General features: G+C 41.3%; 2 protein-coding genes across 2 annotated transcripts; one reads left to right on the forward strand and one right to left on the reverse strand.

Moving 5' to 3' along the window:
- Positions 1-64513: 64513 nt before the first annotated feature.
- Positions 64514-189637, reverse strand: ARMH4 (armadillo like helical domain containing 4). Its single transcript, XM_046009572.1, has 8 exons — positions 189546-189637; positions 179054-180488; positions 175807-176061; positions 173054-173266; positions 150627-150884; positions 82164-82195; positions 75027-75161; positions 64514-74792 (listed from the first exon to the last, which is right to left on the reverse strand). The coding sequence occupies exons 2-8, from the start codon at positions 180429-180431 to the stop codon at positions 74724-74726; spliced, it is 2340 nt and encodes a 779-aa protein (XP_045865528.1). The 5' UTR covers positions 180432-180488; positions 189546-189637; the 3' UTR covers positions 64514-74723.
- A 41131-nt stretch (positions 189638-230768) lies between these two features.
- On the forward strand, positions 230769-267632 carry ACTR10 (actin related protein 10). Its single transcript, XM_046010015.1, has 13 exons — positions 230769-230961; positions 233280-233352; positions 236162-236244; positions 237067-237175; positions 239721-239828; positions 242320-242387; positions 242648-242727; positions 250277-250312; positions 252484-252563; positions 252641-252714; positions 263622-263703; positions 265166-265367; positions 266769-267632. The coding sequence occupies exons 1-13, from the start codon at positions 230885-230887 to the stop codon at positions 266948-266950; spliced, it is 1254 nt and encodes a 417-aa protein (XP_045865971.1). The 5' UTR covers positions 230769-230884; the 3' UTR covers positions 266951-267632.
- Positions 267633-271059: the final 3427 nt, after the last annotated feature.

Raw genomic sequence — 271059 nt, forward strand, 5'->3', positions numbered from 1 at the left:
TGGGTTGTACGCTTGTTACACGATTAGTTTTCTAGGAAACTATCAAACTGTTTTCCAGAGTAGCTACTTCGTTTTATAATTCTACCAGCAATATATGAATGAACCAGTTTTTCCAAAGCCTCACCAGCATTCAGTATTGCTGATATTTTTTATTTTAGCTATTCTGGTGGATATATAAAGATATCTCATTGAGGCTTTAATATGCAGTTCCTTAATGGCTAATGATTTTGAACATCTTTGCCTATGTGTATCTGCCATCCATATATCCTCTTTGGTGAGACGTGTCTTCATGTCTTTTGCCCATTTTCTAATTGAATTGTTTGGTTTTTCATTGTTGAACTTTGGGTTGGTTTTTTTTTTTTAATGTATTCTAGATACTATTCCTTTGATGAATATGTGATTTGAAATATATTCTCCTAGTCTATAGCTTGTCTTTCCATTCCCTTAACAGAATCACAGAATTAAAGCTTTTAAATTTAATGAAGGCTGATTTATCATGCTTTGTGCATCAAGGCTCAGAACTATTTATCTAGCCTTAGATTCCTCCTATGTTTTCCTATTTTTTCCCTAAAAACTTTCTAAATTTTAGGTTTTACATTTAATCTATGATCTAAGAAAACTTTTAGACAACAACTGGTCTACTCTCCCATAACACCATAGAAAAACCGTGGACTCACCCTCACCCATACCAGCAAAAGCTAAGTGAGAAGCTCAGATTTCCATTCACACCAGAATCTAATGAGGCACCCTAATACCTCTCCACATATCACAGAATGCCAAGTAGGAAGCCAAGATTTTTATCTTTGCCAGTTATGAGTTTTCTCTCTCCTCCTCTACTGACACCCGATAAGCTAGTGGAGACCAAGTGGGGAGCCTGTAGTTTTACCTCCACTGGCCAGGAAGGAGGCACTTTTGTGACATCAAAGGTGGAGAGTGAGGACTTTTACCGTCATTCACCGGTAATAAGAACACCCCTACTACAGTGTCATTGGAGACCATGTAGGAACCCTGGAACTCCCATCCAGCAGTAATGACAGCCCCTTCCCTCAGGTTTCAGCTGAGTCTGAGTGGGAGACCTGGACCTCTATGTCCACCTGGCAGGAGGTAAGGCCTTCCCTTCCTTGCCAGCATGGTGTCAGATAAAGCCAATTAAAATAAAATGTTTAAGTAAGATCCAGGGTGTCATAACGTGATCTAAAATGTCCAGTTTCAGTAGAAAATCACTTGTCATATCAAGAACCAGGAAGATCTCAAACTAAACAAAAAATAAACTAAAATATGCCAACACCAAGACAACAGTAATATTAGAATTATTTGATGAAGATTCTAAAGCTCCCATGGTAAAAATGTCTCAACAAGCAATTATGAATACCTTTAAAACAAATGAAAAAAATTAAAAACCTTAGCAAAGATATAGAAGAACCAAATGGAAATTTAGAACTGAAAATTTCTGTTGTTCTTCCTTCCAGTTTGCTGATCCTTCGCTCGGTTTCCTGTGTTCTCCTTCACTATTTCAATTCTTGAATAACCAAATATAAGTAACTGAAATAAAATGCCCGGTGAGTGGATTCAACAGCAGAATGGAAAAGACAAAGGAAGAATCAGTGAACTGGAAGATAGAACAATAGAAATGAACAGACCTGAACAATGGGGAGGAAATAGACTGAAAAAAAAAATCAACAGATCCAAACGTACAGGAGAAAAACAGCTGAAATATACATAGTCTCAAGGCATAAGCGGTACTGTAAAGGCCATGGGCTTGCACTTCTATTTCCCCATCCACTGTGTTCTCCTCACAGGTTGGCCAAACAAACTGGTTTAGTCCCTTGACCTCCTTTTATCTAGTGGACAGGATAAAAGAACTAACGAAGGAGAGTAAACAAAGCAAAATGGAGAGAAAATAGAATATTTCAGCTTAAGATGGCATCTAAGTTTGGTGGGATCAAGTCCACCAAGCAGGAAACAGCATTCAGGAGATCTTGTCTCCAAACTCTGTAAATGTTGAAAACTGTTCCTCACTTTTGCATCCAACCTTTTCAAAATCCTCTCAGGGCTCCTACTTGAGGAAACACAGGGATTTGATGCACACCAGACTTCCTTAACCACTTAACCACTCCATCGCTGTGACATCCGGAATTGCTTGTGAGGTTAAGAACAAGAATTCTTAAAGAGAGAAGAGACACTGTGTAATAACCGACATTTTCTAGAAGAAATCCACATTATTAAATGTCAGAACAGCGTGAAACCAAGACACACGTCAAACAGACGAAGCCTCCCCTGAGCCAGTGCAGCTCTGAGGAGCCGAGAGTCTCCTGGTTGCCTGCACCCCCAGCCCTGCACTGTGACAGAAGCTTCAGAGTGGGCCCTAGTAACCCTGACAGGGAGTTTAAGTGGGATTTTTTTCTTCCTCTTACCAGACATGAGTTCTTTCAGAAAGTAACTGCGGCAACCTACCATTCTTAGGTTCTCGGGAGAGAGCATGTTTTTATAAAGGGAGGGGGGCCGCTTTCTCATAATCTTCACCTCTGAAAAAACTTCCTCTCCAAAAGCGGTGGTGTTAGCAAAATTCCCTGTGCAGAACATTTTCTTCTCAACTCTAATTATAGATGTGAAATTCAGGCAAAATGAAAACAAAGAGATCCTGGAGGAGCCTCAAGAAAGTGTCACAAGTTAATGCAATGTGATTTCTGCCCCCCTCACCTACCAACACCCCCCCACACACACACACTCCCGTTGCCACTTTGCTCTCAAGTGCTCATCGAGGAAGGAGGAACTGTACTAGCTTTATACAGATTCATGTGGACAAAACCTGGCTGAGGAAGACTGTGAGGCAAATTTGTTCTTAGGGGGCCTTGGCATCTGCTGACTTCCTTGTTCACAGCCGCCCACAACTTTCCTCATTCTAGTGTTCCATTAACCTCCCATCCTCTCCCTCCCTGGCTTCTCATTGTCTCTGAATCCCACCAGGTAGCCACCCCAGGCACTGTCCCAATTTTTGATATATCACTCACTCCTCTGCCCTATAAAAATGTTCCCGTTGTCTTTCTCTCTCTCTCTCTCTTGCTCCAAGGTACTGTGGTCAGTTAGCCAGATCATTGGGAAAACCCAGATAAATACATTCTAATTAAGCTGAAACAAGCTTAATGCATTGCCTCTCCCAGGGTATGTGTGTATTAATAGAGTGCAGGTGCCTTATCTGCAGGAAACAAACTCCTGAGGATGGAATTTCAGATTTCAGAGGCAGGCTAACATAGGAAATACTTGGATGGAACCCTCAAGTACCATTTAAAAGGCATTCTCCTTTTCTGCTCATGCCTCAAGGCTAATGTTGCCTGTTGAGACCATGGAGAAAGGAAGAGTAATGGACCCAAAATAGTGCCTCCTTTAGGGAAACTCTGAAGTGGTAATTAAGGGGGAACACAGAGAAAAAAAATGAATAGGAAGTCAAGAAAAATATTTTTGTGATTTTTCACTTTGTAAGAAAACAAAGTAACAAAATCATAATAATGTTAGACATGAAGGGAACCCTAGAAACCAAAGTTTTCCACTGTTCTCATTTTATACCGGAGAACACTGAAGCCAAGAAATTCAAGGTTACAAGGCATTGGTGCCAGAACCAGAAGCAGAACTTAGGTCCACTTGATTCCCAGCCCAGTTCTTCTAGTACACCGTATTGCTTGTTAGTGTCCAATTTCATGGATAGTAACTTGACATTTGTGTCTGGTTGGATACCCAGAGATAAGAAAAATAACTTTTCAGAGTTTTTAATCCATCCTTCTTACATTATCATACTTGAATTTTTGAATTCATTATATTTCAATTCACCCCCTTCTACTTATAGAGTTAAAGGAGGATTTCTAATCAATGTCAACAAAATTGTTGTCCAACAAAGATCAAACTGGAAAGGGGGATGCAAATCTAGGTTCTCTAAAAAGCATGTGCAGGTGTGACAGCCTGCTGGCTGAGTGACGTGAGTTTAGAAAATACCCCATTAGCACAGAGAAACTGTAAGTTCAAGTCACGTAAAAATGAAATTAGTCTTCCCCATGGGACTGGGGGTGTGGGGAACAACTTACCACATCAGAGATTGGTGACACCAAATCCTCCCCTTTGAACACTAGGTCGTGTCCCATCCTGCCCACAAGAGCTCCAGTTGCTGGAGATCTGTGGCTCCTCTGATCTCTGGTCACCAATTATCTCGCAGCTGTTTCTCCATCGGAGAAAACACTCCAAGCCCCACTCTGTCTTTAAATGAAGCACAAAGCACAACTCAGTAGAAGACCAAAAACACCCTAAGGAAATTGTTCAAACTTAGAATAACACACCCAGCGTTAATCTTCCCTATCACCGCTCCCCACCACTGCCAGTTTGTGCAAAATGTTTTAATGAGGTATGAGAAGTAAACTATCCCTCCCAGAATAGCCATCAAGTTATATAGGAATCAGATCAGCAAAAGTCCCAGATCTACTCATTTACTCTTGCAAGCCTCTTGTGTTCTTGAAGGAGATCTTGTTCATTCTCTGGTCCATCTTACTGCGTTGCTGACATTGTTAAATCATTCATATCTTTCATGGGGAATGTGTCCTCCTTAGGACACCCTACCCCAGTTTCCCATTCATATAACTCAAAAGACTGAAGTTGTAATGTCAACTGACTAGAGTTAGGCAGTGCCAGATGTTGGCTTGGCCAAATCTTTCCACAGTTTTTATGGGAATGTCTCTAGCTCTTATTCTCTGCTGGGTTCCTCCTCCACCTCTTTATCCTCTGTCAAAACACTGCAATTCCTTGACAAACTAACAGAGATCCGCTTCAAACCATGATTTCTAAGTAGTGTCACCAAATATTCTAACTCGCCCAGAGCACTTCCAGTTCATGCCCATAACACTCCCTGTCACTCAACAGATATTTCTTAGAACAAAATATATGTCTCTGCTACCTATATATTTATATGCATGGAGATGGAAAGATCCCAGAACTACAATTGTGAAAAATCGAGTCGCTGAATAGTGTGTAAAGTACAATCTCACTCATCTAAAAAATTCAAATATGTGTGCCTGAAAATGTGTATGTAGAAAACTTAGGGGAAAAAACTTGCATATGATTACTAGAAGGAAATGAGAATCGTGGGTTGGGGGTGGTGAGAGGGATTTTTTTTTTTTCACTTTTTGTCTTTCTATTTGATATGTTTAGCATTAGCATGAATTTATTTCATCATAATCAAAAAATGATCTTCAGGACTAAAGCTTTAGAATTCCCATGATGCAAAGGGGCTGTCACGGTTTCTCTGCCACAGAGATTATTTTATCTACTTATTCACCTGCCCCAAATGGTGACAACTAAAAAAGTCTGCAGCAATAACCAGTGCCATGAAAGGGATGATTCAGAACCCCCATCTTCTATTCAATTTCTTTCCTTTTATGTGAGTAAGAGAGAAAAAAATAAGGGAGATAAAGGAAGACAAGTACAGTACGCAGGTAAATCCAGAGAATGATCCCATGGATGAGCTTGAACCGGCTTCTGGGTGGCAAACATCAACTTGGTGGCGAACATCTGGGGTGGGTCGCGCACTAGGCAGCCCCATAACCAGCCTTCACTTCCCTCTCTCTTCTCGCCTATTTCTCCCCTCAAGACACACATGCAGCTTGATTTTTTTTTTTTTTCTGGCTACAATCACAGACAGCTCATAATAAAATGCATTGAACTCACAACTGACTAGAAAATCATGGCTGTCAACTAAAGGGAGGCTCTGTGCCTGTGACCCAGTGCATTTTGCATCCTCTCTACCAAGGGAAAATGGTGTTCTCCATCCTCCTGACGCTGTCAACCTCAGAAGGTCAATAAAGCTAAGGTCTCTCCTATTTGCTTTTGGGACTGACTGTATTACGTTTGCTATCTCATCCGCAGACCCCACAGATTGTTGGGTCCCACGTTATTCACAACAGAGAGCCCCTAAGCTATAGAGTGCCTAAAGCAAGTTATTTGGTCTCCTTGCTTAATCAGTGAGGCCCCTTTCCCTCTTGTATGCTGCTTTCTCTCCTTTTGAAAATAAAAGAACAACACTGATGCCAGTCTGTTGAGTGGCTAAGTCAGCCAAGAGGTTTGGCGGAAAATTCCTTTCTGCTCTGGCACATTGCCATTTACTTGTGAAAGGTCGCTGGATAGCATCTCCTCATTGAAATAAATATTGACAAAATGAAATAAGAACCAAACAGGGGAAAAAAAACTTTAGGGGATGTTAAGCTTCGCTAATCAATTAAAACCTTCCTTTTGAAATTGCATTAAGTACAAAGTATAACATGAATCAGAAGGAGATTGTACCAATTATCTCTCATTGAGGGCACCTGGAGCAAAAAAGAAATAAATAAATTTTGGCATGAAAGTATAATTAAAACACCTTAACACCTTGAGCAGGATAGCTTTGTTTAAAGAACATGATATTTTGTCCTCATCACTAGAGTTTGCCTTCCGTCTCCATTTATACCATTTTTCTATCTAAAAATTTAAATTAAAGTCCAATTGCATGAACAATGAAGGGTCATTGATTCATTCTGACCAAAAAAAAAAAAAAAAAAACAACCAAGAAGATCAATTTAATGGATGGGAATCTTCATGGCCAAGTCCCAAGTGAGCTGCGTTCTGAGCAATAAGGCTTTCGGTGTCCTTATTAACCAGTTCCCAGTGAATTGGGAGAAAAGAGAAAAGAGCTTACTTCTTTCCTAATTTTCATTTAGAAAGGCATTTGCTCTTCCCCATGCAAGACATACAGTAGGAATTATCATGATCCCGACTTTACAGGTGGATCCTCGGAGAATACAAATACACACCCAAGCAAGGTTTTCCTAACGGGACCATCCAGACTCATCTGCTTCCTTTCATTGCCCGGGCCAGACTCGCGTCCCCACATTCCATGAAGTATCTTGGCATGTGTTCACGCTGAAAATGAGCAGATTCCTGAGATAGGGAAATTACTATTCTATCAATCTGTTACCAGGCACAGCAGCGAGGCCTTTCTCTGATTAAAGCATCGAATATGCACAGAAACTGAGCCAGCTTCTCCCAGGATCTCGGTTGTCCTCTAATTGTTGGATATATTTGATCCTTGTAAGAGTTTTTCAGCAACAAAGATGCTTTTCGAGCCCTGCAGCAGAAAAGTATGAGTGGCCTTCAATGTTCTTTAGGGTCCATAATTTTTCAGGTAGGCTTTTCTCAGCTTCCGGCCTCAATCCATAGATTGTGCTGGACGGTTGGGGGAAGAAAGCCTGCAAAACCTCCCCTAACTCTTGCCTCTGTCCAGTGGTGCTGGGAAAGGGGAGCAGCTACAGTCCCAGCTTCCAGCTCTGAATCCAGGGGATGGGAGGGCTTCTCCCTCCGTTCTCCCTGCCTTAGTCACACTGAAGTGACATTGTCCTCCTTCCTGTTCCTCAAGGTGGCCTTTGGAACACCCTGTCCCCAGATCCTGTCATGACTGTCAGATGGGTCTCAGCGCACATGGCATCTTCTCGGGAAGGCCTCCCCTGCTCACCAATCTGAGTGAGCGATCTTCACGTCCTGCCTTAAATTTCCCAGAAGGGATGAGGACTCATGCAGGTCATTTGTTAAGATCGTGCTGCCTGGGGAAACCAGTAGGAAGTGGAGGGGGGACACAGCAAAAGACGTTAGAAGGAGCCAGAAAAGGGTGTGCATTGAGGCAAAGACCCAGGCTTGTCCTGATCCCACAGGAGCTCTGGTGTAAATTAGGCCCGAGAGTCTGTCTGGCTTCCTTTTGAGGGCGCGGGGCTTTCACACTCCTGCACCAGTCAGTTCTTGGTAAGGCTGGGGAGGAAACATGGACATAAACCCCCCAGGCACACCCAGTGGCTCCAGCCACCCAATAGCAGACTTTTGAAGAGCGTCACAGGTGTGGGCTCAGAAATCGGGGATGGGCACCCAAAGCCAGTAAATGCGCCCACCACACCCACTCACCTTCCAGCCCATCATTCTCAAAGACACGTGCTTGAATGCCCTGATCAGTATCTGAGACTGTCTTGTTTATAAACGTGTTCACTTCTTGTCCATCTTTCCAACTAGAATAATAATCTGCATAACAGCACAGAGCCAGCTGTCTTGTTCACTGCCCACGACCAGGGGTAGAACCAGTACTTGGCACACAGAGGCTGCTCAAGAAATATTTGTTGAACAAATGAATGAGCCAGGCTCACATGTGAGGACCCAGTCGAGGGGCTAGCTCTCGGACTCTGTCCTAGAAGGCAGGGGACAACTTTGACAGAGTGAAATGAGCACAGGATCTGGAGTCGGTAAACTTGACTTTCATGGTGCTGGGAACTCAGATAAGTGAAGTCACTATGCCTCCTTGACCTCTGTTGTCTTGTCTGTGTAGTAAAGACAAGTGTGTAGAGATTTATCTCTAAGGATGTTTGTCACACTATTGTTTATTACAGCTGATCATTGGAAAGAACATAAACATTCAACCCTGGGAAATTAATCATACCCACGCAATGGAATGTCATAGAAATGGTAGAAATAATGTGAAAATATTACTTAATGACATAAAGAGAGTTCTAAAATATATGGTTACATGAAAAAAAACAGTGGGTTGCAAATCAGTATATGCAGTACCACACTATTTTAATGTATTTTAAAGGTGTCTCTTTGTATCTGTATACGTTTAAAAAAAACCTGAAAGAATACACATTAAAATATTTATAGCGGTTACCTCAGGGTAGAAAGATTATGGGGTTTTCTAACTTCCTCCTTTTATTTTGTCGCATTTTCTAAACTTTTCGAAGTGAAGTGTGGATTAATTTTGTAAGGGAAGAAAGATATTTTTTAAACTAGACTGTAGTTTGGACTACAGTCTAACTACAGATTTGTAAATTAGATTAGTTTCATAAGGGGAGAAAGGTATTTTTTAAATTACTTTCTTTACAATGCCAAAATAATCACCAAGGACTATTCGAACACTGTTCCAGTCCATCCTCTGCTCCCTGTTAACTGGGATGCAGGGGAAGGTGTGATGGGGAGGGTGGACAGTGCTTAGTAAACTTTGAAATGTCAATCTCTCTGGGCTCGGCTTCCTCATCTGCAAAACACAGATGTCACCAAAAATCCTTCCAGAGGATGAAGATGTATACTGCATGAAAGAGTAAACAGTTCATGGTACGTCCTGCACATCAGAAGTAAGCACGTAACTGAAAGTACCCATAAGTCATTCTCCCTGCACAGAGGGATTACTAGCTGTCTGGATTTGAACATGTATTTTTAAAAGATTTTTATTTATTTATTTATTTATTTGAGAGAAAGAGAGCATGAACGAGAGAGAGAGAACACAAGCAGCAGGAGAAGCAGACTCCCTACAGATCAGGGAGGCCAACGTGGGGCTTGATGCAAAGACCCCAGAATCATGACCAGAACTGAAGGCAGTTGCTGAACCAACTGAGCCACCCAGGCGCCCCGGGATTTGAACTTTTAGCTTTTAGTCATTCGGGCTGACATTATTACAAGTACATGACAGGAACTCCTGGCCAGAAGGACAGCATTGGATGAACAAGTCTTAGCACTTGTCACCTGCTCATACACAGAAGTAAAAGAGTTTTTGTCCACTAATGGAGCCAGGTTCTCCCTATAGGCTCCCCTATGGGTAACCAGTAGTAGAGCTGTTAGTCTTACTTGATGGTATTTGTAATATTGGCTGAGAGTTGGCTAAAGTTTGAGACTGGTAATTAATCACCACTTTTTCTTCTCTGACTTTTGAACTAAGAAAAAGATCCAGAAAAATGTTGAAGGATCAACATGTCAGCTTTATCACTGATCAGATTGATTACCAATACAGAAAAGAGGACTTGCTTGGGTCTGCAGTCACAGTTGGTTTTTGAACACTTTCTCCGTGCACTAAATTACCAACCCTAAACCACAGAATCACAACCTCCCAGGAAGAAGCAATAAGAGTTGCTTTGGAAAGAGAGAAGGGATCTGAGCCCCTCAGCTCACTCCCATTCCTCAGTCTCAACCATCAGATAGTTCCCCTTGGGGAGGAGCCAGTAAAGGTGGTAGAGGAAAGGGTAAAAGTTTCCTTCCCATTATTTTTTTCCCCTTGGAGTCAGATGTTCCTTCTTGAAATCCCTGAGGATTTCTCTATTTTGTTCACTGCTGAATCTGACTCCCTAGCTCTCAATAAATAACCACTGAAGAATGATTGAATAGAAACATGAGAACTGGAGAATGGGATTTTCCTTAACAATAAGTTGTTTGAGATTATTTTTTAGCTCAACTAGCTATTCGTTGGCTCAACTGAAAGTAGTAGATAGAAAAGAGCAGCACTGTTGAAGGGTGTCTTAGCAGATTAAAAGTGTAGCCTTGTTGAAGGCCCTTGTTGAAGGGTGTCTTAGTAGCTTAACAGCGTAGTCAAAACATTCAAGAAACTGAGTGCTCTTGGTAAGACTATACGTAGTGGCTCATTGGACCCCAACTCATTACACTGGGTTCTAGTTTAGGATTAGGCAAAAGATAGCAAGTTAATAAATCCCCCGGACCCTAGATTTCTCATACAAAATGATGCCTACTAGTCTTATCCTTCTCAGAGTCCAGAAAGCAAAAACTAAGATTATATGTTAGCAGAGCAGTGTATCTATCCATCAGCTGTCGGGTCTGGATCCTCTACAGTCCTCATGGTGTCTTATTTACTGTTATTGCTAATATTCTGCCATATCCATATATATCTTGTTTCTTCCAGAGACTTAAACCAACTGGACAAGTTTCTATACAATCCAAATAATGGCTAATTCATTCCTATATTCCAAATGCTTTGCACTAGCTGGAGAAAGAAAAAAGAATTCCAATTTAGAGTAAGGATTTTGATTTTGAAAGTAATGGTATTAAAGTCAATTCTTAATATCAAAAATAGACTAAATAAATTTGGAATAGGCCAGCAGTACGTGTACTTGGAAAAAATGTTAGAAACTATGAAAGCATCTCTGCAGAGATCTATATGTTAAGTTTCAGTTTTTTTCTTTCCTGAATCTCTGAACCACAGACATACTGTACACAGACCTTAATTTAAGCCTTCTAACTTTTCTTATTTTAAAATTCCATACTAAACAAATATTCTCCAAGGAATACCGAGCATATTCATTTTACCTTTCTTTTTAGTAATTTCAAAAGCAAAAAGAAGGACCATTTTTAAGCTTAAAAAACATGATAATGAAACTACCAAATAGACATAGGCATGGACCAAATGTATTTTTTCTTTCTAAAGGCTGTTACAGCCACTCAAACAGGATAGGCCACAGAGATAAATTTTAAAGTTCATATAGAACATAGTCATAAAATGGTCTCCTCCAAGTCAATATTCTAAATAGGATGGAAGACATCCTGTGACATGATTTCTGTATCCCAGAAAATAACTCCCATCTCTAGTCTTTCTGTAAATATCGACATCCCCATTGGTTCAGATCTTCCACTACATTAGACTAATGGTTCTCAATGGGGCGATTTGTGTCCCCAGGGGACTTTGGGCATAGTCTGGGACATTTTGGTTATCACAACTTAAGGAGGACATGCTACTGGTATCTACTGAGTAGGTCAGACATGCTGCTGAGCCTCCCACAATGCAAAAAACCCTCCTCCAACAAAGAATTATTTCACCCACCATGCCAATAATGCCATGACTGGGAAACTCTGCACTAGCTTCTTAGTATTGAGCCATCTTCCAGGTCTGTGCTACGGGATGACTAGGAGAAATAAGTCTTCAGTTGAGCTTTAAAAGGAAAGGATGAGGGGCGCCTGGGTGGCTCAGTGGGTTAAAGCCTCTACCTTCGGCTCAGGTCATGATCTCAGGGTCTTGGGATCAAGCCCCGCATCAGGCTCTCTGCTCAGCGGGGAGCCTGCTTCCCTTCCTCTCTCTCTCCGCCTGCCACTCTGACTACTTGTGATCTCTGTCAAATAAATAAAATCTTTAAATAAAAAAAAAAAGGAGAGGATGATTGGGATAAATGGAGGGCCTTCCAGGAGAGAATTCCAGTGGAATTCGAAGGGGGTCCATAAGCAGGCACATGTGCATGAAATGTTGAGGTGACAATGTTCAAGCCAGTCTATGTTAAAAGGAGAACCCATACTGGGGTATAATTAGACATGAGGCAGTGAAGCTAGATTTGGGAAGACCTTAAATGTGTTACATTAAGGAATTGAGCTCTATCCTTTTATTTGATAGGGGAAAACTGACAACTTCAGAGCAGGAAATGAATATATATTTTACCCACTTTTGAAATGTAGGTGCTCTGAACTAGTGCCAGAGGTCTCACTGGGTGTAGCTCAGATTAGAGATGAAAAGTCAGGAGATCACTCACTAGATTCTCATAAATAACCAAATACATCAACCCAAATTATAGTAGTGATGGTCAGAATTGAAAGAAAGGAACAAGAGAAAAGAAGACATCGCAAAAAAATGAAAGGTTTGGCTATTCCTCAGGGAGTTTGGTGATGGCAAATAAAGGAATTCAGAGGTGAGAAACTGAGACTCTGAGAACCAGAATTTTACTGAAGCTGAAGTTCTGGGCTGGATATGGATCCACAGCCAGACATGTGATGAAGGGTAAAGAAGGACACCTGAATCAAATCCAGAGGAATGCATGATCACATCAGATCCTAGCTAAACAAAAAGTATAAATTGTCTCCCCAACATTGCCTGCACATTCTTACTTCTGAACCTTTCTCCCATTAGATTTCTAGCTGTAATATTCTCTCTACTTTGCAACCAGGGCCCACCCTTGAAGCCCAGCTAGAGACCCCTTTTCCTTACTGGTATTCTCCCACCTACTGCAGAGCAAGAATACAGAAGATTGTCTGATACTCCATCTGGAACGGTACAAATAGATATGAACCTAAGGAGACATGAATATTTACAGATTAGATATACAGCCTGAAACACAGGCAGGTGTGGGTCAGAAATCCAGGCAAATGGTTCAATTCTAAAAGAAAATCTAGGTACCAAAGATGAATAGCCAGGAAATTCTCAAGGGGTAAGAGAAGTAGTGTTTAGTCAGAAGGAAGGAAAAGACTTGAAGAGGAGGATGGACAAAAATCCAGTATGAGAGCTCGTTTTGTTGAAGAACAGGAGCTTCAGAGTTGGATGGGCCGGACTCAAATCCAGCTCTCTGGTCCACCTGCTATGAGATCATCAGCGCTTCACTGAACTTTCCTGAGCCTATTTGCTGAGTCATAAATGGAGAGAATGATGTCCACTTCACAGGACTCTTGTGATTAAATGAAATTAAATGATGGGGTGCCTGGGTGGCTTGGTCATTTAAGCATCTGCCTTCAGCTCAGGTCATGATCCCGGGGATCTGGGATCAAGGCCCTGCATTGGGCTTCCTGCTCGTGGAGAGGCTACTTCTCTCTCTGCCCCTCCTCCCTGCTTGTGTTCTCTCTCTCTCTCTCTCTCTCTCAAATAAATCTTTAGAAATATGTAGATAAATAAATAAAATAAAATTACATGTATGTAATAGTAAAGATGTTTTGAATTTATGAAGATGCTTTTCTCTTTTGTCTTTGATTACATGACCTTTGTCTTAGTCCACTGCTTCTTCTAAGTCCACACTTACCACCTGATTCTGTTAAAATGCAAGTTCTGGTTCAGTAGAACTGGGTGGAGCCTAGCCTAGGCTAGAGTCTACACTCCTGACAAGCTCTGCTGCTGTTGCTATTGCCAATGTGTGGGCCACAATTTTAGTGGCAAGACCCAAGTGTGCTGAAGGCATTCAACTGATTGGAATTTGTTACAGATGAGGATTTGTGAGAAAAAGCAAAAGAAAGACAGAGATAATATTCAACTTCTGATGTTTAGACGTAGGATTCTGCAATAAGACAGTAGACCTGTGAGTAGGTTCAGGGCTAGACCTCAGCATTTTATGTAAATGATGTCTACCTTAGAAAAAGAAGGGGAGAAAGACAATTCCAGTCTAGCCGCAGAGGATTGTGGGAAGAGGAAGCTACCAGGAAGTAGCAAAACAAGTGTGGAGATGCAGCTACACCACTCCTCTTCCCTGAGAGTGGGGAGGTACATCAGATAAATAAAGGTAATCCTGACAGAAAGATTTCGTTTTCTCTAGCTGCTCTGGGTTTCCATGCAGTTTGGTAGGTTTCCATTAGAGCTGAGATTCTGACTTCGAAGTATTCAGACAGCTATTCACCACCATGACAGTGGTGGTGGACCCCCTGAGTGGACCTCCTGAGCTGGGGCCAAATGAGGGTAACAGATAGATCTCAAAGGAGTTCTTCCATCCACTCTAGTGTAGGGGAAGCTAAGCTGGCCAGGGAACAGGACCACAGCCTGCCCAGCGCAAGAGGGAGCAGCCACAACTTCAGTCATCTTTGTCAGAAGAGCAAGCAAAACCCAGGACAAGGGTCATTGGTCTAGGGACCAGAAAAAGGATGTCATCCCTTCCGTGTTGCCTGGTTCTTCCATGTTGCCCTAGGGTATGGAAAGTTGCCCGCTCCCTGCACATCCCTAAACATTTTAGAAAAAAAGCAGTGGGGCGCCTGGGTGGCTCAGTGGTTTAGGCCACTGCCTTCGGCTTAGGTCATGATCTCAGGGTCCTGGGATCGATTCCCGCATCGGGCTCTCTGCTCGGCAGGGAGCCTGCTTCCCTCTCACTCTCTCTGCCTGCCTCTCTGCCTACTTGTATCTCTCTCTGTCAAATAAATAAATAAAATCTTTAAAAAAAAAAGAAAAGAAAAAAAGCAGTGAGGGAGGGAGGCTTTCTGAGAAGCTGAGTGTTTTTATCCAATATAGATTCAATGCTACCTAAGGGAGCAATTTAATTTATGGGATTGGTCTAAGCTTGGGATTGGATTGGACAGTTAAATAATTTTCGCCAGTGTGTTGAGGCTTAAGAAGAAGGCCAAATTTCTTAGAGACAAAATAAAGATATTACATTTTTCTCTACACATCCAAGCTTATACAGTGAGTTAAACTTGCAACCACACGACAAATATGTAAAGTGCTTAGCAACATGCTAGCTATGTAGAAAGTAATCGATAAACAGTAACTAGGTTAAACAGGTTAAGTAAGGACTACGAAAAAGCCACTGGATCTGGCAATTAAGAGAACATTGCTCACTTTGGGGAGGGCAGTTTCAGCAGACTGATAGGGATAGAAACTCACCATGGAAGATATGCATCCTACCATGATGGCATCATCCAGTGAGATTCCACAACTCAACCCAGCTCTCATATTTATACAGAGGCAGGGAGATGGGTGAAGAGGGTAGAGTTGAAGTCCAACCCTCCCAGGTCAAGGTTCAGTGTTCTTATCCATGGAGTGGAAGTATCCCTTAAGAAAGTTTTTTTATTTCTGGAAACTGGCTCCAAAACAATTCTTTTGATGAGCCTGGGTTTTTTGCTAAGTGTGAGATGGCAGCTGAATATGAAAAAACATACATTCCAAAGCTGTAGCCAAGAATCTTTCATTTGAAACCAATCCTGAACAAATTATTTCACTCCACACACCTCCAAATTGTGGTTTTTAAGATAAGGCTTGTGCCACATCAGAGCCTGGAGAGGACTCTTGATTATCTTAAAGCACCTCACCTGTCTTATCTTAGCTGAGGGCTGCTGTTCACTCCTGCTCCCAGGTGCAGAATTTTCCTAATGACCAGTGCATAGTTCTGCTTCTTCTCCCTGAGCAGTGAGATCATTCACTCATCAGTGGAGTAGTTGGTCTTAGAGAAATCGTGAAATAGGGAGGCTGGTCCTGACCATCCCCACTTTTCTCCCTGGGATCACACAACTTAATTTTGCCATCTTTCCCACCTCACCAATACACAGAACCCCTCGTCCATTTCCTGGTTGCCCAGATGTCTGCTCTCCCAAATGCTCTTCCACACGTGCTCCCCTTCCCCAGGCTTGGGCTGTGCCCTAGGCCTCCCCTTCCCTCCCTCCTGTCTGTCGCCCTCCACCTCCTACCAACATTTGCTAGTTCTTTGTTCCATGATCTCAGGCTCCAGTTCCTCCAAGGGACAAAGGTGATAATGCTCTTCAGATGACCTGGCATCTATCTCTGTTACCTTGTAAAAACACTTCATGCCATTTCCTGTCTTGCTAATTTTGGCCATTCTAACTGGTGTCAGGTGGTATCTCAATGTGGTTTTAATTTGAATCTCCCTGATGGCTAGTGATGATGAACATTTTTTCATGTGTCTGATAGCCATTTGTATGTCTTCATTGAAGAAGTGTCTATTCATATCTTCTGCCCATTTTTTATATGATCATTGAAGAAGTGTCTATTCATATCTTCTGCCCATTTTTTATATGATTATCTGTTTTGTGTGTGTTGAGTTTGAGGAGTTCTTTATAGATCCTGGATATCAACCTTTTGTCTGTACTGTCATTTGCAAATATCTTCTCCCATTCCGTGGGTTGCCTCTTTGTTTTATTGACTGTTTCCTTTGCTGTGAAGAAGCTTTTGATCTTGATGAAGTCCCAAAAGTTCATTTTCACTTTTGTTTCCTTTGCCTTTGGAGATATGTCTTGAAAGAAGTTGCTGTGGCTGATATCAAAGAGGTTACTGCCTATGTTCTCCTCTAGGATTCTGATGGATTCCTGTCTCACATTGAGGTCTTTTAACCATTTCGAGTTTATCTTTGTGTACGGTGTAAGAGAATGGTTGAGTTTCATTCTTCTACATACAGCTGTCCAGTTTTCCCAGCACCATTTATTGAAGAGACTATCTTTTTTCCACTGTATATTTTTTCCTGTTTTGTCAAAGATTATTTGACCATAGAGTTGAGGGTCCATATCTGGGCTCTCTACTCTGTTCCACTGGTCTATGTGTCTGTTTTTATGCCAGTACCATGCTGTCTTGGTGATCACAGCTTTGTAGTAAAGCTTGAAATCAGGTAACGTGATGCTGCCAGTTTTATTTTTGTTTTTCAATATTTCTTTAGCAATTTGGGGTCTCTTCTGATGTGTTGGAGAGATGTGGAGAAAGGGGAACCCTCTTACACTGTTGGTGGGAATGCAAGTTGGTGCAGCCACTTTGGAGAACAGTGCGGAGATTCCTCAAGAAATTAAAAATAGAGCTTCCCTATGACCCTGCAATTGCACTACTGGGTATTTACCCCAAAGATACAGATGTAGTGAAAAGAAGAGCCATCTGTACCCCAATGTTTATAGCAGCAATGGTCATGGTCGCCAAACTGTGGAAAGAACCAAGACGCCCTTCAACGGACGAATGGATAAGGAAGATGTGGTCCATATACACGATGGAGTATTATGCCTCTATCAGAAAGGATGAATACCTAACTTTTGTAGCAACATGGATAGGACTGGAAGAGATTATGCTGAGTGAAATAAGTCAAGCAGAGAGAGTCAATTATCATATGGTTTCACTTATTTGTGGAGCATAACAAATAACATGGAGGAATGGGGAGATGGAGAGGAGAAGGGAGTTGAGGGAAATTGGAAGGGGAGGTGAACCATGAGAGACTATGGACTCTGAAAAACAACCTGAGGGTCTTGAGGGGGCGGGGGGTGGGAGGTTGGGGGAACAAGGTAGTAGGTATTAGGGAGGGCACGTATTGCATGGAGAACTGGGTGTGGTGCAAAAACAATGAATACTGTTACGCTGAAAAGAAATTTTAAAAATTTAAAAAAAAAACACTTCATGTCACATGAAAAGATGCACAACGTCATTCGTCATTAAGGAAAAGCAAATCAAAACCACAATGAGATACCACCTCCCATCTACTAAGAGAGCAATATTAAAAATGTGGAAAACAACAAGAATAGCAAGTGTTAGTGATGATGTGGAGAAATAGGAAGCTTTGTACATTGCTGCTGGGAGGGTAACATGGTGCTGTTGCTGTGGGCAACAGTCTGGCAGGTCCTCAACAAGTTGAACAGGGTTACAACATGCCCAGCAATTCCACTCCTAGGTATATGCCCAAGGGGATTGAAAACAGATGCTCAAACAATACTTGTACAAGAATATTTATAGCAGCTCTATTCATTATAGCCCAAAGAGAGAAAGACCTTGATGTTCACAGACAGCTGGATGGACAAATTGTTATATACACACAATGGAATATTACTCAGCCATAAAAGGAAAGAAGTACTGATCTAGGCTAAAACTTCATGGATGAACCTTGCAAACATTGTGCTAAGCCAAAGAAGCCAGACACAAAAGGGCACATAGCGTATGATCTCACTGATACGAATATTTGGAACAGGTAAATCCAGAGACAGAACGAGGCTTGGAGGTTGCATAGGGCTAGGTCAAGGAGGGGAGAGAGATGGCTGATGGGTGTGTGGTTTTATGTTAGAGGCATGAAAATTTGGGGGGATTTTATAGAGATAGTAGTTGCTCAATATTGTATATGTATTAAATGTCACTGGATTTTTCACTTCAAGATGGTTGTACGTGGGCGCCTGCGTGGCTCTGTCAATTAAGGTCTGCCTTCGGCTCAGGTTGTGATCCCAGGATCCCAGGATCCAGTCCTACATCAAGCTCCCTGCTCAGGGGAGAGTCTGCTTCTCCCTCTCCTTCTGCTGCTCCCCCTGCTGGTTCTCTCTCTCCCTCTATTTCTCCCTCTCTCAAATAAATAAAATCTTTTAAAAAAAAAATGCTTAAGACCATTAAAAAGCAATTTGGAGTGAGAATACATGACCTCTAACTTCTTGAGAACAGAGGTAGTATTTCATGAAAATGTAAATCCCTATAGAGGCCAGCCCTGTGCTGGGTATATAGACATTGGAGTACCTGTAGAATAACTGAATGGACAAATGCCTTCCCAGCACCGTATAAACTATTCTGTTATTTTATTCTTTATACTACCAGCCCTGCCCCTGTCCCCAAGGCCAGCCACCAGTCCTACTTCTAACCTGCAGATGATTCCATCTAGGAGTTGCAAAGCATCTATGGGCTAGAAACTCCTTTCCTATATCCCTATATTTCAAAACTTAGGAATCTGTGCCATTCTTTTTCCCCAACTTAATTTTGTACATTTTGCTATCCTGGTTAGAGAGATGGCACTGACTGAAAATATCTTGCCTCAAGACTGGGTGATGTCAGCATCTCATTATCAAAATTTTTCTCCCTGCAAAGCTTTCACGTACTTCCAAAGAATGTTCCAGTTTAGCGGTAAACCCCTTAAAATGCAGGGTTGCAACTAATTATAAGGGAGGAATAACTCTGCTGTAACACTGGGGCTCGCCCATATAAACTATGAAACAGAGTTGAATTTCCTGAAACAAGCTGACTCTTACTTCCAGGCCCTGATTCTGTTCTGAATTTATTGTGTCCCTCGTTCAGTATCCCAAGCCCTAAAGTCTTATGCATGACACTTAGTTCGTTTACTGTGCAACCTGACTAGAGGTGAGATGAATTTAAGACACCTTTTGAGTTTTATTACCTTTATAGTAATTGTGACCATCTCCTTCCAGCCCAATACAGGATGAAAGGTTCCCAAGGAGATTTTTCCTTTTGTTTCAAGATGAGCCGTGTTCAAAATTTCAATTCCAGTTTATCAATAGCAACTCACGTGACTCAGTTTCCCAGACCCAGATACACTGTTGGGACAAGAGCTTTGGTGAGAAATAGAACCAAGAACCAATGTAACTGTGCTCTTGGAAGCCACTGCTTACACTTGTCCTTGAGAACGTGGCATCCAGGTCAACCAAGGTTGTAGCTCTTAAAATAAAAATGCAGATGGGATTTTTTCTGTTTATTAAGAAATTTCACATACCTTATCTAATTCGACCTTTCCAAATACCAATGAGATGAGTGGGACAGGTACTGTTACCTCTATTTTAAAAATGCAAAAACTGGGGCACCGGGGTGGCTCAGTCATTAAGCATTTGCATTCAACTTAGGTCATGATCCCAGGGTCCTGGGATCAAGCCCTGCACTGGGCTCTCAGCTCAGTGGGAAGCTTCCTTCTCCCTCTTTCACCCCCCCTGCTTGCATTCCCTCTATGTCTCTCTCTCTGTGTGTCAAATAAATAAATAAAATATTTAAAAAAAAAAAGAAAAATGCAAAAACTGAGATTTACGTTTTAGGAATTGGCTTAAGATCACATACTTAGTAAAAAGATAAACCATGCTTGAATCGGGTCTATTAAAAGCCAGAACTCTGTCCTCTCACTTTTGTGCTAATGCTTCTAATCCCGTCCCCCCAAAACATCAGTAAGCCTTGAAAATAATTGGAAAATTTTTGCTGAAGCCACCCAGCCTCCATTGCTTCTTTTCGCCCAGCAGGAAGAGTTATTCTGCCCTCAGTTCCTACTGTAGCCCCCCACAGGCTTTGCATACAATTGGCAACATTAAAGAAGGGGCCGGTGGAGAAACTAAGTTCCTTTTTCAAATTATCCACCTTTCTTCTATGCAGCTGCTGTTTTCTGGAGGTTTCAGCAAAGAGCAGTGGAATTCCTATCCTATTCCTGACGTGACTTTTCATTTCCTGCTAGTCCCCAATCTCTTCATTAAGTACATTTCTCCTGCACACAAATTTGTACCCTCTCCAAAAGTGGAGAAGCTCTATGTTGTTTGCTTTGCTATCTGTGATTTTTCTAGTTCCTGGATTTCTTTCTTCCTAATCCGAAGCGCATACACTTGCCTTATGGGGCTTTAGCCTAGCAACGTGCAGCGCAAGGTCCAGCAGCAAAGACAGGTGTAGTGGTCCAGAGACTGGCAGGGGCAGGAACAAGATGGGCTTCCAAAGAAGGACTGCTGGGGAGAAAGGAGAAGGGCAGGATGAGAGGGGTTGCCTTTTTTTTTTTAATATTTTATTTATTTATTTGACAGATAAAGATCACAAGTAGACAGAGAGGCAGGCAGAGAAAGAGGAGGGAGCAGGCTCCCTGCTGAGCAGAGAGCCCGATATGAGGCTCCATCCCAGGACCTTGGGATCATGACCCAAGCCGAAGGCAGAGGCTTTAACCCACTGAGCCACCCAGGTGCCCTGAGGGGTTGCCTTTTTTTAAGGACAACTTCCTGCACACGTTGTCCTGACCTTTACGAACTTTACAAACAAGATTTTAATATTGGTGTTTGTTTTATTTTTTTGTTTTTTTTTTAAAGATTTTATTTATTTATTTATTTGACAGACAGAGATCACAAGTAGGCAGAGAAGCAGGCAGAGATAGAGGGGGAAGCAGGCTCCCTGTGAGCAGAGAGCCCGATGCAGGGCTCGATCCCAGGACTCTGGGATCATGACCTGAGCCGAAGGCAGAGGCTTTAACCCACTGAGCCACCCAGGTGCCCCCCGATCATTTTTAAAGTACACGCACACAGTTTTTCTTTACTCTAGGAGTGACTGATTTTTCGTTTTCCCCCATGCGTGGCTTTTAAGTTACTACTACTTAAAGTAGTAACACAGTTTTTTTAATATTTATTTTTCTTTCAGTCAACCTATGGAGACTCTTAAATAATGGCAAAAATCACAAAGGCAGTGTATGAATGCCTCAAATTTCGGAAATCCAGCCTTACCTCTTCTGATCTCAAAATGACCCAGCGGGACGAAGGTGGAGTTAGACCCAGGTTACAGAAGAAGAGACTGATTTTCCAAGAGCCTAAGTAGGCTTCTGTGGCAAGCGAGTACCGATACGGTAGGAATTTAATCTCCGGTCTGTCTGGCCCTGTACAGGAGACCCCACTGCCCAGAACCTGCCCCCGCCACCCTCCTGACAGAGGTGACCGCTTCTGCGGCGGTCACCACACACAGATTCGCCACACAGCTTCGGAGTCAGGGTCCACCTCCCGCCAGTCTCATGGCCAAGGACAAGCCACTTCTCTCCCCTACACCTCACTTCCTACTCTGAAAATGGGGAGGATAACAAAACCTGATGTGGATTTGTGGCTAAAAGCTGGTAGAACGCCTGGTGCGTACATAGTGCTCCATGAACATGAGTTACCATTGATATTGTTTGTTACCAATGCGAATAAGACCCTTCCGGGCTTTTAGACCAAGGCTGTTGTCAGGCCAGGCTTGGGGAAAGAGCTGGGTTGAGGCTCCAACATGGCGGAGGGCCTCAGGGACTCCAGGTGGGAGCCCTCGGGAAAGGCGGGATCTGACCAGGAGAACTGAGGCTCTCCCTATGAAGGGGCAGGCCTGTGTGGCCAGGGCTCTGGAGCCAGTCTGCCTAACACAAACAACTTCTCTGTGCCTCAGTCTCCTCATCTGTGGAATGGAAGCATTAACAATAGTCACCTCATAGATTATGTATCTTAACTCGAAATTCATATTGGTGTGCGGTAAGAGTTATGTATTAGCTAGTTTTACTGGATCCCATTTTCTCTCAGAGAAAGCAGACAGTTGTGGCAGTGATGTCTGCTCAGAAATCTCTGGTGCTAGACCAAGATTTCAGAGCCCCAAGACCCCCCTTGGTATCCGTTGTAGGTGTAGCTCACCCTGGTCAGCCTCGAACACACTGCCCTGAGAAAGACCAGCAGCCTCGGGGCTCACCTAGAGGCCACGCGACAAAGGACCCTGCACCCAATGTCATGTCCAGTGGGACATTTCTAACATCCTCTTCGGTTCCCTCCCTTTTTCAGGAGACCCATATTTTTAAAAGAACATTTGACACCAAATATTTCTTAATATCTCCAAGTCTCTCTCTCTCTTTTATTATGCATCTGATCTCCATCCAGAGATACTTAAAAATGCTCAATTATGAGGAACAATGAACACAAAGAAAATCAATAGACCTTGGGTAGTCCTGCCAGCAACCCTAAACAGAAAGTTAAAAAGGGATCAAAGACACTCACAGGACAAGTAACTTTATTTAGAGTAGCCTTGATCCCTAGAGAGAACTGGGAGATTAATCTTTTCTAAACGTCATGAGCAGTTCTCCTAGTTGGCAGGCAGAGAAGTGACAGCAGAAGAAATCAAGGAGTCATTGGGGTGAGGACTGAGGGCAGTGGGAGAATTAGGCTGCCCACCAAGGAGGTGCCCAAGGGCCCCCCCATGGCTCAGTGTCTCCTGGGCACTGCCAGTCCCCCACCTTGAACTAGCGCATATATGATCTCGGGTCCTCAGGGAAAGCACTGCTGCCCATTCTGCACCGCCCTGGGCAAGTGTGAAGAGTGGGGCTTCCCCAGTAACTGTCAGGGGGCTGGGGTGGGAGCACAAGGCCGGCAGTGGGCCCTGATGCAGCCTCCGGCAGCATGACGAGTCAGCTGCCTCTGCCTCCCATTCAAAGGCACAGAGCCATGACTTTTCAGACTGCTGTCACTTGGCCTGGGCCATGGGACCCATAGTTAGTGAACTGTGGGCACTGGTCTGGCTTTGTCATACCCCACAAAAACCTGCACTGAAACAAAACACCACCTATTAGAAAACAAATTGCCTTTAAAAATTCATTGGCTTAGTGGTGGGGTGTAGAGTCCCCATAAACATATCGAGGACATCCAGAGGAGAGAGAGAAAAGTGTTGGCAAGCTGCATTGCAGAGAACAGAGGAGCTAGAGAGTAAACACGTCCCAAGGAGAGAGAATTGAGTTCTGAAATTAACTGGTTGGTCTGTGAAACTACAGGACGCCCTGCTACCCCTTGGGTCTTTTCTTCTCTCCATTGATTCTTGTCCCCATTCTAGTTTAGCTTCTTCACGGTAGACAGACCCGTGGCTTTATTAAACATTAAAACTAGGCTGGATGGTGTCCCTTACCTGCTTTAAATCTTTCTGTACTCTTGGGTCAGAGTGCAAAGTTCTCAGCACCAGGCCTGATCAGCCCCCACCTGCCAGCCTTGTCTCCAAATATGCTCCTCTTGCCCAGGATTTCATATCCAACCACACTGGTCTCCTGTCACAGAATGTCCTGCCCCAGGACCTTTGCCCCTGCCGCCCTCTGCAGCTGGCATGCTTCCTCACATTTGCCAGATTCATTCCTTTTCATTCTCTAAGTTTCAGCCCTCCTACTAGGCTCATCAAGCTCTCCTGTTGTTCATTCCTCTTGCTCCCTATAGTCTCCTTTCCTGACTCTGACCAGTTTGGCCACAATTATCAGTGTCAGTGTCTGTTTAATACCTACCTTCCTCCAGGGACTTGCAAGTGCTGTGAGGGCAGAGACCAGAACTACCTAATGCCTAGCACAGGGTAAGTACTCAGTAAATATTTTTGAAGAAATAAGTAATTAAAGGAATGAGTGGATTGGTCAATCCATCAAAAGCAATTGCAGGACTTGCTTAAGGTTGTACAGCTGGAATCCAAACTCAAGCCTCTCTCAGTCAAAGCTCATGCTCTAAAGAACCAAATTGTTACTTACTGGTTTGAAAAGTTTTTGAAGGCAAAAATGAACTATTGGGACTTCATCAAGATAAAAAGCTTTTGGGACACCTGAGTGGCTCAGTCAGTTATTAAGTGTCTGCTGTCGGCTCAGGTCACGATCCAAGGGTCCTGGAATCAAGCACCACATGGGGCTCCCTGCTCAGCAGAAAGCCTGCTTCTCCCTCTCTCTCTGACCCACCCCCTGCTCATGCTCTCTCTCTCTCTCTCTCTGCCTCTCTTTCCCTGTCGCCCTCTCAAATAATAAATAAAATCTTTAAAAAATGATAAAAAGCTTTTGCCCAGCAAAGGAAAGAGTTGATAAAATCAAAAGACAACAGACAGAATGGGAAAAGATATTCACAAATGACATATCAGATAAAGGGCTAGTATCTAAAATCTATAAAGAACTTATCAAACTCAATACCCAAAGAACAAATAATCCAATCAAGAAATGGGCAGAACACATGAACAGATACTTCTCCAAAGAAGGCATACAAATGGCCAATAGACACATGAAAAAGTGCTCAACATCACCTGGCATCAGGGAAATGCAAATCAAAACCACAATGAGATATCACCTCACACCAGTCAGAATGGCTAAAATAAACCAGTCAGGACACGACAGATGTTGGTGAGGATGCAGAGAAAGGGGAACCCTCCTACACTGTTGGTGGGAATGCAAGCTGATGCAGCCACTCTGAAAACAGGATGGAGGTTACTCAGAAAGTTGAAAATAGAACTACCCTACGACTCAGCAATGGCACTACAAGTGACTTACACCAAAGATACAGATGTAGTGATCCAAAGGGGCACATGTACCCCAATGTTTATAGCAGCAGTGTCCACAACAGCCAAACTATGGATGAGCCTAGATGTCCATCAACAGAAGAATGGGTAAAGAAGATGTGGTATATATATAATGGAATATTACTCAGCTATCAAAAAAAGAAATCATGCCATTTGCAATAATGTGGATAGAACTAGAGGGTATTATGCTAGGTGAAATAAGGTCAATCAGAGAAAGATAATTATCTTATGATCTCATTCATATGTGGAATTTAAGAAACAAAACAGGATCATAGAGGAAGAGAGGAAAAAATAAAAGAAGACAAAATCAGAGAGGGAGACAAAGCACAATAGACTCTTAATCAAAGGAAGAAAACTGAGGTTTTCTGGAAGGGAAGGAGTTGGAGGGATAGGGTAAGTGGGTGCTAGACATTAAGGAGAGTATGTGATGTGATGAGCACTGGGTGTTATGTAAGACTGATGAATCACTGACCCCTACCTCTGAAACCAATAATACATTATATGTTAATTAATTGAAATTAAATTTTAAAATGCCCCCCAAAATAATATAAAAGTCTGAATTTATGTCTTCATGTTTCAAGATTCTTCAAACAGGAAAAAAAATTCTATCTATATGGTTAATAGGAAGTGTCAAATGGCCAAGAGTCCAGGGTTACAAGAGGCTAGAGGTCTAGGGGGCCTGCTGAGATGACAGAGAAGAGTCAAGAAGCATCATTGGGCATCACTCAGGCATCACTTGTAGAGGATGTGGCCTGACCCTGAGTGACTGCTCTAGAGGCAAGAATCTAAGCTCAGGTCAGTCCAGGAAGAGGCCGGGGGTGGCTCTGATCAAGACAGGAGCGTCCTGGTTCCAGATGTCCAGTCAGCCCAGTCCATGTCTAAAGTATCCTACTTTAGACTCCCTTCTTCAAGACATCCCAGCTACCTGCTGAAAACTTATCCTGCAGGACCCCTGGATCCCTCTCATGTGTAGGGCATCCCCCAGAGTCTTGCAAAACAAGGTGCTCACCGTTACAAGCAGCAACCCCAATGGACTAGAGACTCATTTAGTCTGTTATTGACTAAAACCATGAGAAAACTTAAGACTTGCCTCGCAGTTCTCCTTTGTGACAAGAAAACAACATGCTCATAAGTGTCCCAGACGAAACTTGATGAAGAACTCCTCTTACCTCTTTTGGAGGCACTCCCCACCCCCCACACCTCTCCTACCCTGCTGCTGTCCCCCTAGCAGCTCACAGCACAAAACCTCAGGTTGATTTGTCCTTCCATTCCTTAAATGTTTGCTGTGCCTCAGTCATTCTTGTCACTGAGTAGGAAAGACGGACAAAGAAAAACCTGCTGGCTCACAGAGCTGTATGGGCTGCTGGAAGTTGGCTGGGTGATCTAGGTGTCTGGGATTCCCAAGAGAGAGCTGGAAGCCATTCCCCTAAGGCCATCCCTTCTTCTGGGCCTTCTCACTTGAGTGATTTCTGTTCCACAGAAGTTCTGACCTCTTCCCAGGATAAAAATCAGAATAAACTGAACTTGTTTGCTTTAGGCCACGTGGATTCTTCCAACTCCTCCATGGAGACAGTGGTTGGTAGACAAGGGAGCCAGTCAGGGCTACAGCAGGTCAGGCACACAGCTTTTCTCATGCTTTTGGCATGTGGCTTGCTGGTCTCCAAAGCAGATCCCGCAGGATGAGACAGGCAAGCACAGAGAGGGCAGGGAAGGTATGGCCTCCTCATGGCTCTCAGCTCTTAGCCACATGGCCCAGAGGCACCTTCATCATAGCTTCCCTGGGGTTGGAGACTCACTGGAGAAAAGGAAGGAAAGGACACAGGCTCAGTACCAGGTCCTTCTGTGCTATTTCATAGAAGGCAAAAAAACCTAACAAAACAAAAAACCAACCAAGCTGCCACCAAACAGATATGAGCCATCTGACCTCTGTGGAGGGAGACAGCCTGTCAGTTGTCATCATCCACAGAGGGCTCACAGTGGGCCCACAACTGCTTAGGTGCTGAGAAAAGGACAGGCAACACATGGCCTATCTTTGAGGACAGTCAGCTGTCTGCCTGTTCAACTCCCAGAATTTTCATTCACACAGAAATGCTATTCAAGAGTCATTGTACTCCGAGATGGCAGAGGAGTAGGAGACCTAAATATCATGGGGTCCCAGGAGTACAGCTAGATAGTTATCAAACCATCCTGAACACCTACAAACTCAACAGGAGATCAAAGAGAAGAAGAACAGCAATTCTAGGAACAAAAAAAAAAAAAAAAAAAAAAATGGCCACTTTCTGGAAGGTAGGACATGCAGAGAAGTGAATCCGGGGTGATATATAGGAAGATAGATAGACTAAGGTGGGGGAGGGGAGGGTAGGCAGTTCCCGGTAGAGCAGCAGAGCACAAAATCAGAAATTTCAGAAGTCTGCTCCACTGAGGGACATCGCTCCAGAGGCTAAGTGGGGGGGTGGAACCCTTGCAGGGACAGTGTAGTCTCAGGACCCCCAGGGTCACAGAAACACCAGGGGTGTCTGAGTGTGGCAGAATGTCCAGGTATAAGAGCAGGGAAGCAGGCTACAGAGATGGAGCTGAGGAGTGCACTCTCAGTTTGGGGTTACCTTAAACCGTAATCCAAGGCACTGTCAGGTCACTATTCTTCGAACAGGGACCCCACAAGTGGCAGATCCAAGGAGACCCCCTCCTCCTCCTCTAGGAGGAGCAGCGTGGGAGCACGAAGCAGGAATCTGCTGGGTTTGGAGACTCCAAATGGGACCAAGTGCCAGAGATAGAAATGCTCAGTCACAGGCCAGGTGAGCTCGGAGCCCCGCTGGAGACCAAGGAGATGGGAGGGAGTGACTGCTTATCTCTGAAGGTGCACTGAGGAGTGGGGCCCTGAGCTCTTAGCTTCTATGGGACCAGAGATTGGGAGGCCGCCATTTTCATTCCTGTCCTCCAAAGCCATACAAAAAGCATTCAGGGAACAAAAGCTACTGAGAATGAGTCCAAGCAGATTACTTAGCCTGTCCCCTGGCAAGGGCAGTGCAATTCCACCTCGGACAAAGACATTGGAGAATCATGGCAACAGGCCCCTCCCCTAGAAGATTAGCAAGAACATCCAGCCAAGACCAAGTTCACTGATCAATGAGAACTGTGAAACTCCAGAGCTAGGGGAAAGCAACACATGGAATTCAATGCTTTTTTCCCATGATCCTTTGGTCTTTCAAAGTTAAATTTTTAAAAAAATTTTTTCTTATCCTATTTTTAAATTTTTCCTCTTTCCTATATTAAACTTTTTATATTATTTTATTTTATCAATACCTTTTTAAAAAGTCTTTTTTAATTTTCAGTGTTATAGTCATATTTCATCCATTGTATTTAACCTTATTTTTTGTATACATATAGGTTTTTCTTTCTTTAAAATTTTGGGGTATAGTTTCTTCTAACAGATCAAAATATACCTTAAATCTAGTGCATGGCCTTGTTCTAGTCTCCAGCCTGATCACATTCTTTCCTCTTTTTTTTCTTTTTCAACCAACTTATCTTAACAATTCTTTTTTTAGAATCTTTTTAAATTTTCATCTTTACACTCATATTCCATCTCTTCATTGTGTTTACCCATATATATATATTTTTCTTTCTTAAAAATTTTGGGAGGCAGTTTCTTCTAACAGAACAAAAGACACCCAAAATCAAATGTGTGCCTCTGTTCTATTCACCAGTCTATATAGAGAGAGAACGATTTTTTTTCCTCCTTTTTTTTCCTCTTCTTTCTTCTCCCCCCAGTTTTGGGTCTCTTCTGACTTGGTTAGTGTTTATTTTTCTGGGGTCATTGCTACCCTTTTAGTATTTTGTTCTCTCATTCATCTATTCTTATCTGGATAAAATGACAAGACAGAAAAACTCACCACAAGAAAAAGAACAAGAGGCAGTACTCATGGCTAGGGACTTAATCAATATGGACATTAGTAAGATGTCAGAACTAGAATTCAGAATGACGATTATCAAGGGCTAGCTGGGCTTGAAAAAAGCATGAAAGATACAAGGAATCCCTTTCTGGAGAAATAAAATCCCTTTCTGGGGAAATAAAAGAACTAAAATCTAACCAAGTTGAAATCAAAAAAGTTATTAATGAGGTGCAATAAAAAATGGAGGCTCTTACTGCTAGAATAAATAAGGCAAAAGAAAGAATTAGTGATATAGAAGAGCAAATGATGGAGAATAAAGAAACTGAGAAAATGAGAGATAAACAACTACTGGACCATGAGGGGAGAATTCAAGAAATAAGTGTTACCATAAAATGAAACAATATTAGAATACTTGGAATTCCAGATGGAGAAGGAAGGGGGGGGGCAGAAGGTATATTGGAACAAATTATAGCAGAGAATTTCCCTAAATTGGCAAAGGGAACAAACATCAAAATCCAGGAGGCAAGGAGAGACCCCCTCAAAATCAATAAAAACTGGTCCACACCCCATCATCTAATAGTAAAACTTACAAATCTCAGTGACAAAGACAAAATCCTGAAAGCAGCTCAGGACAAGAGGTCTGTAACGTACATTGGTAGAAAAATTGGCAGCAGACCTATCCACAGAGAACTGGCGAACCAGAAATGGCTGGCATGATATATTCAGAGCACTAAATGAGAAAAATATGTAGCCAAGAATACCATATCCAGCTAGGGTGTCATTGAAAATAGAAGGAGAGATAAAAAGCTTCCAGGACAAACAAAAACTAAAAGAATTTGCAAACACCAAACCAGCCCTACAGGAAATATTGAAAGGGGTCCTCTAAGTAAAGAGAGAGCCTGAAAGTAACATAGACCAGAAAGAAACAGAGACGATATACAGTAACATTCACCTTATAGGCAATACAATGGCACTAAATTCATATCTTCCAATAGTTACCCTGAATATAAATAGGCTAAATGCCCCAATCAAAAGACACAGGGTATCAGAATGGATAAAAAAGCAAGACCCATAGTCATGCTGTCTGCAAGAAACTCATTTTAGACCCCAAGATACCTCCAGATTTAAAGCCAGGGGATGGAAAACAATTTACCATGCTAATGGACATCAAAAGAAAGCTGGGGTGGCAATCCTTATATGAGATAAGTTGGATTTTAAGCCAAAGACTATAATAAGAGATGAGAAAGGACACTATATCACACTTAAAGGGTCTGTCCAACAAGAAGATCTAACAATTTTAAATACCTATGCCCCTAACATGGGAGCAGCCAATTAAGTAAACCAATTAATAACAAAATCAAAGAAACACAATTACAATAATACAATAATAGTAGGGAAATTTAATACCTCCCTCAATGAAATGGACAGATCATCAAACAAAAGAAAAACAAGGAAATAAATGCTTTAAATGACATACTGGACCAGATGGACATCACAGATATAATCAGAACATTCTATCCCAAAGCAACAGAATACACATTCTTCTCTAGTGCACATGGAACATTCTCCAGAATAGATCACATCCTGGGTCACAAATCAGGTCTCAACTGGTGTCAAAAAATTAGGAACATTCCCTGCATATTTTCAGACCACAGTGCTTTGAAACTAGAACCCAACCACAAGAGGAAAGTTGGAAAGAACTCAAATACATGGAGTTAATAAGAACATCTTATTAAAGAATGAATGGGCCAACCAGGAAATTAAAGAAGAATTGAAAAAATTCATGGAAACAGATTATAATGAAAACACAACTATTCAAAATCTGTGGGACACAGCAAAGGTGGTCCTGAGAGGAAAGTATATAGCGATACAAACCTTTCTCAATAAACAAGAATGGTCTCAAGTACACAACTTAACCCTACACATTAAGGAGCTGGAAAAAGAACAGCAAAGAAAGCCTAAACCCAGCAGAAGAAGAGAAATCATAAAGATCAGAGCAGGAATCAATGAAATAGAAACCAAATAACATTAGGAAAAAAATCAACAAATCTAGGAACTGGTTCTTTGAAAGAATTAAGGAGATTGATCACCCCCTGGCCAGACTTATCAAAAAGAAAAGAAAAAAGACCCAAATTAAAATCATGAATGAAAGAGGAGTGATCACAACCAACACCAAAGAAATACAAACAATTATAAAAAACATACTATGAGCAACTATACAACAGCAAATTTGACAATCTGGAAGAAATGGATGCATTCCTAGAGACATATAAACTACCAAAACTGAACCAGGAAGAAATAGAAAACCTGAACAGACCCATAACTAGTAAGGAGATTGAAGCAGTCATCAAAAATCTCCCAAAAACAAGAGCCCAGGGCCAGATGGCTTCCCAGAGGAATTATACCAAATATTTAAATAAGAATTAATACCTATTCTCCTGAAACTGTTCCAAAAAAATAGAAATGGAAGGAAAACTTCCAAACTCATTTTATGAGACCAGCATTACCTTGATTCCAAAACCAGACAAAGACACCATCAAAAAGGAGAATTACAAACTAATATCATTGATGAACACAGATGCAAAAACTCTCACCAAAATACTAGCCAATAGGACCCAACAGTACATGAAAAGGATTATTCACAACAACCAAGTGGGATTTATTCCTGGGCTGCAAGTTTGGTTCAGTATCCACAAATCAATCAATGTGATACAATACAATAATAAAAGAAAGAACAAGAACCATACGATCCTCTCAATAGATGCTGAAAAAGCATTTGACAAAAAAAAAAAAAGCATTTGGCAAAGTACAGCATCCTTTCTTGATCAAAACTCTTCATAGTGTAGGGATAGACAGTACATACCTCAATATCATAAAAGCCATCTATGAAAATCCCACAGTGAATATCATTCTCAATGTGGAAAAACTAAGAGCTTTTCCCCTAAGGTCAGGAACACTGCAGGGCTGTCCACTATCACCACTGCTATTCAAAATAGCACTAGAAATCCTAGCCTCAACAATCAGGCAACAGAAAGAAATAAAAAGCATCTGAATCAGCAAAGAAGAAGTCAAACTCTCACTCTTTGCAGATGATATGATTACATGAAAAACCCAAAAGACCCCACTCCAAAACTTCTAGAACTCATACAGGAATTCAGTAAAGTGTCACAGAAATCAGTTGCATTTCTATACACCAACAGCAAGACAGAAGAAAGAGAAATTAAGGAGTCAATCCCATTTATAATTGCACCCCAAACCATAAGATACCTAGGAATAAACCTAACCAAAGAGGCAAAGAATCTGTACTCAGGAAACTATAAAGTACTCATGAAAGAAATTGAGGAAGACACAAAGAAATGGAAAACCATTCCATGCTCATGGGTTGGAAGAACAAATATTGTGAAAATGTCATGCTACCTAAAGTAATCTACACATTTATTGAAATCCCTATCAAAATACCATCAATTTTTTTCAAAGAAATGGAACAAATAAACCTAAAATGTATATGGAACCAGAAAAGACCCCAAATAGCCAAAGGAATGTTGAAAAAGAAAACCAAAGTTGGCGGCATCACAATTCCAGACTTCAAGCTCTATTACAAAGCTGTCATCATCAAGACAGTATGGTACTGGAACAAAAGCAGACACATAGATCAATGGAAGAGAACAGAGAGCCCAGAAATGGACCCTCAACTCTATGCTCAATGAATCTTTGACAAAGCAGGAAAGAATGTCCAATGGAAAAAAGACAGTCTCTTCAACAAATGGTGTTGCGAAAAATTGGACAGCCACATGCAGAAGAATCAAACTAGACCATTTCCTTACACCACACACAAAAATGGACTCAAAATGGATGAAGACATCAAAGTGAGACAAGAATCCATCAAATCCTTGAGGAGAATACAGGCAGACCTCTTCACCCTCAGCTGCAGCAACTTCTTCCTAGAAACATTGCCAAAGACAAGGGAAGCAAGGGCAAAAATGAACTACTGGGACTACATCAAGATCAAAAGCTTTCGCACAGCAAAGAAATAGTCAACAAAACCAAAAGACAACTGGGAGAATGTGTTTACAAATGATATATCAGATAAAGGGCTAATATCTAAAATCTATAAAGAATTTATCAAACTCAAGACCCAAAGAACAAATAATTCAATCAAGAAATGGGCAAAAGACACGAACAGACACTTCTGCAAAGAACACATCCAATGGCCAACAGACACATGAAAAGGTGTTTAACATCACTCATCATCAAGGAAATACAAATCAAAACCACAATGAGATACCACCTCACACCAGTCAGAATGGCTAAAATTAACAAGTCAGGACACAACAGATGTTGGTGAGGATGCGGAGAAAGGGAAGCCATCCTACACTGTTGGTGGTAATGCAAGCTGGTGCAGCCACTCTGGGAAACAGTGTGGAGATACCTTAAAAAGTTGAAAATAGACGCTTCGGCAGCACATATACTAAAAAAAAAAAGTTGAAAATAGAGCTACCCTATGACCCAACAATCGCACTACTGGGTATTTACCCTAAAGATACAAATGCAGTGATCCGAAGGGGCATGTGCACCCAAATGTTTATAGCAGCAATGTCCACAATAGCCAAACTATGGAAAGAACCTTGATGTCCATCAACAGATGAATGGATAAAGAAGATGTGGTATATATACACAATGGAATGCTATGCAGCCATCAAAAAAAGAAATCTTGCCATTTGCAACAATGTGGATCGAACTAGAGGGTATTATGCTAAATGAAATAAGTCACTCAGAGAAAGACAATTGTCATATGATCTCTTTGATATTAGTAATTTGAGAGGCAGGGTGGGGGGTTGTGGCAGGAAGGGAGGGAAAAAAATGAAACAAGCTAGAACCAGGGAGGGAGACAAACCATAAGAGATTCTTAATCTCAGGAAACAAACTGAGAGTTGCTGGGGGTGGGGTGGATAGGGTGGCTGGCTTATGGACATTGGGGAGGGTGTGTGCTATGGTGAGTGCTGTGAAATGTGTAAGACTGATGATTCACAGACCCGTAGCCTGGGGACAAATAATACATTATATGTTAATTTTTTAAAAAAAGTCATCGTATTCATGAATTTACTGGTTCAGGCAGACTTTGAGGGAGATCCCATTCTGACTCTGGAAAGATAAATCACCCCCTTGGTAAATGCGAATCTGATTTCAACAACCTCAGGAGACATAACCATGGAAAGGAAACAGAGGAACCTCATGTGGCTGGCAAGCTGAGGGTTTTGGAGGGGAAGCGTTCCCCTCTTGCTGCTACACACTTACTTCTCACATTCACCAGTGTGTCCAACTTCTCTGCAGAAGCAGGAGGAAGAGAGCAAAGTGGGCAGAGAGTGGCAAAAGGTGTGCCTTGATTGTGGCTTGAATCTTTCCCCCAGGAAAAGAGATTCTAGAATTTTTTAAAAATCAAAATTTCTGCCAAAAAAAAAAATGTAGAACCAATACTTCTATCAATGTGGAACCCACTTTTCTCATTATCCTCATCAAGCAAACACCAAACCCGGAAGTTTCTCATGAGAATCAATAAGGTTAAAAATGGTGATTTTTCAAGTTGTTTTCTTCCTATGTCTGACTTCACCAGACCTAACCTACCATTGTTCCTAGGGGAAAGGAGTCTTCTTTATTCTTTGCAGGAGGAAGGAGTTGTGCAGAATCCTTCATGTTGGTGCAGAAACATTGCACTGGGTGCATGCAGTAGGCTTCTGGGTGGTAGAGGCAGGGGGGGACCAGAATCACAGGCAACCACAGAAGTGAAGGGCAAGATGCCTTGGTGAGAGCTTGGCAGGAGGGAGGAAAATTACAGACCAGGGAGCAGGTCAAGCCAACCATCTTGGAGAGGGCTCTTTGTAAAGACACTCTTAACACCTATGTTGGGATTTGAGGGACATCGCTAGGCTTCCAGGTGCCTCTAGGAATCTTCTGAACTTGTCTTTTGAGGATCAGGCCAGGTACATTTTGCTGCAAAGGAGGATCAGAGAAAAGGTCACCTCGCTGAGTACATAAAGGGCTATAGGTCCTAATGGGGACCCCATACCTGGTATGAGCGTGTAAGAAAACAAGGAGTCAGTCTACTGACCAACTTGCCCTGTTCTTTATTTAATTTTTCAAGGGTACACAAAGATTCTTAACCTAGAGATATGTTAACAACCCATTCCAAAGTCTCTGGGTACCTAGCGAGCCAGATGTCATTCCCCGGGGCACCGTATGGCTTTGTTGCCTCATCTCTGGGCAGATGAAAAAAAAAAAAAAAAAAAAAGGATAGACTTAAGACAAGGTCAACTCTTCGCAGCATTTCCCAGCAGCAGGGAACTCGCCATGAGGCCCCAGCAATGTTTCTCAGTGTATGGCCTGCAGTCCACCTGCCTCAGAGTCCCTGACCCATTTTATCTGGGAGTGGCATCCAAGAGTCTGCATTTTAAGAGTTTTTTGGTGATTTTGAGACAAAATTAAAGCTGGAGGCCACTATTTTAAAGTTCCTCAATCCGCGTGTAGCCTCCATAAACTAGTTACCTAATCAATGGTCTATCCCTACTGTGATTCTTAGACATACCATATTTTTCATCAGCATAAAGTTTGTTCTGCCTGGATAGAGAAGTAGAGAGTACAATATTTCAGTTGCAGGTCTACGGTCTGTAAGTGAGAATTCTCTAATACATCTTTAAATATTAATGGACAAGATGAAAACTGATTGATGCATAATCCACTAGTGGAGCTAGTAGACCAAACATGCCTTTCATAATTCAACAAATTGACATAAACTATTAAAAAGCTGTAAAAGAGACAGTGTTGATTCACGCAGACTGAGCCCGGCTGGGAATAAATACAGCACCAAAGGAAAACGACGTGATGTCACTTCTGCCAAACGAGTCAGAAAAAACAATTTACCTGGGGAATGGAAAATACGTTTTTTAGAAATTAAAGAATTAAAAACAGTTTTAAAGGAGGAAAAAAAAATGCAGAGGTCGAAACAAGATCAGATTGTTGTTTCTCATTCACAATTAAAATAAATAATTAAATGTCAACAACAGTCTGAACTATTACCCAGAATAAAAAAGAACACAATTTCAGTTTTATTAAGGTAAGAATATATTTATATGTAATAATTCTTCATTTTTTTCACTTTGACTTCAAAATGTTATCTTTGTTATCTTTAATCAACCCATGAGGTGAATTCCTCTGAGAGAAGACAAATAGGTGGTCTTAGTAAGTACAAGAAATAAACATAAGTATTACTAAATAAATCCATCATGTAAAAGTAAAAATAACATGGGGCGCCTAGGTGGCTAAGTAAGTTAAGCATCTGCCTTCGGCTCAGGTCATGATCTCAGGGTCCTGGGATTGAGCCCTGTGTCTTGCTCCCTGTTCAGCAGGGAGCCTGCTTCTCCCTCTCCCTTTCCCCTTGTTTGTGCTCACACACACACACTGTCTCTCTCTCTCTCTCAAATAAATAAATATTATAATAATAATTAATATTATTAATTAATTAATAATAAAAATAACACTACTGATAAAGCTTAAGTCCTCTTTGACTATGTCCCAAATTAATGCAGTCCCTTCCTCCTCTCTCTAAAGGTAATCACTGATATCAGTTTGCAATATAGTCTTCTAGATCTTGTTCTTTGTCTACTTGCATGTAGATGTACCCGTGAAAAACATTCAGAACTGCTTGGAACATTGTTTACATATATGGTGTCATATTGTATACATTTTTCTATAATTTGATTTTTTTCACCAATTTTCACGGACAATGCCTTTGCAGTTGTGTGCCAAATATTGTTTCAAATACTGACACAAATTATCTGATTTAATCCTTGGCATCCTTTCCCAGTAGGTATTCTTGTTATTTCACAGAGAGGGAAATGGAAGCAGAGAGAAGTAAGAAAAAATAATCCTTCCACAGTCACACAGCTTGTGGTCGATGTAGAGTTAAAAATTATAGGTCTGGGACACCTGCATCGTTCAGTGGGTTAAGCATCTGTCTTTGCCTCAGGTCATGATCCCAGGATCCTGGAACTGAGCCTCAGTTGGGACCCCTGCTCAGCGGGGAGTCTCCTTCTCCCTCTGCCTCTGCCCTTCTTCCACCTCTACTCATGCTCTCTCTATCTCTCCCTAATAAATAAACAAAATCTTTTTAAAAATTTATAGCTCCAAATAGATTACCCTTGACCAAAATTAAGTTGAGACAAGAAGTCATCAGCTTCTATATCAGGAGACTTCAGAGGAAAGTGCTTTCTGAATGAAATGCAGTGATTTAACAATTAGCCTTTGTTCTGATAGGCAAGAGAGAAAGTGAGTAAATATTTAAATACCAGTTATCATAAATGTCAAATAAACCTGTAATTACTTTGCATCTTGACAGCACACTTTTAAATTTTTAGTTTGTTTGTTATGAAAGGCAAAGAACTTTAATAAAGCCAAGGATTTTGACTTATAACCGTGAGATCATGAATGCTTGTTTAAAAAAAAAAGACACATTTGTCAGAGTGTGTGTTGTACAAATGGTCACCCCTGGCCTCCTGATAATTTGCTCACTGACTCTGACTTCATGGATCTGGTTCCAACAAACTTGACGAGCGCAGATCCACCTTAAACCAGGAGCATAGCCAAAGGCATTCTCCCCATTACAAAGTGATTTTAACCAGTAAATAAAATGATTCTCATATATTAAACTTAAATCATAATGCAGATTCTACATTTTCTTCCCAGTTGAAGCACTGTTTTCAAACATCATCTGATGCCAGAGCTAATCAACCTCACTCTTTTTCCCTGCTGTATAATATTCCCTAGGATGAATAGTTGGAGCCATTCACCCACTGATAGCTCTTTACAGGGGCCCTAATAGTTGGCAGTTCCTCACAGTGCTGCAAGAACAACATGCCTATTCTTCCACAGGCCTCCCCGTGTTGTTACACACGTATTTCTCTAGAGCAGTGGCTCCCCGAGTATGCTCCCTGGTCCAGTGTAATTACCATCACCTAGAACTTACTATTCAGTCAGGGTCTGACCCCCGACTTTCTGAATCATAAATTGAATCAGGAGCCTGACAATCTGTATTTTAAGAAGCCCTCCAGGAGAGGTTGAGGTACACTTAAACTTGAAAAACATCTCACTGGAGATCAGAGTGGTACAAGAGCCAGAACATGGGAAGGTGAAATGTCGTAAAAGTTAGGATTTTAGTCTGGCTTTTTTAGGAAAGTCTTCCAGAGTTAGGACTCCATTAAGCTTGTCAAGAAAAATCAAGAGTACCTGGGTGGCTCAGTCGTTAAGCATCTGCCTTCAGCTCGGGTCATGATCCCAGAGTCCTAGGATCGAGCCCCACATCGGGCTTCTTGCTCAGCAGGAAGCCTGCTTTTCCCTCTCCTCCCACTCCCTCTGCTTGTGTTCCCTCTCTCGCTATATCTTCTACCAAATAAATAAATAAAATCTTAAAAAAAAGAAAGAAAGAAAGAAAAAAGAAAAATCAAGACGAGTTTCAAAACTCAACTATGTTATCTGACCAACTATAGAATTTGGAAATATAAATTTGAACATAAAATTTATATTCAAAGATTACTTACCATAATGTGAAAGAGGGTTTGAGAGAGCAGAGTCTGAGAAGGTCATCAGGCACAGGAAAGCACAAAGCCCACAGATGTTAAGTGTCTCTTCAAGCTCACTGGGCTGATGAGTTGGCGGAGTGATGATGGGGACCTCGGACCCTGGGTTTAGATCAGTGTCCCAGACATCACACCACACAGTACTATGCTGTAATCAAATATCGCCCTTAAGAAAGTTTTCACTACAAACTTAGAAAATTTTAATGCATAGACTGTCCTGAAAATAATTTTGAAAGGAATAAGAACTGGGTATTTATTCTAGAAGAATGTTGCCAAAACCAAATAATTCCAGTGTAAAGAAAATGTTACCTGAACATATCTAGAAGGAGATCATCATGAAATACTTCAATGACACTCTCACTGCCTTATAATTTTGATATTTTTTGCAAAATTGAATTATTGTTGTGTGTAATATAGCATGAAAGGAAATATTTTTCAATGGACCTATCCCTAATACACTTATCTTCATATTTCTGTGCATTCTGTCCATTCTCTATACATTTGTATTTATTTTTGCCCGGTTGTGACATAAGGCACACAAGTGTTCTGCATTTTTTTAAAGATTTTATTTATTTATTTGACAGAGAGAAAGAGATCACAAGTAGGCAGAGGAGAAGGGGGAAGCAGGCTCCCCGCTGAGCAGAGAGCCCGATGCGGGGCTCAATCCCAGGACCCTGAGATCATGACCTGAGCTGAAGACAGAGGCTTAACTCACTGAGTCACCCAGGCGCTCCTGCATTTTTTATCTTAAAATAGTTAGTAAGCATTCTTCCATATTTCCATGTCACTATACAATGTTCATAGTTGACTTATAGCTCTTCAATAACCCATGGGATCTGCCATAATTTACTTGGCCATGTTATTAGGCCTCTAAATGATCTAAGATTTGCTTTATATTGGGGAGCCTGGGTGGCTCAATGGGTTAACGCCTCTGCCTTCAGCTCAGGTCATGATCCCAGAGTCCTGGGATCGAGCCCCACATATGGCTCTCTGCTCAGCAGGGAGCCTGTTTCCCTTCCTCTCTCTCTCTCTGCCTGCCTCTCTGCCTACTTGTGATCTCTGTCTGTCAAATAAATTTAAAATATATATATATATTTTTTTTAAAGATTTGTCTTATATTGGCAACGATGCTACAGTGAACCTTTTATATTTTTTTTCTTTCCTCCTTTAAATTATTTCCTTTGGTTAAATTCCAACAAGCAGACTATAGGGACACTGAGCTAACATCTATTTACCGCCCTTGATCCGAAATACCAAACTCATTCCTCAGTGTTCTAGCAGAATTTTCTCTGGAACTCCAACAAAAGTTTCACACTAAGTACTCATTCCAGGTGGAAAGAAAACAAGGCCAAAATTAAATCAGTTCTAAAATAAACCAGACTTCAAATAAAGAAAATTAACCCAAAACACTAACCTGAATTCACGCTCTCAATTATTTACTTTTTATTGAGCTCAATACCAAGAATTCTTCTCAGTAATTTGAAAAAGTTAAATGCAAAATGGACTTCAAGAGCTTTAAATTAGCACAGCATTTAATTAACTGGCCCTGGACAATCTTCATTTCTCAACTTTTCCACCTGCCAAATGGTAGTAAACATATTTGCTAAACTTGAGGAGGGAATGTACATGCAAATAAGATAAAACTGGTGAGTAATACTCTTACTCTTGAAAAATGCAGCCTGATCTCTCTTAAGAATCATTTAAATCTAAAGGGGAGCCATGGAGTCACTGTCAGGGATGAGATGACGCCCAGGGTCCAGAGTCTAGCTCTCTGTCTTGTCAGCTCAGAAAGTCCATGTGACTGTCAAGGCCTAGAGCTCCAGGGGCCTTGGGAACATGGTTGACCCCCAACAGAGAGATGTATGTTAACATTTATCCACAAAATGAAATAGTTCATAAACCAAGTATTTATAACGAGAAATATATCTGCCAAAATGCTGGAATGATTGGCCAGACTTTCTCCCCCTATACGTAAAATCTGCAAAGAAGCCCAGATTATAATTAGGAAAAAGTCTGCTTGGTAAGCGTGGAAGTAAGCCTGGGGAGTTGGCTCATGACTCAGATGCTGGATGGCTTCGGGCTCTGCTGCACCCACCTCCACCGAGACAGGACAGGCCGTGTCCTTGAACTCACAAAACCTCTAGACAGGTCTTGAACGACACTGCCAACCATGGCCTCATGGCCTCTGAGAATTTTCCTTTTTCTTGCTTCCATGGCCAACTATCCCTTCTTCTGAAGGACGTTTTTCCCTTCACATATGTTAACAGCTTAAATCAAGTTCCAGTCAGATTTGGTTGCTCTGGGAACAATTCCATCTCGTTAGAGATGACTTTGCCTCCCTCTGTTCTTATCCCTTATGCTTTGATTGGATGGTTCATGCTCAGGTTAATGGGTTGCCAAATGAATGGGTTACCTGAATTGTTACAACAATACAAAAATTAACAACTCACAGCTTGTTGTCAAGCCAAGACTTGCCAGACTAGGGACTTGCTGAATTAAGAGATAAGACATGGGACTCAACATCACTCATCATCAAGGAAATGCAGATCAAAACCACAGTAAGATATCACCTCACACCTGTCAGAATGGTTATTATCAAAAAGACAAGAAATGACAAATACGGGTGAAGATGTGGAGAAAAGGGAACCCTCATGAACTGTGGGTCGGAATCCAAACTTGTGCAGCCACTATGGCAAACAGTATGGAGGCTCTTAATACAATTAACAATAGAACTACTATATGATCCAGCAGTTCCACTTGTGGGTATTTATCCAAAGAAAATTAAAACAATAACTTGAAAAGGTATATGGACCCCCCATGTTCATTGCAGCATTGTTTATAATAGCCAAGATATGGAAGCAACCTAAGTGTCCATCAGCAGATGAATAAATAAAGAAAATGTGTTTATGTGTTTTATATATATATATATATATATATATATATATATATATATACACAATGGGATATTAGGCAACCATAAAAAAGAATGAAATCTTCTCATTTGCAACAACATGCATGGACTTAGAGTACATTATGCTATATGAAATGTCAGACCGTGAAAGATGAATGCCATATGATCTTTTTTATATGACATCTAAAAAACAAAACCAAAACATGAAAACCAAGCTCACAGGTACAGAGAACAGATTGGTGGTTGCCAGAGGCAGGGGGTTGGGGATGGGTAAAATGTGGTGAAGGGAATTAAGAGTCACAAACTTCCAGTTATAAAATATACAAGTCATGGGAAAGTCATGTACAGCATGGGGACCATAGATAATAATACTACACTAATCTCTGAAGGTTTCTAAGAGAGTAAATTTTGAAAATTCTCATCACAAGATAAAAAAATGCTGTAACTATGTATAGTGACAGATGTGAATGAGACTGTGGTGATCATCTCACAATATCTACAAATAGCAAATCATTTCGTTGTACACTTGAAACTAACATAATGTATGTCAATTATGCCTCAGTGGAAAAAAAAAAGATAGGACAATTAACCATGAGTTCAGCTGTTACTAGAATGTACATAGATTCTTCTAAAAAATGCCAAAATAGTTGGTTCTCTTTAACAGGATAACTTTTAGTTTAAACAACCTTTATAGTTGTTTAAACTATAAATTACTTGGCAAACTTTATCTTCCAAGTTGGTAAGTAATTTTTAACCCAACTTAATCCTGTTAAATTATAAAAGGTTTTGAATTCAATGGATCCAAACTGATGAACTTCTAATGCATTATTCCATGAACTGAAAAAAAAAAATTGCAAGAATTATAACGTAAAATTTGGATTCTTCCTGTCTGTCCTAAATATACCACTCTATTGTGACTCCACTTGGTAAAGTTTGATAATCAAACTCTCACTTTTTTTTTTAACTTTTAGCACTTGCTTATAATAACCTTATTTCTTTATCTAAAATGTTGTTATGCATAGAAACTTAGCCCAAAGCTAACTTCAGCTATCTATCAGCTATTTTTTGCTCAGAATTATAGATATAAAATTAACCTAGAGTTTCACAGAGACAAAAGATACATTCGTGGTTGACAGGGCTTGGGGGAGGGGAGAATGGAGAATGACTGCTAATGGGTATAAGCCTTCTTTGGGAGGTAAAGAAAGTGTTCTGAAATTAGTGGTGATAGTTGCACAACCTTGAGAATATATACTAAAGACAGTGAACTATGGTTAAAACTCAATTTAAAAGGGTAAATTTTATGGTATGTGAATTCTCTGATTTAAAAAAAAATCATTTTAGTGCAACATGGGTCTTCTTAGAATACTGTATTTAGCCATTATTCATTGCCCATGGGCAAAAATTATAAGAGGCATAAAGAAAGGGAATTGTTCGAACCGTCTTAATTTGGAAGAGATTTTAGGCATTGAATGAAGTTGAAACCAAATTCACAGTAGGAGATTGGGATCCTTATGTCTGCCAAGGAGCTGGTGAGTGACAGCCATCACTCATGAGAAAACAGCATAATCTGCTCTCCAAGTGGCAAGGTTATATATTATATTAAGGCTTTGATGGCTCAGCTCAAGACAAGAACTCAGGGTGGTCATGAGAATGATTCACCTCCCTCAAACACTGGAAGGTACCCATCCTTCTAGAGGAAAACAATCCATTTCAGGGCACAGACATGAATAAGAAATAGTCAAGAGATTTCTGACAATGTAGTCTGTAAACTGAATTTGTGTAAAGTGAATCACCTTCCTTCCACTCCTTTACATAAAGATCTCAGAAATGTGTTAGTAGAGGTAGTGGTTTGAGGGGGCAGTGGGTGGGGACGGGTAACGTTTGGCCTCAAGCAATGCAAGGCTTGCAGTTAAAATAGCCTAGGTTTCTGTAAGCAAGTGTGTTGGCTTTCTAGACATTCAGGAGGAAAAGCCAACTGTATGCAAGGGAATCCAGGGCTAGCAGTGTCTTCTTCCTTCCAGGTGCCATATAAGGATAGCTGGCCACACAGATGGCTCTGTGGGTATGCCACAAAAAGTGATCGGGCAAGCGCGGGGGCGGGAACCTCTCAGGGCCATTTCATTGCGTTCAGAGCAGATCCCAGTGTTTGACTGCAATATTCTTTTTTTTTTTAAAGGTTTTCTTTAAATTCCAGTTCGTTAACACATAGTGTAATGTTAGTTTCACATGTACAATATAGTGATTCACATTTACGTACATCACCTCGTGCTCATCCCAACAGGGGCACTCTTGAATACCCACCACCTACGTAACCCATCCCCTACCTGCCCTCTGCTAACCCTCAGTTTGTTCTCTGTCGTTAAGTCTGTGTCTTAGTTAGCCTCTCTCTCTCTCTTTTTACCCTTTGCTCATTTCTTTTGTTTCTTATATTCCACATATGAATGAAATTATATGGTATTTGTCTTTCTCTAACTGATGCTCTCTAGCTCCATGCTGTTGCAAATAGGAAGACTCGTGTGTGTAAAAATGTAGATGCATGCTACATCTGCTTTACCCACTCATCCATCGATGGGCATTTGGGCCGTTTTCATAATTTGGCTATTATAGATAATGCTGCTATAATCATCAGGGTGCCTGTATCGCTTTGCATTAGTATTTTTCCATTCTTTGGGTAAATAGCACACAGTGTGATTGCTGGATGGCAGGGTAGTTCTATTATTAACTTTTTGAGGAAGCTCCATACTGTTTTCCACAGCAGCTGCACCAGTTTGCAGTCCCACCAACAGCGCAAGAGGGGTCTCCTTTCTCCACATCCGTGTCAACACCTGCAATTTCTCATGTTGTTGACTTTAGCCGTTCTGACAAGTATAAGGTGATACTCTTAAAGACCTATAAACACAGGAAGAGTTTCCCTGATTCAAGGGGCTCTCTACTTATGCAATCTATTCACTAAAGTGGAGTGTAGACCTATTTCATCTGATTCACTTGGCATGTTCAAAAGAAGGGTCATCATATGCAAGCCTACTCTCCTCTAGTCAGAAAGAATGTGAACGAGCCAAGTTGTCATCAGCTCTGCAGGACTCCTGGCCCCCATCCCCCTCCCATCATTGAGTTTCCCTACCAACTTCACACTCAAAAGTTTTCCATTAATATGGATTCTTTAAATTGAAGGTATTTAATCAAACCATAAGAGACTCTTATTGATACAGAACAAACTGAGGGTTGATGGAGGGAGGTGGGCAGGGGATGGACTAGATGGGTGATGGAGATTAAGGAGGGCACTTGTGATGAGCACTGGCTGTTGTGTGTAAGTGATGAATCACTGAGTTCTACTCCTGAAACCAATTTTGCACTACATGTCAACTAACTGGAATTTAAATAAAATTTTGAAAAAAAAAATGTCATTTACTTTTAATCATTTTAAATCCAGTTTGTTTGAGCTGTTGTAACTAAAAAACTATGGCGGGAGAGGTGTTCAAACCAGTATTTCTAGAATATATTACTCAGCTTTAAAAAAAATTAGAAACTTAGCTTCCAGGATCAATGAATATTTATCAAGGTCTCCAAGAATTCAATCAAAAGTAGAAACTCAGCACATTCAGTAGGTGTCTATAAACAAAATTTCTACACAAAACTTAAAAGTCTCCGGAATGCTGTTCTCATTTGAAAGAGGTAATAAGAAAGCAATAGAATTAATTCTTTTGAAAAAAGTAACCACCTTGCTTTTACCCCTAGCTCTGAAAAGCAATACATGTAGGAAATTTAAATATATAGAAAAATATTTTTTAAAGCTTGGATTATCTGAATGCCTGTTTCCTTCAAACTTGCAAAGAGAGAACATACCTTTATAACATCTGTCTCGTACTATATATTTTTTTTAAGATTTTATTTATTTGGGACGCCTGGGTGGCTCAGTCAGTTAAGCAACGCCTTCAGCTCAGGTCATGATCCTGGGGTCCCAGGATCGAGTTCCACATCGGGTTCCCAGCTCCGCAGGGAGTCTGCTTCTCCCTCTGACCTTCTACCCTCTCGTGCTCTCTTACTAGCGCTCTCTCTCAAATAGGTAAATAAAATCTTTTTTAAGATTTTAAGATCTTAAAAAAAGATTTTATTTACTTATTTGAGAGAGCAAGAGAGAGCACACACTGGGGGGAGCATGGAGGGGACCCTACGGGGGAGGTGGACAGGGAGAGAGGCAGAAGGAGAGGGAGAAGCAGACTCCCCACTGAGCAGGGAGCCCACCTGGGGCTCTATTCCAGGACCTCCCCTACATCACGACATAAGCCTAAGGCAGATGCTTAACCAACTGAGTCACCCAGGCACCCCTGCCTCATAGTATACTCTCAACAAATTGTTGAATTAATGATTGTGCAAAAGTCTAGAGTTCAAAGAAACTTAGAATCAAAAAAAGAAATTGTTTTTACAAAAAATAAACAAATTTCTTGAAGGCATAACTTTTTAAAATCTGGTGCACTTTTTTCCTGAGAACCTGTATAATAAACCCTTTCTTCGATGCCATTCCCAGCAATCTCCTACAACCCTCCTCACTTCCCAGCTGGTTCCCATTGCTCTGAACCACAGTCTGGTCTTGGTTCTTGGCCCTGGTCCTGCTCTTAGAATGGCTAGAGAGCTTGACTGCCCTGACTGGCCCTCAGGGCTCTCTAGCCCACGCTGTGCTCAGGCATTGCCCCAGGCTGCCTCCTGTGGGACTAACTCTCTATAGGGGCACTGCCTGCCCCACCCCAGGACCTGAACCAAATTCGTGACCTTCCCACCCATGCCCTAGCCAGGCCCAACTCAACTCCCCACAGAGACATTAGAATTTTGGACACAATCCTTAAGGCTCTCTAATTTGATCCTGCTATTCCCTCAAGTTAGCATCCTTCCCCCCTCCCCCCAAAAAAAAACTGAAAGAAATATATATAGGTAGCTCCTTACCACCATTCTCTCTTTCTTTCCTCATCCCTCTCAGTAGTGGTGATGTTCAACCTTCTTTCTCCTCAGCCTCTCTGGGGCTCTCACAAACTAGATACACTAGGTTTGGACAATCACTCCTACTCCTAAAAGCCACAGCTAACCCCATGCCCCTCAACCCAAAAGTTCTGAGAAAATCCTCCCTTCTCCCAGCACAGCTTCCCCTTGCTTCCCAGCACTGTCCCATCAGGCACAGCACACTTGAGGTCTCTGCTTCTCACCTGTGCACACAGTCTCCTAGGCAGTAAAGCTTGTCTCCTCACTGCTAATGGTTTCTATCCTACCTAGGCTTGCACTCCTCCTCTTCTTCCAGAAGGGGCAAGAAGGAGAAATCACATATATACTTTAGTTTTCCCCATCATCCCACAGAATGACTTTTCTTAGCATCCTAGTCCTATGGCCTCAAACAATTCTCTTAACCAGAGGCTCTAAGTCTTTACACCTATCTCAAAGAGTTGTTAACACTAAGGAATTGTTGAAATGTAAGCTATTACTATCATAGTATACAAGACCTAATAGCACTTAATTTCCAGCTAAAGACAGATGCACAGAATTTGCAAGCAGAAGGCTTGGGTTCTAACTCAAGATTTCACACCAACTAACTTTGTAGGTTCACACCTTTTTCTCAACCACCCCAGGGTATGGTGCCCTCACTGAGTATAAATCACCATTTTTTTCCCAACAGAAGACAAGGAACCTGATCAGACAAAGACATGAGGTCCTTTCCAGCTTCAGGACCAATTCACAAGTTTCTAAACATACATAAAAATTCAAACAAGGGCTACAAGAAAGGAAAGATCCTAGGGGTCTTGAGGTCATCATACAATGGGAGAAGTCTTCTTGACCAAGGGACGGACGTGCTGAGACTGAGGGAGGGACAGGCTCACATTTTAGGGAGGGGAAGCAGAACAGAGAAAGACACAGAAGTGGGGACGGAAATGTGGTGGGTGGCTGTGTTTCTGAGGGCTCAGATCATCTTGGTGTCTCTCTGGGGGCTCACCTTAGCCAAGTGAGTATTTGATACAGACTGTAGTAATAATTTTGTGGGTGTCTTTCCAGGCCATAAGGACCTTCTGTAGTCTCCCTCTTCCCATTCGTGGGGGAGGGCTCCTGGAAACCACAATTACGTAAGAAGACCCCACCCCCTCTAACTGTTCAGTCACAGGCTCAGGAAGTGAGAGCGACCAGCTGGTGATCAAGAGCTAGTGCTTCAAATAGCCAACACGTGATACAAAATGCAATGTTGACCTAGACTGAGTTCAGGCCTCCTTCAGATACAGTCTTCAGAACAAGAGAGGGCCTGGGTTCAGGTCGACAGTCACAAAGGCCAAAAGGACATATGGAATTTATCTACAGGGTGAGGGGCAACCATTCATTTAGTCAACGAATATTTATTGTGCATCTTCTATGAATCATACCCTGCGTTCGGTGCTGGTAGTAAAACCGTGAATGAGACTGAAAAATGGGCTCTGTGTTCATGGAGCTTGTATTCTAGCGAAGGAAACAAATAAAATATCAGGAGACAAATTAAGGAAAGGAAATTGTGATTTGGAGCTAAGAAGAAAACAAACAGGAAGCTAAGATGGAAAAGCAGTGGGAGAATCTCCTTTCACTACTATGATGGGTAGAACAGTCTGGCTAAACGACGGAAGTTAGGCTGAGAATGATGGTTACAAAGGGACAGCTCTGTGGACAGTAGCATGGAACATTCCAGGCACAGGGAACAGCATTCAGCCAACAAATGGAACAGTTTGTGCTAGAAAAGAGCTCGGTGTGTTCCAGATACTGGTGGACGGCCCAGGTCGGATGACAGTGGAAAAGATGGCGTAAGTGGCATCAGAAGAAGAGACGCTGGCAGAAGCCAGACCACGTAGCACCTTGTAGATCACAAAAGGCATTTGTGTTTTATTCTAAAATGTTATTTCATTTCATTTTATTTTATTTTATTCTAAATATAAAGAAAATATACTGATGGTTTTAAGCCAGGGAGTGGCATTTTTTTTTTCAGCAGAGTGCTCTGGGTGCTATCTGGAAAGAGTGTGGAAAGGAGCAGAAGCTGGGACTCAGTTAGGAGCCTAGAGCAGCAGTCCAGGTGGGCGAGGAGGATGGCCTGGACGAGTATGTAGCAACAGAGCTAGAGAGAAGGACATGGGTTCAAGCTGAGTTTGGGAGACAAACTACAAAAACGTGCTGTAACTCTTGTAATTAAATAGTAAAAAAACTTTAAAAATAGGGAGAAGAAAGAAAGGACCATCTCAGCACCTTGTGCTAAAGTAGAAGGAGCCTTAACATCTTTTCATCTTATAGAAAGGGAACAGAGGCCCAAAGGGTGGGAATGATTGGTTCCAAGATCATCGGCTGACTCCCGGCAGAACCAGGATCCCAGCCCTCAGCCCAGCGGTCTCACTTCCACCGTCATGACCCCAAGCAAGAGACCTCAGGACGCTCTGCACACGTGGAAGCCGAGTCACTCCCTGCCCAGCACAGCAGAAAAAACCCTGTCCCCGAGCCTTTGACAGGGGAGAGGACTTCAGCGAGGGTGAGGACCAGCTGCTAGCTCCTTTACCAGGTGCCCGATACTGATCCTAATGCTTTGCACACACGGGTCATTCAATCCTCACAGCCAGCTTGTGAGATGGGTACTGGTTTTAGACTCAATCTGCAGACCACTACAATAAGACACAGAAAAGTTCAAGGAGCCATTTCCAAGCTCCGTGCCACCCACACACTGTCTCCAGACTATCCGGTTGCCACATCCAGCTCCGAGGTGGGAGAGGTCAGGCTCCTTCGTGCTCCCCCGGCAGCTGCTCTGCTCCTCTCACATTACCTGTTGTGTGGTGGTGCTATTTTCCTTTTGAGCTCCATGCCAGGAAGTTTTCTGTGGGTGATTAAATGGGAATAATTAGTCTTTATGTAAGCACTGCCTTGCAGGATATGAAAGATATAACTTGCAGGCAGCCAGAGAACCCACGAGGCTGCTCATAATCGCTAGGTTTCATTGTTTCCAGGAGTAATTACGGATTTCAACCACAAATCACCATTTCAATTGGGTCTACACACCTTAGCTTCTAGAACAATTTTCTAGGGCAAGATGAAGGACCAAGGGGTGAATCATGGGGCTCTTTTTCCCTGCTGGAGGCTTCTCATCAGAAGCAGAAGGCATATGCTGTTTCATGTGAATCAATGTCAAGGCCTCATCACAGTCCTCTGAATCCTAGGACGCTGGGGCCAAGAGAGACCTTACGGAGTCTTAATTCCGGCTCTTCACATGACATATAATGGGTGCCCACTTCAAACCACCTGATGCACAAAAGGGAATCGGGATATTTCATGGCCCCAAGAACGAAAGTTCAAGCAAGCCTCAAGCCAGACTCCTGCCTGGAACTGAAAATTATCAGCATTCTCTCCCCTGATTTGTCCTCAGCTCGGTGTAACTGTTATCAGTTATAGCGATAATAGCAATTCTCTAACAGTAGGCAGGTCCACGGTCCCTAAAACCCACATTGCTCCACCACATCCTCTCCCTCACCAACCCCCATTCCCAGCACCACCCCTCTCCAAAACCGGATAGTGCTCTGGTTGGTTCAAGCTGCGTAACAACTACCCTAAGAATTAGAGGCTTAAAACATCATTTTATTAAATGTCATGATTTCATGGGTCAGGAGTTCTTCCTTCCCATATGGTTTCAGTGGAGGTCACTTGGTGGTAGCCCACTAGGAGGTGGGCTTGCGTAGAGGCTCAAGACAGTTTCACTCACAGGTCTGGTGCCTTGGTGGCATTGGCTAGAGGGCAGGGCTCAGTGGAGACTGTCCGCTGAGCACCCTCCCATGGCCTCTCAACATGGCGGTCTTGGCGTAAATGTCTTCCATTGCAGTTTAGGGCTCCCCAGAAACCCAGGTGGAAGCTGCAAGCCTTCTTGTAATCTAGCCTCAGGGACCTCAGGACAATATTTCTACTACATGAAACAAGTCACCAAAGCCAGCTCAGATGCAAAGGGAGGTGAATCAGACTCTACCTCTCACAGGAGTATGAAATAATTTGTGACCCTCTTAACCTTCCACAGGCAGGTTACTAGACACTACCTAAGTATTCCCTACTCGCTTAGATCCAAGGGAAAGGTAAATGAGGATTGGAAACAAACACCTGATCAAATGGTTTAGGGGACTGGGAGGCTACAGTTTCAGGATGGGCCATGATGGGACTTGTCTAGGGGGCTCAGGCAGAGACTGACCCTCATCAATCCTCTCCATTCACCAATGGGTAGTAGCTTCAAGAAATGATGAAGAAAGGATTATCCACAAAGAGGATGAGAATATCAAACCTGCCTCATAAAATTGCAAAGACTGAACTGATTCTATATATGCAAAGCACTTTAAACAGCCCATGGTCCATAGTAAGCACCCCATTAATATTCATCATCATCATCAACCTTGATAGACAACATGGAAACACTTCCTAACCTTAGCTAGGCATCAAAAGTTAACTCCTCAGAGGCTAATTTTTCAGGACTATACTGGGAAGCAAAGGTAGGAAGAAATGCAGTTTACAACCCCTTTATCTAGATGGCAATTACCAGGCCAAATTTACTCAGGATCCTCCAAATAAATAAGTTTCATTTCAATGTGTTATCTAATAAAAATACTAGCACCATTGTAAAGCTCTCGGGTGGTCCATCCCTACATGAATTGCAGGAATGATCATATTCCACAAAGGGTTGGTGATCAAAGTGACCATTTTTTGCCAGTGACCACTTTCCTTACAATCTGGAGAGTTCCAGAGAGACTTGCTACAAGCTGACTGCGCAGGAACAAATAGCTCCTCTCCACTAGTCATCAAAAGCTGGGGCTAGCCTGATGTCACTGCTTCAAAGAACCAGCCCAGGAGAGTATTAGAATCAGCAGAAGGTGTCCTGCCAGATGGCGTACGCTGAGTTACATGAAAGTATCATACAACATTTTCACACCAGTGGTTTTTTTTTTTTTTTTTTTTTTGTAGAAGTAAATACTGATGCCAAGGCACTGGGAAGTTTGTAGGGCCTTAAAACCTAATAATGGAACCCAGAAATTTCACTTTCTAAGAAGCAGAAATTTCCTCCAGCTTATTGGAAGAGAGGTTTGATATCAGGCATGTCCTTCTGGTTTATTACCTTGGCGAGGTGTAGGAATAGTTTTAGGACATCCATAGAACTCTCCCCATTATTCTGATTCTTTATCCACAGGTCAGGGAATCCATGTGAAAATCCTGCTGATATTAATAATATTCATCCCAACTGTGCATTATAAATATGACCCTTGTACACTATGGGTAGGAATGTAAATTGATGCAGTCACTATAGAAAAAAAGAGGGAGGTTCCTTAAAAAATTAAATATAGAACTACCATCTGATCCAGCAGTTCCACTTCTGGGTATATACCTGAAAGAAATGAAATCACTATCTTGAACAGGTAACTATAGCCCCATGTTCATTGCAGCATTATTCACAATAGTCAAGATATGGGAACAATGGAGGTGCCCACTGATGAAAGAATGGATAAAGAAAGTTATACGTGGGTGCCTGGGTGGCTCAGTTGGTTGGGTGACTGCCTTCAGCTCAGGTCATGACCCTGGAGTCCCAGGATCGAGTCCCACATCCAGCACCCTGCTCGGCAGGGAGTCTGCTTCTCCCTTTGACCCTCCCCCCTCTCATGCTCTCTCTCTCTCTCTCAAATAAATTTTCAAAAAAGGAAAAAGAAAATTACATGTAAGGAATATTATTCAGCCACAGAAAAGAAGGAAACTCCACCATTTGTAACAACATGGATGAACCCTGAGGGCATCATGCGCAGTGAGGTAAGTCAGACAGACAAGTGCACTTGTCTGTGAAATCTTAAAAAAAAAAAAAAAAAAAAAAAGCCAAACTCACAGAAACAGAAAGTAAATGGTGGTTACCAGGGACTGGAGCAGGTGGGAACGGGGAGATATTGGTCAAAGGGTACAAACTTTCAGATGTAAGGTAAGTTCTAGGGATCTAATATACAGAATGGTGACTACAGTTAACATACTTGAAAGTTGCTATCTTAGAAGTTCTTACCACACACACACAGAGTACAACTATGTGAGGTAATGGATATGTTAGCAAACTTACTGTCGTAATTATTTTGAAATATATACATGTATTAAATCACCACTTTGCACACCTTAAACTTACACAGTGTTATATGTCATTTACTTCTCAATCAAACTGAGGGGGAAAAGGAAGTAATCAATTGCTCAAAACCACCTGTGACTCGTGGCTACCATACTGAATCACACAGATATAAAAATCTTCCATCATTTCACAGACGGTGCTGTGAAAGAGCTATAGCATTTGGGTCGTGGCCCAGTGTGTCGTGGAACAACCATGACTGAATATATTTATGGAGAGAGGGGCATTCCAGGGACACTCCTCTGTTCCCTACTCCTGGAATACCACTGAGGAACCTCTGAGCTCCCGGAAGAACCTCGCAGGCCCTTGGGGGCCGCCAGCGACACCTCGTGGCAGACAAAGCAACCACAGTTAAACATCCCCTCTCCCTTGGAGAGCTGAGCTGCGTTTCTGATCTTCTGTCCTCTAAGTACACAAGCACATGTACCCAGAACCCACCCACCGTGCTTAAGGGAGATTACAACATTATCAAATTCCCATGCAGCAGGGGCTGTGCTCAGTTTTTGCAACATGTTCTCTCACCTAATCAGAACAACCACCTTATGGGGTGGATGCTATTGATATTACCCCTGTTTCAGAGATGAGCAAACTGAAGTTCACGACCACTGATGCTCATGAATAGGGAGGTTGGGAAGAAGCCTGTTCTAATCTAACAGATCGGGTTTCATAGTCCCGTAATTTGAGTATTCAACAACGTAGCCTCCTTCCTGCTTCAAAATGGTGCAGCTGGGTACTGTGGACTATGTACAAACACAGAGTCCTGGAGAAGCATTGCAGGTATTAATTTTCTGTGTCCCCCCTTTCATCTCGTAGGCAGCTGCCTTCTAATCACACTTTTGTTATTCACAGCAGTAAATCACACCTCCCTGTTCACAGATTCCTAACTCCAAATGAATACATTTAAGACCGTACTTCAGCAAGACTGCATGGTTTAGAAAATAGATTCCATTGAATTTGAAATAATAAACTTGCTACTAACATATTACCTTCTGCTTAAGAAAGTCAAAGCTTATCCGCGCTGGGTTCATTTGCCAGCCATTTCAGAGACTTTTTATACATGTATAACTCAGGAATAAAATTATAGTATTACCTGCAAAGGTTTTTCAAGGTCTCCGATTGCCAATTTTTTAAAAAAATTTTTGCAGCTCAGACATTGACTTCTGCTGCATGTCAAGTGTGCTTTTCGTGGGCTTCCACCACCTGTCAATCATCCCGAGTCCTTAATTAGGGCTCTTCCAAGGAGGCTCTGACATCCCAGAGAGTGATGCTTCCACACGGCTCCTCACCCTCTTTCCCGAATTAAAAACCATGTCAGCAGACCGGTCAAAGAGGCACTTGCAACTTCTTGGGGAGAGATTTTTAAAGGACAGGTTTTTAATGTACAGGTAGGGGGATGGAGTGAGCTTTGGGAATGCTGAGTCCTCAGAAGCAGGGTGGTAGAAACTTGCTGTACTGACAAAGTGGCGTCCAGAGCCGCACTCCAGCCAACAGCAGCTAAATGTTGTTCTGATGATTCTGTGGGGCTGAGAAGTTATAGGTGTTGCCTCCTGAAAAGCACTACTCAGCAAAAACAGCACCGGACACTGCTGAAAGGGCTTCCAAGCACCAGCTGTGTCCACAGCTGCTCATCTCCCAACTTCCCTGATGAACCAGCATTCTTGTTTTGGGCAAGGATTGCTCCACGTTGCCTCCGATTCAGAAAAGGCAATGGGATTCAAGGAAGGGATGGGAGCAGAAGGTAACAAAGGGCAGGCGGGGCTAGCTGGATAGGGAGAGAATAGTTTATAGTAGGAAGAACATGATGCCAGGACCGAGGGGAGGGAGATTGCTTTCTTACTGGAATGATGCCCTGGTTTCTGGAGACCATGACTGAAAAAGTCAAAGCATCTGGATGCCACCCCAGAGGGGTGTGGTCCTTGCCCCATCCAGTCTTTTTGGAACCCTAACTCAACTGGCCCCATTTCTCTCTTCTTTTATGGGAAATGGGTGGGTGGCAACCCTCATCCCTGTTGCACCTGGCCCCACTCTACAACTCGACAACGCAGTTTCCTGCTCTGCTGTGACCCCGCCTCCAAGCACCGGAGACTCGTGCCGCTCAGGCCCTGCTCCTGGGGCAGGCAGGAGGAGAGGGCTCCCATCTTCCTGCCGTGGCACCCCAGGGGCTACCTCCTCTCTGTCACTGCCTCTGAACTTCAGACTCACAGATAGTTTTACCCCAAACAAAATATTTCCCAGCGAATGGATCAATACTCTGAATCTTAGATGTCCTAGAATTATATCAGGGCCTCAAAAACTAGGGTGACTGTTATCATTTCTGAGAATGAAGGGGCACTATTATTAGCATGCCAAGACAACAGGCATAAACTCAGACAAACGGGGCATATGTTCATTCTCTCAAAAACCGGCCACTCTAAGCTTTGAGATTTATAAGCGTCTCTGTGGGGAAGCAAGTGTCTCAATTTAAGGGACACATCCTTGGGGTCCCCACGGTGTCGAGCTTCCTTGTGAGTCCAGAAGCCTGGCATGGTTCAGCCAGATAGCAGGTGACTTTCCCACCTCCCTGAAGGTCCCTCTCTTCCAGAGAATGAGAGGCCTTCACTTTCCTGTTCTTGTCCAAGAGTCGATCTCTGTGTGGAGGCCTGTCACCCCCTACGGTCCCCTCTTCTTTCTCAGGAGCTCTCCGGAACCACTGCCCCAGCGGCAGAGTGGCCCCGATTTCTGCACCCAGAATGCATCTGCAAGGTTTGTCTCTTCTCGGTGGGAGACTCAGACTAGAACATACACTGATGTAAGCGTTTCTGGGTGAGTTTGATGCTTGCAGAGACAACAGGATCTGACATTTAGATCAGAAGTCACCAGGTCCTCTTTCTGGGAAAGGCAAAGAACAAGAGGACTGCAGGGAAGAGAGTATAATCAAATTCTATATATGAAACAAAATAGCAGTTTCTAAAATGCTGGACATGCCAAACAGCCAAACACCTGCTCCTGAAACTATATGGGTGTCTTTGAAGATTTCTTTATAACTGAGGCGAATGCACGTGGTGGGGGGAGGAGGAGTGCGGGGACTAAGGGTAGACGTAGACCAGTAGATTTTTTTTTTAACAAGGAGAATTCAGAGTCTACAAGCATGGTTTCCAGAGCTTAATGATGTAAAAATTCAAAACAGAATTTCTGCTACAGTTTCAGCTGTCAAAAAACCATGCAGTTATATGAGCGAGGACCCGAAGGGAACAGAAAAAAATGAAATATTCAGATTATAGGTGTGGCAGGGGGTGAAGTTGGCTTTCTCTATTTCTTCTTCTCCTATTACAGGAGCTATAACATTGTGAATAATTCAAGGGAATGCAGCATTCTCTAACACTAGGCGCTTCAAAAAGAAAAGAAGTCCATTTATGCGGCAAGAGTAGGCCCGACAGCAGGTGCTCACGGCTCCTCCTGGGGCTCAGCCAGGGGTAGAGCACCTTCCCCATGCAAGCAAGAGCTACAGGGCAGGACCGGGTGTCCCCAGTCCCTAGAGACACCTTCACAGTGTGATAGTAACACTACCAGAGCCTCCCATGTGGGAGACCCAAGGCAGACCCCACCACTGTCCACCAGAGCCAGACCAGTGTCTCCTTGTCTCTTTCGAGGCCATCACACCAGAAGGAAGGGCTGAACCTTCATTGCTCTACTTCCTTGTAGGATCAAGCAGAGCCATTACTGTGTCTTACATTGGTAGAAACATTTAATTAGACAAAACCTTCTCTGGCTGAATCCCAGGGAGCTTGACAAGTGTAATTCTTGAATCATGCTACGTCTTGGGTCAAACTGTAGTCACTCTTTGAACGCTGGCCTGGACTTTATTTGGGGGTGAAGACTAACAGCTGAAACCTCTTGGACCTTTTCCAGGTAGACCTTCCAAGAACTCTGTGGGCTGGGAGAGGCTCTCAGTCCTTCCAGACACATCTTTGCTTTCAGGTTCTTTAAAAATATCGATAAGAAGAGGGTGGTTGGGCTATGGACACTGGGGAGGGTATGTGCTATGGTGTGTGCTGTGAAGTGTGTAAACCTGGTGACTTACAGACCTGTACTCCTGGGGTTAATAATACATTATAAGTTAATGAAAAATTTTAAAAAATAATAAATAAAACATTTCAAATGGAAAAAAATATCTATCGATAAGAAATGATGGCTGTACCAGGTACTAAGTGAGCAAGTCCGTACCTGACCTTGTTTATTCCCCTCCAGGACGCCACGCCCTCTGTCTTCCATCTATTCCAACTCCCGCGCTTCCCCAAATGCAGAGCTCTGGGGGAAGAAGCACAATAAATATCCCCACTTCGTAGAGGCAGGAGAAGGAGCTCGGATGAAGAAACTTGCCCAGATCGCATTCAGGATTGGGCTCCAAAGCCCGTACTGGTCAGCAATATGCTTCTGTTGCCTCGCGTAAAATAAAAGACCTGCGGTCAATCATTGGAGTGTTGAAGGTTTTTGTGTTTGGTTTTTTTTTTTGAGTTGTTTCTTTTAATCTCCAGAAACTCCAGACCTGGAAGGGACCAAGAGCTGATTATTGTAAGTCTCCTTTCTTTAAAGAAGAAACCGTCACCTCTGAACCCTTGAATCAATTGAGGTCTGAAAGAATGAGGTATTGTGATTAGCCAGGTCAGCTGCTGGGCTCAGGCTGGGGACAGCGAGGAGGAGGGGGAGAATCCCTTGTCAACACAAAGGAAATGTGAGAAAATGGTGCTGGGCGGCTCCAATTCATGGTTGCTGGCGTCTGCGGGTTAGCCTGGGCCCAGAATCTCCATGCGTGCCCATTTGTTATTTCTTAGGGAAGGAAAGTGATTACCTATCCCCACCCCTGGGATGGCTCACCCCGCATAATCTGAGTCTATAAATAAAGCCGGTCACCTCCATCAGACAGCTAAGTCTTCATCTAGCTTAACATATTAAATAGCAACAAGGCTAAAAAAGAAACACGGGGAAAGCTGGTGCCAGTCCTCTGATTCAGCGTGTTACTCACCAGCCCTGTGACTAGGCATCTCCACCAGCCACCGAACACCGGCCCACCTGGGTTATTCTGCCGCAAGAACCTAGGAATCAGGATTACAGTCCACAAAAGAAGTGTCTCTTCCGCAGCCCAGGTGGCTCCCTTTAAGATCATAGTAATGATAGCTAACAACCCGAGCATGTACCACAGGCCAGACCCTGCACTCTATGCTTTGCTGAGCCACTCTATTTAAAATGTATAGTGACCCTGTGAGGTAATGGCCATGACTGGGAGCATCCCCATTCTACAACAGTAAGGCTTCTCGAAGCTGGGCTGGTAATCCTGGGTTTGGCTCTCCGGATCTGTTCTGTTTCCTTCTCTGCGCTGCTCTGTGTGCTGGGAGATGGGCCTCTGTGACTGTATCAGCAGGGCCTTTTTGACATGGGTCTGGCTGAGTTGGACTAGTGGGAGGCAGTGGCTTGAGGTGGGAAGCCAGGAGAAGAAAAGAATATGGGCATTTCTCCCCTCACGCTCACCACCACCACCCCCACCCTGCTGCCTCCTCTGTCCCTGCCTGGTCTGTTTGAGCAGTGGCTGCTTTCCTCTCCCAGGGCCTTACCTCTCTCTGGTCCCGTGGGCCCCCAGCCACACGACAGCCCTTCCCAGGGTTCAGGGAACTCTGTTCCTTTCTCTTGTCCCTTCAGGCAGAAAGGTGACAATGATTTTCCCCGTGGTTAGTCGCTGGGGGTTTTACCAATCCCTCACAGGTTACCTTAACCTTTCTACACCCCAAAAGTAATCCTTGTTAAACTCTTTGCTTAAATTCCTTGAGTGTGCTGTCTCATTCCTGCCAGGACCCTGGCTGAGGCAGAAACTGAATTTCTTGCTCAAGTTAGCACAACTAAATATGGTAAAGCTGGGATTAGGAATCTTGGCAGTCTCCAGAACTCACACTTGAAACCACTATCTCCTGTGGTTTAATACCAGATAAGGCCACCAGTGGCAAGGAAGGGAGTCCAGCTCCTGATTTCAAATCTTCAGTCCTTTCCCAGACACGGTCCCCTAGGCAAACATGGTTCATATTCAGGCTATGTCCTGGACCTCGTTTTTCTCCCCAGACTGTCAGAGTCTCAGCCACGTTCCCCTGAATGGTCAAGGCCGCTGTGAGAACGACCTGGCCAGAGCTTAGTCAGGCCAAGCCCATTCTCTCGCGTCACCAACAGGCAGCCCGACTCATGGTTCTGTGGGATCCAGGTGAGGCCACTGCACTCTGCCGGCCACTCTGCTGTCCTCCCCCTTCCACACCCTGGGGAAGACCAGATCACCAGCAGCACCTTGGTGGGTTCCCTTCTCTCCCTGTCTCTGAACTCCCGCTTCAGCTGCAATGACCCGCTTTCTGTCCCCACTGTCCTCCCATATCCTATCATGAGTCCTGGGTCCCAGGAACCTCAAAGCAGAACTTAGTCTTACACTGGATTTCACACTTCTTCACAGGGGCTGTGTATTTAGTAGACTTTTCACTGAAGCAGTGCAAACAACTTCAATCAAACCTTCAACATCCTTCTCTTTAAGGCGACTTTGGACATTCTAGCACCATGAACCTGTCACTGGCTGCTTCTCCCCAAACATGCCACTGTCATGCCCTCTTTTCTCTTCCCCTTCTCTGTCTGTTCTCCTCTTCTCAAGAATAAAGTGCAAACGGGGCACCTGGCTGGCTCAGTGGGTTAAAGCCTCTGCCTTCAGCTCAGGTCATGATCCTGGGGTCCTGGGACCGAGCCCTGCATTGAGCCCCGCATTGAGCCCCGCATTGAGCCTCACATCGGGATCTCTGCTCGGCAGGGAGCCTGCTTCTTCCCACCCCTGCCCCCCACCACCCACCTGCCTCTCTGCCTATTTGTGATCGCTCTCTGTCAAATAAATAAATAAATAATCTTAAAAAAAAAAAAAAAGAATAAAGCGCAAAGTTGGCAGTTTAATTGTCTTTCCGCCCCCCCCCCCAACAATTTATTTATTTTTAACCAGCCTCTGGGCCCAGTGTGGGGCTTGAACTCACAACCCTGAGATCAAGAGTTGCATACTCTACCGACTAAGCCTACTAGGAGCCCCTGCCTTCTTTCTTGCTATGGCTCCTGCACCTTCTTCAACCCAGAGCAGTTTTCAATGCATTTGCTTTAACAAAACTCCCTCCGTAAGAAAAATTCTGGGAGCAGCTGCTAAGTCGGTGGTCACTATGTCACACGTCAAGGTAGAGAGCCACGTCTGTGGTGCAGCCTGGAGAAAGGTGTGCACGATCTCACTGTGAGCAAAGAGCATGAATTGTGAAGTCCTCCGAAGGTGAAAAAACACCAGCGAGGCTGGTAGAAAGCAAAGAGCCCAGGATTTGGCCCAGAGACCTGGTCGGTGCCCATCTCTTCCCCTAAGTAGCTATGGAATCAGGCCAGCTGCGTCCTCTTTCTAAGAGCTCATTCCTGCCAACTTTGAGCGGCATCTACTAAATCAGTGGTTCTCAAAGTGTGGTCCTAAGACCAGCTGCATCAGCACCACCTGGGAACTTGTTAGAAATGCAGGTTCCCGGGCCCCACGAAGACCTACTAGACCACAGTCGGATGGTAGGACTCAGTCTTCTGTGGTCTAAGCAGCCCTCCAGATGGTTCTAGTGCACATTAAAGCTTAAGAACTTTTGTTCTCAAATATCATTCTCAAGCTGTTCTCTCACTAGCCTCCTTGTAGGGTGCCCTTTGGGGGCTATTTCTCGCGTCCTCCCCCAAAGAGTCCAGAACCCTCAGACTCTCTTTACTCCCCTTCCAGAAACATGGCAGGTTCTTAAGACATTTGCATCTGTTCTGTCTGTTGCCTCAAATGCCCTTCGCAGTGGCGTTTTCCCCCTCTTTCGGGTGGTCTCACTATATAGAGAAAGAGCCCCCTAATAGTCTTTTATCCCAACATACTATGGATTTCCTTTATAATATCAATTATCTTCTATTATCATTTCATTTGCATAGTTTTGGTCTCTCTTTCCCCACTAAAATGTGAGCTCTGGAAGCAGTGACCATGTCTACTTTATTCCCTGTATCCCCAGAACTTAGCAGTGTGCCCACCTGGCCAAGCAGTCCAACAGAACTTTCTGTGCTGATGGAAATTTCTATACCCACTCTGTCCAGTATGGTAGTCTCTAGACACAGGAGGCTACTTAAGCACTTGAATAAGGCCAGTATGACTGAGAAACTGAATTTTAATTTTTAATTTCATTTTAATTCATTTAAATTTCAGTAGCCACATGCAACTACTTCCTACCATAATGAATGGCTCCAGGCACTCCAAAAATAAAAGTGCACCAGATAGTTGAATGAATCCCTTTTCAAAAGCCCTAAGAATGTTATTAAAAATCTTTTCATTGATTTGTAAAAATACTTTCATGGACTTCAATTCATACAACTACCTTACCTGCTAAAAATTTCTGTTTCATGGTGTTTTAGGTAGAAACCGTCTTCTTCGTTTTGATGAAATTATTTTTCTAGTTATCACCAGCAATCTGGCAGAAATTTAGCGGGCAGTGAGAAGAAAAGGTAGAAATTAGACATGTTAAATTCATCTTGAAGGTAAAATTGAGTCATTCCTTTCCTAAGAGCTTTGGGGTGACAGACCAGAAGGGATGATCAGCGATCTCTTTCTACCTTCGACAGGTCTTGCTTACAACCCCGGCAAGGATGCATATCACTTCTAGAACCACTGCGGATAGAGCAGACTGGGTCTCCCCTTTGGCAGAGGAAATGTGGAAAGGTGAAATGGAAAAAATACAATCAAAAGTACTTGGATTACAACATATCTTAGAAAGTCACTTAACCTCTCTGAGCCTCCACTTCCTGCTCTATAAAATGGAGATAATAGTGCCCCCTCGAATGGGTAAATAGGTCACATTCGTGGTGCGCAGAATGCCTTCGCTCTCTTCTTTCATGGCCCAAAATGTAACAAGTCCCAGGAGAAACCTGCCTGCTGGAAAGGTTGTTTCCTCTCTCTGAAATACTCCTACCCTCCATACTTTTTGAACATAGTCAGTCTTCAACTAACCTTACCCTCACCCTGTTTTGCATGTCTCTTTGTCTTTAAGACTTAGGTATGTAATTTTACATTTGGGGGAATATCCATCATTATTTTGGTTAGTACTGGGTGGTTGGAAATACTGTAAAATCCCCTTTATCCAATGTCCTGGAATATATCCACAGCCCAAACTTCCTTTTCTTGAAAATAAAGGAGTTAGGCTAAAAATGAGGTCCAAGGATGCTTTCAGCTCTAAAATTGCTATATCCTTGAGTTAGAGTTTCTCACAAGGAAGCATGTGGCCTAAATGCGTCATCTTCATCATTAGAGATATCATAGTACTAAATGGGCTCTGATCTCCTGAAATACTCCTGCAGTTCAAGAACAGATCCCAGTTTCCTCCTTTGCTTTGTACCCATAATCCTACCTTCCCTCTCACTGTCTTCATCTGGGCTCTCCCGAAAACAGAACCCAAGACAAAGCCTTAAATGAAGCAGTTTGTTTGAAAACATGATCTCAGGGAATAGGAGAAGGCAGAGGAGTGAAAAGTGAAAGAGGGACAGGATTCTCAAGGATGTTTAATAGGTTGGCCATCGTTGCAGTTGACTAGAAGCCTCTCCCAGCAGATCACCAAGGAGCCCTGATAATGCAACTCCCAAAGAGGAAGCATTTATCTATCAACACTCATCCCCACTGGCCAAAGGTGACTCTACAGATGCCAACCCCCCCATATGTGTGAGTCGCCCATACCTGAGAGTGGATCTGATTCCCCAGTTGTGGTGTCAGGACACTCCAGCATCAGATAAATGAGAAAGCCAAGCACAACGCTTGTTCCCATCAAGTTGCTGGGAACAGCAAAGCTGTTTGATCATGCAAAGCTGATCAAAGTCTGCACAGGCCTGGTGACCACAGAAAAGGCATAAGCAGGAAGATCTGGACAGAATATGTCACTGGATACAATCCATGTCTCATGCTTGTTTGTGCCTCTCTTTAAATTCACTCTATCATAGTACCCTTCAAGCTGTCAGTCAGCCATAATCTCTGCAAAAATGGTTGCCATTGTTATATCTTCCTCCATCTCCCATGTGGATCACTCCCACCCTTGGCCAGCATCCTGGCTGGTCTAGGTTGCTTGCTTGGAGGGTGACCTTGGGTATGAGAATTTCAGCCCAATAAACAGATGACCCTCCTAAAACACTATCAATAGAGGCATTGCTGGCTTTCACAAGATTCCTTGTGTTGATGGTGGACTGACTTGACCCAATCATTTTCCTCATTTTCTTATTTCAAAGCTTCCAATGCAGTCTAAAAACACCAGCCAACTCAATCCTTACAACCACCATAACTCCCATAGGGCTTACAGACCACAGCCATCACACAACTTCTACTAGCCCCCCATCCCAATCCACCACAGCTAAGAGTCTTAGTCACTGAGATGCTGCTGGCCAGGTATCAGCACTCCACCTACCACTAAGAAGAGGGTCCTTATGATCTCTGTCCAGGGAGGAATCACACTCCAAAATTCCAGTCCCGGCTGTTGCAGCCTGGGTTTCCCAAAAGCAGAACCTGAGACAAAGTCTTGTATGCCGGTTGCAGCAAAATAGGAAAAGAAGAAAGAATACAAGGATGGGTTCTCAAGGCACACTGCAGTGGACAACCCAGCACTCCATCCTAAGAGACACTCTGAGGAGCCCTTGTGAATGAATCTGAGACTTAGCCACATAAGCAATGAATGGTGGGAGACTTCACTCATCAGTCTCCAACCCCGTCGGCTAAGGCCCGCTGGATTAGTTTCCAGGTCGTCCACGTGTGAGTGCAGGGCAAGACCCCACAGCAACACATACCAGGACATAGAAACAAACCACGGCAGGAAGAGAGGTGGGCAGTGCGTGCCAGGAATGAGGTACTGTCAGCCTGCACCCCCACAACCTGGGGAATCCTGTGCAGAACTGACCGCTGCTGCAGGGGTTGTCATAAACGCTAGGACCCGGAGTGACACAGGAGGGTCCGATACAGCCCCTCCAAGATGGTCTTAGGTTCCAGTTTGCCCAGCAGCATCCCTGTTTTGCCGATTGCCCCATCATAATTATTAAATGTCCCCTTTTGCTCTCAAATGTGTCCCAGTTCAAATCATAAAGATATGGTTACTTTGCTCTTTCTTTCTCTCTCTCTCTCTCTCTCACACACACACACACACACACACACACTTTAAGAAGCACACACACAAAAATTCCCACCAGAATTATGTTTTCATACTGGTTTTTTCTTCTTCTTCTTCTTTTTTTTTTTTTTTTTTTTTTTTTTTGTATTTTTTCTACTGCCCTCTGAAGAAAAGTCTCTGGATAGAATGTACTTTGTCTTTATTGAAGCAAATGGAACCAAAGAAACCACCTTCTACTAATTCTTTAACTGAGGAATAGATCCTACTCCACACTGATTTTTTTTTAATATTTTTTATTTTTTCATTTGAGAGAGAGAGAGAGCACAAGCAGGGGAAGGGATAGAGGGAGAGGGAGAAGCAGGCTCCCCGCTGAGAAAGGAGCTGGATGTGGGGCTCGATCCCAGAACCTGGAGATCATGACCTGAGCCAAAGGCAGACACTCAACCATCTGAGCCACCCAGGAGCCCCCATTTTATTTTAATATCCTTACTTTAACAAAGTAGTGCATTGCACAAGTCCAATCTGAACAATAATCCTCTTTTGAGTTAGAAAAATCATGTTAAGCAATGCAAAGTACCATATCCATAGGCAAAAGCCTTGTGGATCTAGAAACCAAGAGTATTTCAACATAGCACATTCTCAACTTTTAAAATGTGGCGGCTGTTTTACTAGGACAGATTTTCTCATGACATCCCATACGTCTCACATCACAAATACTGTTTTTATTTCAGAACCAAACATATGTATTTGCAAGCTATACAATTATTTTAGATCACTGCGATAAATCTGAATTTACTTACTCAAGAACTGCAAACGATTTTTCCAATAAATGATAGACGCTAATTCCAAACACTTTTGAATAACTGGATTGTCTGTTGAACACTACTTACTGAAGCAAGGTGTTTATATGGCCCCAGGCATTCATTCAATGATTTCCGGATGTATTTTAATATGTAGTCTTCTTCTTTCTGGGCTCCTCACCTTGAAGCCCTTGGGAGATGGAGCATCTACCTTGTATGGACTGAATGTATGTCCATACATACAAAAATGTATATGTTGAATCTCTTACTCCCAGTGTGATGGTTATTAGGAAGTGGGGCCTTAAGGAAATAATTGGGTTTCCATTAGGCCATAAAAGTGGAGTGCCCATGATGGGCTTAGCGACCCTAGAAGGAGACAGAGAGAGACACTAGAGCTCTCTCTCTCTCATTACCAGGAGAGGATACAGCAAAAAGGCAGGCATCCGTGAGCCAGAAAGAAGGTTCTCAGCAGAACCCACCAGGCTAGCATCTGCATCTTGGACTCGCCAGCCTCTAGAATTTTTAGAAATGACTGTTGCCATTTAAGCCACCGGTCTACAGTATTTTGTTACATCAGCCCAAAGTGACAGGTACTACCCCAAAGCCAATATTCACTGTGGGCTGATATAATAAAAATTGAATACTTTAAAAATTGAGGCAAAATGATGGCCAGAGTGCAGTGTAGTTTCCGCAGCATGGAAAAATAATCAACACAATGGTTATTAGAGGTCTTGTTATATATTTCTATTGCCAGGATCATGATTTGCTGCAAGTGAGAGCTCCGTCATCTGTAGAGTCACGGGTAACCGAGGGTGCCTACCTCATTGAGTTTTAGTATGAATTCAGTGAGTTTTCCCTTGTAAAGCATTAAGCACAGCATTCATCCCACAGCAACAGCTCAGTAAATGTTCGTGATTTTATTATCCATAAATAGAAATAAATGTGAATCGCGCTCACATTTTTTTAGTTCACATTTTATTCTCCTAGCATAAAACTCACCTATCTAATAAGACCCCAGAACTGAACTTTAAAAAGATCCTTGTGGTCTAGAGTAGAAAATAAGACCTCAATTCATTTATTTGCAAGACATTTTCCCAGCTGCTTTTGGTGGACTCCTGACCTTGAGCACGAACAGAAATGTTTCCTGAAGAGCGCCGTCTTCCTGGTGAAGATTCAGTCAAGGTTCGCCAAGTGCTTACGCCATTCTATTTTCATCTAGTAACACCTAATGAACAAGAATCCACTTTGATAACCAAAGAAAATATTATTAGAATAAAGCTCATGGGGCCTTATTGTGTGCCTTATTTAATCTCATATCCTACTCTGTGCAAGAAATTTGGAGGGTATGAGCTAGTGGAAACATTTATAAAGGTCTTGGGCAAATGGACAGCCAGGCTCCATTAACTGTTTTTAAAGGCACCTAAAATTTTAGGAAGACATGGAGAGGGAATGTGAAAAGCTGAGATTTCTCTTTGTAACAATGAGAGAAGAAACCAATGGGCGTAACAGTGAACATTTGCCCATTTAACCTTAGCCAAGTGAAATCAAATAAAGAAGATACGTGTGCACTATAATGAATGACACAAAAACACAAATTAAATTCAAGAGAATTGAACTGAACCATTCAGGTCGCTGTTAGTCAATTTAGGTCATTACAGCAAGTATATTCTTTCCCGTTATTTCTCACACTACCACCTAGTATCTACACTCACGGTAATTCAGTCTTACCTCTAATTATAAACGCTCACAACCTTCGCTTTGGCAGCAAAGGCAAAGAGAGGAAGGTCTTCTCCAATCCCTCAGAGTGCAGGGATGTGATATTAGCCTATGGGCATTGTGTTTACAGAGACATTTCCCTTTTCAACTCTCGTTTCATTTACATCATACATAAGTGTCTTAAGGTAACTGGACAGTCACAGACAGTCAAATACCAAATAAATCTGAATGAGAAAAAAACAGCTTATTCATTCAAATACAACCTTGGGATTTTTCACAAGCCCTTTTCCTTTTCTTTTTTTCTTCTTTTTTTTTTTTTCTTAAGTAGGCTCTTCTCGGGGCTTGAAATCACAATCCTGCCATCAAGACCTGAGCTGAGCTTGAGAGTCGGATACTTAATCGACTGAGCCACCCAGACGCCCCTCCTCTTTACATCTTTTAAACAGCCATGAAAAACTGTAGCTCTAGGGAGGTAGCAAGATAGCATGTAAATTATCATCCTGCTTTTGTGTACAAATGAAAGCAGGTATACAGAACATAGCATAAACACACAGAGAAAAAGACGAGAAATATACAGCCCAAAATGTTCCCCAATCGTTGTCTCTGGGGAGTGGGACTGAAGTGATCATTATTTTTTTTTCTCGTGCTTTTCTGCATTTCCTCAATCCTACATTGTTGCCCTGAGCCCTCCAGAATCCAGCCTTGGGTTGACATGGCAACCCTGGAATACATGCTTTATTTTTCATCTGCTAAATAAGGAAGATTAACCACTTGATGATCACCCATGACAAGTGTCAAAAGTTCACAGAAGCCTCTCAGCACCAGGAGACAGAGCTTGCCTCCCTCCAAGGCTGCACCCAACCCCCCAACGTATCCTCACACAGAGCAGCCTTCGAAGAAGACTGTTGGGCTTGTTTTCAAGAAAAACAAGATCCTACGGAGTGGGCTGGTGTGGGTGGGAAAACTGGAGGAAGGTGCTCGAAGGGTACAAACTTCCAGTTATAAGATAAGTAAGTCCTAGAGACGTAATGTTCCACAGGATGACTATAGTTACCATGGTTGTGTGGTGTACTTGGAAGTTGCAAAGACCCTAAAAGTTCTCATCACAAGGAGAACACATTTTTTGATGACTATGTGAGGAGATAGCTGTTAACTGAACTTATTGGGGTAATCACTTCCCAGCATGTGTTTAACCAAAATACACTGGAAACTTACACAGGGCTGTAAGTCAACTCTATCTCAGTAAAACTGGAAAAAAAAATTAGAAAGCCATTATATAGGCATAAAATGCATAAAGTTGGTTCTTATGAACTAAAAAAAAAAACATAAAAATTAATAAAAAACCAAGATCCACAGCTTTGGTTCCCATGTCAACAAATAAGAAACCTACTAATCTTTTCCAACCAAGAGAGGCAGCCAGATCGTAGATCATAATTCATACCTAGGGCTCAACCAAAGTAATATAATCCCTTAAAGGTATTTGGAGCTTTTCCAGGATGTTTTCCTTTAAGTTTTATTAAATTTAAAATTATGTCTTTGGAGCCTCTTATTAAAAATTTCACAGAATGACCACAAACTTATATACACTGTGTAGAAAGTTAAAGCAGCCTACACATTTTTTGGCAGCCATGTAAGTTAATTTCTTTCAGCCTGGCTATGCTGGGATAACACAGGGCAGTCTTCCAGAAGCCAGGACCCTAGACACCATGATATCTGGAGAGCCTCAAAAGTGCCATGACCACGGTCAGCTTTAACCACTGTCTCTTCCCTCATCTCCACATCTAATTAACTCCTGAATCCTTCTGCTTCCCTGCTCTGAACACCTCTCAGAGCCATCCTCCCCTCCATTCACTCCTGCAGTCTTGGTCCAGGTCAAAGTCATCTCTCACCAGTCCCTAACTGGTGTCCCTGACTCTACTTTAACCTTGCCAATCCAGTCTTCCCATGCACTCCACCCTGATCACACCACTTCCCAGCATAAGATATTTCCACGCCTCTAAATGCCCTCAAAATAAAGTCCTAATTCCTTGATACAACCAAGTAGGCTCTTTGGGATCAGCCTCATATTTTGTACTGCGTGTGTCCCCCGTACTCCAACACTCAACTCCCTAATATACTGAGCACTCCAGGCATACTTAACTCCTTGATCTCTCACCACTGACTTTTCCATGATCTCTCACTTCTGGCTTCTGCACATGAGGTTCCCTGGCTGGAGGACCCCCATTCCATTCCCCTCTTTACCTCACTAACCCCGACTCAGCTCCCTGGTTCAGATGTGATACTTCTGGCTCTAGAGAAACCCTGCCAATCGTGGAAGGGTTAGATGCTCCTTTTCTGGATCTCATCCTGCCCCTTTATAAAAAGGCCCATTTATTTCTCCCTCACTCGTTCATTACCTCTTTCTGGTCATGGACTGCTCACCTTGCTTCCCCAGCTCTTAAGACACTGCCAGATACATAAAAGACATTGAGTAAATACTGATTAATAAAAACCAATAACATCACAGTGCTCTTGGTTTGCCAAACATAGACTCTCTAAGCATCCTCTGTCTCCCTGACACAGGCCTTTGGGGGATGGAACCATGCAATTGTAGAACCATTACAGATTTCTCCTTTCCCTTATCTCTTACACAAAGAAGGAAATGAGGGAAACTGATCATTGGAGATTTTGTACCAAAATTCTTTTTTGGAAGATAAAGGGCTTGAATCATCTGGTATCCAAACGTCTTTCTGTTTCTGGGAAAACTGGACTTACACCTTCCTACATGTATATTTTAGTCCATTTGATCATGAAGACATTGGCAACCATGTGAACTCCATGCCTATGCTATGAGGCATAAAACTGGAGAAATGTTTCAAATGCTATTGGTCCCCCTCCTTTATTTTGCTGGAAATTAGGAAGAAAAGGTGGAGATGCATAGTACACTGTTAATAAAAGCCCCAGGGTCCTAACCCGATATCAGGTTCAGTCTTTGAAGACCAGAGTAAATGACCACCTCAAGGGTAATAAAAGAACCCAAGTGAGCACTCCATTAGCCTTCCATTCTGCTTGTATGTACCCTGTTCCCATACCTAGAAACTCTGAGAAGGGGGAGAAAGAAAAAAAAAGGATTTTCTCTCTTTAGTCAATTCTTCTGTTTCTACTCCTTCTCAGTTCCTCCATTCTTATTGCACAAAATGTTATACCTCTCAACAAAATCAATATTAAACTTCAGATCTGGAGAACGCAGTCTTAGAATGAGCATGTATATCGTCTATTACAAATTATGAGTGGTCATTATTTGTATTATTGCTCCTGTTGCTTCTCGAGAAAGATCTTTGCTTTAATAAATGGAAGATTTGAGAAGGTTTTTTCTTTTAAACTCCAATTTTGTTTTGTGTTTTTAAGCATACTAGAAAGAAGGAGCATAGGATTGGCCTCTTTGTAGTTTTGCTGCTGTTTCCTGGAGGAAATTTCTTTCTTCTTTCTTCCTTCCTCCCTTCTTTCCTCTCCTTTATCCTGCATCCACATAGCAGAAATTTAAGCTAATTAATAGGGAATTAGATGCATCGATTACCCAAAAGAGGGTAATTACAATGCATTTGTATAGCTAACAGTGGCTTCCAAAGTAAATGCGGTAGAACTTGAGCAACAGAATTATGTTTCCAGCTACGTTGACTGCCAAAATTGATCATTAGCAGAGCAAACAGACCCCAGAAAGGTCTGCGTCTTCTAGGGGAAGCTAAACATACAAATAAGGAGCTTTTATTAGGTCAGCACTATTATTTGGTTTTCAAATGATTTCCTATTCCTAGAGATTTATACTCAGTTATTTGAACTCTGTGTAATTAAGAGAGATATTTAACTGAGCTTAAGGTTACTTAAAGTAACCAGCTCCTTTAGTCTCATCGATCTCGGGCTTCAATCCCCTCCCACTCGTGTCCATTCTACCTGGTGTAGAACTTCCTTTGAGGGAAAGGATGAAAACAAATTTAGATTCAGGGCCCCTTCCCCCACGAATAGTCTGCCTCATTTGTCTTTTTCTCCTTGAGTCTCCTTTATCATTTTTGAAGCATCAGTCCACTAGGCCTGTATCAGGCCAGTAAGCCTCGTCTAGCTCATTCCAGCGTTTTGTGCCTTGTTTATATCTGCATTGCATCAAGATTTTTCTTCCATCTTCTTCTACTCACACTTCTTCCCTTGCAACCATACCTTCACATACCCTACAAAGTAGAGACTTCTTTTCCAACAGATTTCCCTGTAGTCATAACAAAGCCTATCTTGCCAGAAGGCCACGCAGCTAAAAACTTGTACCAGACAATATACCTGACTCCCCAGAGCTGCTTTTTGGCAGCTGATAGAAACAGTGGTCGTTCATATCCACAGAAATCATGATGCCTGTGGATGATCTGAGACTTCTCTCCCCAAGTGGTGTGTATGATCCCAAATAAGGGGTTTCACCTGGATAGCCACATGAAGGAGGTATCTGGAGGAGTCCGGAGAGAAGCACCAGACATTCAGAATGTTCTATGTTGCTCTACCTCATTTTCTGTTATTTCTGTAATGTTTGACTTTTAGGTCTTAGATTAAAAATAAAAATGAAATACAGAATAAGCTTTGATTGACGATGCTAAAACTGCTTTAAACGTGTTCTAAGATGGTACTTTAAAATTTCCCCCACAACACTGTTGACCTATGTGAGATGCAGGTACTTTAAGAAATGTCTCTGGAAAACTGTATCTGAGGCAGTTTATGAGCTGAAGCCAAGGCTAAAGCATTGCTAAGGGAATCTGTTTCCCTGGGATACTAATTAACTCCAAATATTGCATATAAATTAAGCCAGCAGCTACTGAAAGAAGCAACTTACAGGAGAGGAAAATCTGAATGGGTTTAAAAGAAAAGTACTACCTTCTGATTAGAGAAAAAGGCATCAGGGACATGGGAGGAATAATTTTCCTTCTGACCCAACATTCTATTTTCTTTCTAGAACCTTCTACCCTTTACTCTTTCCTTTTGTTTTCCTTTCTCCACATTGGCAGGTGTGATTTATTGGATCACTGACTAGGGAAAGGGTTTCTTCCCCAAGAAGACCTGTGCTCCCTTGTCTCTTTAATAAGGAAGCTGTTCTCTAGATAGGGGCCCTCCTGGGTCTACTCTCTAACTCCTGGGTATAAGAATCGCAAACTCCTCCCTGGAGATTCTGACTCAGTGTGTCTAGGGCAGGGCCTTGGAATCTGTGTGTTGCCCAATTATGGCTCTTAGGAGCCAAAGTCTGGGAAACACTGCCTCCCCCTCTAAGAATAAGACACAGTCCCTGCCCCCGCACTGGGGCATGTGCAGGTGTGAGGGGGTTAATACGGTTCAGAAGGGAAGTTGTTAGCCACTGAAGCCTGCAGCTTATAGCACCCCTGCCAGACAGCTTTCCTTGTTTTGCTGCTAAATGGCTTAAGCTTAGTTGTTAGAATCAAGAGTTGCCTTTTTTTATTTTCAATGTGCAAATAGGAGATAAATCCCTTATTTTAGGTAAACCTACTGCTGCCTGACTTCCTACTTTTAATTGGACTACAGTATAACCACTCACTAGCCAGCACCTTCTCAGGGGGCAACACCCCTAATCTTGGGTTTTGTTTTGAACATGACGACCTTTTCTGATCCTCTCAATAACTTCAGCCAAGTTCATCCAAGGCAGGGAGGAAAACGGTCAAAATAAACACATCCATGGGACCTCCACCAACCCAGGTGTTGAAATGGGTTTGTACAGAAATACACTGTGATCTAAGTCATCTCCTTTTCTTGTAACAGTCACCTGTTACAAGACACAAGACCTGTTACAGGACTACACAGACATTTCTGTTGAGGCCTAAAGGCACATGCATGTTATCCCCATAGCCTTCTGGAATAAATGAAAAGAGTGTCCATTATTTGTGGCTTTATCCCTCTACAGTTTGAAAGTTCAACCGCTTAGGCATGATCTAGTTAAAACTACAGACTATGAGTAGCCCGAGGCATTAATAGCCACCAGCATCGCCCATGTGTTGCTGAATGAAATAGCCTATTGTGGGTTTGCTATAAATAGCTTGTCAAGAATACAGAAACAGTAACACCACATCATGCCCACCTCCCCTAACCTTAGGAACACTTACAGCAAGGGGCTGCTCTAAGAAAAGGCGAACATACCCTATGCAATAGCAGAATGTCTCTGCTCATGAAATTAGAAGTTACTTCTGAATGTCATGGCTCTGAATTTTAATTTTCAAACTTGACCTTGAGCTTATTTATAGTTACTTCCATTTGATTGTACAGAGCCTCTCACTTCTCCTGACCAATTTCACACATTTGCTTACATCTCTTAGCCAAAAAAAAAAAAAAAAATTAATTGATGAAAACATTCTTGTAAGCCAGTTATCATTCAAGAATGGATTCCAGAAAGGTTTCTCTATTAGTTCTCTAGAGGTGATACTTAAATTTATGTGGCTGCGAAGGAAATCATGAGGTAGGAGAGGAAAGACCTCGTGTACGAGGGAAGTTAGTAAGGCATCGTTCATTTAACAAAGACAGAAATTCATGTGAAATGGTCCTTGGCCAATCAACTACAGCTGACTCTTGAACAACACAGGGGTTCAGGGTGTCAAACCCCTGTACAGCTGAAAATCCACATATAAATTTTGACTCCCCAAAAACTCTACTAAGAGCCTACCATTGACCAGAAGCCTTACTGATAACATAAACAGCCAATGAACATATACCTCATATGTAATGTGTTTTATATACTGTGTTCTTATAATCAGTCAGCTAGAGAAAAGAAAATGCTAAGAAAATCACAAGGAAAAGAAAACCCGTTTACAGTACTGTACTGTCTTGAAAAAAATCCACACAGAAGTGGACCCATGCAGCACAGAGTCCCATGTTGTTCAAGGGTCTTCTGTATTTCCTTAGAATCTTTGTTTTAAAGGACTCTGAAACGTCAATGCTTCCTGCAAAGTATGGGGAAGGGCACTGAGTTGATGATAGGGATACACAGTTTTGAGTCCAAGGGGGTTCTTGTCCTGAATGGTCCTGGGGATACTTTTGGATAATCATTTCCCTTCTCTCCTTCAGTTCTCTCTCCAGTCAAATGGAAGAAAAAAATATATATATGTCCTACCCCATACAGAAGCTCTGAGGAATGACTGTGCAGCTTGCCTCCAATACAGTAGATCAGGCTCCAAGGGATGTGAATGAGTTCTCCATGTGTCAAGCGCTAAGGACAGGGTTACCAGGAACCTTTAGTCTTCTATGAAATGAGCCAAGTCTTTACCTAAAAATTCAACTCAAATACCCATATTCAAAAGATAGGGCAAGGACTTTCATTCCAAAAGAAATGAGAAATGATCTAGTATAGGCCAACATCCCCAAAAACGGGATGCCGTGAGAAAGGCTGGGACTCTGGCCACTGAGGCTGCATCTACCACAGAACGTCCGTCTTCCCATTAAAGCCAACTAAGAACCAATGGTGGCTCCATCATTCCATGGCCAAGACCCCAGAAGTAGCAAAACAAGGTTCTGAATAATTCACAATAGTGAATGGTAGACAGGAATGCTCTGAGAGCTTACCTACCTCATCTTCTTCTTGATTTCTTGCTTCTTTCTTCTTGCAAAGTCAAATGATACACAAAAAGAATGCCTCTTAGTGATAAACATGTAAGCATCTATTGATACGTCTGTCAGAGTCAATTATACTATCAAGAAAGCAAGTTTACATTAAGACCGAGAGTCCATTTAATGTGTTATTTCTGGTGCATTTTTTTTGCTGCCGTGAATGAGAATAAGATAGAAGATGTAAAATAATAAAACTGGGAGACCGGAGCATAGAATGCAAGATAGATACAAATCTACACATAACCCTAATGCACCGAGAGATCTTCTGGACAAAGAAGGTTTCGTTCCAACTTGCTGCTTGTTTTGATGCAAATGTAGGATGCACCGTGACCCAGAAGCCTACAGCCTCCAGTGCGTCCAATGCAGTCATCATGAGCTATTCTCTGTTAGGATTTTGATTTCAGAGTCAACGTACGACCTGGCAGCAATAATCATTATGCTTAGTGCAGGTAAACCAAGGAAAAGGTCCTTTGGAAAAATACAAAATATTTACCTAGAAACTCCTAGTGAACCACACTGTGTGCTGCATACTGATGAGTGGTAGCCTATGGTTCTGGAAAATTCACTACGGAAGAAAAACAAACACGGCCCTATTACAGTAAGGCTACAGCATATGCCTTTGGAGCTCAGGACAAGAGAAATCTACTACTGCCCGGCAGAAAATGAGCCCAGTGGCCTGACAGCATTGATGTGGCAGGCTGCCTTTCTTCTTTTGTCCCCAAAATAAACAATAAAATAATAAGACAGGTGAATATCCCAGGGAAACTCCCATCCGATTCAAAACTCATCTTCAGAGCTGTCGGCTAAGAGCATGACTCGGTCTTGCATGCTGTTGAATTCTCTCTGCTGGAGAAAGAAAAACAGAAGAGCGTTAAGCCCTTTCTGCTGCAGAGCAAAACTGGAAAACAAGCCCCTTGAAAAGGCATCCCACCAGAGGCTGCGGCAGCGGCTGCTAAGGCAAACCACAGGGCGTGTCAATACCGTTCCTGCCTCATTAAGCCCCGTGTGCTTTATTAAGCAAATCAGCAAAGCAATGCATGTTCTGAAATGGCTGAGGTTTTGCTGTTGTGGTCTCCATACCTTTCTTTTATGCCTTTTGAAGCCGTTTCTCCTTCGGCGATTCATAACCTTAATGCTGTAGAGAGCTCCCAAGATGAACAAGGCACCGGCTATCCCGACCCCTACAGGAACCAGCATCCCAGACATGTAGCCGGCCTGCACGGAAAAGGAGGCGTCCATTAGGAGGCTGCATTGACCGTAGCCCGGTTTCTCCTTTCTGCCAGATGGCAGCAGGCCTTTAAATACCTGGAATTCTCCTACTTGCTCTGTCATAAAATAGCACCTAGAATAAAGGTACCTTTTAAGGAGAAGGCAAGAGACAGAACAGTAGGACTATTTGGGGAAAGTTCAAGTACTGAAATTAATCACCCGGACCTCGTGGCACCTAGAGCCGCTTGCTCATGCACATTTGTCAACATCAGGTTTTGGTGGCAGAAGTATAATTTGTATCCAAGATGGATGAAGTAAGCTTCTGAGAATGCCAAGACTATTAAAATGCTATAAATCGGAAATATCAGCCAGAGACAAACTCCAAGGGGGCCGAGGGTGGGGGAGGGGGGAGCCTTGAGACTGGTGGCCTGCAATCTCAGCTGCTTTACAGTAAGAAAGGGAAGAGGAAGGATGCTTGGTGCTGGGGGCACAGGCAGAAAAGACAAGGAGGGGAGAGGGTGTACACATAAGGTGGCATTTATAGGAAAGGAGAATCTGCCCAGTGGACAAGAACAAAGTTGGGGCTTGGGAGGGAATTCTGAGCATCCCCAGCCCCCAAAGGAAAGAAGTAGCGGAGTAAGGTGGAAAGATCACTACCAGCAACAGTGGCACTTCCAAAAGAACCTGGAGGTCTCTGGTATCTGCTGCGTCTCCAATGTCCCCAAGGTGTCTCTATGGATACGTTGGTTCTAAGTGAGCACCATCATGTCCATACACCCCTCGGCTTAAGTAAGTAGCTCCAGATCTTCCCAAGCTCAGGGGAAGGCCATCATCCTAAAGGTACTCCCTGCATCTTGGCCAATATGACACCTCAGCGTCACAGCATCATGTACTCACCTGGAGCCCTTTCACAGAAAAACATGACCCTGGTTTGCCCTTGAAGAAGGCCCCTGCTAGAAGCCTACCCAGACAAAATACGTAAAAAATTAAAATTTTTAGGTTTTAGAGGGTCATTATGCGGGGGTGGGGAGGAACCCACAAGTCTGTTCATTTGTTTGACTATTTCTAACATTTCTAATATAGGACAAACTATTTCAAGTACCTTTCAGGATGAGCCAAAATCTGAGAGGGACATAGAATAAAGTTTTTTTAAAAAGTGCTGAAGTGTGCAGACTGTGATGCTTTCCCAGCGTTTCCAAGAGTAAATCAGAGGATTACACGAGCCCTTCTACAATTGCAGCTCCCCCTCCCATGCACACAGCCAGCTCACTCACTGGTTCTGTTTTCCAGAGTCTTGTGTTAGGGCAGAACATGGAAATTTTTCCATTAATTTGAGAACAATAGCATTGTTCATCAGCATACTAAGTGTTTTTCTCCAAGAAACAAAGCCCAGTCACTTTTCAACAAATTAATATGCTTTGCAGAAACCCAAACTTTTTCTGAAGTTCTTCCAGATCTACTTAAGGGCTTATAAAACTGTAATTTTCCATGTGGGAAAATACTGGACAAGAGCAAAGTTTTGGTACTCTCATAAGAGCTGTGAATATATTGCTTTAAAACCACCATTCCCAACACATGGAAACAAATGTACGTATTGAAATATGATCAACTTTAGGCCCCGTAGATTAGACTCGAAAGAGGTGTACATCAGAGGATGATACTTGAGCTGTTGGAAGTTTGGCTTGATCAATCTCTGTGTGGGTCTCCTTGTGCTGTGTAACTTCTCTCCACACCCAAGAGCATGACTATTCCAACATGTGTCACTCTTTCTCATACTTCTTATTTACACATTTAGATTTCTAGTTTCTAGAGCTTTAAGTGGAAGATGGAGAGGAGAACTGAGTTGGGGGAAACCGGAGGGGGAGACAAACCATGAGAGACTGTGGACTCTGAGAAACAAACTGATTTTGGAGGGGAGGTGGGTTGGGGGTTGGGTGAGCCTGGTGGTGGATATTAAGGAGGGCATGTATTGCATGGAGCACTGGGTGAGGTGCATAAACAATGAATTACGGATTAATGAAAAAAAATTAATTTAAATTTTTTTTTAAATCATGCAGATTTCACCAAAATTCAATTAATCTCTCTCTCCCCTCTTTTGTTCCCTCGTGTGTGTGTGTGTGTGTGTGTGTGTGTGTGTGTGCTTCCTGTGTTGGAAATTATAGTTAAAATATGCGATCCAAAAAAATAAAAATAGAAAATAAAAGATGCGATCCAAGTAACCTCTCTTCTTCCAATATATTTTAACCATTCTTCTTTCAACACTAATGGAGAAGAGGATCTTCTTTTAGAATTGGCCATGACTGGAGCACCTAGGTGGCTTAATCAGTTAAGTGTCTACCTTCACCTCAGGTCATGATCCCAGGGTCCTGGGATCAAGCCCCAAGTCGGGCTCCCAGCTCAGTGGGGAGTCTCCTTGTTCCTCTACCCCTCACCTCCCCCAACTCAGGCTCATGCGCTCTCTCTCATAAATAAATTAAATATTCAAAAAAAAAAAAAGAATTTCCCATGACTTGTTTCCTACACAGATGAAAACAAATAAGACCCATGAACATATTTTCTAAGTTATAAACCCTGCCTAGGGCCTCTTCTCTGGTCAGAATCATTGGACGTTCAAGTATCTGCACAGATAACAGCCTGAGGACATAGTACACCTGTGTATACTCCGAGTGAGAATGCATAACTTGAGTCTCATCATGAGGAAACACACAATAAACCTAAAATGAAGACTATTCTATTTTTTTAAAAGACTATATTTTTTTGAAAGTCAGTGTCATGAAAGACAAAAGATGGCTATAAAAATGTTCAAGAATATAGGAAAATAACGAATCATGACAACTAAATGTGTTACATGACCCTAGACTAGATCCTATACTGGAGAAGAAAAATGCTTTTAGAAAGGTATTTTGAGTCTGTCGAAAAAAACTGAAGTATGGATGCCAGATTTGATAAAAAGTACTGTATCAATGTTAAATGCACTCAAGCTGTACCATGTCTGCTAATGGAATATTCCCATTTGTAGGAAATATACACTAACGCATTTGGAGTAAAAGCACCATGGTATATGCAACTTATTCTCAAATAGTTCAGAATTTAAAAAAAAAAAAAAAAAAAAAGGACGCAGAGATGGGCAGACAGACCAGCAAATGATAAACCAAATGGGGTAAAATATTATAAACAAGTACATCTGGGTAAAAGGTATGAGACATTCTTTGTACCTTTTCTTCTATCTTTTTTTTTCTTGTAAACCTGAAAATAGTTCCAAATAAAAAAGTTTTGCATTTTTATTTTTTTTATTTTTTTTTAAAGATTTTTTTTATTTATTCATTTGACAGAGAGAGAGATCACAAGTAGGCAGAGAGGCAGGCAGAGAGAGAGGAAGGGAAGCAGGCTCCCTGCGGAGCAGAGAGCCCGATGCGGGGCTCGATCCCAGGACCCTGAGATCATGACCTGAGCCGAAGGCAGCGGCTTAATCCACTGAGCCACCCAGGCGCCCCAGTTTTGCATTTTTAAAGTAGATTGTAAATCAAAATATGACTAGATATAGTTAATTTTAGTTTGTGTTAGTGTTAGGTTTTTGTTGGCTTTGTATTACATTCATGAGAAAGGTATCCTTCCTTCTTAGGATAATGTATTGGTTCAGAAACATCTTTTTTCAAGAAAAGTATAAGAAAGCCTAAAAATGCGCTGTCTAAAGTCTGCTGAGTTAGGACAATGCACTTGTATTGCTTTGCAATAGTGGCTCTCAGACTTGAGCATCTATCAAAATTGCCAGCAAGACTTGTTGAAACAGACTACTGGGCCCCGTTCCCGGAGTTTCTGCCTCAGTAGGTATACTGTGGGGCCCAAGAATTATATTTCTAGCAAGTTCCCAGGTGATGCTGATGCTGCTGGTCCAGACCACACTTGAGAATCAGCACTATTCAATATAGTCTGGATCATCCATTTTCTGGTTTATTTCCTAAAACTAGAAGAAACAGAATGATCTTGGTGACATAACAACAGGGTTGGTCTTTATGACCCAACTAAAGTTGCTATGCATCTCAATTTTGAGAAACATTTTAGATGTTGAAAAGACATACCAAGAGGTAGCCAAGTTAGGATTTGCCTAACAAGCATGACTAACTTGGACTTTAAGTTGGAAAGAAGAGTAATGATGGAATGAGTACAGGGGCTGACCCTCAGTGGCCATTCACCTCTTCTTCCAGAGCAGAACCTCCCATTTCAGCTGGTCTCAGAGTAACAATCACTGCTCCCTGACTTCTGTGCAGCTGGCCTTGATCTATCGCACTCAGAAGAGAAAACATTAATGGCAGGTACAGCTTCCCAACATGCTCTTCAAGAGGGGAGCACAGCCTTTATCCCCCATGTTTTGAGAATGAGAGTGCCTTTATCTTCCCTTTTAAGAGAGAACAGGTGTCTTTGCCTTCCCTTTTCCTCCATCCCCTGGCTACAATTTGGACCTAGCTGGAACTGCCATCCAGGACCTTTAGGTCACCTTGAATAGAAGGCTTGGGAATGAAGATGACAAATGGTGGAGCATCAAATACAAGGAGCCCGAGCCCCTGTCACAGTGTTGCTCCCCATTAATCCTTGACTGCTATCTCCAGACTCATAAATGAGAGACAAACTTCTATCTTGGTTAAGCCACTGTCATTGGGGTTCGCTGTCATTCATAGCTGATCTTAATCCTAGCTTAAACCTAGCAGAAGGAGAGGGAGAAACAGACTCCCTGCTGAGCAGGGAGCTGGACATGGGGCCTTGATCCCAGGACCCTGGGATCATGATCTGAGCCAAAGGCAGACGCTTAACCAAATGAAACACCCAGGCGCCCCCAGAACTTTTTAGAACACTATTCTCTCTAGAACCAAACTAACTTCACAGAAATACCAATATTAGGTACAACTGAGTAACTCTAAACTGAGAAGATGTCCTGGTTGGCCAAAGAGCCAGTTAAATAAATATTTAGTTCCAGTTCTAAGGGATTCTGTGACTTTCATTAAAGATGCAATAGTTTTGCTCTCAAATAGTTTCTGAAGATAATGACTAACAAGACTTTTATGGATGAGAGTCAACTAACTAGCTAGCTATGGGGGGGAAGCGCGAGAACAAGAGAGAGAGGAAGATAAATACATGTACACATATGTACGTGTGTGTACACCTATGAAGGCATGTCACAGCTAAGTGTAGAATTTTTTAATCACGGGGGAAGAGGGAATCTTGGAAAGATTATGGTGAATCCCTCCAAGAAAAAGTCAAAATATGAAGAAATAGTCACCAAATAAGCCAAACACAGTTAGAATCTCTATTTTTTTAAATTAAGACATACTGAAAAAAGCACTCCAGAAGAGAGGGCTGGAAAAATCTCAAAATAATCCAGAAAACTAAGGGTCACACATAAAATTATTTCTCTTGGTTAAAATCATAGCAAGAAGGTGCCAGGTCTTTGAGACAAGATAAGAAGGGTCTATAGAAATAGAAAATACAGCCTTTCTATAAAGCTGCACAGATTTTTTAATAGTGACAAAGCTATCTATAGAAACAGGTAAGAAATTTTGCAATACCCAACTTCAAAACTGGAGACATGCAAAAATTTATTCTCTTAAGTGTTTTCTGGTGCACTTTTTTACACAGACGATATTTTCTACAGAAACAATGATATATGGGTTCTAATCTACCAAAGCCTATTTCCTTTTCATTGCATCCTATTTTCTCCTGAAACATGACAAGAAGCACTACTAATATAAGTATGTTTGGTTCTTAACTTTCGAGCTTTATTTCCCCCCAAATCCTGCTCAGTCCATCCAGTCATACCTCCCTTAGACAACTGGACCTTTTACAGATACCAAAATGGCCTCCAATAACCCCAACATGCTTAAATTTTTTCAGCATCCCTTTAATAAGTATGACCACAGAACAGTCTCATTCTCAAAAACCATCTATGCTAAATTTTACTGAGAAGCACAAATACAGTAATGAGACTTAATATAATCATAAAATTTTCATTGTAAGTTATTCTTTAACAATAAGCTGCAGCAAAATAAATATTAGTCATCCAAATATGGGGAGAACTGACTCCAAATAATAAAAAAGAAGTATATGTTGGGACTGGTGATTTAAAGGTAACTCAATATGTGGTAGTTGAAAAAATTTCCATTCACTAAACCCCCAGTTAAATCTGAGCTGAATTATAGTAATGAAATCCGACACAGGCTACAGCAAGGAATTCAGAATTCCATCAATATTTTTATGAGTAATTCCAGTTTAAAATTCTAAGGTAACCGAAAAATGTAAACTTGGAGAGTGTTGAAAATTAAAAGAAAGTGAAAAATAGGAAACTGGAAGGAAGTTAACATGGTCAGTCACAGACATGGATGGCAGAATGAACGCTATAGTTACCCATTCCAGGCAAGTTAGCCCTTTGTCACCCAGTATGTAGTGGCACTATGACAGACTACATAAAAGTTGATCTAAGGAGAGTGCTCAGGCATCCAGGTGTTTTTACTCCAAACCACCCCCACTATAGTTTAAGGATGTTCTTTCCATCCCAAACTTTTATTCTTAACTCAAGTCCATCGATTTTTGCCTTTGGGTCAGAAGAATCAATGCCTTCCAAAATCCAAGGTATTTCTTCCTCATACAGGAGGATCAGGCTTACAAGAATGTGGCATTGGGTTATTGGACACTGGGACAAGAAATAGCCAGAAAAATTGGGATTACCCTGCTGATCCCTAGAAGAAATTCCACCTTGATATGTCAAGGAAATTTTCCAGCTGTTGTAGTAAATGATGCCTTCATAACAAGGATGGTGCTTCAAAGAATAAGGTGTCCCTTGTGTTATACAAGAAGGAACTGAAAGGGCAGGTCTTCCTTCTTGTTGGGTATCTGGAAGTAGCCTTGCATCTTTGCATAGATTACCAGAATCAGAATGATGAATTACTCTGATGATCTTTTATTTGACAAAGCCATGCCCCCTAAGATAAATTCAAAGAAAGAAAATACTTCTCTTACCTTGTCTTTTAGTTTTTCCATCCAGCTTCTCACTAGGGAAAATAAGAGAATAAAACATAAATACCCATCTTTTTACTTATATTTCATTGAGCTAATTTGAGAACTTACATTTCATGATATTCAGTTAATTTGATGCACTGATTTTATTGTATGAAATACAGTGAAAGAGTCAACAGTATTAACATGACAGTAATCGTCTTGTTTTTATTCTTATTTGTTTAAAAATGCAATGGAAAGCACAAACATACCTTCACATCATCATTAAATGAACAGAGAATAGTTTTATTTGTTAAACGTATTTGTATTACTACTGAAGGCTTTTGGGGGGTGGGTCTGGGAAAGGAGACCGAAAATCATCTTTAAAGTATCAGCTTCATTCCCAACCCAAGCACTACCAAATAAATAAATAATCAATTAATTTACTAATTAATTATCAAGTTCATTTCTTATCTGACATTTTCTCTTTAACGTTACTCATCTTTCTCAGTTTTTAAGCTCAGTGGGTATTCTGCATTCAAATCAACATCCCAGCAAAGTAGGTAGGAAGGGGCAATGGGTGGGCCAGCACTGCTCAGCACTGGCTCCAAAAAGAAGCATTTGCATCCACAGTTGAAGAAAAAAAATTGACCAAAGGCAAAAAGAGGAAGTATTTCTGAAATACATATAGCTTGCAAACTGAACGATGCAATCACAATACAACCACTATAAAAAAAATAAATAAATAAAGGCAATAATCAAGTAACAGCTTAAAAAGCCACTGAAAAGGGCTATATCAACCATGAAATGTTAAGTAGACCATTATTACAACCATTTGGAAGTACATATGCCGAGAATAGAACAAATATCATTCAAAATGAAAACATGCGTTAGAAGGGCCATGGGTTTTTTTTTCTTCTTTTTTCTTTCATTTAAATTTTAGTTAGTTAATGTATAATGCAATATTGGTTTCAGGAGTAGAATTCAGTGATTCATCACTTACATACATCACCGTTGGCTCATCACAACAAGTGTTCTCTTGAATACCCATCACTCATCTAGCCCATCCCCCACCCACTTCCCTCCATCAACCCTCAGCTCTGTATCAATAAGAGTCTCTTATGGTTTGGGATGCCTGGGTGGCTCAGTCAGTTAAGTGTCCAACTCTTGATTTTGGCTCAGGCCATGGTCTCGGGGTCATAAGATCAAGCCCTGAATTGTCTCCATGCTAAGAATGGAGCCTGCTTAAGATTTTCTCCTTTCCCTCTGCCCATCCCACTCTCTCACTCTTGAAAAAAGAAAAAAAAAAGAGTCTCATGGTTTGTATGGCCATATTAAGGATAGTTTGAAGTATGTAATAGGGTTCTTCATCCTTAATTGCTTTTTAAAGTTATAACAGTGATTCAACATTGAATAAAAATTCTATTTTGAAAAGCATGGAAAAGGAGAAAAGAAGACAAATATTATCAAAGATTAGTAAGCCAACAAAAACCTTTCAAGATTTACTTAAATTTTCTTTCCTCTCGAGGAGTTTCAACAGATAGGAAGGAAGAACACAGAGTGGCAGACTGAAAAACAGGTCCCAAAATGTGAGGACAAGGGATTGGCAAACTTTTCTTGTAAAAAGCCAAACAGTAAACATTGAAAGCTTTGCTGGCCATACAACCTCTGTTACAACTACTCAACTCTGCTGTGGTAATGTGAAGGCACTCAGAGACAGTACATAAATCAGTGGGTTTGGCTATATTCCAATAAATATTACTTATGGACACTGACTTTTGAATTTCATGTAATTTTCATAGGTCACCACTACCTTTCTTTTGATTTTTTTCGACCATATTAAAATATAAAAGACATTCTTTGCTCATGGGCCATACAAAAATGGTTAGCGGGCCAGACTGGCCCACCAGTCACAAGGTGCTGACCCCCTGGCACAGACACACTTTGCCCAAGAAGTTGGTGTCTCCATTGACAGTCTGATTCTAGTAATAAGATACCTCACTTGAGTGATTCCAGCCCACATGTGCACATGGCTTGGCCCCTGACAGAGCAGGTTCAAATCTACCTCATCATTTGATCAACAAACCAAAAACAAACATGAAAGTGAGGGAAGATTATACTCCAGGAAAAGATGGGGAAACAGACTCAGAGAAGCTAAGAGACTTGCCCACGGTTAATTAGGGAGTAAAGAGTGACTGGAATTCCAACTATCTGGTTTAACAACCTACAGGAATAAGACTTCATAACTACCCATTTATTTTGGTGATAGCCCCACTCTCCTACTCTCCCAGGTTGAAAATGTGGAGCCACCTTCCTTGCACTCTTCTAGCTGCTTCAGTCCCTGGTTTCAATCTCTCATGTCAAGATCTTGGCAAAACCACTCAGCTTTGTCCTTCCTTCAACACTCCTTCTGTCTCCACTGGGATTCAGGCAAAGATGGTGGTATACAATCAGGACATAATCAGTCACGGGAAGGCCAATAGAAGAAAGGGCAGGAACCTTAGAAATGAGGCTAGGGGTTACTGGATCCCTGGAGAAGTGAAGCCAACCACTGATTTGCTGAGCAACTTTGGAGAAATTAATGGAACTCTGGAACGCTCAGTTTCCTCTTATGTAAAATGACCATGGTAACACCTGTCTTGCAAGATTGTTGTAAAGATTGGAAATAAGATGTGCCACATGTCTAGGACAGTACTTGGTGTAGAGAAATAGAAAACAAAAACAAGAAACCTGGCACAGGAGGAGAGAAACAAAGACAAGCAGTCATGAATTTTTCAACATATCTCAACTAAGCCCAAGATATAAACTGAAATTCAAGCAAGAGAATGCTTCCAACTCATTGATTCATTCAACAAATACTTATTATGCACATTGTGTTGGCCAGGCACTGTGCTCTACACTGGGGTCAGCAGAAGGTATGGGGCTGAATTCCAGTGAGGAAAGGAAGAGGCCATCAGGTCTATGAGAAGTGAAAAACAAGCATCAGTGCAGAGACAGAGCAAGAAAGCCAAGGCAGAATGCCAACCGTGAAGTGAGATGTTCAGAATCAGGAAATAGGATGGATATTATATAAAGAGTTAAACAAAAACGAGGTGAAAATGGGAAAAGGTGAGCACTTTGTGGAAGGGATAAAAAGGGCCAGATAACCACCTGTCGATGGCAGGGTAAGGGCAGCTCACAGAAGAGGGAAAGAGGAACAGATCCAGCCAGAGTCTGAGGCACTAACAGACTCTTGAACAATAGGAAGTTTACTGTTAGGAGAAATGGTTTAGTGGCACCTGGGTGGCTCAGTTGGTTAAGCGACTGTCTTTGGTTCAGGTCGCCATCCTGGAGTCCTGGGATCAAGTCCCGTATCAGGCTCCCTGCTCAGTGGGGAGTCTTTTCTCTCTCTCTCTCTCTCTCTCTCTCATTCTCTCTCCCCCCCCCCACCCCCCCTACTCGGTCTCTCTCTCTTTCTCAAGTAAATAAATAAAATATTTAAATAGAGAGAGAGAGAAATGGTTTAGGAGTGACTGGGTGGCTCATTCGGTTGGGTGTTGGACTCTTGATTTCAGCTCAGGTCATGAACACAGGGTCATGGACTAGAGCCCTCATGGGGCTCCAAGCTCAGTGGGGAGTCTGCTTCCTCTTCTTCCTCTCCCTCTTCCCCTCCCCTGCTCACATGTGTGCACACTGGCTCATCAAATAAATCTAAGAAACAAAAAAGAGAAACGGTTAAACTTAGGACTTATCAAACCAGGTGTCACCAGTAAATTGTCTCTATCTTATGTTCTTAGAGTAAATTTCAGAGTCCTGCTTTGGATAATTCTCGAAGGCAATAATTTTCCACTGGGGAAGGCAACGCAGCACATCAGAACAGGATGGGCATCTGCATACAGGGAGTTTGAAAGAGCACATTCAATGGGTCTGAATCTTTGGTACTAAAAGAAAGCTGGGCAAAATCTTCTCAGTAAGTTAGATCGGTGATGCACAGAAGATAATGAGACAGCATTTGGGGGGGCCTGGCTCTGGAAGGGTTGAGAAAGCACTGTTCTTTAAAACAGGCAAGCTTGGTTGTTTTTCTCCAACACAGATCAGGAGACCCCTGAGGGTTATTACGCCTTGTGCTTCTCAGGCATCTGCCAGAGTCTTTCACCTGCTTTTGGACACTCAGGTGCTTAGTAAATATTTCTTCTTTCTTTCAATGAATATATATTGCTTTTAAGTGAGTTCATAATTTTTAAGTAAGCTTGATTCTTTTTTCATGAGGATTCTATAAACTGTTTTCAACAAATGTTTGAGGCAGGTCAAAATAAATTTTACACAATGATCATTTTAAAACTTCAGGAATAAAAATTGATAGAGGAATGCAAAAGGAAGACAAGAAAAAAAGGAAAGATGATTGTAAAGAGGAGAATCAGCACTGTAATTTTTTTAAAAACAGAATCACACTGATGAGAGGGGTATGAACTGATACAACTTTTCAGAGATATGAGAAGGGATTTATAATCTATCTTAAAAGTTTTTTAAAGGTTTAATTTTTTTTTTAAGATTTTATTTATTCATTTGACAGACAGAGATCACAAGTCGGTAGAGAGGCAGGCAGAGAGAGAGGGAGAAGCAGGTTCCCTGCTGAGCAGAGATTCCGATGCAGGGCTGGATCCCAGGACCCTGAGATCATGACCTGAGCTGAAGGCAGAGGTTTTAACCCACTGAGCCACCCAGATGCCCCAAGGTTTAATTTTTTTTAATCCAAAGTTCTAGTTGTAAGAGAAATGTATCTTCATTAATCATAGATATGCACAAAAATTTTTATTAAATGCCATTTACTATAATGTTATTTGTAATGGAAAAGAACATGTAAACAACATCAATATCCAACCATAGATGATTGGTTTAAATACTCAAGGGAAAACAATACCTTAGGTTACATCTAGAGAGTGGTATGTTGTACAAAAATTTAAGTTATTTTAAGAAAAATACTTCATATGTTAAAATGAAAAAATAGGGTATATATAACATGAGCTCAAGTTTGTGAATAAAAATGTTATGTATATAACTGGGGTAACATACATTTAAGCGTTAACTAAATTAATAGGTTGTAAAATTATGGGTGAATTTCTTTTCTTCCCTGTATTTCTAGAATTTTCCAAATTATTTATAATTTCTTACTGCTTTTAAAATAAAAGAACCCCAGAAAATTCTATAAACCCTTGCAAATGGATTAATGGTAGCTTGCTGACAGTGAGGAACACAAGGACTTAGGACCCTTCCATTTGGATAATTCCTTAGCCCACAGCTATCAATTCATTCTAATCCCACTGATTCTGGTTTGTTTCCTTTCTTGAAATTATATTTAATGCAAGTCTGAAAGCACAGAAATATAATGAGACCTCCTTCTAGCAAGCAGAAAGGTACAAAGAAAACAAGAGAACATGGATTGTTAAAAACAGGTTCTCCCTGAAGATATTTGGAAATGAAATGATATATCCAATAAAAGATTACTATCCTAAATGTATAAAGAACTTACACAACTCAATGCCACAAAAACCCAAATAGTCCAATGAAAAGGAGGCAGAAGACCTGAATAGACATTTTTCCAAACAGGATATACAAGTGGCAAACAGATATATAAAAAGATGCTCAACATCACTCATCATCAGAGAAATGCAATGAGATATCATCTCCTACTTGTCAGAATGACTAGAATCAAAAAAGATAAGAAATAACAAGTGTGAGCAAGGATGTGGAGAAAAAGGAACCCTTGTGCCCTGTTGGTGGGAATGTAAATTGGCATAACAACTATGGAAAACAGTATGGAGGCTCCTCGAAAAATTGAAAATAGAAATCCCATATGCTCCAGTAATTCCACTACTGGTTATTTACCCAAAGAAAACAAAAATACTAATTTGGAAAGATATATGCACCCCTATGTTTATTGCAGCGTTATACACAATAGCAAGATATGGAAGCAACCCAACCATCCACCACTGATGAATGGATCAGGAAGATGTGGTATACACATACATAACAGAATATTACTCAGCCATAAAAAAGGATGAGTCTTGCCATTTGCAACAACATGGATGGACCTAAAGGGTAGTATGCTAAGTTGAAATAAGTCAGACGATAAATATTATATCAACTCACCTATCTGTGGAATCTAGAAAACAAAACAAATGAATGAACGAACAAACAGCAAAAGCAGACCTGTAAACACACAGAACAAACTGGTTCTGATAGTTACCAGAAAGGAAAGGGGTGAGAGATTGGGCAAAATAGGTGAAAGAGAGTGGGATGATGCAGGCTTCCAAGTTGTGGAATGAGAAAGTCCTTGGGGTAGAAGGTACAACATAGGGAGTATAGTCAATGGTACTAGAATAGTTTTTGTTGTATGGTGACAGATGACCTCTACACTTGTGGTGAACATAGAATAAAGTATAAACTTGTTAAATCACCATGTTGTACACCTGAAACAAATGTAACATTGTGTGTCAACTAGACTTCAGTTTATTTTTTAATTTTTTTTTATTTTTTTTTTTTTTTTAAGATTTTATTTATTTATTTGACAGAGAGAGATACAAGTAGGCAGAGAGGCAGGCAGAGAGAGTGAGAGGGAAGCAGGCTCCCTGCCGAGCAGAGAGCCCGATGCGGGACTCGATCCCAGGACCCTGAGAGCATGACCTGAGCCGAAGGCAGCGGCTTAAACCACTGAGCCACCCAGGCGCCCTAGACTTCAGTTTAAAAAAAATAAATAAATAAGGCAGTTTTCTCCCTCCTGCTCATTAGTGCCCCCCTTATGCATAGGATCCCAGGCTGAGCAATTTGCCCTCTCCTAGTATACCCCTTAGAAAAAAGGGAAGAGGGAGAGAGTAAAGAAGAAACTGCAGATAAAATAACATTTCCATGTATCCTATCAAATGTAAGTATGGTTGGTTTCTAATAGGCCATGGCTGAAAAGTATCCCAACTGTTTACTTAGAAGGGTATCTTTAATTTCCTTTTATTTCCAACAACAAACTTTAAGTGGTTACATTTATGCCAGATGTACCCATAAATTCTCCTTCACTAAAGAGGAAAGGGATGGGAACCAGAGGAGACTCAGGATTTGTCTGAGTTAATAGTTAAGATTTGTTGGACACCTCACTAAAGCTTACAAGGTAGGTATTGTCATCCCCCATTTTACAGATAAGGAAAATGAAGCTTAAATAAAATGTCGAAAGCCACACAGCTAAAAAGTGGTGAGCCGGAATTTGAACCCAGGCCCTTATGGCTAAAGTAGATGCCTACTCAGTATGGCAGTAGGTTGCTTTGGGGAGGGGGGCGGGTTGGGGGGCTAGCATGGCCATGTCCCTGCACACAATAGGGCTATTTCTCTTCTGGAGATGAGCGCATACCCACTTTGGAGTATTGCCTATCTGTTACTCTGGCTTGCTCTTTCTCTATTTTCTCTTCCTGGTCTCCTCTCTCTGACTAATGTCCTCCTCCCTCTGCCTCTAGGTGTATCTCGCTCCAACTCTGTCCCTCACTCTGTGGTTTGTCTCTCTTTTCATTCCCCCTTTTCTCTTTCTCTCAGGCTCTGTGTGTGTATATGATTCTGTTGCTTTTTCTATATAACCCACTGAGGAAATATGGCTCCAGAAACCATCCTCAATCAATGAGGGCCATGACTTGGTGGGTATATTAGTCCCCAGCGGCAGCTATCATGAATTCAATGGCCTAAAACAACATAAATTTGTTATCTTACATTTCTGGAAGTCAGAAATCCAAAATCAGTCTCAATGGCTAAAGTCAAGCTGTCGGCAGGACTGACACGTTTCCTTGCTTTTTCCAGCTTCTAGAGGCTGTCTGCAGTCCTTGGCTCATGGCCTCTCCCTCCATCTTCAAAGCCAACAGCACAACACTTCAAATCTCCTCTCTCTAAACTCTGCTTCCTTCGTCATATTTTCTTCTCTGACTCAGCCCCTCCTACTTCTCTCTTATGAGGAAGACTCTTGTGATAATCTCCCCATTTCTAGGTCCTTAACTCAATCACATTGGCAAGGTACCCTTGGTAAGGCAATATATTTGCAGGTTCTGGGTTTTAGGATGTAGACATCTTGGGAGGGAGCATTAGTCTCCCTCCCACATTGGGTAAATTCCCCAGATTTCCTCAACCCTGAGGAGTGCTCCACACAGCTTCTCAGACATTCCCCAAGAGCAAGGAGCCCCAGGAATAATCCCCTCATTCACACCCCCTTTGCTGGCTCTCCAACTACTCTCCCTCCCTTCCTCACTCCCTTGCCATCCTTCCTGGGGTTCCTTCCCAAAAAACTCCCTGCACCCCAATGCAGGCTTAGAGTCTGCCTTTATGGAGAACTCAAATTAAGACACTAGTCCAGTTCTGCCACCACACAGGAAGGCCTGCCCTACGCCAGACCAACTTTATTTATTTTGTACACGAAAACAAACTCTTAGAATGAACAGAAGTAAGGCGCAAGGAAAAAAGTCAAGCTGGCCAAGTTCAAGGCAGATGCCATCTCCACTGATCTAAATTAATTCTAAATGAAGGGCTTCAGGCTACCCAGATTTATAAGATATACCCATTCCCTAAAGTTTGTGTGAGATGTACTTCATAGCTAGTTCCACTTAGTTCACATCTGACTTTGAAAGGGCTATACAGGCCCCTTTAATAGTGAAATTTTCAATATCATAAGGTGAGAAACTTTATTTGTATGCTAATCAATGAAAAGAGAAATGTATATTCCACCTGAATTAAAAGTGCAGTATCAGCACATTGTGCTTTGCTCAAAGCACATGTAACTAAATTTCAATTACAGTGTTTCTACAGTGTCAAGAAATGAAGAGACAGCAGCTCTCTTTCCTCCTTGTTATTTAACAGTAAGTGCTCCTTCTAGCCTAAGAAACAGCAAAGCCTTTTTTTCCAACTTACATAACACCATTAAGGATAATAAAACTTACTAAGTTTTCAATATTGTCTTCATGTTTTTCCAAAACTCTTAAGTTTTTTCAGCACCAAATTATTCTCTAATGATGCTAAATTTACCTGTTTTAAATATCACAGAGAAACTCTATCTATAATCATTTGCTCTTCACATAATTACAGAACAGAAAGATTCCAATGAATAGGATGATGTACTGCTTTGCTTGCATAGGGCTAAGTGAGCAGCAATCATGCAGCTAAGAAGCAATTAATTCTGCAGGCACCTCACCGAGATTTGGAGAGAAGGGTATAAGAGCCCAAAGACCCTAATCTCTACTTTCAAGTAACATTAAGCATGCGTTTAGCTAACCGCAAGCTGAGGAACTTACTAGATACCTAGTGGGAGGATGCAAAGAGAATGTCTTTTTTTTTTTAAAGATTTTATTTATTTATTTGACAGAGAGAGATCACAAGTAGGCAGAGAAGCAGGCAGAGAGAGTGAGAGGGAAGCAGGATCCCTGCCAAGCAGAGAGCCCAATGCGGGACTCGATCCCAGGACCCTGAGATCATGACCCGAGCCGAAGGCAGCGGCTTAAACCACTGAGCCACCCAGGCGCCCAATCATCAACACGTCTTACCAGGGTCATTTAGGAACACTAACCGTACTGATCAACTCTACACCGTACGGTTACCAGCTCCAGTGAGGAGAAGGCTGTTATGAACTTCATCCATATGGAAATCCATGACGCATAAATGAAGAAGAAAACATCCCTCCAGGTGTGTTTTGTTGTTGTTGTTTTCCCCCCCAAAAGAGAAGCATGATATACAAATGGCTCAGGAAGGAGAAAACACCTTGTCTATGCCCCTCCTCCACACCTGATTAAGAAGGAACAAGAAAATCACTGCGCTTCGTGCAAATTCCCTTGAAAGTTCTGCTGAGCACAGAGACTTCTGACCTTCTACCACTGCACAGCATCGAGTCCATGCTCAGGGCACCTGAAATTCTCTCCAGCTCACGCTTACTCCTCTCTCTTCATATTTGTACTCTGATTTTCATGCCACTGGTGGAAAAAAAATTATTCGGTCTTCCTACGTAACTTCCAATTGACTTCCAACTTCCAGTTGACTGCTTCCTGAAGTGCAGTCTCAGCAGACTGCCAGGGCAAAGTCAAGTTTGTGTGGGGGCCGCTTGCCAGAGCCACTGAATCTAGAATTTCCCATCTCAAGGTAGATGTGAGGTACTGGTCACTACAGGGTCCCATCAGCCCTGCCTGCAGTCCCCTATTCTCGTCTCACGGAATGTGACAGCCCACTGTAGCGTCATGACAAGGTCCCCACACCCCTCTCCTTTATGTAAATTTTGGGACTTCCATGGATGAAAGCTACAACTTGAACGAACAGTGAGCCAAAGAGAAGACCAGCCAGGGACCAGGAAAGCCGATGTCTCCTACTTGTGGACGTGCGGGCCTGGTTCTGTGCCAACAGCAAGAAGCGTCCACTTTCCCACGGCAGTGGCTCCGCCATCAGATAGAGTCGATTAGACCTGGGGACCCAATTAAGTACTAAAGTGGTTTTCAAGGCAGCTTCAAGGTTTGTTTCTGCAAGTTCCACTTACCAGTTCATAACGCGTCACTCGTCACAATAATGGGCAAATACCAAGCAGCGCTCTCGAGAGAAATGAAGGCAAATCTTTGGTTAAGAGCACCTGAGCACCACACTTAATACACTGAACGGCAGAGCTTTTCTTCCATCTGAATGGATTACTTAGAAAGCAAGTTGCCCTGAGCTCTTGATCCTTAGGAAAAAACCTACAGGTCTGGGCAGAATCGCTCTAGGACAGACCACAGGTGAACAACCTCGGTCTCTACCTTTGCTCCCTCTAAATCCCATAAGCAAACTTTGCACACACTCCCTGGAGCAGCTGTTCCAACTATACACGGAACCTTTTTATTAAGGCAGCAGACCCAATCTCCAAGGCCGCATTCTTTAATCATTTCAGTCATACTTCTATTTGGCCAGGTTCTTGAGATTCTAACCCTCTGTCCATCACCTGTACTGTCTTTCCCTCATTCTGGAACATTTCCTCACGTGATCTGTGACTTTTCACATGAACTCATTTTTCACCGGGGGTTGTTCTTCCCTAGGAATCTCGTCCACCCTGCATCGCGAAAGTGTCCCTACAGAGAGCCAGTTTCTTATTGCTTGTGCCAAGGACCTCAGGGGTTTCACCCACCCACCTGGAACAGCGTTGCATGTCAATTTCTCAGTTATAGGTTCTTGCATGATGAAGGCAGCCCTGGGACTTCGGTGTCATTTTTCTCTCCCCCTCAGAGTCCCAGGAAAAGAGCTATGTGTAGGGTATTTTTCTAGACTCCTTTTCACCAGGGGGGCATTTTTTTTTCCAGCATACTTTCTTTCTTTTTTTTAATTATGTTCAGTTAGCCACTTTAGAGTACATCATTAGTTTTTGATGTAGTGTTCAATGATTCACCTCAGCTTCTGCATGTGGTTCCCGGTTCCCCTAAGGTTCCATAGTTTCTCTGATCGGGCCTTAGGTGCTGCGTATGGTGACATGGCTTTCCTTTTGCTCTCAGTTGTGTATTTTAAATTCTTATTTTATTTTATGCATAACTTCTCTGTCTGATGCTGCTGGGACTGGAAATGCAGACCAACTTCTAATCAGGTGTTTTCGTTTTTTTATTTATCGAGGGAAAATTCACAAACCTAAAATTGACCATTTTAACGTATACACTTCAGCACATTTAGCATGTTCACAATGCCTTACAACCGTCACCTCTACCTTGCTCCAAAACGTTTTGTATCACCCCAAAAGGAAACCCTGTACCCATTAAGCAGCCATTCTCCATTCTCTCCTCCTGCTAGCCCCTGGCAATGACTACTCTGCTTTCTGTGTCTATGGACTTACCTTTTCTGGAGATCTCCTATAAATGGAATCATACAATAGGCAATCTCTTGGGTCCAGTTTCTTTCACTTGGCATAATGCACTTGAGGTTAATACATGTTGTAGCATGTATACTCTAGGCTAACCAGCACATGAAAAATGCTCAACATCATTAGTCATTAAGGAAATGTAAATCAAAACCACAGTGGGACACCACTTCATACCCACTAGGGAAGCCATAGTGGAAAAAAAGGAGGCGGGGAATAACAGTGTTGGCAAGGATGTGGAGAAATCAGAACGCTCATCCATTGCCAGCAGAAATGTAAAATGTTCAGCCACTGTGGAAAATAATGTGGCAGTTCCTCAAAACTCAAACATAAAATTATAATATGACTCAGCAATTCTGCTCTTAGATATATGCTCCAAAGAATTAAAAACAAACAAACAAATAGTTATCCATGAATGTTCATAACAGCCCTATTCACAATACCCAAAAGGTGGAGACAATCCAGGTGTCCATCAACTGGTGAATGGGTAAATAAAATGTGGCATATCCATACAATTGAGTATTACTCAACTGTACAAAGGAATGACATACTGATCCATGCTACAACATGGACAAAGCTTGAAAGCATTATGCTAAGTGACAAAAGACAGGCATACTAAGCAATGATCAAAGATGAGGTAAAGGAGCTATGTGGGCCGTCCTGGAAACTGGATGGATACTATAAAGAAGCAAAAGGGTAGAATTCATATTCTAGCCACACATACTCAACTCATCCTGCCTCAGGTCCTGCATAACACCGACCTGCCATACACCCTACTCGAACAAATGCCCAACATTATATTCAAGTCAGCCCACCCACATGACTAGAAAACAGGAGTCTCCTCTTATTAAAACAATTTCCCACTTAAATTATTTATTTCTCTGGAGTAACCATAAAATGTAAAAGTCAACAGCCAGACCATAAGCAGAGAAGCCAGGAAGAAACTCTTACCAAGGTTTCTTATTGGGTATGTTTTTAATCCATTTGAAGAAGAATGCAACATGTAGTAAGTATCTAAATAATACCAGGTGCTCTGTCAGAAAATATATACAAAGCCTTGCACATTTATGATTTAAAATAAAGGCTGCACTTATGTTTAACAGGGAGGAAGAGAAATTGAATTGTATTTTTTCAGCAGACATAATTAAACCCATGGCTCGGGGCATCAATTAGACACTAGAAATAAAATCTGATTCTCCCAGAGATTCATTTCCATACAAACACTTTTATGAGTTGCCTAACTGCACATGGTCCTGAATCAGCCATCAACCAAAATTGTTTTTACCTAGTAACAAACAAACCTTGCCCATTATGAGTTTCTTATGAAGAAGCCACCAGAGATCTTTCGTTTAATTGGAAACATAACCACCTACATTATTAACGATAAGTTTACTTTCCTCTTAACATAGAAGTCAAAAGGTCATCAGTGCTACAGCATATAACAAATGTACACTAAGAACCTAACCAAAACAACATCCACTTTCTCTGGAGCCTGGAATGATCGAGAAATATTTCTCGGAGATTTGTGTGAGGTTTCTTGTTCACACAGGGGCATCTGCAATCGACTTCAGAGAGAACTGCGGCTACTATGAACATCTTAACTCTAAGAAAAATGCTTCCAAGATTTTAATGTGGTTTATGATAGACTAACAAATTGAAATTCAAGACCCAGTCATTCACACAGGGTCAAAAAGAAGTCAAACAAGAGTAACGGGAACCGTCTTCCTTGATGCTGCCTTCTCCCAACATACACTTCACAGGAGGCTGTCTTCAATTTCACCTTAGCACCACAAGAGCCTTCACCGATTTTGTCCAAGCAATCTTTCCGAAAGGCAATCTGATCATATCACTCCCTGCTTAAAACCCCTTCAAAGCTTCCTATTGCCTTTGGGAAGAAGTCCAAACTTCATGTGGCCTACAAGGTCTGCATGATTTCAGCTCTTACAAGTTACGTGTGCCTCACCTCCAAATCTTCTCACTGGCTCTCACCTTGGTCTCCACCTCCCCTTCTCCCAACCCACCTCTACTTCAGACTTGGCTGAAAGACTGTTTTTCAGGGAGGTCTGTTCTGAGCCCTACGTGAGGTCTCTCTCCTCGGAAACCTAGAACGCCCTGTCGTTCCTGTATTGTTAACATGATAATACAATCATAATTGTTCGTGTTAGACAACTGCCTTTCCTGTTAGTTGATGAAACTCCCTGAGATAGGGATTGTGTCTGTCTTGCTCACTACTGTGGCTCCAGCATCACACAGCACCTGGCATGTGGGAGACACTCTTTGTTGAATTAATGAGTCATCTTCTACAGTAACATATTCTCTTAAGGACTGAAGCTATTGTTCTTATACATCTGGAGCCAGATAAAAGATAACTGAGCTAATATAACTAATATGATCCTACTGAGTACTACCTGCATGGTTCTCAACCATTTTTGAGCAATGGAGCCCTCTGTCAGACGAAGACTATGGACCTCTCTTGGAATAATGTTTATAAATGCATAAAAGAAGATATACAGAACTCTAAAGAAATAATTACATTTAAATTCCATTATCAAATTATTTCTTAAATTTGTGATATAGTAGTAAATATGCCTTTTTACTGTCATTATATAAGGAGAACTAGTGGCAGGTCTAACAACTACCATAATTTCAACATAATGATGAGCATAAATGACATATTAAGATTATCCGTGACAACTATAATGTTGATATAAAAATATCTGTAGTAATGGCTATCAGACACATGAAAAAATGCTCATCATCACTAGCCATCAGAGAGATTCAAATTAAAACAACATTGAGATATCACCTTTCACCAGTTAGAATGGCCAAAATTAGCAAGACAGGAAACAACGTGTGTTGGAGAGGATGTGTAGAAAGGGGAACCCTCTTACACTGTTGGTGGGAATGCAAGTTGGTGCAGCCACTTTGGAGAACAGTGTGGAGATTCCTCAAGAAATTAAAAATAGAGCTTCCCTATGACCCTGCAATTGCACTGCTGGCTATTTACCCCAAAGATACAGATGTAGTGAAAAGAAGAGCCATCTGTACCCCAATGTTTATTGCAGCAATGGCCACGGTCGCCAAACTGTGGAAAGAACCAAGATGCCCTTCAGTGGACGAATGGATAAGGAAGATGTGGTACATATACACGATGGAGTATTATGCCTCCATCAGAAAGGATGAATAGGGGTGCCTGGGTGGCTCAGTGGCTTAAGCCCCTGCCTTCGGCTCAGGTCATGATCCCAGAGTCCTGGGATCAAGCCCCGCATCGGGCTCTCTGCTCAGCAGGGAGCCTGCCTCCCCAGTCTCTCTCTATCTCTCTGCCTGCCTCTCTGCCTGCTTGTGATTTCTCTCTCTCTGTCAAAGAAAATAAATAAATAAATAAATCCTTTTTTTAAAAAAAAGAAAGAAAGAAAGGATGAATACCCAACTTTTGTAGCAACATGGACGGGACTGGAAGAGATTATGCTGAGCGAAATAAGTCAAGCAGAGAGAGTCAAGTATCATATGGTCTCACTTATTTGTGGAGCATAACAAAAGACATGGAGGACATGGGGAGATGGAGAGGAGAAGGGAGTTGAGAGAAATTGGAAGGGGAGATGAACCATGAAAGACTATGGACTCTGAAAAACAACCTGAGGGTTTTGAAAGGGTGGGGGGTGGGAGGTTGGGGAAGCAGGTGGTGGGTAATAGAAAGGGCACGTATTGCATGGAGCACTGGGTGTGGTGCAAAAACAATGAATGCTGTTACGCTGAAAATAAACAAAAAAAAATCTGTAGTATTTTTTGGTGAGAAAGACACATTTACCGTTAATACTAGTATGGCCACAGGCTCCACTCATAATTAGAGTGAACACTACAATTCAGTCAGAAGTTAGTGAAAATAAGAATGTAACTTTTTAAAATTTTTTATTTATTTCTTATTTTTTTATAAACATATAATGTATTTTTATCCCCAGGAGAATATAATTTTTAAATAGATTTTATTTATTTATTTGGGTGACAGAAATAGCAAGAGAGAGCACAAGCAGGGGGAACAGCAGGCAGAGGGAGAAGCAGGCTCTCTGCTGAGCAGGGAACCCCATGCAGGTCTCAATCCCAGGACGCTGGGATCATGACCTGAACCAACGGCACTTAATCACCTGAGCCACCCAGACACCCCAAAAATGTAATTTTTACCATCTAAATTCATGGGCACTTCAGGAGATCCCCGTGAAAACCACAGAATTGCACTGCTTGGCCCTCCTACTGTGGGGGAGTATGGGTTACCCGACCCCATAGCTGGATCCACACCACATTTGTGTAGTGTCCTTGTGTCCCCTGGATGGCTCCCAGACATTGGTTGAGCATGGTGGGGTACCAGTGTTGGCCCATTCCTGTGGGACAGAGGGACCCCAGTGGGGAACTTTGCCTTCACAAGTCACAATCAGCCTGACCAAAACATTCTCAGAACTGAGCTGTCAGCAGAGTCTTTTCCTCCCCAGTCCTCTTCCCTTCTACCTGTCCTTTCACAGAAGTCAGACCTGTGCTGAAAAGTTTATCTGAAAGCTCCCCCAGCCTACTGTTATGTCCTTCCCTTCCTCCTTCCCAGGTGTCCCCACATGAAATCTCCTGCACACATAATCCCATCTTGACTTTGCTTCCCAGAGGACATGAATGAACACAATACCTTTAATCAAACAAAAAAGAAAAACCTATTTAGCTGAGTTCATTCAGATCTGATTATTCTAAAGATATCTAGACACAGAACATTTATAACACTTTACCAATATCTAACATCTGATCACATAAAAGGACTCTTCAGAGAATTTTTTTAAAAGTCTTTCGCATAAACTCTTTGTCATCCAAAGGAAGGCTCATTCATATAGGGTTAAGGCCAAGAACTCCCTGAACAGGTGACAGTGGCCCATTAAGGAAGCCAGAATGGGAAGAAGAGAACTGCAAACTACAGTCAACACAAAGACTTTATTTCAATAGTGTAATTTGACGATTAGACAATGTCAACCCATTAGAATATCCTACTGGCATTCCTGAGAGCCCCGCTGACAAAATATTATGGTATATGAAGTGCATACACAGGAACTCCACATTCATAATTGAGAATTTAATACACTGAGTGGCTGGATATAACTTAGAATCACAGAGAAGATGCTGTAGAAACAGGATTGTGACAAGGAAACCATAATGGGGAAGAAGAGAAAAGACCATGTAGAGCACAGGGCATGTCCCACCCCCAACTCCACACCTTTCACAAGAGATTTCAGATGTATTAACAACATAAAACATAAAAGGTAATATTATAATGCACCAAAATAGAGAACAGGAACATACAAAAAAAAGAAAAAAGAGGGGGGTGGAGAGCAGAGTATAAATAAGCACAGAGGAATTGAAAAGGGAGAGATAAACCCAAGTATGAAGCTTCTATGAGCTGATGGAGAAAAATGGGCTCCTAGTACCCCAAGTTGATACTTGGAACACATTTTCTGACTGAGATGTCTTCGGGTGTGTTGGTTAGATTCTATAGGACCCTTAGAAGAAAGCATGCTTTCAGTACATTGAGAGCTAAACCAGTTGTTATGGGCTGCCCTGGGGACCTCCCCATGACATACAGCATGGTTTCTTAGGGGTAATGCCTTCTGCATTACTTTTGGGAAAAGAATTCACTCTGAAATGTAAAACATCTTGTGCTTCCTTCTGCACACAGAAACATGGCGGTATGGGTTGAATTGTGGCCTCCAGAAAGATGTTGGGTATGTTGGTGCCCTAACTGCCAGTCCCTCAGAATGTGACCTAACAGGAAAAAGGGGGCTTGCAGCTGTAGTTAGTTAAATTAAAATGAGGCCATCCTGGAGTGGGATGGGCCCTTAATCCAATATGAGTTGTGTCTTCCTAAGAAGAAGAGAGAAGCTCACAGAGAGGAGAGGGCTCCGTGAAAACAAAGACATGCAGGAAGAAGCAGATGGTCACGTGACGACAGGCAGAGATGGTAATGATGCCTCGACAGGTCAAGGAACACCAAGGATTCTCTGTAATGCCAGAAACTAGGAGAGGAGCAGGAAACAGACTCTCCCTCAGGGTCTCAAGAAGAGACTAAACCTGCCAACACCTTGATTTTTATTTCTAGCCCCCAGAAAGGTGAAAGAGTAAATTTCCCTTGTTTTTAGCCACCCAGTCAGTGGGACTTTGTCATGGTGGCCCAAGAAACAAATACCATAAGCTCAGGGCTTCTTCCCACAGGCCTGCCCCCCCAGCCTTCCTGCCTCTGCAGCCATCTTGTTCCTGATTTATTAAATCTCACATTCATGCACCAGGTCTCAAGGGGCTTCATTCCTTGCCGGAGATGGACCGACCAACGCTGTTAGAAACTGGATCCCGCATAGCAAAAATCAGCCTGCTGATGAGGCTGAGGCCCTGAGTCACCTCTTTGTTCCTGTGGAACAATTTGCATGCTGAGACGATCTAGCTCAATTCTGACCCCGATATATTACACTTTAATAGTACTTTTCTTCCAAGAACACTTATGAAAATTGCCTCATCAATTCTCACTACTCCCTTGTGCAGCAAGACAGGAACACAGATGATTATCTCAATTTAGAAGACGAAGACCCTGAATTCTAAGATCCTAGGACTATGAAGAACATCGAGAGGTCCTCAGCTCTAAAGAGTCCCCAACCTGTTGCTCAGCAGAATGACCTGATAACTCAGTAAAAATACAAATTCGCAGGCTCAGCCCAGCAGCTCCAGGACACAGCCCAGAGCCTACATTTCTAGCAAGTTCCCCACACATCTCCCCCCATCCCATTTTTTTTTCCTGTAACCTGACTAGCACAATTTGTCAACTGGCATTTGGGAACCACAGAGAGTTTCATCTTTCTCAAGTTTGAGGACTATAGGAGGAATTTACAAGATAAAAAGGGGGACATCTGGGTGGCTCAGTGGGTTAAGCCTCTGCCTTCGGCTCAAGTCATGATCTCAGGGTCCTGGGATCGAGCCCCGCAACGGGCTCTCTGCTCAGTGGGGAGCCTGCCTCTCTCTCTCTCTCTCTCTCTCTGCCTGCCTCTCTGCCTACTTGTGATCTCTGTCTGGTCTGTCTGTCAAATAAATAAATAAAAATCTTAAAAAAAAAAAAAGACTACAGATAAAAAGGCTTATGATCCTCTGGTGCTAACAAGTTGTTTTATCAGAATGTTACTTAAATAAAAACCTAAGTCCAGACATAAGCCCCTAATCCTGTTAACTCTTTTATACAGCTATCCAACTCAAACAAGTTCACAAATTAAATGAAAATCCCAAGAAAATCCACGATGACACCACCAGCCACTGACTATCATGGAACGGGTCCCTGAAGTGTGGCATGCTCAGGCCACATGGGTTGGAGGGGACTCAATTCCCCTCTACCGTTCTCTCCAAGAGACATGACCAGGCCTGCCTTCCTGCAGCCTGCCTTAATGTCACGGCCTTCACGGGATGAGAATGTGATCCTAAACACAATCCAAATGCAGGCTTTCCAATCACACACATGCTCAGCCATAGGAGTCATCTAAATAACCTAAAATATGCTTATCCTGAGGTGTTCAATTCTTATCCAAATGTGAGCACAAGATTTAAAATTTCTCATAGTAAACTTGTGGACCTCCCTTTGATAAACATTGATCTAATCCATTTGCCTTCTTCCTGGCAGGGTCAGAATTCAGTAAATGTTGACTTCAAATTCTTGGTAAAAGTTAACACTATACTGTGCTTACTACAAAGCAGCCACACTGTTCTAAGCCCATGACAAAGACTACCTTGTTTACTCTCCATAGTAACCAGGTATGGTAGGTACAACCATTATTTCCATTGATTTCCACTATGCAGACAACAGAACTGGGCAAGAAATGGTAAGCAATTTGCCTAAGATCACACAGCCCATAAAGGGCAGACCCAGGATTTGAACCCAGAATGCCTGTGTTCTTTACCACTAACTATATATACTTTTCAAGTGAGATATTTGCGTTTCAAGATTTCTTTCTATTCCGGATGAGTACGTAGGAATTCGAGTCAATGGACCCAGGCTGGTAAGAGCAGCAGTCATTAGGAGCTTGAATGAGGGGTGGGAAGTTGCACTGCATAGAGACAGGAAAAGGGGGTCTTAGCGACACACAAAGCCAAAACGCCAGGCAAATCACCTAAATAGACATCCATCTGGAAAAGCGAGGTAAAGTAGAAAAATCTGGGTGGCTACCAAGAGGACAGAAACCAGGGAAACCGGATGAGTGAGCAGGTCTGAAGCAGAGTCATATTCTCTAAGCCAAAAAGGAAAATGTTTGCAGCCTCGGGTGTGATGGGGAGGAAGCTAGAGCAGTCGCAGTTTTAGCTCCAGGAGAATCCTGCAAAAAGGAATGCCAGTCAGCTGAGCACACACTTATCCTTGTTGCCCAAGAGGACCCTTCACAAGACAGGTCAAAGTGACACTGTCTGGAGAGTTAAAAGTCATCAAAGCTCACGATAGGGAAAACCCTAGGCTTCTTCCTCAAGCACAATTGCATCTTAATCTTGTCATCTACCAAGTATTTAAATGAATTTTGCTAACTAATAGTTAGGTCTCACATTCTAAAAATATAGACATCAAACGAGCTCAAGTTGCCACAGACTCCGTCCCAGGTGAAGCACGAAGATGAAGGACTCGAGCTACTCCGATGAAGGTCTGCCTTTCAGAAACCTTATTTGGACATCACGAGTAAGAGGCTATCTAAAACTCGGTTTGTGTCATCATGATAAAAGATATTCCTGTATACTGACCAACCTGGTCTCCCTCTGCCCTTCAAAGTATCTGAAGATTCGTTCACCGTGGCAGTCAGCACTTTATGCCTGTCTGCTTCTGGAGAGATCTTGGCCCTCTTTCTAACGTGAAGGGCAATTTTCTTTTTGAAGGGAACAAGAACAAATGAGAAAGAAAACGCTGGGGATGAGAAGAACTAAAGGCAAATAAAAAGAATGTAAGCACATAAGCAGAGGAGAAAGATGCGGGAGACCTATGATGTTTGGAAGCTAGAGAAGGGAGTGCAGAGGAAAATAATCTTTTGGGGGCACCTGGGTGGCTTAGTCCGTTAAGCATCTGCTTTTGGCTCAGGTCATGATCCCAGGGTCCTGGGATGGAGCCCCTCATCGGGCTCCCTGTTTGGTGGGGAGCCTGCTTCTCCCTCTCCCACTTCTCCTGCTTGTATTCCCTCTCTCGCTCTCTCGCTATCTCTCTGTCAAATAAATAAATAAAATCTTTAAAAATAATACTACTAATCTTTTTAAGTGACTGACTGCCATGGAGTAAGAAGAGAGAAAGCCGTTCAAATGCAACTTGGAAATGCTTTGTGCCCGTAATTAAACCTTTTCCTTCATAAATAAGAAAACCAACCCACTGGATTTAGGATCAAAATCGCATTACCTCTCATGGATTAGAGAGAAAGAAACCTACGCAAAATCAAAGACCATGCCATAGAGAAAAGCTCATCTTTCCCGGCTGCAAGATATACTCGTTTCTAAGCTATAAAAAAATGTCATAATCATAGACACTCACATTTCACTTTTTTTTTCAAAGAGCCTCTCTCTCCGTCTGTGTCAGCAGTAAGTTTTATATTTGATGGTTTCTGCACCAAAAGCATCTATTTTAGGTTACAAAGTAGAAGGAAAGATGTAGGCCCAGAAGAACCAAGTGTTTTGAACCTGATAAGCCTACACAAAGTCTCTATGTGGATTCATTTCAACAATTTATTGGGCTTCTTCTGTGACCAGGGGCTTGCTGGATGGCAGGTACAGAGATGATCAGGATACAGTTCCTGCCTCCAAGGAGCTTACAGTCTCACAGGGAAGACTTAATTCTTAGCAAGAACGAATATGACAAGCGGCGAAATCCCCACAGTGGCAAAGACGATAACAAACACTGAATGGAGGCATCCATTAAGGAGTATTTTTACTGCTGCCAAAACTTGGGGCCAGGGGGAGGGGGTCTCCCTTCCCTCTGAGGGTTTTCCAAGTGAATGGCCCGGGGGACACGAGGTGTCTCATAGCAAGGTCACCCTTCTAACAGCTCAGACACCTCCACTAGAGCTCAGAATAGGAGCAACATTTGCTTTTTTAAGTCTCAGCTGTTGAACCCTGATCCTGAAGCTGAGTTAATGTTCCCCTTATGAGGCCAATGTTCCCCTCTTGTTCACAGAGTGAATGATTCCACCCAGAAGCACTTTTGATAAAAGCTTTTGTATCGCTCTATATTCTCATACAGAGAAACAAAAACAACAGACTCCAACCCAGAATTTCTCAGGAATTTGTCTCCAGTGCACATCCCCAGTCCCCGAGCACGACATTCACCTTCTAACTTGTTGGCTTCAAGTGGAGCACTTTCCAGATGGCCTTAACCTCCATGCTTTGATTTTCCGACTGGCAAGGCAAATACTGTTTGTATGACACCATCTAACCTGCAGAGGCAGTAATGTGGAAAGGGGAAGGAACAAACAGACTCTTCTCCAAGGTCTGCAGAGACTGGCATAGAGCTCTTGGCTGCTGTACTCAAACTGGGTTTGATCCAAGGAAGACCATATTCCTTTGCTCATTACTACTTCGGCTAACATCTACTGTACACCTACGCGGTGCCAGCTCTGTGTTAAGTACTTTGCAAACATCTCATGCAGTTTTCACAACAACTCTAGTGCCATCCCCATTTTATAAAGGAGGAAGACAAAAAAATACCCAGGTTCATGGGGGCATTCTATGAGTCCTTGATTTGAACTACCTCCTGACTTCAGGGCTTTTTAGGAAAGTGTTTTCAGATTGTTGTTTGCGTGCTTGTTTGTTTACTGCTCTGCTATATTCCCTCACCCGGCCCAACTTAGGTCCTCCCCTGGTCTTCCTGACTCGGGACTGACATCACTAACATCAGCTAAAAAGTTACGAGTCCCCTCTAACAGTGCCCCTCCCTCCATCCCAAGGTCCAATTACCAAGACCTTTTGATGCCACCTCTTCAGTTAATCTTGAAACCATCCACTTGCTCCCTGTTCCAATAAAAGTCAACGTTCCTCTTGCCCAGGCTGCTGGGACAGGCTCCTCACCGGCGTCCTCGCACCTGCTCTGGCTCCTCCTCTACGCCATTTCCACTCCATGGATACCATTCCTTACAAGACTTCCTATAGCCAGAGTGATGCCTTTAAGATTCAAATAGCACATTCGAACCCTTCTAGGGTTTCCTATGACCCACAGCATGAAATCCTGAATTCTTATCCTGGCAGCAAGATCTTCCAGGATTTGGTCCTTCTTTGATCACCAGCCACCACATGCTTCCTCTTAACCCAAGGCACACTGGCATTCATCTTGGCCTCGCACACTTCGTTATCTCACATACTTCATCATCTTGGCCTCCAGTCATATCCTTTGCCTGAAATCCTTCTTTCTCAGCCTCTACTCCTCTTTGCCTACATTCTTTCTTTTTCCACTTTTTATATAAATTCAATTAATTAGCATATAATGTGTTATTGGTTTCAGAGGAGTGATTCATCAGTCTTTTTTTTTTTTTTTAAGATTTTATTTTTTTATTTAACAGTTCCCTGCTGAGCAGGACACCTGATGCTGGGCTTGATCCCAGGACCTTGAGACCATGACCTGAGCCAAAGGCAGAGGCTTATCCCACTGAACCACCCAGGCACCCCTCATCAGGTTTGGGGTTTTTTAAATATTTTATTTATTTATTTGTCAGAGAATGAGGGAGCTCGCATATAAGCAGGGGGAGTGGCAGGCAGAGGGAGAAGCAGGCTCCCAGCTGAGCAAGGAGCAAAATATGGGACTCAGTCCCAGGACCCTGGGATCATGACCTGAGCCAAAGGCAGATAATTAACCTACTGAGCAACCCAAGTATCCCCATCAGTCTTATATAACACCCAGTGCTCATTATATCACGTGCCCTCCTTAATGTCCATCACCCAGTTATCCCATCCCGCAATGCCCCCCAGCAACTCTCAGTTTGTTTCCTGAGATTAAGAGTCTTTCGGTTTGTCTCCCTCTCGGATTTTGTCGTTTTATTTTTTCCTATCTTCTCCTATAAGTCTCTGTTTTGTTTCTTAAATTCCACATATGAGTGAAATCATATAATTGTCTTTCTCTGATTGACATATTTCATTTAGCATAATACCCTCCAGATCCATTGATGTCATTCCAAATGGCAAGATTTTAGGTTTTTTGATGGCTGAGAAGTATTCTATCTTTGCCTACATTCTGAGTTCACAAACACAATGACCCCCTCGGGTTATTGCCCCTACTATAAGATCTCTGGCTGCCAACTATTTTCCTTCATGGTACTTAACATCATTGTAATTTCAAGGCTGGTGATTGCTCGATTAACGTCTGTCTCCTTCCCCCTACTAAAATGTTGGGGTCATGAGATAGCCACAGTGTTCAGGAGCATGCTAGGGTGTCTCTCTACCACTGTGGGATTCTCACCTAAGTTCCTATTATTTTGGTTGGAAAAAACTGTCTACATGGGCTGCAGGCACATCAGTCACATCACATCCTCTCGTGACAATCACACACGTGTTTTTATGTTCTGTCTTTCACTTTCGTAAACCATTCACGATTTATCAATAGAGCATATGTTATCATACGCTAGACTGTATGCTCTAAAGAGCCACAAAGATTTGGCTTCTTCGAGTTGAGATGCTGAGAATTTAAGACTACAACGTAGTACCTCTCAAGGAGTTTTAATTCTACTATCCTCATTTTACAGGTACGAAAACCGAGACACAGAATCCATTGGCCCAGGGCTCGTAGTCTGGGAGAGCACATGAATGATGACAACACCAAGCAGGGACTCTATTGTGAAGTGGAGGGCAGAGCTATGGAAGTTTGGTGTGGTCACACAAGCCATTTTACTTCTCATAGGGAAGTGAGTGGCACACAGATTCTGGCATTATCAAGGCCACTTTCCAGTCCTCTCCGTTTCTATGATGACCAACTGTGTGATATGAAAAGCTTTGAAACCATCTTGAAATGGGCAATGAAGAGTCAGCTGTCTACAAGGTTATAACCTACAAGATTATACCTATATGACTTCCTGACTGCATAAAATGCAAAAACATTCTCTTTTTTCATAAAGCAATTATGTGGGAACTTCGTTTGCCAGTAAGACTACCATAGCTTGCAGTGTTACACAGAAATCTTTGTGCTGGTTTGAGCACAAAAATACCACATCGAAAATTTAGATTAAAATATAATTTTCATGCCTCACCATTAAAGTCCTTTCATTTCACCTAGTTTGGTCCAGGACAACAACAACAACAACAACAAAACTCATTATTTCCCACCCGTCCTGGGTCAGACCATGGAGGTACCCTTTCCCTCGGACCTGGATTTCAAGAAAGACAGAGACTGTGCTGCCACGGCAAAGTAAAGAAAGCAATGGAAGGCTGTCTGTCTTCTATCTGAAGGGCTGCGGTGGCTTCTGGGAGTCCTGAGAACTGCCCAAGTCATGTGCTAATTTATGCATCAGTGGTCTGCATTGCAGAAGGAAATAAAGCATAAGAAATAATATTTCCAGCTTGACCCTCTATAGGGCCACGCTTTCTGTCATTTGTTAACTCTGATAGAAAAAGCAACAAAACATATTCCAGATCAAGCAGGTATATGTATCCTTTACTCACTACTTAGAACAAAATAAGCATTCAGTTAAATTTTTCAATCATTCAATAAACAAATAGTTATTGGGGCACCTGGGTGGCTCAGTCAGTTAAGTGGCTGCCTTCAGCTCAGGTCATGATCTCGTGGGTCCTGGGATAGAGCCCCACATCCAGCTCCCTGCTCAGCGGGGAGTCTGCTTCTCCCTCTGCCTCTTCCACCCTGTTCATTATCTCTCTCTCTCTCTCTCTCTCTCTCTCTCAAATAAATGAATAAAATCTTTTAAAACAAACAAACAAAAAACCCAAATAGTTGTAAAAGCTTATGAAGTGTTTGAAAGTGTGCTAAATTCATAGGGGAAAGTGAGGTGAAATAAACAAGGCTCTTTTCTGGGTTTCAGAATCTTACAGTCTTTTTTTAAAAGATTTTATTTATGTATTTATTTGAGAAGGAGAGAGAGAGAGAGAGCAAGTAAGTGGCGGGGAGGAGCAGAGAGAAAAGGACAAACAGACTCCATGCTGAGCCCGGAGACCATGAGACCATGAGACCATGGACCCGAGACCATGACCTGAGCCAAAATCAAAAGTTTGACGCCTGAGCCACGCGTCACACCACTGAGAATCTTACAGTCTTAAAGTGACCATATACGCAAATAACTTCAATGTAAGGCAACATAATTACCTCATACTAAAGCAACAGCAGAGCGTCTTTAAAGTGCCCTGTTAACAGGTGATGTTCCTTACTTCCTTGCTCAAAGCTTGGCCCATGGACAAGCAGCATCAGGGCATCACTGGGAGCTTGTTAGAAACGCACAGTCTCAGGTGTGATCACACAACCACCGACTCAGACTCTGCAGTCTGATCAGATTCCCCAGATGTCTCAAAAGCTCATTGAAGTTTAGAGAAGCTCTGCTTTACATCATTCGGCACTCAGTCACTGCCCAGCAGCGACAAAGTTGTCCGAAGACGACCTCAAAGCAGAGACTCAGAGTTTTATAGAATAAATGCTTACTACACTGCGTTTAAAGCAAACCCCTGAGGGATTTGTTTTAGGATTTAAATGTACACAATGTGATTCAAAAGCTCAGCAAACTCCATGTCCCTCCACGTTAATATCCTGCAAGTACTCAGACTCTTACTTAGAATGCTAAAGGACTTTAAAATACAGCTCTGTTCATAGGTAAGAGTGTTTTCTCCTAAAGCTTCATATGTATTAAACTGACCTTGCAGAAGCCACGGAGGAGATGGAAACTCTCATCAACTTCAACCCGATGATAAAAATCTTTTTAGAGGGGATGTCACTAGAGGGAACTAAGATGGGATTCCTCCCGACATAAGAGCTGCTGAGTCACAGAATCATAAAATGGGAGTCCAGAAAAGACATTAGAGGTTACTCTCTCGGCTCTGCTTCATTCCCAAAGAAAATCATTCTGCAGTATGTTCATCCCACAGTTTCTTTTTCCAATGAGCTCCAAATGATTCATATTATCAACCAACCAATAAACCAATCCATAGATTGTTTTCATCTTCTGATGCCTGCATGCTGTGAGGATTCTTTTTTTTTTTTTTTTTTTTTAAGATTTGTTTGTTCAGGGGCACCTGGGTGGCTCAGTGGGTTAAATCCTCTGCCTTCGGCTCGGGTCATGATCTCAGGGTCCTGGGATCGAGCCCCACATCCCTGTTGAGCAGAGAGCCCGCTTCCCTTCCTCTCTCTTGCCTGCCTCTCTGCCTACTTGTGATCTCTGTCTGTCAAATGAATAAATAAAATCTTAAAAAAAAAAAAGATTTGTTTGTTCATTTATTCGAGAGAGCGAGCACGCAAGGAGCAGGGGCACTGAGGGAGAGGGAGCAGGCATCTCAAGCAGCCTCTGTGCTGAGTGCAGAGCCTGACGCAGAGCGCAGTCTCGCCATCCTGAGATCATGATGTGAGCTGAAATCAAGAGTTGGATGCTTTTGCAACTGCACCACCCAGGCGACCCTGTGAAGGGCTTTATTATAACAGATAAAGTTGTATGAGGTATGTGCCATGAGATACACAATAGAGAGAGAAGTCTTATGAAGAGAAAGGGAACCCTTGAGCCCGGGTGGTCAGAGAAGGCTTCACATGGCTAGAGGGAATCTCGGAGCTCAATGGTCCCAGGAAACAAAGGTGCAAGGAGATACATTCCTTGGCCACGGTCGCAGTGCAAGTCCCTGGAAGAACGAGAGAACCCAGGTTCCTGCTAATTCCTTCCACTATGCCACACCCCCTTCACCAGGACTGGCTTTCTGGTACTAACGCAAGGACTGCTAATTGGCCACCAAAGCCCACTCTCCCCTCCTTCTATAGCAACAGAACCATAGGTGGCATACCCTGCCCCACTGCCCTGGTTTTCTATTCTTTTGCTGTCAGGAGTGGCCTCGGGACTATGTTGTAGCCAGTGAAATATCAGTGGAAGTGACATGTGACTTTAGGGTCCAGACAAGCCCACTTCACACTTCCCTTCCCCATCCCTCACAAATGCAACCCCAACAAGAACCACACCCTAGGGGATGCAGAGCCCATACTTAAGAAATAACCTGCATCCCTGATGATCACCCACGGAGCAGAGCCATTCTTCAACCTGGAATGCTTCCCTTGGCTTTTTATGTGAGAAAGAAAAAAAAAATTTTTTTTTCTCTTTGTTAAACCACTGAATTATTTTTGGGTCTCCTAGTTATAACAACCCAGCCTCACCCTAGCCAATCTTAGTATATAACCAATAAAATGTAACCAAAATGAGGTTAACTGAAATTGTAGAAGAGCTATAATAAGAAGTCTGATGCTTTCCTACTTTAATAAGATGTATCATTTTGCATTAATTCCTTGATTCTGCCCCGTTCCTGGTATACACCGGTGAACTATAGCTAAAGATGTTACTGGGCACTTATCAGGTGCCAATTTGTTAAACAACTTACATACACATTAAATTAATTAATCCTCACAACGTCCCTAGGAGCTTAGAAATCTTATTATCCTTGATTTACACATGAGGAAAAAAATGAAGCTTTAGAAGGATGAGTTAACCGAGTCTGTAAGTAGTTACCGTTGAGTTGAATTCAAACCTAAGTATGAACGATTCTAAATCCAGTGGTGTTTTCTAAAATGCTATATCCTGGGCACCTGGGTGGCTCAGTCGTTTAAGCAGTGGATCCTTGATTTTGGCTCAGGTCATGGTCTGAGGGTCGTTAGATGAAGCCCTGCATCACGCTCCACACTCAGTGGAGAATCTGCTTGAAGATTCGCTCTCCCTCTCCTCAACCCCTCCCCTACCACTCTCATTCTAAAATAAATAAATAAATAAATCCTTTTTTTTAATGCCATATCCCATGTGTGCAGGTGTGTGTACACATGCTTGTGTGTGTTGATGGACAGGGATCAGGATGGACAAGGAATGAAATAAGTGTGGCAGTTAGGCGTGATGACCAGAAACATGGGACTGGGTGACAAGAGATCGGAGATGTTCACAGGTTATAACTCTAGCCAAGCTATTTAGCTTCTCAGGGCTTAAGTGTCCTCTGGAGTAAAATATGTTCCCTGACCAGATGATCTTTAAAGAAACGGCTCTAACAGTCTGCCGCAAATGTACAAAAACCCAGTTGTCACTCACACACGACCACCTATGTGACCACTGTTTTCCTCTCAAATGTGAACCCAACAGAAGAGCTTGCTGGAGAGATCCGGGTTGTATGGCTCTGAAGGAACAGCATGACGTGGTAGTTTAAACAAGTCACATACAACAGCCACAGTACACCCACAAACTCAAACACATGCAGCTTCAGAGTGCCAAAGGTTGTTATCCTTTCTCCTGCTCCAATCTGCTTCTTTATTCTTCTTCAGCAAAGCGAGACGGTACTAATAACGGGCCCAGAAGGGAAAGATAGGAAAGTTAGTTCTTTTCCACCATTGTTTTTCACTGCAGCCTTGCTCACAAATTAAATTAGTGAGAACCAAAGAAGCAAGCACCGGAATCCTATATCCTTGGCTCTATGGAGAGACTTGGGAAGAGTCTTTGGGACAAGCCCTAAGGACACAAAAAGGAAGGGACTGATTCCTACAGCAGAAGTGTTTAAATGCTGAGTAATGTCAGGGAGAGAGGCAGAAAGAGCACACAGTTTGAAACGGGCATACAACCCATCCTAGAGACACAAAGAGAAGGGTCTGCAGGATACCCAGGATTATCAGAAGACAGCTGCATTAGCACAGTTTAAGGCTGAGAGTCTTCAGGAACAGGAGAAAGCTGCATAAAATACCTTAATGGCCTTTCTGGTGTTTCATGTCTCCCAGGGTACATATCCATCTGGGAGGTCGTGCTGGAAGTGCCCCAGCCAGATGCCAGATGCCAGGACACTCGGCAAAACCCTTTGCCAGACTCTAGATAGCAGGGCAGGGTTTCAGAAGAGCCCTGGCAAGGATGCTAATTCTCACCACAGAGTGAGCGCTAATTGTGAAGTTAACGTTTATGGCCAGCCTCTTCCACTAAGTATGCATTCCCCAGGTCTAGGGAATGTCCATTCAACATATCCCTTCGGCTGCCGCCTACAGACACAGTTCCAAATGGACTACTGGAAATGACTCAACTAATGCTTTGGACACTAATCATCTCAAAAGTACCCTGTAAATACCAATTCACACCACATCACTCACCAAAAATATGCCACTGAAAACCCTCTGGAGCCGTAACTCTCCCTGCCTGTGGCATTTATGGGGAATCAATGACTAGCGGCACTCGACAGGCTTTGGTCAGAGCCAGCAGTTATTAATGCATAGGAAAAATTTTATCCTCCGGCCCATTTTTCCAAAGGCAGCATCCTTCCATGTGCGCAGAATATAAAACCCTAGATGCTGCATTATGTGTGAGTTCCCTGGTCTGAACAGCCCTGTTGACTCCCTTGTGACCACGGCCTCCAGATTTCAAGCAATTGAAAAGGTAAGTAACGGAATCTGTCAAGAGGCTGTTTCCAGTTTTAAGCCACGCTGTCAACACAGAGAAAACAAAGTGAGGTTCAAACACACTAAAACAAGAAACTGTCCTAGAATCTGCAAAAAGGAAAAATGCTCTCAATGTCTTTATATTAAGTCCATCGGACTGTTGTCCATTGTAATCAATGTTGGATTCGTTTTTGAATCTTATTTAATATGACCACAGTTTCAACTTCACTTTGACTTTTTCTGAGCTGTGTTTTGTTCACTCTTTCACTTGTCTGCCTACACTGAGAAGACTGAGTAATTCATCTCTAGAGTCTCCTAAACAGGGTAGTAAAAGCAGCATTAATGAGTCAGCTTTGCTGTTGTTTCCTTATAACTGTCACTAACAGGGAATAGCTTGTTCTTGGCTTTGTACTCTCACTACACCAATCTGCCTCTTTAATCTAACGCCGTAGCGCTTATGGAAGGCAATTTGGTCCTAATTTGAACAGATAAATCGACCACTATCAGCAAACACCGGTGAAGACCTGGTAGGGATATAAAGATTTTGAAACTATCTTTACCCCTTCATGGCTGACGTTCCTCCAAAACCATGGTTTGATCACCGGATGTTGCAGCGTGTGTGAGTCTTAAATCCAGATATTGTTAGCAAGGAAAAACTGGACAACTATGACATTGATTCTTGTAGATCATCCCTATAGACCTGTGCCCCATGAATCTGTAGTAAGAGATGTACCATAAGGAAACCACATGGGGCATTTCTGAGTCAGAATATTACTTACAAATGCTTCTCTAGATGCAAGAGGCCACTGCTTCTTCAGAGCAATCAATACCAGGGAGAAAGGATCTCTAAAGGTGTCTGGGCTGCCACGGGGTTTGCATAGAATATGTACAGCACATGCACAAAGGAAAGATATTTTCAGAGTTTCCAGACTCCCAAACGTCTTCTGTGTGTTTTCCTAATGGTCACAAACAATGATGAACTATTTAGCTATTAGCTTTATTTTCTCCAGGTCTTCTGGACCACTGACACAGCCTTGGACTTCCTTGGTCTCCAAGGTAAGGATGACAGAAGAAGCCTGTACCAACAGGCCCTGCTTGGGCCCCTTGGCTGCACTGGTAAGGCTTAGAATTAATTTGCATTCCGGATGCCATGTTGCAGCAAACTCCAACCTGCTATGGTTTCTCCATGAGTATCTTGGCCCACAGTCCCTTGCAGTCCTACTCCTTAGCCCTGAACAGGCTCAGTCCAAGGGATCCAAATTCTCAATTCTGATCAGTTGCTCTGTCTAAGACCTGAGACCTTCCCTGAGTTCCAGCTCACTGGCAAGCAGCCCCTGAAATCCTGCCTGGTTTACACCAGTCTAAGGTCAACTCTAGGGGTTGACCCTGGCACCTTACCTGCCAGAATTCAATTCTTATACTTCCAGCCCCCCTCCTACTGGTGACAGCCTTCCCTGTCTAATACCATACATGAACCACTTCTGGGTTTCTGCCCTGCTCAGCCAAACTCACTGGCTTAGAAGCCATTGTTTCTGAAATCAGGACTAAAACTGTTGATGTCCATCAAACATCATGCTTGGTTCCCCTGCTATCCCCTGCAAAGTTAGAGTCTGGTTTCTTCAAAAACAAGATATTTCTAAGAGTTATAGGAGAAATCAAAACCACAGGACCTGGTAACCACTTAATGTAGAGGCTATGAGATTAAAACATGAAATATGACTGAAGTTTCAATCTGGTAAGACTTCTCTCAGAGCCTTAAGTATATTTCAGAGATCTATCTGTACAACTAAAGTTGGGAGAGGAGGGAGCCTGCTGTATCACATTTCACTTTAAGTGAATGACTCCCCTGGGACCTGTGGACGACACCAAGTGCAGAGTCTTACACTACAGCTTTCAACAACAGGGTCAGAGGATGAGCCAGAGGTGAAGGTGAAAGTCAGAATCCAGCTTACAATGGGCTCACTGTTTATGTTATCCCATTTACTCCCCACACAAACCCAAGGAGGTAAGATAATCCCCATTTTATCCAGAAAACACTGGGGTCCATAAAGATTAACTTGCTCAAAGTCGCTCACTTTAATAATTGTGAACCTGAGAACTGAGCCTAGGTATGTTAGATTCTAACACTTGAACTCTGTCCACAAGCTACAATGCCTTCCTAGGAGACGCTTATACAAGGAGAAGCCAGAGGCAGGGAAGACAACCAGAAGGCAGTGGAAGAAAGGAGTCATGGAGGAGAAAGTGGCCAGTAGAGTCCAGTGCTGCAGAGAGTCAGGCAATGTAAGAACTGAAAGAGACAACATATGTGGCAAATTATATTTATAGAAATAAGTACACATTGTTAACTATGTGCAGGGAACTATGCTAAATGGTTTAGCTGTATTAATTCCATTAAACCTTAAGATGGTCCCCAGGGATGGGTTCATTGTACTGACAGACACAAAATAAGACACGGGAAGGTTAAACAATTTGCCTAAGTTCATACTGCTAGCAGAGACTGGAGTCTGGATTTGATTCCGGGCAAGTGGGCTCCAGGCCCTGCAGGCTTAATCCTCCTGGGAGGTCTCTCAGCAAGAACAGTTTTGGTGGGGTTGTGCAATCTAGCCAACTTGCAGCTTGGCTATGAAAGGAAGGAGAAGAAAGCAGGAGTTCAAGAGGTTGGGAAGGGATGTGTTCGTTTCCTAGGGCTATCATAACAAAGTACCATCAACTAAGTGGCTTAAAACAACAGAAATATATCCTCTCAGTTCTAGAGGTCACAAATCCAAAATCAAGATCTTGAAAGGCAGAAATCAACCACAAGAAAAAATCTGGAAAGAGCACAAATATACAAGGTTAAATAACATGTTACGAAACAATAATGGGTCAACCAAGAAATCAGAAAAGAAATGAAAAATTACATAGAAATGAAAATAAAAGTATAACAGTCCGAAATCTTTAGGTTCAGCAAAGGCAGTCCTAAGAGAAATTTACAGCCATACAGGCCTACTTCAAAAAGGAAGAAAAAAAATCTCAAATAAAAAACCTAAACTTACACCTACGAAGCTAGAAAAAGAAGAACAAACAAAACCTAAAACCAGCAGAAGGAAGGAAAAAATAAACATTAGAGCAAAACTAAATGATATAGAAAAAAAAAAAAGAAGAACAGATCAATGAAACCAGGCAGAGCTGGTTCTTTGAAAAGATCAACAAAATTGATAAAGTTAGCCAGAATCATCAAAGAGAATGGAGAGAGAACTCAAATAAACAAAACCATAAATGAAAAAAGAGAAATAACAATCAACAACACAGAAACACAAATGATTATAAAACAATATTATGAAAAGTTATATGCCAATAAATTGGATAACCTAGAAGAAAAGGATAAATTCTTAGTATCATATAACCTACCAAAACAGAAGCAGAAAGAAATAGAAAATGTGAACAAACTGATTACCAGCAATGAAATTGAATCAGTAATCAAAAAATTCCCAAAAAACAAAAGTCCAGGACCAGAGAGCTTCATAGCTGAATTCTACCAAATGTCCAAAGAAGAGTTAAAACCTATTCTACTTAAACTATTCCCAAGAAATAGGAGGAAAACTTTTAAATTCATTCTATGAGGCCAACATTACCCTGATACCAAAATCAGATAAAGATACCATAAATACAAAAAACTATATGCCATTATCTTTGGTGAACAAAGATATAAAAATCCTCAACAAAATATTAACAAACTGAATCCAACAAAACATTAAAAAAAAAAAAATCATTCACCACAACCAAGTGGGATTTATTCCCATAATGCAAAGTTGGCTCAATATTCTCAAATCAATGTGATACATCACATCAATAAGAGAAAGGACAAAAACCAAATGATCATTTCAATAGATGCAGAAAAAGCACTTGACAAAGTACAACATCCATTCATGATAAAAATCCTCAATAAAGTAAGTTTAGAGGAACATGCCTCAACATAATGAAGGCCATATATGAAAAACCCAGTTAACATCATACTCAACAGGGAAAAACCAAGTCTTTCCCCTAAGTTTAGGAATAAGAAAAGGATGTCCACTCTCACCATTTTTATTCAACATAGTACTGGAAGTCCTAGCCACAGCAATCACACAGGAAAAAGAAATGAATGGCATTCAAATTAGTAAGGAGGAAGTAAAACTTCCACTATTTGCATATGACATGGATACTCCAAACAGAAAACCCCAAACTCAACCAAAAAACTACTAGAATTGATAAATGACTTTAGCAAGTTTCAGGATACAAAATCAATATACAAAAATCTATTGCATTTCTATACACTAATAGTGAAGCAGCTGAAATAGAAATTAAGAAGAGAATCCACTTACAATTGCACCAAAAATAATAAAATACCTAGGAATAAACTTAACCAAAGAAGTAAAAGATCTGTTCTCTAAAAATTATAAAACATTGACAAAAGAAATTAAAGAAGACACAAAGAAATGGAGAGACATTCCATGCTCATGGAGTAGAAAAATAAATATTATTATAAAATGTCTATACTACCCAAAGCAATCTATAGATTTTATAGATTTAATGCAATCCCTATCAACATACCAATAGTATTTTTCACAAAACCATAATAAATAATCTTAAAATTTGTGCAGAACCACAGAAGACCTCAAATAGCCAAAGCAATCTTGAAAAAGAAAAACAAAACTGGAAGTGTCACAATTCCAGACTTCAAGTTACATGTCAAAGATGTAGTAATCAAAACAGTGTGGTATTGGCACAAAAACAGTTACACAGATCAATGGACGAGAATAGAGAGCCCAGAAATAAACCCACAATTATATGGTCAATTAATCTTCAACAAAGGAAGAAAGACTATGCAATGGGGAAAAGACAGTCTCTTCAACAAATTATGTTGGGAAAACTGGACAACTACATGCAAAAGAATAAACTGGACCACAGTCTTACACCATATCCAAAAATAAACTCAAAATGGATTAAGGACCTAAATGTGAGACTTGCAATAAAAATCCTAGAAGAGAGCAGAAGCAATAATTTCTCTGACATTGGACATAGCAATCTAAAGAAGATGTGATGCACGTGAGCGTGCACACACACACACCCACAGACACACACGCGCACGCACACGCACACACACACACACACACACACACACACACAAAATGGAATATTACTCAGCCATAAAAAATAAAATCTTGCCATTTGCAGAAATATGGATGGATCTAGAGAATATAATGTTAAAGAAAGTAAGTCAGTCGAGAAAGACAAATACCCAATGATTTCACTCATATGTGGAATTTAAGAAACAAAAAAATAAACAAAGGGGTAAAAAGAGCATCTTAACTCTTAATTGTGGAGAACAAACAGATGGTTACCAGAAAGAAGGTGGGGGACTGGGGAAAATAGCTGATGAGGGTTAAAAGTACACTTAACCTTGAGGCACCTGGGTGGCTCAGTCAGTTAAGCATCTGTCTCTGGCTCAGGTCATAAGTCCTGGGATTAAGCCTCCCATCAGGGTCCCTGCTCAGCAGGGAGTCTGTTTCCCCATCTGCCCCTCTCCCTGCTCATGCTCCCTCCTTCCCTCTCTCCTCAAATAAATAAATAAATTTTATATATATATTTAAAGATTTTATTTATTCATTTGACAGAGAGAGATCACAAGCAGGCAGAAAGGCAGGCAGAGAGAGAGAGAGAGGAGGAAGCAGGCCCCCTTCCAAGCAGAGAGCCCGATGCGGGACTTGATCCCAGGACCCTGAGATGATGATCTAAGCTGAAGGCAGAGGATTAACCCACTGAGCCACTCAGCCGCCCCTAAAATATATTTTTAAGTACACTTAATCTTGGTGAACACTGAGTAATATATGGAATTGCTGAATCACTGTATTGAACACCTGAAATTAACATAACATTGTATGTTAACTACACTGGAATTTAAGTAAATCCATGCATGCATATACACACACATAAACAAGCAAAAGATGTTGGAAGGCCCATGCTCCCTCCAGAGACTCTAAGGGAGCATCCTTTCCTGCCTCCTCCAGTTTCTGGTAGACTCACATGTTCCTCACCTTGTGGCAGCATCCCTGCAATCTTGGCCTGTCTTCACGTGGCTCCTTCCCTGTGTGTCTGTGTCTCTGTGTCTGAGTGGTATTCTCCTTGTGTGTGTGTCCTAATTTCCCTCTTCCAATGGGTCACCAGTCACATTGGACTAAGGTCCTTTGTAAAGACCTCATCTTGAGGAAATCTGCAAAAACCCTATTTCCAAATGTTGCATGCATAGGTCCTAGGGGTTAGGACTTCAACAGATCTTTCTGGGAGAGCAGGATACAATTCAACCCATGACAGGATCCATGGTCCAAGGGAGGGTTTTTAACATAAAAATGGGAAGGATGATCTACACGCTCTTTTAAAATAACATTTTATTAAAGATCAGTAGTCAAGTCATGGTTCTTTCCAAATGAGCAGAAAATCTGATTATCTGCATCCTCAGAAAGGCTTGCCATTCCTGGCATATCATTTTCAGTATTCTGCTTTGATTTAATGAATCGGAGAAGGACACAGTTTCAGAGCTTTTGCCAGGAACATTCTGGTACTAACCATCTATCACAGCCTCCCCAACTCATGTCTCAACTGATCAATAAGAAAGCAGAATTGATGCGCATGTCAAGCTGTCCGGTTAACCCTCAATCACACAGACTGACAGCGGCAAGCAGTTGTGTAAACACTAAAACAAATAAAAACTTTCCACCTGGCTACAATTTGGTTGGTTTTTCTATTGATATTTTCTTAGGCATTTTGAAAAATAGCTTGTAGTCCCTCAGTTTATTTTTTAAAATATTTTATTTATTTATTTCTGAGAAAGAGAAAAGGAGAGCATGAGCAGTGCAGAGGAGCAGAGGGGGAAGCAGGCTCCCCACGGAGCAGGGAGCCTGATGCAGGGCTTGATCCCAGGACTCTGGGATCATGACCTGAGCTGAAGGCAGCCGCTTAATGACTGGGCCACCCAGGCGCCCCAGTGATCCCTCAGTTTATATCAAATGGAAGAGGCAGTCCAAGGAAGAAGCCTAGAAATAGCTAAATTATCAACAAACTTGAATCTGGGAGTAAATAATCAGTGCAGATAATCCAGACTTCTAAGTAAGAATTAGCTAGACTCACAATAGCAATAATAGGTTGATCCAACACCTAAGACATTGGCATTAAAATTTTACTTTAAATAATTCCAGTATAGTATTAATTATCATATTAAAGAAACTGTCACTTATAACATTTATGCATTCATTACTTTTTCCCAAAATGTTTAATTACAATCTGCTCCTTCCTGATTCATTTGACATAGCATCATAAGCATGGAAATTTAGCAAAAAATCTAATTAAAAAGCACCAACAGGGAATGAGCAGGTAGTAACTGTCAGAGGGCATCTAATGCTGTGAGACATTTGTGATTCACACTACCTTTGCTCTTGAAATTCATAACCACTATATTCACAGTATTGAAAGATAAAAAATGATACTGCCCAGGTGGGTTCAAAGACATTGACATTATCAAGGGACAAGAGTGTTCTTAAAACAAACACAATATTTTATTCCAATAATATCAATTATTACCCAAAACTTTTGAAAGATTCTTTTTCTATAATTACCACCAGAGTGTATAAAATATTCTTTTTAATTCTCCCATTAATTTAGCAAATTCTTATTTAGTGCCTGTCACATATGTGATATTGAACTAGGTGTCATGGATTTTTTAAAAATATTCAGGAATAATTCAGGGCAAAATCAGACACATGGTATTGTTAATCAAACATGGTAATGCCATTTTTTAAAAGATGTATTTATTTATTTGAGAGGGAGAGAGCGGGGGTCGGGGGCGGCGCAGGGGGAGAGGGGGAGGGAGAGAATCTCAAGCAGACTTCCTGTTGAGCATGGAGCCCAATGCAGGGCTCAGTCCCATGATCCTGAGATCACGACCTGAGCCAAAACCAAGGGTCAGGTGCTCCAAAAGACCATGCAGGTGCCCCCAGGGTAACACCATTTAGATCAAAAAAATGTTTCACAGAAAGTATGCTGCCTGGCAAAGTATAGTTCACTCTTTCTGCATCAAAATAGAATCCTCCAGTCTGGCTCACTAGCAGGCTTTCTTTCTTGAGAGCAAACGGCCCTGTTGTGAGCCACACTACAGGGAGGGCCACATGGCAAGGAACTGAGGGTAGCCTCCACCCAACCAAAACCTGAAGTCCTCAGTCCTGCGACCCCCAAGAAATGGAATCCTGCCAACAACCATGAAAGCTTGGAGGCAGATCCTTGCCCGGTCACCCCCTGAGAAAAGACCACAGTCTCAACTGACACATTAAAGCTGAGACCCTACAGCAGAGGACCGGCTGAGCTGTGCCTTGCTCCTAGCATTTAATGTCCACAGCCTTGCATGTTAGTGGTTTTGCTTGATTATTTACTTCACATAAAATGCCCACTAACTGTCAGAAACTCCAGGATACTTCTACAGCTGCCAACAGCAGGTTATGTTTCATGGTTAATCCGATTACTTGTATCTCGGTATGCATGAACATGCTGGAATGTTCCACAGTCATGCCTGTGCATCCCGTGCCAGAGGAGAAAGCCAGTCCTATTCTTCACAGTTACCTTTTGGAGTAAACAGGGAACCCAAATTGGGCAAATCCAGAGACAGAAATCAACCTAGTGATTTCCGGGGTTAAGAGAAGAGAGGAGTGAGGGAGGAGGTGCTTAATGCGTACACAGCTTCCTTCTGGGGTGATGAAAATGTCTTGGAGCTTAAAGAGGAGATGGCTGTGCAACACTGTAAATGTATTAAATGCCACTGAACTGTACATGTTAAAATGGTTAATGGTTATTTTATATTATGTGAATTTTACCACAATCAAACACATTTTTTAATGTAAAGGAAAAAAAGAGTAACTAGAGATAAGCAGGGACTAAGAAGGCTTTGAAGGTTTCAGAGAAACGATTTTTGAATCAAAAGCAACTTACTCCACATACTACTTCCAGATGCTATATTCATGGATCCTAAAAGGTCGATGATGATAAGACTTACACTGACATTAAAGATCCACATTGACTGTAAGACTTATCTGTGATTGTAGAAGCACTAAAATCCAAAAATCATTACACTCAAAGGTAAATACTATCAGAAATAAAATAAACATGATTACTACAATGTAAGCAGATATATTTTACTTAACGAATCTCCAGTACAACTTAGAATGCGCTGATATAAACTGGAAAAACTCCAACGTCACCTATGGGGGGAAAATGCAGAGACTAGAAGATAACAAGTCATTTGTTTTCTCAGAATAGAGGAATCATGGATGAGTTTTCCCATCTTCTTCAGATGCTTTTGAAAAGTGGCCTGAGAGGCTTCCTTCGCCCTTCATCTTTGTGCCTTCCCATCTTCTGCTGGTAGGAAGAGGGCATTATCACAGTGCAGTAAGAGGGAAAGTGATGGCAATAGAGATGTTTGTTTTTCTGGGTCAACACTTCCCTCTGAAAACGTCATTTATTCAACAAATTTGATGGAGGGCCTATTATGTGGTAGGCATTGTTCTAGACACCAGAGAGACACTGTGAATACGAAAAGTCTCTGATTATGAAGCTTCCAACCCAAGACCATGGGATGAGGACGAGGTCCCAGGAGGAGAATGATAAAGAAAAATCGGAGAAGCCCAAGAAAGAGGGGCTTCTAACCACTCACTTACGTACAAAGAGTCAGCACAGCCTGAAAGGCCACCCAAGGGAAATGGTAGCAGAATGCCTGCACCATTCCCTGGCCTCTGAGTGACTTTGTGGTCTGCTGTAAATAAAGGTTCTTTTGGGTGGTACACAAAGCCAGAAGCCTACCCAGCTGTTTCTGGGCATAATGCCAGGATTATATATTTTAATCCAAAATTTCTGCCTTGAGCATATACTGCTTTATAGTCAGAATAAACCAACAAAAATGGAGAAATGGACTAACACGAACCCCTGCCTTCCTCCTTTTAGCCAGCCAAGCAGGTGGTTTTTAGGAGGTGACAGGTCATTTTCTGCAAAAATCATCACCATATGAATATATAAAATAAGAAATCCCAAGAGAAGCTGAAATTTCACTTCAAGTAAAGAAAAAAGAATAAGTGAAAGAGAGTGTCACATTTCTCTTCGGAAAGTGCTGGCTTTTTCTGAATTCTAATGGACCGTATGTCATTGAAACATTTAAGTGGCCTGAATGATTCTTCTTTTCATGATGATAATGGATATGACATGGGTGCTAGAGGACGAATAAGAAGCAAGACTATGAGGCAAGCAGATACTGAAAAGAGACCTTTAAAAATTTTTCATTCTTTTTACTATGTACACCCCTGAATAGATATGTTTGCAAATTGATTATAAAAATCAACTTTCTACATTTGGAAATGATGGAGTAGATTATCAGTTCATTCCTTCCCCCCGCCCCCAAAATACCTTTAGATATTGGTGTTTTTACATGGAATGAAGTATTAATGTCCTCACCTTAAGCTTTACATATTGATTACGACTCACTGACTAGAGTAATTGCCTACACATGAAGTATGTTGTAGCCTTGAAAGATGTTCCTTGCTTCTTGGAACATCCCATCATCAGGCCTGTCATGATTAGACAGTATCATATTTGCCTTGCTCAGCTGAAATGGAGACACTTCACTAGCCTTAATGATGCCTACCTGACAACCAATTCATTTGGGAATGAGCCTAATATTTTATCACTGAAGAACACAAAGTAGCTTTCAGAGATCTAAGAAAAGAGACAGTGACAAGCTATGCTAAGCAAACTACCTTTGTTTCTTAGCCAGCAGGCAAAAGTGTTACATGGAAAGTGTTCCAACTCTTGGATTTAAGGTGATATAGTAAAAAATGAAGTTATCAACTCTTACAGCTTAAAGAGAACTCTGAAGGTCTAGTCCAAAGATTCCTGGGCCATCAGCTGGGGATCTATCTGCAGTTATCAGCACCTTACCTAGAAGATCAATAAGCCAATTGCAACTTCCAAGTTCCTTCTTTCCACAGTTTCTGATATTTCCACTTACATGAGAAATGCTTGCAGCAACCATCCCACCATGCATGTATGCACAGGCATGCACTCAATTCTTTTTTTTTTTAATTCAAATTCAATTAATTACCATATAAAGGATTATTAGTTTCAGAGGTAGAGTTTAGTGAGTCATCAGTTGCATAGAACACCCAGAGCTTATTACATCACGTGCCCTCCTTAATGTCCATCACCCCGTTACCCCACCCCCGGAACCCTCTTGCTCTCCATTCTTTTAGTCAACCAATAACTGCTTTCGGAACCTCCGAAAGGTGCTGTATACTAAGATGGGTCACAGGGAACATAGAGATGAATACACCACGATTCCCTACCTTCAAGTAGCTCACAAGCTTATAAAGATAGGCATTAAGAGGGGAGTCTGGGTGGCTCAGTGGGTTAAAGCCTCTGCCTTCAGCTCAGGTCATGATCCCAGGGTTCTGGGATCGAGCCCCACATTGGGCTCTCTGCTCAGCGGGGAGCCTGCTTCCTCCTCTCTCTCTCTCTCTCTGCCTGCCTCTCTGCCTACTTGTGACCTCTGTCTGTCAAAGAAATAAATAAAATCTTTAAAAAAAAAAAGATAGGTATTAACAAATACAATATCACACTGTCAGCAAAGGTCCGTAGAAGTAGAAATAAGGAAGTAATCAATTCAGGAGAATTCTCCCTGAGTAAGATGACATTTGCATGAGGTATTACAGACTGAGTAGGCATTCCACAGATAGACACAGGAGAAGCAGGAAAAGGAATTCCAGAGAACTTGGTTTGCAAAATCTCAGAAACATGTATGCTCCAGAGGAAGTTACACACAGATCCAGAAGCGAGGAGCAGGAGGGAAGTTGATAGGAAGGCAGACTGAAAGCCTCAAAGGCCATGCAAAGGAAACTCAATTTATCCCATCGCTGAATGAAGTAGGCAACACATGGGTTTAATTTAAATGGCACTGCGCTGTCTTATTCAAATTGATGGTCTCTTAGAACCTGGCATAACAGTCTCTCTCATAATACAAATATTTGTGTAGGGGGGTAGTCACGGCTCTAGAGACTATCAGATTTGTGTTTCAGAAAGACAGATAGCACTGAGAACAGTGCAGAGAATGAACTGGAAGGCGGGAGACACTGCAACAAAGACGGGTAAAGAGGCTCCCGCAGTAAAGTATGGGCAAGAGCTAATGCTAATGAGGGAACAGAAGGCAAGAAGCTGACACCCCCACCCTGCCCCCCACCATGGGATATATGTGGCATTCCTCAGCACTCGTGGCTGCCCTAAAGGAAAAACAAATAGTTAACCCGTAGAGATCACAATCCTGGAGGACCTGAGTCTCCCTCAGTTTACAAATGTCTTAGTGATTTACGAGGTAGATGCTTTCTTATCAATAGTCTAACTTCCAGAGACCCATAATTCAGCTTCCTGAGCCCTAATATCGTCCTCCCCTCCATAAACTAGAGGGAGGCTGAGGCAGAAGGAAATGTAAATAAAACTGAATTTCTTTTAAACCCGCAACCCATTGATAAGGATGTGTGATAGGAGGAAGGTAACACTCCTCCAGGAAGCGCACAACTGTCTTACAGTTAATGCCTTACTAGAGGGGTAAACAACCCTCACAATGGCAAGGCAGTCCCCTGTGAGTCTTCTTTCTCGGTACCTCCCTTTTTCCTTACTTCCCTCAACCCCATAGTATATAATCAGCCACCCTTCACAACTGCAGGGCAGCACTTCTTTCTGCCCACAGGTCCTGTCCCGGGCTTTAATAAATCACCATTTTGCACCAAAGATACCTCAAGAATTCTTTCTTGGTCATCCACTCCGGATTCTACCCCAAAGAACCTCACCTATATTCCAAAACCACATCAATGCTGGCCGAAGGACCATGCTACGGTTAGGGTGAGTTCACCAGGCACTCGGGAGAGAGAATGAATGGGACTCTGCCCCTGACTGGCTGTGGGAACTGAGGGAAACAGACAGGAATTCCACATGACACTCAGATTTCTAACTTAACAATGAGTGCTCCCTTCGGCAGCACATATATTAACTTAATAGTGAGTGTTCCCAAATGGCTCAGTCCCCCTAGCAGCTCAAAGGGGAGGCAGAAGTTGACAGGATCCAGATCATAGCTGGAAGGGGTAGACTTGGACAGGGAGTGAGCTGCCTCTTTTTCTTTCTAGAGTCAAAAAGGGGGCGCCTGGGTGGCTCAGTGGGTTAAAGCCTCTGCCTTTGGTTCAGGTCATGATCCCAGGGTCCTGGGATCGAGCCCCGCATCGGGCTCTCTGCTCCGCAGGGAACCTGCTTCCTCCTCTCTCTCTGCCTGCCTCTCTGCCTGGTTGTGATTTCTCTCTGTCAAATTAATAAAATATTAAAAAAAAAAAAAAAAAGAAGAAGTAAACCCAAAGGAAAATTAAAGGGGCTTCCTTCCACATAGTGACCTGAGATCCATCTGAAGCCCCTCAATGTATGAAAAGAACTACAACTCAGGGCCATGAACAGAGCTACTGAAGACCACACGATACGGTAGAAACATAGTCCGAGCAATACAAAAAGTCTCCCCAGTTTCCCCTCCCATGGTATTACAATGTTTCCTTTTATAAATTAAGACAATACTAAACTCTTTAGCTTCCTGAGCATGGAAATAGAGGAGAAGACATAATATGTTTGTAAATCAAGACAAAGTGTATACAGTTATGCCTTCCACTGTTCTGAAGGTCCAGCTCTTGGCAATTCATTTTGTAACCTGGTACATTGGAACATTTCTTTATTCTAAGGAAAACAGTTGGAAAGATTAACAGATAACAATCATACTAACCCAGAGGCCATGGTTTTTGTAATGTGACAAATAAAGGTTTTTTTGTATGAATTAATTGCAGGTGAGGGCAGACCTCAGAGTTAAGTTTTCAAAGAAATAAACTTCGTTTTGCATATCCTGTAAGGGCCTATTTAGCCAGAGCAATTCCATCCGGTTAAACAGTGATTTTGTTATTTATGCAATAAAACTTAAACTGACCCTGCCCCCCCCCTCAGGGAACTTGCTTAAAAGCAAGTGGGGGGTGGGGAGGCACCTGGGTGGCTCAGTGGGTTAAAGCCTCTGCCTTCGGCTTGGGTCATGATCCCAGGGTCCTGGGATTGAGCCCCGCATCAGGCTCTCTTCTCAGTGGGGAGACTGCTTCCTCCTCTCTCTGATGAGGGAGCAGGAGGCTGGCTGAGGACAAAGCAAAAGCTGGCACCTTGCACCCCCTCTCCATCCGCTCCCCTCAGTAATATGTGTAGCATTCTTCAGGCACCCCTGACCACCATAAACGAGAAACAAATAGTTCCCCTTGGTTTACAAATGTCCTAGAGATCTACAAGGAGAGAAGTTACCTTAGGCTATTGGTAATTTTCAGAGGCAAATAACTCAGTTCCTCAAGCCTTAAGGTCGCCCTCCCCTCCATACACAAAACTGAAGGAGGCTGAGGTAGAAGGAAATGTAAATAAAGTTAAATCTCTTCTGAACCTAAATCTCACTAACAAAGATGCTTGATAGCAGGACTATGACAACCCACCAGGAATCTCCCAACTATCTTGATGTTAATGGCTTGCCAAAAGACAACATTGATCAAGCCGGAAGACCTCCGGGATACTCCTAGCACCTTGTAGGCTCTCTTTAGCATATGAAAACTCCGTTGAAACCTCCCTTCCCCTCACCTTCCCCCAACCGCAGGGTACATAACCTGTCATCCCTCACAACCCTGGGCAGCAGCTCTTCCTGCCCACGGGTCCTGTCCCCATGCTTTAATAAACCACCATTTTGCACCAAAGATGTCAAGAATTCTTTCTTGGTCATCGGCTTTGGACCTCAGCCCACCGAACCTCACCTAGGTTCTAGAACTTCATCATCTCTCTGCCTGCCTCTCCACCTACTTGTGATCTCTGTCTGTCAAATAAATAAAATCTTTAAAAAATAAAATAAAAGCAACTCCGGGAAACCAGTCCCAGGTAACAAAGCCCAAATACTAGGGCAGGTCAGGCCAGGTGGAGACATCCAATCAGTGGGTCGCACATACTGTCTCCCCAGCTACCAAGGAGTGTGGGTCCCGCTTTTTGGGTGCCAATTCTGACCAAGGTGATAGGCTAGTTCAAATATCTACTAGGGTAAATTGTAATTCAATTGGCCACCCGTGTGTGACCTAGCATGATTATGCAGCGTTCTCTGTGTGTTACTATCTCATTGGCCACCTGTGCGTGGCCAGGCCCAACCACATGGCCCTTCCCTTTAAAAGTTAGTCGGTAAGGCAGGGAGGGGTCGCCTTCTTGTAAGAGACGGCCCTGACCAGTCAGTTTGATTCTCGATGCTGGGCACGAAATAAAGCTTTGCTTGACCTTCGCTTTGTATCAGTCCTTTGATCACGGACCCATTATTGGGGGACCTACCAATCCTAAATGGAAAGGAGGCAAGAAAAGCTGTTACTGATTCATCAGAATACATTTCTGCTGTCTGTATACTGAATCTCCTAAAAATAAGGGATTCAGATTCACTAACTTGTTTTTATTCAAAAATCAATACTGGGGATGCAACAGATTGAATTCAGGGTTTTGAAATATAATTTGGGAGTTGCTGGTGATACAGCAGATACTGATCAGAACAACTTCATGTTTCTTCCCAATATTTCTTTCTTTGCTAACTGCTTAAATTGTCCAAGTTCTAATGCATGACCAGTCCTTCCCTCCAGCCAGGTCACAGAAGTATCACCCAAGTGATTCCCAGTGTGTTTTAGGCTGACTTCAACATCCTGATGGAACATGAAGCTTTTGTTTAATCCAAACACCCAGTGAAGAATTAATATAGGAACAAGGGAAGGCAGACTGCTTCAACATTCAATTTTAACTTCCATATATTATACACTAATAAAATAATCAAGACTATCTGTCAAAGTGTCTGACATATAAAAGACACTAAGCGGTTTTTACTATCTCAGTGGAGAAGTCATGGCAGTAATAGAAATCATGGTTAATTTTTTAGACCGTTCAAATTACCTAAGTAACATTTATTTGGAAGGAAGGCAATTTTTATGCATCTCAGATGGTGCTGGTGACAAAGGAGGTAAACTGAACCACAGCAAGAACCCACGGGCATTTTTAATGGAGTGAAGGAATCCAGATGCTGGCTTTCAAAATGTGCCTTGATGCATGATATGGGCATCTTCTGAAACGCTGTTTTAGCCCAGAGAACAACCCTGACCCCTCCACTCAGCCAGGTCCCCTTGTCATCTGCTTCTTTTCATCTAGCACATGCCCTATGATTATGCTAATCTCTCTGTACTGTAATTAATTCTTTTTTTTTGGTATTACCTCTTTAATTGCTGGTCTTTCCTATCCGGCCTGAAACTCCATAAAGTCAGACTGTCTGTACTATTCATCATTGTAAGCCCAGAGCCTGGCAAGTGCCTCACACATTGTAGGTGCCTAGTAAGTATTTCTTGAATGAATGAATTGGTAAATAAGTGAAAGATGGAATGAAATGATTTCCAAATCAAACTCTTTTTCCTGAAGAGACTTGTCCATTACCAGCCATATGCTATTAAAAATAATAAATAGGGGCGCCTGGGTGGCTCAGTGGATTAAGCCGCTGCCTTCGGCTCAGGTCATGATCTCAGGGTCCTGGGATCGAGCCCCACATCAGGCTCTCTGCTCCGCAGGGAGCCTGTTTCCTCCTCTCTCTCTGCCTGCCTCTCTGCCTACCTCTCTGCCTACTTGTGATCTCTCTCTGTCAAATAAATAAATAAAATCTTTAAAAAATAATAATAATAATAATAATAAATAGTCGGGGCGCCTGGGTGGCTCAGTGGGTTAAAGCCTCTGCCTTCAGCTCAGGTCATGATCCCAGGATCCTGGGATCAAGCCCCGCATCTGGCTCTCTGCTCAGCGGGGGGCCTGCTTCCTCCCCTCTCTCTGCCTGCTTCTCTGTGATCTCTGTCTAATAAATAAATAAAATCTTTTTAAAAAAATAAACAAATAAATAAATAAATAGTCGTATATTGTAAAGGATTTCATTTTGGGGTCTATTAGTGCCCCTTTCCTTTTTCCTGTACTAGAATCCCTTTGGCCAGAACTTTCCTGTAGTTTTAGTTGACTACAGCGCCATCTACTGCTGATAGGGAGGAAGAGTCACCTTCCACTTGGCAGACTGCAGGTGGTACCTGAGACAAGACCCCAGGGCATTCAGGAGTCACCCTATCATCCTGCATAATGAGTCTTATCTCCACTTATCTCCACTTTACAAATAGGAAACCTGAGTGTTATTCATTAACAAATCCCACAGCAAGTGAGCACAGAGCCGTGACTGTTACTCATTAATATATCCCACCGCAAAAGAGCAGAGCCCTCAATACCAACTCCTGCCTACAGCACCTCTCATTAGAACCTTGCTGAATGAGGAGAGGGTATGGCTATCACAGAAATGCCTTGCCAGCAGCGCCTGGGTGGCTCAGTTGGTTAGGCGTCCAACTCTTGATTTCAATTCAAGTCATGATCTCAGGGTTGTGAGATCGAGCCCTGCATCAGGATAGGCATGGAGTCTGCTTAAGATTCTCTCTTTGTCCCTACCCCCTCTCAAAAAATGAAAGGGAGGAAGAAAGGGAGAAATGTCTCGCTAGAGGAAATGTATCGCTAGTGTAAGCTCCTCTTTATCTGAATACCCCCCTCATGTCTACATTTGGCTTTCAGAAGTTGCTACCTTTTGGGGAATCTGGCCCATAATAATACAGCAACTCCAAACTAAGTGAGTTGTGACGGGGGAAAAATCAGGAAACGTAAAAGAGTATAAGAAAACATACTTACGTTGTTTTGCAAAAATAATGTAACTCTGTTATTTTCCTAGTGCCCTTTGTTCAATTAAGAAGTCACTGTGTTGGGCGTCTGGGTGGCTCAGTGGGTTAGAGCCTCTGCCTTCAGCTCCGGTCATGATTCCAGAGTCCTAGGATCAAGCCCCACATCAGGCTCTCTGGAGCCTGCTTCCTCCTCTCTCTCTGCCTGCCTCTCTGCCTACTTGTAATCTCTGTCTGTCAAATAAATAAATAAAATATTTAAAAATTTTTAAAAAAAAGAATTCATTATGTTAGCCTCGTCACTAAAGCCAATCTGCCACAGAGTGTAAAAAAAAAATACTAGAGGCAAATATTGCCTGTGATTTTATAGCCAAACATATCCCAAGTCATAAGACTCAAACGCTTACAGAATCCCAGATTTTAGAGGACTAGTTTTATGGCCTGAAGTAAAGTAAAAAAAAATCAAACCACCCACCCTGAGCTGCCGTCCCCTCATCGGGTCTTTCAGTCAACTGACGCCCACTCTGGTGTGTGCATAGGCATGCTCAGTGCCTTTGAGGTCTAAAGCAATTACCTAGCAAGCAACCCACTGTTACCTCCTCTTTACCTCCTCACTTGATCTCAGAAAGGATGGATTTATTTACTTCTTCAGGAAAAAAAAAATTAAAGCTACAATTTACCCTTGGCAGACTTTTTTTTTTCAACTTGTGCATAGAAGATAGATGATGACAAGTTCAACGCGATTTTCTGTTTAAGCAGATTGAAGAGAAAGGATATTGGAGATAGAGAAAACAACCTGGCCTCCCCAGACCTAGCTTCTCTGCCAACCAGCTCTGCACTTGGAACATGTTATGAACGTCCCTGAGCCCCTGTTTTCCCAGCAGTAAAATGGAGATATTAATAGCTCCCTGTTTATCTCACAGTTTGGACAAACAAGGTAATATGTGTTAAAATATTTAGTAAGCTGTAAGAGGATCAAGCAAATTTATGGAAGTGTCACTTCTTAAATCTCCAAACAGAATCATTGAGGAGATTCTATTATATTCGCTTTTCTCTTGATAAACCAAGAAGTCCAATACTTAGTAGCCTAATTCAACCAGCAGCCATTGAAATGCAGAGTTTATGCTTACAGAGAACTCTTGACTTCACCTTAATTCAAACTTTTGCTTAAGAATGAAATAACATGGGACACCTGGGTGGCAGAGTTGGTTAAGCATCAGGCTCTTAATATTGGCTCAGGTCATGATCTTGGCTAAGGTCATGATCTCAGGGTCATGAGATTGAGCCCCGTGTCAGGCTCCATGCTCAGCGCAGAGTCTGCTTAAGACTCTCTTTCTGCCCTGGGGCTAATAATACAGTATATGTTAATAAAAAAAAATAAATAAAAAATTTTTAATATTTTATTTATTTGACAGAGAGAAATCACAACTACTAGGCAGAGAGGCAGGCAGAGAGAGAAGGGGAAGCAGGCTCCCCGCGGAGCAGAGAGCCCGATGCGGGGCTTGATCCCAGGACCCTGGGATCATGACCTGAACCGAAGGCAGAGTCTTTAACCCACTGAGCCACCCAGGTGCCCCAAAAAATAAAATTTTTTTTTTAAAAAACCTCTCTTTCTGCCCTGCCCCCTACCTGCCACTCCCCCAACTCTTCTCTCAATCTCTATTAAATAAGTAAATAAATCTTAAAAAAAAAAAAAAAGAATGAAATAACTTTTGGCATGCCTGGGTGGCTCAGTCAGTTAAGTGTCCAACTCTTAATTTTGGCTTACGTCATGATCTCAGGGTTACAAGTTCAAGCCCCGTGGGGCTCAGTGCTCAGTGGGGAATTACATGTTTCCTTCTCTACCTCCCTCCCCCTCTGCCCCACACCCTGCTCATACTAGCTTGCTCTCTCTCTCTCTAAAACAAATAAATCTTATTTTTTAAAAAAAGAATGATATAACTTTTGCTTAAGATAACTCATAGGGTCTTTCTTGCAGGGCAGGAAGCCAGGTCTCCTGATGGCCAGGTCATGCTCATTCCAGGCACCATCTTGGGTCCCGGGTGAGGCAGGTCTGCCACCCAGCACAGGGAATCTCCTTTCTGGAATACTGTCATGTGCCTCATTCTGAATACCTCAGGTAAAGAGATTCCTGCCTTAATGCAGGCTGCTGAGGGAAAACGTGAAAAATGAAACCTATACAAAAAGATCAATGAGGGCGCCTGGGTGGCTCAGTGGGTTAAAGCCTCTGCCTTCAGCTCAGGTCATGATCCCAGGGTCCTGGGATCGAGCCCTGCGTCCGGCTCTCTGCTCAGTGGGGAGCCTGCTTCCCCCTCTCTCTGCCTGCCTCTCTGCCTACTTGTGATCTCCATCTGTCAAATAAATATATAAGATCTTTGAAAAAAAAATTAAAGAATCACAGGTTATTCTGCCTAGAGAAGAGAAAATTATGGAAGAATACCAGAGTAGCATGGTGGTCGAAATCCTTTATTTCCACTGAAGACCAAACTTGCAGAGATGGCGGTGATATCCTGGTAAATGCTTACAGCCTAGTGACTCTCACGGACACTTTCATTGGTTTTTGCCAAATTTTTCTACCTGTAACTAGCCTGTGGTTGCAACTCATCTTTGGTTTGACACGTGGACTTGCATCCCCTTCTACTAACTCTTTTCGCTTTTCCTAATAAATTTACTGCTATTAAATCTGACGAGCGATCTACTGTTCAACTGCTCCTCACCCTGATACAAATTACATTCATCAAACTGAAGTGTCCTCAGCTCTGGCACTAGATTCACCATGCCTTTTAAAGTTTAGTCTGCATTATTAACATTTTCTCCGTCACTTAAAACACTAAATCAAACCCTGATTTGTAACACTTACCTATTTCTGTGGTATAAATATTCTCACCATAGCCAATTTCAAACTACCAATAGAACATCACTGAATGTGGGGTGATGTTGAATATTATATAATGGCACACCATTGAGGTTATTTACATCTGTATGGTGGAAATATTACATAATGGCACACCATTATATAATATTTCCACCATACAGATGTAAATAACCTCAAGAACACAGACAAAAGTAAAAGGTAGTAAAATAATTGGAAAGCAGAGTTTTGAGTGTACTTAACTATGGTTTTACTACAATTTATATAAGTTTATATAATCTGATTTTTAATAACGGCTGGACTTAACAATTGGCTTACAAAATTCCTGAAACTTTAACAATCGACTCTTGTAATTCAGCATGACCTAGCTCCAGCATGGTACTGGAAAGGGCTCACAAAACTGTGAGAGAAATTTGGATTTGTGTATTATGACCGGCATTTTCTCAACCAAATGGATGGTGGGTTTAATTCTTGGCTCTGCCACTTACTGGATGGATATACAGCATTGATCTTTAATTTCTTCAAATGGAAAATGGAAAAAAAAAGTTACCATCTATCTCTTAGAATTATTGTGAGGATTAAATCAGGTTTTCTATGTTACCATCATAGCCAATACGTGGTACGTATAAAACACGCAAGAAGTCTATGCTATCATTTTGTTGTTGAAAAGTTCCCTCATCATTAAGTGGTCTAACGAGTTTCCAGGTCTCAAAGTTCATGTAAATGGAAAAGATGCCCTTATGCATGGAAAGCCCTTGGGAATGAAGTCAGGGATAAATAACCCCTTAGATCTTCTAGTCATTATCTTTTCTTTTCCTAAGAATCACTGCTATCCTGTGTTATTTAAAGGAATGGGGACGGAGCCGGGGAGGAGGAAGGAAAGAAAGAAGAGAAAAGAACAAAGGAATGAAAGAAAGAAATCCAACATTTCCTTCCTTCATAAGATGCTCAGTAACAGAAATGGGCTGGGTGTCTTTTATTTCAACCAGAAACTCCAATTTGTACCACTATTTTCAGAACCGAGAGAAAGAACCCCCACAAACTGACAGCCTTTAGTGACTCCCCAACCCCAGCAGAGTTTGACACACGAAGACTGGCAAGGAAGGGCACTATGAAGTTAAAGCACTACTTTCTTCTTCCCAAATGTTAGGCTTCAGTAAATGATCCCTCCTCTTCGAAGGCAACTCACACTGTTAATGCGGTATAAGATCGCTGTCAACGCTAACCCTCAAGATTTTTTGTTCCCACTTGAAATATTTCTTATTAAATGAGGTCTCCTCTAGTCAGAGCTTGAGTAGTCAACTATTTGAATCTCAGTTTGGGACTTTGCATTTGTCTCCCTTAACTTTCGTCTTAGTAGATCTAGCCAGTCTCCTGAGTTATTTGTTAGTCTTGACCCTTGTCATCCAATGTATCCCTTCTAGCATTTTATCATGCCTTCTGTAGTTTCATCCAAGATATTATTAAAAGGTCTGAATGGTCAAGTTCTAACAGTGAGGCTCATGGCTAACCCAGTTGACTTCACTCTTAAATGCAGGGTGTGTTTCTCCATTTTGTCTCTAGGGGTACCTGTGAGCTACGTGATGTTTGCTCAAGTTTAGGTACACTGTGTCTGTATTATTGTCTATTAGTCCCATGAAACAAACATTTGAGGCTAGTTTGGTGTTCCTAATTCAGAGTGAACTGACCCAGGCTTCTAGTGTACATTCCTTTCCAAGGATACAGGAGACATCTACTTATCTTTAGACAATTTTGTTGGGTTTAATATCCCAAGCTTTCCAATGTGTACTCTCTAGAGCCAGCCATTCTCTGTTGATGTAAATTAAGATTTTGTTTGACTCTCTCTAGCCTATAAGTGCCTCTCCCCTTTACTCTTCTTCCACAAATATAAAGCTAGCGGTTAAGAAGTTGCAACAGTACATTTAGATACTATCCTGGGATATCATTTATCTACAATATTTACAATCCATTTAAAATAGTTGATGTCTCACAATCTCTTCACCTTTTTAGGGTTTAAATATTTGCTCTTCCTCATTGTGTGAAGACCATGTTCCCTAGTAAAAAAGATAAAGGGAAAATAGCATTGCAAGGTTCTGCTTCGTCTTTGCCATTTGCTAACATTACATTAATCTGCTCCTAAAAAGGGGTTTAAGAGGGCACCTGGGTGGCTCAGTGGGTTAAAGCCTCTGCCTTCAGCTCAGGTCATGATCCCAGGGTCCTGGGATCGAGCCCCACATCGGGCTCTCTGCTCAGCAGGGAGACTGCTCCTCCCCCACCCCTCTCTGCCTGCCTCTCTTCCTACTTGTGATCTCTGTCAAATAAACAAATAAAATATTTTTTTTAAATGGGTTTAAGAAAAAGAAAATAAGTCCTCAACGAATGGTGTTGGGGTAACTGGATATCTACCTATAAAAGAATGTATTTGGACTACCTCACATCATACACAAATTTTAACTCAAAGGGATTTTTTTGAGTGAAAACTGTAATAGGAGTAAATCATCATGACCTTCATAATGATTTTCTAGATGCAAAATCACAAGCACAAATGAAAAGAAAAAAATGATAAATTGGACTTCCTCAAAATTAACTTCAGTGGTTCAAATGACACCATCAAGAAAGTAAAAAGGCAGGGCACTTGGGTGGCTCAGTCGGTTAAGTGTCTGACGTGGCTCAGATCATGATCTCAGGGCTCTGGGATTGAACCCTGCATAGAACATCCTCCCCCAAACTCCTCCCCTACCGAGCCCCCTAGGACCCCCTTGTAGGGTCCCTGTCAGGTCCATGTCAGGCCCAGGGCCCTGTGCGTTGGGTCCCATGCTCAGCAGGGAGTGTGCTTCTCCCTCTCCCTCTCTCTGGCCCTCACTGAAGCTCGTGTGTGTGCTCTCTCCCACTCTCTCTCTTAAATAAATAAATAAAATCTTTTTTAAAAAGAAAAAAAAAAAGGTAAAATGGCAACCCACAGAATGAGAGAACCTATTTCTAAGTCACATAGCTCATATGGGTCTAGAATAAGTCTATGATATGGGTCTATGATATAGGTCTAGATATTGGTCTATGAGCCCAGAATATACAGAGAACTTAAACTCAGTACTGAAAAGACAACCCAATTTAAAAATGGGCAGAGAATTTGAAAAGACATTTCTCCAAAGAAGATATACAAATGACCAATAAGCACATGAAAAAAGTGTTCACCATCATTAGTCATTGGGGAAGTGCAAATCAAAGCTACAATTGAAACAGTTTCTTTTTGAAGTGATAAAAACTCTAAAATTGACTTGTACATATCTATAATTTACTAAAAAAAATTTCAATTGTACACTTTAAATGACTGAATTGTACAGAATATAAATTATAGCTCTAGAAAGCTATTCAAAATAAAATCCACAATGATGTCACTTCACACTAATAACAAGTATTGGTAAAGATGTAGAGAAATTGGAACTCTCATACATTGCTGGCTGGAATACAAAATGGTATGACCGTTCCAGAGAAAAGTTCAGCGGTTCCTCAACATGTTAAACACAGAGCTACCACATGACCCAGCAATTTCACTCTGAGGAATCTACATAAGAGAAATGAAAAATATGTCCACAGAAAAGCTTGTACATGAACCTTCTTGGCAGCAGTATTCATCATTGCTAAAAAGTAGATATAACATGAATGCTCCTCAACAGGAGAATGGACAAACAAAATATGGTATATCAGTACAAAAGATTATCATTCAACAAGAAAAGGGAAAGATGTATTAATATAAGCTATATCATGGATGAGCCCCAAAAATGTTATTATGCCAAATGAAAGAAGCCAGAAAGAAGTCACAAATGACCGCATATCATAAGAAATGTCCAGAATAAGCAAATCTATAGACAGAAAGTAGCTGGAGGGCAGCGGGGGTTGGGGGCAGGAGGGAGAGTGACTACTATTAGGTTCAAGGTGATTTTGGGGTAATGAAAAGATTCTAAAATTAGATTATGGTGATACTTGCACAATTCAAAATACATTCAAGCACACTGAATTGTACATTTTAAACAAGTGAATTTTATGATATGTAAATTTTGTTTCAATAAGGTTGTTTCAAAAAGAAGAGAGAAAGAGAACAAACTTTTGGAAAATGGAGGAGGGATAAAACTGGGTACCGGAGCTGGAAGCAAGAAGGGCTTAGAAAGGAAGAGTTAACAAATAGGACCCTGGAGGTTTGAAAGGTGGTCCTATGGAAGCTGAACAAGAAGGGAATAAGGAGCAGACCTGGCGGCTGGGGGGGGACTTGAAAGAGCATCACCTGAGCGCCCAGGACTCACCTGAGAGTGTCTACTGACCACCTGTAGACAATCTACCTTGCTGAAGCCAGGTTTGAGCCGCTGGCTCCTTCTGTTGGGAGCCACCTACCACAACTTGGTTTTGTGTGCACCAAGGCCTGCTGCTGGCCAGGCAGAGAGTGAGCAGTCCCATCTGGCCATGCTTTTATCTTGTTCTGTCCCTTTGGAATACTCCAGTGGGCCCTCCACATCACAGCCAATGCCCCAGACCATTCATAAGCCCAGTGAGGGAGCCATGGACTTGGTGGTGTTTTGTATTTCGTGGGCAGGCAGGACAGCGAAGGCCCAAGAAATAAGCTAAAGGCCCGGAGCTAAACCACATTTAGTTCTTAATGACACACCAGTTATAAAAGGTTTGGTAAGATCAGAAGATTTTTTAAAGAGTGAGAACTGATAGATACAACATCCCGAAGTGAAAAGAATGAGGTCAAGAGTGAGAGTCGACGCGTTGGCTTCCAAGAATACTCTGGGTAAACAAATAGCATGGCTGTGTTCCAATAAAACTTTATTTATAGAAACAGATATCAGGCTGGATTTGGGCCAAAGGCTGTATACTGTTGACCCCAGGCCTAATTCAATGGGACCAACACTGTTCCATTTGTTTTGCTAGTGATTGGTTTAGACATGGCATGTGACACAACCGTGGCCAATATGGGACTGAGGGAGAAGAAAAAAAAAAGTCCTGTGAGCAGCTCCTGTGAGTCTTTCTTCCTCAAAAAGACTGTGCGAAGGAAATGTCTCTTTTCTGTGGGATATCACCACATTGAGATGTGATACCTGGAAACAACATGGCTATTTTGAGACCATGGAAATTTGGGAGTCATTCTGATCAGAAGCACACCCTGAGGTTTTCTTAATTGTAAACGGAGAATAATAATAACTACCTATGAAACTCAAACAATGTAAAGTAAATCAAGTGCTTAGCAATATAGATAGAGAGCAAGCATCCAACTAATGAGAGCTACTACTGCTAATTTTACTCTACATTTACATGCCCATAAAAATGCTATGTAAGGGGCACTTGGATGGCTCAGTCATTAGGCATCTGCCTTTGGCTCAGGTCGTAATCTCAAGGTCCTGGGATCAAATCCTGCATCGAGTCCCTGCTCAGTGGGGAGCCTGCTTCTCCCTCTCCCCACTGCTCATGCTCTCTTTCTCTCTCTTCAAAAAAAAAAAAAATGCTATGGGGCGCCTGGGTGGCTCAGTGGGTTGGAGCCTCTGCCTTCGGCTCGGGTCGTGGTCCCAGAGTCCTGGGATCGAGCCCCGCATCGGGCTCTCTGCTCGGCGGGGGGCCTGCTCCCCCCTCTCTCTCTCTGCCTGCCTCTCTGCCTACTTGTGATCTCTGTCTGTCAAATAAATAAATAAAATATTTTTTTAAAAAGTTCTAAAAAATAAAAAATAAAAAAATGCTATGTAAAAGGTAGGTGCTCATTAAAAACTTTGAAGATGTACTTGGATATTTTTCTCGCAAGAGCAGGCTGGACTTACCTTACTTCAATCTGCTCTGACTGGGACTCTCCTGTGATAAACAGCACATTCACAGGGCGCTTTTTTTTTTTTTTTTTTTAAGGATTCAGCCTGTGATCCTTACCTGAATGGAGCTGGGGTTGGCTTCCTTGGCATTACAATCTAACCAGCTACAGGGAAGTCCTAAAATTCCATACATCCAATAAGCAGAACTAATAACCATGGAAATGATCTGAGCAGCTGGGTTCATGGTAAGTTAGACATACTAGTCAAGAATGGCATAGAAAAAAAAAAGAAAAAAAGAATGGGATAGTTCATCCACATCACTCCTCTGTAGTAGGTAACACATGAGGCCCTTTTCACTTTTGAAAACAACAAGGCAGAGAGAGATGAAATGCCCTTGTCACCATTATTGAGAGTAAAGAAAACAACACATGAAATTATATTAAAACTTTAAAATAGGGCCAAAATGAGTGCGTCTAAGGATCTAACAAATTCTGGGAGGACCAACCAACAGCAGCTTTAATGAATCAGATACCATGAATTTCTAACTCCTTTTTTTTTTTTTTTTAAATTTTATTTATTTATTTGACAGAGAGAAATTACAAGTAGACAGAGAGGCAGGCAGAGAGAGAGAGAGGGAAGCAGGCTCGCCGCTGAGCAGAGAGCCCGATGCGGGACTCGATCCCAGGACCCTGAGATCATGACCTGAGCCGAAGGCAGCGGCTTAACCCACTGAGCCACCCAGGTGCCCCTCTAACTCCTTTTTAAAAAGACCTTCTGGACCCCTTAATCTCCCAAGTGAGGCTTCCTCAACTTGACCAATAAAAAGTTATGTCCACTGGCTCTTTGCCACTCACAGTGTGGGCCACAGACCAGCCAGCATCGACATCTCCTGGGGGCTTCATACAATGCCACATCGTGGGTCCCACCCCAGACCTAACTGAATCAGACCCCACATTTTATCAGGATCCCCAGATAATTTGTAAGCATGTTAATGTTCACTGCACCTGCTTTTTCCTAAGGATTATGTTCAGCTACATAATAATAACATATTCATGCAGAGAAGTTGGATATGAACTTATATAAGGAAACTAAGTAGTAGAGAACACTCTCAAATTTCAAGTTCATATCCTAATGCTACTGCATTTATGTTAAATGTTCTGAAGGTGGTCATGTTGTGATTTTTTTTCTTTCCTGATAGCATTCTGTAATTATCCTACATTTTCCCAAAATTAAAATATATAACGAACCAGAGAGAAAAAAAAACCTTACATGCAAAAATGTAGAGTAAGAGGGCGCCTGGGTGGCTCAGTGGGTTAAAGCCTCTGCCTTCGGCTTGGGTCATAATCCCAGGGTCCTGGGATTGAGCCACGCATAGGGCTCTCTGCTCCGCGGGGAACCTGCTTCCTCCTCTCTCTCTCTCTGCCTGCCTCTCTGCCTACTTGTGATCTCTGTTTGTCAAGTAAATAAATAAAATCTTTGGGGAAAAAAAAATGTAGAGTAAGAAACAGAAACCTTACCTATAGCTTGAAGAAACAATGCCTGACAAGTGAAAAACTGACCAATTATTTATGTTGTCTTTAAGGCAGGCAATCACTTCACTCTACAGCAGCTAAACTAAACAGTTAATTGAGTTTTGTGCAGCAATACGAATAATTCTTCTCTAGACATGTTGGGAAAGAAAGAACAAATCAGCTAAGGCTGCTAGAAATCCTTGTCATGTTTTTAAACAGTTTAGCTATGATACTCTCAAAAATATCTAGGTTTTCAAATGTATGGTTGGTAATGGACTCCCTTTTCTCAAATATAGTCTGATTAGGAACTCCCGTATATAAAAGCCCGTATATAAAAGGCAGGAAAAGAATGGAACCCATGGGCCTTTTTTTAGCAGACCCCTTGCCCTCTGTTGCCTGTTGAAACAACTTAACCCTGAAGGTTTCATATAAATAACTTTTGCTTCACTTTGCACATGTACATTTAGTCATGTAATGCTACAAAAATCCTACGCACTGAGTTATTATGCCCTTTTTAGAATTAGGAAAACCAAGGCTCAGAGAAGTTAAAAACTCATCCAGGGTGGTAAAGTAAAGGCTTGAATCCACGATTTCCTAACTCCAAATTCTAAGCTCTTAACTGCCAACCTACATGTTGTTTCTAATGTTTCCCATGGTTCCTGTTGGTTGAAATTAGTCTTCCACCCTTTAGTACCTTCAGAGCATTTTTTTTTTTTTTTTTGGTCCATAGCATATGTCATATTCTGCCTCACAATCTAGACTTTTCTTCCCCATGACTCACACGCTACTGGAGAGCAGACACTATGTTCAGCTCATCACTAATGACTGAGCAATAATTTATAAACAACCAACAGTTTTCTGGGGTTAGCCTTTTAAGGGACTTGCCCCTAGAAACAGACTCCTGAAAATGCAAAGTGTCCACCAAGCTGCTTTTGCTTTAGCTAAGGCACATTCACTACCACCGTGACCACCTGGCCCATGGGGCACGTGACTAGTTCTCACCAACAGAATCTGAGTGGAAGAAAAATAAATCCGTTCCAAGCTGAAGCGTTCCCAGGTTGTGTCTCTTTCCTGCCTTCTGGCTGCATGCAGCATCCAGTGAGGCAGGCTGCCTAGGCCCAGAAAGATGTGGAGACACCTGACGGAAGTGTAACTGAGTGAGTGACTGGGAATGGTGAAAGGGCAAGTAAGAAATACATTGTGTTTAGCGACTGAGCTGGGAGCTATTTGTTACAGCAGCTGGCCTTCCCTAGCAAATACATTCCCACTTAGCCAATGTCCACCACTGAGTTTAACAAGTATTCTTTCACGGTAGACATGTTTCCAAACACATTAGGGTTATAAGGTAGTCTTAGTTGAGGGTGTTAGGAAAAAATATAAACTATAGAATAAGGAAGAGACTATTGAATATCCTTGCAATGGTGTGATGCCTCCAAAAGTTACATGATTCCATTAGGGTTCTGTACTACCTTTGGACTATTTTAGACTCTTTAAATTGTAGATAACTCATAGCAATACAAATAATTCTTCTCTAGACAAAAAAAAGGGGGGGGGGAGTCACCCTGCATCCATTTTTAAATTCATTTTAACGGTCCTTGAGTCCATGTAAATTTATGATACTTTGATCTCTGCTTTGAACTGATTGTAGCATCTGTCTGGTTCCTTTATTAATTAATGAGTTTTTCAAAATCTGTGACATATTTTCATTTTATAGCTGAATGAGAAACATGATTAATTCTAATTTTAAAATGTATCTTTTAACAACTATGAATTATTGATGATCCCTCAAAAAAGTCTCCAAACCAAGGTCTTCGAAAAAGAGTGTTTCAATACAGAGAAAGGAATTAAGAGAAGACCAAGGTCCCTCTGGATGCCAGGGAGGTCCCAGGCAGGGGGAGGGGTGCCACCCAAGCTCAAAGGAAGAGTGCAAAGTGAGGATGAGGAGGGTGGCGACCAGGGAGAAGGAGGAAGAAAAGGCTGCAAGATTCCTCTGAAAACAAACTTCCCAGTATCGTAGTTTTTCCCATGGTTTGCCCCACCCCACTTTTATTAGTGGTTTAAGCCAGTGAGTTGTCTCTGTGGTTTCAGTGGCTCAGGCCTGAACAGTAAAGCCTACGTGGCAACAACTATTCACCGTACCTCTCTGTGCATAGCCTCACTGACCCATCTGCTTCCCACATGGCAGGGCTCGGAAGCCCAAGGTCTTGGTCCTACGGGATGTGTGATACTTTCTCAGGCTTGTGATATACAAACCCAGGTAGTTATTCACCCGCTGCCTCTGGCTGATTTCATATCAGACCTTATGCGGTTGGAAGTCACCAACATTACTTTGAGTATTTACCCCCAAGGAGTCATCAAATCCATCCCGTTCCAAACAGTTGCTGTCCTCTTTCAAAAGGAGAAGCTAAAAATCAAATCCCGTTATTTCAGAAATATTTCAGCCCTGCAGGAAAACTTAGAGATGGAAGATGTAAATCAAAATTCCCTCAGCTGTGCGCACTCCTCCACTTTAAATTCCTTCCCTGGGTCTTGAAAATCTGTATGTTTCTGAAGTTTATTTTAAAGATGCTCCACGTGAATTGAAACTGGGACCCCTTTTTGACCATATATCTATATTTTGTGCCAGGTTCTGTGAAAGAATCCTTTTGTCCAACAGAAAAGCAGAACAGTTCTGAGCAGAACCCTGTGGTTATTAATTCTCAAATGCTGAAATGAAAAGAACAAGTTCACGGGCTGACTTCAGCCACCCGTGATCACTAAGCTTGGCTTTGAGGCTTCCACGTCCTTCTTTTATGGTCTCAGTTGGAGACAGGCGAAAACTACCAAACTGCTCTATTTTCTGAAATGCAAAAGTCAAGTGCATTCCTTGGTGATCAAATAATGTCTGAGACTTCAAATGTTCTAGATTGTTAGTACGGCACACTAATAACATTTAAGTAATTCACCTTAATTTAACATCATCTAACTTCAAATCAAGAGATAAGGACACTGTTTCCACTAGTTTCTCAATTTTGTTTTAACATAATTGGAAGATTTTAACACCACCTTTGTTTACTTCCCTCTATATTTTTCAAAGAGGGCGATTTATACTTAACTTCTTGAAAATTTCCCCAGTTCTCTCAATATTTCTTCTTATTTAATTCTCAGGAGAGCCTACTAGATTATTTCACCATAATTTCCCAACTGAGCCTACAAGTGCATTCTGATTATGAAGGAATTAGCTCACAGCATTCTCCTCAGATGTAATGTGCCTTATTAATGTTTTTATTAACTGTAGCTGATGAAGAGATTATTTTCTGGCTTAGTTCCAAGACTCCTTCTCTAGCTCTCCAAAGGAAAAGTGACTGCTGAATTTTCACCTAAGAAATCCATTCCTAATGAAAGAAATGTGCTTTTCCCCTTAATTCTAATCCAATGGAATTTAATTACGAAAATACAGATAAGGGCTTCAGCTTCTGTAAAGCATTAAGTCTATTATCTTATACAGATCACTGTGTAAATAAAGATGAATAATTTGGAGTCAAGATATTTGACTGTAGTTTTCCAGAAGGATCTCTGTAATCAACCATCCAAATTTATTTTTAGTGAAACTCTGACACAAGTACCCAGTATCTAGGAACTCCTACAGGGCATTAAAGACATGAAAAGAGATTTTTTTTTTTTTTTCAAAGCAAGACCCTAGAGCTTTTAAAATACTGTTATTATTATTATTATAATCTTCCTGCACCCAGAAGTGAGATGTAAAAAGACAACTGGATTCTCTGCCTGGAGGAAGCTCTGATTCAGTAGCAAGGAGAATCAGGTTCAATAAATATCTCACTTCCACCCAGCTGATACTATGGCTGTTTATATTCTGTGGTAGAAGCTACAAAGGCCTTATCTCCATTATGCCTCCTAATTCACTATTTGGAAATTTTTTGAAAGATAGATCACTATGGGAGTGCAATCATCTGATTCTATGTGATTCAGATGCTGACACAATGAAGATAAATGGCCCAACATTTTCAAGGTCTGATCAGTTCCACAGCGTAGAATCACTCAAAGTTCATTCCGGGGAAGAAAAAAGTCTAAAATGTTAGACTACTCACCAAAGAAAGAAATGGTAGTTATGCGATGGGATGGAGGTGTTAGCTAACGTTACATTGGTAATCAATTTTGCGATATATAAGTACATCAAATCAGCACACTGTGTACCTAAAACTTACACAATGCTATATGTCAATGATATCTCAATAAAGCTGGAAAAAGAAAATAAAATGACAGATTATGTTCCAGAAAACCTGGCTTTCAAAATGTTATGTATGGTTTCTGACCCAAAGGCATGCTATAATTAGTGCATTACTAAAGGCTTTGGAGATGTAAAAACTACTTTGGGGTAAGTAGAGAGAACCAGAGAAAGTTAATTTCAGATGAAGTCTACCTGCCATATGATCTTTAAGCTTAGTAAGAGTTATAGGCAGCATGGGAAGCCCTCAGTACCTGATCAGTTACCACTTTTGTCCACAAATCGAGTTAATGCTTTTTCTGTTAATAGAGCTAAATTGCATTTAAACACCTCACCCTGGCCCCATATTGCAACTCAGGATAGTTACATAAGGGACTACTGTTTAACTGGCAGAGCACAATAAAGCATACCCATTCCTCCTCCCAATCCCATCCCAATGGTGATGGAACGTTTCAGGACCAGAACGGTTACCAGCTGGAAGAGAACCCCCTTTTAAGCAATCCACAGTACTCAATGCTGAGTGCTAGGTGTTGTGAGGCTCCCAAAAAATAAGCAAAATGAGATAGTGCGGTGAATGGAAATTGAGCAGTCCTGACGATAACTGCGGGGCAACTTACACAAAGGCGGGCTCAGTGTGAGTGAGGGGTTTCAGGAAAGGCTTGGGCAAGAGCTGCCCATGGACAGATGCAGGTCTGCGGAAACGTATGCTCTGGTGACGGTGACAACAGTCTGTTGAAGGCCGAGGTCTGGACCAGAGAAGCCAGGAAAAGTAAAATGGGAAAGTAGACCCAGATGGATCGTGCAGGTCCTGGACTATACCAGTGATATATGGAAGAGAAAAAAAAAATGCTTCCTATCCCTGAACTGTTGAATCTCCAAGTGACCTGATCTAAATGTCTGATTCCTTGTTTTAACAGATAATCCTTTCTTCCCTTTTGCTGGGTTGCATTTCTGCTTTGCACCACTAATCCCTTGAATTTCAAAAATAGCTTTGGCTTCCTGAGGCCAGCTTGAGAGGTTGGCAGTTCTTTTAGATCATGCAGAACCTACTACTAGAGAGACACAGCTGGTGTGAAGATTTTTATTGTAACAACCAACACTGATTTCCCTTCCTCAACACAGGAATACCCCCAAAGAGGCTTGATGTCTGAGGGAGTTAGCCACTCTGAACAGAGAGAGCTGTGGCTACCTCTAGGCTGTAGAGACACTCTCTAATAACTCTATTTTGTGGATTTCCCTCATTTGTTTTCTCAAAAGAAAACTTAGGAGGAGAAGGGAACTCACAGCATTCCACAGCTAACTTGGGCAAAGTGAATGGTGAGTGCGTGTGTGCGTGCGTGTTAATGACCTGAGTTCTGTCGATGACTCTTGGAATTAAGGAATACCCGAAGCCTCAGTTCAGCCTGAGATTGTTGGTACAAAAGTCCTACAGACAGCTCTGAAAAGTCTTTAGGTATCAGTCTTAAAAAACATTTAGTACAATCCACAAAATTTTCCATGCCATCAATCTTTTCCTCTTCCCAAACAGCTTAACATTTCTTGTGTTAAAGGAACACGGAAGTTTGCAGCCAATACACATAACTGCCCATCAGAAGTGTCACGGACGTCAAGATGAAAGGAAGGAACAAGAGTACATTAAATTGTTTTTAGGCCAGCACCTGACTTTCTCCAGGCTTGGCCAGCTCCCCTTTTGACTTCTGGTTCATACGAATTTCTGTTCTGTCGTCCTCGGCAGACATTTGTGAGCACAGCTGGAGATGGTCAGCGGGAAGAAGTCTATTCGTTTTTATGAATTTAACCTATTTATAACCTACCTCGTGCTAAAAAGAGGATTTAAGAGGATTTATTTTCTGACAAAAATACCTACAATACAACAGGATAAAAATAAGTAAATGGAAAATTTAGGAAATAAGTGCTTTTCAAGCCTACGGAAATCCTGAGTTTGCTGAATCCTTCACACCAGGCATACAGACAGATTTGTCTCCCCTGGAATCTCCAACTAGTACTAACCTGCAAGTAATCCAACAGCTCAAATGGAAAGATCTATTAAGAAATAATATCTTGGCCTTGGAAGGTGTCCTCCTCTGCAGACCTCATTTCTCCTATGGGCTCATCCTCGTGAAGCAGAGAGAGGCGGGATCATGATCTCTATTTTAAACTCTGACATCAGGGTGCCTTGACTATGTGAAAAAGGAGGTCTGCACCTAAATCTTTTGCTCCTTCTGACTAGGAAAAATAATTCTGTGCTTTCCAAAGAAAGGGTGAATGGCATTACTTTCAAATCCAGAAACCCTGGGTACCAGCTCGGGACAGAAAGAAATCCCGGGGCACCTGGGTGGCTCAGTGGGTTAAGCCTTTGCCTTCGGCTCAGGTCATGATCCCAAGGTCCTGGGATCAAGCCCCACATCGGGCTCCCTGCTCAGTGGGGAGCCTGCTTCCCCCTCTCTCTCTGCCTGCCTCTCTACCTACTTATGCCCTCTGTCAAATAAATAAATAAAATCTTAAAAAAAAAAAAAAAAAGGAAAGAAAGAAATCTCAGGCAACTGGGAGATGCCCACCTAGGACACACACACCAGAAGATGCTCAGTCTTCCCAGACGCAGGAGTCTGGGGACAAACCTCCCCCATCCAGATTCAAGAGTCTATAATGTGACCACTGGCTTTCTGGGCAAACTAGAGCATAGATATTGACTTTGAGTTTGACCTCTATGTGACTGGATAAAACTGGAGGACAGTTTTCTTAAGACACACGAACACAATATACAAAAGATCACTAAAAACCATGTAAATCTCTACTAATGGGGATTCTATTCATAGACTATACAAACCCTTCTTAAAATCCTCTTTCTCCACTCCACTGCAGAAACAGAAGCTGCCTTGCTCCAAGGGAACAATATAGGACAGCTGTCCTCTTGGGTAAGACCCAGGCTTCAGTATGTTCTGTCGCTCTCTAGGTGATTCCAGTGGGCAGCCAAGATTAAGAACCACTGGTCTGGAGACATTAGCCAATGTGCCACTCGCTTTGTTCTGATTATGCTGGATTAAGGTTCTACTCCTCCCTCTCCTCCATACACATTTACTTACATCAGCCCAGGAAGCTTCCTGAGCAACCTTTCAATCCACAGCTTACTATTAGACATCAAAATACACTGACATTTGTTGCAGTGGAGAGTTGTTTGAAATGTCACACTTCCCACTATCTTTTATGGAGCACCTTCTCCTTGTTGCCATAGCCCATGCTGGTCTATATTTAAGTGTTCAGTCTCAGCTACATGTTACGTGTCTTCAAAGAAGAAGAAAAAGGAGCACAAGGGGAAGATGGAGAAGAGAGGACACATTTTAGGGTTAAAGGTGTGACTTTCCCATAGTCAAGTGCTCAGTTCCTTAAGGGTCCAACCCCTATGCTCCTTGCCTACAGTTCATTCTACCTTCCTACCAACACAAAACACATTTGTCTTGTGTTCCTCTCTCTTTTCTCTAACATCATCGAAAATCATGAGCTAATGAGCCTGGTAAATTAATAACAATAATAATAATAAATAAATGATAATATCTTAATGAGCTACCCTGCCCAGATAGCAGATCTGCATTTCTTGAGTGCCTTCTCAAGGCCCTCAATATCAATCCAAAGGAGGGCTCTACTATTGAAAAGTGGGCCTCATGTTAAGGCAGAAAAGGTGATATAAATTAGGGGACCAGGCAAAGCCCTCTTGAGGTCACACCTCACAGATGGCTGCCACTCAGATCAACCTCTGCTTGCAAGTGATGATTCAGTTCCTCACTGTGGAATTGCTCAGCCACTGACCTCACTTCTACGGGACGACTCAGCCCCACAGTAATTTATCTCTTCATGTGTTAACCAGTCAGCATTTCCACAGCATACGGCCCACACATAGTAGGTGCTCACTGAATGTCTGATGAAAAGATAGAGACACAGAGTTCTTCATTCTTCTGCTTTCCACACACATCCCTAGTCTGTTAACTGAATATTTCTCTTGTTTTTTTAAAGATCTCCAGAGAAAAAATATTCTATTCCTAAATCAAAAGCCCATTCTAATGTTAGATGTAGGCTTTGAAAAAAAGCGAAGATAGCTGTAATAATTCTGCACTTAACCACATGATGGCTTTCGGAAGTGCTGTCCATCCAGAACATCAACCAAACAGAAAAGTGGTCAAAATGGTCTATGGAGGAAGGAAATGGAACAATGCCTCTCTTGGGCTCTCAACCAGAACTTATAAACTCAAAACATATTGAAAATAAGGTTATTAACTTAACAGGATTGACCATGGAATTCTTAGAGGAGAGAAGAGACATGGATAGTATCAGCTACAAGGAAGTGATCAGAAACGCACAGGAATCACGGGTGATCTCCTGGTAGTTGACACCCACACCCCCACTGATCCCACCAGCCATGTGATCACAGTCCCTTGCAGTAACTGTTTAGAAATCGGCATGTAGCCTAATCCCAGCCAGTTAGAGGCAGGAAGAATTCTACTGGGGGATTCTAGAAAAGGCTCTCTCTTAAAAAAGAAACACAGTGAAAAGACAGCCTCCTTTCTCTGAACAATGTCTTCCCCGGGTGTGGCACCTGAAGCAGCTGCCGCCATTGCAACCATAAGGAGGCCAGTCCTGGGGCAAAGTCACACACCAGGAAGACAGTGCAGCAAGATGGGAAAACGTGGGTCACTGATGACTGCATAGCTACTGAGTTAACTGACCCAAGAGCTCTGTCTCTGGAATTCTTGTTTTCAAAGAAAATAGATTCTTTTACTCTTTAAACCAATTTAAGTTAAGGTTCCTGCTACCTACAGCTAGAGGCATCCTGACAGAGATAGAATACAAAAAGGGAAAGAATCCCCAGGTATTAATTACATTGGAAATGCTTCGGCATTAAAATGGATATGTTGACTCAACTTTGATCATATTGATTTTGTACATTAAAAATCATAGTTGTGTGATTTACTGTAGTACATAACAGGATTAGAAGCAGGGCGAGTCATCACGTCTGCTCTCTAGATGGGTCCTTGCCAATAAACTTGAAAATGAGCTTGTTAGGTAAGAAATTGACTTAGCATATTGGAATAAACGACTTCCTGTATGCTCCTAAATCTTACCAATCAGCCATAAATTTTACCACCTCAGCCATAACGGGACTTTCGCTGCTAATTCTCTCTATCCCGATGACAGACAGTTCATTCCACTCTTGCTTTTCTCTCTATCCCCGGGGCCACACAAAGTGCCAAGAACAGAGTAGGAGCTCAGTTAGGTTTGTTGGATGAATTAATTAACCAAAGCGAAAGGACAGTTCATCAAAGAAAAGCATTCCTCCTTAGACCGTAAACCTTTAAAGACTGCCGAGCGCTTGCTCAGAAGTGGGGGAAGAATTTCTCCTAGGGAGCAAATTCCACAGCAACAGAAGGTAACACCATATATTTGTTTTCTGACTTGAGACCATTCACGCTGCTTGTTCAGCACACTGGTTATTCATGTCTGCTCCCCATTTGGAAGTCCTCCCAAAACCTATAGTTGTCTTCCAGCTGGGAAGGAAAGATGGAATTCCTTCCAAAAACGAGGTAACTGTTCTCTCAGTGGGCAGCTGGAGACTGTTTGGAGCCTGGCTATTTAAGAGCACTGATTATAAACATATAAGAAAAAACTGGTAACTTTTTCTGAAATGAACCATCCATAAACATCACCAGAAAATCCACTTTGCTCCATAATCAAGGCCAAGGAAGAAAGCTGCCACCTTAGAAAAATAAGAGGTGAGGGAGGAGGAAGAAAGAAACACGCACAACTCTTACCCAGGCCCTGATTCTGCTGTTCCCACTCGATGGCATCTGGCACCTGGTCGGTGGCTCCATCCAAAGGGCTCAGGTTTCCCTGCTCGAAGCCAGGTTCTTGAGATGTGATGCCAGGGAGAGTAAACCCAGGCAGCTCAGCATCACCATCCAAGCTATCATCCAGGGACTCTGTGTCTTTATCTTCTTCATCTTCCTCCTCATCTTCCTCTTCTTCATCTTCCTCCTCTTCATCCTCTTCATCCTCATCTTCTTCTCCCTCTAGGAAAAAAGGAATCAACAAGGAACATGAAGGGATACAGTAAGTGCCTACATATGAGTCTTTTGAAATGACCCAAACACTACAAAATAATTCTGCTTGACCTTTTAAAACAAATTGTATAGCCAAAGTTGGGCGACACGGGCCTTGCAAGACTAGGTGCTCACCATAAACATGTATTTTAAACTTTCAAAATCGCAGTTAGGTCAGATCATTAGTACACGGCATGTTTATTTGGAGTCAAAGTTCAGGTAATATAAATTTTTATTAGTCAAATTTATATTTACAAAGGTAGAAATCATCCCTTCCCTGTTTTCTGGAGGTCATTAAAGATGGATCCACTAGGTTAATATCCAAAATATATAAAGAAGTTATACAACTCAACACCAGAAGAATAAATAATCTAGTTAAAAAATGGGCAGAAGACCTGATAGACAGTTTTCCAAAGAAGATTCACAGATGGCCAACAAACACATAAAAAGATGCTCAACACCACTAATCATCAAGGAAATACAAATCAAAACCACAATGAGATGTCCCCTTGCCCCTGTCACAATGGCTAGAAACAAAAAGACAAGAAAAACAAGTGTTGGGGAAGATGTGGAGAAAAAGGAACCCTCGTGCACTGCTGGTGGGAACACAAAAATGGTACAGCCACTGTGGAAGACATTATGGGGATTCCTCAAAAAATTAAAAATAGAAATCCCATATGATCTGGTAATTCCACCCAAAGAAAATGAAAATATTAATTCAAAAAGATATGTGCACCCCTATGTTTATTATGGCATTATTTATAATAGCCAAAATATGGAAGCAATCAAAGTAACCATGCACAGATGAATGGATTAAAAAAAGTGGTGTATACAAATAGCAAGGAATGTTACTCAACCATAAAAGGAGTGAGATCTTGCCATTGGCAGCAACATGAATGATCTTGAGGGTATTATGTTAAATGAAATAAGTCAGAGAAAAACGGGTATCATATGATTTCACTTATTTGTGGGATCTAAAAACCAAAACAAATGAATAAACAAACAAAAAGCAGAAACAGACCCATAAATACAGACAACAAACTGATGGTTGCCAGAGGGAAGAACAGATGGGAGATGGGCAAGATGGGTGAAGGGGAATGGGAGATACAGGCTTCCAGTTATGCAATTAATAAGTCACAGAGATAAAAGGTACAGCATAGGGAAGAGAGTCAGTGGTATTGGAACAGCATTGCATGGTGACAGATGGTAGCTACACTTGTGATGAACATAGCCTAACGTATAGACTTGTCATATCACTATACTGTACAGCTGAAACCAATGTAACAGTGCCTGTCAACTACACTGCAATTAAAAAAAAAAAAAAAGATTTGCCCATTAGAACGCACACTAAAATACTAACAGAACTTAAAGAGAGTGTCCCAATCCTTTTGCATCTTATCATACTGAACAAGAAAATTCATGATTTGGGCACAATTTCCCTTCTATTCTTCTTCCATATCAATGAGTAGAAGTCACAATATGTCAAGTGAGAGGTACATAAATCCACTCCTGGCTCCTGTTGGAAGACCGACCCAAGAAAGTGGAAACAATTACATCAACATTCCCAATTCCACTCTAAAAGAGGTTAGGAAATAGGATATTGATCAAAGACAGACAAGAAAGCACACTTGAAAAAAAAATCATTATCACTGCCATCATCGTAAGAGTTAAATTCACAATTTGTCACATTGAATGCTTCAAGCAGAGGGGTGTAGGAAACCTAAATCCCCAATTTTACTTGGTTTCACCAACTTTAATTTTCTAGGAATACTTCAAGCCTCCGCCCTCACCATCGATTTACCCTTAAGCCCCTGATGAGAGCTCACCAAGCTCATTGAAGGCCTTCCCCTTGCTCTCTTCTCTTGGCTCTCCACATGGCAGTTTGCAAAAAGGAACTCTCCTGGGATGGCGGAGAAGGGAAGAGGAAGGATTAGAGCTACCCAGGAATTCTGAGGCTCTCTTTTTCTGCTTGTAGACAATGTTCTCCACATACATTCCTTTATACCTATTGTTTATAGGGGTTTTTTTTAACTTTTAAAAAAATATTACATCTGATCTTTTTCATTCTTATATATCCTCTAACTTTGTACAACTTTATACAACTTAATACCTCTTAATACCTCTCATTCCAAATATTTGGAGTATTTGGAAAATATTCCAAAAATGCAATAACTATTTATCAAGCACCTAGTTCCGGGCACTAGGAATAAAGCAGCACTATCTCTGCCTTCATGGAGTTAAGAGGCCACCCAAGGAGACACGTACACACACAGATCTAGGACACAATATGACACTCTGACTAAAACTGGAAGAAAGATGGAGAGTGGCAGGCTCTGCTTTTCTGGATGCGGAGATCCAGACAAGGGCAGCTTTTCTGGTAAAGTTTGAACAGAGATTATACCAAAATAATGAATTCTCTTGTTTCAGTTAGGTCCGTATCTACAGGAGGAACATTCCCAGCAGCAGGGAACAGAAGAACAGCAAAAGCAAAAGCCTAGAGGCAGTTGTGTGCTGTGTTCAAAGAATGGCAAAGACTGACCCGGGAGCAAGAGGGATAGGGAATGAGGTGGGAGGGGGTAGGCGGGGGTCAGATTTAACGTATATTTATTTATAAGGAATTACAGGCTGCAGCATGAAAAAATGGGCTAAATCAGAGCAAGACACAAAGCAAAGAGACCCACTGGGAGGCTATTTTACAAGCCAGGGAATAAGATGATGGTGTTCTGGACAGGGATATAGTTCGGGAAGCAGGAAGAGATCGTCAGATCTGGGATGTAATGTGAAGGTAATTTGCAGGCAAAGCCCTACTGGTAAGTATGATGTGGGATGTGGAAGGAATACGGCACTTTATTAAAGACGGAAACTAAAGGGCAAAGAGCAAAATCAAGAATTTTGAGACACATTAATCATGTGATTGCTATGCCTATGATTTCCAAGTGGAAATGTTGGAAGCCCAGGGAAGATCAAAGCTAGACATAAAAATCGAAGACTCACCAATTTAGAAATAATATTTACAGCCTTGGGGCACCTAGGTGGCTCAGTGGGTTAAAACCTCTGCCTTTGGCTCAGGTCATGATCCCAGGGTCCTGGGATCAAGCCCTGCATCGGGCTTTCTGCTCAACAGGGAGCCTGTTTCCCCCTCACTCTCTGCCTGCCTCTCTGCCTACTTTTGTTCTCTGTCTGTTAAACAAATAAATAAAATCTTTAATAATAATAATAATAATAATAATAATATTTACAGCCTTGAGACTAGCTGAGATCACCAAAAGAATGAATGTGGGTAGAAGGAAAAGTTGTCCAGTCTAAGCCCCAGACAATCGAACATTTAGAAGTTGGCCAGCAGAGGGAGATCCAGCAAAGGAGACCGAAAAGTGACCACTGGGATAGGTGAAAAACCAAGCCAAGTACGGTGTAGACAAAGTCAAAGGAATAAAATACTTCTGGGGGCCTGAGTAAGAAAACTGAGGCTGTCCCTCCAGCATTGACATTACCTCTGGCTTCAGCACTTTGGAAATGATTAGTGACTTAACGTAAGTTGTTTCATGGAAAGGTAGGGATAAGAATCAGAATGGAGTTGTTGAAAAGAAAATTAGAAAAAAAGGAAGTAGATACAACAAATATTTAAAAAAAAAAAAAACTCACAAAACTTTTTGAAAAAAAGAACAGGGACAGCAAGAGCCAAACCATGAAAAAAGCCCAGCTGCCCATCAACAGATGAATGGATAAAAGAAGATGTGGTATATATATATAGTATATATACATATATATAGAAATATTACACAGCCATCAAAAGTGAAATGTTGCTATTTGCAACAATGTGAATGGAACTAGAGGGTATTAAGCTAAGCAAAATAAGTCAATCAGAGAAAGACAATTACCATATGATTTCACTCATATGTGAAATTTAAGAAACAAAACAGAGGATCATAGGAGAAGAGAGGGAAAAATGAAACAAGAAGAAACCAGAGAGGGAGAGAAACCATAAGAGACTTCTAATCATAGAAAATAAACAGCAACTTGAGAGTTGCTGGAGGGGAGGTGGGTAGGGGGATGGGGTATCTGGGTGGTGGACATTAAAAAGGGCATGTGATGTAATGAGCACTGGGTGTTATGTAAGACTGACGAATGACAGACCTGTACCTCTGAAATCGATAATACCTTGAATGTTAACTAACAGGATTAAAATTTTTAAAAATGTTTAAAGAGGGGGGCAGGGACAGAAGAGGGTAGCTGGAAGGAAATGTAGCATCCAGGGTAACTTCTCAAAATAGGAGATACTAGAATTTGCTTGGAATTTGATGGGTAAGATCTAGTAGAGAAAGGGAAATTGATGACTCAGGAGAGAGGGGAGAGGGCTGCTGGAGGAATGTCTGGCGATGAGGTTTGGCACAGCACTTGCACACGTGGACTCAAACCATGCAAATGTACTGTGGCTATGTGATTTTGGACAAGTTATGGTACCATAGCTTCCTCCTTGGTAAAACCGGGGTGATTCCTACCTCACAGAACTGCTATAGGATTACATCATTTAGTATATAAGGTACTTAGGACTAAGCCTGGGTCATCATGGCCAGTATATGAGGTTGGTTTCTTTGCTATTACTGGGAAGGGATGGGATCCAGGGCACAGGCTGGCTCAGACCCATCCTCCACTGCAGCGGGCACAGGGGCGGGCAGGAGGATTGATTTCATGGTGGGAATGTGTGAAAGTTGTTTTCATATTTCTTTTCTCAGTCAATAAGAAACTAAGAAGGGAAAATGAAATGTTGGTGGTTTGAGGCGAGAGGAGAAAGTGTGAAACAGTCATCTCAGAGAATGGGCAAGTGAATTCCCCAGGAAGATGTGGGAGGACTGGCAGGCAGCCTTGTGGGCCCACTTGAGATGGGACATCATGCATTTAAAATGAGACATGTTAAGGGGGTTGTGTTTTTCTCCAGCCACATTCAGCTGCTTGGGTGCAGGCATGGATGGAGGGATAGAGGAGACAGAGAGACTGAACCAGCAACAAATTTTGCCAGAAGGGTTCAGCGGTGGAGGGGTGGGGAAGGGAGGTGTTTGGCTATGTGTGAACGAAGTGATTAAAGATGGAGCAGCAAAGGCTACAAACTCCCAATAGTAACACAAGTTAAATCCTGGGGGTCTAACGTACAGTATGGTGACTATAATTAACAATACTGTATTATATACTTGAAAGTTTGAGAGTAGATCGTCAATATTACCAACACCAAAAAAATGGTATTTATCTGAGGGGATAGAAATGTTAACTCACCATACTGAGGTAACCATTTTGCAATTTATAAGTGTATCAAATCATCATACTGTGAACCTTAAACTTAGATATGTTATATGTCAACAATATCCCAATAAGGTAAAGTAAAACAATATCTCAACAAATCTCAAGGGAAATAAAGATGGACCAGGGACTCTGATTAAAGAGAACCTGAGAAAGAAGTTGACAGAGAAAAAGCATGGGGTCATTGGAATTTGGAGAAAACTATAGGGATCATCACAACTATCCGATGGCTTTGCTGATCTTCCTCCTGTAGACAAAAAATGGGCCACAGGCTAAAAAAGAACATTTCTTTATTTTTAAAGCATTATAAAATCCCTTTTAGCTGCCTTTTCTTTCCACACACCTAAAAGGGTTGCACTTGATGGAATGATTGTGACAATATGAGGCTGCTCCCCTAGGTACACAAAGGCAAAGTCCTGAGTGTTCAGCTCTCACCACTGAACTGTTGACCACTGACCACTAGCACTCACCAAGGACAACTTCTACCTGACCCTCAATAAGCTTAGTTAACTTCTTCTCCTTAAAGGATAGAGCTATATGACCCAGCAATGCCACTTCTGGGTATATATATATCCAAAGGAAACAGTATCATATCCCAAAGAGGCATCTGTACTCTGGGGTTCTTTTTTTTTTTTTTTTTTTTTTTTTTTAAAGATTTTATTTATTTATTTGACAGAGAGAGATCATAAGTAGGCAGAGAGGCAGACAGAGAGAGCGAGAGGGAAGCAGGCTTCCTGCTGAGCAGAGAGCCCGATGTGGGACTCGATCCCAGGACTCTGAGATCATGACCCGAGCCGAAGGCAGCAGCTTAAACCACTGAGCCACCCAGGCGCCCCTACTCTGGGGTTCTTAACCACATAATTCATGACAGCCAAGGTATGGAAACAACCTACATGTCCACCGACAGATGAATGGATGAAGATGATGTGATATACATACAGCAGAATATTATTTGACCTCGAAAAAGAAGGAAATCCTACATTTGCCACATGAATGAAACCAAAGGACATTATGCTGAGTGAAAAAAGTAAGAAACAGACAAATACTACACGGTTTATTACTTATAGGTGTAATCTAAATTAAAACAAAGAAACAAAAAAAAAAAAGGTCTAACTCATACACACAGAAAGTAGAAAAGTGTATGCCCGGGGCTAGAGAGTGGGGAAAACAGGGGAAGACTGGTCAAAGGGTACAAACTGTTCACTCTTAAATGAATAAGGTCTAAAGATCTAAGGTATAACATGACGACTATAGTTGATGACACTGTATTGTATCACTGAAATTTGCTCAGAGAGTAACACTTAAATGTCCTCACACAAAAAAAGTAAAAATGTGAGGTGATGGCTGTGTTAATTAATCCAATGGTGGGAATCATTTTATTTTTTTTTAATATTTTATTTAGTTGACAGAGAGAAATCACAAGTAGGCAGAGAGGCAGGCAGAGAGAGAGGAGGAAGCAGGCTCTCTGTGGAGCAGAAAGCCCGATGCAGGGCTCGATCCCAGGACTCTGGGATCATGACCTGAGCCGAAGGCAGAGGCTTTAACCCACTGAGCCACCCAGGTGCCCCGGTGGGAATCATTTTACAATGTTACATGCATATCAAATCACCATAATGTATACTCTAAATATCTTATAATATTATTTACCAATTATACCTCAATAAAGTCAGGAAAAAAATAAGGCACAGAGCTATAAAAATAATGAAGAGGACCTCAAAAAGTCAGGCTGCATGTAAGCAAGCCTGGGCCAACAAAATGATCACTACCTTCATGATGTGAATAGAATGACATTGCTTACATCAACATGTCTCATCATCTCTCCCCCACTCACCCGCTCTGATGGAGACTTCTTTCTCCACCTCCCTGTCCTGAAATGCCCAATATGAGATGTTTACTCCATTTCAAAGTATTCTCTTGGTGGAATATTATCTCAAGAAACGCCCTATGGAGTAGTATACAATTTATCCTAGAAGGAAAGAAGGGCCCTGACTGTCATGGCGGATAAGAGAGGAAAACCTTCCCCTCGTACCCACCAATGCCACCCTTCAGCACAAAGGAACTTAAAGGGTTTACTATTTTGTCACTTTTTGTACTGGAGGAATTATATCACAAGCCTAAGGAGACAGCTCTAGAAAAAGGAAATTTCAGGAACTGTGCAGAGAAGACAGGAGGAAAACAAGTTTTACTGGAGTGAGATTTCCCTTTATAGCCTTACTACCTCATTACCTTTGTCAACCAGCAAATGTTCTGATTTTGTAGGAGCCTACAATCATTCTGTAGCTGTTAAATATCTTTAGCAGGATGTCACCGGAACCCTGCTGCAATTTTCTGTGGAACAATGACTGCTCTTCCAGATCAGTAACAACAACAACAACAAAAAATGATCACCTTTCCAAATACTACCAAAATACTGTATGTGATTGCAGTTTGACCCAAAAAGGTAGGAAACTACTGGATAAAGGAAGGATGGTCTTGTCCTGTGTTTTATCACCAATGACAAGCACAGGGCTTGGCCATCAGCAGTTCTCAAGAAGTATTTGGTGAGTGGATGGACAGGTGAATGAATGCACAAGCAACGAGCTAGATCCAGGTTTTTAACAAGTGCCTAGATCTAAAGAAACACGGAGTAACAATTAATAAACAATTAGTAATGCATTCCTCCAAATAATCTTGCAGCAAGTACAAGGGCAACACGTGAGAACAACAGGTACAGAAGGCATTTGATGGAATGAGCATTGGGTGTTATATGCAACCAATGAATCATTAAGTTCTACCCCTGAAAGTAATCATACACTATAGGTTAACTAAACTGAAATCAAATGAAATTTAAAAAAAAAAAAAAAAAAAGAACAACAGATGCAAAACAAACCAGAGTTGTACGCACTCATTTCCCATTCATAAAAACTAAAGAGAAAGTCATCTCTATTTTGGCCAGTCTTTCAACGAGTCACACCCAAGAGTGACAGTGGTGTCATGAACAGCTCTGAATACAAAGGGCAATGACATGAAATAAACGTTCAACAAAGAAAACGGTGCCAAAAACGGTAACAGGATCCCTGATCCAAAGAACTAAAAAGGAAGAACTCACTCAAATAACACTACTGGGTTTTATTTAAAGGTTATAGGGTTTTCTGAATTTTGTAACTCTATTAAACCCCAAATTTTATTTTTGCTTATTTGAATCCAAATAAGCATGTGGATCAATGTCAAACACACTCACACACACAATTATTCCATATTCAAACAACAGAGAAAAAGAAAAAAAATGAGCCTCTAAAAAGAAGCAATTGCTCTTGGTTTATCAAATATAACAGATACCAAGTAATAGGAATCAAAGACTTAAAGTTCTATCTGTCCTGAGAATCCCTGACAAAACACTGCAGTCCACATGAGGAAGGTTTACAGCGTTCAGCCTCAAAATTTCTTTTGGTTGTGTCACCTGGAATGGAAAGTCCATTCTGGTAACGTACGCTTCCTTATCTCCTAGGCACTCGACACTGATCATTTCATGATACCAAGTAATCGCAGTGACACTAACAGCAATCAAAGGGGAAGTCATGATGGTTTCTGAGTAACGGCCTCCAATGACAGACAAAATCCTCCCCCACCCCCCCCCGACTTCACACTGTTCCTGCCTCCCGCCCCAGCATGTGATACACGTTGTATAAACTTCCCCTCCCTCTTGCCAAAGCAGCATCAGCTCAGGGTGTCCTATGGAATTCAGGATGCACGCTCTGGCACCGACGAAGGTTCCTTGCAATGGACCTAAAGGGTTTTTTTCATGGTATCCTCAATAAGATCAAGTCACTTGCTGGCGTGTCCACTGTCAAGAATTCTGACACCTAACAACTGTGAAAACCTGGCAGGTGTCAGCCAAAAAAACGAACAAAGGTGTTTGGAGAGTAGAGAGTTCAGTGTGCAACAGGGAGGCAGACATGGCTCGATATCTCATTGCTGGGCTTGAGGGGAACTCAAACTGGACCATGAAAACTGCACAGCCTGAAACAGAGATGTCAGGTTAAGTGCCATGTGGTGAAGGGATGCCTGGTGATACTGAGGAGTGTGTCCACAGCTTCCAGAGAGAATGTCCTGTAGCAGGTAGCAGGGACACAAAAAGATCAGTCTAGACAGTATCCTCTCTAAGCCAGTTTCACCTGTCTGGCCACTCTCTGACACAGTCCCGCAATGGCTGTTTTATGACCCATAACAATACTTGGAACTCACATGCGGCTTTTCTTCTGAGGAACTCAAAACACTTTGCAGGCATTATCCTCCAAGCTTACGCTGTTAGCGAAATGGAAACCAAGTCTGATAAATTTTGCTTTGCCTACAGCCTACATAGCTCCTGACAAAATGGCCTAGAGTACTTAAATATCATAGCAGAACCTCAGACAGATTTATTAAATCCAGAATTTTTGGCTCTCTAGGTCAGGTCTGTTTTATTTGTTGCAAAATTTCTGCCTAAGTTTACCAAAATCAAAAGTTCAAATTTAGTTTGAGACCAGAGCCGAGGGTTAACTCCCAATGAAATCAGATAGGATGTATGGGAGAAAATTTACCCCAAGGTCATGGCCTGAATCACCTAACTCTGCTACAAAGTCCAGTTGCCATTAATTTAATAAGCAGCTCCCACCCAAGGTCTTCCGTTTCTCTCATTCCATTTTTATCACAGTTTAGACATTTTTAGATTTCAGAAGCTAAAGATGTAGCTAGCACTCCCAGAGTATTACTAATGAAGGGAAACTTGGCTGAGAACACATTGTCCCAATAACGGAGGAAGACTTCCAATAGTAATACTCGTACCCAGTATAACCCATCTTTGATTTTTGTTTTTTTTAAGATCTTATTTACTTATTTGACAGAAATAGAGCAGCAGAGGGAAAGGGAGAAGCAGGCTCTGCAGCTAAGCACAGGCCTGATGTGGAACTCCATCCCGGGACTCCAGGATCTTGAGCTGAGCCAAAGGCAGATTCTTAACCGACTGAGCCACCCAGGCGTCCCAGCAACATGTCTCTCCTTGATTTACAGGAAGAAGAGGATCTCACCTGTACGTTCTGCCTCTTTGGAACAGCAATCATCAATGTGAATTGTCACTTTTTGTTTAAAGTGTCAAGCTTCTCTTTTCAGTGGCCCTTTTCTTTCCTTTACAAAGTTTAAAATTAAATCTAAGGTAAACAAATTAGGGCACATGAGAAAAGAGAAAGAATACCATTGGGGAAAAAAAAAACAGGGTGGCTTGGCTGGGCAGATGCTGAGTACATATTAGTCTCTCTCCCACTTCCTCCTTAACGGGAGTAGTTCCGACACATCCCCATGGCAGATTTCTAAAAGAAGAAACATTTGGGGGCACTTGGATGGCTAGGTTGGTTGGATGTCAGACTCTTGGTTTCAGCTCAGGTCATGATCTCCCGGTTGTAGAAGGAGCCCCACGGAGGAAACATTTGTTGGCATGTGTTTTCCTGGCAACCTCCATACAAATATCATCAAAAACCACTGTAGCGGGACGCCTGGGTGGCTCAGTTGGTTAAGCGGCTGCCTTCGGCTCAGGTCATGATCCCAGCGTCCTGGGATCGAGTCCCACATCGGGCTCCTTGCCCAGCAAGGAGCCTGCTTCTCCCTCTGCCTCTGCCTGCCACTCTGTCTGCCTGTGCTTGCTCTCTCTCTCTCTCTCTCTGACAAATAAATAAATAAAATCTTTAAAAAAAAAAAAAAAAAAACCACTGTAGCCAAACGGTTTCCACACTTAAAGAGAGACTGAAGCATTGGGGATAGCACTGCTTTTATTTTCCAGACTTTTTTCTTTAACTTGGGCAATCAAAACTGAAAAGCCAGAAAAGAAAAAAATTAAACTGGTTTTGAGGATATGAAACAATTCTCCAGCAGATGGCTCTCTGGTATCGTAAGGGGTGGAGGAACCCCAGAAGCTTCTGAAATAATGTCCACCGAATTCAACAGTTCACAATGTTAAGCTGACTCAAAATTTGTAGAATTCTCTTATATTTCTAAAATCTTGACTCTTCCTGCCAATGAAATGCTTTCACATTGTATCATGTAATGCTGGATACATAATGGTATTTATATGTAATATTTCTATTAGGCTTAATAATGAATTGAATCCCAGAGAATTTAAGAACTGGAATATTCCAGCTCTGCCTTTCCAAAATGGATTTAAAGGATCAATTAAGTTTACTGTGTTCCCTGTTACCTGCAGATGTTGGTATGCATTCCAACGAAAACAATGAAATAACGTTCAACCCCACAACGGCATGCAAGAAATCTAAGCAAATCCCCACTAAATTTCAATGTTCAGAATGTGACGGGCAACCACATCTTCATTCACATAAAAAGTGTTCAACTTCGGCCCAAAATAAGCACTGGATTTAAAGGGTTAACGAGCAGGACAAGTCAAGTAGCAAAACTATCCATTAAACAAGATAATGGACCTAAAACCATACACTCCATCATTCATCATTTCCCCAGTACTTGGTAACTACAGGCCAATGCAGATACAAGACAGAAAGATCTGACCCTGCCCACCTGGAGACCTCACTTAAGAGCAGAAACTGATGGTCTATTACTGGGAAGACAGACTCTTTTTGGGTGTGCTTACTAATAAAAATGAAATGGGATAGGTAAACTTGGGGATCGTATGCCAACACTTGGAACATCAGTATTCCCCATGAAAATCAAGATTTTTCAGCTTATCCTGAAAAACTTCCAAAGATCTGGCATCATGGGCTCACAATACCCCTGGCAACAATATGAACAAGATCTGTCCGGATCAGAGTGAGCACGTGCTCTCTACTGTACCACGCTCACCACTCCCTACTGTCTTAGGCACTTACATTGTCCACCTGGCCCCTGACCCAAGGCTACATGGAAAAGATGTGACTATTTCATTATAACAATTCATACATAGTAGTAAATGGTAAATGACACCTAATTTTAATTGATAAATGATGTAAAATATTCATATTTGTTATGCATTTACTCCAGGTCATGCAAGCATTTACTCCATGAAAGATCTCATTTTATTCTTACAAGAGGAGAAAGGAACATCGATAGCCCTGCTTTGCCCAGAGAGGAAAACGGAAGCCAAAAGACATTAAACAGTTTGGTCAAGATCACAGTGCTGGTTCATGGTGGAGCTAAGACCTGAACAGAGGTATATCCATGTAGTCCAGAACCAGAGCTATTTTCCACGAGTCTATACTGCTCCGCAGTAGAGGCCGGATGGTCTGAGATGCTCCATAATGGAGGATGATTTTGAGCTGAGCTGTTTCGATATCTCCTTCTTGTCCTCTTTTTACTCTAACTTCATAGCCTTCTGTTTCTCGAGTAGCATGGCACTAACTATTACTGATTACAAAATGCAACAGAGAGCCCATTTTCATACAGGTAGGTTTCTTTTATAGTGAGAACAGTGTTCTACTGCCTAGACATGAATCATGCCATGCTTTTAACAGAGATGGGATGTTTCTCTTACGGGTGGGATGAGGTCAATCATGATGGTTGTCTGGCTGTCAGTTGCCTAGGGATTAAAAGTGTACCCTTCAACCTGCAAAGCAGGGCTGATAATATGTATGTGGGATTGGGGATTCCCTACTTGGTGATGGGCCCTAAAGGAAATTTATATCTTAGTCTTGGCTCTTCCATGTCGGGGCAGGGATGAGAAAGACAAAAAAGCAGTTACACTCTGTATAGGATACAAGGCAAGAGCTGAGTAGCCAGAAAGTCAAACAAGGTGCTTGAAAACTATTCTAACACTTTGGGTAAAGAATATAAAAAACCTCAGAGAGTGGAATGAATGGGTCAGAGTTTGGGACCCCTGAGAGCTTATTAGCTAAGGTCAGATCAGAGAAATCTGTATGTTGTGAGTCTAGTTCACTTTGTGTTCCTTTTATTTTCTTGGCTTATTTGCTTTGTGTTCCCTTAGGTTGGAGTCAAGTATTTTTTTAGAATTTCTGCTCATTTTAACTGGAACAAGAGAGAGGGATTTCACTTATGCTCCAGCTAGAGTTTTAATAGGATATAGGACCCCTCAGAGAACACGTGAAGCAGATAGCCTGAGGAAATTGAGAGTGTTGGGCCCTCTGCCCACGAAGGGAATTTCCTTCTTATAATAAAACATTAGAGATTCTTTACACAATTTTAATAGAAGACATTTCCATAGAATATCTTGTTTGGAGAACAATGTAGAAGGAGAGGCAGTAGTACGGCTGAAGATAAAAGGGCCTGGTAAATTCAGGCATAATCAATGTAAATCTTTCAAGACAAATGCAATGTTTCCAAGGGTGAACATTCTTAAAATCTTCTAAGGCCAGTCAAATTGATGCATTATGTTTTTATTCTAATCTTTCCCTTTGGGGTTATGTATGCATTTAAGTCATAAGAGGTAGTCTGATGCCAAAACAACATCATGGTTACGAATACAGCCTGATAAAGTACAGTTGATAATATCCTTATGTTATTTTATACATTGTTAAGATTTGTGATTGTTTGTGCTCCAACGCAAAAAAAAATTATCATATTTGCACCAGTAAAAGGATATTTATGTCTAGCTTCATACTGAAAAGGCATGCCTTTTTAAAGCACCTTAATTTTCTGCAAACATCTAAAATGCCGTTGAAATATTCACAGCCTGTTACGTGGTTTTAAGCCACACATTTGCTTCCACAACTGCATAAAACCACCACACGTGAAAAGCCCTGTCTGGACCAGTTCTCACAAGGATTCACAACAGCGGAGCAGGAGCCCCGATGAATCCCTTGGAACCAATCCATTTGCCTGGGTTCTGAGCTTCTTCCTCAAGAGAGACACGCTGCAGTTTCCTGTAAACCAAGTATTTGCTAGCCTGAGACAGAGCCCCCTTGTTGCCTCCTGTACATTGAAAAGCAGTTGCTTCCATTATTAAAAACTATTCTTGAGGCACCTGGGTGGCTCAGTCAGTTAAGCTTCGGACTCCTGATTTCGGGTCAGGTCATGATCTCAGGGTTGTCAGGCTCAGCAGGGGGTCTGCTTCTCTCCCTCTCCTGCCCCTCTCCCCCGTCTCGTGCTCTCTCTCTCTCAAATAAATAAATCTTTTTAAAAAAATTATAAAACATTCTATTCTTAAGAAATAATTCATCTAACCAATAAGCTAAATTAGAAAACTATGCTTGATTACATGTCTGTAAACGGATTGCTAGTGTGGCGTTTGTGGTATCTATCCCCCACCCTTTGGAATGTTTTCCATAGTTTTGGGTTGGTCATCACTTATTTTTTTATAAATATCAATAGAACAATGAGTATATATATGTACACAAATTTATACACCTACACACAAACACACACACACACACACACACACACGAGACTCACAGCATAAGTATTAATTCCTTATTTCCCTAAGCTGGGGCTAAACTCTCATTCCTAATTCTCAGAGTCCTTTTTTTCGTAATTCATTGTGTGACACTTTCCCACCTTCTCCATTGTATTTCTGTTATTTATGTATCTGTCTTAACTCTTCTACTAATATTTATTCAAGATCCACTCCCATTTCTTTTTTATTATCTGAATCACCAAACAAATACTTGTCAAATGTGCACATAAATGAACGGGAAAAAACCTCTGAATATACATAAGGCTAAATCCTTCTGTCATGCTGAGCCATCATGTAAAATTTCACGTATGTCTAACATTGAGCTTTACTAAGTAGTACTAACGTTCTACTTTCTAGTGCTGGGCAACAAAAGCTTCCAAAAAAAAGGGGGGGGGGAGTCGGTTCTAGAATAATTTTTGCTTAACTGTGATTATACCAATAAATGAATTATTTGTGATAAGAAAACATACTAGAGGGGCACCTGGGTGGATCAGTGGGTTGAGCCTCTGTCTTCGGCTCAGGTCATGATCTCAGGGTCCTGCAACTGAGCCCCGCGTTAGGCTCTCTGCTCAGTGGGGAGCCTGCTTCCCCCCATCTCTCTCTCTGCCTGCCTCTCTGCCTACTTGTGATCTTTGTCTGTCAAATAAATAAATAAAATCTTTAAAAAAAAGAAAAAAGAAAAAAGCTGGTGTGCCTGGGTGGCTCAGTGGGTTAAGCCTCTGCCTTCGACTCAGGTCATGATCTCAGAGTCCTAGGAGCAAGCCCCGCATCAGGCTCTCTGCTTGGCGGGGAACCTGCTTCCTCTTCTCTCTCTGCCTGCCTCTCTGCCTACTTGTGCGCTCTCTCTGTCAAATAAATAAATAAAATCTTTAAAAAAAAATTTTTTTAAAGAAAAAACATCCTAGAATTTGTAAGCAAAGCTTTAGGGTAATAAATCATAATATTGATTTCAAATATTTCTAAAATACCACTGGTTATGTTAGCATTAGTAGCAAACATGGGATGACCATTCTGAGTGCTAAGTAATTTACTAACATATTGGTACTTAAGAACAGAGATCTATTATAAATGCCAGAGAAAGTAGGAGGACTTCAGGACAAGACAACAAGATGACTTACTGTAAGAGGCAATCGATAACTGAAATCACCAGCAATTCTCTGTCATCTAATATATGTGAAGATGATGCTAAGATAAAAACAAGTTAAAAAAAAAAAAAAAAGATCATCCTTCCCTAACATACTTGGCAATGGTATTAGATGTTTCCCGTGTTCTTTTTCTCATCTTCCAATCTGTATATCATTTAAGTGGCTCTGTTGCTGAGGCAAAATGAAATTCAAAGCATTTCCAAGAACAAAGGCGAAAACCTGTACCCCTTCTTAACACAATTAGAGTGAACATCCTTAACCTCATACTGCAGTTTCTACAAGTAACAGTGGACAACAGTTCAAATTTATTCCTTATTTTATCTTTCCTATTATATTCCACTGAGCAGTACCACATAAACGGGTTCACAGTTATGCCCTCAAGATGAGATTTTGAATACTCTGTCTCAGCGATCCATCCTAGCTGCCTTCTGAGTTGAAAAGTTACATGAGAAGTGAGAGAATAATAGGAAAATACTCTCTGAAAAGGACTGCATACCAGAAGACACTAATTTTGTGAATAAAGTGTGTAAAGAGCAAACACTTCTCTCATAAACTCTACACATGTTTTTACGTTTCCTCAATGGAGCTATTAAAGAAAACCATCTCTGAGACTTTTCCACAACACCACTTAAAGAATGCATTTCCCAATTCATTTCTGATTGACCGATAAAAAAATAAAGCATCTTGACTTCAATAGCAACACTACGAGGCCGCCACACTGCTGGAAGTCTCACTCAATCATCCAAAGGAAGGCCTACTTTTCCAACATGACTTTCTTCTGAAATTCCTGTTATCTGCAGAGAGAACTAGGACGGAGGGAACTGAGAATTCCAAATAAGAAAGGAGAGAGAACATTGCTATTTCTTCAGAGAAGAAAGGAAAAGGTGCTGCAAATATATAATGGAAATGTTCTCAGAGGATTGTAGAAAACATCTATGAAATTAAACACACAGACACACACACACTCACACACACACACTCACAAAGGCAGGAAAGGGTGTCACCAAAATAGGTTAAACAACAAATGACACGGCAATGACAGCTTTCTGCACTATGTGTGATCCCTGGCTGGGAAATTATGTCAAAAATGCAGTTTTTGAAAACCTAAATATAAGGACAACCAAAATGGTCTTCAAAAAACAAGGGGGAAAAATTATCAGGAAAGAAAAAACTGAAGTAAAATGATACATTTGGTCTTTTTTTTTTTTTTAAGATTATTTATGTATTTATTTATTTGACAGACAGAGATCCTAAGTAGGCAGAGAGGCAGGCAGAGAGAGAGGGGGAAGCAGGCTTCCTAATGAGCAGAGAGCCCGATGCAGGACTCAATCCCAGGACCCTGAGATCATGACCTGAGCCCAAGGCAGAGGCTCAACCCACTGAGCCACCCAGGTGCCCCTGCTCTTATTTTTTTAAAACCAAGGTGCTAAAGAAAGGTTGAACATGACTTTCCTGTCAGATACTAAGAATTAAACATCTCTTTATACGTTAAAAAAGGTAATATGTTATATGTTTACATATAACATATACTTTAAGTTTGGAGAAAAAAAAAAAAAGGTAATTCTCCAGCAAGTCGATTACTGTGATTTGTTCAGTAAAGCCTGTAATAAGTGGGCCTTTGGAAACAAGAGGAAGTGGGAACTGTCTGGGATAATGGCACTGCATTAGACAGCCCCAACACTCAGCCTATTATGCCTACAGAAAGACATTAAATAGGATCAGTCAGATCAATCATTCACCTCCAGCCCAGGGACAGTGGTATTGCTTCTTCTCTTACAGAAGAGCAATAAGCTAACCCAGAGCAATCTTGAGAGAATCCAAGCAAATTCACCATGTTCCCAAGTCTGTCTGGTCAGCACCATGACGAGCACCAAGTAGTTTCCCATCTCCCACTAGCTGGAAGGCCCAGATATTGCCTTCCAAACATTAAGGGAGCAAGGTTGGGGGTATGAGGAAGGATCGCCAAAACTGAATCACAAGAAATCTTTGTTTTTGTACTCCTGCTTCCTGCATGTATTTAGAAACCTAGTACTTGGTACAAATAAACCCAAAATGGATTTGTTCTGAACATTTCATTGTTAAAGCAATAACCCTCCATCCTATGGAATTATTGTTACAATTTTACAGCACAGATAAATGCCCACCTTCTCTGGGAATATAAGATAGGCTATTGGATTTCTAAAATTCAAAACAGAGGGGGCTCCTGGGTAGCTCAGTTAGTTGAGCAACTGATTCTTGGTTTTGACACAGGTCACGATCTCATGGGTTGTAGGATGGAACCCGCTAGGGGCTCCACGCTCAGCAGGGAGTCTGCTTGAAGAGTCCCTCTGCCCCTCCCTGACCTATGCCTGCACATGTGCGCACATGCATGCTCTCTCTCAAATAAGTGGATCTTTAAATTAAAAATAATAATAATAATAATAATGAAAGCAGAACTTCTTTAAGTAAGAAATATTGAAAGACCTAGTCCAATTGCTATTAGGGTTAAAATCTATTCAAGACAGTTAACCCAGATAAAAAAATTCCAAGCAAATTTTCATTTTCATTGTTAAGTTCCCATTTTGGAGCAGAGAAAGGCATTAATATTTGCAAAAAAAAAAAAAAATGGATATCAACCTATACAGAGATCATGTCCAAAAATTCATTTGTGGTAGTTATATACATGCAACTGATTTACCATTATCCTATTCTAATAAAAAAATGAGAACACCTTTGTCGTGTTTATATGTCAAAGATGATGAATACAGCCCTAGTGGAGTTATGCCTCAGATAAGTAAAATGCATTTTTTTTTATCACCCTGAAAACATTCATTCCCCTTAAAAGAAAAAAGGACAGAGAAATAAAGTGTATCAGGCAAGGTGACAGAGAAACCATTATCCCTTCAAAAGTCACAGCATTTTTGCTGACAAGGGAAAAGACCGACCCAAATAGGCACGAGGCAGAATGCACGTATCAAGGCAGGTTTTCTTCAGCAATGGAGAAATGTAAAACACACTGAAACTCCTGCTCTCCCAGTACACATCTCTTCAGTGGGTGTTGCAGAGACAGAGCCCATGTCTGCCTTCAGAGCCTGCTGGCAAACTTCTCAGAAGCAGACCCTTGTTATGGGCTGAATCGCATCCCCACCAAAAAATATATAACCTGTTGTACTTGTGAACGTGACCTTCAAAAATGGGGTACTGGCAGATAAAATCAAGTGAAGAGGAAATTATTGGGATGGGTCCTAATCCAATGGCTGGTGTTCTTACAAGAAATCGGGGTAGAGAGACACACTGAGGGACCACAGTCCCGTGAACATGGAGGCAGGGTTTGCCATTATGTTGCCACAAGTAAAGGAACTCATGAGGCCACTAAAAAGCTGGAGGAAGCAAGGGATGATTTCCCCCTCCTGAGACACTGGAAGGAGCAGGGCCCTGCCCACACCTTGATTTCAGACTTCCAAGCTCTAAAACCGCATGAGAATAAATGTCTGTTGTTTTAAGCCATCCAGTTTGTGGTATTTTGTTATGACAGCCCTAGAAAACTAAGATGCTTGGTGATTATGTTGTAGAGACGTAAAGGTGACAAAGACAACAGGGTGCCAATTAGATACAAATGTGAGGTTCATTTGAGCCATTAATTATCCCATAAAGGATAAACATTCAGAAATTTCCACAAAGGTTCTTGGCTTCTTGGTTGTCTGCTGTCTAATAAGGGCAGGTTTTGCCCATATCCCATTGAGAAAAAGACTCCACTCTCTGGAGAAGTGCTTCTGTCCTCTAGTTGGAAAGAAGATACTAAAATAACATATGAGGAGTTTAATAATATAATTAAATAAACACACATCTTAAGCTGGAGAGCTGTATGTCATGCGTCAACTCATCACAGAGATTAAAACTTGGAAAGGTAGGTAACTTGACATGGCACAACTCACAGTCTGGGTAAGAATAAATTATCTGCCTCTGGGTATAAGCCTACAATAGAATTAAAACCCTTCCCCCAAAGCCTACATTCCTGGGCAAGGTAGAAAAACATGTACTGAACTGGAGGTTCCCAACACATTCAGGAGTCTAGTAGGCTTATCTGTTTAAATAAGTATAGTTCAAAGGAGTAGACACACCAGCATAAAATTAATTGTGACATTAATAATGTACACTAATTAAACATAAATGGCACTTTCCAGGATCTAGGGGAAAAGGTGTGCTCATTCAAAATTTTATCTTCCGCCCAACAGTGTAGCAGAAAGAATATTTTTAAACCAAAAATGTCTTTCAAAAACTTTGATGAGGCTTGTAATTTCAATCAAAAACTGACAAAATACATTCTCGGAAAGAAGCTGGAGTCAAATTGTGTAGAAAAGAAGCACTAAAACTCCAGGACATCTTCAGCAAGTCAAGAAAATTCTCACATATTTCAATGCAACTGCCATCATCTACTAAATTTAGAAAATTATTGCAGTTTCACAAGTATGGATTACTCACAAATATATTTTTTTTCTCTGATTTAATGAGCCCTGCCGGGTAAAGCTGTCATCTCTAACTCAGGTTAATTTGGGGGAACCTGCTTTTTCCAGATGGCGTCAAGGAGAGCCGACAGCTAATACGAGATTAATCTCAAAGTCATACCATTTTTATCTCAACATGGAGTGTAAGAGCTGTTAGCCTCAGAGCTTGCTTTGATCCATTTCTTTTTTTTTTTTTTTTTTAAAGATTTTATTTATTTATTTGACAGATAGAGATCACAAGTAGGGAGAGACGCAGGCATAGAGAGAGAGAGAGAGAGAGGAGGAAGCAGGCTCCCCGCCAAGCAGAGAGCCCGATGCGGGGCTCGATCCCAGGACGCTGGGATCATGACCTGAGCGAAAGGCAGAGGCTTAACCCACTGAGCCACCCAGGCGCCCCGCTTTGATCCATTTCTTAAACCAGCATTCTACTATGGAGTTCTCCAGAATACTCCTAAAATGTCATGTTTCTCTGCCAGAGATCTGCCAGCATTACCCTGAGATAGAGTCTGTGGCAAAACTGGCTGAGCCCCTTTCCCTAGATAGACAAAATATCATATAACAGCACATCGTATGTCTTTATTGCAGCAAGCCCATGGCTAATGCTGTGCCCAAAAGCTTACCTGTCCTCTAGATTCATTTTAGAAACTCAGCATCACAAATCTCTGGACATTCTGTACCACCTGCCAAAATGCTAGTTATTTAAATGACCTTTCATCATATTTCCAATCTGCGTGTTTGTGGATGTGCAGCTGGGCTCCAGTCCTCTCTTTCATGCTCACAGCCAATGTCTCAGAAAGTATAATTTCGCATGCATTTCTCAATCTTAACAGGTGAAGAGATTGACCCTCTCCAAATAGTACAACTTCCTAACGCGGAAATGTTCATGAAGAAAAAAACAAAAACAAAATCCCAGGACTAACAACCAGAGCAGTGCTGTGAAAATACAATCCACATTAAAGTTTTCACCTAAGAAAAATCTGGTGGGGAAACTCGAATGTTTCCATTTAAACCAGCATCCTTGATGGAACCTGCAGATCTTAGTCATCTTGAATACTCTTTAAAAATGTGGATGCAGGGCACCTGGGTGGCTCAGTCAGTTAAAACTTTCGGCTCAGGTCATGATCCTGGGTCCTGAGATCGAGCCCCACATCGGGATCTCGGCTCAGCGGGGAGTCTGCTTCTCCCTTTCCCTCTGCCTGCTGCTCTCCCTGTTTGTGCTCTCTACCTCTCTGTCAAATAAATAAATAAAGTTTTTAAAAATAAAAATGTAGATGTCAGACTGCATCATACATCAATGGAATCAGAATCCCTGGGAGGAAATCAGGCACTAGGATTTTTTTAAAAGCTCCCCAAAGTGATCCTGATGTTCACCTGTAGTTAACAACTACTGCTCTAGACTGGAGGTCAGCAAGCTTTCTCAGTAAAGGGCCACATCATAAATGTTTTGGGCTTTGTGCACAGTCTCTGTCAAAACTATTCAAAAAAAAAAAAAAAAAAACTATTCAACTCTGCTGATCTGGCACAAAAGTAGCCACAGACAAGATATAAATGCACGTGCAGCTGGGTCCCAAGACAGCTTGATTTAGGAACACTGAAATTTGAATTTTATTTAACTTTTACATGTCACAAAATATTCTTCTTCTTCTAATGTTTTTCCCCAATCATTTGAAAACGTAAAGATCATTCTTAACTTGCAGGTCATATAGATGGCAGGCCAGATTTGGCCCGGCCACGGTTTATTTACCCCGGATCTACACTGCAGATGGAATACATTGCTCCTTAATCTTTTCTCAAAAACATTTGCTCAGTGACTCCATCAGTCAGTCCAAGAAAAGAGCCCCTTCAAAGGATGGGTACCTTCAGATTCAAGTTGGTCCAGGCCGTATGAGACAGCTGTATTAACATGGCTAATGGATGGGACAACGGTTCTGCTCTCCGAAGACGCCTCAGAATCAGGAAGCGCTGGGAAAAGGCTGGGGGCTTCCTCTATTATTCCAGGGGGAGTCACTGGAGAGCCCCAAACTGGTGTGAACAATTCCTCGTTTGGCCCCGTGATGGTGTCTATTAGGTCTGTCAAACACAAAAGATAGCACCTTACCCAAAGATGATCATTAGGAGAAATGTATACATGCCTTTCTGCATTTCAAGCAAGAAATGATCACTGAAACCAGTATCTTATATACATTAAGTCTGGCACTTAGACCAGCTCCCCCCTTCCCATAGTGCATCAATCCCGCTAGACAAGGCACTTTATCGTCTGGGAAATTGTACTGTCTCAAATCAGAACTTCCTTTTCAAATTTTCATTTCCCATTTACTCTATTGACAATATTAGGAATTTTGTACAATTTTATCAGATTTGCTGCCAAAGACAGTAAAAAAAAAAAAAAAAGTATTAAAATATATGCCAAAGACAACTTTAAAAAATCAAGTGAAAGGGTAAGGGTATCTGTCTAGAAAATGCTAAATTTCAATGCAGCCAAATTTAGCCCTAAGTTTTCCCAAATATAAAAAAAACTCTAGAATAGTATTATCTTGCAGGTCTGGTAGATCATCAGAATCTCGGAGGTAATTTTTTAGACATTCACCTCCATGCTTTCCACATATCCCAACTTCCTCAATCAGAATTCCCTTTGTGGTGAAGCCAGAAAATCTGTTTTTTAAAGCTTCTAGGATACAGATGCACAGAGTCTCAGAGACATTGCCGTTAGGAACACACAGTAGTGCAACCACTTTGGAAAATAGTGAGGCATTGCCTGCTAGAGTCAAACATTCAGACCTAAACCTGTGGCTCTAGGATTATAACCAAGAGAATCTCCTGCACGTGTCCAATGGGGGATATATAAGAGGGTGTACACGGCAGCAAGCAATGTTCACCAAAGCCAAACCTGGAAATGACCTCAATGCAAATTGCTAGGAGAGACTGGGTGAAGATGAGATGAATACACTGTGATCTATTTTCATAATGTCATATTATAAGCAGTCAAAACAGAAGATTCATAGCAAGTAAATCACAGCCATAGACTATTAAGTAAAACAAGCAAGTCCCAAAAGGTTATCTGCAGCACAATACTGTTTTTATAAAATTAAAAACTACTAAAATATTTAAATGCATAATTTGAGGCATGAATACAGGCATGATAAAACTAAGATAAAAGGGGGGGAAACTAAGATAAAAGGAAACGAGGGGCGCCTGGGTGGCTCAGTGGGTTAAGCCTCTGCCTTCGGCTCAGGTCATGATCCCAACGTCATGGGATCGAGCCCCATATCAGGCTCCCTGCGTGGTGGGAAGCCTGCTTCTCCCTCTCTCACTCCCCTTGCTTGTATTCCCTCTCTCGCTGTGTTTCTCTCTGTCAAATAAAAAAAATAAAATCTTTAAAAAAAAAAAAAAAGGAAATGAGGAACACAAGATTCAGGATGACAGTTAACATCAGAGAAGGAAGAGGGTGGATGGGGTTACGTCTATGTGTTACTAACCAGGCCCCAGAGTGTCTTTTGGAGGGGCAGGGTTAGGAGATATTTATTATTTTGTTAAAAATAACTCAGTTAGGGGCACCTAGATGGCTCAGTCATTAAGTATCTGCCTTCAGCCCAGGTCTTGATCCCAGGGTTCTGGGATGGAGCCCTGCGTCAGGCTCCGTGCTCAGCAGGAAGTCTGACTCTCCCTCTCCCACTCCCCCTGCTTCTTTTCCCTCTCTCATTGTGTCTCTCTCTGTCGAATAAATAAATAAGATCTTTTTAAAAAATAAATAATTCAGTTAACAAATAAAAGTAGACTTAGACCAATAATGAGATAGAGACATGAGGCCAAAAACAATATTTAAATAATAATAATTTTTGTGGGGCGCCTGGGTGGCTCAGTGGATTAAGCTGCTGCCTTCGGATCAGGTCATGATCTCAGGGTCCTGGGATCGAGCCCCACATTGGGCTCTCTGCTCAGCAGGGAGCTTGCTTCCTCCTCTCTCTCTGCCTGACTCTCTGCCTACTTGTGATCTTTCTCTCTCAAATAAATAAATAAAATCTTTTAAAATAAAAAATAATAATAATAATAATAATTTTTGTAATTTTCAGGTGTTTCTGATGATCACCAAGATTTAAAAATTTTGCTGTCCTTAAGATAAGAGTATTTGAAGTGCTCCTATATGGAAAGCACTTTGTAGCCATTATTTTGAATCCTTAAAATAATCTAAAGATAGGTAAGTGTCATTTAGAGATGCACCAACCAAGCCTGGAGACATGAGACTTGCTTGAGGCCACAATATTAGTGGGGGCCGAAGCTGGGATTTGAACTGAGGTCCTCACTGTTTTCACTTCACCCCCTGGCTCCTAGCAGCCAGTGCTGTCAAACAAGGAGAGATTCTCAGGAGGTCTGGCCTTCCCAGGCCCCAGTGCTGAGCCACCTGATTTCACCCGAGAACTAACTCCTCATCCTGTCAGGCTTTGCCTCATCCCTCCAAACAAGGGAGCATTCGTGCACCTTTCCAGTTCATTCTCGGGATGAAATGTGTGTGTACCCTGGGGACAGAGCCAGGTGCCACACTCATTCTATTCCTCATTAACTCAGAAAAGATCCACCCCCAAACTGAGTCCAAGTCCCCCCTCCTTACAAACCTTCCAGAGCAGAAGTAACTTCGGAAGACGACGGCACGGCTGTCATTGAAACTGTAGAGGGCAGAGGCTCCCATCTTCTCGACAGCTGAGTAACAGCAGGGACACCAGATGTGGCAGAAGGGGACTCTTTTCCTTCCTCAGTCTTACCATTTTCTCCAGTAACCTCGAGGGTAGAAACCTGCTGCTCTTGTGTCACCAATGATAAAGTGGCTTCTGCTTCTTGAACAGCTGTTGTCATCTCTTGAGTGATGATGTCTTAAAAGGGGGGATACAACATTTTTTTTTTTTGACAGAGAGAGAATGAGAGCACAAGTAGGCAAAGAGGCAGGCAGGGAGAGAGGGGGAAGCAGGCTCCCTGCGGAGCCCGACGTGGGGCTCGATCCCAGGACCCTGAGATCATGACCTGAGCTGAAGGCAGAGGCTTAACCCACTGAGTCACCCAGGCGCCCCGGGATACAACATTTTAAAATAGACAAATTCCCTATACCTTAAAATGTCACTCTGTAATTAATAAATTGAAAAAAAAAAAGAGAAGAAGAAGAAGAAGATAGCTATTTCAGGGTATGGGAAGGCCAACAGATCGCTCAGACACAAAATGCCAGCAAATAAATACTTTCAATGTTGCTGCTTTCAGGAGCGATGAATCAATCTAAGACTGAAATAAAGAAATTAATGTGTAAAATAAAATCCAAAACAAAATACAAAGATCAACAGTTGAGCTCCCTCTTATAAATATCAATATAACCAGTTTGTTAAGAAACAAATTATACAGTTCTAAGTTATATTCAAAAATTCTCAGCATGTATGTATATGTTAATTTTCACATTTGCATTTCCAAAGGAAAAAGCCTGCATTTTTTTTTTAAAGATTTTATTTGACAGCTAGAGATCACAAGTAGGCAGAGAGGCAGGCAGGGAGAGGAGGAAGCAGGCCCCCTGCTGAGCAGAGGGCCCGATGCAGGGCTCTATCCCAGGACCCTGGGATCATGACCTGAGCTGAAGGCAGAGGCTTTAACCCACTGAGCCACCCAGGTGCCCCAAAAGTCTGCATTTTTAATAAAAGAATAATTATTACAGTAACTAATGTTTACTGAGTTTCTATGATATGCTAGATACACATATATTTCTATTATATGCTGTATACACACACTGCTAAGTATATGGTGGGCATCATCTAATTTTCTCTTCCAATGTATACATACTAAGGAGAGGTAGGTACTAATATCATCCCATGGAAGCCATATATCTGAGCAGTCAAGAATGCAGTTTTCAGGGGTGCCTGGGTGGCTCAGTGGGTTAAAAGCCTCTACCTTCAGCTCAGGTCATGATTCCAGGGTCCTGGGATTGAGCCCCACATTGGGCTCTCTGCTCAGCGGGGAGCTTGCTTCCCCCCTCTCTCTCTGCCTACTTGTGATCTCTCTCTGTCAAATAAATAAATAAAATCTTAAAAAAAAAAAAAAAGAATGCAGGCTTCAGGGGTCCCTGGGTGGTTCAGTCCATTAAGCAACAGACCCTTGGTTTCCGATCATGACCTCATGGTCCTGAGATAGAGCCACTCTCTGTTCCCTGGGCTCTGGGATCAGCATTCAGCATGGAGTCAGCCTGAAACTCTCTCCCTCTTCCTCTGCCCTTCTGTCCCAGCTCCAGCATGTGTGCTCTCGCTCTCTCTCTCTCATTTTTTCTCTCTTGCTCTCTCTCTCTTAAATAAGTAAATAAAATAGATAATGCATGTAAAGCACTTAGCACATACCCCTGTACTTGTACAAGTATTCAGTAAATACCTACTTTGAATGGTGACCGCTATGAGAGAAAGAAAGAGGAAGAACTAGAAATAGTGATAGAAATTTTAAAATTATACTTCAAAATTTCTCCACATCTCTTATTCTCTCTACTTCCTGTAGAGAAAAAATAATAATATGATAATTTTTATAGATGACTTTTAAAACCTGATCTTCACCCGAACCCGTGGAAGAATAAGCTGAATCCGAGAACTGATGATGACCTAAGGTTACTCGTCTGTTCCTAGTAACCAAAACCACGAAGAAATCATTGCATATCCTGCAGAGGGTAATGTCCTAAGTAGTCCCTGGGCCCTTAAGTGATTAGCATTTGAATTGTCTACTTCTGGAAAAGATGTATAATCACCAGAAAACAGGTAAAAAGATTTTTGGCTATTCTCTAACTACTGTTGTCAGTAATCTCAGGTTTTCACATTCTTTTTGTTGAACAACAACAACAACAAAAATTAAGTGAAAGGAATTGTTTAACTGTTTCTCTCTACAAAGAACATCTAGAAACTTTTTGATTAATTTGAATAATGCAGGGAGTCAAATAGAGTAATTTCAGTCTGAATGGTTCTCTATCTCCATTTACACATCCACTGACTTGGTATTTAGGAAGCACCTACTAGGTGCCAGATATTGTGCTATGTGCTGGGAATAAAAAGAAGTTGCCTATTAAGTGACTATAGTTGAGGGGAACCTGACTGGCTCAGTCAGAAGAGCATGTGACTCTTGATCTCAGAGTTCATGAGTTCGAGCCACGCACTGGGTATAGACTTAGTAAAAAAAATAAATAAACTTTAAAAACTTTAAAAAGAGAGAGACTGTAGTTAAGTAAGGCAATCATGACTAAGTAAGGATTATATTCAATAATCAAAATAATAATCAATCACCAAATTCATTTTACTTTTTAGGCTCTTTTATATAAGCTAATGCAATTTTAATACATAAGAATCACAGATTCAATTATGTGATGAATAATCTGTAGCTATATGACTTAATGCTCCAGGAATATCTTAAAATGTTATGGAAAATCGAAGTAATTCTTGTTCAGTCATATCCAGTATCTTCATGATCATGGAGACCCAACTATCTTAATGGAATTTAAAAAACCAACATACAGGGGCACCTGGGTGGCTCAGTGGGTTAAGCTTCTGCCTTCAGCTCAGGTCATGATCCCAGGTCCTGAGATCGAGCCCCACATCAGGTTCCCTGCACAGCAAGGAGCCTGATTCTCCCTCCCCTCTGTCGCTCCCCCTGCTTGTGTTCTCTTTCTCTCTCTCTGTCAAATAAATAAATAAAATCTTTAAAAAAAAAAAAATTCACTTTAAAAAAACATAAAACAAGAGCTAAAGCTAATACAATGTCATATGTTAATTACATCCCAATTTTTAAAAAAAATAATAAAATCAGATGGAAACATTCCAAATTAAACAAAGCTTGTTTTTCTTTCTTTCTTTCTTTTACCTTTCAGTGTATTTCCCACTGGTTGATGCGTCTCAGATTCATATTCGGAGATGGAAACTGTGGTCTCTAAGAAAACCACTGCATCATTTTCCCTAGTGGACTCCATGAAGTCTGCAGTATCTTGGGAGAGGCTGACAACAGAGACTTTCCTATCTTCCACAGGACTTGTGGGAGTAAAAGAACTTTGATCGGCAAAGGCAGAGGATTGCGCCTCCCCGTGTGCCATTAGCAGGGCTGTCCCCATGGGTTCTTCCCCTTCCAGCAGCCCCAGCGCCACATCTGCAGCCTCTGTCACAGGTTCGCTCTCTTCCAAACCTTCCATAGGGTCGTTATCAGTTTCTTGGGCTGTCTGAGACATTTCCATTCCCACCTGAGTCTCTATACTGTCTCCGAGCTTTGGGGTCTTTATCTGGCTTACACTCTCTAATTTGGTGTCATCCCACTCATCACTTCCGACAGAGGCAGCTGGAACAGCTGTGCTGACACTCCCTGGGACTCCTGGGGCTCCCAGTAGCCTGTCAGTTTCTGGCTCAACACTCAGGGTGTACTCAGAGGTTGTGAGCCTGTGCTTGGTGGCAGCGGTCTGGGTATGATCAGCTGTCATCGGCGAAGGCTTCTCCCTCTCAGGCCTGGGGCTTCCAGGCTCTGCGCCTGCTATGGGTTCAACACTGGGGGAAAAAGCTGCCCTGTGTTCTGTATCTGCTTCAGATTTCTCAGTCCTAGGATTGGCAGTTAGCATTTCTTTAGTATTCACATCAGATGAAGGTGAAAGTCCCAGACTAACTCTTTCCTGACTTTCAGTTGCGAACAACTGGTCATCCACATAGTTCAGAAAACCCTGTGCTTCTTCTGTGGTCCCTTCTACGATGGGCTGAATGACAGCACTACCGAAGCGTTCTTCCTTCTGATCGATATTCAGAGGAGCAGTTACAGGGATAGGATTGGTCAGCATGGCCTTGGAAAATCGCCTTTTGGGAGACACCATCTCTGGCTGGCTGAAAACAAACACTTCCTCCTCGCCGGGGACCACTGTCTCAGCACCAGCGTACAAGGCAGGGCTATTAGGCTGCATGAGCCCACCGCCTACTGGATGGACTTCTTTGTTAGTAGGCAATACTTTATTTAAGGACGTTGCTGATGGTTCTGCTAACACCATCACTGGATCTTCAGAGACCACCAACTGGGGAGGGCACTCGGAAGTCAGAGGGTCATTTTCTAGGTCATCTGTGTTCATCCTCTCAGGCTGCCCTTTTTCTGCAGGAACATGTGCTATCTCCCGTCTTTCCATTTTGGGGAAGGCCACACATTCTGTGGCAAAGTTGAGAAGCACAAGGCTCCAGAAGGCCAGACAAATGTGCACTACAATTGGTCTGCTCATAGTGGAGGAGAAATGTGCACATACATCAACGAAGTTAACAATTCCAGTAATTGAGTCCTGCAGAAAAATAAAGCATATCAAGCTGTCACATAAATTCATTTTGTAAATAAGCCCCTTCAGACTGAACTGTAAGTAAAATAATCTTGATTTCATGCTCGGAGATAGTATAGATGAGACAGCTGTTCTACTTCTTTGGTACCTTTGAGACATGGATAACCCAGTTCATTTTTCCCTGCTGAATTTTGCAGCTGATTTAACTTGAAGCTCTCTAGAAGAGGTACACATAGTTTGAGGACTAAGTTCATTGTTTCTTAAATACCTATTTGAAAAAATTACCCTTGAAGTCACATTTGCAATATTCTCCCCAAATTATGCCATAAATCATGTAGTCAAATGACTGCAGAAATAGCTATATATCTAAGACATAGAAAGTAAATCCCACATTTATTTATATTACATTCAGAGAAAGTTTCAAGTATGGCTTAAAACTTATTAAACATCATCATAAAACACTGAATACTGGTTACATTCAAGAAGTTTTTCTAAGTATATAAATTATTTTCTATTAAAATTATCTTTAGGGGCACCTCGCTGGCTCAGTCAGTAGAACACATGACTCTTGATCTTGGGGTTCTGAGTTTGAGCCCCATGTTGGGTGTGGAGCCTACTTTAAAAAAAAATAAAAAATAAAATTTAAAAAATAAACTATGTTTTTAAATTTCTCTTTAAAACACTTAAATTATTTCTTCTCTCTGTAACAATTATAAAATTACAGGCAAACCCTTGATATTTCAAAATTTAAGGAGCACAAAGAGTAAAAGACTTACTGCAGGGGCGCCTGGGTGGCTCAGTGTGTTAAGCCTCTGCCTTCGGCTCAGGTCATGATCCCAAAGTCCTGGGATCAAGCCCCGCATCAGGCTCTCTGCTCGGCAGGTGGGCTGCTTCCCCTCTCTCTGCCTGCCTCTCTGCCTACTTGTGATCTCTCTCTCTGTCAAATAAATACATAAATAAAATTAAAAAAAAAAAAAGAGTTACTGCAGATAAATATGTTTTTAGGGGAAAAAAACTAAGAGAACAAAAACGCATTTTTTTTTAAGATTTTATTTATTTATTTGACAGAGAGAGATCACAAGTAGATAGAGAGGCAGGCAGAGAGAGAGGGAAGCAGGCTCCCTGCTGAGCAGAGAGCCCGATGCAGGACTCGATCCCAGGACCCCGAGATCATGACCTGAGCGGAAGGCAGCGGCTTAACTCACTGAGCCACCCAGGTGCCCCCCAAAACACATTTTAAATTAGCAATCTTTACTGAATAATACCATTATAAGACTGAGATGTATTGCATTTTTTAAAAAAAACTACTCACACTCTCGTTAAAACTAAAACTATATCAAAACCACTAATATGGTGCCTGGGTGGCTCAGTGGGTTAAAGCCTCTGCCTTCGGCTCAGGTCATGATCCCAGGGTCCTGGGATCAAGCCCTGCATCAGGCTCTCTGCTCAGCAGGGAGCCTGCTTCCCATCCTCTCTCTCTGCCTGCCTCTCTGCCTACTTGTGACCTCTGTCTGTCAAATAAATAAATAAATAATCTTTTTTTTTTTAAAGGGGGGGGTGCCGGAGTGGCTCAGTAGGTTAAAGCCTCTGCCTTCAGCTCAGGTCATGATCCCAGGGTCCTGGGATCAAGCCCCACATCGGGCTCTCTGCTCAGTGGGGAGCCTGCTTCCTCCTCTCTCTCTGTCTGCTTCTCTGACTACTTGTGATCTCTGCCTATTAAATAAATAAATAAAATCTTTAAAAAAAATGACTAATTTTCCCCCAAAATGTATGAGTTTTAGTTCTTTTTAAATCTACTTTGCTGTTTGGGCACTTTCTTTTCCCATCATCAGAAATTTCTCAGATGCTATAGATGTTCTAGAAAGTTAAACATAGGAATGAAAATTCTAAAAACTGAAGCTTTATAAAAGTTACTATTTTTTCCTTCTTTCAAGTCTGATCATTAAATTACTTGGGTTAAGCATGTAATGTGCACACATCAAATATAAAAATTTATGTTTTCATAGGGCCTTCTCCCCTTAAGAAGTTCAAAGCGTCCCCATTTTCGTTTCCAGGTCTTTTTGTGAACAAGAAAATGTCAAGTCCTTAGGGCACGATCTAGATAGCTGAAGAGGAAAAAAAGGCTGAATTTTTCTACACAAGGAAAGAGGAATCCCCTGGATTTGGAGCTGAGGCCTCCTGCCAAACTACCAGCACGCCATGAATGAGTCATCTTGGAAGGCATCCTCCAGCCCCAGTCAAACCTTCAGATGACTGTAGCTTCCTTCAGCTGACACCATGACTGCAACTTCCTGAATTCCTGACAGACCTTGAGCCAGAACCACCTGATAAGGTGACTACTCCCAAATTCCTAATGCACAGAAATGAGATGAAATAATAAGCATTTGTGGCCACTAAGTTAGGGATAATTTGTTACGCAGAAATCTTGAATCCACAGTACTTTGCGAGAATATAGGAATAAGATGATATGCAGAAAAGGAACAGCACATATCAGGGATCATAAATTTATTAGCAGAAGAAAACTGAAGCCTGAGGTGACTAGAAGAAAGCCACCACACCTCTGGCAAGAATCCTCAGAGATAGTGAGAGGGATGGTAAGCTTCTCCACATGGGGGAGGAGAGTCTGTAACAATTTTATTTAACTATTAAATTACATACCAGCAGCTAGCATTGTTTTAAAAGGAGAGAATATGGGAAAGATATTTGAAAAAGAGCCTGTGCCAAGGTATGTCCACATTCTGAACTTTAGTTATCACCATACTTTAAATGATCCCTAAAGAATCCCTGACTTCATAGTCAGGTAACAGATCTGGTAAGAGTATCTGGCTTGCTGCCTCTAATTGCACTCCTCAAAACAAAACAAAGACAGGCTGTAAATGTTCACAGTTGATGAAACTATATCTTTGTCTGGACAAATTGAGCTATGAAAGTGTATATAGTCGAACATATGTAAAAGTTATACAACCCTCTGATCTATTCTTTCCTGAGCAAATAGTTTTCCCATTTGGTGAAATCTTACTAAACATCCCAGACAATATAGGGTGTGGCCTAAAACCTTGGTCTACATGATCCCATGCTTCTGGATAAAAACCTGAAAGAAAGAAAAAAAAAAAAAACCAGGCCATCGTGAATAACAATAGGATTTAGAGGGACATGGACTGGAATCAGAAAAACAATTCCTGAATCCGAGCTTTATTGTTGTTAAAATTTGCTATGGGATACTGTGCAAATAGCTTCAGTCTTTCCTTTGACAAAATGAGGAATTAAACAAAAAATAGGGTAAAACCTTTTTACCTCCCTGATTCCATTTTCATATTTTATCTACAAGGTCATAAAATTAAAATACAAATACAAATTCGTATTCCAACAATCATGCCGTCAAGTAGGCAAGGCACCCAAATGATTGAATGGATGTTTCACATCTTATTTATATGTTCTGGAGCCATGTGGGCAGAGAGGAGAATCTTATAAACAAATCGGGGTGGGGGGGGTAGGCAAACCATACAGATTTAATATAACCTCAATTGCCTTTCCCAAACAGAATTTTCCTTCAAGGTTTTATTTTCAGCTATATCTTGAGCTTTAGAATTTTTGTGTGAAGGAAATTCTGCCATTGCTCTAAAAGACTTTCCTTCTGTAATTAAGTGTCAGCCACCTGCTTTCTAAATCCAACTACAGAAAAAATGGGGGTGAACTGCAAGCCTGTTCTATGTCTGTATATGGCGCCATATGTTCCTTCTCCCCACTATTCAAAGCAATGCCTAAACTTTAAAAGAAACAGAAAAGACAGCCTATAAGAACGACAGCAGGGAGCATGTCTGCAACTCAGATAAATTGGTAAATGACCTTCAAGTTCTAAGTCTTTCTCCATCTTTCAAAGCACAGTGCAAGTTCACACAGCCATTCCCATGATTTTGGTGATCCCCACGGAGAGCCACCTGACATTAGGGAATAAATAAGAAAAGGTTGACCATTGTCAATTTAACAGCCATATGCCTAAACCAAAATAATCATCTGCAAGCATATTTTTACGGCTATACGCCTTTTCTTTTTTTTCCCTCTACATTGTATCCCCTCCCTGGCAAAGAGCCTGGCACAGAGGAAATGCTCAGTAAATATTGGCTGAACAAACAGAGGAATGCCTGCAGCCTGCTTTGTAGGGGAAGGGGAGGGTGGGGAAATTTCACTGCTAATTAGTACTCTGTGTCTTAATTATCTTAAATTAACTCAATCATAAGAATATTGAACAAACAAAAGAATATTTCTCTAACTTTTCTTTCACACCACAGCAGTGCTGCCTTCTATCCACTACTATCCATCACAGCAAATTAATTCAGGTAAATAAACTGTAACCAAATTGCTAACTGATAGGGGCCATTGGCTTCTAATAGCTTAAAAAGCATCCCTTTCAGAGCAAGTCAGTAACACTTTGTCAATCACCTGCTATCAAGGTATCCTAATGGCGCTGCCGTCCTCTGAATAGTGTACTGCCTTTCTGCCACCAGTGGGCAGATAAGCTGCTCTGTCACCCATTATCTTTGACAATCTTAATTAGATACAGTGCAGAATCTGTTTCCTTGTCGAGTCTTGGCATACTCAGGTTACAAAGACAAATGAAAGACAACATAAAAAATAGACCTAGTCACCTTGTTAGATTTAATAATCATGGGTTTTTGAAACACTTGGTCAACTTTTTTTGCCAACTAAAATGTATATTATTGCTCAGTGTGTTACCAAACTGTAGACCCAAGGGGAACCAGCATGGGAAAACATTCTCATCAGTGACAAAGCTACATTTTTGAAAGGAAACCGAATTCCACATACAACAGAGAAGGAACATGAGCATTGCCGTAAGAGTACTCCAGACACAGGAGGCCTAGAGAGTATGCCAAAAAACTGGTGACAAACTGCCTGATATTTCCCTCTTCTTGGGATAAACACAAATACCATAAAATACCAAAGGGTTTGGGGAAGAAAGCTGCCTAATCTTAGATTTTACACTATCTCCTGGAAAACACTTGCATGCCACCTCAGACACACAATCTTCTTCACCTAAACTTTGGTTTCATCCTGAATTCTTCTCCACATTCTAGATTCACAACCTCTGTGGATCCCTCCCTCATAATATCTCTTGGTACTCATCACCTCACTAACGGTTATTATTTTAATGGCCTTTTAACTGATGATCCTGTCCAGACTCTCTCCTCTCCAGTCCATTTTATACAATCCAGATGGTTTATTCTTAAGAATAAAAATGACAATAACCAATCAAAAATGGCCACCATTTGGAGGATGCTATGTGCCAGGAGTTGAGTGCCTTATGTAAACTACCTTATTTAATCCTAACCAACCACCTAATGAGATAGGCAATACCATAATCTCCATTTTTTTGTTGTTGTTGTTGTTGTTTTAGAGAGAGCTTCAAGCAGTAGCCAGAAGACTCCCTTCTTCCCTACCCTGGGTATGCAAACCCTGACCCCCAGGTCACATCCTGTTTACTAACTGCTGGCACAAATAGAGCCTGGCCCAGTCTCTTCCCACCCTCCTCCCAACTTCTCCAGCACAAATCATCAGATCTGTAAGAGTTTGTTCTTTGCATGCAAACACTGGGTTTTAGCTTCCTTTGTTTGCCATATATTTACTAATAATGGTAGGCACAAAGAAGAGGTGTTCAATACATATTTGCTGGAGTGAAGCAAAAATAAATAACCCCTTACAATGTGAAAAACGATGTTCAGAGTCTCCATTTTAAGGAGATTTCCAATGACATGCTATGGTTTATCTATCTCTAACTATGTTTTGTTCATTACCTGGCCAGTTTTGGCTACTCGTTCAATTTATCATTTTAGTACTAGTAATAACTACCTGTATTCTCATTTCTGCTGTATTTTAGGTTTTCAGAGTTTGTTTCCTTTAAAAAAAAAATCAATCAACAGTCACAAGTGACAAGTCTCAGAGCTTCAGGTTGACTTGCCTCCCACTGACCATCAATCACATCTTTTAAAAACCAATTAGTGATTCTACACTTGAGGAAGGGAAAAAGAAACTCTTTCCCTTCTTTGTTTATATCCTAATCATCTTTCCATTTTGCACTTTTCCTGATCCTCAATAATTAATTTTTCATTGTCTTACCTTTCCCTTTTTTTAATCCTTAATGTTCTCTTGCCAATGCTATTTCATTTGTCTAAAGCTGAGTTAATCAAGATTCTGACCCTATCAACCCAACTGTGGTACACAGCATTACAGTACCCCTTTTCTGATTCACTGTGCTATAGACAACTGTCACTGGCCTAATATATTGGCTCTAAGATCATCTGGCCCCCGTCATTCTTCACTATAAATTAAGCAGCTGGAATGACAGATGATCCTTTCAGCAGCATGTTTGGCCACAGTGGAAGGAGGTAGAAGAGAGTAACCACAAAGAAAAGCATAGTTCCCCAGGAGGAAGCAGCATCAGTGCTGACAGGGAAAGGGGTAAGTAGGCTGGGGTCAAGAAGGTTACACTGGCAACTACCAGCAAAGTGCTCTATCATCTCTGCAGACCACAACAAAGTTCTACATACGCTGAGCCCAAGAGCTTTATTTTCCACAATTTAGTAATGGAGACAAATGAAGATGTCTGTGCTTATAGCCCCTACTGCATCATCCTATCCCTGGGAAAAGAAGCTGAACTGAGGATTTAAATACTGGCTTCAAGTTCCAGCTCCACCTTGGGCAAATCACTGAAATTCGGTTGCTTTGTTGTAAAGTGGAGGTAACAACGCTCATTCTGTTTTCTTCAAAGGGTGGAAAAGAAACAAAACGGGACAACAGACATGAAAACAGTTTGAAGAAAAAGTTTCAAATGCCATTCAATTTAAGACATATTAGTGTGATACTGGCATACGTTACCCTCAAACTTCAGAAATGTGAGCAATTTAAATCATACTTAACATCCTTTTTTCCCCCTCAGATATTTCCACGGAGCTTCCTCTTTCAGCTTTTCCTGCTGACATAATGACCGAGGAATTGCCTGATGTTTGCCGAATCCCATCCTAATCCATCTTGGTCAACCTTCCATCACACAGTTCTTTTCAATGACCCAATTTGACATTTCATTTCTGTTCTTTGTGGTTCACAAACCTCATCTCTTGACAAGATCTCTAAGCACTAGCTGGCATTTAAAACAGAAAGTCATCACCAGGTAGACATTTCATGGAATAAACATAATATGTAACATTTCAAGATGAAACTTGATTCAGATACTTTTCTTATAACCACCCAGTAAATACAATATGGAAAAAAACAGAACTGACCATATATCTTAATTAGGGAATGAGTTTTCATTCTACAGAGATTAAACCCAGCTTCCCTATGTGCGGAGGGGGAAAAAAATTCAATGAATAAAAATGCAGTTCCATACACAACTTCCCAGGCAAACGTCTGCTAGATATAAAGAATGAAGTACACCTTTAGTTGAAAGAGTAGAAGTTTTCTACAGCAAATAAGCCTGTCTTCCTTTTTTGATTCTATGCTTGCCTTAAACTACTTCTGTAATAACAAATTATGATATTGAAAAGTCTAGCAAGAAACACCAGAATATAATGGTAAGAAGCCTCCTATGAAAACAAAGACAAATCCACATCTCCCTAATTGGCTCTGTTGCTGTAGCTACCTCAGACTTGGTGAGTCTTGGGAGTTTTGTGAATAAACATAAGATCAAGTCTGCTGCATAAGTGTTTGTCTCATTATTAAGACAAATATAACAGCTCTACCTTAGTCACAAGAGTAATCAGACCACTCAAACTACTGTGTGTAAAAGCAACAGTGCTGTTATACTGGGAAATCGCACCCCAGTTTTGAGTTTCTTTCAATAGATGCTACAGAGGGCTTCTGCCGGCAAGTGAGCAGAAATCAGTCAATGACTTTACACACGCTTGGCTTCAATTCTCCTTGGAGTCCAACAGTGTGATCAAGGAAATACACAAAAAGAAAGGGAGGCATGCAAATCCTGACCACACATTTTGCTTCCTACAGAAGCAGTCCTTCCGAACTCTATGATTGGTTTCGTGAACCACTCCTGCTCCCCCTTAAGTTTCTACCTAAAACTTCCAAAGAAAGAATGCAGCCCCTTTAAAGCATCCTCTCTCCTCTCCTGCACATCAGCTCTGCACTGAAATTAGGTGTCAAGATCCTAGCAGATCCTCGAGCTCGGCTGGGGAAGGCACCGATTTCTCATCGTTGAGACCTCCAAAGTCTTGAGAGTCCTAGATTTTGTTCACCCCAGCTGCCTTCTGCTGGCTCACCAGCCAGGGCTTCCGTGTTCGTTACCTCAAAGGTCGGGTTCTGTCAGTGACCAGGACGCACGTGCGATATCTGGGCACCTCCAGGCAACACCAACCAACCATTCTGCGGTCTCGGGCAGAGCCTGACCTCCTCCGTGTCTAGCCCACAGGCCCTCTCTCCAGTTAAGCGACCTTTCCAAGCAGCATCCTCCCGCTGCGTCCTGGGGGACTGGTCAGGGTCTGAGCAAGGAGGTTCCGTGGCATCTCTGCGCTAAACGCTCAACTGTTGGTTTTCTGCAAAGTAACAGAACACGTTTCGGTGGCCACCGCGGCCCCTATTCTTTCCTCGGCTGCCGGACACTGACTGGCATCGGGGACATGACCACGGATGCTCTGAAAGAAGCAAATCCGAGTCTTCAGGAACTTCACCACAGCCGTGAGACGGGGAGGGGAGGGAGAGAAGAAAGGAAAGCCCACACAAAAGCAGCCAGCCCTGCAAGCCCCGCCAGCACAAAGGCCCGCGCGCTGGTGCGGAGCCGGGAGGCTGGGCTGGAGCGAGGAGCGCGGCGAGTCCTTCGAGGCCTGCGCGCCGCGCCGGGCGCGCCCCGAGCTACCCCCGCGCACCCCGCGCCGGGGCACAGCGTTCGGGTGGGGGCTCGGGGCGCACGGGCCGCCGCGCTCCCGGACCGCAGCGCTCCCGGGGCGACCCCGCGCCGCTCGGGGCTCCGGCTCCGTCTCTGCCCCGAGCCGCGTCTGCAGGCGCGGCCGCCCGAGCGCCGGGAGTCGGGCCCGTGCTCACCTGTGCACCTTCAGCCGAGCAGCGGGCGGAGGAGAGCGGTGGCGCCCGCGCTGGGCATTCCCGGCGCGGCCCCTGCGGCGGCAGCGGCGGCGGCGGCGGCTCCCTCAGCCGTCTGGGACGCCAGGGGGAGGACGCTTCGCTTTGTTGATTATTCATGAGGCCACGACGAGAGCTGGGGATTGGGCGGCGGGAAGACGTGCCCGCCCCGCCTCCGCTGGCACTGACATCCGATGCCGTTGCCTCACACCCCTCGGAGCCCACTTCCCCGCCTCCGCTCCCGCGCTAGGGCCGAGTCGGGGTGGGGCGGAGGTGGGAGGGGGTCGTCCCGCTCCGATCCCGGCTCCTGGGACCCCGCCGGAGACCCCCTGCCCTGCTGTCCCTCTTCGAAGCCTGGGCTTCTGCGGCGGCACTCCCTCAGTGCGTTCGGCCACGGCGCTGTTTTCGCTGGAAGAGCCCTAATTTCTCTGGTCCTCGATTAAGGCGAAGGATGCACGTCGGAAGCTGCAGGATATTGTGAAAACTGTTCGGTTTGGGCGTGCCCCTAACTAGGATCGTGCAAAGAAGCCCTAAACAAAGTATTGCCTTCTCAGATAAGTTAAAAGTAAGTGCTAACTGGTATGTATGGTTTATTGTGCCCTTATTCCTTCCAAGAACAATGCTAGGTGCTGCCTTCAGCGCCAGCTCAATCTACTCGATAACCCTGAAAGAAATAATGGTAATCCCCGTTTAACAGGGAACGAAATTGAGGCTGAAGGCTGTGTAAGTTGCCCGAGATCTTATAGCTAATGTGGCCACCAGAAATTCATGACCCCCATCCTTGAGTTTGTCCATGATTCAGTTTAGTTTTCCCGTTAACTCTCATTGTGGGTAAAAAGGTCAGGAATCCAAAGGCTCTTTATATATAGACCAACCCCCATAGAACCTACATTTGCAAAGTACTTTTCACATACATTATCACTTTTCACATACATTATCTCCTGTACTTATTAATTCCCTTCTTTACAGTAGCTGTCTTGGTCCTGTTTTGTAGTAATTTGTAAACACCCTCAGGACCCAGCAAGGTCTTGTTTACCTTTGAACCCACACACCTAACACAATCTCAGAGATGCACTGTTATCTTACCCATTGCACCTCTCTTTAGAAGAGATTATCTTTGTCAACAAGTAGTTGTTGAATGGAGTGTGATTGAATTGATTTGAATATATAAGATGTTTTTATGTATATTCAATGTAATACAATATAATACATTATATTGTGACCCGCCCTTCTACCTGAATTCAGTACCCACCAGGTGGATAAGCCAGGCTCAGCCTGACCAAGTTGTGTTTCAACATTTTATTTTTATTTCAGGTGTTTGAAATTCAAACCACATCTCATACAAACAATCTTAGTACGGTAATATTCCCAGCTAGACAGACCACAAAACTGGGTCTACTTGACCCAAATGCACATAAATAATAGTACTAATAAATAACAACCTGACCAATCAGGTTGAATCAGAGGACCAAATAGAATAGAAGACAATAGAAGTTATTTCCAGCTACCCAGGCATCTAAGGCCTGTCTTATATCATATTCGAAATGTCCAAAGTTTCTTTGAAATCTACCTGCTTCCCACCTTGCATCCCTTTCTAACACACTAGTGTTGTCCTTCTGAAACCCATAATACTGAGTTCCAAAGACATAGCTCTGCTCCCCAGATTTGCCTCACACTCAGTTTTCTCCATTCTCAAAAATTACCCTTCTTCCATGGTAGAATTCTTACTTTCCTTTCCCTCTGTACAGTCATTCAGCTATATAGTGAAAGTTATTAGAGAGTGAGCATAGGCAGATAGAGAGGCAGACAGAGGCAGAGGGAGAAGCAGGCTCCCCCCCCCCCCAGTAAGGAGCCGGGCGTGGGATTCGATCCTAGGACGCTGGGATCATAACCTGAGCCAAAGGCAGTTGCTTAACTAGCTGAGCTACCCAGGCATCCCTAGTGGAAGTGATCTTAATCGGAACTTGTTTATGCTCATCCTTTATCCTTTCCCAAATGGTTTGTATTGCTGTAAACAACTTAATTCATGCAGTTTATCTCAACAGCTGCTACTGGTTCATGGCAGTGATAATAAAACCCACTCTCCCACCCCAACACACACACAAACTGTAAATCAGGGAAAGCTGTATCTAAAAGTCAGATCAATAAATCTACTCACAATGAATCTTAGCCTTTTATGGGTGAAGCAAGAAATTGTATGTGTGTGTTAGGAAAATCTGGGAACACCCAAAACTGTTTTGGGTGTTCCCAGATTTAGTAAATAAAAATAGAGAATGTCCTCCCAGTATTTGGGACATGTTTATGCTAAAAATATCATTAATCTGAAATTCAGGTTTCGCTGAGCATCCTATATTTTACCTGATAAACTTCGCAGTATTCGATGATTACTTCATCCTGGTTGGCAAAAGCCTTTGTGTCAGAAAGGAATTGGTCACATGTAACAAACAACAGCAAAACCAACCCCAAGAGTCAGGAGTGGACAATGTCCATTCAGATACGATCCGGAAAGGAAAGTCTTGGCAATGCAGCCTTGAGCATTATGGTGTCCTTGATAAGGCTATCATTAAACTGGGTAGAAGTGTTTCACAGTGTACCAGCTAATTCTTTTGACTCTGATTCCCATGTACCTAGTAACTACCTGACAGCTTGATTTCCCATGTGTAATGCCACTAAGACACAGCTGGAAAAAATATATGTGAGCTGGATTATGTATGTCTGTTTGTAACAAATCTACTTTCAATGCCCACAAAAATTGGGTTTCTGGTCTTGCAAAAGCGAGAAGGAGACCCTGAGTGGAGCTGACGTCACCAAGATAAGTACCACTTAAAGACTCACATAAAGGCACTTGAAAACCAGCTGGCAGGACTTCCCCAGACTTCTCCACTGTTTCCTGAGGATGTTTTTAGTTTTATTTGTTTTGTTTTATTTTCATTTGAAATAACATGAGCAACAAGCACTTGAGGCAATAGAACAAAATGAAATGAAAGAAGCATGTGAGGAAAAAATCTTCCTGGAAGGCTGAGTTTACCTGGAAATCTCCTCACAACTGTTGCTGTCTTTCCCTGTGGTTTTCCCTCCCTTTATTTCTGAATTCTGTAAAACTCCTTCCTTGGATGTGCTGTTCTTATAGATTCCCTAGACACCTAGCAAAGAGGTCTGGCCATGAAAGGAGAACAGAAGCTGCTGTATAGAGTAGAAGTCATTTGCCAATTACATATTTAAGTCTTCACTACAAAAGGTAGTCTTTTGGGGCGCCTGGGTGGCTCAGTCGTTAGGCGGCTGCCTTTGGCTCAGGTCATGATCGCAGAGGGTCCTGGGATGGAAGCCCACATTGGGCTCCCTGCTCAGCCGGAAGCCTGCTTCTCCCTCTTCCACTCCCCCAGCTTGTGTTCCCTCTCTCTCTGTCTCTCTCTCTGCCAAATAAATAAATAAAATTTAAAAAACAAACAAACAAAAAAGGTAGTCTTTCCTTTCTGACCTCCCTACAAGTTTACGAACACAAGCTTCGCAACATCTCCCAATGTTCCCTGCCCAGCTACTCTCTGACCCTAACTGTATTGGAGACTTCCCAGCCACTTTTAATTTTTTAAGTTGAAATTCCCAGGAACAGATTTCGGTGTGAAATAGTCTTGCTAAGAATACTCCACTCACTCTGGGCATTCAATAAATATTTGATGGTTGTGGTGATGATGATGTAAATAACAGTAACAAGGTAGAATCTGTTTTATTAATTCTGATAACTGTTTTCATTACAACCAAAATCCTCAGAATACTTGACATGACCTACTTTGCTGCTAATGAGCTTAGATTTTTACCTCACACTAAATTATGTCTTTAGTATGCCCTTTATTGGAAAAATGGGGAAGTAGAATAAATCCGATAAGAAAATTGTTTTCCTTAAAGAAAGCTTTGGAACAGCAAGTTTATATACACTGTAGTTGCTTTTAACTGTTAACAGCCCTCTATATTTATCTATCTTTAACTCTTATCATCAAACACCCAAATGAATCTTCCTGCTTCTCTACTCTCCCCAAGAAGCCTTATCATTGTAGAAGCAGAATATTATATGCTTTACATTCCTTACTTTTGAAAATCTGTTATTTTCAAAAATAATAATAAATAAAATAAAATCTGTTATTTTCTATATTCTCTTATTGTTAGATTTTTTCGGGCCCTGAACTTTCTGATTCAATTCTAACAAATGGAATTTTCTCTGTTGCCTTGAAAAAGCACGATAAGAGAGGAAAGGACTACTAACGCGGTACAAAAACAAAATTTCTAACAGTACAGACCATTTAAACAGAAACTTTTTAGATAAAGTCAAGGATGAAAACATTTACAAGAAAGCAATCTCATCCCTTTTTTTCTTAGTCATAAATAATGTCCTTGTGAGACTATAAAAATTCTTTTTTAAAAAAAGATTTTATTTATTTATTTGACACAGAGGGAGAGCACAAGCAGGGGGAGGGGGGACCTACAGAGGGAGGGGGGAAGCGGGCTCTCCGCTAAGCAGGGAGCTGGATGTGGGGCTTGATCCCAGGACCCTGGGATCATGACCTGAACCAAAGGCAGACACTTAACTGACTGAGCCACCCAGGTGCCCTGTAAAAATTCTTTTTAAGAGATGTGAACATCAAAAGTCTAATATACCCTTTAATCTTAAATGAATTGGCCATAGTGAATAACTACATTCAAAATGACATTTATAACTCTAGAAAACCTATGAATTAACTTCTTGCGCTGTCAGACAAGAGTCATCTCCATCCTTGTCTCTTTTTTGGTATGCCTAATGATAAATAAATCAGTGATTTTAATAGATTCCTTATCTTAAATAATGAGCATGAGATAATTATTCCTGACTGAATGGTATACATTATCTACAGCCTATGTTGCAAAGAAAGCTCGTTTACTCCTCTCTGCCTCTACTAAGGATAGAATTAAAGAGAATGGCTTTACCAGGCAGGACAAAGCTCAGGCCAGAGGAAGTACTCTTACCAGAGAAAGTTCTTAGAGACTGGAAAAGATTAGTGAAAGAGGTTATATAGTCTCTTTTGTTCTAGGTTTCTAAAAAAGGATTCATTTCATTCTGGCTGGGGTTCCTGATGAAACGTTGTTAGCTCCCCTAACAAGGAAACTATGGGAATAATTGTAAATGTAGGGAAGCTACCGCATACATGTACTGCGGCTAGCTGCATTATTGTTAATTATCGGCCTTCCAACAAATGTTGTTTATTTTACTTTCTAAACATCCTATGCAGGTATTAACATCATCCTCAAAATACACAAGAGTATATTCGATCTACAGCACATGGTGGCAAAGCAGAGAACAGGATACTCTCAATGGAATGTCAGCCCCATTACATTGAAGATGTCCTGGAGGCTCTTAACCAGAATAAAACCAATAATCTGAATAATGGTTTAATAAGATTTAAAGGGGGCCTGGACATCATTGCCAAAAAAAAATTAAAAAAGACTTTCCTTCACTGTAGCACTCAACCTCCTGCTAAAATCCCAGCCTCTGTACATTTTGGCTGATTCTTCCAGCCAGACTGTCTTAGATGACAGCAGAATTACATGTGTGGGGCGCCTGGGTGGTTCAGTGGGTTAAGCCTCTGCCTTCGGTGCAGGTCATGATCTCAGGGTCCTGGGGTGATTGAGCCCCCCATTGGGCTCTCTGCTCAGCAGGGAACCTGCTTCCCCCTCTCTCTCTGTGTGCCTCTCTGCCTGCTTGTGATCTCTCTCTGTCAAATAAATAAATAAAATCTTCAAAAAAAAAAAAAAAAGAATTACATGTGTGTTTCGTAGTCATGAAGCAACAAGCAGTGAACCATCAAATGTGAGCTATGCAATTATTTTGGTATTGGCTTTAGCCCCATGGCCAGTCAATAAACAAGTGTTTTTGTTTTGTGGAAAGTGTGCGGTGTATGTGGAGATACACAGGTGTCAGGTGAACGTGATAACCACTACACTACGGAAACTGTGGAGATACACAGGTGAACTCCACTCTCTTCGCACACCTTGAATTTAGTTGAGAGGCAAAGGCTTTACACACATATGTATTACCAATAGTACATAATATAAAATTTCCTCATAGGCTTCTTCCAGGACCTAAATGTAGTACACATTTTTTAATCCTCTTTTTTCACTACACTACTACAGAGAGGAACTATCTGATAAAGCCTACGTGGAAAGTCTGCGTCTTAATATAGTTAGTACATGTGTTATGTAACCGTCTTCCTTTCCCCCAAAACTATAAGCTCTCTGAATTGAGACAGTGTGTTTTATATAGTCTCACATCTCCCACAACAACTATGTCTGTGCCTTGACATAGCAGATGTTCAAGAAAGTATTTGTTGACTATTTAATTACGGCCATAAGCTTATTACCAAAATAAACATAGGGATGCTCACCATTTCACAACTATGAGGCACAAACTGAATACTACTAACATAGGAAGGAAGTTTGATGAGCTTCAGAATTTGTATATTAATCTCATACAAATTGGGAGGATATAGTCCAATGTAAGTGGCTTTGAGACTCAGGATTTAATTATTTTTCACATCCTATGAGAAGGGGTTAACCCATTGACATAAATAAATGTCCTGTCCGAAGCCAGAAAACTGAGTCAACTGATATCTCAAGCCCCCTTCTTTTTTTTTTTAAGATTTTATTTATTTATTTGACAGACAGAGATCACAAGTAGTCAGAGAGGCAGGCAGAGAGAGAGGAGGAAGCAGGCTCCCGCTGAGCAGGGAGTCAGATGCCGGGCTTGATCCCAGGACCCTGGGATCAGGACCTGAGCCGAAGGCAGAGGCTTTAACCCACTGAGCCACCCAGGCGCCCCCTCAAGCCCCCTTCTAACCACAAGTCTGCAATCTTTGTCATTGGTAAAGTTCACATTTATTTTAAAAGGAGTTGCTTGTGAACAAGAAATACCCTGCGTGTGAGATTTTAAAAAGAGAAGAAAACTGCTTCAAGCTGAATCCAGGACTCCTATTCCATCAAGGCTCAGATCCTTTGAAATAACCAGAGTGATGTGTTTTGTTTTATTTATTCTTTGTCAAGACCTACAATAGAAAGTGGACATAAAAGACGCATTTTGCAGAATCAGTTCAAAACAATTCCTTTGTAACTTGTTTACAAAAATAGCCAATGGCGAAAAAATTTCCTTCAGAATCAGAATGATTGAAAATATGCCTCACACAGAGAAAATGATTTACTTTTGGACTGGTCCAAAGTGAGGCATCATCACAAAAGAAGAAATGACTTTGTCTTCAAAAAGTTCCCAGTGAAGATAGATGGGATGATCACGTCATGTTTTTTCTTTTCTCTTTTGCTCTGAGGAGTTTTCTATAAGTGGCTTTCAGACACAGTGACATATTTTGTTTTCTTTCCATTTCTCTCTTTGTAAAAGCCATTTTAAGGCACTTACCATGGGCAGCTGACATTCATTTTATGACATTGTTCTCAGCAGTCTTCTTACCGGGACGAGCGCTTTTCATTCGGATCAGATTCTGCTTGGTTCATCAAAATCACAAAACTTGTTTTCCCCTGTCAGCCTCCAATCCTTCCGTAAGTTCTATTTCTCTGGTTTTCTTTCCTCACACTTCTTGCTTCCCAGACTCCATACTGCCGCTTTTGAAAGTTAACGTCTTCTCCATCGTGTACATTGTTCCCTGTTTCAAAGACGCGAGCCTGAGCACTTCAGCAGAATCCTTTTTGATTTCAGAGTCTTGAATTGCAGTGTGTTGCCCTGTTTGAGGCAGCTTGAGGACTATAACCCAGTCCCACATGGTGCAATGCATTATTCATGCATGAGCACTTTTACGGGCCCATTCTTTCGCCCAAGGCACGAATATAAGCAATTAGCTTCACCTCTTCCCCCCGCCCCCCATCTGGAAGGAGGAAATGTGGCAGACATGAAGGGCATCATAAGCAGATGGTAAAGACATAAAAGATGTAAAAATATTAGAAGCTAGAAACATTTTTCCCATCACAGGGAAAGAAACAAAGGCAAACATGGTTACCTGTGCCCTCTTCCTCTTTCTCCACTTCCCCCAGGCCCTAAGGTGGACTTTTGACTGGAGAAATGAGGGACAAAGCATTTGGGTTAAGGGATAGAGAGGAGACTCGGATTCCTTCTTTCCCTCTTCCACCCTTTCTCAGAACAGCCTTGAAGGTAGAAGCTTTGAGGACAGGGGTGATATGTCTGAGAGGAGACCTTCCTTCGGAAAACTCAGTGGGTTTGGGCCAGGGGGGGCTTTACTTCACACACACTTGTTGTTAGGATAATGAAGCCTTTCCATATGAGCTGGTGTAATCCATCACCACAAGCTGTTACTCCAGGTCCTCCCAACGCCCTCTTCTTCCCAGCCTCAACTCCCTCACCAACTCCCCGTCATCCCATGGAAAGGGGGGCCCCACTATTGTCTGACATAGTCGGGGGTCTCTTGTGATCTCTAGTGTAGTGCTCCTGCCATTCTCAGTATGATTTTTTAAGATTTTATTTTTTTAAAGATTTTATTTATTTATTTGACAGACAGATCACAAGTAGGCAGAGGCAGGCAGAGAGAGAAGGGGGGGGAAGGAGGCTCCCTGCTGAGCAGAGAGCCCAATGGGGGGCTCAATCACCCCAGGACCCTGAGATCATGACCTGAGGCGAAGGCAGAGGCTTAACCCACTGAGCCACCCAGGCGCCCCTTAAGATTTTATTTTTAAGTGATCCCTATACCCAATGTTGTCTCCACCACACAGCCCTGAAACCAAAAGTCCCATGTTCCAGCTGCTGAGCCACCAGGCACCCCCATTCTAAGTATTTTTAATAGCATCTTTGGTTGAAGCAGAACAGTGACATATTTAAGGAGGGAGTCTGAGGGGTGCCTGGGTGGCTCAGTGGTTTAAGCCGCTGCCTTCAGCTCAGGTCATGATCTCAGGGTCCTGGATCGAGTCCCGCTTCCAGCTCTCTGCTCTGCGGGGAGCCTGCTTCCCTCTCGCTCTCTCTGCCTGCCTCTCTGCCTACTTATGATCTCTCTCCGTCAAATAAATAAATAAAATCTTTAAAAAAAAAAAAAAGAAAAGGAGGGAGTCTGAGATAGACCTTCTCCCCAGAAAAGCCCATTTCAGACCCAAGGGTCCGCAGGTGGTACTTTTTCACAAAGCGGCTCTCCCTAATAGGAGACTCTATGCCTTGAGCCTGTGCCTTGCAGAAGGAAAGAGAACTTGCTGCATCGGTGGCCCAGAGATTCCTGGCCCTTCTAGGATAAGAGAGCAAACAACTGTCCTAGAATCTAAGTGCTTAGGAGTGTGCCTTTAACTTTACAACAAGACAGCAATAGTTTTGATATCCTAGGCTTGTTGGGAGGATTAGATGAGATAATATGGAGAATACTTAGAACAGTCTCCTTAACACCCACTGTATAGTCAGTAAATACTATTATATGAAACACAGTGCAGACTCAGTTGATGAGGTATTCTTAGGTATAAAAGCAGGTATTTCCTGAGCTGATGGCCAATGAATTTTTCCTCCCCTTGAGGAACTTTCTGAGAGCAAAAGCAAACCTTGATACTCCCTATTTAAATTCAAGTTTATGATGGAAAGAATAATTTTCCAGGGCTAGATTTTAGAATAGGAGTTTTGGCATAATTCTGTAGAATTTTCTTAGTATCTCACCAAAGAAATTGAATCAAGAATGCTCTCAAGCTTAACTAAGTGATTTGGATAATATCCACCATGGGCTTCCCATGAACACCAATTTTTTTCCCCACAAACAGAGATGTTCTTAAATAGACAGAAAACATTTTCAATTTGCCGAAATTCTGCTATTATTTAACTGATTCAGCATTTTCTGAAAATTCACTTACCTAGAACCAGTTATATCACTTACATAGCTGAAAATAAGTTCAAACTGTAGTAGTGTCTGGCCTATTACAGTCATTCAATATATTTATCTTATTTAGCGATCTGGAATATGGAGGTGTATCTCTGCCCCAATTTCCTTATTCATCAAACGAGACTCTGGAACTGCAAGAGATCACAAAGCCCACGCGGGAACACATGTCCCTGGATTTGTAGTCCAGGGCTCTTCCCTCCTGCACAGGGCTGTCTTCGTGGCATTATCCTATGTCAAAGGATATTTCATGGCTTCATCAAAGATTTGGCTTTACAGCTAAGCAACATAATCTACACGGATGCCTCTGTGCCTGGGCTTATGTTCTTCTATCTGCCGCGAACACTTGTCTCACCTTTCTTTGACTGGCTAAAGAAGCTTATTCATCTTCAGGACTCACCTTGAGCATCACCTCAAAGAAACTGTCTTGATGGCCTAGGCTGGGCCGTGTGCCTTTCTTCAGGCCCCCGTTACACCTACGCACGCCTCTATCGTAGCACTCAAGTTCAGAATAGTCAAGTCTCAGGTGCCCAGTCCCTGCACTGGGCAGGTGCTAAGCCTGCCCCCCGCATCCCATTCTGCCTCGGTCACTTTCCAGGCTGTCTCCTCCCCAACCTACATACCCCCAATATATTCCCCCCATCCACCCATATCACTCCCCAGCTATAGTCACCCCAGCCTGAATCCCTCCCTGCCTGAATGCACCCTGGCTTGCTCCTCTCCCCATCAGACTCTATCCTCCTGCATATATCCCTCCAGCCTATATCCCTTGAAAGGAAGAATGCCAAGATAGCCCCAAAGATTCTTGGCCCCTGATATCCAGATCCCTTCTCCCAGATAGTCAGTCAAACTCTAACCTGGATACTCCTATAAGGTGAGTATATGGGGCGCCAGGGTGGCTCAGTGGGTTAAAGCCTCTGCCTTCGGCTCAGGTCATGATCCCAGGGCCTTGGGACTGAGCCCCACATAGGGCTCTCTGCTCAGCAGGGAGTCTCCTTCCCCCACCCCACCTGCCTGCCTCTCTGCCTGCTTGTCATCTCTGTCTGTCAAATAAATAAATAAAAATCTTTAAAAAAATAAAATAAAACAAAGTGAGTTTGCAAATGTAATTAAGACCCCGAATCATTTGACTTTAAAATCAGGTGGGCTGATCTAATCATATGAGCCCTTTAAATCTGGGTCAAGTAATTAAGACAGGGAAGTCAGCAATGCGAAGCATGACAGGAGAGATGGAGGGGGTCATGTGGCAAGGAACTAGGGTGCCCTCTGGCTGCTAAGAGTGGCCCCTGCCAACAGCCAGCAAGAAAATGGGGGTCTCCGTTCTGCAACCACAAGGGATTGAATGCTCCCAACAATTATGGGAGCTTGAAAGAGAACATGAGCCCCAAAAAGGGTCACAGCCCAGCTGACATCTTGATTTTAGCTTTCTGATAGGCTGAGTGGGAAACCCAGTCACCCTGAGCCTCGATTTCTGACCTACAGAAGCAAGAACTAATGAACAGATGTTGTTTGAAGCCACTAAATTTGTGATAATTCATTACACAACACTAGAATACTATCACAACCTCACCCACCCTGTACCTTCCCAATTCGTAGCCCTCAGTCTATCTTCCCCTGACCGAATCTCCCTAGGATACATCTTCCCAGCTGGAGCCATTCTGCAGCCTGAGCCATTCACCTACCGCAGCATGGACCCCAGACCTGTATTCCTCCCCATTTGTACCATTCCCCAGCCTGAATGCCCTCCACAAACACACAGCCTGTCACATACAACCCCCCCCATCAGTCCAATCACCCATACACATGCACACACACACCACTAATACCACTAACACCATCACTATGCTGCACAGTACAACAGCCTAAGTGATTCAGTCCAAGGAACACACCAGTCAAATTCAAAGTCTGCATTACCAGATGGAAATTTTATCTCCTTTCCAAGACCACTGAGCACGGCTGGGCATCCAAAAGGAAAACAGTAGAGTCCTCTCCTTTGCTCCCTTGAGCCTGAAGTCAGTAGCGAGCAGACCATCAGTCCTACTTCCTAGGCTCTGAGTGCTGCACTAGCTTCTCCAGCACTCTAGAATCAGAGGAACCCCCCAGGTGGCCAAAGGCACTCCTTTTCCAAGGGAAATGAACTGAGCCTTCAATCCACTGGCCAAAATCCTCTCATCTCCCCTCTCTAAGGATCCGAAAATTTCTTTCCTCCAGGAGTATTGCTGACATTCCCCTCCCCGACCCCCATTTCCCACCTCTATTTCAGAACCAAACATTGTTTTCTCTCCTTCTGGGCTTTTTTTGCCACCTCCGATATTCTACAACTTACATCACAAATTGGTGCTTTCCTCAATCGGTATTCCTCCTCCATAGTATATCTTTGTACCTGAACCAGAACACTCTGTGGTAGTTGGGGTGAATGGCATAAGTAGCCAATACTTACTTTCAAAAAGCAAATATTAGGTAAAAAAGGTGGGATATCTGCATGAAAGGATAAATAGCTTTATAAATAACAACCCTATGAGGAAGAGTTATTGCTCTTATTTCACAGATGAGGAAATTGAAGTTCAGAGAGGTTAAGTAAGTAGTCAAAGGGCACACAGGAAACAAGCAGCAGAGCTAGAATACCAGCTCAGGCAGTCTGGTTCCAGAGCCCATCCTCTTGTCCACTCTGCTGAACACTTACTAGGTTTCAGGATCACCGTACTAAGTAGAGTATTATGTGATTTATGTGATAAAGGAGAAGGAGAAAAAGCAGAGAGAACTGTGTGCTCACGTGATCGGGAAATTTTCCACAAAATGGGACTTGAGCTATTGATACACGAAAATTAGGATTTAGGGTTGCAAGGGTAGGGCATTCAGATTAGAGGAATGGAATGAACTAGGCATAAGAGTGAGAACATGTATGTTCTGACACCGTAACCGGTAGAAGAGAGTCATGGGAAATAAGGCTGGAGCGGTAAGTGAGACCAGATTACAGTTGCTGTGACTCCCAAGCCGAGGAAGTTGGCTTTAATTACAAGGCAAGAGGGAAGCATTCTGAGCAAGGGGTTGGAGAAAGGGAAGGGGCAGCTGGATATGATAATTGCCTGGAGTTGGGAGAGCAAAGGAAGAATTAAAAAAATTATTCCCAGGTTTAGTGCTTAAGTATCTGGAATGATTTGAGTTTTAGTAATAGAAATTGACTAAATTATGTTTGGAACAAAATGTTACTTCCTGAAGTAACATGTAGGTCTTTAAATTCTGCTAGAACGGAAATTACGTTTACCCTCTCCATAACACAATCCAGGAAAAATTTGTATCAGGCTAGACAAATGTGAAGAGTTAAAAAGGATAATCAAAGTTCTAGAGAGGCTCCTTTCCCTACAGAAACTTTCAGAAAGTTTAGCTATGCTTTGGGCATTTTGGCAATGAGCCAGTTACCTTCAGGGTACACCTTCAGGGGTGTACCCCCTAAATCAGATAACTGAGGAATTCAATTTGGGGTTCCTTTCTTAAGTGGGTTTCTGTTGACAATAAGATCAAAGCAGGTGTAATTTGTTGAAGGTATAAAAAAATGTGCTACAATTATAGATTGTAGGTTATCACTGTATACTCCCCAGCATTTTTTAAATATGTCAGTGTTTTTAGGAGTTTAGTTATTATAACTATGCCACCCAAAATGCATACTTTTAATTTTTTCGTCCACAGAGGGAATTAGCGATAACCAAGACCATAAAAAACATAGGAAAAAACCATCATGGCAGCCCTGGAACACACTGTAAATACTCAACAAACCAGGATAGATACCTGGTGCCCTCCAACACTGCCTGGCCTGGAAGGTTGAGCTGAGAGAGAAAGGGAGCAATGGAGACCCGAAACCTGCCCACCACTCCTCCCACCAGGGTGGTCCAGACCCACATGACGAAGCCAGCGCAGTTCACTTCCTTGTTTTGCCATCTGCCAGTCCCATTCACCTTGGGTAAGTTATCTTACTTTTCTGTGCCATTTATATTCTACTCCCCGCCCCACAGAACTTAAAATGATCTATTCCATGAAATGCCATCTACCAAGTAGCTGGTGCAGCACCCAAAACATTGAAGAGGCCCATAACTATTCCCTTTCCCTCCTCCACAGTGGGCAGCAGGAAGCAGCAAAGGGAACTGAGATATTCCAACAGGCAGCTGGGCAGGGCCCAGGAGCAGGGAAGAGTGAGAAGTCAAGTACGGAAAAGAAGGCTGGGGCTGGTTGCCAGTGCCTTTGCAGACATGCCCCCACAGCTGGAGTGCAGTTTGCTGGGATAGACCTGCATGGAAAGGTAAATGGAGTCAGAAGTGAGGACCTTAAGGATGGCACCAAACCCCTGGAGATCAAGTGGAGAAGAAAGGGAATTTAGGTGCATATTGTAGGGACTGGGAATGGGGAGGGGTTAGGGACTCAACTAGAGTTTACAAAGAGCTGAAAGTGAGTGCTTTCAATAATTTGAAAAACAAAACAAAAGAAAACTGACTCAAGACAGGAAAACCTTTGTCCTGAGACTAAGATTCAGGGACATTCTCCCCTGACAAAACTAGTGAGAAAAGGACAGGGGTTTGGTGACAAAACAAAGACCCAATTACCAAAACTGGGAGCAAGGCTGGAGCTGGGTGACAATATCAGATCTGGAGGAACAGCTGAGACCTGGTGCTGAGTCACTGTGACCCGGTGCTGAGTCAGCAGAACACTGCCCCTCTGATTGGTCCCCAGGCTGGGCTGTAGACAGAAGCCCAGAGCCCTCACTGTGAGCCTGAAGAGACTGCAGGAACATAACCTTGGCATTAAAAGGGTAAAGATCTGATGGAATCTTGCAGCCAGGGCCTCTCCAGGCAGTAGCAGGAGCCAAATTCTTTGCAGTTTTTGCCTCATACTCACCTCGGGGGAGCTTATTAATAATATCAATGCTCCAGCCCACCTCAGACTTAAGGAATGAGAATCTCCGTGGGTAAGGACAAAGCATCGAGTTCTGGTAAATCCATTGCAAACTAAAATTGAAAACCCAGAGGTTTAGATTCCAAATTTTTATAAAGACATTCTTCCTCATCTTGGTTCTGAATTTATGTATTTATTTCTCTCCCCTCACTCCCTCTAGAAAGTCACTAGTCTCCAATAACTATAAGGGGTTCAGACTGAGGTGGGTTTGAATAGTTTCTTGCTGTGATAAAATATATATAACATAAAATATGCTGTTTTAACCATTTTAAGTATAAAAATCAATGGTGTTAATTGTTGTGGAATCACCACCACTATTTTTTCTTTTTTTATCATTCCTCGCAGAAACTCTATGGCCATTATAAGCAGTAACTCCTCATTCTTCTCTTGCCCCTGTCCCAGGTATCCCCTAAATTATTTTCTGCCTCTATGAATTTGCTTATTTTAGATATTTCATGTAAGTGGAATCATACATGTCCTTTTGTGACTGGCTTCCTTCACTGAGCATGTTTTTCAGGTTCATCCATGTTGCAATATGTATCAGAACTTAATTTCTTTTTGTTAGGTCCCCCAATAATGGGTCCGTGATCAAAGGAGCGAGACTGATACAAAGCGAAGGTCAAGCAAAGCTTTATTTCACGCCAAGCATCGAGAATCAAACCGACCATCCGGGGCCGTCTCTTACAAAGAGGCGATCCCTCCCTGCCTTACAGACTAACTTTTATAGAGCAAAGGCCGTGTGGTTGAGCCTGGCCACACACAGGTGGCCAATGAGATTGTAACACACAGAGAAAGCTGCACAGTCATGCTAGGTCACACGCAGGTGGCCAATTGAATTACAATTCACCCCATAGTAGTTATTTGAACTAGCCTATCACCTTGGTCAGGATTGGGGCCCAAAAGGCGGGGCCCACACTCCTTGGTAGCTAGGGAGACAGTATGTGCGACCCACTGATTGGATGTCTCCACCTGACCTGACCTGCCCTTGTATTTTGGGCTTTGTTACCTGGGACTGGTAAATTCCCTGAGGGGGTTGGGGGGCAGGGTCAGTTTAAGTTTTACTACATAAACAACAAAATCACTGTTTAACCGGATGGAATCGCTCTTGCTTAATAGGCCCTTACACTTTTATGGCAGAATAAATTTCCATTGTATTTATGTATCACATTTTGTTTACCCATTCATCACTTGATAGACACGGGGGTAATTTCCACCTATAGTGAACAATGCTGCAATAAACATTAGCATGTAAGTATTTGTTTGAGTCACGCTTTTCAGTTCTTTTGAGTATATACCTAGAAGTGGAATTTCTGGGTCATATTCTGTGTTTAACTTTTCAAGGAACTGGCAAACTGTTTTTCACAGAGACTACAACATTTTATATTCCCACTAACAATGCATGATTCTTCCAATTTTTTCAAATCCTCAACAATACTTTCTATTTTCCAGTTTTTAAAATTATAACCATTGTGATAGGTGGGGGTGGCATCTCACTGTAGTTTTGATTTGCATTTCCCAATGACTGATGCTGTTGACAAATTTTCACATGTTTACTGATCATTTGTAAACCTTCTTTGGAGACATGCCTATTCAATTCCTTTGCCCAATTTTTTTTTAAAGATTTTATTTATTTATTTGACAGAGACAGCAAGAGAGGGAATACAAGGAGGGGGAGTGGGAAAGGAAGAAGCAGGCTTCCTGCTGAGAAGGGCGCCCAATGCAAGGTTCTATCCCAGGACCCTGGGATTGTGACCTGAGTTGGAGACAGACGCTTAACGACTAAGCCATCGAGGTGCCCACCCCAACCCAATATTTTCTTTAAGATTTAAAAAAAAAAAATTTTTTTTAAAGATTTTTTCATTTATTTGACAGACAGAGATTACAAATAGGTAGAGAGACAGGAAGAAGCAGGCTCCCTGCTGAGCAGAGAGCCCAATGTTAGGCTCCATCCTAGGATCCTGGGATCATGTCCCAAGCCAAAGGCAGAGGCTTTAACCCATTGAGCCACCCAGTCACCCCCAAATATTTTATTTTTTAAAGAAATCTGTACACCCGACGTGGGGCTTGAACTCACAACCCTGAGATCAAGAGTCTCACACTCCTGCCTGAGCCAGCTGTGGGAACCCCCTTTGTCCAATTTTAGACTAGGTTGTTCGTCATTTTGTTAACTGTTAGGGGTTCTGTATATCTTCTAGATATTAAACTCTCATTAGATAGGTGATTTGCAAATATTTTCTCACATTCTGTAGGTTGTCTTTTCATTTTCTTGATAATGTCTTTTGATGCACGGAAGTTTTTAATTTTGATGAAGTCCCATTTATCTGATTTTTGTTGTTGTTGCTTGTGCTTTTGGGGGTCATATTAAGAATCCATTGTCAAATCCAAGGTCATAAAGATTTGCCTCTATGTAGTCTTCTAACAGTTTTATGGGTTTTGTTGTTTTATTAATATTTAGGTTGTTGATCCACGTTGAATTAATTTTGCATATGGTGGAGGTAGGATGGCCTAACTGCATTCTTTCCCATGTAGAAATCCACTTGTCCAAGGACCATTTTTGAAAGTCTGTTCTTTCCCCATTGAACAGACTTGGCACTTTTGCCAAAAATCAATTGGCAGGGGCGCCTGGGTGGCTCAGTGGATTAAATCCTCTGCCTTTGGCTCAGGTCATGATCCCAGGTTCCTGGGATCGGGCCCCGAGCCTGCTTCGCTTCCTCTCTCTGCCTGCCTCTCTGCCTACTCGTGATCTGTCTGTTAAATAAATAAAGAAAGAAATAAATTAAATCTTTAAAAAAAATCAGTTGGCATATTACTATTTAACAGGTACAGAGTTTCATATTTGCCACATGAAAAGAATTCTTTTTTTAAAAAAAGATTTTATTTATTTATTTGACAGAGAGAGATCACAAGTAGGCAGAGAGGCAGGCAGAGAGAGAGGGGGGAGCAGGCTTCCTGCTAGGCAGAGAGCCCGATGCGGGACTCGATCCCAGGACCCTGGGATCATGACCTGAGCCGAAGGCAGAGGCTTTAAACCACTGAGCCACCCAGGTGCCCCACATGAAAAGAATTCTGAAGATGGATAGTGGTGATAGTTGCACAAGGTGAATGACTTAATGTTACTGAACTGTACGCTTAAAAATGGCTAACATGATATATTTTATGTGTGTGCATTTTACTACAATTCAAAAAAATTAATTGGCCATACATGAATGGGTTTATTTCCAACCAGTTATTTCTATCACACTGGTCTATATGTCTATCCTTATGCCAATATAACACTGTTTTGATTATTGTAGTTTTGTAATGAGTTTTGAAATCAGGAATATTCCAACCTTGCTCTTTTTCAGAATTGTTTTGGCTGTTCAGGGCCCCTCGCAAATCCATATGGATTTGAGGACTATCTTTTCCATTTCTGCACAAAAACACAGTTGAAATTTTGATGAGATTGTGTTGAATCTGTAGTTAGCTTTGGGTAGTATTGCCATCTTAATATTAAGTCTCTCAATACATAAACACAGAATAGCTTTGTATTTATTTAGGTGCTCTTTCTCTCAGCAATGTTTTGTAGTTTTCAGTTCAGGTAGGTGCTTATGTTATAACATTTTTTCCCCTTTCTTCAATGTGACACACTTCAGATCAAATAAAAAAAAGAACGCAACTTACAAGGAGGCAATTAGTATTTTATTCATTTTTTTGGCACCCACCCAGGAAAAGAAAACACTATAGATGACATCGAATTAAACCAGCATTTGCTGAAGATGTGTTCTATTTTGAGTTCTAGATTAGGTGCTGGAAGGCCCCTGATTTCCATGAGCCTAAAACAGTATTACTACCAGGTAGAAATCCGAACAGTGATGGTATAATGGGAAATGTTACGAAGCAGCCTTGTGCAGAAAAGCTGAGGGCTCACGGATGAAGAAAATTAAGCACATAATGGCGGTTGGGTTTGTAAAAACGTCAAATAGGAGGCTTTGACAATATGACGATGGAGTGGGATTTTGCCAGTCAGAAAGGGGAAGGAGGAGAAGGGCATGTGTGTGTTTGCGGTGGGGGAGGGGGAAGTGTGGAGATAAGGGAGAAGTGCCTTGATCATCTCTGGTTAGTCAACCAGTTCATTCACTTGAACAATTGTACAAAAATTTTAAGGTACCTATCTGTTGATATATTCCTTTTGAAAAATATGATACATTTAAAAAGTAATACAATGGGAGAAATAGAATAAAGGCTATGGAGTGGATAATAGTATATTTTATCAATGATAACTTGCTGATTTTGATACTTGCACTATGGTTATGAAAGAGAATATCCTTAAGAAATATACACTGAAGTATTTAGGGGAAAGGGAACATGAGTGCAACTTACTTTCAGATGATTAAAAAAAAATGTATGTATACACACAGAAAATCATAAAGAAAATAATAAAAATCGTAAAATGTTAATAATTGGAGATCTGAGTGAAGAAAAGTTTTTGTACTATTCTTGCAAGTTTCTAACAAGTTTGGAATTCAAAATAAAAACATCCCCCAAAAAAGTAATGTTGCTGCTGCTCTACAATATAAACTGGGTCCTGAAAAAAATGTTTTATACACAGAAAAATATCTGAAAGGACACAGACTGTTAATCAGCAACTACTACTGAGGAATAGACTGGGTGGAGAAAAGAAGGATTTAAAATTTTACCTTGTGCATTTCTGTATTATTTGAATATTTTATTGAAAACATGTCTTGGGGCTCCTGGGTGGCTCAGTCAGTTAAGTATCTGCCTTTGGCTCAGGTCATGATCTCAGGGTCCTGTGTTTGAGCCCCATGTTAGGCTCCCTGTTCAATGGGGAGTCTGCTTCTGCCTTTCACTCTGCCCCTCCCCCCACTCCTGTATACTCTGTCTTTCAAAATAAGTAAAAATATTTTTTAAAAAGAAGGCATGAGGGGCACCTGGGTGGCTCAGTGGGTTAAGCCTCTGCCTTCAGCTCAGGTCATGATCTCAGGGTCCTGGGATCGAGCCCCACATCGGGCTCTCTGCTTAGTGGGGAGCCTGCTTCCTCCTCTCTCTCTGCCTGCCTCTCTGCTTACTCATGATCTCTCTCTGTCAAATAAATAAATCTTTTTTTAAAAAAAAAAAAGAAGGCATGTAATAATTTTTTTAAAAGATTTTATTTATTTATTTGAGAGAAAATGAGTGAGAGAGAGCACGAGAGAGGAGAAGGTCAGAGGGAGAAGCAGACTCCCCAAGGAGCTGGGAGCTGGATGTGGGATTCGATCCTGGAAGTCCAGGATCATGACCTGGGCTGAAGGCAGTCGCTCAACCAACTGAGCCACCCAGGCACCCGGCATGTACTAATTTTGTAACTAAAAATAAAAACACAAACTACAGGGGCAGCTGGATGGCTCAGTGGGTTAAACCTCTGCCTTAGGCTCAGGTCATGATCTCAGGGTCCAGGGATCGAGTCCCACATCGGGCTCTCTGCTTAGTGGGGAGCCTGCTTCCTCCTCTCTCTCTGCCTGCCTCTCTGCCTACTTGTGATCACTCTCTGTGTCAAATAAATAAAAATCTTTAAACACACACACACAAACTACAATAAAAGAAAAAACCTGGGAGTGATAATTACCAACAAAAGGGCAATTTTTTTTTTAAGATTTTATTTATTTATTTGACAGAGAGAGAGATCACAAGTAGGCAGAGAGGCAGGCAGAGAGAGAGGAGGAAGCAGGCTCCCTGCAGAGCAGAGAGCCCGATGCGGGGCTCCATCCCAGGACCCTGAGATCATGACCCGAGCCGAAAGCAGCGGCTTAATCCACTGAGCCACCCAGGCGCCCCAAAAGGACAAATTTTTATTGTATGATAACAGAGAGGGAATGGTAAGAAAAGACATTTTTTTTCCTCTTTTCTTTTTTTATTAACACATAATGTATTATTAGCCCCAGGGGTACTGGTCTGTGAATCATCAGGCTTACACACTTCACAGCACTCACCATAGCACATATCCTCCCCAGTGTAGAAAAGACATTTTTTAAATAAAGAAAAATACATATTTTACATATGTACATACAAATCAACAAATACATGTCAATATATAAATAATTGTTGGCACTTGACCAGAATGATCTTTTTTTTTTAATGTCCTTGAGAAGCTTTTTTCTTCTTTCTTTTTTTTTTAAAGATTTTATCCATTTATTTGACAGACAGAGATCACAAGTAGGCAGAGATGCAGGCAGAGAGAGAGGGATGGGGAAACAGGCTCCCTGCTGAGCAGAGAGCCCAATGCGGGGCTCGATCCCAGGACTCTGGGATCATGACCCGAGCCCAAGGCAGAGGCTTTAACCAACTGAGCCACCCAGGTGCCCCAGAAGCTTTTTTTTTTTTTCTTTCCAGGAACTGAGAGCTTGAAAATCTCACCACAATGTTCTCCCAGTTCAGCACTGCATTGGTAAGGAAAATCACAAAACTCTTAATCTTAATCATTTAAGAAAAAAGCTCCATCTTCACCTTAATTACTGCCTACATTTTGCCGAACCTAAGGTTGTTTTTGTTCAGAATGACTTCTGCACAAAAAAATTACAGCCTGTTGTAGTTTCCCAAGCCCACCAGTTCGATCAAGTTAAATTAAGCACTTATTAAATTCATGCACTTAAAAAAAGAGAAAAAAGAAGTTCCATTTTAGGTGTGGGGATAAAAAAGGAAATATAAAAATGACATCCATCAACCCAAGTCCCAGAAAAGAAGCTCACCAAGTCATGCTTTCCCCAGGGTTGGATGCAGCTTAAAATGCAAGCGATAATAAATTATCCTAAACCAAGTCAAGGATTTTCCCCATCTTTCCAGTTGGGGAGGGGTAAGAGGAGTTGGGTAAAATTGTAGGACCTCATTCTGTGAGGGAATATATATTGTCACACTCAGAAGCTTCAGGTGATCAGGGCTCAGACCTTTTATGCTGTTTTCGACTGTTGTCTTCCAACTCATTCCTCCCGCTCCAGCACACCCTTGTCATGGTCCCTCTGCCTCAAGGATATAGGAACAGAAGCAGAGCCTTCTCTGTTCATGTCCCAAGACTTAGCAGAGGAAGGGCTGGCTTGGCTGATCCATTTCACTTGTGATCCTTGCAATAAACGAGAATATTCTTCCAGTTGTGTTCTTTTGTATCCAAATACAATATTATCTTCTGACTCCTGATATATTTAGAATTAAAATATGCTCACTGCAGGGGCGCCTGGGTGGCTCAGTGGGTTAAATCTCTGTCTTTGGCTCAGATCATGATCTCAGGGTCCTGGGATCCAGCCCCCCACCCCCATCCCCATTGGGATCTCTGCTCAGCAGGGAGCCTGCTTCCTCCTCTCTCCCTGCCTGCCTACTTGTGATCTCTCTCTCTGTCAAATAAATAAATAAAATCTTTTTTAAAATAAATAAAATATGCTCAGTATATAAACTCTAGACATGAATGCGACAGGTTTCATTTTGTCCCTTAATACAAGAAGAAAAAAACTTATAGAAGAAAATCCCCAATCACAGGATGAAATCTACTTCTCTTTCTTAAAAAGTCTTAATCTCGAATTTTAATGATCACCAATATACCTTTTAAGATATACACTCCACAGTTTGACATGCACCAATTTATTCAAAAATTATTCATTCTGTATCAGTGTGATGTTGAATAAAACATATTCTCTACCTTTTAAGAACAGTAAACATTCTTTTAAATTTTTAAACAGAGAGTAGTAAGAAATCACCTAAATAGAGGATTTTACCTTAACAGTTAGATAACATATTCTCTGGGGCAAGTTTGCTGAGTGGCACACAAAAAATAATAGAAATTACTCTCAAAGAATTGTCTTGCATTGATGACAATAAAGTCAACTTCATGTCAAATTAATTGTATGTATTTATCTAGCCATTTGTATTTTGTTCTCTCCTGAGATCAGTTTATTTTAACTGCATTTAATTTGCATCAAGATGTATTCTGAACCAGAATAAACACTGGGAAAGAGTGTCTTCATTGAAACATTGCAAAACAATAGGAACAAGTTCTGAGAAATTACAACAAAAAGAAGTCCATGTGCTTATTTTCTTCTAGTTAGATCTCGACTGAGTTTTAGAAGTAACGTTTTTAAAACTCAAAAGTATATGAGACAAACAGCTAATGACTTTTTAAAGCTGGATCTCTGTATATCCCAGGTTAATCAGAAATATAAGCACAAATATATGACACCATAAACATACCAGAAAAAAATGGGTAAATTTTTTATAGTCTTGCATCTTGGGAGTGTTTTCTAAATATGATAGTTATTTCAGAAACCATAAATAAATGATAAAATATTTCATATAAAAATTTAAGTTGTAAAAGGTAAACATTACTCTTAATAGAGTTGAAAGAAGAACCAGGAAAAATATCCCCAACAAACATTATATAAAAGACTTATTTATTTAATAAACAAAGAGCTCTTATAAAAATAAAAGCGATGATGAATCAAGGAGGGACTGAGAGATGGGGAGGTTATTTCCATTACTTGCCCTCCATTCTTTGATAAGGACAACTGACTCTTTTGAAACCTTTGGTAAAGTACTGTGCAATCACAATTTCAAGGCAAGGTCCTTAGCTTTAACCTTTTCAACAAGGTTGCTTATATTAAGCTTTTTCTATACAGGAATTCTGGTGTTGCCACTAATAAGAAGGCAATCAACTGTATGGAATAATGGATGAAGAACACAAGTAAGCAATCTAAAATAACCACATGGAAAGGCATTTAGCCCCACTTATAGTTACAGAAAGTTACATTACAAATAATAATGCATGGATGCCTGGGTGGCTCATTTGGTTAAACATCTGCCTTTGGCTCCGGTCATGATCCCAGGGTCCTGGGATGGAGCCCCACATTGGGCTCCTTGCTCAGCAAGAAGTCTGCTCCTTCTCCCTTTGTCTTCTTCCTCTTCTTCTGTCTTCTCCTTCTGGCTCCCCCCCACCCCGCTTGTGTGCTCTCTCTCACAAATAAATAAAATCTTTTTAAAATAATAAATAAAATATTAGATTATAAAATAACAATAATAATGCACTACTTTTTCTGTCTATCAAATGAGTAAAGGATAGAAACACAGATGATACCCTGTGATTGAGGAAGCAAAGAAATGGGCATTCTCATTTACTACTGGTAGGAATGTAAGTCAGTACAAATTTGGGAGCTGCATTAAAATATATAAAGGGGGGGCCCTGGTGTGGCTCAGTTGGTTAAGCAACTGCCTTTATCTCAGGTCATGATCCCAGGGTCCTGGGATCGAGCCCCCTGTCAGGCTCCTTACTCAGCAGGGAGCCTGCTTCTCCCTCTCCCTCTGCCTGCTACTCCACCTGCTTGTGCTCTCTCTCTCTTTCTCTCTGTCAAATAAATAAATAAAATAAAACAAAAAACAAACTAACCTAAGAAAAAGGAAAGAAAATCCCTGCCTTAACTTTAAGAAAAAAAATATATATATGCACATTTACATATATATACATATATATACATTTATATTCTTTGACTAGAAATTCCACTCCTAAGAATTGACTTTATAGCTACACTTGTCCAAGTAGCAAAGATTTTATATATATATTTATGTATATATGTAAATATATGCATATTTATGCATATATATATTTTTAAGGATATTCACTGTAGCTTTGGATAATAGTGGAAAACTAAAAATAACCTAAAGGTCACCAAAAGGACTCTTCTTAAAAAAAAAATCCATTGCAAACAATTAAAACTACAGCTATTAAAGAGAGGTGAGAGAGGTGTTAAGAGAGAGGTGTTAAGGGTGCCTGGGTGGCTCAGTGGGTTAAAGCCTCTGCCTTCAGCTCAGGTCATGATCTCAGAGTCCTGGGATCAAGGCCCGCATCAGGCTCTCTGCTCTCTGCTTCTCCCCTCTCTCTGCCTGCCTCTTTGCCTACTTGTGATCTCTGTCTGTCAAATAAATAAATAAATCTTTAAAAAAAAGAGAGAGAGAGAGGTGAGAGTACATATACAGGCTAAGACATCAAAAGTATATTAAGTGAAAAAAACTTTTAGAACCAATGATCACATTTGTGTAAAATAACATGTGTGTGTCTGTGTATGGGGAGAGGGCACATTTTAACCGAAACACGTCTAATTCAATATGAATGTTTCACCAACAAAAAATAAGATATATGTATCCTTAAAATGCTTGAATATCGTTTAAAACTATATGTGAAGTTTTCCCAAAAAATTAAATTATATTTGGGGGTGGAGAGTTGTTTTTTATGTCAAAGCAAAACATCTGCCAACTTTAGTTTGACATTTTTTCATGTCCTGTTCACCCAACCAATAACAAACACTGAATCATAATTAACTGATACAGATTGGACAGAAGTGTTACCCCTGCTCAATGATATATTTACACAGTGGTGTACATTGATGGGTAAATGCAAAGACTGCAGCCAGGAAGATGTGGGTAGAAAGAAAGAAAGATTTTGAATTCAACATGATACCCATTGAAATAATCCACTTCTCTTTTTTTTTAATTAATTGATTCTTTATCTTTAAGTAATCTCTATGTCCAACATGGGGCTCAAACTTATGACCCTCGAGATCAAGAGTTATATGCTCCATCGACTAAGACTTCCAGGTCCCGCGAAATGACCCACTTCTTGTGTGTTTTCTTACTGATTTCCTTTTCTCATATGCAAGAGGAAGTAATAATCCTCCAAAGTATTTACGTCTGGGAAGTCTGAAACTAGATGCTGATTGTTTTTATAAACAATAAAGTCACGTTAAAGGTTAGAATAAAAGAAAGTATCAAGGGAACTTGCTCTCTTTGAATTTACTAGGTTAAAACTTCATGTAATTTCCTTCTCTGTAGACATTTTGTGTACTATGCAGTAGTCAGTTAGAGCAACAAGTCTGGACCTCTCCTCTGAAAGTAAGTTGGCTTGTCTTCCTGCTCTGTTAAAAAATCAAGGGAAGGGGCGCCTGGGTGGCTCAGTTGTTAAGCGTCTGCCTTTTGGCTCGGCTCATGATCCTTGGGTCCTGGGATTGAGCCCCCCCACCCCCCAGCATCGGGCTCCCTGCTTGGCGGGAGGCTTGCTTCTCCCTCTCCCACCCCCCCTACTTGTGTTCCCATTTGCTCTCTATATATACATCAAATAAATAAAATCTTAAAAAAAAAAAGTCAAGGGAAAAAATTACGGGCTCTATTTTATTCTTTCATCATATCCTTCCTTCATTATTCTATGCATCATTGATTCATTTTTTAAAAACCCTTTAGTGGGGTACCTGGATGGGTCAGTCGTTGGGCCTCTGCCTTTGGCTCAGGTCATGGTCCAAGAGTCCTGGGATCGAGACCTGCATCAGGCTCCTTGCTCTGGAGGAAGCCCGCTTCTCCTTCTCCCACTCCTCCTGCTTGTATTCTTGTGTTCCCTCTCTCACTGTGTCTCTCTCTGTCAAATAAATAAATAAAATCTTTTAAAAAAACAAACAAACAAAAAACCCCACAAACCCTTCAGTGAATACTTTTTACGTTCAGCTCTGGGAATACAGTTAAAACACCATCCTCAGACCCAGAGATTTTGCAATTCAAAGGCAGATCAACAAAAAAAGCGGGGGGGGGGGGGGTGGGAATTACAAGACAGTGAAATAAAAGACTAGTACTGAAGACTAAAGGAACCCAAAAAAGGTACCTAGTATAACCTGAAAGGCCAGGGAAGACTCCCCAGCAAAGGGAATGTCTGGACTAAACCCTGAAGGATGAGCCAGTCCAGACAGGGAGAGGGAGCAGTGTACAAAGTCATAGCAGTGAACTGAAAACAGCACATTTAGGGAACTGCTTATAGTTCAGCATGGTTGGCATAGTTCTAAACAGGAATGGTTGGTAGGAAGCCATGGAGACATGAGCAGGGATCAGGTCCTCAGGAATTTTGTCTGCCATACTAACTAGCATGGAGTTCACCCTAATGGTTATGGGTTTTAAGCAGGAAGAAGATATGATCAGTCCTGGGGTTCAGAAAGATCTCCTGTGCAGCACTGTGAAGAAATAGAACGAAGTGAGAGATGTGAAGGGCAATATTTAAGCCAGGAAAATTAGTGAAGAGGCAGTTCGAATAACATAGGAAAGACATGAGTGATTTGGGTTTTTGGAGAACACACCAAATGGCAGGTGAGGACACTGGGTCTTTGGCTGGGCCCTGAGGTCTTTGGAAGGACTCTGGAGTGGGCCTGGGGCAGTTTACAGAAGCTTTTGGCAGTGATAACCAGGCCTTTGGAGGCCTAAGACAGGAGTGGTATTGGTATTCAAGCTGCTCAAGGCATGAAGGTCTCTTATCTTCCTGGAGATCTCTTTTTCTTTCTACCAAGGAGTCTGAGATTTTTTTTTTTAACTCCTTCCCAGGGCAATCCCTTTAGGCCATGAAGATCTTCATACATTCTGAAAGAGACCCAGGGAAGTCAAGGACCCAGGCTGAAGCTGTTTGTAGACATTGGGTTGATGTGGCAGTCCAAATGCCCCAAGAACTACTATTCATTCTGACCAAGCTAATTTCATTTCCGTGAGAGAAGGCTACTATCAGTACAACAAGACCAATAAGCACTTCATTCTTGCTAGGTGATACTCTCTTTGCAAAGTGATCGTGTGCTGGATCTCATTAAGGTGAAACATCTTACTCTTATCTTAAATGAACTCGTTCTGTTCTTGTGCCTAAGACATCGCTGCTGATAACTGATGTGGATAACCGCTATACTTCTGCCAGGAGCTGCAGTGACACTGGGACAAGGTAGCTAAAGCCATCTCTGATGTTGTCGCCAAGTCCTACATCTATCTGACCCTGGGAACTCTGGGAAGACAGTTTTGGGGGTGCCTGGGTGGCGAAGTTGGTTAAGCGTCTGCCTTCGGCTCAGGTCACGATACCAAGGTCCTGGAATCAAACCCTGCATCGGGCTCCCTCCTTAGTGGGAAGTCTGCTTCTCACTCTTCCTCTCCCTCTGCCCCTCTTCCCCTGCTCATGTTCTCTCTCGTGCACTAGCTCTGTCTCAAATAAATAAAATAAAATCTTTTTAAAAATTCCAACTATCGCTTCTCGGCCTTTTGGCTAAGATCAAGTGTAAAAATTCCAACTAAAAAAAAAAAAAAAGACTTCACGAAATTTCCGTCTCAGGGATTTACTGATCATAAAGTTCCAAGTGACAGGGCACAGAACCCACAGAATTCGTCTGTTTCTACCATGTTGTGTTATATTACAAGCAAAATTAATGAAGGAGAAAGATGATGAAGGTCTGACCTAATGTAGTAGCGAGGATGGAGAGAGGTAACAGACCTGAGATACATGAGAAAAGAAATCACAGAACTTCATGACTCATTCAGTATGAGAAGTAAAAGGGAAGGAGGGGTTGAGAATGACCATTTAGGTTTCTGGTTTGGGCTTCCAGAAGGAAGTCTTTCAGAATGGTAAGAAATGTAGGCCAGGGGCTCCTGGGTGGCTCAGTGGGTTAAGCCTCTGCCTTCGGCTCAGGTCATGATCTCAGGGTCCTGGGATCAAGCCCCACATCGGGCTCTCTGCTTGGCGGGGAGCCTGCTTCTCCCTCTCTCTCTGCCTGCCTTTCTGCCTAGTTGTGATCCCTCTCTCTCTGTCAAATAAATAAATAAAAGTCTTTAAAAAAAAAAAGAAAAGAAAAGAAATGTAGGCCATAGGGCCACTTTTTTTTTTTAAGATTTTATTTATTTATTTGACATGAAAAGAGAGAGAGACAGAGATCACAAGTAGGCAGAGAGGCAGGCAGAGAGAGATAGAGAGGAGGAAGCAGGCTCCCTGCCGAGCAGAGAGCCCAATGCAGGACTGGATCCCAGGACCCTGAAATCATGACCTGAGCCAAAGGCAGAGGCTTAACCCACTGAGCCACCCAAGTGCCCCCATAGGGCCACTTTTCAATGGACTGTAAATACTTAAGATTTGGACATGTTAAATTTAAGACAGTTGTGAGACCTCTACAAAGAATTGATCAGTAGGTTGTTGGATAATGTAGGCTTTAAACTCAGGGAATAGATCTGAGCTGGAGGTATAGATTGTTAGGGAGTGGGTGGGTGGTGTTAGGTCCGTTATTAAACGAAACGAGACTGAGACAAAGTGAAAGTTATTTAAAGCTTTATCTTATGCCAAGTATTAGAAGTCAGACTGATTGGTCAGGGGAACAAGATTGAAACAAAGTTTTATTCTATGCCACGATTAGAAGTCAAACTGATCGGCCAGGGCTGTCTCCGGAGAGAGCGACCACCCCCAGCTTACACGCTCAAGAATCCACTGACTGACCCGTCAGGGCCGCCTCCGAAGAGAGCAACCCCTCCCAGCCTCACAGACTAACTTCTATAAAACAAAAGCCCAGCCACACATAGGTGGCCAATGAGATTGTAACATTGCAGTCATGTTAGGCCACACGCAGGTGGCCAGTTGAATTACAATTTAACCTTTAGTAGCTGTTTGAACTAACCTATTACTCTGGTCAGAATTGGCACTCAAGTTTGGCGCCCAAAAGGCAGGGTTTACATTCTTTGGTGGTTAGGGAGACAGTATGTGTGCTTTTTACTGATTGGATGTCTCCACCTGGCCTGACTCGTCCTTGCATTCTGGGCTCTGTTATCAGGAACTGGCCAACCTGGCCTTGTATTCTGGGCTCTGTTATTAGGAACTAAGCCGACCATATTTTACTGGTTTCCCAGACTTGCTTCTAAGTAAGTTTCTCGGGGGGTGGGGGGGGGAAGGGGGCAGGGTCAGTTTAAGTTTTACTGCACAAACAACAAAATGGCTTTTAACCAAGTTGGAGTCGCTCTGGCTAAATAGGCCCATACAGGTGGCCATGAGTATAAGATGGTAAATGAAGCTACGGAAAATGATAACTCAAGGAGATGAGAAGAGAAGTGAGCCAAGGACAAAGTGATGGGTAATATATATCTTGAAGAATAAGTAGAATAGTAGAATACTCAAGAGGAAATATTCATAAAATATTATAAGCCAATACAGGGTATTCTTGTAGAAGCTAAGGGAAAAGAAAGTCTCAAGGTGAGAGGAATCAAACAGTTTGAAAATGTACAGAGAGGTCATATAGGTTAAAACTGAGATGTGTCCTTTGGATTCAGCAACCAAAGAAATTACTGATGTGTCAGGCAAGAGCAACTTCGGTCAAGCGGCAAAATCTAGGTTATAATGGGTTAAGGAATGATGGAAAGTAAGAAAGATGAATCAAAAATAGACAACTCTTTTGATAAGGTTCTTTGAGAAGGAAAGGAAACAAAAGAGATAGGGTAGTTGCTAGAGGAAGAGATAGGTTGAGGGAAGATTTACCTTTTTGGAAAGATGCTGATGGGAAAGAAAAGGAGGCAGGTCATTGAGGAAACAAGACCCCCTGAGGAGGAGTAGGGAACAAAGTCAGAGTCCAGCTGGAGGGATTAGCTTTGGATTAAAAAAAGAGAAGGCTGTCTCCCTGACATAAGAAGAAAGGCAAACAGATGTCTTTTCTTTTCTTTTCTTTTCTTTTCTTTTCTTTTCTTTTCTTTCTTTCTTTCTTTCTTTCAGAGAAAAGAGAGGTGCTCAGACGTGGGGGTGGAGTGGAGAAGGAGAAGCAGACTCCCCATTGAGCGGGGAGTTCCAAGCAGAGGAGCTTGGAGCTTGATCCCAGGACCCTGAGATCATGACCTAAGCAGAAGGGAGATGCTTAACCAACTGAGCCACCCATGTGCAGATGTTATTTCTAAGAGACATTCACCACCCACCCACAATCTCTGGTATGGTACAAAACTTCTTAGTGCTGGAGTTTGGAATCATATGGAGAACAGGCATTTGTAATGTTAAGATGTGACTAGCAAGCCTTCTCCAGAGGCCATCCCATTCAAAAGCTTGGATAACCACATCTCACGTGTTCAGCTATATCAAAGTTCAGCGAAAACCAGGTCCTCAGTGCTGCTTTGTAGAGGTATAATTTACATACCCTAAAATTCAGCAGCTTTAAGTATACACTTCCTTGATTTTTATTTTTATTTTTTATTTTTAAAGATTTTATTTATTTATTTGACACACAGAGCGAGAGAACACAAGCAGGCAGAGCAGCAGAGGGAGAGGGAGAAACAGGCTCCCCACTGAGCAGGGAGCCCCATGTGGGGCTCAATCCCACAACCCTGGGATCATGACCCAAGCTGAAGGCAGCTGCTTAACCAACTGAGCCACCCAGGTGCCCCACTTCCATGATTTTTAGTAAATTTATTAAGTTTATTGAATGATGCAGTCATCACTAGAGTCCAGTTTGGAAATCTCTCCATCACCCCCATAAAATCCCTAATGTCCATTTACAATTAATCCCTGGTTCCACTGCAGCCCTAGGAAATAAATAACCTATTTTTAGCTCTATAAGTTGATCTTTTCTGGACATTTCATATAAAATAAACCCACACAATATGTGGGTTTCTGTTGGGGGGGGCTGGCTTCTTTCACCCAGCATAATGGCTCTTAGGTTCATCCATGTCTCAGGAGGCTTATTTCTTTTTACTGCTGCATATACTCCATTATCACCACACTGCACTTGGTTTATTTACTCACCAGTTGATGGGCATAGGTCATTTTTGCTTTTGTTCCTTTGGTTTGGTTTTACTCTTTGTTAATTGAAGGATAGTTGACATGCCCCTTTGCTTTTGCTTCTACCTCTGCCCCTGCATGACAGCGCATACACTGACCATTTCCCCCTGTGCTATCAATATGCCTACTGACAACTTTAGACAGTCTGGCACATCATTTTCTCTCGGGGTGTGAAGCTAGGCTTTGACAGTTTTTTTGGTGAAGTATAAAGTGATTTCTTGGTGATTCGTGAGGACAAAGACATTATAATTAGACCCAAGCACTAGACCAGTGCATCATAAATATTTCCAAACCATAGACAACTTTGATAGGACATATGCCTGCCACATGCCACAAAAAGTGTGCTCACACACTCCCCAACTGTTGCCACTACAAAACTACAGTACCACAAAACAATGACAATGACAATGATGACCACCACAATAAACCTCCCAGCAAATAATGAGAATGGTGCTATTTAGGGGGACAACCCAATGAGAAAAATGACATCAAAGTATCAAACACCAAATGAGAATAAAAGTGTGATCCTGATGTAAATATTGTCCATATGCACTGATGCCCATGGACAATCAGCAACCGGCTAAGAACATTCTTGGAGAACTCTATGTACAGCCTAAATGGCATCCTTGAAGGTAAGGACTATCATAAAATGAATAGATGTATCAAGAGGTGATTTAATCTTATATTGTTTTGTTAAAAAAAAAACTTTCATGGTTTAATATGCAAAAGTAATAAAGCAGGCTTAAAAAGAAACTCAAATAGCCATTACACAGGCCCCCAAACCATCAAACCTCGGCCTATCTGCCTCATCCATAAATTAAATCTGACCCTCCTTATATTATTCTGTAGCAAATCTCAGGCATCGTATAGTTTTATCCATAAATATTTCATCACACAACTCTACGAGAGAATTCTTTTGTTAATAACATAACCACCATACCACGATCGCATCTCAAGTATTTTAACCATCATTGGTGCATATAAAATTTCCAGTCATTGTTCCTGTTATTTGAATTTATAACTTCAAGCAATAAGCCCAGATGGCAAAACAAGCTCTGTCAGATAAGGACCTGGGGAAGAGGGGCTCTGTGCATGTCCTCGTGGAACACACATAGTAGTTTCTTCTCATTGCCAAGGGATCCTGTCGGGTTGGGGCTTGAGAAACTGAAGGGAATGCAAAAATAAGCCCACAAAACGTATGCCATATGGACGTTACAGGATTACTGTCCCCCTTTGGTTATGAAATGACTAACTATTTTCAGCTAAAACGTGTGGGATCTTTTTCAAAAAATGGAATATCTTTCACTCGCCCAGCATATTGATTAGAGACATCATCTAGACTGTCTGGGAATAGTTTCTCTGTAGCTGAACAAATCACACCCTTCAATGCACTGTGTAATTTTAGAGGCATCTTGTCACATTTATTTAAATGTTTTGGCTCTGGATTTTTTTCCCCTTTAGGCGTGCCTGATGTCCACATTTATAATTTAGCTGTCATCTTTCTCAAAAGGCAGTAGGGGCAATAGGAAAAGCAATTTCAGGTTTTGTCACATGCAAGTGGTATGAACATATACAAGTTACTTAACCTCTCTGAGCAAGAATTATTTTTCATTTGTTGACTAATGAGGATTTGGGAGGATCAAATGAGATAATGGATTCAGCACTGTGCCTTCATGTAGTGGATAATCAAAAAATCCTAGCTATTGTTAATAAAAGAGGAATTTTCTAGAGCAAAAATGTATAATTTATCAAAAGTCTCCCCCCAATAGCTTTTTTCATCAGCATTATTATTTCTTACTGATGCCTCAACAAAACCATAATGCTATTATGCATGGATCAGTTACCTAAGGAGTAATGTTCCTTCCATCACTGCCTCGAATGTAAACAAGTACTTAGAGTAATATAACTGCAACAAATAAACACTCTTAAGTCATTCTATTGTAAACCTATTTTTTTTATTTTTTTATTTTTTTTTTTTAAAGATTTTATTTATTTATTTGACAGAGAGAGACCACAAGTAGGCAGAGAGGCAGGCAGAGAGAGAGAGAGAGAGAGAGGGAAGCAAGATCCCCGCTGAGCAGAGAGCCCGACGCGGGACTCGATCCCAGGACCCTGAGATCATGACCCGAGCCGAAGGCAGCGGCTCAACCCACTGAGCCACCCAGGTGCCCCTGTAAACCTATTTTTTAAAATCAGAAACTATATCCAACCATTTCTATGTATTCTATCTTCTCAGAATAAAATAACAAACTTTTTTGTTTGAAACTACAAGAAAAAAATACTGGGGGGGAAAAAAACACCAAAAGAGCAGCATTCTCTCATTTTAGCAACAATACAAAAAACTCCCAAGTCATTAGGCTTTATTCCAACCCTGACCCTAGCTTGAGGTAAGAATACGAGGAAAGAAAACTTCCCTTTTTGTTCTTCCATCTATAGTCTCAGCATGAAATAATTTATAGTAGAATACTAATGAAATATGATGCTGGTTTTTTATGTTCAATGTGTGGTTTTTATTAAAATCTTTATTAAATATTTTAGTCCCTTTTCTCTGCCTTTACAAGTTTAAATAGTCTGTGAGTAATGGATTCTGTGATTGATAGCTCAAGATCTTGCCATATCTTACAGTTAGCAATAACTTTTCATTATGTAGCTCTACCAAAATGAAGAGTGTGATAAATCAGCCCAGCTACGTCCTGACCTTAACACAGTTCCCGATACTATTCTCTAGTGAATTACTTCTCTTTCCCAAAAGGGGACACACCACCATAATTCCAGCTCATTGTGAGCTCTGGTTCATTTTTAGAAGTTTTATTACAATGTGTCATGAGTATTCATGAAATGTGGCATGAAAGGCATGCTTTAAAAGTACTATTGTGGCCAATCACACAGAGGGATAGCTACATACAAGTCTAAAGCAATGTCACATGTGCCTTGCCAACTGGCTACAGGGTGAGCTGGGAGCAATTTAGCTGGCCATCTTTCCATACAATTGTCATTCATTCAGAAAACTTCAAAGTTGGGATCCCTGGGTGGCTGAGTCAGTTGAGTGTCCGGGTCTTGATTTCGGCTCAAGTCACGATCTCAGGGTCCTGAAATTGTGCCCTGTGTTGGGTTCCGCACTCAGCAAGGAGTCTGCTCCAGATTCTCTCTCTCCCTCTGACCCTCCCCCCACTTTCTCTCCTTTCTAAAAAAAACAACAAACCACCCCCCTCCAACATACGAGAGCCTATTCCATAGTCAGTTGTAACTGGGTGCTGGTCTACAAAATCCCTGATCTCAGGGTGAAGGCACAGAAAATAAGAGATTACAAAAAAAAAAAAGAAAAGAAGAGATTACAGTAATAAGTGTTAGTTACTTATTAATTATTTATCCAAAACCTTCTATACGCCAGATGCTCTGTTAGGCACTAGGGATACAACAGCAAGCTAAACAGACAAAAATATTTTCCTGTGCTATATTGTGCATAGAATGCCATAGAGGCCCAGATAAAGGAGATCTAAATAGACTGAGAGACAAGGAGGTGATACTTCAGCGAAGTTTGGAAAGACAAAGAACAAAGATGCTAGATAAGGAAGGCATTCTAGGCACAACATTGGAAGTGTGAAGCCGCAGGATACCTTTGGGGGAATTACTGGTAGGTTGATAGAGCTACTGCTTTATCTGAAAACTGTAGAATGTCGTTGAAAGATGTAAAGCAAAGAGAGTGTTATGACTGTATTTGCTTTTTTTTTTTTTAAAGATTTTATTTATTTGAGAGAGAGAGAGTGCATGAGTGTGGTGGGGGTGGGGCAGGGGCAGAGGAAGAGGGAGAAGCAGGCTCCCTGCTGAGCTCATTTCCAGGACCCTGGGATCATGACCTGAGCCGAAGGCAGATGCTTAACCCACTGACCTGTCCAGGTGCCCCCCTCCCAACCCCGCCACCGTATTTGCATTTTAGAATGCTTACTCCACTTGCAGCACAGACAATGGACTGTGGAGAAGACAAGAGACCAACTAAGCAGGTATTGTTATAATCCTGATCACAAAGTAGGTATGGAATAGATAAGGTTTATACCTTATCTATTTATACTATACTATACTATACTATACTATAGTATAGTATATACTATCTATACTATACTATACTATAGTATAGTATATACTATATATACTATACTATATATGTATAGTGTACAAAGTAGGTATGGAATAGATAAGGTTTATACCTTATCTATTTATACTATACTATACTATACTATACTATACTATACTTTGCAACTGATTAGGATAGGAAAAGACTGAATGAGAGGGGGCTAGGAGAGGGGGCTATAAAGGCAACTACTTGAGTCATTGGTTCTAATGAAAACTTCATCAACCAAACATTGAAGAGTTTTTATGGTGCGTTCAAAGACCTAAGATTAGGAAACCTTCCCAGCCACTCTGGACCCAGCACTTGTCTCTGAGTAAAAGAAGGTTAGTAATTCCTGAGCTAAGTAATTGTTAGCTTTCAAGAGGACTTTGAAGACAAAGAGTGAACAGTTTATCAATATGGGTTCAAGAGCTAGCTATTATCTTCATTTTGGTGACATAACCTGCAGAAGGAATTGAAAAATAAAGCTGCCTTATGACAGCTGCAATTCTACTAAGTCTTGTACATTAGAAAAAACTATTTGGAGTCACTAATATAATTGAAACTGTACAGCTCTTCTGACCATGTTTTCAAACACAGTGTCTGAAAGAAACAGCTCTAAATTGTGATCAATGCCTTCTTGCAATTTTATTGTTATTAAATACAAAATTTTGTCTTCTCCCAAATGGGGAACATTTTAAAGGTAATTTGTTGTGTATATATTATTACTTGCTAATTCATGGTCATCATTTCTCTCATGGATTCACAATAGCTTGCAATTGTGTGTCAACACCAATCTCAATCCCCTCCATTTCACCATGGTCTATCCCAGTTTAAAAGAAGTGAACACAGGGGCATCTGGGTGGCTCAGTTGGATGAGTGTCCGACTCATGATTTTGGCTCAGGTCATGATCTCAGGGTTCTGGGATCTAGCCCCCCATCATCGCATCATCAGTGTCCCTGCTCAGCAGGGAGTCTGCTTGAGAATTCTCTCTCCATCTCCCCCGACCCCCACAGAGAGGGGGGAAGTGGTGAACACAAACTGATCAAACTGAACACAAATATGATATTGTCTCTCCCTTGCCTAACATATTTGGAATGGTAACTACTAATTATAGCATGAAGTTCAAACTCCCCAGCATATCAATAAGGGACTTAATGATTTGGACTCACCACTTCTTGCCAATTGACAGCTACCCCTCTACCCTTACCAAATTTCTTTTCTTTTCTTTTTTAAGATTTTATTTATTTATTTAACAGACAGAGATCACAAGTAGGCAGAGAGAGAGGGGAAAGCAGGCTCCCTGCTGAGCAGAGAGCCCGATGCAGGGCTTGATCTCAGGACCCTGGGATCATGACCTGAGCCGAAGGCAGAGGCTTTAACCCACTGAGCCACACAGGCGCCCCCCTTACCAAATTTCTTATAAACTCTTGCCACATGCAGTTGTTTCAACCTGGAACACCCCTTCTGTAGCTCAGCTGGAAAACTGCCACTAGGCTTCTAGAGAGTTCATATATTGTGTCGCACCTTCCCCAGAAAAATTTCAAGTTGTTCCTTGGTCTCTGCCTTTATTTTTTTTTTAAGATTTTATTTATTTATTTGACAGAGAGAGACCACAAGTAGGCAGAGAGGCAGGCAGAGAGAGTGAGAGGGAAGCAGGCTCCCTGCCGAGCAGAGAGCCCGATGCGGGACTCGATCCCAGGACCCTGAGATCATGACCTGAGCCGAAGGCAGCGGCTTAAACCACTGAGCCACCCAGGCGCCCTGGTCTCTGCCTTTAAAACACCATGTTCAGGGGCACCTGGGTGGCTCAGTGGGTTAAAGCCTCTGCCTTCAGCTCAGGTCATGATCCCAGGGTAGTGGGATCGAGCCCCACATGGGGCTCTCTGCTCAGCGGGGAGCCTGCTTCCCTTCCTCTCTCTCTGTCTGCCTCTCTGCCTACCTGTGGTCTCTGTCTGTCCAATAAATAAATAAAATCTTAAAAAAAAACAAAAAACACCATGTTCATCCAAGCATTAGCTTTTACCAGTAGTTTTAAAATTTTGTCTGTAAATGTGACTATGAGCTCCTAAAGCTAGGAATTTTGTTTTATGTTTCTATTTCCAGTAACTAACAGAGCATCAGCTTGAATTCAAGAGTGGATGAATGGATACTTTTTCCAACAGTTCCGCAGGCAACTGATTAGTTCCCTTCCTCCATTCTCCATTAATACTTTCTATATATTTCCAGACTAGTATTTATTACTTTATATGTCCATCTTCCCAGTATAGTCTGTGAGTAGAGACCATTCTTTCCTAGTCCTGTAGTTTCCGCGTGTAATATGCCCTCAATAAACAAGGGAATGAAAAACTCGAAAGCATTTTTCTCAGACATGGGCTCTATTTAATACGTTTAATGCTAGATTCTTGATTCAAAAAGACCTGGATTTTTGGTTTTTTAATGATATGAAAAGACTGGAAAGATGGATCAAAACTAGCCAAATCAAATTCAACATAAAGAGGTATACAGCTCCCAATTTCACATTAGGTTTTTATTTCCATTGGAGAGAGAACTGAATCAATAGCATGACGTGACTGGAAATAAAACACAGAAACCCACTGTTAAACAAATTAATAAAGCACGGCAAGCCAGCTCAGCCCTGTCATACTATGAACTCTTCAGACATATCTTGGATTTATGGGGCACATTAATGAAATAGGAAAATTCCGTAAGTGGGTAAATGGGCTCCTAAGTGGCCTGAAAACTACAAAAATGAGAAATAGTTGGAAAAATAGGAATGCCAGGCTTGGGAAAAAGAAGCAGGTAGAGCAGGGGAGACAATGGAGTGTTAGGTCAAGGGATGCAGATCCCACCCAGTTCAACCGAGTTTTGATTCTTAGTACTTGTACATCTTCCTCACTTTACAAATGAGGAAACTTGAGGTTGAGAGGTTAATGGATTTCCTGAGGTCAGTCAGCTAACAGAGCTTGGACTTGACTCTGTCCACTATACCAAGCTGCTGGAAGAGTTTGGCTCCTTTCTTTAATTATTTTTAAAGACTTATTCATTTATTTTTATTTTAGAGGTGGGGCACAGGGAGAGGGAGACTTAAGCAGACTTCACGCTGAGCATTGAGCCCAAGGCAGGGCTTGATCTCACGACACTGAGATAAGGACCTGAGGGGAAACCAAGAGTCAAAAGCTTAACCCACTGTACCACACAGGCACCCAGAGTTGGGCTTCTTTAAAATGATTATCCTTATAGCATTTTGCTCTTTTTTAAACCCCTAATTGTACTACCAAATGCATTTTCAGTACCTTGTAGGTCCCAAGTAGTCCTTAGCCCTCTTTTCATCAAAGGAAACATTTGGGGAGAAAACTCTCAGCACAGTTGGACAGGATAGTCTTGTATTAGGTTGGACTTCAGATTTGAAAACCTCCTGTGTTACTTCATGTACTAAGATTTTAGAATCCTATGATAAATTATAATTATTTGATTAATGCATAACTACTTTGTAATTATGCAGTGTAGTTTTGGCTCTGGCGTCAGACTGACTTTGAATTTCTGCTTTGCCACTTGCCAGCTGAGAAGCCTTGGGCATGTTATTTAACTTCTCTTGTCCTAAGCATCCTCATTTGTTAAATGGAGATAATAATACATAACACATTAAGTTACTGTGAGGGCAAAGAGCTAGAAAATAGAATTCAACAAACATGAGTCTAGCTGTATGTATGGGAGTGGAGGAGATTGTCAAAGAAAAGGGTATATGGTAGGAAGATGTGTAAGGACAGAACCATGAAGAACACTAACATTTAGCTGGTGTGCTGGGCTAAACAGTATCCCCCCAAAATTCTCGTCAACTGGAAACCTTATTTGGAAATTGGGTCTTTGAAATATAACCAAGTTAAATTCGGTTAGGATTAAGGTCCTAATCCAATGACTGGTATTCCTGTAAGAGGGAAATTTGAACACAGAGAGATGCACAGAATGAAAATGGTATGAAAACATGGGAAATAGACTGTTAACATCCAGACACAGAAATGTGGGGAAGAGGCCAGATGACCACAGAGACAGAGATTGCTGTGATACATATATGAACCAAGGAACACCAAGGACTGTGGGCAACCACCAGAAGTTAGTAAGAGGCAAGGAAGGATCCTCTCCAAGAGCTTCCAAAGACAGCATGACCGTCCCAACATCTTAATCTAGGATTTCCAGAGTCCAGAACTGTGAGAATAAATTTCTCCTGTTTTAAGTCACCCAGTTTATAGTACTCTGTTATGGCATCCCTAGGAAACTAAGACAGTTGGTGAACAGTCAGGGAAAACATAGGATGGGTGATAATACTTCCTAGTTTCAAAATTGTTTTATAAATATAATCTCAATTGATCCTCACAAATACCTTGTGAAGTAGCAGTGAAGTTCACAGAAAGGAAAATGGATAAGCAGAAGTACTAGAAACTTGACAGAAGGTGGCAGAAGAAACAGAATTGGAACCTGAATGAAGGGTCCAATTCACTCTAACTCTGTTAAGCAAAATGCTTTAGCCTTTTTCACTCTTTTTGAAGCTTCGTTCCTTATCACAATTCCAACTTCATCCTCTTCTTTCTGGCAATTTACTTTCAGGAAGATCACTGATCAGTAAATTCTACAGTGATTACATTGTCTAACCTCTTGCATTGTACAGCCTTAACTCTTATTATGGAAAGACTTTATCCACACAAGTAATGAACACATAGTGCGGATGAACATTTTACAGACAAGGCAGCAACTAACCCCACTAATTTCCATTTCCACGGGCAACTTCAGCAGAAGAAAAGTGAAGCAGTGAAATGATAAACTTGTAAACAGTCCATGTTACATAATTCCGATTGTGTGCCCATACTGGCACAGAAAGATTTACTTTTCTCGGATTACACAGGTCCTCAGTTTTAGAGTAAACAGAAACCCCTGGTTCCCTGTTCCCTCCTTAAAACGCCCTCTCTGTTCCTCCATAGATAGAAAAGGTTCGTAGTAGATGCCACTTTTACTGCTTTCTTTTGGATTAAAATTAAAACTTTTAGTGCAGTGGCCGCCAAAAAAAGTTACTTAATCTCTCCGAGCTTCAGTTTGTACAGGTAAGAAACTAACACTTATTGTCAGTATTTCCTGTGAAGCATAAACGACAGGCAAAACACCTGGCATAAAAAATTTCTCTCCGGGGCGCCTGGGTGGCTCAGTGGTTTAAGCTGCTGCCTTCAGCTCAGGTCATGATCTCGGGGTCCTGGGATCGAGTCCCGCGTCGGGCTCTCTGCTTGGCGGGGAGCCTGCTTCCTCCTCTCTCTCTCTCTCTCTCTCTGCCTGCCTCTCTGTCTACTTGTGATCTCTATCTGTCAAATAAATAAATAAAATCTTAAAAAAAAAAAAAAAAATTTCTCTCCAAAACTACACACACGAGTCTCCAGAGTTTTCTCTGTGAAGCCTCCGCCCCCGGCGCTATGTGGGGGCGTGGCCATGGGAAGGACCCATTCGGGGCGCCCGGGGCGCCTGATCGCTTCCGTCCTTTATTTCTCCGCACCCTAATCAACGGCCGCCTATGTCTCTTCTTCATTAGTACGGGAGACGGTAACTCCTGCGAGGATTTGCCTCCAACGTGAAGTGAGGCAGAGCCTGGGACAGCCCGGTCCCGGCACGCTCGGGCCACTCGAGGCCCCCGCCGTCGCCACACCTGCGCGCTGTCCTCCGGTCCCCGCCCCTCCGAGAGCAGAAGCTTGTGGGGGACGCGTCCGAGCGCCCCTTTTTACGGTGGTCTTCACTACCATGCCGCTGTATGAAGGCCTAGGGAGCGGCGGGGAGAAAACGGCAGTCGTGATAGACCTGGGAGAGGCTTTTACCAAGTGAGTGGCGACGGCGGTGACTGCGGTCGTCCTGAGGCGGAGGGTGGGTGGTCGAGGCCCGGCCCGGGTTCTCTTCCCAGGCTCGCTGGGCAGGTTGTCACATCTCCAGTTTTTCTTCCAGCACCTCCGCAAATTACGGCTTTTATTTATTTTCAACGTGGGCGATACGAATCCCGGGGATACGGCTCTGATTCGTGGAGAGGCCCAAGAGGCTTCGGGAGAATGGTTTTCTCCGCGGCCCCAGATCGAACGGACCCTTTGCTGTCATCCATGTAGGGGATGACAGCGATGGCTTAGACCCTTATCCTGGGCTTGTTTGCTTAGGAAGGTAGCACCCGAACTGTAACGTAAACATTTATTAAATGGGAAGTCTGTTGGTACTAGAAATTCAGATGTAAGTCTATTGCTCCTCAAGAATAGGAAGTCCAGTTAGACGGAACACATGAACACAGAGGTGAAGCCCTGCAGGTAAGACTCGAGATCCTTTGTTGCCCCCGGCCCCGAATTCTTAGATTAGGAAATTTGACATGTTTTAAAAGACAACTTGTAAACACTAGAGTAGTGTTTTTCAATCTTTTCGATGGCATAGATCCCTTTGACGACCGAAAGAAAGCCACAGATACACAAACCTTAAAATAATTTGCACACAGTTTCAGAGTTTGGCGGATGATCACAGTGGGCCTTGGACTTCAGGTTGTGAACCCTTGTACTGGGCTTAAGAGGAAAGTAACTGCCAGAATTGCCTCTTATATAGATATTTGAAATAGAAACATCTGAAAAAATTGTAGGTCTCTGAATATTACCTAGTATGTAGTAGGTATTTGATAATTATTTGTTGAATAAGTTGTCAAAACTGCTATATTTAAGTATTGGGCCTCAGGTGTTCCAGAACTGGATTGATCATAGTCTCGTTAGTCCTTAACATTCTCTGACCTCTGTGTAAGATCCTCCCTTATTTATGTTTTCTTATTTTAGATGTTTATTTTATTTTTTATTTTTTTAAAGATTTTATTTATTTACTTGACAGATAGAGATCACAAGTAGGCAGAGAGGCAGGCACAGAGAGAGAGGAGGAAGCAGGCTCCCTGCACAGCAGAGAGGCGGATGCCTGGACGATGACCTGAGCCAATGGCAGAGGCTTTAACCCACTGAGCCACCCAGGCGCCCCTAGATGTTTATTTTAATAGCATAATAAATACTTTGAGACTGACACCTAAACATAAATACTCTAGTTATGAAGAAATGAGAAGCAGAAGGTTACCATACAGGAAGATGATTATTGACAAATCAAGAGGACGGTGAGAATATGAATTTATGAAGTAAAAGAAAGGAACTGAAGTCAACCATTGGGTTGCGTCTGGGAAATTTGAGGAGCATTGGTGCAAGTAAACACTGAGATGTGACTAGAGCTATTTGGATGTAGGAGAGCAGTACTGGAAACTAGGCAGGACAAGAAGAGATCATGTGAAGGCTAAACTTACTTGGTGATCATTTTTAGCAGCATTTTTAGGAGTATTGTTTTACTAATATGAAGCATACGTGCAAATACCTAAATATTCAAGTGAATCATTTCTTTAAAGATAAAATATGCAGTTTTTAAAATAACAGTGAAGACTGTAATAATATGGGCAGAAGCTTATTGTATGAAGTTCATGATGTATGGACAGTGTGAGTATGTCAGATATGCATAGTGTAAAAAAATAGACCAAAAGGAAACCCATAAACATGGAAATTAATATTAGAGTGATGGAATTATGAGTGACTCATGAATTACATAAATGAAGTCATATAATGTAGTCAAATAATCCGGGGTTGTAGAGATGTCTTGCCCAAAATTCAATTTTGGGCAATTTTTAAAACTGGGGGACGCCTGGGTGGCTCAGTTGGGAAAGCGTCTGCCTTTGGCTCAGGTCGGGATTGAGTCTTGCATCAGGCTCCTTTCTCAACAGGTAGCTAGCCTACTTCTCCCTCTGCTTGCTGTTCCCCCTGCTTTTGTGCACACTCTTTCTCTCTTTCTCTGACAAATTAATAAGTAAAATATTAAAAAAAAAACCCTGAAAAAAAGTACATGCTGATCTGGTTTAATATACTGGTTTATTTCAGTATCACTAATTTGAAACAATTCTTTTAGCTGTAATACACAATTATGAATATAGATGGCTTTAATTTTTTTGTTTCTGTGTCCCTTTGAATACATCAGAGATGTTGTTTTTGTGACCACAGCTTTGAAATAAATGCAGAAAAAGTTGTATCTATGACAAATACATAGAAAGAATGTTATAATAACTTGAATGTTTCAATTTTCGATTTATTTGCAGGTGTGGTTTTGCTGGAGAAACTGGTCCAAGATGCATAATTCCTAGTGTGATTAAAAAAGCCGGCCTACCTAAGGTATTTACTTTTTTAACAATTTAGCAAAACAAATGCTATACTATAAAATATTTTTTAATATGACTTCAAGTAAGATTGATTAAAACAGCTAATGTGACAGATCAGGAATTGTAGAATAGTAGAAAGAATAATTTTGCATGCCATAAAATTCACGTGTTAAAATCAAATACAGATGCTTCTGCCATAACTTAATATTTGTAGTCCTAAAAAACCTCCCTTCAGTCACAAATAGAAGTAGGCTAATGGTGGGGCAAACCATATAAAGCCCGTGTAATTTTGTAATTATAGCACTAACAAAAGCAATAACTGATCTTCAGGAAAAAACTGGAATACCTTTGGTTTGCAACTGAGAGTGACTGGAGGCCCTTATTTATTATCACTAGAGTGATAATAAAAATAAAATGGAATAATAGATTGAAAATGTTGGTCTGTGGGTGCCGAGCCAGTGCAGATGGAGGTGAGTTCTGAGCCAGTGGGGCTATTGTTAAGGTGGAACCAAGAGGAAATGCAGCCCAATAAATAGTCATGAAAGGGTCTGCTTTAGGAAGGGAGCCCCTGCTACAGAAGACCATTCAAGCGTTTGAAGATTTTATTTAATTATTTGAGAGAGAGAGAGAGAGTGTGCGCACGCCTCTGCACCAGCAGGGGGAGAAGCAGAGGGAAGGGAAGGAGAAGCAGCCTCCCCACTGAGCAGGGAGCCCTTTGTGGGGAACCCTGGGATCATGACTTGAGCCAAAGGCAGACGCTTAGTGGACTGAGCCACTGAGGTGCCCCTCATTTAAGTTTTTGAAAAATAGATCTGAAAGGATGCCTACCTGTGTGGCCACTGAGTTGATGACTTTATTTTTCTTGATGAAAGGTATAACTCTGCTGTCATTTCAGCTACTCTTGTCTCACATGAGCTAATACAGATTTCACATTATGTAGATATTATCCCCTTATTTGCAATGGAAATGTGATATTTCGTTTTATAAAAGTGCATATTGTAGCAGAATAGATTAGTATACATCAGTTCATATTTGGTATTGGGATGCATCTTTTTTTTTTTTTTTTTAAAGATTTTATTTATTTATTTGACAGAGAGAGATCACAAGTAGGCAGAGAGGCAGGCAGAGAGAGTGAGAGGGAAGCAGGCTCCCTGCCGAGCAGAGAGCCCGATGCGGGACTCGATCCCAGGACCCTGAGATCATGACCTGAGCCGAAGGCAGTGGCTTAAACCACTGAGCCACCCAGGCGCCCTGGGATGCATCTTTAAGAGCAAATGAAATATGTTGATTGACAAATCTTTTTAATTATGCTTGATAAGGGAATCATTTTATTGATTTCAAAATTTTCCAGGAGCACCTGGCTGGCACGTTGAAAGAGCATGCAACTCTTGATCTCAGGGTCATAAGTTTTAAGCCCCACATTGGGTTTAGAGATTATTTAAATAAAAATTTTTAAAAAATTAAAATAGAGGGGCGCCTGAGTGGCTCAGCGGGTTAAAGCCTCTGCCTTCGGCTCAGGTCATGATCCCAGGGTCCTGGGATCGAGCCCCGCATCGGGCTCTCTGCTTGGCTGGGAGCCTGCTTCCTCCTCTCTCTCTCTCTGCCTGCCTCTCTGCCTACTTGTAATCTCTATCTGTCAAATAAATAAATCTTTAAAAAAAAAAAAAATTAAAATAGGGTGGGACACCTGGGTAGCTCCGTTAGTTGAGTGGCTGACTCTTGATCTCATGATTTTAGAGTCATGAGTTCAGGCCCCATGTTGGGCTCCATGCTGGCCAGGGGGCCCACTTGAAGGAAGGAAGGAACGAACGAATAAATGAACTAGAGAGAAAGATACAATTTTTTTTTCTGCAAATCCTTAGATAAGCTAGAAATACAGTAGATTCTTGTGGCGTGGTATTCAAAAATGTGATGGAACTTCCTGCCTATTCACTTTTCATGTTCTTTAATCGAGGTTAATGTGATACTTGATACATTTCTAGATGGACTTAGAACTTTAACATTCTCATTGCCACTTTTCTTAGTGCTTTCAGCTTTTATATTCCTCTTGAAGAGAAAAATGTATGTGAAGATTAATCTCTACAATCAGCCATATATGGTTTGGAACCTTCTTTAAAACCATGAAATTGGCTTAGCTAATGATCTTTCCATCAAAAGAGTAACAGAGAGGTCTGCCAGTGATGCATTAGAGTACTTAACAGCATTCTGAGCATCATATGTAAAGTTCTTGTTCTGTATTGGTGTTGACTTAGCATTCATCATTGGGTAGTGTTTGTTTATACTGATTTTTACCACATGTTTATGAGCATGTACTTGGTGCCTGGTACTGTCAACTGAAGGAAGATATAAGCAAACCAGAAACAGTTCTTGCACATTAAGAATATGTAGTTTAATGGGAAGGTAGACATTTTACAAGTAATTAAGTAAGGTCATCTTATAAAAGGGAAAGTGTCATTGCTTTGGGAGTGACTTACAGGGACTAGACCAAGTCTGGAGTGTTTGAGGAAGCTTTTGATACTTTTTAATCTGTGATTTTGATCAGTCCTGCCAAAATGGTAAGTCCAGATGGAAGAAAAATGCAAATGAGCATAGTTCTCTACTTCTGGACCCATACTTTTATACCTGCAAACCAAAAAGTTCTGTCATCTTAGCCAATTCTTAAAGGTTCCTAATTTAAGTGATTAATTTATATTTAATGTTTGCATTTATTCTCAATAAAAATTACTTTTTATTACCAGAAAATACAGTAGTATAGTAAATAAGCATATTTTAATTTGAGATTATTTCATTATACATTAATAAATAATTTTAATTTTTTATAGCCTATCAAAGTTGTTCAATATAATATCAATACAGAGGAATTGTATTCCTACCTAAAAGAATTCATCCACATACTGTATTTCAGGTAAGATGCAGTTGTGTTTGGTTTTTTTTCTCCCAGCTTTTGTGATTACGTTTTCCTAATGCCAGTCATAATAATATTTGGTTGTGTTATATAGGTTACAAAAAAAAGTTGACTTCCACTGCATTTTCACTTGCTTATTTTCAACCTTTTCCAAAATGTATTTGAAGACTAGATAATTGACAAGCATGGGGAAATACTGAAAACAAATTAAATGTTCATTAATAATGGCAGTAGATAATTAAATTATTATATATCCATATAGTGAAACATTTTACAGCCATTAAAAAAGAGTTCTATATCATGTAGTAATGCAAAAGGTGTCTTATTGTTTTGATAATTGAAAACAAATTTCAGAACATCTATGGAATAAACACTTCTGTTAAAATACGTTCATACACATGGACAATAATGACATTATGCAAACTGCTGTAAGTGATAGTTTCTGGGTAGTAGAAGTATAAGGTATTTGTACTTTCCAAGTTATAAATTTCTGTTACATTTGGAGTTTTTTGAGAATATATTACTTTTGTAGCCTAAAGAAAAAGTCTTTTTAATGGCTCAAGTGTGCATTCATACTAGGCTGTAGCTTTTGTTTCCTGAGATAAATGAAGTAATAGATGTAAAGATCCTGCACAGTACGTGGCACGTAATAAGAGTTCAGGAATGTTACTTTACCCAGGTAATAAAAGGAAAATGTCTTTTTGTCATAAGACATCTTGAGCTAATATAGTATAGTTTCTCTATTCTTAACAAAATTGCATTATGTGCCAAAATAAATATCAATTTGTATTTACTTTCATAATAAAAACTATCACTTTCCAGGCATCTGTTGGTGAATCCTAGAGACCGCCGAGTTGTGGTTATCGAGTCGGTACTATGTCCTTCCCACTTCAGAGAGACACTCACTCGGGTTCTTTTCAAATATTTTGAGGTACCCATTCTTTTATGTTGTTGTTTTTTATAAGTACTAAAGTTTAAACTAAACAGTCCTCATTTGGGCCCCTGGGTGGCTCAGTTGGTTAAGTGTCTCCCTTCAGCTTAGGTCATGATCCCCAGGGTCCTGGGATCTAGTCTCACATTGGACTCCCTGATCAGTGGAGAGTCTGCTTCTTTGTCTGTGTCTGTGTCCCTCCACCCTGCTCATGCTCGCTCACTCCCTCTCCCTACCCCCTCTATCTGTCAAATAAATAAATAAATATTTTTGAGAAAGGTTAATTTATTTTAATTTCCTTCATTAAATATATTACACAGTGCATTTGAGAAACTAGGTGAGAGTAAACTCAAGCCATTTTATTTTATTATTTTTAAAAGATTTTCTTTCTTTCTTTCTTTCTTTCTTTATTTATTTTTTTTTAAGATTTTATTTATTCATTTGACAGAGAGATCACAAGTAGGCAGAGAGGCAGGCAGAGAGAGAGGAGGAAGCAGGCTCCTTGCGGAGCAGAGAGCCCGATGTGGGACTCGATCCCAGGACCCTGAGATCATGACCTGAGCCAAAGGCAGCGGCTTAATCCACTGAGCCACCCAGGCGCCCCGATTTTCTTTATTTATTTGACAGAGATCTCAAGTAGTGGAGAGGAAGATAGAAAGAGAGGAGGAAGCAGACTCCCCACTGAGCAGAGAGCCCAATGGGTTCTCCACCCCCCACCCCCGCGCTGGGATCAGAGGCTTTAACCTATTGAGCCACACAGGCGCCCCACAGCCATTTTAAATTAACCATTTGTTTTCTGTTTTTTGTTTCATGTGTAATCAGCATTTCATCCAATATGTAGATGACTGAAGATTTCTCACTGATATTTCTGTTATTTATTTATTTTAACATAGGTTTTTTATGTTTAAGGACTTTTTTAGAATTAAAAGGTATATTCTTTGCTATGGAATTTATGGTGTGTTTTTCTCCCAGGACTTTCTAGTTTCCATTGTTTAGTTATACTGACTCTTCTAAATTCTTCAGTTCTTCATTTTAGGCTTTATTTTTTAAATTTATTGTACTTTATTTATTTATTATTTTACTTTATTTACTTTATTTGAAAGAGAGAGAGAGGGCAGTGAGTGTGAGCATGGGGAGGGGCAGAGGCACAGCTCTCACAGAGTGCAGGGCTTGATCCCATGACCCTGTGATCATAACCTGAGCTGAAAGTCGGACAGTTAGCCGACTGAGCCACCCAGGTGCCCCCTCCATGCTTTTTTCAGTGTCTTTGCATAGAACTGTCCCCTCCCCTGCCCTCTGACACAACCTTTAGTTAAGGGAAATAGGGACATTTTATTTTGGCATTTAGTTATGAGGATTTTCATATTTTGATTGAATATTTATCTGATATTTGAGGTATCACCAGATGTGGCAAATTCTTGCTGAAAAATATCACACAGAGTTAAGGCTTTTTATAGCTCTTCAATTTAATTTTAACTGCTATATTTTTTGTTTTGTTTTAAAGATTTTATTTATTTATTTGACAGGCAGAGATTACAAGTAGGCAGAGAGGCAGGCAGAGAGAGAGAGAGGAGGAAGCAGGCTCCCCACTGAGCAGAGAGCCCGATGTGGGGCTCGATCCCAAGACCCTGGAATCATGACCTGAGCCGAAGGCAGAGGCTTTAACCCACTGAGCCACCCAGGCGCCCGGTATATTATGTTTTAAAAATATAGAGTTCATAGTATAAATTTTGCAAATAAAGACAATCAAGAATCTTTTAATTTTCATTTTTTTTAAAGATTTTATTTATTTATTTGACAGACAGAGATCACAAGTAGAGAGGTGGGCAGAGAGGGAGGGAGAACCAGGCTCCCTGCTGAGCAGAGAGCCTGGGGCTTCATCTCAGGACCCTGGATCATGACCTGAGCTGAAGGCAGAGGCTTTAACCCACTGCGCCACCCAGGTGCCCCTTAATTTTCATTTTGATGGCAAAGACATGTCTATTTTTTTTTTTTAGCATCTTTGAATTCATATTTCTGTACCTCTTCTTTTATCCCTTTTATTTTTCCCTCCAAAAGAGAGAGAATAGGGGCACCTGGGTAGCTCAGTAGGATAAGCCATCTGTCTCCAGCTCAGGTCATGATCCCAGGGTCCTGGGATTGAGCCCTACATCAGGCTCTCTACTTGGCCAGAGGGGAGCCTGCTTCTCCATCTCCCTCTCCCTGCTGCTCCTCCTGCTTGTGCTCTCTTTCTCTTTCAAATAAATAAAATCTTAAACAGAAAAGAGAGAACAAAAATTAATAAAAATGTTTTATAATTGTTATTTTGGAACAAAATAACTTAAGGGAATTTAAAGAGTATTTTTATTGTATATTTCCATGATTGTGTAAATTCAGATAAATCAACAAACTAGTTCTTAGCACCATAAAATGGTTGAAAAGGTATCATAAATACAATGTTACTGTGAATTTTTTTCAAGTGTATTTGAAATGTAAGGTAAACACCTTCAACTTCAGACTTGTGGTTTTGTTGTTGTTATTATTACTTGGCTTTATTGTTTTCCAGGTTCCATCTGTCCTGCTTGCTCCAAGTCATCTAATGGCTCTTCTGACGCTTGGGATAAACTCTGCCATGGTCCTGGATTGCGGATATAGGGAGAGCCTGGTGTTACCTGTATCTTTTTTTTTGTTAAGCAACTAATTTTTCAGTTTTTACTCTGCTTTAACGTAATTCGGCTTATTATAAGCAGTTTTCATGGAACGTAACTACTTGTGATTACCATGTACAAATATGAATTTGCATGTGGAAAAAATTCACAGAATTGTGAGACTTAAATTTTATAGAAATTACCACTGTCTTTTTTTTTAAATAAGTTTTTTTTTTTTTTTTTTTTAAGATTTTATTTATTTATTTGAGAGAGAGTGAGAGAGAGCATGAGAGAGGAAAAGGTCAGAGGGAGAAGCAGACTCCCCATGGAGCAGGGAGCCTGATGCCAGACTCGATCCTGGAACTCCGGGATCATGGCCTGAGCTGAAGGCAGTCGCTCAACCAACTGAGCCACCTAGGCGCCCGAGAAATTAGCATTATGTCTTGATCCTAGTACATACTCCAGGGGTCACACCTCATGAATATTATGTTCAGTTTTTAAGAGGAACATTAGCTAATTAGGATGTGTCATGGCATTTCTAAGAAAAGATCAAACAGAGTAATTGGAGGAACTGAAATGAGAAAGTTAAGAAAAATTAAAACATGAAATCTGCCTTCAAATAGCTGAAGGGCTTGCTGTGGAAAAGTGAGTACATTTTTTTCTTTTTCTCTCTATTTCCAGAAGCTAACATGGAGCCCGTAGGGCATAGGGTTTATGATGTTGGTTTTGGAATCAAATACACTTGTAAATGGTAAATCTTGGCTATGCTTCTTACTAGTTGTGTAATATTAGTCAAGTAATCTCTTTGGGCCTCAGTTCTCTTATCTGTGGAATGGGAATTAAAATAATTCCACCTCATAGAGGGGGTCTTTTGTGACTTGAGTGAGACAGTGTATGTAAAGTATTTAGCATATGACCTGGCATGTAATAACTGGCTCAATAGTGCTCTAGTTTTTATATCTTTCACCACTGGGAAGAACTTCCTACTAATTCAAGCAGTCCCAAGATGGAATTAGTGACTGTACAGTGGTGCATTCCTTGTCACTAGAAGTATGTAAGCCAAAATGTTAACAGTGACATTGCTCCATTGAAAAGGACATTGCGGGACGCCTGGGTGGCTCAGTGGGTTAAAGCCTCTGCCTTCGGCTCAGGTCATGATCCCAGGGTCTTGGGATCGAGCCCCACATCGGGCTCTCTGCTCAGTGGGGAGCCTGCTTCCTCCTCTCTCTCTTTCTGCCTGCCTCTCTGCCTACTTGTGATCTCTGTCTGTCAAATAAAAAAAAATTAAAAAAAAAACCTTTAAAAGAAAAGGACATTGAAGTACATAAATGTACTCTCGGGCAGTTTTGAGATCTACATATGAATTTATTAGAAGTACTTGGGGGAGTGAAGTCAAAAATCAGTAGCTCCTAAAGAACGAATACAGGTAAATAGCTTTTTAAATATAGAGTATTTTGCGTTTGAATCTCCTCATAGCCGTCAACTGAGCATCCAACTCCTGGTTTCAGCTCAGGCTGTCATCTCAGGGTTGTGAGATCCAGCCCCACCTGGGCTCTGTGTTCAGAGTACGCCTAAGACTCTCTCTCTCCCTCTGCCCCTCCACCCTTCAAATAGATAAATAAATCTTGAAAAAAAAAATCTCATAAAAAAAAAATCTTTAAAAAAAAAAAAGTCTGCAACAGAGGTGTTATTTTCCTTGTTATATAAATGAGAAGATCAAAAGTTGGAGTAAATGGTGAACCAGGGTCATAAAAACATATAGCCAAGATGTATATCCCATGTTTTTTTTCCAAAGCCAATGTTCTTACCAATATATTGTACTTATAGACAAGAACAATATGGAAAATAAGGTAGCAAATCCACAGTATAGTATTGTCCACTAGCCTCTCAGCTCTGTTTAATAGGAATACAAGAAGAGACATGTAATTTAAATTTTTCTGAGCTATGTTTTTTTAAAAATGCAAGTGAAAGATGAAGTTTATTTAACCCAGTATATTCAAAATATTATCATTTCAACATAGAAACTATATAAAAATTTTAGTAAGATACTTTATGGGTTTTTATATGTGTGTATTTATGGGTTTTTATATGTGTGTATTATATGGGGTTTTATATGGGTGTTTTTATATGTGTGTATGTGTGTATATGTTTTTATATGTGTTTATTTATATGTGTGTACACACATTGTATGTGTGTGTATTCTTCTAAATTTGGTATCAAGCTCGTTCTTACAGCACATCTCAATTCAGACTAGCCACATTTCACATTTCAAGTGCTCAGTAACCACATATGGCCAGTAGTTACTTTATTAGACACCCTCATCCTAACTAATGAATTTGTGTGTGTGTGTGTTCTTCTTTGAAGAAGAATATGAAAAAAGACTGATTTGTCTGTAACTCTTTTAAAAATATGAAGAATTTGTTATCAAAGCTGACTTAATACTGCAGAAGGTGAGGAAAGTATCAAGGAAGCCATGTTTTATCTCCTAAAATAGTTATATCCTTGACTACCCTATAGATATATGAAGGAATCCCAGTACTAAATTGCTGGGGAGCACTCCCCCTAGGAGGAAAAGCTCTTCACAAGTAAGTATCTTGGGATTTAGCACATTTGCTCCATCTGTACCACAAAAACATGTTAATTTTTTTTACAGTGATCAATAGAACATAATCTGGACGTTTAATGTTATTTAATCCATTCTCTATTAGCCTTGAATGTATTCATCTTTTAAGAATAAAACCACTTTTTTTAAAGCATTATAACGTATTATGTAGTAAAACTATTAAATAAGAGAAGGATATCAAGGGAAATATTTTAATTCCAGTAATTTTTTTTTTAATTTCAGGGAGTTGGAAACTCAACTACTGGAGCAATGTACTGTTGACACAGGTGCTGCTAAAGAACAGAGCCTTCCCTCTGTGATGGGTAAAACTATTTAAAACTATTTAAGAGTGTTTTACATTCCCTTGTCATTCTTCAGTGCATTTGTTTTTTTTTTTCAGTGCATTTGTTTGTTTTTTTTAATTTATTTATTTTTTATAAGCATATAATGTATTTTTATCCCCAGGGGTACAGGTCTGTGAATTGCCAGGTTTACAAACTTCACAGCAGTCCCCATAGCACATACCCTCCCCAATGTCCATAACCCCACTGCCCCTCTCCCAACCTCCCCTCCCCCCAGCAACCCTCAGTTTGTTTTGTGAGATTAAGAGTCACCTATGGTTTGTCTCCCTCCCAATCCCATCTTGTTTCATTTATTCTTCTCCTACCCCCCTAACCCCCCATGTTGCATCTCCACGTCCTCATATCAGGGAGATCATATGATAGTTGTCTTTCTCTGACTGACTTATTTCACTAAGCATGATACCCTCTAGTTCCATCCATGTCATCACAAATGGCAAGATTTCATTTCCTTTGATGGCTGCATAGTATTCCATTGTGTATATATACCACATCTTTATCCATTCATCTGTTGATGGACATCTAGGTTCTTTCCATAGTTTGGCTATTGTAGACATTGCTGCTATAAACACTCGGGTGCATGTGCCCTTTTGGATCACTACGTTTGTATCTTTAGGGTAAATACCCAGTAGTGCAATTGCTGGGTCATAGGGTAGTTCTATTTTCAACATTTAGAGGAACTTCCATGCTGTTTTCCAGAGTGGTTGCAGCAGCTTGCATTCCCACCAACAGCGTAGGAGGGTTCCCCTTTCTCCGCATCCTCGCCAGCATCTGTCATTTCCTGACTTGTTAATTTTAGCCATTCTGAATGGTGTGAGGTGATATCTCATTGTGGTTTTGATTTGTATTTCCCTGATGACGAGGGATGTGGAGCACTTTTTCATGTGTCTCTTGGCCATCTGGATGTCTTCTTTGCAGAAATGTCTGTTCATGTCCTCTGCCCATTTCTTGATTGGATTCTTTGTTCTTTGGATGTTGAGTTTGCTAAGTGCTTTATAGATTTTGGACACTAGCCCTTTATCTGATATGTCGTTTGCAAATATCTTCTCCCATTCTGTCAGTTGTCTTTTGGTTTTGTTAACTGTTTCCTTTGCTGTGCAAAAGCTTTTGATCTTGATGAAATCCCAATAGTTCATTTTTGCCCTTGCTTCCCTTGCCTTTGCCGATGTTCCTAGGAAGATGTTGCTGCAGCTGAGGTCGAAGAGGTTGCTGCCTGTGTTCTCCTCAAGGATTTTGATGGATTCCTTTCTCACATTGAGGTCCTTCATCCATTTTGAGTCTATTTTCGTGTGTGGTGTAAGGAAGTGGTCTAATTTCATTTTTCTAGTGCATTTGTTTTTTACCCCATTGTATAGTACTCTCTTTTCCCTCACATCACGGATGTCATTGCTCCAATTATAACGTCATTATTGACCTCTGAATTACCAAATCCAGTCGTTTAATTTTGGTCATCCTTTCTAGAACTTTTGACATTGTAGGCTATCATATACTTTTGATATGATCTCTTTTCTTGACTTTCAGGACTCTTCCTTTTGTAATGTTCTTGTTTTCTCTTCTGATAATCCCCTAGGCATCTGTTTTTTATGTTTTCTTCCCACTAGCTTTTTTAAAAGTGTTCTCATCTATTTTTATAACTTTCAGCTACATCAGTATGCAGTTGATTTTCAAATGTATCATTGGGCCTGACCTTTCTAATCTTGATATTCATATTTCCAACTGATTATTAGATGTAAACTAGGCATGTTTAGGCATCTCACATTTAAGACCTTCAAAAAGTGAATACATTATCTTTCTCCAAATACATTTCTACAAATTGTTCTGAGATAAAGATGATATCTTCCTTATCTCACATTTTAGAAATCGAGTTAAAAATCCTCAGTTCTGGGGCACCTAGGTGTCTGGGGCACCTGGGTGGCTCAGTGGGTTAAGCCTCTGCCTTCATCTCAGGTCATGATCTCGGGGTCCTGTGATCAAGTCCCGAATCAGGTTCTCTGATCAGCAGGGAGCCTGCTTCCCCCCCCTCTCTGCCTGCCTCTCTGCCTACTTGTGCTCTCCCTCTCTGTGTCAAATAAATAAATAAAACCTTTATTAAAAAAATCCTCAGTTCTCCCTCAAAAATCTCTTAAATTTCATCTCTTTTTCTCTGTTATCTATACTACTGAACATCTGAAAACAAAGACATAAACTAGACCCTTGTTATTTCCTGCTTGGATTATTGTAGGAGTCTCTGGACTGATTCATTCTATTTCATACTGTTGCCAGAAATAACTTACGCAATACAAGTCTGATAATAGCACTATTTTTTTTTAAAGATTTTATTTATTTATTTGACAGAGAGAGAGAGAGATCACAAGTAGGCAGAGAGGCAGGTAGAGAGACAGGAGGAAGTAGGCTCCCTGCTGAGCAGAGAGCCCGATGCGGGGCTCGATCCCAGGACCCTGAGATCATGACCTGAGCTGAAGGCAGAGGCTTAACCCGCTGAGCCACCCAGGCACCCCTGATAATAGCACTCTTTAGCTTAAGGATTTTTGCTGGCTTAGCAGCTTAAAATCCAAATATTTGTTTGATATATATGTTTCTTCCCAATATTTTTTTCCTACCTCTTAGCCCTAAACTACTCATCTTAACCCTGTGTACCTTATTTTAGCTACAATAAATTTGATACTGTCTTCGGGGCGCCTGGGTGGCTGAGTAGGTTAAAGCCTCTGCCTTCAGCTCGGATCATGATCCCAGGTTCCTGGGATCGAGCCCCGCATCGGGCTCTCTGCTCAGCAGGGAGCCTGCTTCCCTTCCCCTCTCTCTCTGCCTGCCTCTCTGCCTACTTGTGATCTCTGTCTGTCAAATAGATAAGTAAAAATCTTTAAAAAAAAAGTTTGATACTGTCTTCTAGGCTCTACAAGTCCTCCCACAACCCTGAGCCTTTATTTATTCTATTTCTTTACCTGGGATGTGGGTTTTTGACCCCTCTATGTGACTCAGCTGGAATGTCATTTTATTACAAAGCCTTCCTCATTTCATCTGAGGAGAATAAATTTCTCCCCTCTCTGTTCAGTCCTCCATAGTATTATAGCACGTATGCCATATCCTCGTTTGCCTGTTAACTCACCTGTTTCCCTTCCTAGACTTTTGAGGATCCCTGTCTTACTTGATTTTCAATCAGTAGCACTTAGTGTACTACCTGGGCACTGAATAAATGTTGGAAAAGAGAATGGCAAGTTTTTAGGACAGTTATCCTTGCGTGTATTTTTTTCATGTTTTTCTTTTGGTAGTTAAGATAATAACATTCTCTATTCTATAGACTAGTTTATAATTTTTCTTTTCCAGATAAACTTTGTTACTCTTTTATTTATTTTTTAGATTTTATTTACTTGTTTTTTTTTTTTTTTTAAGATTTTATTTATTTACTTGACAGACAGAGATCATAAGCAGGCAAAGAGGCAGGCAGAGAGAGAGGGGGAAGCAGGCTCCCTGCCAAGCAGAAAGCCTGATGCAGGTCTCGATCCCAGGACCCTGAGATCATGACCCGAGCCGAAGGTAGAGGCTTAAACGACTGAGGCACCCAGGCGCCCCAGATTTTATTTACTTATTTGACAGACAGATATCACAAGTAGGCAGAGAGAGGGGGTAGCAGGTTCCCTGCTGAGCAGAGAGCCCAAAGCAGGGCTCCATCCCAAGACCCTGGGATCATGACCTGAGCCAAAGGCAGAGGCTTTAACCCACTGAGCCACCCAGGCGCCCCTAACTTTGTTACTCTTTTAGTATGTCATGAAGACAGTTAATTTATAAAAATGTATCCAAAGATAATGGGTTTGTATAGCTTCCCAAGATATTTTTAAGGAAGGTCTTCTTTAAAACTGATTATAACATTTCCTTTTAATTATGAAAACACCCTTTTTTTAACCAACACAGTGGATTCTGACTGTAATCTTTCCCTCACATAATCTCCCAAATCTGAGTCTGTGATAGCCTTATAGTCCTACTAATTGTGGAATTAAATCATATCATTATTTGCTGAATGACATGCTTAGGAGGATCAGAAACTCAAATATATTTAAAACATCTTTTCTCGGGGCATCTGGATGGCTTAGTGGGTTAAGCCTCTGCCTTCGGCTCAGGTCAGGATATCGGGGTCCTGGAATCAAGCCCGTCAGGCTCTCTGCTTGGCGGCGAGCCTGCTCTCCTCTCTTTCTGCCTGCTGCTCTGCCTGCTTGTGCACACGCACTCTCTCTCTCTGTCAAGTAAATAAATAAGTCTTTAAAAAATAAAATAAAGGGCGCCTGGGTGGCTCCGTGGGTTAAGCCGCTGCCTTCAGCTCAGGTCATGATCTCGGGGTCCTGGGATCGAGTCCCACATCGGGCTCTCTGCTCAGCAGGGAGCCTGCTTCCCTCTCTCTCTGCCTGCCTCTCTGTCTACTTGTGATCTCTCTGTCAAATAAATAAATAAAATCTTTAAAAAAATAAAAATAAAATAAAATAAAACAAAATATCCCTTCTCAAGGTCCTTAACAAGGATTATGGGGGTCACGTAGGTGGCTCAGTTGATGAAATGGCTGCCTTTGGCTCAGGTTGTGATCCCAGGATTCTGGGATCGAGCCTCGCATCCGGCTTCCTGTTCGGGAGAGACCTGCTTCTCCCTCCCCCTCTGCCTGCCACTCTGCTTACTTGTGCTATCTCTCTGTCAAATAAATTACTTAATTAATCTTAAAAAAAAAAGATTACGGGTAAATTTTATGTCTACTTGGGTATGCTTAAATGAACTTTGAATGAGCTTTTTTTCATTTGAAAATTTGAATTTGAAAAATTCATTTGAAAAAATTTCATTTTTTTTTCATTTGAACCTAGTTCAAAAAGAATAAATATACTGAAGTAAATTATATATAAAAATATTATCCTCCTTCTCCTAAATTAATTGAAATTTAGATAATGATTTTTCAGAGCCAGAGATAATACCTCCTTTCTATTCCTTATTTGAGAAGTTTAAATAATTATTATTCACTAAGATTAAGGAACCTCTTCCCAAAGCAGCATCTACCCCCAGCTAAAATACTTATTTTCAAGCCTACTTTACATGTTGCCTAAAGAAAACTGTTTTTCATATTATCAAATTTCTTTGTTACATGTTGGAATTCATCTGAATATTCCTAAAGAATATATAGCAGTTACAAAATGTTACAGTTTTTAGCACCTGTTCTTAAATTATAGGTTTGTATAATCTAGTTACATTTCTTCTTTTTTTTTTTTTTTAAAGATTTTATTTATTTATTTGTCAGAGAGAGGGAGAGAGAGCAAGCGAGCACAGGCAGACAGAGGCAGAGGGAGAAGCAGGTTCCCTGCCGAGCAAGGAGCCGGATGTGGGACTTGATCCCAGGAGCCTAAGGCAGCCGCTTAACCACCTGAGCCACCCAGGCGCCCTCTAGTTACATTTCTGTCTTTGTAGTCAAATTAAAATTTTTTTGGAAATCTCTATCCTTTTGTGAGGTGAATTTAAACACATAAGGACTATTTCCTTACACCACAGACAAAAATAGACTCAAAATGGATTAAGAAGTCTTCAAACTTTTGATCACACCCTAGCCCCATCAGTAAGAACTCTGAATCATGTACCTTCAGTACATATGTATGTTTATTTATAAATTTTATGCATACTATTACTATTATTACTGTATTATGAAACACACAAAAGTAAGAATTTGTAAAGGATGAAATAATAGTAAATAATAATTCTAAAGTTGTACTTACTAATGCTAAAAGTGTTTTGCTCCTCAGAAAAGCAGTGTGATTAAATAGGGGTGCTTGGGTGGCTCAGTGGGTTAAGCCTCTGCCTCCGGCTCAGGTCATGATCTCAGGGTCCTTGGATCTAGCCCTGCATCGGGCTCTCTGCTCAGCAGGGAGCCTACTTCCCCCACACTCTCTCTGCCTGCCTCTCTGCTTACTTGTGATCTCTCTCTTTCTGTCAAATAAAATCTTTAAAAAAAAAAAAAGCAATTTGATTAAATATTATTTATTATTTTTTAAAGGTTATGACTTAACATTTTGAAGGTGTGACTTTTAAGTTTAATGTATATTAATACTTTGTTTCAGTGACTGTCATAACTTAAAGATACAGCTAACAAGATAATGTAGATTCAGATGGAAAAAGTGCATGAGTACACTTATGAAGTCATGATTCCATTTTCAGCTATAAATTTCTGTCTAACTTGATGTAAATAACTTGTAATTATAAATCAGAATATTTTTACATACTTAACAATGAGTTAAAAAGAGTTTAGAAGGTCTTAAATTTAGTTTAGGAAATGTTTCTTAGTCTGACTTGGATAACTAAATTTTTAGCAACAGAATTACATAACAATGATAATATATCCAAATGTCCACCTTTGAAAAGTTCCCAGTATTGTATAGATTTCTTTGAATAGGTACATTCTCCTTTTTTTTTTGTTTTTATTTTTCTCTGGATTTTTATTTAAATTCTAGTTAATTAACATATAGTATAATACTGGTTTCAGGAGTAGAATTTAGTGATCAGTAGAATTTAGTGATGCATCACTTACGTACAACACCCAGGGCTCATCACAACAAACCCCCTTCTTTTTTTTTTTTTTTTTTTAAGACTTTATTTTTTTAGAGTAGTTCTAGGTCCACAGCAAAATTAAGAAGATAGAGATTTCCCATAAACTCCCTGCCCCCACCCGTGCATAGCTTGCCCCATGATAAGCATCCCCAGCAGAATGGTTTGCTTGTTACAACAGGTGAAGCTTATCATTAACACCTCCAATCCATAGTTTACACTAGGGTTCACCCTTGGCAATCTACATTCTATAACAAACCCCCTTCTTAATACCCATCACCCATACCTGCCCACCTCCCCTCTGTCAATCCTGAGTTTGTTCTATATCGTTAAGAGTCTCTTATGGTTTGCTTCCTCTCTCTCTCTCTTATTTTTTTTTCCTTCCCATATGTTCATCTGTTTTGTTTCCTAAATTCTACAAATAAGTGAAATCTTACAGTATTTGTCTTTCTCTGACTTATTTCACTTAGCATATACATTCTAGATCCATCCATGTCATTGCAAATGGCAAGAGTTCATTTCTTTTTTTTTTTTTTTTTAAGATCGTACTTATTTATTTGACACACAGAGAGATCACAAGTAGGCAGAGAGGCAGGCAGAGAGAGGGCGGAAGTGGGACTTGATCCGAGGACCCTGAGATCATGACCTGAGCCGAAGGCAGAGGCTCAACCACATGAGCCACCCAGGCGCCCCAAGAGTTCATTTCTTCTTGATGGCTGAGTAATATTCCTGTGTGTGGGATGTGTGTGTATATGGATTGACTTTGAATAATGAATTTTCTTCCCTAGAAACAAAGTTAATTTTCTGCTTAGTTTTGAAAAAGTCATAGTACTTACATTTTTTAAAATTTTGCAGAAATGGAAAGTGGTAATGTGAGTTCAATTTAACAGATTGTTTCTGCTTATTATTAAACTTCTATAGTTCTAAATACATAAAATTTCTGTTTCAGGTTCAATTCCAGAAGGTGTCTTAGAGGACATTAAAGGTAAACTAAATTCCCATTTTTGTCCTGTTTATCCTTAAGTATTAGTTTAGAGGGCATGTGTTTCTAAATATTTACAGAAGTACAAAATACATCAAATACATAATGTAATATCCTAAAAATATTTAATATATACGATAGGCTGTGGAATAATGTAAATAAAATTTTCATTTTTCTTTAGATTTATGGAAGCTTTTGGCATTACTTATGATGTCTTATTGAAGAATCCTCTCAATTATAGAATATATAGGATTACTAGGGAATTAACAGTTTGCACAGTATGAAGTAACAGATAAATTGCTTAAAAAAGACACTGGTCTTATGTTGTATAGAAGTTTTTTTTAACTCTAGTTTCTAAATACGTACTTGTTAGGTCATTTTACTGACTTCAGAAGTTCTAATTTGGGGCCAACTGACTGAGCCACCCAGGCACCCCAGCTTTCTGGTATTTTGATTCACTTAAAGGAGAAGCAATAAAAATATAATTTAAGGGGTGCCTGAATGGCTCAGTCATCAAGCATCTGCCTCTGGCTCAGGTTATGATCCCAGGGTCCTGGGATCAATGCCCACATCAGGCTTCCTGCTCAGCAAGGAGCCTGCTTTTCCCTCTCCCTCTGCCACTCCTCCTGCTTGTGGCACGCTCTCTCTCTCTCTCCCATCCGCTTTGTCAAATAAAAAAAATAAGAAAATAAATAATATTCTTCAGTGCTGAGAATGTTGACATAAAATTAATAAGAGAGAATCAGATAATAATGGATTTTAGAATTAAATGAGACCTGGAGATAATCTGGTACAGTTAGGACCCTGAAATACGTGATTTGTTCATTGTCACACCATAGTTAGGGTTAGAGCTAGGGCTGAAAAATGGATCTTGTTCTTCATTTTATTGTTTCTTTATGTGGTATAATTACCTAAAACTTCTTCAGTTATTATAAAACCTGAGTCATTTGTACATGCTTATTTGCAGTAGCTTCTTAAGGGCTAAGTATTTATCTTACATAACAAAGATAGCTATGAGGACTTGAATAAAATAAAAAATATGTAAGTAGCATGAGCACCTAGCTTACTATCTAGCTTATTAGCGTATTAGAGATTCTTAATATATTTTGAATTAGTGATTGAGAAGAATTTTATATAAAGTGTAAATATATATTTAAGTAATGTGTTTTACAAGTAATTAACTCATTAGATTTCTTGCATTCAACATCAGTTTTGTTTCTAGTTAAAAATGTTCTATTCCAGGGTGCCTGGGTGGCTCAGTCGTTAAGCTTCTGCCTTAGACTTGGGTCTAAAATATTTTTTTAAATGCTCTATTCCTTACCTATTTATGAAAATAATTTGAAGCAACTTATTATAAAAGGTACCTTGTAACAGAAATAATCTTTGTGGGCACCTGGATGGCTCAGTCAGGTAAGTGTCTGCCTTGGGCTCAGGCCATGATCCCAAGGCCCATGATCCTCAGGCTATCTATCCTGGGATCGATTCCCATATTGGGCTCTGGGGAGCTTGCTCTTCCCTCTACTCTTGCTCCCCCATCCCCCAACCCCACTCATGCTCTCGGGTGATCTCTCTCTCTCTCTGTGTCAAATAAATAAAATCTCAAAAACCTTTAAAAGAATAAATGATCAAAGTGCAAGAAAAAAAAAAAGTTGATCCTGTAGAAGGGAAATAGTAGTGTTGGGCTATGCCAAAAGGGAGAAAATAATCATGTCAAAAAAAACACTAAAGTGCTACTGCAGCTAGGAGCAAAATTTAGCTTTATATTTTGACCAAGATTTTTAAAAAGATTGAGATAGATACATAGGATTAAATACAGAGACAGAAATCAACCTGGTTTAAAGAAACATGCTACATTTTCATGATGCTAAAATTTGTTTTTATTATGGTACTCTTTATACCGGGAATATAAAAAAATATAATAGTTTCCTCAAAGGTGTTTTTTTTTAATGTGATTTTGTGAAAGATGAACACGCAACATGTCTTATGATTCCTCAGTGAATAAAAAGGTTTTTTATTTGTGAATAAATTGTCATAACCAGACTAAAGGCAGGGATAGTTTATAAAATGTGGAAGAATGGATAACTAGCATGTTCACTTGAATAGAATCATTTAAACTGGACATAGATTGATTCAATCACAAACCATAACAAAGTCTCCCTTTTCTTTCTCCTCAGTGCGCACTTGTTTTGTAAGTGATCTGAAACGTGGATTAAAAATCCAAGCAGCAAAATTTAATATTGATGGGAATACTGAGGTAAGTTAAAAGTAAGTATGTATTTTTTCCCAGAGGTTATAACCTATATACTTATGTTTATGATATTTATATTTCAGCGTCCCTCACCGCCCCCAAATGTTGACTACCCATTAGATGGAGAGAAGATTTTACATGTTCTTGGATCAATCAGGTAGACCTTAATTTTTATCAGCAAAATAATGAACTAAAATGAATTTCTGGCCTTTAAAAATATACAGGCCTTAATATTGCTGCTTTAACAATTATGTGTTCTTCATTAGGCCTCCTCTTTCATGATTAATTTTATTAACTCAACTCAACTTCTTTTTTTTTTTTTAAGATTTTGTTTGAGAAACAGCACATGCAGAGGGAGGGGCAGAAGCAGAGGGATAAGCTGACTCCCTGGCTGAGCAGGGACCCCAGTGTGGGGCTGGATCCTAGGACCCTTGGGATCATGACTTGAGCCAAAGGCAGACACTTAACCAACTAAGCCACCCAGGCACCCCTGTTACTCAGCTTTTTAACTTTATAAAAAATTTAAGTAACGGGCACCTGGGTGGCTCAGTGGGTAAAGCCTTTACCTTCAGCTCAGGTCATGATCTCAGGGTCCTGGGATTGAGTCCCACATCGGGCTCTCTGCTCAGCAAGGAGCCTGCTTCCCCTACTCTCTCTCTGCCTGCCTCTCTGCCTACTTGTGATCTCTGTCAAATCAATAAATAAAATCCTTAAAAAAATTTTTTAAGTAACTCAAAATTAATTAGTAGGACTATAGTAGTGAAAAAAGTATAATAATTTTTTTTTTAAGATTTTATTTATTTAGGGGCGCCTAGGTGGCTTAGGTTGGTTAACTGTCTGCCTTCAGCTCAGGTCATGGTCTCGAGGTCCTGGGATCAAGCCCCACATTGGGCTCCCTGCTCAGTGGGAAGTCTACTTCTTCCTTTCCCTTTACTGTTCCCCTTGCTTCTGCTCTCTCTCTCTCAAATGAATAAATAAAATCTAAAAAAAAAAAACCACAATATTTTATTTATTTAGAAAGCATACATGCATGAGCTCAGGGGAGGGACAGAGGGAAAGAGAGAAAGAATTTCAAGCAGACTCCATGCTGAACGCAGAGCCTGATGCAGGGCTAATCTCATGAAATCATGACCTGAGCCATAATCTAAGTCAGACCACTGACTGAGCCACCCAGGTGCCCCTAAAGTATAATACTTTAAAACAGGCTTCAGCAAACCTTTTCTATCAAAAATCAAAGGGTAAATAGGTTAGGCTTTGTGAGCTATATGATCTGTGTTGCAACTGTACTTTGTACAATTAGAGTAAAAATCAGCCATAGACAGTATGTAAATGTGAATGAGCATGGCTGTGTTCTAATAAAAACTTCATTTACAGAAACAGATGGGCTAGATTTGCTTGCGGGCCACAGTTTGCTGGCTCCTGCTTTAAAATGTTTTCATGGTAGAAAGAATGCATTCTTCCAAATATGCCAAATCTTTTTTTTTTTTTTTTTTTTTTAAGATTTATTTGTTTGAGGGGCGCCTGGGTGGCTCAGTGGTTAAATCCTCTGCCTTTAGCTCAGGTCATGATCCCCAGGTCCTAGGATCAAGCCCCGCATCGGGCTTTGCGTTCAGCAGGGAGCCTGCTTCCTCCTCTCTCTCTCTGCCTGCCTCTCTGCCTACTTGTGATCTCTGTCTGTCAAATAAATAACTAAAATCTTTAAAAAAAAAAAAAAAAAAAAAAGATTTGTTTGAGAGAGAGAGTGAGCGAGAGAGAGGAGTAGGGGGAGGGGCAGAAGCCTACTCCCCACTGAGCAGGGAGCCTGACATGGGTCTCCGTCCCAGGACCCTAAGAGCCAAAGGCAGGTACCTAATGGAATGAGCTACTCAGGCACCCCAAATATGCTAAATCTTAAGGACTAGTTAGTAATTCACTTTTTCATTATTCATTAGATTATTCTAGCCAATGATGCAATATCAGTTGTTAAGGACTTACATAATTATATTGGTAACAGTAGCATTTATCTTTATACACAAGCTTTATAAAATTTGTTATGAAAGTTCCATTTGTAAAATACCAGAAGATGCACAGAAAAGAGTTATGTAACTGTTGGATTCTGAGATAATATAGAGGTTGAAATATTTAAAGGATGAACATAAATATACAGACATTAAAAAAGGTAGGGTAGGAGAACAAAAAGAGTGAGAATGTAGTACTTTTTGATAGTAACTTTAATCATTTTATCTCTTTTTTAAATTATATTCATTAAATTACCATTTTAAATTTTCTCCAGGTTGTTGAGTGGAGCCCAAAATAAGAGAAGAAAATAGATGTTGAAGGAAATTAAAATGGATGGTTACATATTAGCAGGAAAATAGATTGGGAATAAAAAAGTCACCATGTTTCACATTTCAGACCCAGTTAATTTACAGTTGTTTGCTAACCTGTTTTTCCTACTGAAAATCTAGTGCTGTTGAAACCTAATACTAGTACTAGAAACCTAAGTACTAGTCAGAACTTTGTTGGTAAATCAGAAGGGTCATTTAAAGTAAAAGACCATTTTAAAAAACCATATAATAGGGGCATCTGGGTGGCTCAGTGGGTTAAAGCCTCTGCCTTCAGCTCGGGTCATGATCCCAGAGTCCTGGGATCAAGCCCCGTGTCGGACTCTTTGTTCAGTGGGGAGCCTGCTTCCCCCTCTCTCTCTGCCTGCTTCTCTGTCTACTTGTGATCTCTGTCTGTCAAATAAATAAAATCTTTAAAAAAAAACCCATATATTAAATATTTCATATTAAAGGATATAAATGTGTAGTTATTTGCCAAACTTTTTTCTGGGAACTTTTCTTTGAGGGTAAGTCTGCTTCTAGAGTTTGGAATTAGGTATATGTACATAAACCAGGAAATTCATGGTTTATTATTTCCAAGTGTTTTTTTGTTTTTGTTTTTTAAAGATTTTTATTTGTTTATCTGACAGACAGAGATCACAAGTAGGCAGAGAGGCAGGCAGAGAGAGATAGAGGAGGAAGCAGACTCCCCGCTGAGCAGAGAGCCCAATGTGGGGCTCGATCCCAGGACACATGACCGGAACTGAAGGCAGAGGCTTTAACACACTGAGCCATCCAGGCAACCCTTTGTTTTTGTTTTTAAGTGCAGTGAGAACTTAGTTATTTGTGAATCAGTCTTTGTACAGAATTCTTACATTTTTTTCTAGACTTTAACCATTGTATTAACCATATTAAAAAGATGTTAGGGGCAACTGACTGGCTCTGTTGAGCATTAGATTCTTGATTTTGGCTCAGATCATAATCTCTGGGTCCTGGGCTGGAACCCCATGTCGGGCTCCTTGCTCAGTGCTGGAATCTGCTTGAGATTCTTTCTCCCTCTCTCACTATTTCTACCTGTATGCTTTCTCTCTCTCTAATGAATCTCTCTCTCTAATTTTAGAAAAAGATTTTAAAAATAATTGCCTTTTCAAAGCATTTAGCTTAGTTCACATAGAAAAACAACTTATTTTCTACTCTAGTATTTGTTAAGTAGTAATTGTAAAATTATATATTTTCAATATCAAATCTTGGTAATAAAAGCCTTGAAAAAAGAAAACTGGTGCTCTGTAACCATTCATCTCAGCTGGTAGAAATGGAAGTATGCAGGCATAGCAGCAAGTGGCTGACTGTAAGTGTTGAGCATAGTGCAGGCCTCAGTATACCTTAATGATGAAATGGAGAGTTAGCAGGTAGGTTGAGTCTTATAAAGAGAATTTTATGTTTTGAAAAAGATTCAAGAAAGCTTCAAAATTCTATGCATACTATCATCTAAATTTTATTTTTAAGAAGTAGTGCTTATATATGCATATGTATAGGTAGTTTTGTATTGTATTGCGTAGGATTCAGTTTGGCCACCAGTTACACAAACCTGACAGTAGTGGCTTCACTAAGATGCAAGTTTGTCTCTCTTGGGGTACCTGGGTGGCTCCATCAGTTGAGTGTCTGCCTTTGGCTCAGGTCATGATCCTGGGGTCATGATCCTGGGATCGAGCCCCACATCAGGCTCCCCACTCAGCAGAGAGCCTGCTTCTCCCTCTCCTTCTGCCCCTTCCCATTCATGTGCGTGCCTGAGCATGTGCTCTCTCTTTCTCCCTCTCAAATAAATAAACAAAAATCTTAAAAAAAAAAAAAAAAGAAAAAGGTTTGTTTCTCTTTTAAAAGAACTTCACAGGTAGATAGTCCAGAGATGGTAAAACAACTCCCGTCAGGGATGTAAACATCCTTCCATCTCTCATCCTTTGCGGGGATAGCCCTGTCCTTAGGGACCAGGGTCATTGCTGGAGGTACAGCTACTATATCTCTGATTAAAGCAAGATACCCTAGGAAGGGAAAGGAAAAGTGCTTCCTCTCCATTTTTCTTTATTTTGATTTTTTTAAGATTTTATTTATTTATTTGACAGACATAGTGAGCGACGGAACACAAGCAGGGAGAGTGGAAGAGGGAGAAGCAGGCATCCCAGGATGCTGGGATTATGACCTTAGCCAAAGGCAGATGCTTAATGACTGAGCCACGCAGGTGCCCCATCCATTTTTTAAAATTAATTAATTAATTTTGAGAGAGAGATTAAATCCATTTAGGGAGAAGGGGTGGAAGGAGAGGGAGAAAGATTCTCAAGCCAACTCTGTGCTGAGTGCAGTGCCACACTCAGGGCTCGATCCCATGCCCCCGAGGTCACAACCTGAGCTGAAACCAAGAGTTAGCTATTTAACCAGCTCTGCCACTCAGGTGACCCTGCTTCCTCTCCTTTTTAAGGAGACTTTGTAGAAGCCCCACATATCACTTCTGCCACCATCTCATTGTCTATTCCTTAGCTACCCATCTAGCTACAATGTAAATACAGTGTTACTACAAGGTAAATAGTGTTTCTGAAAAAAAAAATTTTTCCTTTCCTTTCCTCTTCAAGATTTTATTTATTTGACAGAGAGAGAGAGAAATAACTGGAGAGGGAACACCAGAAGGGGGAGTGGGAATGGGAGAAGCAGGTTCATGACCAGAGGCTTTATGACTGTGCCATCCAGGTGTCCCATAAATACAGTGTTTCAACTGGGGAGGGGCATTCTATCCAGCTTAAAAATGGAGTTCTATCTTTTTTTTTCCTTCTGAATAATTATAGATTCACAGGAAATTGCAAAGATAATATAGGGAAGTCTCCATGTACTCTTCACCCAGATTCCCAGTAAATTGGCATCAGTGTAATGTGTATGTACAGTTCTATGTAATTTTATCACACATAGATTTTTTTCAAATTTAATTTTATTTTTTCAGTGTTCCAAGATTTATTGTTTATGCACCACACCCAGTGCTCCATGCAATACATGCCCTCCTTAGTACCCACCACTAGGCTCACCCATGCCCCCACCTACCTCCCTTCCAAAACCCTCAGTTTGTTTCTCGGAATCCACAGTCTCTCGTGATTTATCTCTCCCTCCAATTTCCCCCAACTCACTTCTCTCCATTTCCCCATGTCCTCCATGTTATTCCTTATGCTCCACAAGTAAGCAAAACCATATAATTGACTCTCTGCTTGACTTATTTCACTCAGCATAATCTCCTCCAGTCCCGTCCATGTTGATATAAAAGTTGGGTATTCATCCTTTCCGATGGAGGTATAATACTCCATTGTATATATGGACCATATCTTCTTTATCCATTCATCTCTTGAAGGGCATCTTGGCTCTTTCCACGGTTTGGTGATTGTGGCCATTGGTGCTATGAACATTGGGGTACATATGGCCCTTCATTTCACTACATCCATATCTTTGGGGTAAATACCCAGTAGTGCAATTGCAGGGTCATAGGGTAGCTCTGTGTTTAATTTCTTAAGGAATCTCCACACTGTTTTCCAAAGTGGCTGCATCAACTTGCATTCCCACCACCAGTGTAAGAGGTTTCCCCTTTCCCCACATCCTCTCCAACACTTGTTTCTTGCCTTGTTAATTTTGGCCATTCTAACTGGTGTAAGGTGGTATCTCAGTGTGGTTTTTGATTTGATTCTCCCTGGTGCTAATGATGATGAATGTTTTTTCATGTGTCTGTTAGCCATTTGTATGTCTTGTTTGGAGAAATGTCTGTTCATGTCTTCTGCCCATTTTTTGACATGATTATCTGGTTTTTGAGTGTTGAGTTTGAGAAGTTCTTTATAGATCTTGGATATCAGCCCTTTAAGTGTCATTTGCAAATATCTTATCCCATTCTTTGTTTTGTTGACTGTTTCCTTTGCTGTGCAGAATCTTTTTATCTTGATGAAGTCCCCAAAGTTCATTTTTGCTTTTGTTTCCTTTGCCTTTGGAGATATGTCTTGAAAGAAGTTGCTGTGGCTGATGTCAAAGAGGTCACTGCCAATGTTCTTCCCTAGGATTTTGATAGATTCCTGCCTTACATTGAGGTCTTTTATCCATTGAAAGTTTTTCTTTGTGTATGGTGTAAGAGAATGGGTGAGTTTCATTCTTCTATACATAGCTGTTCCAATTTTCCCAGCACCATTTATTGAAGAGACTGCCTTTTTTCCACTGGATATTTTTTCCTGCTTTGTTAAATACTATTTGACCATAGAGTTGTGGGTCCATATCTGGGCTCTCTGCTCTTCCACTGGTCTGTGTGTCTTTTTTTGTGCCAGTACCGTGCTGTCTTGGTGATTACAGCTTTGTAGTAAAGCTTGAAATCAGGCAACATGATGCCTCCAGTTGTGTTTTTCTTTTTCAACATTTCCTTAGCAATTCAGGGTCTTTTCTGGTTCCATGCAAATTTTTTTTTTTTTTTTTTTTTTTTAAGATTTTATTTATTTATTTGACAGAGAGAAATCACGAGAGAGGCAGGCAGAGAGAGAGGAAGGGCTCCTCATTGAGCAGAGAGCCCGATGCGGGACTCGATCCCAGGACCCTGAGATCATGACCTGAGCCAAAGACAGCAGCTTAACCCACTGAGCCGCCCAGGCGCCCTCCATGCAAATTTTAAGATTGTTTGTTCTAGCACTTTGAAAAATGCCAGTGGAATTTTGATCAGGATAGCACTGAAAATACAGATTGTTCTGGGCAGTATAGACATTTTTAACAACGTTTATGCTTCTGATCCGTGGGCATGGAATGTTTTTCCATCTTTTTGTGTCTTCAGTTTTTTTTCATGAGTGTTCTGTTGTTCCTCAAGTACAGATCTTTTACCTCTTTGGTTAGGTTTATTCCAGGGTATCTTATGGTTCTTGGTGCTATAGTAAATGGAATCGATTCTCTAATTTCCCTTGTTAGTATACAAGAAAACAACTGATTTCTGTGCATTGATTTTGTATCCTGCCACATTACTGAATTGCTGTATGAGTTACAGTAGTTTGGGGGTGGTCTTTTGGGTTTTCCATAGAAAGTATCATGTCATCTGTGAAGAGAGAGTTTGACTTCTTTGCCAATTTGAATACCTTTTATTTCTTTTTGTTTTCTGACTGCTGTTGCTAGGACTTCTAGTACTATGTTGAACAACAGTGACGAGAGTGGGCATCCTTCTCCTGTTCCTGACCTCAAATGGAAGGCTGTCTGCTTTTCCCCATTGAGAATGATATTTGCTGTGGGTTTTTCATAGATAGATTTTATGAAGTTGAGGAGTGTTCCCTCTATTGCTGTACTTTGAAGAGTTTTAATCAGGAACAGATGCTGTATTTTGTCAAATGCTTTTTCTGCATCAGTTGAGAGGACCATGTGATTCTTCTCTCATTGATTTGTTCTATCACATTGATTCATTTGTGAATGTTAAACCACCTTGCATCCCAGGGATAAATCCCCCATGGTCATGGTGGATAATCTTTTTAATGTATTGTTGGATCCTATTAGTTAGTATCTTGTTGAGAATCTTGGCACCATATTCATCAGGGATATTGGTCTGAAATTCTCCTTTTTGATAGGGTCTTTGCCTGGTTTAGGGATCAGGGTAATACTAGCTTCATAGAAAGAGTCTGGAAGTTTTTCTTCTGTTTCTATTTTTTGAAACAGCTTTAGGATAATAGGTTTTATTTCTTCTTTGAATGTTTGGTAGAATTCCCCAGGGAATCTGTCAGGACCTGGGCTCTTGTTTTTTGGGGAGGTTTTTGATCACTGCTTCAATCTCGTTACTTGATATTGGTCTATTCAGGTTGTCAGTTTCTTCCTGTTTCAGTCTTGGAAGTTTATAGGTTTCCAGGAGTGCATCCATTTCTTCTAGGTTGCTTAACTTACTGGCATGTAACTGTTGATAATAATTTCTGATGATTGTATTTCCTGGTGTTAGTAGTGATCTCTCCCCCTTTCATTCATAATTTTATTAATCTGGGTCCTCTCTCTTTTCTTTTGGAATAGTTTGGCCAGTGGTTTATTGATCTTACTGATTCTTTCAGAGAACCAGCGTTTAGTTTCATTGATATGTTCTACTGTATCTCTAGTTTCTAACTTACTGATCTCTGCTCTAATCTTGATTATTTCCCTTCTTATACATGGGGTTGGCTTAATTTGTTGTTGATCTTCCAGTTTTTTAAGGCGTAAAGAGAGTTGGTGTATTCAGGATTTTTCTGTTTTTTTGAGTGAGGCTTGGATGGCTGTGTATTTTCCCCTTAGGACCACCTTTGCTGTATCCCATAGGTTTTGGACCGATGTGTCTTCATTCTCGTTGGTTTCCATGAATTGTTTAAGTTCTTCTTTGATTTCCTGGTTGATCCTTGAGCAGGATGGTCTTTAGCTTCCAAGTGTTTGAATTCCTTCCAAACTTTTTCTTATGGTTGAGTTCCAGTTTCAAAGCATTGTGGTCTGAGTATACACAGGAAATAACCTCAATCTTTTGGTATCGGTTGAGCCCTGATTTGTGACCCAGTATGTAGTCTGTTCTGGAGGAAGTTCCAGTGAGCTTGAGAAGAATGAGTATTCTGTCGTTTTGGGGTGGATGTTCTGTATGTATCTATGAGGTCCATCTGGTCCAATGTGTTCAAGGCTCTTGTTTCTTTATTGTTTTTCTGCTTGGATGACCTATTACTTAGAGTGGCATGTTAAGATCCCATACAATTAATGTATTCATATCAATATGACTGTTTTGATTAATAGTTGGCTTATGTAGTTGGCTTCTCCCATATTGGGGGCATGAATATTTACAATTGTTAGATCTTGGTGGATAGACCTTTTAAGAATGATGTAGTGTCCTTCTATATTTCTGACTACAGTCTTTAGCTTAAAATCTGATTTATCTGATATGAAAATCACTACCCCAGCTTTCTTCTGAGGCCTGTTGGCATGAAAGATGCTTCTCCATCCCTTCACTTTCAGTCTGGATGTATCTTGCAGACAGCATATGGACAGGTCCTGTTGCTTTATTGGTTGCAGTCTGCAACCCTGTACCATTTTACGGGAGCATTTAGGCTGTTCATATTGAAAGTGATTATTGAAACATAAGTTTTTATTAACATCACATTGCCTGTGAAGTCCTTGTTTCTATAGATTGTCTCTGTAAATTTCTGTTCTATGTCACTCTTGGGTTCTTTCTTTTATAGAACCCCCTTTAATATTTCTTGTAGTGCTGGCTTGGTCACATACCCTTTTAAACCTTGCAGTCTTGGAAGCTCTTTATCTCTCCATCATTTTGAATATCAGCCTTGCTAGATAAAGTATTCTTGGCTGCATGTTCTTCTCATTTAGGGCCCTGAATATGTCTTGTCAGCCCTTTCTGTCTTGCCAGGTTTCTGTGAACAGTTCTGACATTATTCTGATGGTCCTTCCTCTGTATTTAAGGAATCTCTTCCTCCTAGCTCCCCTTAAGACCTCCTGTCTGAAGTTATGATTCGTGAATTTCACAATAAGTGTCTGGATATCTTTCTAGACTCATTGATCTTGGGGAGGGGGTGTCTTTTCTGCCTCTAGGACATGAACACTTGTTCCATTCCCCAAATTAGGGAAATTTTCATCCAGAATTTGTTCAACTATATCTTCTAGTCTTCTCTCTTTCTCCAACCACCCCCCCGCAAGGGATCCCAATTAATTCTGACATTGGAATGTTTCATGGCATCATTCATTTCCCTGATTCTGTTTTCATGGCTTCTAAGCTGTTTGTTCCCCGTCTCCTCCTTATCCTTCTTTTCTATCAGTTTATCTTCTAGATCACTAATTCCATCTTCTCAGTTATCTGCCTTGGTTACCCTAGCTATTAGAGTATTTATATTAGATTGGATCTCACTGATAGCATTTTTTTTTAAAGATTTTATTTATTTATTTGACAGATGGAGATCACAAGTAGGCAGAGAGGCAGGCACAGAGAGAGGGGAGGAAGCAGGCTCCCTGCTGAGCAGAGAGCCTGATGCGGGACTCAATCCCAGGACCCTGGGATCATGACCTGAGCCGGAGGCAGAGGCTTCAACCCACTGAGCCACCCAGGTGCTCCTCACTGATACCATTTTTAACTTCTGCCAGATTGGCTCTCACTTCACCTGTAGAGATTCTATGTTGTCATTAATGGTCTTCTCCAACCTAGCCACACATAGATTTTTTTAATCACCACCATAATCAAGATACAGAACTATTCCATCACTACAAAAATCTTCCTTGTGCTACCCCAAAATAGGGTTCTTTTAATTTGAGAACGAACAGGAAAATGGATATTTTGATAGGCAACTAACTATCTTTGCCATGTTATTTTTAAAAACAATGAAATGCTTGGGGAGAGGGTTGTTTTTTTAATGTTTTGTATGTGAACCTGCTTCTTGAATCTTACTTTTATAGAATTTCATTCCTTTTCTGTTATTAGGCTTAAGGAAGTATAATTGGACAAAATATATGTTAATCTGTACATAATAATAGTTGTAGCTAATACTCAGGGAGTACCTCCTTTGTACCAGACAATGTGCTGTTGACTCATTGAATCCTTAACTCCACACCTGTAAGGCAGGTGCTGTTACTCTCCTTGTTCACAAATGAAAACACCCTGGGTTTTAATAATGATTCTATGTTAACATAGTACTGTTACTTAAAAAAATAGAACTGATGATATGTTCTGTATTGTACTATATGATGCCAACAAAGCACTCTCTGTTTTTAATCTCACTAGAGATTCAGTTGTGGAGATTCTTTTTGAACAAGATAATGAAGAGAAATCAGTTGCCACTTTAATACTGGATTCCCTTATACAGGTATTTTGTATTTTGATTTTGGAGAAAGTTTCAATTTAGGACTACAGCCCTTTAGAGAAAAAAAAATTTCTTCAAGATTTATTTTTTAGAGAGAGAGAGTATGGGGGAGGGGTAGAGGGAGAGAGTCTTAAGCAGATGCTACACTGAGTGGGGAACCTGATGCCAGGCTCAGTCTCAACGCTAATATTACAACCTGAGCTGAAGTGAAGAGTTGGATGCTTAACTGACTGTGCCACCCAGGCGCCCTGAGAAAAAAAAAATTTTTAAGTAATCCCTACACCTCATGTGGGGCTTGAATTCACAATCCCATAATCAAGATCGCATACTCTACTGACTGAGACAGCCGGGCGACCTGAGAAAATTTTTAAATGTTATTTTCTGTATTTATATTTTATTTTTTATTTTTAAAGATTTAACTTATTTATTTGGTGGAGATAGCACATGCAGGGGCAGCTGAGGGAGAGGGAGAATCAGGCTCCCCGCTGAGCAGGGAGCCCGATATGGAACTCGATTCCAGGACCCTGAGATCATGACCTGAGCCCAAGGCAGGTGTGTAACTGAATGAGCCACCCAGGGGCCCCTGTATTTATATTTTAGCCACTGGTTACAATTTTTAGTTTTTATGTTAAATTCTACAGTTACCGAGTTGTATTTTGGCACCGAGATAGGGTATTTACAACATTTCAGACTCAGGGATAAGTAGGGCTATCCTACATTATTTCTGTAGCAACAATATCAGATTTTTATTTTGTACCTAATATAGCTTATAGTTTCTTCAAATGCAGGTTTGCATAGTATTGAATTTTAAATTCTATAGGGTATATTATAGTATGTCTCTTTTGTTTAATGACTATGGAATCACAGAACTCCACATGAAATGCCATCGCTTTGGAAGATATTGTCTACCTCTGGCAGCTCTACTCAGGCTTTTGTGAAAAATATAGCATCAGTGAAAGACTTCAACATTCTAATTTTTAGCACTGATATAGAAACATAATTTTTCTAAGAATGTTCTCTTCCCACTGGGCAACTGGCTGTGGATATATTAACTGTGACACTATCAACTTAGGAAAATTAAGTTTCTACATACTTAACTTACTAAAAAAAGAAATAATGTTATTTTATTTTTTCTCATGTTCTTCTGAGTCAACTGAGTCATTCTACCCTGAAAATGAGAATACTCACATATAACTACCATATACCCTGTCGAATTTTAAATTCTATACTGTTAGATTTTTGAATCTTTGGAGTTCTATATTAGGAATATGGCAGTATTATCATAGTTATATTTGCTACATGAAAAACTCCCTTGTTAAAGAAATCTTGCTGTGCCTTTTTTTAAATAGTAATGATCACCTATTTAATTTGTAATATATAATCTGTATATTTTCTTGAATCCAATCAAGCATTATTTATACAGGTAAGAATAAACTCTTTCTTTTTTCTTTCTCTTTAATAACAGTGTCCAATAGACACCAGAAAGCAACTGGCAGAGAATTTGGTGGTCATAGGTGGCACATCTATGTTGCCAGGATTTCTCCACAGATTGCTTGCAGAAATAAGGTATTTGGTCGAAAAACCAAAATACAACAAAGCACTTGGCACCAAGACATTCCGAATTCATACTCCACCTGCAAAGGCTAATTGTGTGGCCTGGTTGGGAGGTAAGAATTTAGTTTTTAAAATATAATGATTATGTAGTAATTAGTCCCTAACTGGTATTCTTAATGGATATGTTAGAATAGATGATTCGGTCTTAAAAACTGCTCACTTAACAAACTAATAGAATTATTAAATAATTTTCTTTGAGCACTGACTTTTCCTTAAGTTATTGTCAGAAATATATACCTATTTCTCTTGGCATTTGCACTTCAATTTTTTATGTAAACTTCATCCAGTTAAAGTCATTTCTCATAATAGTGATTGATAGCTGTGCATTTATTCCAGTATAATACCATTGCTCATAACATTTGTTTTAATTCCTTCTAAAGGTAATTTGTGAGACATATATGAGAATTGATATCTTTATTTTATAATTACACTTTTATTTTGTGACTGAGTTCATTGAATGATAATTCATAGGAAATGATAGGCTCATTGAAATAAGGAAATAGCCTGTATATATAAAGAGACTATATAGAGAGAGGGAAAGAGACTATATTTATAGAGAGAGAGAGAGAGAGAAAGAGAAGGAGACAACTTTGAAGATATACATATATAGGAAGAGAGGGAGGGAGAGAGATCTACTTCGAAGAGAAAAACAGTCGTGGCTGTTTATATTTATGTATGTTCTAATATGTGTTTTATATTGCACTTGCAGCTAATAGGTATCTTGATCATTAGAAAAAGTATTGAGATTTTAAATGAATTTTTTTTTTTTTTTTAAGATTTTATTTATTTATTTGACAGAGAGGGAGATCACAAGTAGGCAGAGAGGCAGGCAGAGAGAGAGGAGGAAGCAGGCTCCCTGCCGAGCAGAGAGCCCGATGCGGGGCTCGATCCCAGGACCCCGAGATCATGACCCGAGCCGAAGGCAGCGGCTTAATCCACTGAGCCACCCAGGCGCCCCTTAAATGAATATTTCTTGTAGAATTTGGTTAAAATGTTATTTTGATCTAGGACAAACAGATTTAGTTACTAGATTATTTTCTAAAGACTGCTTTGTGAGTCTTTATATAAAGTCTTCAGCATAGACTTGGGTGGATTTATAATGATGTTTATTGGGTTTTATAGTACTGTTTTATTTATTGACATACAATCTTAAAGTTGTGGCAAAGAAAACCACACATTATTTACTGTATTTACACAGAATTGAAAGTAGTTTGCACCACTCTCTACCTCACCTGCTTTTAGACACAGTAATGCTTATTAGCATTTTCACTATAATCTGCTATAGGCCATTTAAGTTATTTTCAACATAGGAATTGTGGCTTACTCTGTTATTAAAAATATAAGCTATAAAAGAACTGCAAGTACTTTGAGGAGTATGAGTATGGTTCACCTGTACATAAACTTTTCTGGTAAAAGTTTTCATCTTGACTATAAAAATATTTTTTACCACACAGGAGCTATTTTTGGAGCACTACAGGACATACTTGGGAGCCGTTCAGTCTCAAAAGAGTATTATAATCAGACAGGCCGTCTACCTGATTGGTGTTCTCTTAATAACCCACCTTTGGAAATGATGTTTGATGTTGGGAAAACTCAGCCACCGCTGATGAAGAGAGCATTTTCCACTGAGAAATAAAAATTTGATTGAAATTCAACTTTGCTTTGTGTCAAGTTCTAATCAATTATAAGCAAATTGTACAAAGTATGTAGGATGCTGTTAGAGGTGACTCTATGGAAGTGAAAGCTTTCTGTAGTTACTCTGCATTAATATTTAATTCTTTTGACTGTTGTTTCTCTTGTGTAGTAGTAAAACAGTAGCTGATGCTTATGAAATTTGTTGTATTTATATCAATAAAATATAGTAAAGCAGTTTAATTTTGGAAGTTTGTTACATGGTTTAGTTTCCAAAAAGAGTAATAACATTGTCCCTCCACAATTCACATCATCTGCCCTGAGTATTGGAGAATCCATCTGTTTAATTATTTTTAGCAGTTATTTAAAGAACAAATAATATTAACCATTACTAGGTATTTTAAATATTAACATGGGTCTCTTTCTTCAAATGCTTTTGTTTTGGTATTTATGTGTCCCTGTGAGAATGCTACTTTTCCAGGAATATATTTGACCCTTTGGACTGAGAATGTTCAGTAGATTAGTTAAACATTTGTTAAGCCAAGTATGGAAATGTTCACTTTTTAACTTTACAGTGTCTTTATGAATAATTCTGCATTTCTAAGAAGATATTTCATTTTTATGCAAAGGTATTTCATTTTATGTACTTTTATGAAACTGCTTTATAAACATGTATTCATAATGTTTTTAATCTCGTGCTTTTTATCTTCTCGTGATAGAAGTTCTTGGAAATAGGTACTCAGTGTTTGATTTTTATTTTTGTTTGTTCTTCATTTGTTTTTAACAAACTACCTTTTACTGAGAAATTGCTGGTTTTATTCTTCCCAGATGCCTGTGAAAATACGTACACCTGTTCCTGAAGAATGTACTCATATTCCTGAAGACAGAGTAGGAATTGATACATTTTCTGGACTGTATAACCTGTGTCCATTCTTACTCATGGTTTAATCATTTTGATTGTCCTTTTGGGTCCTTCCTAGTTTTGCCATATACTTTATGTGTGAAAATACCAGCAGCACCCACTAACACTTGAAAGAACTGTTCCTGGCATTAAGAATAGGAAAGAATTTAAGGGGGTGGGGAAGAACTTTTTGTGTGTGTGTGTGTGTGTGTGTGTGTGTGTTTAAAAATATTTCTAAAAAATAAAAATAAAAATACTTCCAGCAGGGTGCCCACTGGCTTAGTCAGTTAAACATCTGCCTTTGGCTCAGGTCATGATCCCAAAGTCCTAGGATCGAGCCCCACATTGGGCTTCCTGCTCACTGGGGAGTCTGCTTCCTGCTCTCACTCTTCCTCTGTGCTCTCTCTCTCTCTCAAGTAAGTAAACAAAATCTTTTAAAACATTAAAATTAAGGGGCTCCTGCGTGGCTCAGTGGGTTAAAGCCTCTGCCTTCAGCTTGGGTTATGATTTCAGGGTCCTGGGATCGAGCCCCGCATATTGGCCTCTCTGCTCAGCAGGGAGCCTGCTTCCTCCTCTCTCTCTGCCTGCCTCTCTGCCTACTTGTGATCTCTCTCTGTGTCAAATAAATAAATAAAAATTTTTTTAAAATATTAAAATTAAAAAATAATTAAAAATAATGCTAGCTCTACTTTGTCACCATGTACTACTACTTTAGTAGCACAAGACTAAGATTCATTCAGTATTTGACTGTCTGCTCTGTGTATAGTTTAGTTGCAGACAGTAAATGCTACAACACTAAGACTTTTTACCTTTACCTTTAGGTGGTTTTTAGATTAATAGACGTAGTTAGTACACAGCTGGTGATACAGAGAGAATGTGGTGGCAGCTGGAAGGACATCAATTTTTTGTTATTGATGTAGATAATTCTTTTTTTTTTAATGTAAATATTTTTTAATTCAATTAGCCAGCGTGTAGTACATCATTAGTTTCAGATGCAGAGTTCAGTAATTCATGAGTTGTGTATAACACCCTGTACTGATCACAACACGTGCCCTCCTGAAGGCCCATCATGCAATTACCTCCCCACCACACCTCCTTCTGACCAGGGAGTTGAAGAAAGCTTTGTAGAGAAGGCTTTACCCTTGTTCCTGAAGGATGAGTAGAATTTTAATAATTGGAGTTATTCCAATCTATATGAACTGAACTCTCTGTACAAAATCTTAACACGTTTGGCACTGGGATGAAGCATTGCTAATTGTAATTTAGGATTAGGTAATGAAGAACTTGAAGACTCTATTAAAAGCAGTGAATAAAACTTTGAAAGATCACTTCTGCCATCCAGTTTCCTAATATATTCATTCCAAAAAGTAAGGTTCTTTAATCCTTTGGACCTGCCACTCTTCCACAGCACCCTTTCCCTTAAAGTAGTCATCTTTCCTATAAGCACATATCTATAACTGATGCACTTATAACTTTCACATTCTGATCATTTCAATACAGGTTTTATCTTTTCTGGAATATAAGCTCCGTAAGAACAAAGTCCCTTTATTTCTTAACTTTGAAAGCTCTCAGTGGGCTTGCCAGGAGTAGGTAGATCATTGGTTGTCAATAGTATGGATTCACTAATAATATTACCTTTTTGTAGTAAATGTGATCTTAAAAATTCTTTATGAATTTTTTTATGAATATGAATTATGAGAAGTTTTTCATCACTGAATAATATTAAAAAGATATCTGACTGAAACAGCTTTATAGGTAGGTAGCTATAAAGGACAGACATCTATTGGCTGAGGTTAAGTAATGGAGCCCTCTGTTATGGGTTGAATTGTGTGCTGCAGAAAGATACATTGAAGTCCTAATCTCCAATACCTGTGAATATGGCCTTATTTGGAAAAGAGTCTTTGCAGGTATAATCAAATTAAGATGAGGTCATTATGGTAGACCCTAACCTGTTATGACTGGTATTCTTGTGAGGGGAATGCCATGTGAGACTGGTACACAGGAAGGAAACAGGAAATAACCAAGGTGGAAATGGGAGTTCTGCAGCTGCAAGCCAGGAACACCAAGGATTGCTGGTGACACCAGAAATAAGCATAAAATGTTTTTCAAGAGAGCCTTTGAGAGCATAACTCTGTACACCTTGATTTCAAGCTTCTAGCCTCCAGAATGGTGAGACAATACATTCACATTGTTTTAAGGCACCCAGTTTGTGGTACTTTGTTAGAGCAGCCCAAGGGAACTAATACACCCTACTTAATTCACCGGTTCAGCATGTATTTACTGAACATCTGCCAGACACTAGTTTAGGTGCTTAACGAGCAAAGACAAAAATCTGCCATTCCAAGGGCTGGAGAAAGTGAAGAAACATACTAACAGTAAGTTAGAAAATAACATGGGAAAACAGTGTCAGGTAAAGTAGATGGAGGGATAGTTGCTGATGAGAACAGTGGTTAGGGTGGGGCTCATTTATGACTTGAACAAAGAAGTTAGGCAAGTGTGACTTAAATACAGTTGGTCTCTGCCCCTGGTTCCTGACACAGAGCTCTAAAACACTTGTAATTTCCTGTGTGACCAGGATGTTAGGAGCATCTTACACAGAAATCCCAACTCCCTTGGAATTTCTTGGGTAATAGGAGTGTCTTTTTTTCTAATGAGACAATTCCTGATGGGCTCCTAGATCACTTCAGGATGAGATCTGTTCACCAGAAAGATCCAAGCCACAGTTAGAACTTTTGCACATGCACACACATCCTGTCTTCTAGGGAGAGGAGAGGGATAGGAAATTGAGTTAATAATCATGCCTCCCTGGTGAAGCCTCCATTGAAAATCCCTAACCTACAGGGTTCAGAGGACTTCCAGGATGGTGAACACGTTCCAGGCACTGGGAGGATGATGTGCCAGAAGACAGCATAGAAGATCTGTGCTTCCCCATACCTTGCCTTGTGCACCGCTTCCATATGGCTGTTCTGAGTTGTATCCATAATAAACCAGGAATAAGGAAACTTTTTCTGAGTCCTGCGAGCCATTCTAGGAAATCATCAACCTGGAGAAGAGGACTATGGGAATCCCTGATTTATAACCATTTGGTCAGAAGTGCAGGAGGCCTGGGATTGCTGTTGTGGACTCAAAATCCACTTTAGACAAACTGGTCACTGTCCAACTGCAAACAGCGCACATCCTCCTCTTGCGAAATGAGTGACTTTACCAATCTC

This window comes from Meles meles, chromosome 6, assembly GCF_922984935.1.
Source record: "Meles meles chromosome 6, mMelMel3.1 paternal haplotype, whole genome shotgun sequence".
NCBI lineage: Eukaryota > Metazoa > Chordata > Mammalia > Carnivora > Mustelidae > Meles > Meles meles.

Coding starts and splice junctions, on each gene's coding strand:
- ARMH4 (XM_046009572.1), bottom strand. CDS start 180,431: ATGAGCAGACCAATTGTAGTGCACATTTGTCTGGCCTTCTGGAGCCTT. Junction 150,885..173,053: donor GGACCAACTTGAATCTGAAG/GTACCCATCCTT, acceptor CTTTTTTCCTAG/AGGGAGAAGAAGATGAGGAT. Junction 75,162..82,163: donor TGGAAAAACTAAAAGACAAG/GTAAGAGAAGTA, acceptor TTTTCCGTGCAG/GCCGGCTACATGTCTGGGAT.
- ACTR10 (XM_046010015.1), top strand. CDS start 230,885: ATGCCGCTGTATGAAGGCCTAGGGAGCGGCGGGGAGAAAACGGCAGTC. Junction 252,715..263,621: donor CATGTTCTTGGATCAATCAG/GTAGACCTTAAT, acceptor TAATCTCACTAG/AGATTCAGTTGTGGAGATTC. Junction 265,368..266,768: donor TTGTGTGGCCTGGTTGGGAG/GTAAGAATTTAG, acceptor TTTACCACACAG/GAGCTATTTTTGGAGCACTA.